At 32.7% G+C, this 267,960-nt stretch overlaps 2 protein-coding genes and 1 long non-coding RNA gene across 8 annotated transcripts; 2 read left to right on the plus strand and 1 right to left on the minus strand.

The window, feature by feature from the left end:
* Positions 1 to 88,609: 88,609 nt before the first annotated feature.
* LOC114326320 (uncharacterized) lies at positions 88,610 to 159,188 on the minus strand. Of its 2 annotated transcripts, none has more exons than XR_003651830.2 (3): positions 159,051 to 159,188; positions 155,599 to 155,863; positions 88,610 to 89,474 (listed from the first exon to the last, which is right to left on the minus strand). It is a non-coding gene; the product is annotated as an uncharacterized LOC114326320 (long non-coding RNA). The 2 variants fall into 2 exon arrangements; XR_007698852.1 differs by lacking the exon at positions 88,610 to 89,474 and adding an exon at positions 147,633 to 149,188.
* On the plus strand, positions 99,190 to 242,931 carry LOC114326319 (voltage-dependent L-type calcium channel subunit beta-2). Of its 5 annotated transcripts, none has more exons than XM_028274639.2 (11): positions 99,190 to 99,327; positions 103,204 to 103,362; positions 165,198 to 165,314; positions 174,131 to 174,250; positions 186,464 to 186,677; positions 208,834 to 209,065; positions 214,817 to 215,081; positions 216,610 to 216,777; positions 219,278 to 219,389; positions 222,176 to 222,217; positions 240,392 to 242,931. In XM_028274639.2, exons 2-11 carry the CDS (start codon positions 103,279 to 103,281, stop codon positions 240,601 to 240,603), a joined length of 1,566 nt encoding a protein of 521 aa, XP_028130440.1. In that variant the 5' UTR covers positions 99,190 to 99,327; positions 103,204 to 103,278; the 3' UTR covers positions 240,604 to 242,931. The 5 variants fall into 5 exon arrangements, with proteins under 5 accessions (XP_028130440.1, XP_028130444.1, XP_050510161.1 ...); XM_028274647.2 differs by lacking the exon at positions 222,176 to 222,217 and adding an exon at positions 230,793 to 230,879 and having other exon boundaries at positions 99,191 to 99,327; positions 240,392 to 240,625; XM_028274643.2 differs by lacking the exon at positions 222,176 to 222,217.
* Positions 242,932 to 247,598: 4,667 nt separating this feature from the next.
* LOC126887314 (uncharacterized) lies at positions 247,599 to 248,054 on the plus strand. Its single transcript, XM_050654745.1, has one exon. The coding sequence runs from the start codon at positions 247,599 to 247,601 to the stop codon at positions 248,052 to 248,054; it is 456 nt and encodes a 151-aa protein (XP_050510702.1).
* Positions 248,055 to 267,960: the final 19,906 nt, after the last annotated feature.

Genomic DNA, 267,960 nt, shown 5'->3' on the forward strand with positions numbered 1-267,960 from the left:
TTTTCAACAAAATAACCACGCTTTTAGACGGTTTTTCGCAAATAACTCAAATAGTAAGTATTTTGTCGAAAAAACATTCCTAGCAAAAATATACCCTATAAAAAATTTAAAAAAATGGTGTATATATCACGTCTCTATACCTAGTAGAAGCAGAGTTATAGCTAATGAAAAATAGGGTCATATTAGTCAAATTCCAAATGGAATACTTTAACGTGAAATAACCAAAAATGAAGCACATTTCGGGGAAAACTCATTACAACTTATTCAAAGTGTTTAAAAAAAGCTTCATTTTTGTTTTATAAAAAAAATTTCTAGCATCAAAATTAAACAAGTTACGCTCAATATAAAGTTAGTCCCTTTTGGTTTTGGTAAAAAAATCGAGAAAATCACCCCCGAATTAGTATCTTAAATGAACTTAATCGTTACGACTTCACAAGTTTCTTGACTCGTGTATATATTGTTTATATGATCTGTAAGTTTCATCGGTTCAAAGTCCTTATTATTGAAAGGGCTGTAGTTAAAAGGGGTTGAACGAGTCACTGATCACGAATGTATGCAAATTTAAAAACACCAAATCTTGATCAATTTTTGTCTAACAGAGAAACAAAAAATACATAATATTAAGAAAATCAAATCTGACTTTTTTGTTTTTCGAGATTTTTGGTATCTCTAACAATTTTTAAGTTATTTTGAAAAAAAGCATTTTTTCAAAATTTAAATTTTTAAAAATTTTACTTTGAAACCAAATTTTTTCAAAAATAAACCTTTTGAATCGATGAAACTTACAGACCATATTATAAACACAACATAAGTAAAATAATTTGTGGAGCGGTAACGATTAATTTCATTTAAGTTGCTAATTAGGGGGTGGTCTTCCCGATTTTTTTTTTGCAAAAACAAAAGGGACCAACTTTATTTTAAGCGTAACTTGCTTAAATTTAATGCTAGAAACTTTTTGTAAAAACAGAAATAAAGCTTTTTTGAACACTTTAAAAAAGTTATAATGGGTTTTCCCCAAAAAGTGCTTAATTTTTTGGATATTTCACGTCGAAATATTCTATTTGAAATTTGGTGAATATGAATCTATTTTTCATTGGCTATAACTCTGGTTCTACGAGATCCAGAGACCTAACGCGTACACCATTTTTTTTTTATTTTTTATAGGCTATATTTTTGCTAAGAACGCTTTTTTCGACAAAATACTTACTTTTTGAGTTATTTGCGAAAAACCGTCTAAAAATGTGGTTATTTTGTTGAAAAATGAACATATTCACTCGAAAATAACTCGAAAAGTGTTGACTTGGCGAAAAAGCTCTATAGAACAATAGTTACTTAAAATTAGTCAGTTTACCCATTTCCGGACTTGTTTTGGACATATATTTTTTCACCCCCAAGATGGGGTGAAAGTCACCCCCAGGGCAAAAGCACACATCGGCACAATATCACTTTTTTTCTTTGACATGTAAGCTATGCGTATGCCAAATTTCATGTCAATCCAAGCGGTTCTTTAAAATTTAGAGCAAAAACCGTGAAAGAATGGACTAGAATACGTATCTAAGTATAGAGAAATGTTATTTTTGTAATGTTATAATAAAGTAATAAATTTTTGACAAAAATTTCCGGGAAAAGCTTTCTATATAATAATTTTCCTGTAACTTTAGTATTTTTTTGTACTTTAAGCTCCTCTACTTTGGTTTTTTAGGAGCTTTGAAGGAAAGTAATCTCCCATTTCTCAGTTCCTGACAAACAGGAAAATAAAAAGTTTGCAGGCCAAACGTCACATCACAAGAAAAAATATTTCGGAGGTCTTTTGCAAACTTTTCCAATGTCCTGTGTACGTCTCTTTTTAACCCTGGAAATCGTTAGCGTGAACTTTGCTGTGGCACTTTAAACTTTTTTACTATATATTTTAGTAGGGGAGCTAATTTCAGTAAAAGCTAAAGAGTACATATATATGAGATTTTTTTCTCTCATTTCAATGAGCTAATAGGTCAAGGAGAAAATAAAAAAGTAAAATATTATTTCATTGTTTTACAAGAAAATGATTTATGCAGAATATCTGCATGTCTTCCTTTATTTCCATCTCATAGTCACCGTCACCTGTTCTCTTCACTCTCTTGTTCCCATTTCTCCTATGTCAGTCCAGAAGCATTCAAACCACTTCCTTCGTGGTCTCCCTTTTCTTTGCTTCCCTTGCTCTCGTGCTTGCAAAACTTTTTTCAACATTTCATTCTTGTTGAATTCGTGAAACATGTCCCAACCAGTGCCCTGATTTTCTGTGTATTATTTTGAGCCTCCTATACATCTTCTTTTATGCCACCTCTTTTTTGAGCCTCTTTTATGCCACCAAAAACTTTTCTCAATATATTCCTCTCCCAAATTTCTAGCAGTTTTTGTTCTTCCTTCCTTTTTGATTCGTTGTCTAAGTGTCACTTAGTTATAAAACAGTTAGTCGTATCATGGTTTCATAAGTTTGAATCTTGGCTACCCTGGACATGTTTCTTGCCTTCCACAGTGCATTTAATGTTCCGACTGCTTTCAACAAACATAGTTTGCTACATTTCAACAATAGTATATTTATTCTCTCTTCGTCTCTTCTATATTTGTAACTGGTACCCCGTCAAAATAGCCCCGTCGAAAAAGCTCCGACAAAATAGCCCCGACATAATATTTCGCACACAAAATAGCTCCGACAAAATAGCCGCGGAATAATAGCTCGCCCACAAATTAGAACCGACAAAATAGTCCCGACAAAAAAGCTTCCTTCAGAAATTATCATGAAATAATCCCTTAAAAATGCATTTTTTCGGAAATGGTAATTATCCTCTCTTCAGATGTTTATCTTAACCACATTAAATAAAAATGGTCTTTTCAGAGACTCGAACCCTGTCTTCTGTTTCGATTGAATGTTTTTTGCTTTTCGATTAAATTCAATGTTCAAGCCAGCTCTAGTAAGCCACCTGCTTCTTGGAAGTTTGAACATTTAATTTAAGCGAAAATGAATGTTTATTTGTGATACATAAACATTTTTGTCTGATTTCTGACAGCAGTAAAATGTATTTTGAATTAAATGAATTATATACATTCTTCTTTTTTTTTGTTAAGTACCTAATTTAAATTAAAAAAAAGTTTTTGGATACCTTGTATAAATAATTATGTAAATGTTTATATTACTGAATAGAGAATTAAATAAACTTCCAAATGAGCTAGCACACGACTCCTATTCTCATTTAAAAAAATCATCGGTTACGTCATCACGCCCAGATGGATGACGTCACTAAAATGGCATATATACCAAAATATCGTAATTTAAAAATAAAAATCGAGCTGTTTTAGGATTTTTCTTTAACATCGCGGGTTTACGAAATAACGAATTTATTCCTTTCATTTGCACCATACTGTATGTCTGAATTGTCGATATAAATGAGTCAGATTATATTAAATTATTAGAAGAATTTTTTTTCCAAGCAACAACATTTTTGTTTAATTTATTAATATTTTGTATTTTGACAACGACGTCTGAAGTGAAAGTGGAAACGTTAATAAAATAATGTTTTAAGGTAAATTGAGTCTTATTTGTTGGGAGTGATGTCGCCGGGGCTGTTTTAGCCGGGGCTGTCTTGACCGGAGCTATTTTGTGTGCGATCTATTTTGTCGGGGCTACTTTGTTTACGGGCTATTTTTTCGAGGTTATTTTGTAACCGGGCTATTTTGACGGGACTTTTTTACGTTAAATGCTACTAGGAGCACTCCTGAATCATAATTTACAATAATATATCCCAAATCATGATTTCCAAAGTTTATACATTGTAAATTATGATTCGGGAGTGCTCGTAGTAGCATTTAACGTGTCTCGGTTTGTTTATTTCTACTGCATCTTGAATTTAAATTTAGTATAGGAATAATTAAAACGATCGATAATATACCAGAACAACACACTAAAAGTAAAAGTAGAAGAAAGATTAATTGATCTAATTGAAGCTGGAAATTATAAGACAGAAGACAGGGGGATTCCCTGTGCCTTCAGAGCTAGAAGTGCAGCTATACGACGGAGATGCAAGGTGGATATTATTAATAACCGGGTAAGAAACAGAAAAGTAGAATGGAACAATCACATAAGTCAGATGGCAACAAATATAGTAGTAGTAGTAGTAAAGACAGCGGGAGACGGTTACCCAATAGGAAGACGATGAGCAGTAAGACCACGAAATGAGGGAACGACAACCTAGTGGGGCACATTGAAAAACAGTCATGTTTACACAAAAAGAAGAACAAGAAGAAGAAGTAGAGACTTTTTTTTGTCATGTATACGATACCGTAATTCAAACCTATTGTCAATAAACACAGTCAAATACAAATAGAAAACAACATAGGAATCATATACAGCTTTTCTCTATATTTTTTTATGACAATTTTTTTAATAAACAAATTTTATATTGATCCGCTAATATTCCAGCTCCCATACCAATCGGGTCGGTGTTTCTTTTTGCGACATTTGCATGAATGCCCGTATTTCCCGTTGTTCGTATACAGCAGCAGGAGAATTTCCAGCAGTAGTAGGATTTATCCTTAAAGTTTGGCCGTACTTGCATTTGCGGTTTCTTTACGAGGACCAATAAGAGCTGGGCGTAAAGTTTCAATAGCTGTTGGCTTGCTCGCGCTCTTGCTCTGCCTCTGCTCTGCACACTGACCGTCTTCCTTAAATTACCTAACTTTTTGAAGCGTTGGAATTGCGGTTATACCGAGTGTTATCTTATATTTCGGTTTGGAAGAGAAAGAAAAATATAAAATATAAAATACACGAAGACTTACTGGAACAAAAAATTTGTTTTTTCTGTAACAACATCAAACACAAGTATATTGCATATAATTATGAACATTTACACCATAATTTATTTATATTTTGTTTTTATCCTTATTATCTTTGGTTTTTGCAACTCTTCATGAGTATTCGCTGTATCTTGGTACTAGGGGTTGTTACCCCCGGTGATGGGGTTGATTAAGTTGAAACACTAATTACCGAAATATATTTATTTAAGTCACCATGTACGACAGTAACTAGTTGGTTTCGGGATGGATAATGTCTCTACTCTAACCACGTCGGTTTCTGAATAATGAATAATCTCTTTCATTACTTTCTACGTATCTATAAATAAATATCCAATTGTTATGATTTCACACTTGAATGTAACCGTGAATTACTAATAGTACATAATTGCTGACTGCGTTGTTTTCAAAACGAGTGGCCTACATTGCCGAAGCAATGTCACCCATTTACGTAATGTAAACAGTATATGTAAATAATATTTGTTTGAGACTTCTAAAAATTAAATCGATATGGATTAACTCTTATTTTTTGAATGCTAATATAAATCCTTTACAGCCACGTTTACTATCGTCTTCCATTGGTTCCGATCTTTTGCGACTATTTCCAATAGTCTCACCTCCGTCTTCTCTAACTGCATCTTTCCACCTTTTTCTAGGCCGTCCTGTCGGTCTTCTATCGTTTGGTCTTTCCCAAAACACATTGCTAATCAGTCTGTCGTCATTACTCAGTCCCACGTGGCCTGCCCATCTTAATCTATTGGCTTTTATAAAAATCTCATCATCATCATCATCATCATCATCAATGGTGCTACAGCCCTATGAAAGAGCCTCGACCTTCCCATGTCTATTACGCCAGTCAGTCATATCCATTGCCAACCGTTGCCAGTTTGCTGCGCCTATTTTTCTCCCATCCCCATCTACACCATCCTTCCATCTAAGTTTTGGCCTACCCTTATTTCTACTTCCCACAGGTTGTAACATAAGGATTCTTCTAGAAGGGTTGTTATGCTATTATTTCGCTAGATGTCTTGCTTATCTTAGTCTTCCTATTCTTATAAGAGATACTACGTCTTTACCACCAAATATATGTTTATATCTGTGGTATACTTCGTAGTTGTACCTCCTCCTCCAAATACCATTTTCACAGATGCCACCGAATATTCCTCTCAGGATCCTTCGTTCAAATATAAGCAGAAGGTTTTCATCTGCCTTGGAGATGGTCCATGTCTCTGATCCATATGTCAACACTGGTTGTATAAGGGTTTTGTATATGGTTATTTTTGTTTTTTGGCTTAAGTTTTTGCTTCTCATAATATGTCTACTCAGTAAAAAATAGCATTTGTTCGCTAGGATTATCCTTCGTTTGATTTCTTCCGTCATGACGTTCTCCTTGGTGATCAGGTAGCCTAAGTATGTGAATTTGTCCACCACTTCAAAGGTAGAGTTATCAAGAGTGAATTGGTGACCGATGTTTCTGGCTCTATTGTTGGGTGTTGACGCCATCATCTTAGTTTTCTCTTCGTTTACTTTCAGGCCCATATTTTTTGAGGCATTTGAGAAAGTGGTATGCATTTCTTCTAGTTTGCGTATTGTGCGGGCAACTAGGTCCACGTCATCTGCATATGCCAAAATTTGGGATGATTTATTAAAAATATTTCCTCTGTTATCTATTCGGGCATCTCTGACCGCCTTTTACAGAGCTATGTTGAAGAGGAGACACGCCAGCGTATCTCTCTGTCGCAGCCCTACATTCGATTCAAATGCCTGTGATTGTTCGCCCTGTATTTCGACTTTGCAAACGACTTTACGCATTGTAGCCTTAACCAATCTTATTAGTTTATCAGGGATGTGGTATAAAAATTTCATTTTAGACAAAAATGGCAGATAGAATCTTGTTACTCTGACGCAACGATTTATCGTTTCGAAGTTTGTAGCCCAGATCAATGGTGTAACTAGGATGATCCTATAAGGAGAGGTGTTACAACTACTGGAGGGTCTCTAGGGGGCATGGAATAGTAATGGTGTTAAGGGTATAGAGCTCAAAGTAAACCCCTGGCCAGTACGCCACTGGCCCACATACGATGTTTTTCTTTTTTAATTGTGTTCATAAGCTTTCTGCCATGTCCAATTTATTCATCTTAGCACTTCTTCGTTTGAGACTTTTGGCGTCCAAGAATATGCTTATAAAGCAACATTGTAACCTTAAGAACAAGATATAGAACCCACTTCATTCTGATAAATTGCCTACACCACTTTTACCACCATTTTCAGATCAGAATAATTTTAATTACGGCGATGTTCTTAATTTCTTCTAAATAATTATAAAACAAGTAATTTAGAAGAAAAATGTTCGACATTAAATTAATGACACTACTTTAGTTTAATTCCATCCGAAACGTGGCTCCAATTTAATTTCTATTCATCTTCCACGTACTCGTATTTTTTGACTTGAGAGTCCAATCAAAAGGAAATTTCTATAATTGAAACAAAGTATCCGTAAGAATGTTAAAAATAATTCTGTGCAAGCTGTAACCAATCTACTTAAAAAAGAACGCATTGCGTTTGGGCCGTAAATAACGGAAAGTATTTCCGTGATTACACTTTGAAATAGTGGCTATTCGGAGCACAGTGACAGACGCTCCAAAGAGGATTTACATTTGGCAGATATTCGACGAATTGGAGATCATTTTTTGTTCGAAAATTCTATTTTCAACAAATATGTAAAAAACATTAATTTGCACAGCATTTGACATTTTTTTAGCGGCAACATATACAGGGTGTCCCGAAAACATTGGTCATAACATTTGGTTCGATTGAACCGAACTTACCTTAGTACAAATGTACAGTCGGAAAAATGAAAGAATACCCATGAATGAACATATAAAACACGCTGTATTTTCCTGTCACCATGTCACAAAGAAAATTGCCCAGCGCAAGTACATGTAATAATAATTATTACATGTACTTGCGCTGGCCAATTTTTTGTATGACACGGTGACAGGAAAATACAGCGTGTTTTATAATAATATGTTAGTTCATGGGTATTCTTTCATTTTTCCTACTGTATGTATTCATAAAAAAAGTTACAGCCCTTTGAAGTTACAAAATAAAAATCGACTTATTTCAATATATCGAAAACTATTAGAGATTTTTTATTGAAAATGGACATGTATCATTCTTATGGCAGAAATATCTTAAAACAAAATTATAGTGAAATTTGTCCACCCCATAAAAAATTTATGGGGATTTTGTTCCCTTAAACCCCCCAAACTTTTGTGTACGTTCCAATTAATTCATTATTGTGCTACCATTAGTTAAACACAACGTTTTTAAAACTTTTTGGTCTCCTTGTATTTTTTCGATAAACCAGTTTTTATCGAGATGCGGCTTCTTTTCTAATTTATTTACGCAAAAATTTTATGGGGTTTTTGTTCCTTTAAACCCCCCAAATGTTTGTGTACGTTTCAATTAAACTATTATTGTGGTACCATTAGTTAAACACAGTATTTTTAAAACTTTTGCCTTTTAGTCTTTTTTCATAAGTCACCTTTTATCGAGATATAGCTTCTTTTTCAAAATATACCTAAAAATGTAAATTATAAATAAATTTTCAGATTATTAACAGGTGTCTAGAATCGTACTTAACCATAGTCAAATATGTGGTGGATTCGACAAATATTAAAAATATCTCGATAAACACTGGCTTATCGAAAAAGTACTAGGAGGCAAAAAAGTTTTAAAAACATTGTGTTTAACTAATGGCGCCACAAAAATAATTTAATTGGAACGTACACAAAAGTTTGGGGGGTTTAAGGGAACAAAACCCCCATAAAATTTTTATGGGGTGCACAAATTTCACTTTAATTTTTTTTAAGATGTTGCTGCCATGAAAATTCCACATGTTCATTTTCAATAAAAAATCTCTGAGAGTTTTCGATATATGAAAAAAAATCGATTTTCATTTTGTAACTTTAAAGTGCTGTAACTTTTTTGTGTGCACTATTGTATATAGGTAAGTGAGGTTCAATCAACCTATTTTTGACCCCAGAATCTGTGGTATAATTTATGACCAATCTTTTCGGGACACCCTGTATATGTTCAAAACAAATTCGTGAAAAAATGAAATTTTCTCTCGAAATGAGATTGATTTCGATTTTGTGATAAATCACCAGACGCTAAACCATTTACAAATGGACACATAGATGGTAAATACGTCAAGCTTGAACTAACCAGCCTCAGTGACAAATTCTGTGAAGCTCGTCCAGCCACAGCTGCTGTCTTCTTTACTTTCTTTCTCTTCTCTACTCTTCTTCATCTTTTCTCTACAACTCTAAATGAGTTGAAACGAGTAAGCGATGGACTACCCCAGCTAATTGAAACAATATTCGAAAATATTACCTCAACTAACCAAGATAGCCATCGTTACACCCTTAGCTTAGCTCAGTCACTCAGGTGTGTGTTCGTCTTGTCCTATCCTTAGAATGAACTTTGAAAATTGGAATGGAAGCAAACAAAACATAGTTTTTAACTACTCATGTTTATTGTTCATAAAGATATAATAAATAAAATGACTTAGTAAATTGCATTAACAAATGTATTTAAATTCTTGCCAAAAACTAACAATTCTGGATTATACTTATGGCTTTTGGTAGCTGATGGTATCCTCTTGATGTCGTATGGTACTGCTGTTGTAGACTTCTCGTAGGCCTGGGCGGATCTTCGGCGCAAGGCCCCTGCAGCTAGAGGTGGTGGTTGTGCAGTCTGGATGTCATTGTCTTTGCCTTCAAGTGTGCATCACCGGTGATGTGAGGCTTAGGTTCCCGAAGAGGGAAAGGTTGATCTCTTTCCAAAAAACTATAAAATAGAGACACATATCAATCATCAAGAAGAAAAACCGAAATATACAAGGGTAAATTACATAGAATTTAGATGAGAATAGTTAAAATTCTGATTACCAAACGTGCATATTAATAGATGAAAAGAAATATAGAAATCAAACACATGGTTGAACATTTGAAGGTTAGAAAAAAAAACATTAGAAAAACTGTTAGACGGAGAAATATAATTACTGTAAGAAATTATTAAAAAAAACTATGTGTAACTCACCCCAAGAGGAAGATGATTTGTTGAAATAGAAATGATTTATTTTTCGAATTACATGCCTTTTTAAGGATTAATTTTTCCCTTCCAGTGTATGTCAGGGAGTAGGGGGTCAAGTCGATGAAGTGACACTGTCATTGAAAACGACATTTAAAATGACAACCAAGTACTATGAAGTAGCGGCATGTTCCGTATTGAAAATACAGATATTTGGAGAGTATGAATATACGAGGTATGTTCAGTATGATGATTTAAATGAAAGAGATATATTAAATAGAAGATAATAAAAGAGGGTAATAAAAGAGAGCGCCAACCGATTTTTAAAGGGGAAAATGGTAAACCAATTAGAAGAAGATAATTATTAATGAAATATTAAAGGAAATAAGGTAAAATAATTATTTAAAAATAAAATATCAAAGATGTGACGTTTGTAACGTTACAGAGTTTTGACCGAGTTTATTATTTTGCTTCATTCTTATTGGTCTTGTGCAGCAATCTCCCATTGTTGCACCCTAATCTTACTTAAATCACTCGTTACTGCATTCTTCTATCTCTTTTGGGTCAACCAGCTGACCTTCTGCCATTGAGCCTTTCCCAGAATGTTGTATTTAGAAGTCTTTCATCATTCGATCTTAGTATATTGTCCTGCCAGTCTTCTAAGATTTGCCTTGAATTATTGTACTATGTTTTCATCTTCGTAGAGTCCTTGGAGTTCTTGGTTATATCTTCAGTCTCAGTATATGTCTCCAGTCCTCTTTACTCTCATACTCTCATCGCTATAACGCCCAAAAATAATCTCTGGAGGATCTGCATTTGAGATCCACGTTATTTTATGATGTCTTTCCTTTTAAACTGTAGGGTTTTTACTTCCATATTATTAGCTACAGCAAATGCTGCTAATTGTGAACCATAATCGTTAGCGGTATCAAATCTCTTTGCTCAGTTTGGCACTGAAATCGCTCAATACGATTTTGACGTTGGGTCTGGGTGCCACTACTGTTGTTCTAAAAGTTCATAGAATATATATTCTTCGTTATATTTGACGACTTCAGTATTCTATTTATTACAAAACCACATTTATATCCATGTCTTTTCTTTTATTCCGACCAGAAAACCAGAGTTTTCTATCGGCAGGTTACTCGAGCCTATCCACCTCATTACATTCATCTTACATTTATGTTGCTGTTGTATGGCGTATGTCGTGATTTCTGGTCTTATAACAGCTATAACAGGTATAGGTACGATACATAGCGCCTTTTTTCATACTATCTCATACCACAATCCCATAAATTTCATCATACATTTTTAAAAAAAGAGAGAAGCTCAACTGATTACCACTTATTACCTACAAAAGTGGACAACATCAATCCCAAATAGACTACTTCATGATAAGGAAAGAAGACATACGTGAATGCAAGGACTGCAAGGTAATAGTTAGTGAGACAGTAAACCAATAACATAAGCTGCTTGTTCTGGACATCGAAGTAAAAAGCGAAACTAAACAAAAATATCGGAGAGGACCACAAAAAATCAAATGGTGGATGTTAAAAGATGAGAAAGAAGGTCTATTCAGGGAAAGAATAGTAGAAAAAATATGTTGGAACATGAAAGGAAGCCCGAACACAATTTGGAGAAAAATGGCCAATATTAATAGAGAGACGACTATTGAAATACTTGGGAAAACGTCAGGAAAGAAGTTTAAGGATAATGAGACTTGGTGGTGGTCAAATGAAGTTACAAGGAAAAATAAAAGAGAAGGGAAAATTATATAAAAAGTGGCAAGAAACCAGATCGGACCTAGATCTTCAAAACTATGTGGTCGCCAAAAAGGAAGCGAAAGTAGCAGTAGAAAAAGCTAAAGCAGAAGCGTATTCAAACCTATACGATCAACTTAATACCAGGGACGGCGAAGAAAAGATTTATAAAATAGCCAAACAGAGAGCAAAGAAAGCAAGAGATTTTAATCAGATTAGATGTATCCGAGATGAAAATAATAAAATACTAATTCACGAAAAGGATGTCAAAAAGAGATGGAGAAAGCATTTTGACAGTTTATTAAATGAAGAATTTGACAGACGGCATGTGGAGTTAACGGAGACAGTAACAGCAATGGTTACCAGAATAACAAACGAGGAAGTGGCTCAAGCGCTTCAAAAAATAAAGAAAGGAAAAGCCGTCGGACCAGATGACATTCCTGGGGAAGTATGGAGAGCATTGGGAGAGACAGGAATAAGTTGGCTGGCAGGTCTATTTAATAGAATCATGGACGTTGGACAAATGCCAGACGAATGGAGAAGCAGTATATTAGTACCTGTCTACAAAAACAAGGAAGACATACAACAATGTACAAACTACAGAGCTATAAAACTACTTGGCCACATCATGAAAATATGGGAGAGAGTAATTGATAGACGGATACGCGAAGAAACCGAAATATCCGATAATTAATTTGGCTTTGTGCAGGGCAGATCAACAAGAGATGCAATTTTCATTGTAAGGAAACTGATGGAAAAATACAGGAATAAAGAGACCAACGCTCATATGGTATTCATTGATCTTGAGAAAGCATATGATAGAGCTCCTCGAGAGATTCTGTGGTGGGCACTCAATAAGAAATGAGTCCCTGACGAATATGTAAAGATTGTGAGGGATATGTAAGAGGGAGTAACGACTAGTGTTAGGACAGGTGTGGGACAAACTAATAAATTTCAGGTGAAAGTAGGATTAGGCTCGGTGCTTAGTCCTTATTTATTCTCATTAGTTTTGGACCAGATAACAGCGAAACTACAGGGTATCATTCCATGTTGCCTAATGTATGCTGATGATGTAGTGTTAATAGAAAATAGTGAAAGAGACTTAGAACAAAAACTGGAACAGTGGAGACCAGCTCTGGAGGAAATAGGTTTAAAACTTAGTAGGACAAAAACAGAGTATTTGGAATGTTCATTTAAAGATGGAGTTACTACAAATCAAATGGTATCTTTGGATGATGAAATTATTGTGAAAAGCAATAGTTTTAAGTACCTAGGATCGGTATTACAGAGTAATGGAGAAATAGATGGAGATGCATGCAGTAGAATTAGGGCTGGATGGATGAAGTCGAAAGAAACGAGTGGTGTGGTGTGTGACAGAAAAATTCCAATGAAGCTGAAGGGAAAATTCTATAAAACAGCCATATAAGACCGGCTATGATCTATAAAAAGGAACAACGAATGCATGTGGCGCAAATGAGAATGCTTAGATGGATGAGTGGAGTGACAAAGAAAGATAAAATTAGAAATGAGTATATTAGGGGAAGTCTAGGTGTGGCACCAATTGATGCCAAAATGAGAGAGCATAGGTTAAGATGGTTTGGTCATGTTCAACGTCGAGACGTTAATCACCCAATACGAAGAATAGCTGAAGTGGAGATTCCTGAAAGGAGTAGGAGAGGAGGACCAAAGAAGACCTGGGGGGAAACGATTAGGCAGGACATGCTGGTAACGGGGATTAACATTGATATGACCCAAGATAGAATTGTGTGGAGAAATGCAATTAGGGAAGCCGACCCCGCATAGTGATAAGGCCAAGAGAATGATGAATGTAAATTTTTAAAATCTATAGGATTATTATTTTTTTATAAAATGTAGTTTTGTCGCTACGGGTACCGCTAATAAAACTTATGTTTTAAAAAAGGATGCGGCTATTCGTCTTTTTAAAAAAATATTCTTAATTTTTCCCTCTACGCTACGCTCATGTGTTTGAGCCTGCTGGCACGTGTGCGTACATGACGCGTTGGCGTCCTTTTTATCTACATGCATCTCGATTTTGCTGACTTTTACGTCGCGGCGGCGGCCGGCTAACCTATGTCGCTAACGTCTTCGGCGTCCCCAACGTCCGTCCATCGATCGTCTTCGCCTTCGCTCCGAAGACACGTCATGGCGGAGGCGGACGCTGGCGTCGTGCAGAGACGCCTAGCGTCGCGGGGCTCAAACTCGGAGAAGAGATTAAAGTTTCAAATATATGAGTAGTTTTGAAGATTTGACTATTTATTGATTACGTAATGGAATAAAATGGGTTTCTGTTTATTTCTACCTGTACTTAATCAATAAATTTTAAAATTCGATCATAAATATTAATCAAAAAGTTATTTTTTTTGTCAAAGTTGTGGAAAAATTAATGAAATTGAAGAAGATTTAAAAATTTAATATAAAAAAAATTTAAAATATAAAAAAAAATTTCACTGAGATTTTTTTTATAATTCACTATTTTTATGAGAATTAAGCACAATTATTAAAATTACATTTTTCGCGAACTAAAGTTTGACATTTCAATTTCCACTCGTTTTCGAATTCGAAAACTGGAGATCGTTTTGCTCGAAATTGCCGAAACGTTGTCAAAATAATGGCTTTTCTAAAAGGCAAAACCATTCATGGAGGATTTCCTCAAAACAAAATATAGTGGACTCTATAACGAACACGAATTAGGTGTCCCACGAAATTCCTATTGGACTATAACCCTCTATATCGAGGCATATTTGGTTATAACGAGGAAAAATGAAATCGAAGAATATGTTTCTTTTCCTGTTTTTAGCGCAGTAATAGCTATAAATAAATACCCCAATTGTCTTTATATAGAAATGCCCAACATATGTGTTATTATCGAAGCCAGTGCTGTAATAAAGTCCGATATTGAATACACCGATACACCGATATTGATTATTATAGGAAATTTACAATAATTTACGATAGTACTCATTGTTCAGGTCGACCATTGACACCTAATAAACTACGTAAGAGGTATCAAAATATTTCAATATTATTGTTGTCTGGTATAACGAGATCCGCTTATAACGAGGTAATTAATCCGTCAGTTCAGTTCTCGTTATAGAGGGAGTCTACTGTACAGATAAGACAAACATCCCACAGTATGAAGAGGATATGTATATAGATAGTGTTCTTTTTGGTCTGACTAACCAGAAGGATTGAATAAATTTTTGATGGACATCAACAGTAAAGAAGAATTAATCAAATTCACCATGGAATAAGAAAACAACAATTCACTTCCTTCTCTGGATATTTTAATCACAAAAGAGAATACAGGATATGCAACCAAAATTTACAGCATTTATAACACATTGTTTTTAAAGCTTTTTTGACTTTTAGTACTTCTTCGATAAACCAGGATTTATAGAGATATTGTAAATGGTTAAGTAAGATTATAGAATATTATTTTTAACTTATTATCAGTTCTCTATAATCATACTTGACTTTTTACCAATATGTGGTGGATTTTACAAATGTTCAAAATATCTCAATAAATCCTGGCTTATCAAAAAAGTACTAAGTGGTAAAAATTTTTTTAAAAATATTGTCTTTTAGTCGGAAAGATAGAAGCGGATTTTGTGCGTGATAAGTAATATGGAAAAACTACGGGGATATGTTGAATTAGTTGTGTACATAACTTTCCCCAACGGCGGGAAATCAGAGTGGGGGACGGAGGTAGTTATAAGGGGACAAAGTCGCAGTGTTTATTATTCTTTTTGTGACGCTCATGATCGAGATAGTGCACCAAAATTTGGGAATAAGTAGGTCATGACGTAACTAAGTAAAATCTGTAGGGGCGGAACGCTGCATGGCCGACAAAGGGGTAAGAGCCGAAAACCAGAGTGGGGGACGAGGGTAGTTATAAGGGGTCAAAGTTGCGGTTTTTATTATTTTTTTTGTGACGCTCATGATCGAGATAGTGCACCAAAATTTGGGAATAAGTAGGTCATGACGTAACTAAGTAAAATCTCCAGGAGCGGAACTCTGCGTGGCCGACAAAGAAGTGGGGGCAGGGGTGAATATAAAATTTTATAAGGCATTTTTTGTGACGTTCGTGATCGAGATAGTGAACCAAAATTTAGGAGTAAGTAGATCATGACATAACCAAGCAAAATCTCCAGGGGTGGAAACCAGAGTTGGGGATGAGGGTAGTTTTAAGGGGTCAAAGTCGCAGTTTGTATTATTTTTTTTGTGACGCAGCACAACATTTGTCCCTCACGCAGCGTTTCGCCACTGCAGATTTTACTTAGTAATATCATGGTCATGATCTGATTATTCCCAACGAAGGGCAAAAAACCCATTATATTTCTATACTCACCCCTGCCTACCACCCCTTTGTACCCCAAGCAGCGTTCCGCACCTGGAGATTTTACTTAGTTACGTCATGACCTACTTACTCCCAAATTTTGGTGCACTATCTCCATCATAAGCGTCACAAAAAAATAAGAAAAACCGCGACTTTGACCCCTTATAACTACCCTCGTCCCCCACTCTGTTTCCCGGCTCTGGGGATTTTACTCAGTTATGTCATGGTTTACTTGTTTCCAAATTTTGGTGCACTATCTCAATCAAGAACGTCGCAAAATCCCCTTTTTTATATTCACCCTACCCCCACCCCTTTGTCGATCATGCAGCGTTCCGCCCCTAGAGATTTTACTTAATTACGTTATGACCTTCGCACTTCCAAATTTTGGTGCACTATTTCTATCATGAGTGTCACAAAAAAAAATAATAAAAACCGCGACTTTTACCCCTTATAACTACCCTCGTCTCCCACTGTGGTTTCCGGCCGTTGGGGAAAGTCATGTACACAACTAATTCAACGTATTCCCGTATAGTTTTTCCATATTACTTATCACACACAAAATCCGCTCCCAGGTCTTAGACTATTTAACTAATGGTACTGCAATAATAATTAAATTTTAACGTAAATACACAAACATTTGCTGGGGTGCACAAATTTCACTGTTATTTTTTTAAAATGTTCATGTTATAAGAAAGCCACATGTCAATTTTCAATATACAATCTCTAACAGTTTTCATACATTGGAAAAAAATAGATTTTCATGTTGTAACTCAAAAGGGTTGTACCTAACTTTTTTATGTTCACATTTGTACAAAGGTAAGTTAGGTTCAAACGAACAATTTTTGGCCTCAGAATATGTGATTTAATTTTATGACCTACATTTTTGTTAATCCTGTACAATATTTAACTGCAATAGAGTATTAAAAAAATATATTTACATACAATTTTTTTAAGGAGAGTTAGAAGTAAAATAAATTGATTTATAATCCAAATTTTTGTCGTATGTATATTTTATAAAAGTAGTGGAAAGTGAGTAGGTTGTGTTAAGTGTGAAAAATAGCTTCATTACGCAAAGTGCTCATACGTTGTATTTAATTTATTTGTAACTTCAAAGAAGACAAGTTGATGTATGGGCATTTTAGTTTTTATTACGATTTATTTTTTAGTAAATTTATACTTGAACGGTTTTAATACCTGACAAAAATATTCAAATTTAGGTTAAAGGTTCCTTTAGCATAAAATAATATCAGTAAAACCATCCTAATTTGAAAAACCATAAGACCTAAATGCCAAATTTAAGAGGTTTGCCTAATAGTCCAAGTAATGAAGCTTAAAATAGGACAAAACCTCGCAATTTTTACAGAATGAATCGATTTGATTGAAAATTTGAGAATAGGTCTAGGATGGTCCTAGAATCAAAATCTATATCATTCCAAAAAACGCTTTTACCATGGGGGTGGTTGCCACCTCATCTCGGGGGTGGAAAGTTTTATTATATTTTGACGCAAGAGTTGGTAGAAACATTCATTATAAGCAAAAAACGTTCTATACATTTTTTTGATAACATTAATAGTTTTAATTTATTCGCTATCGAATGTGTTAGCTTTATATCGAAAAAATCAATGTTTTTAAACAGTTTTCTGCTAATAACTCAAAAGGTTTTCGTTTTATCAAAACAACTTTGCTTAACAAAAGTGTACCTTTTGAAAAATAAACAAAACTGTTTTTTTTTTGTTGTATGTTGGCTCTTCTTCGTCAAATGCTAAATATTGTAGTTTCAAAGTCAAAGGACGGGAAATCTATGCATTTTTCGAGGATAACTTGTTGAAACTAATTTAAAGTATTTAAAAATATGTATCTCCAGAAATAAAAAAAATCTCTAGCTAAAAAAATTAAGTGACTTATAATGAAAAGAATGTCAGTCCCTATTTTTTCAGCAAAAAAGTGATCGTTAACAACCCCCTAATCGCCACCCTAATTAAAATTTGTCATTAACCTGATTTGGTTTTCTTGATTTATGTATTGTTAATAGGTTCTAGAAGTTTGATCGGCTTAGAATGATTAGTTTTAAAAAAAAATGGAGTTAAAATCGAATAACGAGTTTTTGTAGTTTGGTAAATACCCTTTTCTTCAGAATAAAAATATTAGCATCAGAGATACGAAAAAATATTTCAATATGGAATTGTAGCTTATTTAATTCCCAAGAATTGGTAGCAAAAATTTTTACGGCAAAAATTGAGTGAGCTATTGACAATTAAAACTTGTAATATCATGCAAAAACCACCTTTACCAACCCATTCAATGCCACCTCATTTTGTGACTGATAATTTTAAAAGGATTTAATATTAATAGCCTTACAAATCTTGTAAAAACCTAAAAAATTATATTTTAACGAACTTTCTAAGATATAAAATAAAAAAGTTAAGGTTAACAAATCAATATATTTTTTTGAAAAACAAAAGGAGAAATCCAATTGGGAGCATAATAATGTAAGTTAGCGTTGTTTTTAGTCATTGGCGTTATTTATTCTTCTTTATTTATGTATTATTAATAGATTCTAGAAGCTTGACTGGCTTAGAATGGTTAGTTTTTAAAAATCTGAAGCTTAAAGCGAATAACCAATGTTTGCAATTTGGTAAAAACTGTCATTTTCTTCAGAATAGAAAGATTAGCATCAGAGATACAAAAATATGTTTAAATAGGAAATTGTAGGTAATTTAATTCTCAAGAACTTGGTTTGATAAAATTTGTTCTACGGCAAAAATTGAGTGAATCGTAAATGAGTATACCGTCGAAAGACATTGATTTTTTAGAGATAAAACTAACACTTACGATAGCGAATAAATCAAAAACTATTAATTTTATTAAAAAAACGTATAGAACATTTCTTGCTTAGAATGAATGTTTTTCTTTAAAAACTAAAAATTAAAAAATTTCGCCCGCGAGATGGGGTGTCAACCACCCCCATGGTAAAAGCGCATTTCGGCATTATATAGATTTTAATCCTTGGACTATCCACTACTTATTCTCAAATTTTCAAGCATATCGATCCATTATGTAAAAATTGCGAGGTAAAAAGTTTTGGTTCCTGGACTATAATAATATGTCGCTTTAATGACCAAAAAATAAAACAATATTTTACATCAAATAGATATCTCACCTTACGTCGGTTCATTGCGTCAAATATTACTTAAGAGGGTGTATGGTTTGAATTCAAGCACATTTTTGGGATTTTTTTAACTACTGGAGAATTATTTGATTTTGAAGTAAATCAAAATAGTCAGTACAATTGTGTACAATTCAATACTCAAAAAAAAATTTTACTGACACCTCCAAAAAAGAAATGGATTTTGTGGTGGATATCAGAACTCGTCATTGAATCATGAGAAACAAAAAATTCAAAAAAATTTTATTAGCTTCTGAGTTTCTCGAGAAAACCCTATCGGGTTTTTTTAATTTTATCGATTTTTCAGTTTTTGGCATCACTCATAAATCAAAATAACGAAATGTTTTGTAAAGAAAAAGGATGAAATTCATATATTTATTATTGTTAAACAAAAAATAAGCATAAAACAAAAAATATATTTACAGCGTTACTACTTACTACACGAAATGTCTAAAAACAATGCAAAATTTCAGGTGGGTCGGTCTTGTAGTTACAATGTCTACCACCTTTGAAAAGTTTTGGCAACTTTTATTTTCAATTTTCTTTTGATTATCCAATCCTAAAGTGATGCACTCCGGAATATGTTATTGAATTGTGGAGTAATTTACAAACGAAAATGGAAACAGCTGTTGAACGTTTCTCACTACGCTTAAACACGCAGGCGTGTTGCTGCTGGCAAAGCAATTTTAAGGTAGGGGTATTCAACATGCTGTATTTCCAGTAATTTTGGTCTGAATAGTCTGAAATTTTCAGAAAGTATTTTTGAAGTTTAGTACTTTCATTTAAATTATTATAAAAATTGAAAATTTCAAAATTTTTAATTGTATTTAAATCCTTAATTTAACATCGTATATTTTAATGAATAATGTTCATTTTTGTGGACATTAAACATATGTCATTTCTGTATATTTTTCGAAAAGTATGAGACTATATTCAACAAACAACCTGCATCCTCTTAACGAAGCTAATATTATGAAATGTTTTCTTTTAGATGTAGACAACCATTATTTGTATGATTTGGCTTTTGTATGCAACTCGAAGCACATTTGATCTCATTATTTGCTTGGAGGTAGACGTGAAAACATCAAGTAAAGAAAAAGAAAACATCTATTTTTATTTACAAAAACTTACGAGCCTTTTTTTGTTCTACGACAAAATATATCTATTATTCGAAGTTAGTTCGGCACGAACCGTTGAAAGAAAAATAATTGTTGAGAGTTGAGACAACTTTCTTTGAGAGCATACTTACCAGTGTTGCCAATCGGCGGATAATTATCCGATTTTCGTACCTTTTTGAGAGTTGTCGTATCTTCTTCGTATCTTTAAATAAATCGGATATTTGCGGATATTTTTCAGTGTACCTACCATCGACTAAAACTTTCTCATCCATATATTCCCAACACCAGCAACACATTAATTTTGTTTGGTTCCGCCCAAATTTTTATAAATATGTAGTCTATACTGGATGAATGTTAGTGACATCATATACTTTTCATCTTTTGACAAAAGGGACATGTGCCGATTCTTTTGTTTAGAATTTAAATGCACAAGTGAGTATTAGTTCGAAGTTTTGATGAGTATTAGTTCGATGAGTATGAGTTTATTGCCGTCCGATGAGTTTTTAGTTTTTAGTCTTTAAACTTATGAAAGCTAATTCACACACGATTTAGTTTTATTTTCATTTTATGAAGTGCAGTGCTTAAGTAACTCAGGACTCGATAAAATAATGCATTTTAAAAGCATTGACCAGAAATTTTGCGCCTATGCTATTAATGTAGCTGTAGTTTATTTTGTATTGATTTATTTATTATTTATTTTTCCAGTACCTAGTTTTAGGTAGTTATTACGTTTTAATAAAATAATATTTAAAAGTGTTTTTTTTTACTTAAATAATCATAATAAATTAATATAACGATCCAAATAATGAAATATTTAGATTTATTTATTTATTTAGAATTTAACACTTACGATTACGATAATACAAAATACGAATAATATAATAATAGTAAGTAAATACATAGTATTTACATACATGAATCAGGTAATAATCAGATAGGTTACGAGATTTTCATCTATAAACGAAAATTTTTAAACCGTGAAATAGAGAATCCAGTAGATTAAAGGGCCGGTTGTTCGAACGCTAATCAGAAATGGAATCAACTGATCATTATTAAATATTTAATTACTGTCAATGTCAACTTTGATTGGGTTGCTGAAAACATAATTGATTACAATTATGAGATTAATTGATTAATTAATCAATTATGTCAATAAGGGAGCGTTCAAGTATTACGTAACGCAGGTTGGGGAGGGGGGGGGGGGTCAAAAATCTTAAAAAATCTCGTAACGTAATACTTGAACGCTCCCTAATTGTTACGTTAATTGATAATTAATAATTAATTAATCAATCAATTATGTTAATTATCATAATGATAATTGATTACAATCATCTGATTGGCGTACGAACAACGGATTTTGTTATTTCATGGTTGTTAAGGGGACTAAAAGAATAACATTGGCAATATTGATTTTATAACAGAATAATTTTGGACCTAGCGTACCTTTTCGTGACAAATCGGATATTTTTCGAGCGATCATCGGATAATCTAGAGAAATGCGATTGGCAACACTGATACTTACTCTCATAGAATTTTTCCTTTTATTTCATTGCGATTACAGACAAATTATTAGCAAAAATTTAGCAAACGATTCAGTGGAGCACCCAGGGGGGGTTTTGGGGGTTAAAACCCCTCCCAGGGCATATAAAGGATGGTAGGAAAATGTTACTTGTCTTTAACAAACTATACAACAAAATTTCTGTACCCAAGCCAACCCCCCCCCCAGAGGAAAATTCTAGGTGCGCCACAGAAACGATTATTAGCAAATTTCATATTTTGATATTTTAATATTTCATGATATTAATGATAGATATTAACAATCCAGAAAGCCACTGCGCATCCGCTAGGAAAAATATTCTGATTCGGATTTTTTGCACAATCTTACTCAAAAAGGAACCTTTTAACAAATTTGCATGTTGCCAGGTCCAAAAGTGAGTCAAAAATTTTTTAAACGTTTTCTTTTTGTTTTTTTTTCCTAAAATTATTTTTTTTGCATCGAACAAAGTTTTTAAGTTTTTTGGATCATTCCAAACAGAAAAGGTCTTCAGTGACTTTTCTCTAAAGTTGATAGTTATTGACATATAAGCGATTAAAAATTTAAAAATTGCGCAATAGGCCATTTTAACCCTCATAAACCATAGGCGTAACCAGGAGGTGGTTTTGGGGGTTACAACCCCCCCTTTTAGATGTACTTTGAGCTCTTTACGCTTTGCACCATTATTATTCCATAACCCCAGAAACCTTCAAGTAGACGTAACCCCCCCTTAGGACCATCCTGGTTACACATCTGTCATAAACTATGTGAAAAACTGAAAATTTCAATGTTGCCAAGGTAGGTAGATATTCTTTAAACATCGATTGATGAAATACCGAAGAGTTCTTTGCAATATAATATCGAAAACCCCTTTGTTTTTTAATTGCTAATCAAGCGGGCGCACTATTTTCAACCGTTGCATGTTTGTAGATGTAACCGGAAAACATTTGCAGTTTAAAAAAAATTTACAAATTCCTTGTGATATTAAAAAAAAAAAAGAATGTGTGTGTACTTTGTACGTACGTAAGAAGATATTCTTCTATTATATAGGTAATTTCAACGAAGTAAATATACTTAACAGGTTATTTGTATTTTATTTAAAAATTAAACTAACTTTCGTATCTACCACTTTCAAAAAATTTTTATTAAAACAACCAAAAATAAAAAAAAAATATGAATCGCCCAAGATTCGAACCCGCGTCATTCCAATCTCGGAGCTAACGCCTTAGCAACTACACCAGAGAGGTTCTTCTAATTGACATGTAAGTTTCGGATATAAATACACAACACGGCGACAAATAGTGTAAATATTTTATTATTTTACTACAGAGAAACACAAATCCAAAAACACAAGAATTATAATAAATAATACATTTACTAAAAACACTAATATATTCTTTTAATGACTTATTTGCACGGATACAGATACATAAACACCTATCTTGAAAGATTAGCAAGGAACTACATACTGTCTGTGTGGGCAGGCGCGCAGATTTATGTACAATTATACACTCAATCAAATCGCGCCTAAAAAAGAATATCTTCAAAAAAAATTGTTTAAAAATGTTTTGACCCATTTTTGACTCTGGCAACATGCAAATTTGTTAATAGGGAAAATTTTCAAGCAAGCTGGTGAAAAAAAAAAATAGAATCAGAATATTTTTCAGCACATATATTTACGCATATTACATATAGATGCATCACGTATACACATGGTTGAAAATAGTGTCGCTCCCGCTTGATTAGCAATTAAAAAACAAAGGGGTTTTCGATATTATATTGCAAAAAACTCTTAGGTATTTCATCAATCGATGTTTAAAGAATATCTACCTACCTTGGCAACATTGAAATTTTCAGTTTTTCACATAGTTTATGAGGGTTAAAAATGGCCTATTTCGCAATTTTTAAATTTTTAATCGCTTATATGTCAAAAACTATCAACTTTAGAGAAAAGTCACTGAAGACCTTTTCTGTTTGGAATGATCCAAAAAACCTAAAAAAACTTTGTTTGACGTAAAAAAATAATTTTAGGAAAAAAACAAAAAAAACATTTAAAAAATGTTTGACCCACTTTTGGACCTGGCAACATGCAAATTTCTTAAAAGAGGTCCTTTTTGAGTAAGATTGTGCAAAAAATCCGGAATCAGAATATTTTTCCTAGCGGATGCGCAGTGGCTTTCTGGATATAATTAAAACACTAGTTTCATATATATAAATGTTGATTTTATATTCTTAAGTAAATTATTAAGTCATGCCTTCCACATTAACAACCTTCATTACTGATAACCTAGTGATCTGATCTATCGAATAGGAACGGAAATAGAGAAAACGCTAGAAGAGAAAATTATAAAATATTACAATCGGAAAGAATAATTTATAAAATACAGTCTCATAATTACAATATTTTTTAATTCTACGTCTCCGCCTATGAGATCCAACTCAAACAACAATCCAAATAACACATGTTGTTTGCAACTACCCTCAACTGCTCAACTAAAGAAATAAAGTCAGAAGATTTGTGTAAGACCGGAAAGGGAATGTGTTTCTAATATAATAACCGATGGCAAAGCAGCCAATCGACATATTTTCGGCAGTTTTCGGCCTGCATCTGGCACCATTACTTTCGCACTTTCAATTTTTCTTCAGCGCACCCCTGCCACCACTACTCCACCCTTCAAAAACGGTGGTAGAATAGACCAGTCGTTGATATTTTTTAGATGGGATTAAAGCCTTAATTAATTTTAACGGTTAATTTTTTAATGATTTTAACTTCCAATTGTGTAGTAAGATTTTTCATCACGTGTTTAATTCTGTCCAATCAGATTATTATTACAGCGGTAATTTTCTACTGTACAAAATTTTTTTAAGTAAATTGTTTCTGTTTTAATTGCAACCAGTTTCCTAGTTTTGACAACTGTCACATTTAAAAAAATTTCATAATAAACTTTTAGCTCTGCATCTAATGTCAAAATGTCACAAGGAGAACACAAATCGGCAAAATTAAGTGCTCGAGTTTACTTCGGTAAAATTATTTCATCAATAAAACTGTATTTATAAATAATTTTAACTAATATTTTATTAATATATCTTCGTCTAAATATTTGCTAAACTGTGCTGTTCGCTTTGACAAGTTGAAATACGTGTGTCACATTAATTGGGATCAATGTCACTGAATGTTTTTATACAAAGAATTGAATTTTATATGTAAGTATTAAAAAATAATCAGTAGTAATTGCACAAGAGCTCTAAAATTATCGAATTTTTCCGGAGTGACACTTTGACAGTTTTAATTTCACGACCTGAAGGGGAGTGAAATTATGTCAGGGTCACGAGGGCAAAAATTTGATAATAATTTTAGAGATCGAGTACAATTTGTTGCGATTATTTCATGAATAAAACTGTTCAAAACAAACATTTTATTGTAATTTATTTATGTAAGTACAAATTAGTACAATTGCACACACAGTTGTTATAAATATTTGACGGTTGAAAATCATCACTTTTATAACTTTTAAAACATTAATTGTCATTAATGTCACTGAATGTCTTTTTCGTAGCAACGAAGGGCATCTGACGTAATATACTTGACGACGGGATATTATCAAAAATTATCACCTTAATTTTCATTTCTGTAGCTTTCTATTGGTCAGAATCTTCTATGAATGAAATAATCTATCTAATATCACACGATAGTAAGAATAAATAAGGAAATAATCCTCCAATTTTCTTTCTTAAACATGTTTCTAATCGACAATAGTCACTCGAGTCCACCGGGCTCTCGTGTCTATTGCTAGGAAATAAGTGTTCGAAGAATTGTCGCATTATTGTCAATTTATTCTCACTCCCTTTGGTAGGGGAGCCCAAGCGGGGATTTTTGCAGTTACTCGAGCGCGTCAGATTATCATATGGGGAGAAACCTGGTACCCTGCAGATATACCTCTACCATATATTGGCTCTTAACACAGGGGAGTTCGTTAAGGGGGGCCCGAAAAAAAAATCTATCCTTAAAAAAACTCTAAATTGTCAGATTAAGGTAAGGTAAGTTAAGTACATACAAAAGAGTGTATATTTAAAAAATCTGACGATTTAAGCCGGGCGTAAGGAAATGAGAGAGTCCCAATATTTCACAAGAAAAAAGCGAATATCTCGCGAAATGAATGACAGATCGAAAAACTAAAAAATATGTGTTCAATATTTTTTAAAAATCTATCAAATGATACCAAACACGACTTCCCACGGAGAAGGGTGGGGGGTAAATTTAATATTTTAAATACGAATCCCGCGATATTTCGCGAAGTGAACATCAGATCGAAAAACTGTAAAATACACTTATTTAATATTTTTAAAAAATCTATCGAATGGCACCAAACACGACCCCCCACGGAGGTGGGGTTGGGGGTTACTTTAAAATCTTAAATAGGAGCCCCATTTTTTATTGCAGATTTGGATTCCTTACGAAAAAATAAGTAACTTTTATTCGAAGCATTTTTTCGAATTATGCATAGATGGCGTTATAATCGGAAAAAACGATTGTTGGAGATGGAAAATTAAATTAAAAAATGACAAGCGCCCACTAAAATGGAAAATGTTACTTAACTTTTTTTGGTTTAAGGACCTACTCTTCACAACCCAATAGGTCTCCAAAGCGCTCGAGTGACTGCACATTTAGCATACTTTGCTCCCCTACTACTTGTGATATTAATGTTGAGATTTATTTTTTTTTAGATTATTTCATTCATAGGAGATTCTGACCAATAGAAAGCTGCAGAAATCAAAATTAACTGATAATTTTTGATAATTTCCCCACGTCAAGTATATTACGTCAGATGCCCTTCGTTGCTACGAAAAAATACATTCAGTGACATTAATGACAATTAATGTTTTAAAAATTATAAAAGTGATGACTTTCCACCGTCAAATATTTATAACAACTGTGTGTTTAATTGTACTAATTTATACTTATATAAATAAACTACAATAAAATTTTGGTTTTGAACAGTTTTATTCATGAAATAATCGCAACAAATTGCACTCGATCTCTAAAATTAATATAGAATTATTATAGATTAATATAAATTCAATAATTTTAGAGCTCTTGTGCAATTACTACTCATAATTTCCCGTCGTCAAGTGTTACGTCAGATGCCCTTCGTTGCTATGAAAAAATGAATATTTATTCAGTCACATTAATGATAATTAATGATTTACAACTGGTCAAAGAGAACACCATGAACAAGTTTAGCAAATATTCAGGCAAATAATTATCAAAATATTAGTTAAAATGATTTAAAAATACCAGTTTTATTCATGAAATAATCTTATCGAATTACACTCGAGCTCTTAAATATTACCGATTTGTTTTACCCTCGTGACACTTTGACATAATTTCACTTCCCTTCGGGTCGTGAAATTAAAACTCTCAAAATTTTTGTATTGATTTTTTGGGTTGAATATTTTTTTGTATTGTTTGTGAAAGATAATTTACATTTTCCTACTGTTCTTTATATATTTTTCATATGGGAGGCGTTAACCCCCTTGGGTGCACCACTGCCAAGGAGGGGCCTCCATCGAGACGTAATTATTGAAACATGGTCTTTTAGCTAATTTGGGAAATATAAATCCTTTTCAATTTACTTGTACGTAAATTACATGATCGTAAATTACATCAAGGTTGCGAAACAGACAGAACACTAAAAAAACTCCGCCAGAATGACATGAATCAACAACCCGTCAGAACAAAACAGGAAAGAATACAAAATAGCGAGAAATAAGGCTAACGCAACAACTAAAAAGAAGAAGAATGACTGGTTTCGCTGGAGGATATTGAAAAGGACAGGAAAGACCATAAAATAAAACAATTTTACAAAAAAGTCAGAGCAACCAAAAATACGCCTAGCATTACAACAAGAGGACTAAAAAACCAAAAAGGAAAAACCGTATTTGAAGACAAACAGAACAGTAGAATATGGGAAGAATATTACGAAAAAATGCTATTCACTGCAAAGGAATACTGTGATGAAGAAGTAAGGCCGTACAATTACAATAACACAGAACCATAATTATTTGAAACTGAATCCACCTTTAGCTACTTAGGAGTAACAATAGGGAAAACCGGAAAAGAGAGAACAGAGGAAAGAATTCTGAAAGCCAAAAAAATATAAATATGGATTGAATAGAAATCTGCTGAGAAGTAAAACTTTAAGTAAGAGAATAAAGATGAACCTATATAAGACAATAAGACCTGTTGTTATATATGGGATGCAAACATTGACAATAATTAACAAGAAAGAGGAAGGAATACCTTCTGAAATTTGAAAGAAAAATAATGAGAACAATACTGGGCCACAATGTAACAAGATAAGGAGAAATAAGAATGAAATCAAACGCCGAAATTGAAGAGAAATTAAAGAGACACAATCTAGTCAGATGCATAAAAATCAACCCAACTTAAATACGGGACATTTAGGCGTCCCGAGAGACTTTTCGGGACACCGGGACAAATCGTTAAAAAACGGGACAATCCCGTTTTTACGGGACGTTTGGTCACCCTACTTTAGTATGCTTTATTGACTGGTTCAAAATTGACATATACGGTTTAATATCTCCAAAGCACGTACATACGTCCTCCAGCTTCTGTCAACAACATTTTTCGACTAGGTAAAGACTAAAGATAAACAGCTAAACTCAGAAACGTTCATTTTACACTGTACGTGGGGTGGAAAACGCGTTATTCATTATTTCCTTTTATCTCTGTTATAGGTACGTCAAAAATGGCATTTCTACACAGCATAACTAACTATTTGGAAATTATTATCTAATAATTTTCACACTATTTTAATTCTTTTGCTTATACAATTTCTAACATGAATATAATACAGCTCTAATTTTAAGTAATTTACACAAAAAAATAATAGTAAGCCAATTACCAATTGAACCTATTTTCTTGAGGCATCTTAACCGTTACTGATGACGTGGATGTTTCGGCACGTCAACTATGACATGCATTATGTCATACCGTTGCCTATTCTCCTTTGTTTTCAATATGAATTTATCTTATATCACTGTATTTGTTTTTTAGATCAATTACGGAATGATTCTTCACACTGCTGTAGAATGAAATACCGCTCCAAATAAAATAAACTTTATTTTTTCAAGATACATAATAATTATGAACACATATATAATATGCATGCTATTAAAAAAATGGTGGAGGTTCTTAAAAAATCCTTTATGGAGTTTATCCTTTTATAGCGGGGAGTTTTTGGAGTTACTCGAGCGCGTCAGATTATCTATCATATGGGGAGAAACATGGTACCCTGCAGATGTACATCTACCATATCGATGGCTAAGAGGACAAATATTGTATGTCCATTTTTGTTTAAAATGAGATAGTTCCTGGTCTATGCCAGTCGAGATGGAATCTTTATTGTGCTCAAATAGGGTATGTCTACTTAGAACGGTTTGGTAGTTACTAAAGTAGCATAAAGACACGTCCATTAACAACATCATAAACTTAGAGCACAAATGTTGTAGATCCAATAATACAATACTTTTGCGTTCTCAAAATTCAAACCAAACGACTCTTTTATTGTATGTCCAAAGATACAATATTTGTCCACACTATGAATTTCGGCCCTCGATAATAATGTAGTCTTTTTTGCACTTACTCTCTTAATAAAACATTCATTTGTACTACTAATACTATTTTAAACCTAATTTTATGATATTTTCACAATCATTGCAGTATGGAAATAATATATTGTATGTCCAATGTCCATGTTTTACTTCACATTTATTATACATATGTCCATACAGGGGGTTACTTTTAGCTTGTTAAATGTGATTAACATTAAACCCTAACAGAAATAGAACTGAATAAGATATAAAAGAAAGGTGTAGCAAGAACTTAACTGTAATTTAGCTACTTTTAAAGTAGGTACGGTTTGTCATAGATAACGCAAACTTTTAAATTGATTTTACCGAAAATATTAATTTTGGACATACAATTTTTGTCCTTTTAGCCATGGATATATTGGCTCTTAACACAGGGAAGTTCGTTAAGGGGGGCCCGAAAAAAAAAATCTATCCTTAAAATTACCCGAAATTGTCAGATTAGGATAAGGTAAGTTAAGTACATGCAAAAGAGTGTATATATGTCAAAAATTTGATGATTTGAGCGGGGCGTAAGGAAATGGGTGAGTCAAAAAGTTTCACAAAAAAAAAGCGAATATTTCGCGAAATGAACGTCAGATCGAAAAACTAAAAAATGTTTCGTCAATATTTTTCAAAAATCTATCGAATGGTACTAAACATGACCCCCACGGAGAGGGGTGGGGGGTAAATTTAAAATTTTATGTACAAACCCCGCGATATTTCGCAAAATAAACATCAGATCAAAAAACTTCCAAATACACTTTCAAAATGTTTTTGAAAAATCTATCGAATGGTACCAAACATGACCCCTTACGGAGGTGGGGTGGGGGGTTACTTTAAAATCTTAAATGGGACCCCCAAATTTTTATTGCAGATTTTGATTCTTTACTGTAAAATAAGCAACTTTTATTCGAGACATTTTTTCGAATTATGGATAGATGGCGCTATAATATGAAAAAACGATTATTGGAAATGGAAAATTAAATTAAAAAATGGAAAGTCCCCACTAAAATGGAAAACTTTGCTTAACTTTTTTTGGTTTTAGGACCTAATAATCACAACCCAATAGGTCTCCATAACGCTCGAGTGACTGCAAATTTAGCATACTTTGCTCCCCTACCAAAAAGAATACATTAGACTGCCCTTAACTATAGAAACTTAAACATTGACATTCGGTACGTGATACCACAAGAAAACTTTACGTCAACTTAACTCAAGACTGAACCACACTAAAACTGCAGCAGTTGAGAGCAGGTACAATTACACACCACTTGAAGGTGCACAGAACAGGTTTTACAACAAAATCAAATTTCGGCGCGGTATGACATACCGCATGTCAGTAATGAAGGGTTAAATATAAAGTGTTCCCTTTAAAAGAGTCCACGATGTCATACATTTTTCAAATATTTCAAACATAAAAAAATTGTGGAACAGAAAAATTACAATTATTTGAAAATAAAAATCGACATTGTATTGTCTTTATTTTATTGTTTTATTTTGTTTTTTAAAACAACATCATAACATGAAACAAAATTATGAATGTTATACATTACTTTTATCTAGTAGATAGTTGGACAAAAGGTGATACCATTCTTGTTTATTTTTATTACGGAAAAAATGTTCAAGAAATTATGATATTATTATTTTTTATAGGTATAACATTTATTGAAGCACACAAAAAAATATTTTTAGCTATTTTTAATGACTGGAAAATAGTAAAAAAAATATTTATTAAAGTCCTGCAGATCCCGTTTTAACATACCACGGTTGGATAAAACGGGATAGGTTCACAATATTAAATTTTTTGCATAAAATTATCTAAAAAGTATATTTAAGTAGATATAAGACTGCAAAGCAAAATTTACCTTCGAAAAAACAATATCTTCAGTAGTCAGAAACTTAAAAATAGGCCTTTTTTATGTTTTATTGCAAAATGGGAAATAAGACCTTTTATTTAGGACTAGGTACGTATATCAGCACAAACGTCACATAAAAATATGTTGTTCTTTTCTGCAGTATGAGAACATGCTTTATCGCTATTTAAAAAATTAATAGGGCAACAAATAAATAGGTGGATAAAACGGGACATAAAAAACTGTATCCCATTTTATCCAACTTATAAGTGTCCCGTTTTGTCCAACTCAGACATTTTTCAAAACAAAAATGGCTCCTGTCTAAACGTGAAAGTAAAATCAGATAGACTACACATGAGAATATTCGGTTATGAGTGCTTAATTAAATGTAATAATCACCGGAATTATATGTTTAGATATGTAGGCAATATAATGTAGAAAACAACGCACTTAAAAGTACAACGTACCAAAAAAATAGAGGCAAACAATTCTAAACACAACAACTTTTCATCAAATAATGGCATCGAGGTAAAACGAACTGAGAATGTTTAAATGACGACTGAGAACAAGTTTTCGTCGTTGTCCGATTGATAGCACTACTAGTTGGGTCTCTAGGCCAGGTATTCCGTTTTATCCGACTATCCCGTTTTATCCAACTCTCCCCTACTCTATCGCATATTATGTATAAATTTTTAGTTTGTGAAAACTGTCTATTATATGTTTGTGAAAACTATTATAGATAGCAGTGCGTGAAGGATTTAAAGTGTGCGTGAAGTAACAATGTATTTTAAATGGGATTTACTTTTTCGCACTGTTTTTGACATACTTTCATATAATCAAAAATATCCTTAACTTTCGCGTTGTCATGGTGATGACATGTGAGCAATAAATTACAACAAAAGATTTGACAGTTCTGTGGTTTGAAAGAAGTTAAAATTTTTAAATGTCAAAGTTCTAAAAATTGTTGAATATAAATGAATTCCAGTGACGAAAAGTTACAGGTTTTTTATTTGTTTATCGTAGATAAAATATTGTATGAAACTGTGCGTGAAGTACTTTTTGCGAACTTACGCTATGTATAGCACTCGCTCCGCTGTCGCTCGTGCTGTAAACATCGCGTGCGTTCGCAAAAAGGATATTTCACGAATTGTTTCATAAATAACTATTAGGACACAGTTTATAATACAGTCTAATCTCGATACATCAATGTTTATCACTCCTATAAAACATTATTTTAGGTTTTATAAAATTGATAAATACAAAACATGATTGAATTTTAGATACAAACTACTAAAATGATGTCAATATATCACTGCAATTAATCTTTGTCTAAACTATAAAGCGCTAAAATAAATAATTAATGTCGATAGTGACATTAAAAAATCGATTGTTTATAATGTATACAAAAACTGTTTAATTTGTAAATAAACACAAATTTTTGTTAGCGTTACTATACGCCAAACGAAAATTATCAAAAAGTAAACTATAACTTTTCTATTTTCATTTTAATGATTATGTTCTTGCCACAATGTTCAAGTCTAAGTAATGTAGCCACGTGCCTAACCACGTGGTTATTTTTGTCTGGTAACTACTGGTAAGTAGAGTATGTTTTGAAAAGGGAGGCAGATCAACTGCAGCAGAGATGTAATGTATAATCTAGGTATTTTTTTAAGATAATATATACCAGTATCCACTGTCACTGTACCAATTGGTTTATTATATTGGTACTACTGTAACCAATTGGCTTATTTTACTTTTACTATTGTTACTATATTACTTCTATACATGTTTTTCACTGCTGTTATTAACTGTTCGAGTATATTTTTCGTAGAATTCCACAACTTGGTACTGAGTCATATCATCATCATGGCATCCACACTCCTAGCGGAGTTATTGCCGCCCTCTTTGGGCTCTTCCGGTTCGTTTGTCGCGGTGAATCAATCCGCATTAACATTTTGGTTTTACAATTGGTTGTGTGACTTGGCATCTTCTACAATTTTTCTCCATTCGTTCCTGTTTTTGCTTATGGTTACCCATCCTCTGACTCACATCTTCTTAAGGGCCTCGACTATCTGGTTCTCCCATCTAGTTTTGGGTCTTTCTCGGGGTATGTCTGATGCAGGTCTCCATTCGGAAATTTTTTTCATGACGGCTTCTGGATTTCTCCTTTATATATGTCCCATCCATCTGAGTCTCTGTGCCTTGATAAATCTGACGATGTCTTCTCCTTTCAGAAGTCCTCTTACTTCGTGGTTCATGAGTTTTCTAAATTCAATTATTACCTAAGTTTAGTGGGCCTGCTATCCTCCGAATTATTTTCTTCTCTAGGATCCTCAATCTCTTTCTGGGTCAGACACAATTCCGTAGAATTCCACAACTAGTCCATTCATTAACGGTAAAATATTGCAAAACCTTTAAATTTTAAAGAACCGCTTGGATTGACATGAAATTTGGCATACACACAGCTAACAAGTCAAAGAAAAAAAGTGATATTGTGCCGATATGTGCTTTTGCCCTGGGGGTGGTTTTCACCCCCTCTTGGGGGTTAAAAAATATTCGTCCAAACAAAGTCAGGAAATGGGTAAACTGGCTAATTTAAAGTAACTTTTGTTCTATAGAGTTTTTTCACTAGAGAAGTCAATACTTTTCGAGTTATTTCGCAATGAATATGTTCATTTTTTCAACAAAATAACCACGCTTTTAGACGGTTTTTCGCAAATAACTCAAATTGTAAGTATTTTGTCGAAAAAGCATTCGTAGCAAAAATATAGCCTATAAAAGATTTAAAAAAATAGTGAATATATCACGTTTTTTTATTTAGTAGAAGCAGAGTTATAGCTAATGAAATATAGGTTCATATTCGTCAAATTCCAAGTGGAATACTTTAACGTGAAATAACCAAAAATGAAGCACATTTCGGGGAAAACTCATTTAAACTTATTTAAATTGTTTAAAAAAAGCTTCATTTTTGTTTTATAAAAAAAATTTCTAGCATCAAAATTAAACAAGTTACGCTCAAAATAAAGTTAGTCCCTTTTGGTTTTGGTAAAAAAATCGAGAAAATCACCCCCTAATTAGTATCTTAAATGAACTTAATCGTAACGACTTCACAAGTTTCTTGACTCGTGTATATATTGTTTATATGATCTGTAAGTTTCATCGGTTCAAAGTCCTTATTATTGAAACGGCTGTAGTTAAAAGGGGTTGAACAAGTCACTGATCACGAATGTATGCAAATTTAGAAACACCAAATCTTGATCAATTTTTGTCTAACAGAAAAACAAAAAAATACATGATATTCAGAAAAGCAAATCTGACTTTTTTTGTATATCGAGACTTTTGGTATCTCTAACAATTTTTAAGATATTTTGAAAAAAAACATATTTTTCAAAATTTAAATTTTTAAAAATTTTACTTTGAAACCAAATTTTTTCAAAAATAAACACTTTGAATCGATGAAACTTACAGATCATATAAACACAATATAAGTAAAATAATTTATGGAGCGGCAACGATTAATTTCATTTAAGTTGCTAATTAGGGGGTGGCCTTCCCGATTTTTTTTTGCAAAAACAAAAAGGACCAACTTTATTTTGAGCGTAACTTGCTTAAATTTAATGCTAGAAACTTTTCGTAAAAACAGAAATAAAGCTTTTTTAAACACTTTAAAAAAGTTAAAATGGGTTTTCCCCAAAAAGTGCTTAATTTTTTGGATATTTCACGTCGAAATATTCTATTTGAAATTTGGTGAATATGAATATATATTTCATTGGCTATAACTCTGGTTCTACGAAATCCAGAGACCTAACGCGTACACCATTTTTTTTACTTTTTTATAGGCTATATTTTTGCTAAGAACGGTTTTTTCGACAAAATACTTACTTTTTGAGTTATTTGCGAAGAACCGTCTAAAAATGTGGTTATTTTGTTGAAAAATGAACATATTCACTCGCAAATAACTCGAAAAGTGTTGACTTGGCGAAAAAGCTCTATAGAGCAAAAGTTACTTAAAATTAGTCAGTTTACCCATTTCCGGAGTTGTTTTGGACATATATTTTTTCACCCCCAAGAGGGGTTGAAAGTCGCCCCCAGGGCAAAAGCACACGTCGGCACAATATCATTTTTTTTCTTTGACATGTAAGCTATGCGTATGCCAAATTTCATGTCAATCCAAGCGGTTCTTTAAAATGTAGAGCAAAAACCGTGAAAGAATGGACTAAACTTGTTACTGAGTCATATGCTATCTTTAAATCTACTATTGCACAGTGGATAACCCTGTTTTTTGCTATTTTCTTTTCAATTACTTGTTGGACCGTATATATTTGCTGGATACAGGACCGTTTTGTCTGTCTTAGCCAATTTTACCTAATATATTTCTCTTCTTCTTAAAGTACCCTCTTCTTAATAAAGATTGGCTACTTTAATTTCAAACTCTTCTCTGTCTTCAGTGGTTTCCATTAGCTGTTCAAACTTTAGCCCTGTCCACTGTCTGATGTTTCTTATCCATACAATAGTCTTTGTCTTTTCCTTTCTAGACCTTTCTTTTCCTCGATCTATCCTTTCACTATTAATTGAGCATATTGGTACTTATTATTTATCAGTATCTGGCCTAGGTATGATGTTTTTCTAACTTTCACTGTGTTGACAAGTGTTCGTTCCTTGCCTATTCTATGCAGAACCTAAAATCTTAAGGTTTTTCCGGTAGATTTACATTTCAAAGGCTTCCAATTTATTTACTGTTGATGTTTTAAGGGTCCACGTTTCAACTGCACAAAGAAGAATCGACAAGACGTAGCATTTTAATAAATTCAATCGAATTTCGAGTTTTCTTCGGGAATCACATATAAGTCTAAACTTTTCAACTAGTGATGAGATGAAAATCCACACATTCTATATTATAATCGACACTCTGATAAGAGACCTGAATAGATGTCTGGAATCTTATCGACTTATTTATCACCGTTTTCGTGTTATTTGCAAACAGCAAATTTAACAGATTTGCCAAAATTAAGCAATGAAGAAATTATTAAAGAAGCTGAAAATCTTATACATACATTCATACATGAATGCATTCACTTAAAGAGTCATTTGGATACCACAATAAAATCACCAATTGGCAATCCAAATATTTAAAGAAGAGTTAGTGCAGTCACTGAAGGTGGATATGAGCTATTACCTCCGATTTCGTTGAACCTCCATCGATTTGCATGAAAATTGGTGAGTGGTAAGAGGATATCTCAAGAAACAAAGGTGACATGGTGTAAACTTGCGCTTTTACCCTGGGGGTGGATGCCACCCCTTCTCGGTGGTGAAAATTATTTTATTAAAAATATCCCCAGAATTCGATAGAGGGACAAATTCTAAGCAAAATTTGTTAGATAAAGTTATTAAAATAAATCAAAACTTTTTTAGACATTTAAATAACATAACCTTATTAAATATTTGTCAAAGTACTTTGAAATATCTATTAAATGAGCCCCTGAACAAGTTGATAGCATTAAAATTTATGCACCAAATATTTTTCAAAATTTATCTTTTAAAAATGTTTCCAAAAAAGTTATTGTTTTTTTTAAATAACTCCGTTAATTTTTACGATATCAGGTTTGCCTAAAATACATTTAAAAGTTAATTTTAATGGCTATTAAACCACGTTGAATTGAATCTTATGGACCCCTTACTTTAAAAAAAATAAAAAAGTTAAATAGCCCTGGTTACATGGTTCTCGCAGCAAAATTTAAGCTTAAACGTTTCTATCTCGGTTATTTTTTACAGAAGTAGTAAAAAGGTAAAATATTTGATACAGAAAAAACTAAAATTTGGTTATACATATATCACTATTTACGTATATTGAGTATTTTTGGAGTTATTATCAAAAGAAAATGAAAATTACGATAATCTTAAAAATTCTGATTTTTTAAATTACATGTTTATCTTTAATTCACATCTACATTCTAAACCGTTCAAAATTGTTGAAATCATTACTTACGCTAATATAAGGAAGTTCTTCTAAGGATTACTATAAATTTAAATTTTTGTGGAAATGGCGTATGTTTTACTTTTTCCTAAAAAGTTCTAAAGGGTTCTCTTATTTTCATCATAACTTGCTTAATTGTGATGCTATTAACTTCTACTGGAGCTCATTTGATAGATACTCCGAAGTACTTTGACAAGTGTTTAGCAGGTATATTTTATAAAATGCATCGTTTTCCCTTTATTTAAGCTCGAATACTTAGATTTGAGTACTTGTCGAAAAAATATACATTCAATTACCCATAACTCACTTTGAATTAATATTAGTTTAGTTCTTTAAGTGAGGAGTATATTCAGCTTTTTATTATATTCAATTTTGGTAATAATAATTTTTTGTTATAGTTTTTGAGTTATACGTGAAAAAGAGCTTTAAAACATGCATTTTTTTACGAAAAAATAAAATATTTTATCTTTAATAAGTCAAAAAATATTGATTAATATTAATGACTTTACACACTGTGTCCACGGATGGGGTGCCCAAGAGGAATTTTTTTTTATTTTCAATTTTAGCCAAAAATGTCATTCTTGAAAAAAAGTTTTGCTTGTTCTAAAACCCCATAAAATGAAATAAAATTCAAGTTTTTCAAATCCTGGTTATTTTTATAACCAATTTTATGTAAATCCTTATAAATTTTTGCACTAAGTTCGAAATTGTAACAATAATAACTTGGGAGAACAACCCTTTCACTTCTCTGGATTATAAAGTCAGACTTTATCGTTCTCTTTGAATCATCAAATTATTTATTAATTAAATAATTATTAATCCAATAATTTTAATAATGAAATTTATCACAAGATAAATTCTTTATTGAACGCTCAACATTGTCGAAAAAAGATGACAATTCGCAAATTATTTATCGGAGTTGACAGTTACTAAACTACATTGTGGCTTGGCAACACTAGATTATTGTTACGATTTCGAACTTAGTGCAAAAATTTATAGGGATTTACATAAAATTGGTTACAAAATTAAGCAGGATTTGAAAAACTTGAATTTTATTTCGTTTTATGAGGTTTTAGGACAAGCAAAACTTTTGATCAAGAATGACATTTTTTGCTAAAATTGAAAATAAAAAAGGTTTTCCTCTTGGGCACCCCAACCGTGGACACACTGTATAACCAATTTTGCTTGGAATTTGTCTCTCTATCGATTTATGGTATTATTTAAAAAATAATAATTTTCACCCCCTAGAAGGAGTGGCATCCACCACCACGGTAAAAGAGCAAGTTGGCATCATGTCACCTTTGTTCCTCGAGGTATCCTGTAACTACTCACCAATTTTCATGAAAATCGGTGGAGGTTCAACGAAATCGGAGGTGAAAACCTTCAGTGACTGCACTAAGTGGATTGAAAGATATTTTCCCTAATTTTGACATTGCTTGCATATTTATTTGTGCATCCCAGTTGCCAACGTGTCCGCTGAAAAGTCGTTGTCGAAAATATCAAGAATTAAAAATAATTTCCCATCAAGTATGACGCAAGAACGTGTTAGATAACAATTTGTCGATTTTGTCAAGAAAAAAAATTTTTTTTTGAAAAGTCTTTTTTAAAAAGAAGTCTCTGATGTGATCGAACTGGAATGACAATTTTTTCTATTATAGGTATATAAACATCGTAGTTTAAATCCATTTTTAGTGTATTCTTAACTAAATAAAAATTTCTGCAATTTTTTTTCGCAAAAATGGTACATTTTTGAAGGGCGGCTACTAGAGAATTGGAAAAGACTGCAAGACTTGTACACACTTCTGAATAGGTCAAAACGGCAAACAGGTGTATGTTTTCAAAAAACTTTTGATAGTGTGTAAAAAATATATTTTATATCAGCTAAGTACTTTCAGCACATAACGTGCCATCATCAGAGCTTCCTAAAAGGACATATTTAAGATAAGATTTTTTTCATATAAAAAATGAGTGAAAAACTTACGTCCTCTTAAAATACCTTCATAGAAGAGCAATTGCTTAACAACACAACAAAAAACATGAATACTGGGCAAAAGCCACAGATATAGGGTAATAACCCTTTACAGTGAATAGAATCACATCTAAATTCTTTTATTAATTTATCAAGGCAACATGGCTGAGTCAGACCATTTTGAGCCCACGTGAACAGCAGATCAGCTGAGGAAGACTGTCATTTATTGAAATGGTAAAGAAGGAACGACAATCTTATGCGACCTCTATATTCATAAATATTAATTAAAAAATTGAAAATGACTAAAAAGCCATGTGTAGGTTAAATGAATTTAAAGTTAAGATACTAAATTTTTTATAAAGTTAAATTTTCAAAAGATTACCATTATTACTATTGCAGTGAAATGTTAACGTGCATATTATAAGTTATCAAAATTCTCCCAAAAACAAAACTGTTATAGTTCGACCAAGTGTAGAAGAAGTAAGATGAAATCAAACCTAGGAGAAATATCATTTGACAAGCTCAGAGTTCGAAAGCTGTTATTTAAAAAATTTGAAAAATCGTATTGATTAATTCAGACAAATAACAAATATTTATTTGTTTAAAAATATGTAAAAAATGAACGAAAACTCAAGAATACCTAAAAGTAATGTTCAAAAAAATTTCATAAATTGTTGGGTATACTGTATACTAAACCAAAATTATTAAAGAAATTTCTTAAAAATTGGATCAAATTTACAATTTAATTGAATCTGGGTGTTAACACAGTTTTGAGGGTTTCTTTTCATTTCTCTACTTATTTCTAGATCTTCTAGTAGATTCATTTTGGTATAGTTGTTATTAGGTATGCTGTGTAAGATCCTACTATCTCTTTGTGGACTAAAGCTATGTTTCGATGCATGTAAATGATGACCAAAGCTAGATTTATCGATCTTTGACAGATGCTCTTTGATACGAGTATCCAAAGGTCGCATCGTTCTACCCACGTAAGTCACAGGGCATTCACCACATGACAATTTATAAATGCCACTTTTTGAAGTTTTTTTTAATTTTGTCTTTAGTATGAGAGAAATTTGACTTGATGTTATCTTTGCATTTAAATGAAAGTTTTAAGTTAGGAATGTTATTTAAGATTTTTGCTATATTGTCTGAAGGATAACCTATGTATGATATAGATCTATACATAACTGCTGAGTTGGAGTTGTCTGGGGTCTCAATATAAGCTAGAGATCTGTTTCTTTTATTCCTTAATTTGTTGAGAATGTTATCAACCAAAGTAGGGGAGTAACCGTTACTATGTGCAAGTTGTTTAATAATATCCAATTCAGAAGTAAAATTTGTATCCGATAATGGTAAGGTAAGTAAACGATGGATATAGCAATAAAAAGAAGACATCTTCTGTTGAAAAGGATGATTCGAAGATCTAGGGATAGTATGGTCAGTCTGAGTTGGTTTTCTAAAGACTGAAAAACTTAATTTGTTCTCTATTCTAGTCAATGTTAAGTCTAGAAAATTAATAGAATTGTTAGACTCTGTTTCTAAAGTGAAAGTTGTATTGGTTTAGATATGTGGATGATGTGTTGGCTATTATAGAAGGAAATTCCTCAGATGCAGAAAATATTCTAGTTTCACTCAATAATTTACATCCAGCCATAACTTTCACTTTAGAAACAGAGTCTAACAATTCTATTAATTTTCTAGACTTAACATTGACTAGAATAGAGAACAAATTAAGTTTTTTACACACTATCAAAAGTTTTTTGAAAACATACACCTGTTTGCCGTTTTGACCTACTAGAGAATTGCCTAGGGCGTCAATTGACCTAAACGCGGCCCTGCCTCTAACGAGGGAAGATGAAGTGTGAATAACGATTAAATTACTTTAAAAATACTTTTCTTTTTCCATCCATTATGTTAAAAAATATTTTGAAGACTAGTGAGTGCAGTTGTCGTTTCCCACTCAAATCCGCACAATAAGGCGTCTACAGATGCGTGCTCTGTATAGACGCCGCCGCCGCGCATCAACAGGAATGCACCTCATTAAAGTTCGATAACAGCAGCAGGAAAGTGTGTACAATACGCGTACGAGAAGTACGTACGAGAATGCGTATTCGTGCCCCCACCCCACTCAACACCGGCGCTGCCGCCAGCGAGAGGTAGCAGGATTTATATTTAAATTTTTATTCATTTCATTGCCTCAGGAATTAATTTTTTAATCATCGTCGCTCCAGTTACGAAAATGCAGGAATTGGGAAACATATTTTGTGGAAAATGACTAACAAATGTCGTTTTCAGTCAAATTTGAAGTTAGTACTGGTTTAAATCAAGCACTTTATTGTACAAAACAAATTAAGGGTTAAAATGGGAAAGGAAACTGTAGAAAACTTATATAGACTGAAAGGAATCTGCTTAGCAGGATCAGGAATCAGTTAGGAGAGGTATATTAGTCCTGTCGCCAGGGGGGGTACAACGGCCTCCTTAATTCAGATGGACTTACATAAGTTTTTTTTATGTATTTTGACCCGTAGAATACGAATTTTTTGGGCAACAGTTGATCCGGATGTCGATAATATTGTTATAAACAAAGAACTTGAGGAATTACATGGCAGCGATTTTTCGCAAAACAAAATATTTTTTTGTATTTTTTGGGTGACTTTCAGCAAAAAATGGTCTTACAAGTTTTTTCGTAGGACGCGTAGTTTTCGAGATAAACGCGATTAAACTTTCAAAAAATCGAAAAAGTGCAATTTTTGAACCGGAATAACTTTTGATTAAAAAATAAAATAGCAATTCTGATTACTGCATTTGAAAGTTCAAGTCAAATTCTATCGGTTTTGATTGTTTGCATTGCTAAAAAATAAGTTTTTATTTGTTAAATAAAGGTATAAACACATAGTGTTTCCCGGGCCCAATGCATGCGTTTTAATGGATGTAATGTACGTAGAAATTCTGTATGCGCGCCTACTAGTTCGATTTCAAATTAGAAATACATTGAAAACATCATTCAATCACTATGTGTTGATAGCTTTGTTTAACAATAAAAAAATTAATTTCTAGCAATGAAAATAATCAAAACCGATAGAATTTTACTTGAACTTTCAAATGCGGTAAGCAGAATTGCTATTTTATTTTTCAATCAAAAGTTATTCGGGTTCAAAAATTGCACTTTTTCGATTTTTTGAGAGTTCAACCCCGTTTATGCCGAAAACTATGCATCTTACCAAAAAACTTGTAAAATAATTTTTTGCTTAGAATGACCCAAAGAATACAAAAACATGTTTTGTTTTGCGAAAAATCTCTGTTATGTGATTCCTCAAGTTCTTTGTTTATAACAATCTTATCGACATCCGGATAGACTGTTACCCAAAAAATTCGTGTTCTACGGGTCAAAATACATAAAGAAAACTTGGGTAAGTCCATCTGAATTAAGGAGGCCGTTGTACCCCTACTGGCGACAGGACTATATAGCAAGATTTGTATTTTTTATTCATTTCATTGCTGGAGAATTAGTTTTTTAATCATCGTCGCTCCTGTTTTTTTTTTATGAAAGCCTGTTTTCGTCTGTTGTGAATCGGTCTTACTGCAGCCACTTGGCTTATTGTACATCTTCCATTCTTTTATAGAACTCATTCCAGAATTCTGGAACCCTCAACCAGCTTATACAGGTCTAGTGGGTGGGTGCCATATATATTTTAAGTCACTTCGATGTCTCCGAAAAGTGTTTGCCGCCTTCGATCCAATGCCTCGCAATCATGCAAGATATGGTTGACTGTTGCAGGGTCTCTGTTACAGAGTCTGTAGCTGAAATCTATGCCTAGTGAGGAAACCTGTTATGACTCTGAGCTGATTCCTGCTTGTTTTCAGTAGTAATTCAGCACTAGTGTGAGTTGTGTTGGCTTCGGATAAAGGCCTTTTTACGTTCGCGGACGGTGCTTTTTAGTACTCCCATGGCTGGCTCTGAACCCAAGTATTTTGTAGCTAATGCTCTCCTGGCAAGTGCATCAGCTGTTTCGTTGCCGTATAATGCTCTCCTGGCAAGTGCATCAGCTCTTTCGTTGCCGTATATGCCCCGATGGCCTGGAACCCATACCAGTATAACACTGTTATGTTGTGCCAGTCTGTAAGTTCTTGTCGACATTCCCACACTAACCTAGAGTTCACCTTAGGGCTTATAAGAGCCCCAATGGCTGCTTGGCTATCTGTGCATATGTTAACCCGCTGCAGTTCGTAGGCCCTTAAGTTGTTTTCTCTTGCACACTGCAAGCTGCAAGATTGCAAAAATCTCTGCCTGAAACACAGAGGTATATTCTCCTAGTGGAATAGAAATGTTGATATATGACCACTACAGAATATTCCTGCGCCCGAACCTTCTGCAGTTTTAGACCCGTCCGTATACCAGTTGTAACCTTGCAGTCTGGGTCGAAAGTTCACTCGTCCCATTCCTCTCGTGGGCAAATGTCTACTTGAAAAGGTACTTCAGGTTTGTATCTGGAAGGCATATCGTCAGAAATCATCATCCATTCGGCATCATTAGTTTCATTTGTTATTCTACTATGTCCTGATTTAATTGGTATGTTGCTCAGGTTTTCTCGCAGTCTATAATATCCCATTCTCTCCTCACCTCTTGTTATAAATGTAACGGAGGGAGATCCAATAGCGCTCCAATAGCGCTCCCGATTTGGGCGTCGAAACGTTAATAAAATCATTTTTTCAATTTAATTGTGGCTTATTTCCCATCAAAACTAGTTAATTGCAAAAATGCCACAAGAAAATAGCTTCAGAACAACCATAAAAGAAAATATATAACGAATGAGATGAAGGATATTAGAGCATCCATCCTATTGTCCCGATTTATCGCCTGGTGACATTCACATCTTTGGGCCGTTGAAGAAGGCGCTGAAAGCAATCGTTTTCAGTCGGACTAGGAAGTACAAAATGTCGTATAAGAAAATTCTTTGAGCAACAACCACAAGAATTCTTTAAGCAGGGTATACATTGGTTGGTGAAACATAATATGTGCCTCCATTCTAGTGGTAATTAATTGTAGATATATTTATCAATAATTTTTTTCTGTGCCAAAGATTAGTTTCAAGTGAACAAGCCTCGTATGTATATAGACCTCATGCCAGCCACAAGTCTAAACGATCTATTGTAAAATTGCTGAGTTGGAGACGATGCAGAAAGAAACCCTATAATTTGAAAATTACCCGAAGATTTTATTAGATTAATTTCTTCACTTTGAAATAACATTCGACTACCAAGAAAAATATTCCGTGATTCAAAACCGTTGTGCAATAATCGATACCAACCAACAAACATTTTAACAAAATATGTTAATATCTCAGATGAAATAACATGGTACCCTAAATTTTGATTGACTATTTAATAGTAATTCTAATGCAGGTTGGAGAGATAATTTCGGTTTTATCCTTGAAATTCATGGTTCCTAGTTATTACAATTATTCGTATCTACCTGTTGCTACTAAATTGCACACGTTGCTTGCAGACTTTACAAAATTTTATTTAATAATATCATTAACATATGAAGACAACCTGACGCCACCTGATAAGTTGATGGAGGTACACTGCACGTATTTTCTCTCTCTTCTTCCTATGTGTCTTCCATCAGTTCCTTCATTCATCCATATCTAGCTCATGTTTTTATGTGTTGGATTGATTAATTTTTTCTTGGTTTTTTTCCTTTTACTTTTAAGTATTTGGCATCCTTCGAATTTCAATTTTCCCTATTTCTTTTCCTCTACTTCTGTTTCCTGAGTTGTTTATCTTCATATCCTTTTCCTGTACCTGGTATGTTTCTTCTATGTTCTTCCTGCCTCTTTATATCAGTTTTTTGATTTTTCTAATGTGAGGTTTCCTTGTTCCATTTCCTAACTTCTTCAATTGTAAGTTTGGCCAAGCAGGTAATAAAAATAAAGCTGTTTTTTATTACCAAAGCTCATCGCATTTCCTACCCAATAACTTTGTTTTTCTTGTTGTTTTCTTTAAATTTTTCTTTATCTACGTATTTTTATTTAACTTAGGGAGACTTTTACTATCTAGATTTTCAAAAAGTCATTTTTTACGTAAAACATTCCTTGATATGATAGAAATACTTTCCTAAAATTGTATTAAGAAATTCGAAATAGAAACGAAGTTATAGCTGTATTTTTAACGGTACCTATCTATCTATCTATCTATCTATCTATTAGCCTTGCGACATCCAATATTGGACATAGGCCTCCCCTTCGCTCCTTTATCTTTCTCTATCCTGAGCCATGTACATCCATTTTGAGCTTGCTTGGTGTTTTAGGTCATCTACCCATCTCATCTGTGGTCTCCCTCTCTTTCGTTTATATGTCCATGGTCTCCACTCTGTAACAATTTTATTCCATCTTTCGTCTTTTTGTCTAATCGTATGACCGGCGAATTTCCATTTTAGTTTAGCTGTTTGACGAGTAGCATCTTTAACTTTTGTGATATTTCTTACCCAGGAATTCCTTTTTCTATCTGACAGTCTTACGTTGATCATTTGTCTTTCCATTGCTCTTTGTGTTTTCGCAATTCTGTCCATATTCGCTTTTGTGAACGTCCATGTTTGACATCCATATGTAAGGACTGGAAGAATACATTGGTCGTAGATTTTCGTTTTTAGATATTGAGGGTACTTTTTATTCTTCAATATGAAGCTGAGCTTACCAAACGAGGCCCACGCTAACTTCGTTCGTCTTTTTATTTCTGATGTTTGGTTGTCTCTATTCAATTTTATTATTTGTCCCAAGTATATGTATTCATTCACTTCCTCTATTTGGTTTTGTTTAACTACGATTCTTAACTGATCCTCTTGATTTGTTATCACTTTTGTTTTGCTGTAATTCATTATTAATCCAACTTTACTGGCTTCGTGGTCTAGTTGTTGTATCATTATTTGTAGTTGTTCCTTGTCTGTAGCGATAATGACGATATCATCAGCGTATCTTAGGTGATTTAAGTATTGGCCTTTAATGATGATTCCATATTCTTCCCATTGTAATCTCTTGAAAATGTCTTCTAGAGCTTGGTTGAAGAGCTTCGGCGAAATCGTATCTCCCTGTCTAACGCCCCTTTTGATAGGTATGGGGTGTGTATTCTGTTCAAGTTGGATCTTAGTTGTGGCCTTACTGTATATATTAGAGATTAGTTCTGTATACCTGTAATCTACTCTGCTATGGTGTAGTGATTGTTTCACTGCCCAATGTTCTATGGAGTCGAATGCCTTTTCAAAATCTATAAATGCCATATATATATGGGTATTTGGTATTCATTTATTTTCTCAATAAGTAACTTCCTTGTCAGTAGGTTATCACATGTACCTACTGTAGCCTTTTCTGAATCCTGCCTGTTCTTTGGTCTGATAATTGTCGAATTTAGGAGTTAGTCTGTTGGTTAATATTTTAGTTAACAATTTATACATAACATTAAGCAAGGTAATCGGTCTATAATTTTTCAGAACTTTTTTGTCTTCTTTTTTAAACAATAATAGGGTGATTGTTTCATTCCAATTACTGGGTATATGTTTCGTGTACTTAGTATTTTGTTCAATAATATATATAAGACCTCCCTTGTAATTTTTCCGCCATTTTTAATCATCTCCACTGTAATGCCGTCTCTTCCTGGTGATTTATTATTTTTCATTTCTCTCAGGGCTTTCTTTATTTCTGATTTGCTAATCTCTGGTTGTAGGTCAGAGTTAGCATTTTTAATTTTAGTTTTCAATTTTTGAAGAGTTTCTTGTGTCGGTACGGTACCTACGGTACCTACTTGAGTATAAAACAAAGCGCGCGATGCCTGCCTATGCAGCTGCAACTCGACAGTTGTGTTCTAAAACTTATAAAGCGAGCACGTATTACCTAAATTTTGATTGACTATTTAGTAGTAATTCTAATGAAGGTTGGAGAGATAATTTCAGTCTTATTCTTGAAATTCATTTCTCTGTTATTACAATTATTATTCGTATCTACCAGTTGGAAACGTTGGTTGCAGACTCTACAAAATTTTATTTAATAATATTATTAACATATTATGAAGACAACCTGACCCCAGCTGATAAATTGATGGAGGTACACTGCACGTATTTTCTTTTTCTTCCTTTTCGTCTTCTTTCAGTAGGTGCCTTGTCCGATTATCGAATATTGGTGATCTTATTGGCAATAATAGCGTTAACGGCAGCTCTAAACAGATTAGCGGTGGTCGCTTGGTACCACTCTCTGAGATTTTGGAGCCAGGGTGTTTTTTTCGTTATGTGCTTCTTTTTCCTTCGGTATTACCTTGTATTATGAGATGTAGAAGGTTATAGTTGTCTAAATGTCTCGTTATTTGGGCGAAATATTGTAACTTTCGAATGTTTATCGTTTTCGTTATTTCTATGCCCTTTTTCATTCGAACTATTTCATTTCTAATTCGATCAACCCAATGTATTCGTTTATTAATGTCTTTGTAAGGTCTAGCTCTCCATACCAAACTCCTCCTCTTCCCCCTTGAAGTTGGCGATCAATATTGCAAACTCTCTGTTCTGTTTGATGAATTAAGTCATTTCCGCTGTTTTGCAGCCAAGATTTTTCTTTCTTCCGATACCCCTTTTACCTTCGATCTTGCCTTTTAATATTACCTGGATCTGCTCAAATTCTCTGAAGCTAGGACAAATAATCCCCGGACAAATAATCCCGGACAAAAAATCCCCACAATTTATCCCTGGACAAAAAATCCCCTGACAAATAATCCCCGGACAAATAATCTCGACAAAAAATCCCGGACAAGTAATCCCCACAAATTTCTTTGGACAAAATATCTCCACAAAAAATTACGGACAAAAAATCCCCAAGAAATATTTGCTGTCAAGTAGTTCTCTAAAAGTTTTCTTGAAATTTTAACAAAATTCGAATTCCAATTCCATGCTGAAAACTTTATTTGTGTTTATTTTTGTTAACTTTATTTGTTTATACATGACAAAAAAGTGAGTTTTTTCAAAAATCGTGGAAGATATAGGGAATCAGCTAAGGCCCAGTTCTTATGACAGTCGCATATCGCACGTTTTGATAACGCGCGATTACAACTACATAGGTATATTCCGGTTGGTGTATGGCGGAATTTAATTAAAACGACAAAGAAATAATGTGTACAACGAACGGTAATGTGTTTATTTATTTTGTGTGAACAAGCGGTGTGTTGTTGATCTATATCGACAATCGAAGGGTGTGTGTTGTGCAGACGCTGGTAGTAGACTGACTGGATCGAACGAAACCCCACTGTTATGTCAACTGATTTGCGGTTTCTTAGATAAACCAGAGAAAGCCATAAATTGAGAAACTTTATGGATTTCAAGAATTTTGACATAACGAGGCTGGGGACATCGTAATCAATTAAGAAGTGTTTCTTTGAAAGAAACATTAATCTTATACAATCTGTTTAACGTTTCGTTTAACATCTGCTCTGTATTTACATGTGAATTTATGTGACACATATTAGGTATTTCGTTTTGCGAAAAGTTATTAAAAATCAAAATTAAAATTAGCAGAAAATAGTAATTACAGCGTAATGCTATAGGTACGTACATTTTACTTGAGACCGTTCACATGCCAACACGCGTCTTAATGACCTAAAACGTGCGTTAGCATGTGAACAGTCTTCAGTAAAATGTATGTAGTTGTAATCACGCGTTATCAAAACGCGCGTTAAGCGCCTGACATGAAAACGGGGCCTTAGCTCATTCCCCATATTTTCCACGATTTTTGAAAAAACTCACACTCTTTTGTCCTGTAAAATTTGAAGTTTTCAGCATGGAATTGGAATTCGAAATTTGTTAAAATTTCGGGAAAACTTTTAGATAACTATTCGGCAGCAAATATTTCTTGGGGATTTTTGTCCGGGATTTTTTGTGGGGATATTTTGTCCAAAAAAATTTGTGGCGATTATTTGTCCGGGATTTTTTGTGGGGATTTTTTGTCCGGGGTATATTTGTCGGGGATTTTTTGTCCCGGGATTTTTTGTCCAGGGATAAATTGTGGGTATTTTTTGTCCGGAATTATTTGTAAGGGGATTATTTGTTCGGACCCCGGTTTGAAGCAATATTTCAATTAATGAGAATTTTCGTTAGTTCATAGAAGGCATCTTTAACTTTTTCAATGTTTATTCTTATTTTAATGTTTATACCACAGATATTGTTGATGTTAGCGCTCAAATAGCTGATATTGTTGACTTTTTCTAATTTTACTCCATATCTTCTGATGTTCATTGGTTTTAAATTCGTTTTGAATAAGTTTTGTCTTAGAAATATGTATTAAGTTTTAGCCCATATTCATCATAATACATTATGTTCATCCTTTTCGTAGCAACTTTTTTCCATTGGAAGTTGACATTAATTCCGTTGATTTTATTGCCTGCATCTTCATATAATTTTTTTTTGCAGATAAACTCTTAGTAGTATTAAAAATTAGAGGCGATAAAATAAGGGTATATTTGCCTCACTTCACGTTGTATCTCCACTGCTTTATTAATTCTATAATTAATCCCATTATAAATTTTTGATAATACGGAAGTCTTGGTTGTCAATTCCCACCAATCGCAAGACACCTATCACTTTGTCGTGAGTGACCCAGTCAAAGGCCTTCTCGAAATCGATAAAACAGATATATTACGGTTATTCTGTTTCCGTACATCTTTAAAGGATGCCCTGCAAATTGAATAATGTTTCTCTGGTTCCAAATTCTGTTACTGAAACCAAACTGTGTTTAGCTTAGTTGAACTTCTATTTTGTTGGAAATTCTTGAGTGACAAAAGTTACAAACCCTTTACATAGTGATCGGGGGGAAGAATGTTTGTTGTGTTCAAGCATAAATGGGTCTGCCTCGTTTGTAGATCTTTAGTGGCATTGCCCAAACGCAGGAACTTAGAAAGGCACTATAAAAAATGATTTTCCACCCAAAAGTCAGTTAAGGAGACGAACATTGTAAAATTTGGAAGGTGGTTTGAAGGAAGAGCAATCCAGCCTTTGTAGACCAATAAATAATCACAAGATCATGTCTACTATCAAAGAGATTCAGTTTTATCCAGTTCGATTAGAAAACACAATTTTATGGTTTGAAATACACTCAGTTATTCAATATAGTCTTCCTGAAAATTTGAAGGAAGACACTTTCCACGTACAGTGGAACCTCGATAACTCGGATTAATCGGGACCGCGGCCGATCCGGGTTATCGAAAATCCAGGTTAGCCGGAGAATATGGTAAATATTATTAAAATACGGTATACTTACAGATAAACTCCGTTAGAATTGAAATAACATGAAATATATATAAATATGCACAGTACCTACACATCTAAATTACTAAAAACACGCAAACACAAACCTAAGCAAACGGAAGCGAACAATACAATACTGTATTCATACATTCACAATCGGAACGATGTTTTGTTATTATGTATTAAGAACAGTGAAAACTAAGACCATTGATTAAAAAAAGAATTTTTTAAATACCTAGTCTTTCTTAAACAATGCTAACACAGTTTGAAATAAAAAATAAAGGAATACTACAGACAGGTGCCTGTTGTTTCTGCCGGCGTGTGCCATGAGTCATTTTTACTATCGCATGGTTCAAATTACACAAATACACATTATCTCTCAAATATTATATTACATACATACATTTTTATTGTTGAAATATTTATCTGATATAGTATTTTTACTACAAAAGCGATATTACGTAGGTCAAAATTTTTGACGTAAGAGAACTGTCAAAACATTAGAATATGACTTTTCATTATTGCCATGTTTATTATAAATATGGCAATAATGAAAAGTCACATTCTAATGTTTTGACAGTTCTCTTACGTCAAAAATTTTGACCTACGTAATATCGCTTTTGTAATAAAAATACTATAATTAACTATTTTGATGAGAAATAAGCCACAGTTAAATTGAAAAAATAATTTTATTAACATTTCGACGCCCAGATCGGGTGTCGTTGTCAAAATACAAAATATGTACTGAAAACCAAAATGTTATCTGATGAAAATCGGTCCGGGTTAGCCGGACTTCCGGGTTGTCGGGGGCCGACTTATTGGGGTTCCACTGTATATTCTTTTAGGGATTGAAACAGATAAAAGTTTCTACGGAAGAAACAGATAAAAATACGGTGAATGCTCTAAGAATTCGAACTGTAATTTATGGATTTTAGCCATTGTCAACATATTTATATGACACGGTACGTTATCCTGAAAAAAAGAATTATTTTCCTCTACAAAAAAGCATTTTCATAAATCTACTTAGTCTCCAGCGTAGTAGTTGTAGTAGTCGATCATCGATCGCTTGTCTTCCACTAAAAAACAGCTACAGTTCAATTTTTGTTTTGTGTCAGTGTTGTTTTTTAAGATCATTTTTAGTTAATTAACAGTGTCTTCAGATTCCCGTCAGTCAGTTACCTCACACATTCCGGTAACCCCAAAACCATACAATCTCCTCGTTTCCAATTTCCCGAAATTCTTTTTAATTATTTGAACTTCCTGTGATGGGATCAGATCAAATAAAAAACAATCTGGAACGTCGTACATCGCCGGGCAATAGGGCCGATGCGTCTTCAATGGGGCTTGGGACTTGGTCTGTTTTTCGCCGATCGCATATCGCGTGTGATCCGCACATCTCGACACAAAAAAGCTTTCGATATAATTGAAAATAGTTCTGTAATCGGCTACATGCAATTGCACTGAAGAGTCTTGTAATAATCACCTTTTTTGATGATATGGAAATTGGTAATAAATGGATAAAGAAAACCAATGTGTGTCTTTATCCATTCTTCTTCTTCTTCTTCTTAGCTGGCTTTAAAACTCAGGATGAGTCTTCGCCGCATCCATCTCCATCTTCTACGATCTTGCGCTTTCATTTTCCATTATTGTACCCCAATCCTAGATCAATCAGCTTTAATATCACCCTTTTATCTTTTTCTAGAATGGCCTACTGCTCTTCTATTCTAAAGAAAGATGATACCACACAATGCAACAACTATAGATAAGTAATATTGTTAAACAGCTGCTTCAAAATATTGACATCATTAATCAGACAAAGACTGTCAAAATACATTGACACTAAAATAGGAGACTATCAGCAGGAATTTAGAGAGGGAAGGTCAATAATAGACGCAATACACATATCTAATCACACAGTCAATTGAGAAGTGTTACGAAAATGATGTTGACTTACACATCCGTTTCACAAATTTCAAGCAAGCGTTTGATAGCCTAATAACACCAGATTTAATAGAAGACTAGAAAATCTAGATATCCCAATAAAACTTATAAAGCTTACGAAAATGACGATGAAAAAAATGAGGCAAGCAATATTAACAGATGACAGCATCACCAAAAATATAGAAACAGTAACTGGCGTACGACAGGGCAACTCTCTATCAACTCACTCTTATTTAATGTCGTTATAGAAGGAACAATAAGAGCTACCGAAACAAACGGTACAATAATAACATCATCTGGTGGCGTACAATGGCGACATAGAGAAACTTAAAAAGTTTAAAGGAAGAAACAAAGTAAGTTATCAATCGAAGTATCACAGAAAACGACAATAAATATCGTTCCCATACCACCAGATTGAGAACAGGTGGAATAATTTCTTTGGTTACACCTCCTGAGATTTTTAAAATTTATAAATCATCAGGATGCCGAGGAAAATTAAGATGAGAGAATTTTAAATAATTCACAACTTATCTGCTCAGAGTGGTAAAAATTCCAACAAGAAAGATTCCTTAATGCTCAAACAAAAGAGTAAATGAATTAAAAATGTATAAACATTTTCAATTTCTTTGCAACACGAAAATGCAGCAGCTGCATAATACTCTGGTTAAATCGGAGAGTGCAGGAACAGTCTATACCGGTTTCGGAGGTCTTTTCCCCTTCATCAGTAGTACCATATCCTCTTCTCTCCGATTTCCCCAGGTATCATACTTTGGTCTTTTCCGAATTGCAAAGAAAGAAATGTCACGGATGAACTAGCCATCTACCGAAAAACAAAGTAAGCTATCAATCAAAGTAGCACAGAAAACGACAATAAATATCGTTCCCATATCACCAGATTGACAACAGGTGGAATACTTTCTTACGTTACACCTCCTGAGATTTTCAAAATTTATAAATCATACAGGATGCCGAGGAAATCTCAGGAGGTGTAACCAAAGAAAGTACCTGTGTAACCAAGAAAGTTGACCTGTTGTCAATCTGGTCGTATAGGAACGACATTTATTGTCGTTTTCTGTGCTACTTCGATTGATAACTTACTTTGTTTTTCGGTAGATGGCTAGTTCATCCGTGACATTTCTTTCTTTGCAATTCTGAAAGGCCCAAAGTATGATAACTGGGGAAATCGGAGAGAAGAGGATATGGGACTACTGATGAAGGGGAAAAGACCTCCGAAACCGGTATAGACTCTTCCTGCACTCTCCGATTTAACCAGAGTATTATGCAGCTGCTGCATTTTCGTGTTGCAAAGAAATTGAAAATGTTTATGCATTTTTAAAGTAAGAATTTGCGAAGTTGTGCAGGTAATCATCCAAAAAGGGTTTAGCAATAAATCAAAACAAAACAAAATACATAATACTTCAAGAAAAAAAAATAGTTAATATGACAAGGTTAAATATTGGTGAATGTGAGTTTGAAATAACCCTTTAAATATCTTGGGTTTCAGTTAATGGAACTTATGATACAAGCATATTAATCGATGAAAGAATCCAGGCAGGAAACAGAACCTACTGGAAATACAATAACTTTCTCAAAGATAAGAAGCTTACTCAGAAGACTAAACTGAAAAACAGAGCAGCAATTAGACCAGTAAGCACATATGGTGCTGAAGTAATGTGGCTGACACAGAAAAATAAAGATTCTACAGAGAAAAATAATTCAGAGAATAGCAGGTCTATTAAACTTAAGTAGGTAACAATAATTGATGAACTACAATGTATTGATAATAGAAAATTGATGAACTGATGTAAGAGAACTTTTGAAAGGAGAAGACATCGTCAGATTTATCAAGGCATCGAGACTATGATGAAAAGGACACATAGAACGGAAAAATTGAGACCAGTATCAGGCAATTCACAAGGGAAGCCCAAAAGCAGATAAGAGAAGCAGATCATTGAGGTCCTTAAGAAGATGGGAATTAGAGAACGGGTAACCATAAGCTAAAACAGAAACGAATGGAGAAATAATGTAGATTTTAAAATTCCAAGTCTCACAACCAGTTGTAAAACCAAAATGTCAATGCAGACTGATTCACAGCGACAAACGAATCGGAAGAGCCCAAAGAGGGCGGTAATCACTCCGCCAGGAGTAGGTATACGAGTAAATGCCATGATGATAATAATGAAGTTAAAAGAAAGATATTTTTCGGGGGACGTATATTAAAAATGGATGCTCTAGTTGGATGATCAGAGTAGATCAGATTAGTTTTTGCATGTCAGTATCTGTCATCATCATCTTATCTGAGACATATAGTGGGGGAAGTCGATATAAAATATTACAACTGATCCTTAAAGGCAAAATAGAGGGCCGTAGAGGTGTAGGAAGAAAACAAGTTTCTTGGTTAAGAAACATTCGTGAATGGACTCAGATATCAAATGCATGACAATTATTCCATATTGCAGAAGATCGAGAAGCCTTCGCAATTCTGAATAATTCTGATATGGCACGTGAAGAAGAAGAAGATCTGTCATCATAAATTCATACTATCCATACGCATTTTAAAATTTCCTGTTATTAAAAATAATAACTTCTCTAGTGCAGATTGCCTCTTCTACGAATAGCCATACTTCCGTGATCAATACTTGCAGTTAAAAAAGAAAAAAACAAGATGAAAAGACCGAGTCGAGCCAACTATACACCGTAAAGAAGAGCGCGAGCAGTCAATTGCGTGGGCCGTGAACGCATTGCGTAAAGAACTTTAAACGCACACACACGCAACCACTTCCATTTTCATTTCCAATGGAAACATACTGTGCACTGCTTATAAATTATCACAGGCTCGTTTTTCTAAAATATACCTACTTAAAAATATTGCTGTGAAGCGTTGCAAAACGCATTTTTTCTCGGCGCGGCGGGGAATTTCAAAGTCTGGAAGAAAAATTTTGTTTTTATTAAAAAATTGGTCAATAAACTTGGTAGTCTTGTCAAAAAACCGTTTATTTATTAACTATGTTAAATGAAATGTATATGTTTTATTATTTTGAAGTACATTTCTTAACCCTGTACAGTATTGAGGCAGGTTTTTATCGAGGTATCTTGACGTGGGGTCTAAGAGACCTCAAATTTCAAATTGTCCATTTTATGTGGTTTTTGAAGTGTTACTAAGCATGTATATGACATTGCAGAATTTTATTTTATATAAAAAGGACGTAAATTTAATCTTTTTGTCTTAAGAAATTGCAATGGTATTGTTAGATTTTTCAACGAACAACTGGACAACGATTTTTAAAAAAATTTCGTAAATGATGATCTACTTTATATCCCTTCACAGATATGAGTTGTCCATATGTACTACATCATATTTTCTCTGACTTTCTTTTCTTTGTCCTTTGTCCTTTCATTCCTTTTCATGTATTTCCTTACTCCTTTTTTCTTCTTAATTCAGGCGAGACTTAATATTTGTCACTTGTTCGTAATAAGATCTTTGTACTACATATTGTTTTTTCATTAAACTCTAATAAGTCCTGTGTCTTCAACGAAGACCAATAGTTTCCTTAGTGGTAGTTTTATCATCTCTTCTAGTCCAATCCTCAGTTGGCTAGCGAATACCTGCCTCATATTACTTAGCACATTGCAATGGCATAGGATGTGTGTGGTCTTTTCTGGAAATTTTTCCTTCTATTTCTCATTTTCTGCACTATGGTTCATTTATCTGAGCTACATAGTTTGTATAGGTATTTTCTTAAACGAAATGTCCGATTTAATCTCTCGTTTATTGAACTTCATCAAATTGTCGGATCTTTATATCAACATTCTTGGTTATTTTCTGAATTTGCCCTTGACTGGCTCTCTATTTCTTTTGATGATTTCTTATCAGCCATTTCTGAACCTAGTTTTCTGTAGAATCTTTATAGACCGGTCTAGTTAGACTCAAAAAAAGGAGTGAGGCTACAATAATTACCATCAAGCTGAAAATTTGCAGGATGGTTCAAAATACCATTATAAATGAAATCTAAAAAGTCCTCATAAATCCGACCCGTGCTAAAAAATTTACGCGGGGTCAAAGGTCACCAAATATGGTTTTTAGCGGTTTTTAGCGATTTTCAGCGAAACGGTAAGTTTTATCGTAAAATTAGTTCTAACAAAAAAATGTAGGGTAGATAATTATCTATAAAAAATGTTTTAATAGTTTTTTTCCTAAGAGCCACTGTTTTTGAGATACAACGATTCAAAGAGTTGAAAGACTTCTAATCGTCATAATATATGTATTAGTACACCAGGTATATACATCACTGAAGCTGTAATACAAGTAAACACAATATTCTATCGGTCAACTTAACTTATATTACACATAATAACATAAGATCATAAATATGATAATGTTTCTACTATACAGCTTGCGGTCTACCGAGGGATGCAATGTATAAGCTGTATTATATTACAGTGCCAACAAAAAAATCTTTACAAAGTGAATGTAACGCGAAAATAATAAGAATTATTTGAATTTTACGGCTTAATCCCAACAAAAATAGTAAATTGATATGACAAAGTATTAACTTATAATAATTCCTTTTATTTATGCGCCTTAGTTCTATTTGTAAAGATGGGTTTTGTCGGAATAAACACGTTCGTCGGCTAATCTAATCACCCTACCTATTCTTTTCTCAGAAGGGTTTGAACTTCAGCAACATCTTCATCTTTTAATATTTTATTTGATTAATCTATGAGAATATCTACCACTCAACAGAAATTTCTTGCAAATACTTACAACAAATCTCGGTTTATTTCAATGCTGAAAGATAAGTTTATTTCTGAAAATAATATCGGTAAAACAAGCTAATAATGATGCTGACGTAATGATAATGATGAATTAGTGATGCCGCAGAATAGTTCTGGGCATTCAAAAGTTTCTCTCGAGCGTTGTTTTGCCAACATACCTGCTCGTTTATTCCCATACAGCCCTTCATTACATGTCACCCATGTTAAAGACACTTTTGTCAGATTGTTGAGAAGATCTTTACAATTCCTCACTAGTTTTGATTTGGTAAGTGAGGGTTTTTTACTAACCTAAATATCTGGGAACCTGATTAAAATAAAACAATGACCGAGGTAGAGAAATCAGGACACACATTTAAATTGCCATAAAAATTTTTAAAAAAAATGATTGTTAATCGAGACCTTCCTCTGGAGCTGAACATAAAAGCCTTAAGATGCTACGTGTTCTCGACTTTGTTGTAAGGAATGGAAAGCTGGTGCTATAGAAGGATTTTATACCATGGATACCATGGATCCAACGAGTTACAAATGCAGAAGTGTTTTAAGAAGGCTACCAAAGGATTGCGAGGTCATAAAGAAAAGATCATAATTGAAGAAATTACTAGAGCAATAAATACCTCGAAAGACGGGAAAGCAGTTGGACCTGATCAAATTCCTGTTGAGTTACTCAAATTGTTAGATGAAGAGGGAATTACGATACTCCAAAGATTTTTCAACCAAATCTATAAAAAATCAAAATTCCCTGTCCAATGGCTTGTATCTACCGTTATCCCTTTGCCAAAAAAGAACAACGCAACAAAGTGTCAAGAGCACCGACTGATAAGTCTGATGAGCCATTCTTTAAAAATATTCCTCAAAGTTCTTCACTACAGAATCTCCACAAAATGCGATAAGGTTATTGGTTGCTCACAACTTGGATTTCGAAAAGGCCTGGGTACCAGGGAAGCACTAGTTGCAACCCAAGTGCTAGCTCAGAACTACTACGATCAAAGGAAAGATATAATGATGTGTTTTATAGATTATGAAAAAGCGTTCGATCGAGTACAACATCATAAACTCGTACATATACTAAAACAACTCGACATAGATCAAAAAGACATTCGTTGCATAGAGGCTCTTTACTGGAATCAAACAGCTGTGGTCAAGGTGAATAATGAAACAACGCAAGCTCAAAAAATTCTCAGAGGTGTAAGACAGGGATGCATTCTCTCCCCACTACTGTTCAATCTATATTCAGAAAGTATGTTCCAGGAAGCTCTTGAGGAATGCGAAAGCGGCATCAAAGTAAATGGTACCTGGGTCAATAATATACGATATGCGGATGACTCGGTCTTAATAGCAGACAATATAGAAGACCTCCAAAACCTTCTTAATAAAATTGGAGAGCATAGCGAGAACATGGGACTTAGCATCAACATAAAAAAGATGAAGTTCCTCATAATCAGCCGTCAATTATGTCAACATCAAAATTCAAGACTAGCATATTACAATCAAGATGTAGAGCGCGTAAGAAAGTTTAAGTACCTGGGAACCTGGCTATGTGAAGACTGGATGTCGGATATGGAAATTAAATGTCGGATAGAAAGAGCCAGAAGTGCATTCATGAAATTCAGAAACGTCTTTACGAACTCTGACTTTGACCTAAACCTAAGACTAAGATTCACAAAATGCTATATATGGTCGGTGCTCCTATATGGCATGGAAGGATGGACTTTAAAAATAAACACAATGAATAAGCTAGAGGCATTTAAGATGCGGATCTATCGACGAATCCTTAAAGTTTCTTGGACCGCAAGAATAACAAATGAAGAAATCCTGAGAAGAATTGGTACAGAACGACAACTGATGTGCACAATTAAACAGAGAAAAACGGCATACCTGGGGCACCTAATTAGAAATGAAAGATACCAGTTTCTACAAACCTTAATTGAAGGAAAGATCAAAGGAAGAAGGGGAGTGGGCAGGAAGAAAATGTCATGGCTCCGTAATGTCAAACAGTGCTCAGTGCTTTTTTTTAATTTGTTGCTAATTGCGAACAATATTGGAGAATGATTAGAATTTAGACCGTCTGTTTCTATTTTTATAAAGTTAATTGGCACTTTTTCGTATTGAAAAAGTAATAAAAGCCCTTATAATCCTAAAAACTGTGAATAAGCTGGTCCATTTTCCTGCGTGGTCTAATTATCTAGTAGATTATAGCTATAGATAGGCAATAGTCAGTGTATTTTAACGTATCATTAAGAATAATCAATTTAACAATAATCGTACTCGAAATCTCCATGCAGAGTTGCGTGTTCTGAAATAATTCTCAAACGGTTTTTAGTTGCTGGTTCAGTCGGTTTATACGAGGCACCAAAAACAACTATTTATAATAGTTAATCAATCATAAAATGTGGAAGTAGAAACTTGTAATAAATTTTAATAATAACCCTAAAAAAAGCAAATTCTAAAACATTAGGTATTTATTTTAATTTAAAAAATTTTTATCGAAAAAACTTTATAAAATGTAGGTGTATAATTTCATTAAAATCCCTTTAAGGACTACATTAAATCACAGAACGTTTTTGATATAAAAGTATCATCAGTGCTAGTACCTAAAAGTAAGTATAACCATTTTAGTGAATACAAACGTTAAAAATTGAAATTTTGACTGAAAAGCAAAGTTGGTTATACTTACAGGTTAATCGCATGCGTTTTTTTATTAACTCCTAAAGAGATCTGCAATCTTCCTGTCAGGCAATAAGAGTTTTTTAAGACAATGAAGCTGATGACATGTATATAATATCATTCCAATAAATAATATCTTTTAAATATATCTAAATCTAAGTCAAACATTGTTGGATTTTGGTACGAATTTATAAACATTTGCCTTAAAAACTAAACTAACGTATGTGTGGTATAGATAGATCGGATGGCAGTAGACGTTTTAGCCTACGGATTTCATTGGCATCGCGCACGTTTAGTTGGGAGGCTAACCGATTTGGGTGCACTGACACTCTTTCACTATAGTTGACACTAAAATGATGTATGGCATTTTGATGGTTCCTTAAGGGATATCATGCTGAGTGATTTCGTTCGTGACGTAGTAGCAATTCAAGCCTGAATAAATACAGTTAGCCAAAAGGAATGACAAAAAAAATATTTAGACTAAACGAGATTATACATAGTTATGGACTTCATTTATAAAGAATAATACATTTTTTATTTCATTTCTTGTAGACAATATACTTTTATTTATTTAAATGGCTTCATGATCTGTTGGTTCATGACCAGCCATATTAAAGACGCTTCATTATTTTTTGTCAGGTTGTTGAGGAGATCTTTGCAATTCCTCACCAGTTTTGATTTGGTTAGTGGTTTTTTACTACCAGATAGCCGCCTGGTTCATTACTGCACGCCTTTCATCATCATCATCATCATTCTCTTTGCCTTATCCTTATGCGGGGTCGGCTTCCCTAATTGCATTTCTCCACACAATTCTATCTTGGATCATATCAATGTTAATCCCCTTTACCAATATGTCCTGCCTTATCGTCTCCCCCAAGGTCTTCTTTGGTCTTCCTCTCCTATTCCTTCCTATAGCCGGTCTAATGGCTGTTTTATAGAATTTTCCCTTCAGCTTCATTGGAATTTTTCTGTCACACAACACACCGCTCGTTTCTTTCCACTTCATCCATACAGCCCTAATTCTACTGCATGCATCTCCATATATTTCTCCATTACTCTGTAATACCGATCCCAGGTACTTAAAACTATTGCGTTTTACAATCAGTTCACCATCCAAATATACCATTTTATTTGTAGTAACTCCATCTTTAAATGAACATTCCAAATACTCTGTTTTTGTTCTACTAAGTTTTAAACATTTTTCCTCCAGAGCTTGCCTCCACTGTTCCAGTTTTTGTTCTAAGTCTCTTTCACTTTTTCCTACTAGCACGACATCATCAGCATACATTAAGCACCGTGGAATGTTACCCTGTAGTTTCGTTGTTATCTGGTCCAAAACTAATGAGAATAAATACGGACTAAGCACAGAGCCTTGGTGCAATCCTACTTTCACATGAAATTTATCAGTCTCTCCCACACCTGTCCTAACACTAGTCGTTACTCCCTCATACGTATCCCTCACAATCTTTACATATTCACCAGGGGCTCCTTTCTTATTGAGTGCCCACCAGAGAATCTCTCGAGGAACTCTATCATATGCTTTCTCAAGATCAATGAATACCATATGAGCGTTTGTTTCTTTACTCCTGTATTTTTCCATCAACTGCATCTGTTGTTGATCTGCCCTGCATAAAGCCAAATTGATTCTCGGATATTTCGGTCTCTTCACGTATCCGTCTATCAATTACTCTTTCCCATATTTTCATGGTGTGGCTAAGCAGTTTTATAGCCCTGTAGTTTGTACATTGTTGTATATCTCCCTTGTTTTTGTAAACAGGTACCAGTATACTGCTTCTCCATTCGTCTGGCATTTGTCCAACTTCCATAATTCTATTAAATAAAACCTGCTAGCCACCTTGTTCCTGTCTCTCCCAATGCTCTCTATACTTCCCCAGGAATATCATCTGGTCCTACCGCTTTTCCTTTTACGAAACTACTTTACTTTACTGCACGCCTTTAAAACAGCCTAATCGTCCACGTTTCTGACATGTAAGTGAGGACGAGCTTAATAAGAATTCTGTATAACATCAATATTTTCGTCCTTTTTATTGGCTATTATTCACTGGTCTATTAAATGTCCTAATACTTTCGAAATCGTGTTTTTCATAGAATTGTATCATTTTAATGTTATCCAGCCGACTGCGACTGCATGAATGTAATAAAAGTCTCGTGAATATAAATTAAAATCAAGAGACACCTACACCTAAGTTTATTCCTCATGAAGCCACACTTAAATAAATAAAAATAGATTGTCTACAAGAAATCAAATGGCTGTAGTCCAATTCGACCTACGAAATTAGATGTGAACGCATCTGGTGTGTAAGTGATATTTGTTTGTTTTTTCTTACTTAACAACACTTTTCCACAATAGTTTCACAATTCTAAGATAGAATGTACAAGATATTAGTCTATGGGTCAGGCCTGTTTAGTGGTTGAAGACTCAGAGTGTATGTTTATGTATTTTAATCCGCTGAATTAGAATTTCAAACTTGCTTTTACGTCTAAAGTAACGGACATTTGTTATAAATAATTTCTCTTCTTGTGGTGCTTTGGCCCCGTTTTCTTTCAATCATACCCTGGATGATCAGGTGTCCCAGGTACATGGGCGCCCATACCCGTGGGCAGGGGGGGCCGTGGCCCCCCTAGCTTTTCAGGTGCTGTATACTATATATGGTTATCCAAAGTTTACAAAATATCATGTGCAACATCTTCACGTCTACCCCCCTGAAAATTTTTATATGGGCGCCCGTGCCCAGGTAGCTAACTTTTCTGACTTTAATGTTTTTTAGAACTAGAATAGAATATTTTCGTTGGTGGTGTGGGTTGTCCAAGGTATTTTCAAGATTCTTTTATAAAGCCAGAGTTCAGAGGTTCTAACTTGTTTCTCAGTGTTATGTTGAGTGTCTAGACCTCCGTTCCATACAAAAGTATTGACCACACATAGCAAATGCAGAAAACGACATCTAAGGCTGTTGTTAATGCTACTGTTACAAAATAAGCTTTTCATTTTGATAAACCCTTGTCGAGCTACCTCTTTTCTCGCTCTTACTTCTTGTTTATAATCCAGTTGATTGTTGAACCAGCAACCAAGATATTTGTATTGGTTTACGTATTCAAGCTGTTGGTGGTTCACATATATCGGAAGGAGTAAATTTTTGTTCCTTGATATTTTCATAACTTTGATTTTCGTAGTATTGATCTTCATCCCCATTTTTTTTACAACTCTCAGTTACCCTATCTAACAGTATCTGAAGACTATGGTCCAAATCAGTCAATAGTACCGTGTCATCTGCATAGCGGATGTTATTTACTCTTTGAGTATAAATAATTAAATTTTTTAAATGATTACAAATCGTAAACAAAATAATGCATTCATTTTTTTTTAATTCTGAAAAAGCTAATAAAATATTTTTGAAAAATTTTAACGCAGAATGAAAGATTACATTATTACCAAGGACCAAAGTTCCTGAAAACTTATATAACGTTTATTTTAATAAGTTATAGGAGTGAAAAAAAAATTGAGCGCAATTTTTAATTTCAAATATCTCATTCAAAAAAACTTCTTGTTTGTTAGGTAAAGGTTCTAAAAGACTTTCGGCCCTCAGTAATAATGTAATTCTGCATTTTAATTTTTCTAAAATATGTATTAGTTTTTTCAAGATTCGAAAAAAATGGACGCATTTAAAGAGCACTGGCCTGAAATTTTGCATCTACGCTCAACAAAACCCTACAAAATGATGTTTGGTAAACTTTCATCCAGTAATTATAACTGGAGATATTGCAAAATTAGTGCAAAAGCATTGCAAACTTACGACATTTTAGGCTTTTGGATTTTTCACTTGTCACTCAGCTGCATGTAGAGTAAAATAACTTAGGTATAGCCCAAATTAAAAAAACTACCAGCTTTACAAGCTCCAAAAAATTCCAATAAAACGGGATGAGCAGGAAGTTTCCAAGACGAGCAGAAGGTGAGTCATGGAGTCCTGGAATCCGGTAAATCTTGTAAAATCACTTTTGGATCGTGTTACGTACAATATTTTTTCTGCAGACTATTCTTCTTCTTATAGTGCCTATCCGTTCTGGATGTTGGTGATCATCATGGCTATCTTGACTTTGTTTACCGCAGCGCGGAACAGTTCAGTGGTAGTCGTGTTATACCACTTTCGTAAATTCCCAGTCCTCTTTTACCATCTACCTTCCCTTGCAGAATCAGTTGGGGAAGGCCGAAACATTCTTAATTTCTCATTACATGTCCTAGATTTTCAAAATTTTTAGTTTTGATGGTCATGATAATTTCACACTCTTTGCCCATTCTACGCAGGACTTTCACATTAGTAATTCGGTCGTCCCAGGATATACGTAAGATGCGCCTATAACACCACATTTCGAAAGCTTCGAGCCGATGCATAGGTGCAACAGTTAGTGTCCACGCTTCCATTCCGTAGAGCTATGAACATGTAGCATTTCAACAGACGGTATTTTGTTTTTAATGATATGTCTCGACTATTGAAAATGGGTCTCATTCTAACAAATGATGCTTTTGCTTTTATTACACGCTGTTTAATTTCTGTTGAGTGGTCCTATTGGCTATTAGATTGATGCCCAAATATGTATATTGCTCGACTCTTTCGATATTCTGTTGATTGATTGTAAGTTGAGCGTTTAGTATTGTTTTTTACTAATTGTCATCAATTTTGCAGACTATTATTATCTTAAAATTGTTTACTCCAATTTTTTTAATTCTGGGTTCCTTTGACTATTTTCAAAATTTAATTATTTAATTTCATTAGAATTTACAGTTTATATTTACAAGACATACAAGCACATACTTATTGATGCTAGTAAGACCACAATTAAAAAACAATCAACCTCACATCCTGTCCGTTAATTCAATTATCTCCATAGTTATTTTTCAGTTATCCATCGCAACATTTTTTCTAATCTACTTACTTCATTTCTAATTTGACTGATATGTCTCCGCGAGGTATCAAAACCATCGTACATCATTTATTTTTCAATGTTCAGTCTACTGTAAACCCGACTCGTTTTTTTGGTGGTACCACAGCTACAGGTACCCAATACTTAAATAAGATCTGATAAAAATATTAATAATTGGTCTAACAGTACTCAGCTCATAGATCTGGTACCAATACAGGTTTCTCATGGTACCAAAGTATTGCTCCGGGTCTCTTTAAATTGAGGCACATATTGAAGCAGAGCTGGACTAGGATTTTTCTACGGCATTTGAATTTTTACAGATTTATTATCACAAGAAATTCGACAAATGTGTAAAAAAGCCATGAGATAGTTTGAACACGGTATGTATACCACTATACTGAAGAATAAAAGTAAACTCAAACATATATCAAGACAAAACATGTTTGTTGTAGTTCTGTTGTTTTGCTATAATCTGCACATTTTGATCGTCAAAATTATGGTTATTTTCTATAGAATGCTTGGCTCAGGTTGTAGTGATTAATTTATTGGTTTGTTCAACATATATTGGGCAAATACAGCAATATCTACATACAAGGGTTATTGCACACAAACATAGTGTACAAGCCAATAAACTAAATACTACAGCCCTAGAGAAGCTGCTTAGCAAGCACGCAAGAAAACACAGCAAACATCAGTTTTAACGGAGATCAAAGGAGATCAAAGTAAACAAAGTCGTGAAACAAGGTGACTCTATCTCCCAGGCATTGTTTAACCTGATATTGGAAGCAATAATAAGCACAAACTTCGTAAACAAAAACATTATTACAGATCATTTTCAAGTAATAGCATATGCAGATGATTGAGTCATGATAGCAAAGACGAAGATGGCAGTTCTAAGAGCAATTGAAAAATTAAATAAGGAAGCAAAGAGAATGGGACTAGAGATAAACCAACACAAAAGAAAATACATGATGATAGGGAAGGACGAGACAAATCAGGAATATCTAATAACAGAAAACCATAAATTTGAAACTGTATCCACATTTAACTACTTGGAACTAACGATAGGGTAAACCGGAAAGAAAGAATAATGGAAAGAATTCTGAAAGGCAAACAAACATATGGAATGAATAGATATCTGCCGAGAAGCAAGACTCCAAGTAAGCGAACAAAGATGAACCTATATAAGACTTGTTATATATGGGATAATGAGGATTAAAAATAATGAGGATTAATAAAAAAGAGGGAAGAAAAAGAATGAGAAGAAAAATATCGAAATTGAAGGAGAATTAAAGGGAGAAAAGTCAGATACATAAAATTTCTTCGTCAGAATGGATAGGACATAAATGAGGGGTATAGTTTCAAAGTGTACAATCTCCATATTTCACAAAAATTGAGATAGATGTCGCATAGAAAAGTCTAGTTTCCAGCCCTGAATCGAAACAATAGAAAATCTCTTTTCAAAATAGTCATTATCCAATGAATTTTGAAGGCAGAAAATTAGACTTAAATTCAAAACGTACAATCTCCAATGACATTTAATTGTTCCTATGAAAGAGGTGATTCGTTTTTCTTGATTACTGAAAATTTAGGAAACATGGAGATTATACACTTTGAAACTACACCCCTCATATACAGAGCCACATTCAGATACGCTAACAATAACTAATTGGACACCACTATGACCCAAGAATAGAGGAAGGTATAAAAAAAGATGGCTGGATGATATACAAGAAGATATAATAAAAATGACTGAAAGTTCAGTGCAAGAACAGGAAGAAAGGGAAAACGGTCACAACAGCTGCAAAAGCACACAGTAAGCTATAAATGACATAGAGGAATAATCTACCTCACCCAAGATTTGGACTTTTTTGGATCATAGGATTTTGAACGCCATGGAGCTATAATCCCCATTGTAAAGCTTAAAGAATGAATGAATGTTCTACCAATAATCATCAGTTCATGTATACAACTATTGAATCAAACAACTCTCTCGAGCCAAGTACGGCCCTGGTGTAAAAACTTTTGTTACAAGGTTAAAACGTATAATTTGGAAATATAAACGTCAGATTATGAATGTTATAACGTACAATCGTTACCGTATTTAATGACCACAATAACGATTTTTTATTGTTATATATTTGGTGGGATGAAGAAGAGCACCTAAGAAGCAATTCGTTTTACGTCTTCGTCTGTAAGAAACAACAAATAGTTCTTTCTCTATTGTAGTTACACGATACAAATTCGATCTTTTTGTGTAATATTCTTGACCAAATGTAGACGTTAATCATGGACAACTTGTACTATGTCTTCCATTACAAAAGAAATACACGATAAACATCTGTCACGTTCTGGGTACCTATAAACAAAATTAGACAAGAATTGAATTATTCCTATTACAATTATTATATGTTTGAAGATTTTATCCTTGCTATTGTTTAACTAACAAAAGAAACAAAAACAAAAACTCATAGACACTACATATACGGTATACGGTACATGCAAAAACAGAGATAGCATATTGCGTGTTTGGAAAATGAACAGCAATACCGGCATCGACAGAAGAAATCCAAAGAAGTGGAGTGTGACAATATGGAACAAAGCTTCAGACATCAACATGAATAAGTAGGAAATAAAAGTGATGGTCATAGCTAGAGAGCGGAATATATGCAACACAACATTACCAAAATATGCGCATATATATGCATTACTTTTACTACAAATATGCAGGTATTTTTTTAAAATTTGTCTAAATATGCAAATGCATATTAAAAATACTCAAAAATAAACTATATAAATACTCAAAATTGTCTACAATTTGATGGATTTTTGTATTTTGATGCTTCTCTCTATGTCCGTCTTTATAGAAGTAAAAGCGAATTTGTCGAATAAAAGACTCTTTCCAGAAAAATTTCTTTTGTGGGACATGATGCTTTTGTTTGTCAGTTCCTCATTTAAAAAATGAAATGTGAAAATGAATGTAACTTACGATTTTGGAACAGGTCTTGCAAAATACTTTGTCTCCACTTAGCTTTAACTCGGAAAAACACTTTATCCAAGCACTTTTTTGAATGGTAGACATATTTAAATTTAATATATACAATCACTTCAAAAACACTAAATACGATACAACGTTTACTTTAAACAAATGTTGGCCGGAAACTGACAAAATAAATATTAGACCCTTAAAAGCAGGTAGGTACCTACGACTTGCTACGCTAATAAAATAATATTTTTCTGGAAACACCCATAATTGTTAAATTCAGGTAGTAATGTCAGGTAGTCCAGATAGATAATAATGAGCGATAGATAGATAAATAACGAGCTCGTTCATATCGAAGTTATAAAATTCCAACTAAGAGAGGAAAATTTTAAACTTTTATATAATTTATTTTTAAAATATGCGAAATAAATCGTGTTTAGCTTAAATATGCAATGTTGTGTTTGTTGTCTGAAAATATGCAATATATGCATCTATATGCACTTTGCATATATTTTCTGCGCTCTTTAGTCATCTAGCAAGACTCTCCTGCACACCTATAAAACCTTCATAAGGCCCATTATCGACTACAGAGCGCTCCTTTATGCTTCGCTAAATCAACAATATACTAATAAAATCCTCGGATGCGAGCGTAGAATTCTCAGAAAGTGCCTCAGGAAACATTGGAGATATCCTTCGGTATTGGTACACCCACTCGCTAAACTACCCCCCATAAATGAGAGAATCCGTTCTCTCAGCAACAAATATGTCATACGAACGATTAATGGTAACAACCAAAGGGCTAAAAATGTCCTAATTACCCCTTGCAATCGGCGAGGGCATATACTCACCGGGACTCCCAAAAACAAAGTTCCATTCCCTCCGGCCAATCTTCTACAATTGGCCAGAAACGAACTTCCCGATGAGTACTACGAAATACTTGAACAAACTCCCTTAATGTATCGCAGATAAACAACTGCATCCCCACACGCTGATCTAAGAGCCGTTCCTCTAAGGTGACAGATTTGGAACCCCCTCACTGACTGGTCGCTTGCTGAGCATGGCAATTTCTATCTTTCGCTCCTACAGCTTCTGCGCTAAAACCACCTTCTTAACCCAATCCACTAGCAATTCTGCTTCTCCACACACCATCGACGCAATCTCCCACACTCCTGAAAAGGAGGATCCTTCACCCTGAAGAGGCTTAAGCCTAAACGGGGTATAAACGACGAGTTTTCACTTCGCAAAACAAATTGGATATACAATACAAGTCCAGATTGAAAAACAGAAATTAATGTGGTGAAAACCTCTGAATACTTAGGAGCGACAATTAAGGAGACTGGCAGACAAGAAGTAGAGTAAATAAGTAGAGAAGTAAAGGATAAATAAGGCGAATAAACTATACCAGGCAATAGGAACAACAATTTTGTCAACAAGCAAGAAATATAAAACAAAATAGAAGAAATATTTTTAAGGCTATCTTCTTTTTACGGTGCTTATCCTTTCCAGATGTTGGCGATCAGCATGGCTATCCTAACTTTACTTGCAGCTATTCGGAATAGTCTGGTTGTAGGTGTATTGAATCACTTTCTCAGGTTTTGATATGCTAAAGATATCTCCAAGATATTCTACTTCTCTCTGGTACTCTCTTTCCAAATACATTTAAAAATACCTTACCCTGAAGAATGAGTTGTAACAGGCTTAAGGCTATATATAGAGCAAATTAAGATACAACCGACAGAGATGAGATATTTACGAAGAGTACAGGAAGTGGCAGAAGAGATCGGACAAGGAATAATAATGTTATAAGAGATGATTTAAAAATAGTCAATGGCAGACCATGTTTCAGAAAGGCAACTATAAGGGAAAGTAAAGCTCACGAGAAAGAGAAGAGATAAAGTCACCAATCATAAAGGATAACCTAAAAGAACTAATAGAAACCAAGACAAATAGCAAGGACTTTTAGAAGCAGTAGATCTGCAACAGACTTAAAGGAATAAACCATAAAATGTTATTGAAATACAGAAATATCTTATAATAAAATTCTTCCTCTTAACGTGCCGTGGACTTCTGCGTAGGCGTCCACCATACATGGTCTTGTCAGGTGAGATGTTAGTTAGTCAGGATTAAATAATTCTGTTTTTAGCAGCATTGCAAAGCATTTCCTAGTTGTGGATTCCTGCCCATTGGCGAATATTACCCAGCCATGACATCTTTTTACGTCTCAGACCCCTCTTACCCTCTATAATAAAAATATTCACAACAAAATGTTTAACAATAAAACTTTTTCCACTAAAATCTTGTGTGGTGCGGTTTGAACACTAGGTGGTGAGGTTGGGTACCCAAAGAGTTCGAATTACTTAGTATTCTCGCGGGTATGCTCGTAAATTTGACTATTCGGTAGTTCGCAATTCTAAAAGACTAGTTGGCCTCGCACATTTCGATCGGCACCATTTTTCTTTTGACATTATTCATACCCTATCTGTATTGTCGACTTTTAGAAGTTAACAGTTTATAACATTATACTGTTTTGTTAAATATAGTAAGGCCAGAAATTTATTATAATTATTATGCAGATAAAAAATTAGTTTGTCTTTATTAAAACGTTTTTATATACTTCGCTTGGTTGTTGTCACGGTCTCCGCAAATTTTGTAATCAATTTTAAAAATAGTTCTAGGCTACCTAGGTACCTGAAATTTGCAGAATAGCTTAGAACTAGCTAACAATGCAATATTTAACTGCTATTATACAGGGTGATTGATTAGTGGGGTAAAGCTCCGTAGATCCGTTATTGTAATGGATAGCGATAAAAGTTAATAACAAAAATTGTAGCCAACTTTGAACTTCACATTACAAAATAAGTTAGAATATTACAGGATGTTCGATAACATAGTGACAGATCAAAGTTATGTTTTTTTAAATGGAACACCCTGTATTTTATTTTATATTCAAAATTTTCTTAACTTCTCCATTACAAAAATATAAAGGTTTAGTATATTATACAGGGTATTTACAAAGTTATAACCAACTTTATATGAAAATCGTAACAAGTTTAACACCCTGTATAAATAAAAATAAGTAAAACGGTAATGGTTTATTAATGCCATATTTTTTATTTATTGTCAAAATTTTCGTAAATGATCGATATTGCTAATTTTCTTTATATTGAATACAGGGTGAGTCAAAACGCAAGCACATTTTTCTCAGTAATTTTAAATGAAACACTCTGTATTTTATATCACTATCGAAAAGTACCATTACTGTACTTTAATTTTTATATAAACATTCACTATGTCTAAATTTATTAGTTTTCGAGATATTTTCATTTTTCAGAGCCAATTATTAATTACGGATCTAAATCTATCAAAATTTTAGGCAAGCCATAACTGAATTGTCTAAAACTGACAATTTACGATTACCTACTGATTATCAATCTGTAATCAAAATTGGTTACAATTTTTGTTATTAACTTTTATTGCTATCGATTACTATAACGGATGTACGGAGCTTTACTCCACTAATCAATCACCCTGTATGGAAAAATCAATTATTTTTATTTCAAACTATTTTAAAAATGTGACTAATGCAATGATATTTTAAAGTACGTTAATAAATCGATATCTACAAATTGATGGTGGGTCAGTGGCATTAGACTGCAGATCGAGAGTTCCCTAGTTCGAACACGACTGATGCGTATCTTTTTTAATTTTTTTTAATAAATAATTAAAAATTGATATACTTAAAATTAATATTTTATAAGTTAATTATTATATATACCATTTTAAACAACCGTGGTATTATAAAAAGTACTTTTTTTATACTAGTGTAATTTTTGGAATTATAATTTTAACAGTTAATACACCTACTAAAAATTCGTATTTTATTCTTTCGAAACATGTTGTGTCCTATATATATATAACAAAACCGTGTTATTATAAAAAGTACTTTTTTATTATAGTGTAATTTTTGGAATTTTAAGCATTTTATATCGTAAACTTATCTTATATTCTCTCCTATATACAGTGTGTCTACGGTTGGGGTGCCCAAGAGGAAAAACTTTTTTATTTTCAATTTTAGCGAAAAATGTCATTCTTGATAAAAAGCTTTGCTTGTTCTAAAACCCCATAAAACGAAATAAAATCTTATGTAAATCCCTATAAATTTTTGCACTAAGTTCGAAATTGTAACAAGAATAACTTGGGAGAACAACCCTTTCGCTTCTCCAGACTTTGTCGTTCTCCTTGAAACATCCAATTATTTAATAATTAAATAATTATTATTTCAATAATTTTAACAATAAAATTGATCTCAAGATAAATTATTTTTTGAACGCTTAACATTGTCGAAAAAAAATGACAATTCGCAAATTATTTATCGGAGTTGACAGTTACTAAGCTACATTGTGGCTTGGCAACACTAGATTATTGTTACGATTTCGAACTTGGTGCAAAAATTTATAGGGATTTTCATAAAATTGACTACAAAATTAAGCAGGATTTGTAAAACTTTAATTTCGTTTCGTTTTATGGGGTTTTATAACAAGCAAAACTTTTTATCAAGAATGACATTTTTCGTTAAAATTGAAAATAAAAAAGTTTGTCCTCTTCGTGGACACACCCTAATCGTGGACACACTGTATAATAAAAACGTTTTATTATAAAAAGTTATTTTTTATAAAAGTGTAATTATTGCTTATGTAATTCTTCTTCGAGTGCCCACTCCACTAATGCAGGTTGGCTGTAGCCATTACAAATTTATCATCTTCTGCTTTTCTTAAAAGCGTCTGTGTGTTTAACCTGGTCCAGCCAGGATATTTGTCGTCTACCTTTTTCCTTCAATTTTACCCTTCAAAATCTACTGCAATCAATCATACTTATCATTTCTTAGTATGTGCCTAAGATAAGCTGTCTTTCTTCTTTAAATGGTGGTCAAAAGTTCTCTGTCTCTTCGTTCGTAATATGACTGGTCCATGGTATTTTCAAAATTCTCCTAAAAAGCCATATCTCAAAAGCTTCCAGCTTTCTCATTATGTCAACATTAACAGTCCAAGCTTCGACACGATAAAGAAGAATATAGTGGATATAAAATGTTACCATTCGATATCGGATTTGCAAATTGAGTCTTTGGTTACTCAGAAATTTCCTCATCTTCAAAAAGGCTGCTCTTGATTGCTCTATTCTTGATCGAATTTCTGATTCCGGATTTAGATCTTCAGCAATACGGACTCCTAAATATTTTATCTTCCACTTGTTCAATATCTTCATTTTTTATTGCTTGTAAATAGACCATTTAATCTTAAAAGATTTTGAATTCTCATAGATGCAATTCAGTAACCAGTTGACGTGTGTCGGGGAATTCATCATAAAATTCTTCTTTAATAGTCTTCTTCCTCTCTCTGGGCATTCGGCTGAAGAAGATTCGAAACTCTACAATACTACAACGTCTCAACATGACTGCTGAGATTATGAAAAGCATCAAGAATAGAAAGCTGGACGGATCTGAATGTTGGCAAATGACGATGAAAGAGAAGAAAAAACTGGAAGTGGTAGAAATGAACTATCTAAGAAGAGCCCGTCGGACATTAAATGAAAAATGTCGATCACATCTCAAATGAAGAAATAAGAAAAAGAGCAGGAACGATTTACATTGCCGCAGGTAGATACAATAGAATCAAACAACTTTAATGGTATGGGCATGTAATGACCAAAGGAGACCTTAAACGACATTCCATGGAATGGAAGAAGGAGAGGAAGGCCAGCATTAGAGGCCAGCATTAGAATAGAGATAAGTAATCAGAGGAATAATGAGAGATACAACCATAAATTAGGAGAAATATATGTCTGTCATCACCCCGTAGCCAGGCGCGTATACAGGGGGGTCAACGGGTCCATAGACCCCCTATTGTATTTAGTCTATAAGTATTTTTTTATTATTTATTATTTTTTTCTGTTAACTCTAAACTTTAAGCCATCAGTACAACACTAAAATACACGACAACCGCTTCCAAAGAATTGAAAGAAGCCATAAAATCTAATAAAACACCCTTCTCTGAAAAGTAATCTGCAGGCGCATTTGTTTGGGTACCGGTGGAACCATAAGCAACGGAAATATTTTTCTCAATTCAAAGAATAACAAAAATTATATTTTAAAATGTAAATACATTACACTGGGTATAAACCTTATCTCATTAAAACTCACGTTTCAAATTTGCGATACAATAAAGATATAAAAATTTGTATTTTACTAGATAATCATTGCGTACCTCCCATTGATGGTAGAAAGGTTAATCTTTATGGTAAAGAACGACCAGTGAGCTTAATAGTCGTGAATTGTCTATCAATCCTTTTGGTACCGTAGGTATCTGGGATTATATAGTGTATTTCATCCTTAGAGTAAGTGTGAGTCGTATGGCTAAATCTGGAAAATATAATATTTATTTGAGGTAAGTCTGGCCCCCTGTTATAAATTTCTAGATCCGCGCCTGCCCGTAGATATACCTATGTCTGTCATCTCTTAGGCAAGCCGCACACCAAAGAAACATGAAACGAAAAACATGAAACATGAACCGTGAAACATGTTTCATGAAAATAAAACACTGCTAAACAAATCTCAAAGTCCGCCTACCAATGAAACGAGTGTGATTCATGCTCATGACACATTTTTATTTTCGGAGAGTTTCATAAATGGCCGGACGTATATTTGTTTAGCATTGTTTTATTTCCATGAAACGTAATTTACGTTTCATATTTCTTTGATATGCGGCCTGCCTAAGCCAAGCCGCACACCAAAGAAACATGAAACGAAAAACATGAAACATGAAACGAAAAACATGTTTCATGAAAAGAAAACACTGCTAAACAAATCTCAAAGTCCGCCTACCAATGAAACGAGTATGATTCATGCTCATGACACATTTTTATTTTCGGAGAGTTTCATAAATGGCCGGACATATATTTCTTTAGCAGTGGTTTATTTCCAAGCCGCACACCAAAGAAACATGAAACGAAAAACATGAAACATGAAAAGAAAACACTGCTAAACAAATCTCAAAGCCCGCCTACCAATGAAACGAGTATGATTCATGCTCATGACACATTTTTATTTTCGGAGAGTTTCATAAATGGCCGGACGTATATTTGTTTAGCATTGTTTTATTTCCATGAAACGTAATTTACGTTTCATATTTCTTTGATGTGCGGCCTGCCTTATAGTGTAAATATTACAATGGTTGATCTGTCAATAAAATTAGTTTTCTCAACTCAACACTATAAAATTAAAATCAAATATTTTATTACTCCATTCAATTAATACAAGATATTCAGTTAGAAAAAATCTTTCGACTAATGATTTAAAAATAGTGACCGTTTTCAACAAGCGGCTGCATCTCAACACGCAAGAGATATTTATTCTAAAGTCACTAATGGACCATTTGTATGCAAATATAATTGCCAAAAGAATTAGAATTTCTCGAAATTGTCCAGACGAAGTCGGCCATTAGCATAACTAGATACAAAATATCTCTTTTCGATGTGTTCCTTATTGGCAAAATACTTCGATTGGAGTAAATTTTGTGACCATTGACCTCCATGAAGTAACACTCAATCTACCGTTTTAATATAAAATTTGTTGTTGAGGTATAAGTATACACAACTTTGTAGATGTTTTTTTATCTAGGTAAATACAAGGTGAGTCTTATCCATCTAATCGGCTCTAGAGGATAATTATCTTTGAGTAGGAGTTCCTAATTGAATGGTTTATTTCAGGAACCCATTAACCATTAAAATATTGATTTTCGGAAAAACTAAAAAAAATAATCTCAGCAATCCAAAATTTTTAATCAAAAATCTAAAAAAACAAATTTACAGTAATTAAATGAAGAATATTTAGATCTTCTTGGACATATTATAAAACTACATTACAATGCATACTTTTGTTCACATGGAAAGCCTATGTTACGAGAATGTCGCTATTTAATGCCGTTTGGTAGAAGAAACAATAGAGAGATATCGCAAATGCAAACGATAATATCGTGTCAAGACGTAAATAACGTATAACGTTCTATTTCAGCACAGGCAACAAGAGAGTTATCGCAAATGTTCTGGGGCGGGGCTTAACGTTATTATGACAACCGACTTTTGGGATTAAAATGTAACCTAGAAATTAATGTTGGGGAATACTGTAATTGTTTGTTTTTGAAAAATGAATTTGGATATTGAGCTGGTTGACATGCATTTTAATTTTAATGATTTAACCAACAATAAATATAAATAGTTAGTATAAAAATAATATAAAATATCTGAATAAATAATATCCTAACCACAAAAAGTAGTCTATTGTAGACAAAATAAAAATGCACGTATTTCTCAACATAAGATGATTCACAGTATTTAGTTTATAAAATTTGTATTCTATACATTATTTTTATGTTTCATCCCAAATGTCAAATTAGCGTTAACGTTATTACCGTCCCTTATTTCAACCTAAATAGCGGGACACGCTATCCGGTATTAGCGTAACATTCATTCTGCGCTTGCGTACATGTCAAAATAGCGTATTCCGCTATTAGCGTGCGATAAAAATGCATTTGCGATATCTCTCTAATACTGCCTATCAGTCTGCACGGTTTCTTAGATAAGTATTAAGAGCAAGAGCAACAAATGAGTCAGCGGCCCCTCGCTACCCTCTCCGTCATTACCCATATGCTTTTCACTACATGTCAGGCAAATATAAGAATCTACAGGCTCATTTATCTAAGATTAACAAACTTGCAATTTACATTTTTTGTGCCGCACACTCGCTTTAGTTGGAGTAAGTGCTACTAAAAGTTGCGTTGGACCCGTTGGAGCAATATCGTATTTTGGATTTGTTCAGTCCACGTACAACTTTTCTTTAGCCTCTAGGTACCCACCGTTGGGAAGCTACGATCAAATGCTTAAATGAAACTCAACTATATAAGCAGGAATAAATTGTTTTCGCTACAAGTCCTGAAGTTGGACTATAAAATATTTGAACTGCGTTACTTTTCATGTAGTTTTGAAGCACACTTCATTATTTGAGTATCACTTAGTTTTGGAAAACACACACAAAACACCAAATACTGCAGTTACTGACTCGTACACTGTCAACTGACGACTTAGCTCAGTAATTAGCTCATCCAAAATTGGTAGATTCGTTTCAACCTCTAACTTTTGTCCACCCTGTAGAAAAACTTCATTGGAGTTAGCATCATCAAAATGTAGTTTTCTTGCTCGTAGATCTCAGACGTTCTGCTCGTAGTAAGCAAAATTATCTCGTTGGGATTTTAAGAACTCCAAAAGTCGTTTTAGAAGCTGAACTGCAGTTTCAAGTTCAATCTCTTCTCTCTGTAATGATTTACTGACAGCGTTGATGGTTCTAAAATTGTAGCCCAAAACTCATTAATAATAAAAGTTTCTTTTTTTGACATTTCTCTCAGCAAACACTTAGCTTCATGAACTCTTTCAGCGTTCTGATTAGGGTCGTCAGCAAGAATATGAAGAGCACATTTGAAGGCATTATAACTTTGTTGCTCTTGTTGCATCATCCCTTGCACTTCATCTCGTGCAGCTTATTCTTTTAAGGACAAGGTTTAGATTGTGGCAAATGGGATCACTTATATCTATTTATATCTAAAGCATAAAACAATCATTATGTAACTAATAGGAACCAAATGTTGACAATATTAAAGTTTAAAATGTTATTTTATAATTTTTTACAATTAGGGGTAGTTTTCACCGTTAAAAATCCAAAAGCGTACAACGGCTTAATATAGAAAATGAACTAGAGGGTGAAATAAGCCTAATCCCAAATTGTTGTACAAATCTATGCTGGACGAAAAAATTGCGAGGTTTTGTCATTTTATCAGTTTCATTTCCTCGACTAATCTCTGTTACTCTTATTTTGTTTTTGGTTTTCTTATTTATTATCCAATTTTCACATTCATAAGTCATGATACTTCTTCTAATGGTGTTACATATTCTCCTTTTTGTTTTTATACTGATGTTCTTATCCCACGGTATTGAGTTTAATTTTCGTATGCAGTCTCTTGTTTGTCTGTCTAAAATGGTTCCAAAAAAGTGAATTTAGTTGCTATTTTATATTTTTTATTGCCTACTAACACACATTCAGGTAACATATAAAAAGGTTCACTCCCATATTAACATTCTGCATTTCTGTGTACCTGCTTTTCCATGTACCGACTACCTGTATATAGCGAATGTGCTTTATTAACCGAAAATATCAAGGCAAAGCAAAAACAATAGACAGAGCCAATATATCGGACATTAATATCCCTGCAACAAAAACCATCGAGATTTATTTGATTGGCAAACCGAATACGTGATTCGGTAAAGTAATCGATTTATCTACATAGATTTTCCGGTGTTTTGCCATGTTAATGTCTGAAACAATGATCATCGGGTTTTTGGGAGTAAAAACAGTGTCAGTACAATGAGGTCGTTCCAGGAAGAGGACCGCGAAGAATTTTTGGCGGAGATTGGGAACCGCGGGTAGATACCAGCGCTAGATATACAGGGTGTCCATACACTCTTCTAACAAAAGAATACTAAAATCTATAGGACAATTTGAAGGAAACTAATCTATCTAAAAATATTTTCTAAAACAAGTATTTAACAAAAAAAAAAAAGAATGTGTGTGTACTTTGTACGCACGTAAGAAGTTATACTTCTATTACATATTATGTGATTTTAATGAAATTGATATACTTAATGTACTTTAAACAGTTTATTTATATTTTATTTAAATATTAAACTAATTTTAATCCAAAAATTTTTATTAAGACAATACCAAAAATTTAAAAAAATAAGAGAATAAAACGCACACAAACACATTGAAAAATGCACCAAAAAAAAAATGATTTCTGAACGATAATAATTGTTGGCAAAAATTTTAAATACGCATTTTCTGAAAAAAAAAATATATAATAAATATACTTACAATCATAAAATGCATAAAAAAATAAAAAAATAAAAACTTGCATCGGGATTCGAACCCGCGAATTTGGGGACGCTTTGATTTGTAATCGAAGCCTAGACTCACTCATCCAATTACTCGTTTTTTGTCATGCGGAAAAATAGGTCAACTGAACGTTTTACTGTTTGACAGTTATTCTGAATTTAAATCAAATTATGTAGTTTGATTTTTGTGGAAGAAAATATTAGAATATAACAAAACAGTTAGAAAACAATATATTAGATGAAGATTGGTAGAACTTTTGTTGGTAATCAAATTAAGCATGTAAATCAAAGCATTACATACCTACTAGATAAATAAATCTACGCCAAAAAATCATAATTTAAAAATAAAAATCGGACCTAATTTCGGATTTCTCTCTAAAATCCCCATTCTTGAGAAAATAAATTTATTCCAATCTAATCCAAATGTATAATTACAATATGATTATAATAAAAACTACTTACCAAATTAGAATGAGTCCTTGTCCAAAATAGTCCAAAGATCCAAAAGATAGGTATATGAAAACTATTTAAAAAGGCAATATAACTATTAACTAACTTTTGTTTGTTGTTTCTTTTCACACAAATTTTAAAACGCAACAACCATCAATAATCTAACTACAGCTGTGCCACAGCCGCCATATTGAATAATTTTTGACATGTCATTTGAACATCCAATCAGAACAAAGTTATAATGCGCATGCGCCGGGATCATAGGTTTTAACATATAAAAATTCACCCTCATATCGAGCGTAAAGAAGTATAACTTCAAAAAGCCAATGGCTTCCTTAACTATACTTTTCCATTCTTTCCTATTTGCTGCTTTATTTTTCAAATATTCGAGAATTTAAGTGTATTTATATATTTATATTTATATTTTGTCAATATCTTTCTTTCACTTAGGCTTTTAGTTTTAGGCTTATCTTTCTTCTTCTTTGCTCCTATTTCTCCCCTTAGTATTCTTTTGGGCAGATTAATCATTTAGGTATTTGGCATCTTTTGTAAATGTCCACGCAAGTAAATGTATTCACATATGTGAATATGCTTGCAGAATATTGTTTGTATTGACTATGTTACTATTGACCACGAAAAAGATGGAATGCCAACTTACTGGAGGCACATTGAAAAACAGACAGAGTAATGTCTATATAAAAAGAAGAAGAAGAAGAAGAAGAAGAAGAAGACGAAGAGGAAGAAGAAGAAGAAGCAGAAGAAGAAGAAGAAGAAGAAGAAGAAGAAGAAGAAGAAGAAGAAGAAGAAGAAGAAGAAGAAGAAGAAGAAGAAGACTATTGTTTGTGTCTTAAGAGGCACGCTACAGATGAAAAATACTTCAGAAAGTCTTTGAAACGATCATTTATTAACGAATCTCTGTTGTAAAAAGGTAACATTGAAATGAATCTAAATTTGTGTACAATATTTTAAAATGTAAATCAGTTTTCAAACAATAACCATGATAATAATTCTTGTGCTATGTCATTTATTTCAATAATCTGGCTTTCCGAAAATTTCTTTTTCTTATTCTTTTTATATAGACATGACTCTGACTGTTTTTTCAATGTTGTCTCCAATAAGTTGTCATTGCATTGTTTTCGTGGTTTTCCCACTGATCGTCTTCCTATTGCGGAACCGTCTTTCACCGTCCTTACTAGGTGTTCTATTTGTTGTTATTCGACTTATGTGGTCGTTCCATTCTACTCTTCTGTTCCTTACCCAGTTATTAATGTTGTCCACCTTGCACCTCCGTCGTATATATCTACTTTTAGCTCTGTCCCATCGTGTCTTACCATTGATTTCATTTCTGCTGTTTCTAGAATTCTTTTTGTCCTCTATGTGTCAGGGCGTATTTCCGCCACGTATGTCATTATTGGTCAAACCAATAATTTCAGAAAATTTGAAATACTGAATAAACCTGATCTGAATGAAAAAATTAGTTGCATTTTTGAATTGCAAAAATATAAAAGATCACTTATAAAAGTACCGACCTCAAAAATAACGCAGGAGAGTGTAATCGACTGGACATAGAAAGATTTGATACCTATCACAAGTAAACCTCCATATTGCCTCTTTCCCAACACCACTAAACCCATAAATAACATCAGCAGTCACAAAAACAATAAATACCACTAACGCCGTTTCAAAGTACCAATAAAAATTCCTGGTATTTCGATGGATGATGCAGATTGAATATCCATGTAAACCAATCTGATTATGTAAGTATTCGGTACCGTGGTACCGATTTCTTTACTTAAAAGATTTAAAAGGAATACCAATATTTTATAGCTTTATATTTTATTACTCAAGAGATGCTTGATTAAGAACTGGTTCCTAAGAGAAGTTTGTTTTTAAGTACCTCATAGAACAAACTGTAATTGGGTGTATAAATTAGAAGAAATATTAGGTAGGTAGTATCTACTTTGACCCGTACGGCTGAGCATGATGGTCTCATGCTGAGTTTTTTAGTACTCTGACGGTGGTACCGGGAATATTGAGCAATATATACGTTAACTGTATAATCATCCGTAATTAAACTGAAAACAGAAGGTATTTTTTTTAATATCTTCGGAAAATATACATATGTTTATCAAATACCTCATTGTTAAGGTATTCAAAGCAGCTACAGGATGTATCACGAAATATAAAGAAAAACTTACTACATTATTTTATTATACATATCCCCCCCCCCTCCCACTGTCTGTGTCTCTACCTCTATCTCTATATCTATCTTTACTCGTTTCCTTATTACTGTCCATCGAATGGGTAAGCGACCTTCGCCTCTGCAATCTTCAAATCTTCAACGTTTCTCAAAATTATAAGTCTCTTAAGATTAGGTATCATTATTTCTTCTTGCAGTATGTCCGAAAACTTTTAACACGCCTGCGAGACAAGCAGAGTAGAGTCAAGTCTGAATGTTGAACTCTTGGAGGATTGAGTGATTTGTTATAAGATGCTCTATTCATGAGATCTGAAGCATTCTCCTCCAGCACCATATCTGAAGGCATCAATTCTTTTCCTATGATCCGATTTCATTGTCTGTTTCGGAACCGCAACTTAATATAGGAGAAATGAAGGCACATACCAAATTCATTTTGGTGTTCTTCAACAAAGAATGTATCTTTCCATACTTTTGATAATAGACTCCTGGCATTTCTTGCCATTATGATATTTACAACAAGATATAAAACATCTTCCAGAAAATCCTACAAAATGAGAAGTGGCGTAACAAAATCCGCCGGGGCATGAACTTTTTTTATGATACATGTATAGCTTAGGTTACCTCACACTTTACCTCGTTCAGCACAACATTTAGTACCGTTCAGCACAAAGCTAAAAACATTTTTCTCGAAGCAAGCGGGATATGTGTTTGACACTAAAAACATTTGAACTGCAAATATATAGATTTATATTATTTTAAATTCTCAAGAGTGGCTCTCTGGATCCGCCCTTGCTAATGGTAGGGGAGCCCAAGCGGGGATTTTTGCAGTAACTCGAGCGCGTCAGATTATCATATGGGGAGAAACCTGGTACCCTGTAGTTGTACCTCTACCATATATTAGCTCTTAATACAGGGGAGTTCGTTAAGGGGGGCCCGAAAAAAAAATCTATCCTTAGAAAAACTCGAAATCGTCAGATTAAGATCAGGTAAGTTAAGTACATTCAAAACGGTGTATATTTCAAAAATCTGATGATTTGGGCGGGGCGTAAGGAAATGGGTAAGTCACAAAGTTTCACAAAAAAAAGCGAATATGTCGCGAAATGAACGATAGATCTAAAAACTAAAAAATACGTGCTCAATATTTGTCAAAAATCTATCAAATTATACCAAACACGACTCCCCAAGGAGAGGGGTGGGGGCTAAATTTAAAATTTTAAATACGAATCCCGCGATATTTCACGAAATGAACATCAGATCGAAAAACTGAAAAATACACTTATTCAATATGTTTGAAAAATCTATCTAATGGCACCAAACACGACCCCCACGGAAGTGGGGTGGGGGGTTACTTTGAAATTTTAAATAGGAGCCCCCATTTTTTATTGCAGATTCGGATTCCTTGCGTAAAAATAAGTAACTTTTATTTGAAACATTTTTTCGAATTATGGATAAATGGCGTTATAATCGGAAAAAACAATTGTTGGAAATGGAAAATTAAATTAAAAATGGAAAGTCCCCACTAAAATGGAAAACTTTACTTAACTTTTTTTGGTTTTAGAACCTACTCTTCACAACCCAATAGGTCCCATCTCGAGTGACTGCACAAAGCGCTCGAGTGACTGCACATTTAGCATACTTCCCTCCCCTACTATAATACGTTTTAAGTTATTTTGAAAAAAGGGCATTTTTCTAAAATAAAGAAACTTTTTTTACTATAAAACCAATTTTTTTCAAAAATAAGAACTTCGAAACGATCCAACTTATGGGGAGATTTTCAGGTTTTTTTTAGCAAAAAAGTGGCCAACTTTATTTTGAGCGTAACTCACTTAGTTTTGATGCTAGAAGCTTGCTGTAAACTGCTATAAAAAATAAAAATAAAGCTCGTTTTTAAACATTAAAAATGTTTTCAATGAGTTTCAATGGGCAACTTTATTTTCAATACTGCACTGCTTAAAAAACGTTGCGTATATATGCGCAAAATGATATAACAATAAAACACTTTTAGAGATATTAGACGACAAGATGGAGCCCATGGCATATTGGGGCCCCCCGCAAGCTTCATGCTGCGGGGGCCTCTGTTACGCCCCTGAAAAGGAGCCAGTATATATTATTGGAGAGTTTAATGCCAAGCTGGAAAAAACTTAAAATGAACTACATATTATTGGGTCATTTGACTTGGGCATTAAAATCAATAGAGGAAAACGTCTTCTACAATCTACTGGAGAACGCCAGTAAAAACAATCTTGTGATAACACATACACTTTATAAACACCAGCCAAGAAGGCTATTAAAGTACTAGTCCAAATATAGAGGTCATGTAATCAGGCGAGAGGAAGATACCATAGTCAGAAAAGTTTTTGACCGAAGAGGGCCGATAGGACAACGAACAAGAGGAAGACCGAGACTTAATTACCAAGATAACTTAGAGAATGATTTAAAATCTATTGGAATTAGAGCATGGAGAAGAGTTGCCAGAGACAGGGGCGAATGGAGGATTGTTCTGAAGAAGGCTTTGGCTCATAAAGAGCTGTAACGCCACTGATGATAGTCCAAAATTTGGATCTTCAACAATATCTTCAACAATACATTTAGATCTTCAACGTATCTTCAACAATAGGTCTAGTTATGTCAGTTAATTTTTAGCAGCTACATTTAATATAGAGCACAAAAATCAAATCGAGTACATACTCGTAGGAAGAATATAGAAACCCTCAGTAATAGATGTGAAAGCTATGCCTACAGTATACTGTAGATCAGATCGTAAGCTGCTAAAAATTAACTGACATAACTAGACCTATTGTTGAAGATACGTTTTGTTGTAGCAAATTCTTGTAGCATTTGTTCTGCTTCACCCAGATCTTCGGTAATAAGTACTATATCGTCGGTAAAACGCAGGTGATTGAGCATTTCCTCATCTAATTGTATTCCTCTATTTTCCCACTTTAACATTTATTTAACATTTATTTAACATTAATCAGAGCGAACGTATCCTTTGTCCTGCGCGTAGCACCAAAAATTAATGTTTATTTAATAAAATTCCTGACGCCGTGGTAGTTAACCGATTTTAATTTTGCAAATTGCAAATGAAAGGTACAATATTCTTTTATACGTAAAAAAAATTCAACTTACTGTCTACTTTATTTTCAGTGCTGCAACATTTTGAAAAAATGAATTTTTTTGCGAAAGCTGGATTGCAAAATTTATTTTGCAAAGTCTATTAAACCGATCCTAATGAAATTTACAGTATTGTTTTATCATATCATAAAGTTTTTCTGGGTGAAATATGAAGGTCCTAAGTTTAGCATAAATGGTTGAAAAACGTAAAATGCGAACACTTGTTTTTTTATGTTTTTTTCGAAATTATTGCTATTTTGCAAAAAGGGTGACAATTTTTAAAATTTTCAGTTAATCCTATACTATAGGAAATTTAATTACGCAACTTTTATGTCAGTACAACTTTTCTCGAAAATGAATACTTTTAAAGTTATAATCAAAAAACCAAGAAGAAATCGAGTTTTTCCTTCATTTTTTGACATTTTGATTATTTAAACAATGTTCCGGACCTTTTTGAGTGGGAGGATAACTCAAATATTATTATTTGAGTTATTTTCAAGGAATTTCTGTAATACATCCAAATGTACTAATATTTTTACAGATGCGCCCTGGTCTAATCAGCTATCCCTCTATAGAGTAATAATTATATTATAGGTACATCGGATATACCTAGGTATGTATCAAAAAGTATCAAAATGGAGAAAAAAAATGCCAAATAAAACGTACTACGTACTACATAATAGATCGCAGCTTTTAGTGAATGAATGTATAAAGTAGGTACCTACTATAATCGTGTGATAGTCATAGACGACAATAGACAAACGGTACTGTCCATACATCAAGCGGTGTCGGTGTTGTGCTTGAGGCGGAAATAAAGCAAAGCAAAGCAGAGGCAGAGAGTGGCAACTGTTGTCGTGATTAGCTATAACAAAATAAAGTAGGTGGTGCTTACATTAAGTGGGATTAAATATCTTTTGATATACGACTACGATGAGACGACTACGTCCTCCTGTTTCTAGTTGTCAAGCCAATCAATGAACTCACTTGCGCAGGCGCAGACACTAAACATCAATTGTCTAGTTTTTAGTCATGCTTTTTTATTTTTTGAAGTCAAAAGTAACGTCAATGCTATCGAATATCTTCTTTTGTATAAATGATAAATTAAAGTTTAAGGTTTTATATCGTTCGATTTTTACTGTATTTATTTCATGTCTATTCACTGGATACTATATAAGAAGGAATTGTTTCTATCACTAGATCACTTCTTCTTGCATTATCCTTTAAGGACATTGGCGATCATCATAGCCCATTTTGCTCTGTCTACAGCGGTTCTGAACAGTTCTATTATTGTTTTTACACTCACTTGGTCCTCTTTTTCATTCCGCTCCACTGTCACTTGCATAACTAATCGCATCAACTCATATTTTTTCATTTCTTAGTATGTGACCAAAGTAGCTCATTTTTCTTTCCTTCAAAGTGTAGAATATTTTTTTTCTCTTTTCATCCTTCTTTATGTTTCCGTGTTTGTTATGCGTTACGTCCATGCCGTGATATTTTCCACATTCTTCGATATCACCACATCACAAAGCTGGCCTGGACAGTAATAACTAGTCCAGGCTTCTTCACATAGGCGTAACCAAGGGGGGGGGGGTTTTGGGGGTTATAACCCCCCCCCCCCCCATTGGGATGTACTTTGAGCTCTATACGCTTAACACCATAGCCCTCAGAGACCTTCCAGTAGTTGTAACCCCCCCTTCAAGTAGTTGTAACCCCCCCCTTAGGATCATCCTGGTTACGCCAATGCTTCTTCATATAAAGGTACAGAGAATATAGCATCTAAATATCTAATTTCTATTTGCAGTTTTTCTTTGCTTATTGAGAGCGCTTCTGGCGTTCTGGCCATCTCAATGTCTCAATGCGTCGTTTTATTTCTAGTTTTATGCTGCGGTCTATGTAATAATTGTATCTGGGTATAAACAGGGTATAGACAGGTATAAACAGGTAGGTATATTTACTTTCTATAAAGCTTTTGCTTTAACATACATATTGTTATGCTCTACTGTATGCCTTTATTTAGGCTGATTAGCAAATTCTTAATTTAATTGATTATTCAATTATTTTATTTACTGCCTATGTAAAAACAAAACTAAATTTAAATTAACTTTTCCAATCAATTTTATTCTCAGGGCTAATTTTGTATTTGATACAATACCTGTGATCTGTGGCTTCTAGTATTTCTAGTTGCTTACTTCTTCCATGGTGGAAACAGGGAAATTGAAAACACACAAAATCATATAAAAGTAATCTATTGTTTTTATCAAATAAGCCGTGTACATATGATTCAAAAAATACTAAAATTTAACTTTGTTGCAACAGTTTCTAACTTAATAAATTAAACACTAACTCTGATATCTCCTTGTTTTGACAAAAAAAATTATTTAATTAATTTATTATTTATTCATATTAAATTTAATGATTTTTACTTCTCTTCTTTTGAATTGATTTCTCAAATTTGAAATGACTAACTGCGTTCAAAAAAAATGTTCAATAAACAAATAAACAAATATGGTTTTGATATAAACAAATTTTCTCCATTCCGACAAATGATTTGACTAACCTTTTTTGTTTCTTCACTCCCTCGTTTTCTGGATTGCGCCGTCCTTGATTCTCTCAACACGTACTCTCTGGATGTTGCGAAAACGTCCCTCACGTCCAAACTGCTTCCAAGAAAAACACACAGGACTTGCTCGAATTCTACTACTCAGTTTTCCTTGCTCGATATCTTGTGCACAAAAGGATAATAATCAGCTACTCGTTCTAGACAAAACAAAGGCATCTCCCTCGGACCAGGAAAATTAACTCTTCAACCGGTCGACAATTTGGTTTCAACTTGATTCTGCTCGCAAAGGCTGATCACACTACTCTACACTGATTACACACTTTTAAAAACTCGACTGCCTTCTATCAATGTTCATTACACAGTGCCCCTTATTTCTCTCTAAAATCCGACTCCAACCACATTATCCATACTCCCGATATTTTCCGTCCAAACAACAACAACCTCTCTCAAACCATTTATTTCTTGAGAAACCAAATATTCTTCCACATAACTTTTCCAATTTGTCAAATTTCAAGAAAATATCATAATTAGTTCTTTTCTACTTTCTACTTTTACATCTAAAAACTAATACAATTTGTTTACCAAATTAAAAACCTTCCCGGAAAGATCTTAAAAACGTCATTGTTCCCGTCAACGCTCTGTCCACTTTCTAATCACCGAATTGTTTGTTAATGTCCCGTCCATTTCGTCGAATCATTATCACTAATCGTTTTTATTTTTCTGAAACACTTGTTTAATAGCAAAATTAAATTCTATACAATTTTGGTCATATACAGGGTGATGAAAACTATGGTCTTATGGTCTGTTGATATAAATTTAATTTTTTTTAATTTCTTAAAAAAACAATTCTACAACAATATATTGTTTCATCTTCAATCTTGTTCTTACCGACAATCATGATTTTTATTGTTTTTGCGTTCAGAGCCATTCTATATTCAATTCCATGGTGTACTGTTTAGTGCGATTAACCAAACGTGCGGTCCTTCTCTGCTGTCTGCAAGGATTATTGTATCTTCTGCATATTTGAGACTATCCACTAGCATTCCGTTAATTGATATGCCTTCACTAATGTCTTCTAGTGCCTCTTAAACATCTCTTCTGAGCACATATTAAAAAGTACAGGGGATAAGGGATAATACACTTCCTTGTCATACGCCTGTTCATATAGATATCTTTTTTGATTTTTGTTGGTCTACTTGAATTATGGCTTTCTAATATCGTAGAATAATAAATAATAAATTTGTAATGGTTCACTATAATTTTTTAAGTCATTTAAGTCGTAGTCTTTAAAATTGTCTTTCGATTAGGTTGAAGAGTTTACTTATTTGGATCGGATATAAAATCATTAATTAGTTTTGATTTGTATAATTGTTTTTAGATTATTAGATTTCCAAGATTTTGACATCGCGTCTCAAATGAATAAAATATTGTTCTGAAGCTATTTTTGTGGCATCTTAATGCAATTTAGTATTTTTGGTGGGAATAAACCACAATTTTATTTAAAATTATCGTATTATTGACTTACTACCTATACCTAGTATAAGTATTTTCTTTCTATTGATTTCCTCTTTAATGGGTAACCAGATCCTACTGCATTCTGCCGAGGATTTGCTACAGAATTGGTTTCATTTAACATAATTAGAACCCCGTCTTTGATTTTTCTCTTTTTACTATCTGCTTCTTTCAGGACTGAGTACATTCGAATCTTTCCACTGAACACCAATAAACACAATGAACACAATCTTCAAATATAGTAGTCATCCCAGGAATTTATGAATTATAATTATTGGCAAATATCATTTTAAAATCATCTACTTTAAAATGTATAATAATATAAATATATTATGTCTGAATTGTCAATATGAGTGAGTCAGATAAAATTAAATTATTGGAAGAATTTTTTTTACCAAGCAACAAAAACCAAATTTTTTTTAATTTTGAACAATGATTTCCGAAATAGAAATCGAAACATCAAATAAACTTAATTTTAAAGTAAAATTGTTGCTTATTCCCACCAAAAATATAAAAAAAAACATCTTTAAAATACATTTGAAACTTTCTCGCAAATAATACATACTTTGAATCTTTGAAAATTCTATCTAAATTAAATAAATTTTCTTTTGTAAGTTCTGTAGACATCTATCGTCGACGTCTTGAAACATCACGGACGTCAGGACGCTTCACTCTGCACAGAATCCAGCAGATACATTTTTCTGTCCGCAGATGGCAGACCCATCACATTTGATTAGGGAATAAAAGCTTTAGAGATGGGAAGGCTAAAAAGAATGAGTTACAGTTATATAGAGGATAGTTTTATTTGAAAATAAAGCCACAATTTAAGTTTAAATCAAAAAACGTATTTGACGTTTTTATTACTATTTTATTTCGCTTTATTCCCAAATAAAATAGTAAATTACATTATATAAGATGCCATAAAGAAATAGCTTCAGAAGAGTTTATTAAATTTGAAAATATATTATTATTTGAAAATGAGGTACAGTGTATAAGTATATTATTCTAACTTAAAAGTAATATTTTTTAAATTATTTTTTTTAGCAGGATAAGTGCTTCTGAAGTATCTTCTGAGATATTTTTTTCCTCAAAATCTTCATTTTGTATCTCAATATATTCATCGTCGATTTGGCTATTTATGGGTTCTTCTTCTCTTTCCCTTTCTTCATCTGAAGCTTCTGAAGATTCCAAAGACTCCTTATCTTGTTCAATTACTTCTATTTGTTTGTTTAGCTCAATATTTTTACATGTGCCCATGTAACATAACTGCAGATTTGAAAACCAGAATGTTTACGAAGTACCCGTTTTGCAATTACATAAAATAGGTGTTTGAAAATTTCATATTTGAAATCCTTGTCGCCCAAGACATCGATTTAAAAAAAAATTATCAAAATCGAATGACAGGAAATGAAAGCCTTTCTTTATATGTGTATAAAAATTTTCGACTATTTAAAGTGCTTATTTTGGGTCAAGCATAATTTGCAAATTTGCAATTTTTTGTAGACCTTAAATTGCAAAATTATTATGCAAAAACTATTGAACCAATACTAAAGAAATTTAGCACACCGTTTCATTTATATTATTAAGTTTTTCTAGACGAAATATGAAGGCTGTACTATGTTTAAGGGTATTTTTTATGGGAAATAAGCCACAATTTTACTAAAAAATGAATGTATTAACGTTTCGAAGCCCAAATCGGGTTTCGTTGTCAAAATACAAAATACTATTAAAATAAAACAAACATGTTGTTGCTAAGTAAAAAAATTCTTCTAATAATTGATTTAATCTGACTCATTTATATTGGCAATTCAGACGTATATTATACATTTTAAAGTAGAAGACTTTAAAATGATATCGCTAATATTTATGAGTTGCATTCCTGGGACGACTTTACTAAAAGATAGTTCATTCGATTACATGAAATCAATCCCAACTCAAGAATATCCGTCGCAAAAAAATCATAGCATGTGATCTGTTTTTAAAAAGACAACCAAATGCAACGATGACAGTAAAATTCTCGCGTTAGAGATTCCATAGTAAATCACGAGGGAAAACCAGGAAAAAACCTCGTGATACTATCCCGACATCGTAAGTATTTGGTCTTACATTTAATCTACTTTCAAAAAACTAATACCAAATTCTGACTTTAATATGTTTAAATTATAAATAATATTAATATTACATAGATATACAATAAGTAATACTAAAATATAAAATTTGTACTAACTCGATATGTTATTGACTTACTAATCGTGGTATTTTCTTTCTATTGACTTCCTCTTTCAGTATGGGTAACCACATCCTAATGCATTCTACCGAGGAATTTGCGACACAATTGGTTTAATTTAGCATAATTAGAGCCGCTTCTTTGATTTTTCTCTTTTTACTACCTTATTCTTTCAGGACTATACTTGAATCTCTCCACTGAACTCTATGTTCATTATCCCATGCGTGTTGACATATCTGAGATCTATCAAATTCTCTGTTTTTAATATAAGACTGATGTTCACATATTCTAACGTTTAATGGTCTTGATGTTTCACCTAAATAAAATTGTTCGCATTCACAAGGTATTCTATAAATGCAATTCTTTGTTCTTTCTTGTTCATTGTTAGGTTTAGTTTTAGATAGAATAGATCTCAATGTGTTTGTTGTTTTGAATGTTGTTGAAATGTTGAATTTATTTCCTATCGTTTTAAGTTTCTCGGATAGTCCTTTTATATATGGTATTGTTATTTTCCTCGTATTATTTCTTGTGAATGTTGTAGGATCCCTAATAAATCGTTAATCCTTGTAGAAACGTTAATAAATTCATTTTTTTAGTAAAATTGTGGCTTATTTCCCATAAAAAATACGTAATTATAAAAATGCCACAAGGAAATAGCTTCAGAACAACATTATGTTTAAAGGATTGAAAAACTTTTAAGAGAAACTCCATTTATGGCACTTTTTTCCCAATGATGCTTATTGTTTAAACAATAAACATTAAACTTTCAATTTCTAGCTAGTTAAATAAATATTATGTCAAATTGAAAAGCGAAACATTTTTCTTCTATATTTTCTTTGTGGAAACAATATCTCTTTGAATTCAAAGAATACTACTACCACCACCTTTAATGATGACACACCCCATCTCTACACTAACCTATTTTTAAATTAGAAGGTGTATTTTGTTTGGGCTTCCGCCGAATTTACAACGTATTACACACATACCCCCCTTATCGAATTTATTTATTAGGCTCCTGCTCCATGACTGGATTCGACTAAATTTAGATCTGCGTCTTTTTGTTCGATATTCAATGAATTCTTTAATCATTTTAAGAAGGAAGCATCGGCTCAATAACACAACAACGGAGTTTGGAGAAATTATTTTTCCTGTTGCTATCCGAAAATGTTGATTCAGTTATTTGAATATAATCTTTCAAAAGTTTTTGAAAAGTATTCACCTTCATTATCACACCTTTTTATTTTTATTTATTTTAATTTATTTTTATTTATTTATTTTTATTTATTTTATTATCCTGAGTAACTGGATCTATAGGACCACATACAACTGTTGACATAACTTTTCTTTCATTATCAATAATATAGTCTTTCACCTATTAACGGCCTTTACACAATTTACTCAAGTCTAGTCAAAGGTTTACTCAAACTTCTTTTTTGAACTTATACCAGGTGGAAGAAAAGATATATTTTTCTGATATTAAGTTTGATACACCCTGTAGTGAGGACAAGGTATAATTATGGGATGGGTAGGTATACATTGAAATCATATTGCAGTCTTATGTTTTGTGAACATTTTGTTTTTTGAATGGCCCTGATATCTGTAGAAGCAGAGAAAATATACGGGTTTATTCTTTAACATGACGTGTTTTAACTGAAACAAAACTAAATTAACCATAAAAAATAACAGTTAACAAACATTTAAAAACAGAAAGGCACATAACGTTAACAATTCGGGTCGACAACTTAAGAGTTATTTGTCAAGTGAACGGTATGCACAGCGCAGCATAAGAGAAACGAGATTGTTTAATGGAGGCTCTGTGATGTTTTGGGGTGGAAATTCCTTGAGAGTAAGTACGGATTTGGTGTCTACGTGGAGGCTTTTTAAATAGTGAGAGGTAAATTGCTTAGTTTTTCTTTCTTTGAACTCTTTGTTCCTTTTTCTATAGGAAATAATTTCATCTTAATATATGATAAGACATAACCTCCTAACGTATCGCATCGACATGTCAATTAAAAAACATATTATTGAGTAAAACCGTCTAGTTTTTTATTATGAAAGATATCAAAGAAACTAAAAAATAAAATGTTTACAAAATATGAAACTATGTTGTAGTTTCATATTGCATTGAAAACTTGAGGTCTAACAAACAAGAAGCTAGCCATATTTTACATGCTCAGTTTACTTTTGACGTCTATTAGGTATATCACACGAAAACCTATGTACTATCAGGAAGAGCTTTAAATGATGCTTACGTAGTAGTTTCGACGTAAACAATACTTGTGAATGCATTCTAATGACAGAAATATTCACATGTTCGTAGAAATATCAATAAAAGCCAAGGCTCGCGTCACGCTTCAACGCGTCTAACCACTCAAAATATTAACGGCTTCATTCAGTCTCTTAAAAAATAAACGTCCTGTTTTGCAAAACATCGTTAAAAGAAATAATTGAGGCAAATATTCTCTAATAGTCTAGGGGCAAAAGGGGTTTCGTGGCCGATTGAGGTTCGTGAGATTTTACAACTTATCTATTATGAATTTATGAACAGCTGAATTAGGCTATTGATTATGTATTATAAAAAGAAACTACAACGTTAACGGGGTTTTATTGTTTAATATAGTCAATGGACCTCTAAATATGAAAAAACCGCGGAGTGCTACCAATTAAAGAGGTGCGTTTTTGAGAAGGGGTGAATTAGTCCTAGGCACATGTCGAATTAGCGTGAGTTCTATGCACTTTTGGTACAAACACGTCTACAAGAAAATTGTTCCAGGTAAAAAATGTCACATTTCAAAGTGATAAATATTTGTTTGTGCAAAAATATATTCAAAAGAAAGGCAAGAAAACAACACGAAAGATATCAATTTTGTTTTTTGCCCCATAACTTTTTCCTATGGGGATATAGGTATAGGCATTGCTTCACAGAAAAAAAAACTTCCGTCCTTCCTCTTTAAAATGTTGTCCGGTATAAGTCTCTATAATTTATAGTTTCCAAAATATGATTTTTCAAACTTCGCTACTCACAGCGATTTTGACCCATTTTCCTTGTTACTTCGCAAACATTGTTCTGTAACTTTTTTCTACGCAGCTTTAGGTATATGTAATGGTACATTTAGTAGGAAGAAAAGTCAATTATCTTTAAAATGGTCTATTGTAGAAGGCTGTATGAATATTTTTAAGCAATATATGGTTTTTTAAAATTGTATACTTTTAATGATTTTTGATATATTTTTCGATTATTTTTGAATTTCTCATTATACCTTTTTTATTGTATATTTAGGTACCTACATATATAATTGTGCAATAAAAAAGAAAGCCTATTTTCTTTACTTTAAAATGGTGTATTGTAAAAAATTCTAGGACTATTTTTAAACAAGATATGCGTTCTCAAAACGTGACATATACACATGACACAGGTCCCACTAAGTTGGAATCATATGAAAACTTTTTTATTATTAACTTTATGAAAAAAATATTCTTTATAAAATGCTCTGCATAATCTAAAACCTGAGATGCAATCATCAGATATAAAATTTTATCAATAGCGTACGAAGTATGTTAAAAATATGAATTTCGCTCAAGAGTGAAGTACCTTTATATTTTAAAATATCAAAAAGTGTTATCAAGAAAAGTTAATTGGAATTAAAAATTATGTTATATTATGCAACTATATTCTTCTTATTAAAAAAATAAATTTTCTTAAAATTTTTCTCAAATTAAGGATACCCTTGGATATCCTACGGATATTTTGTTTAAAAATAGTCCTAGAATTTTTTGCAATACACCATTTTAAAGTAAATAAAATAAGCTTTTTTATTGCACAATGTATATACCTAAATGTACAAGAAAAAAGTCATAATAAGAAATTTAAACAATAATCTTATGAAAATATCAATAATCAGTAAAATTATAAAACCTTGAAAAAGTATAACTTGCTTAAAAATAGTCGCACAACCTTATACAATAGACGATTTTAAAGGTAATTGACTTCTATTTCTACTAAATGTACCATTATATATACCTAGAAATTCGTAGAAAAAAGTTACAGAATAATGTATGCGAAATAATAGGGAAAATGGCCCTAAAAATGCTGTGAGCGGCGAACTTTAAAAAATCCTATTTCGGAAAATATAAATCCTAGTGACTTCTACTGAACGTCATTTTAAAGATAAAGGACTGAAATTTTATTTCACTAAAGCAATACCTATACCTATATCCCCGAGAAAAAAAGTTATGGGGTAAAAAACAAAATTGTTTTCTTTGGTGTTTTTTCTTGCTTTTCTTTTGAATATATTTTTGTAAAAAAATATTTTTTACTCTAAAATGTGATATTTTGATAGTAAATTTAACCTGGAACAATTTTCCTGTAGTCGAGTTTGTACCAAAAGTGCATTGAACTCACCCTAATTCACCCTGGGCCTAGGGACTAATTCGCCCCTTTCTCAAAAACGCACCTATTTAAATGGTAGCACTCCACGTTTTTTTCAAATATAGAAGTCCATTGACCATATGAGACAATAAAATCCCGTTAACGTTATAGTTCCTTTTAGCTCTCTTATTTTGAACATAATCAATAGCCTAAATCCCGACTCTTCAACATGATAATCCGAATTTTCGTACAAGATTTTGTTACTAACAATGTGATGATTAATAAAGTAATAAAAATATAGAGTTTTTTTAAATCATGTGTTGTTTCTTACAAAAGACAAATCAAGCAAACTTTGAAAAATTGAAATCAGTCCATTAGAAGCCGAGATATTGCAAAAGACACCGCACACATCGAACGGAAAAAATAATGTGACTCAAATTGAATAAAATTTACATGAGTAGATTCGTCTCGAAATAACGATCATTTCATACCATTGCGCCAACTCTGAATTTTGCTTAATAACGGCGTAAATTGATATAATAAAATCTAAAATCAAATGGATAGGTACGTAAGTTAGACAGAGAAAAAATATTTAATAATTCGATACTCCATAAATCTTCTGCAGGTCAGTCATACCAAAATATAATACTTCCTTTAATCGGCTTAGCTCACGCTGGGTTTAAGCTGTTTTTAATAGACAGCTAGACTAATATTATTTATGAATGACATTTTTATGGACTTCAAAAATATGATTTCAATAAACTTTTAATTACAATTTGCGCCGTTATTAATTAAAATTCAGAGTTTGCGTAAGGATATGAGATGATCGTAACTTTGAGACGAATATATTCATATATATTTTATTGAATTTCAGTGACATTATATTTTCCTTAAGGTGTGTGCGGTGTTCTATATATTTAAAAAAAATTATCGACTATATCAGACATTTTTGTTTATAACAACTCTGCTTTTACTTAACGTAAAAATATTCAAAGCACCTCATTTTAAAGCTGTGATTGTAATATTTGAAATATATTTTAAAAAATCAATTTTTGACATTTTATCAATTTTTGACGAAGTTATAAAAAGGTAAAATATTCAATTTACGCCAAGAAAAAAATGTTTAATACCGATTTATCGGTGCTATGAGATCAAAAAATTTAGTATCATCATGTATCATGTTAATGAGGACTAGAGGATGGGGTGAAACTCACCCCAGGGCAAAAGCACACATCGGCACAATATCACTTTTTTCTTTGACATGTTAGCTATGCGTATGCCAAATTTCGTCAAAATCCAAGATTTCGTCAAAATCCAAGCGGTTCTTTAAAAATTACAGTAAAAACCGTGAAAGAATGTACTACTTATATTTATTAAAAACCCTCAAAGGGCTATATCTCAAGTCCCAGAACCTTTTCGATCTAAAAAAAATCATCATTTATTTATTTATTTATTTATTAACGGGCCTTGCCCACTTTTAGTACAATTTACAGTTTAAAAACCTCAATAGAATTAGTCAAATAATAAAATCTTAACATAAAAACAGTCTAAATACAGTCTAAAAAGTGCTTAGAAAAATAAAGTTAAATTTGGCCCCGGGCCCCTTTGATTTGTTTAAGGAGACATTTTTGAACAGGAATTCACAAAAAAAACCGAATCAGAAAATTCGTCATTCTTTACAAAATTAAATTATCAGTGAGAAAAATGACATTTTTATTATGTACAGCCTGTCTGAAGTTTGGAGTGAGTTTGGTGCAATTGATTCTCATTGAATAATATACAATTTTATGGCCAAACATTTTCAAAATTGCCAAACGCTATGTTCTGAATTTAATGACGGTCCGCACAAAAGTAGCTCATGGTCCGGATGCGGACCGCGGTCCGCTAATAATTGGTGACCCCTGCTCTAGGTATATAAGAATTAAGGCCAACATTGGTTCTCCTAAATGGCTGATGAAATACGTTAACTGATCTGGTGTTTCTAATTGGAACTGCTAACAAAATTGTGGAAATCAGTAAAGGACAGTCAATCATGCTATTAATGAGTTTAAAAAATATTTTGAGATCTGCCTGATCCCTCCTCACTTTCAAAATCGGCAGGGAAAATGTATTTTGTAATAATGCAAAATCATATGAAAACTCATTTACACGAGGTATATTGTATTTATATGCTAGGTACCTAAGGAACTTTCTCTGCACCTGCTCAATTCTGTGAATGTGTGAAGTATAATGGGGGCTCCAAACTGAAGAACAATATTCCAACAAAGGTCTGACAAGACTACATAGTAACAGTATATCAATCTAATATAATTAATACTCCCAAAGTCATGTGTGCTTCGGTTAATGAATCCAGCATCCTAAGTGCTCTAGAAACTATGATGTCAATGTGATTGACAAAAGAGAGTGTGGAGTCCATTGTGATTCCAAGGTCCCTAATACATGAGACTTGGGACAATGGTGTCCCTTTAATACTGTATTCAAAATTAATTTTATTAAGTTTTTAGTAAAAATTATGGAGTTGCACTTAGTGATGTTTAGATCAATGGCGTTGATCTCACACCACTCATTAAGTCTGGCCAGATCTGATAGAAGTTTAAGACAGTTCTCTGGGGAGGAAATTTTAAGGTAGCATTTCAGGTCATCTGCAAAACACAAGAATTCAGCAAATCTAAAACAGTCCAAAATATCATTGACAAATAATACAAATAATAAGGGTCCCAGGTGGGACCCTTGCGGTACTCCAGAGAGGTTGGGAATATTTTTAGAGGTGTAATTATTTACATTTACAGTTTGACATCTTTCAGTTAGACAACTGGCTAGCCATTCCAATAATGTTCCCTGAATACCATCAGTTTATAGTTTGTTGAGCAAGATTGTGTGATTTACCCTGTCGAATGCCTTGGAAAAGTCTGTGTAGATCGCATCAGTGCTGATACAGGCCAATCACATTGTGAAGTTGGGGGTTGCTGGACGAAGACACTACCCCGAACAAACAAACTTAAACTTTTTTCATAAACTTTATTCTTATAAGGTTAAAGGTACAATTACAATTACGTCGACCGACATTATCGTTATGATAGGTCAAGGTGACCCATATCTCGGTAACTATATCCCCTGACTACGCGCCAACAGAGTTCAGCGAACACAACGATGTCTCAGGTACTCGACCTTCCCATTTATATCTATTATATTAAAAACAATGCCCATATGTATCACCATATATGGTTATACTATACGTATTTCAATAATGACGTGTGCTTTCTTTGCAGTCTTTCGAATGTGTTCAATACTTTGAACTTTGCTACTATCGTAATAAATTATACAAATTGCAACTAATAATATTGACCTTATTTTTATAACAAATAAATTAGGAAAATTCCGTGAGGGTTGTCGCGTACCATCACAACATGCTGAACCACCAAAAATACATAGGTAAAAACTCTTTTTTTTAATATGTTAAATATCCTTCAGACAAGCAATCCACCTGCCTTGTGGGGAATCATACGATGATAAAGGCCATATCTATAAGAATTTTATCCATCGCTTGGATTTATTGATAATAATGTAACTTTAACATATTTTTAAAACATTTAAAGGACTTTTACCCATGTATTTTTGGTGGCTCAGCATGTGATTAACCTGTATCAACACTGATGATGATCTTTTTGGATCGAAAACGTTCTTTGACTTAGATGTAGCTCTTTGAGGGTTTTTAATAAATATATACCTGTTATAAAGGATTTTCAATAAATCTAAAAATTAAATCTAAAATCTCATGGACCCCGATCGGCCCCCTTTGCCCCTCGACTAATTAACGTGCAGATGAGTTACAAGCTAAAAGCCCAGTTGATTATTTATAGAATCATTTGGCATAGGATATAGAAGTGCCTTGACGAAACGATAGTTTGGACCAAGTGAATGTCGCGCTGTGTGTGGACACATTCTTTTTTATTTTTTTTTATAGACGATTATCATTTGGTGGCTGTAATAAAAAATGTGCTCGTAACAAATCTCTCGAAGGGTGAATACCTATGTATTAGTGTACTTAAAACAATGTGCTGTGATTTGTGTGCAGTCAAGCCTTCTAAATAATTTGGATGAATGAAAATACTTATAATATCATATATTATAAAAAGAACCTAATAATATTACGTATTATTTGATATTAGAATGCAAGAATTTGGTGGCAAACTTATTCTGATGGTCTATTCTTATTTATAAAATAATTTCTGTTATTTTTATATATTTCTGTATAGTATTACAATTTTTATTATTCTACTGTGGATATTTCTTCTGTTCAGTATATCCCAAAATGTTGTTATTGTTAAATTGTCTAAAACTTTCTCTTCTTGTTTCTTCTTTTTAAGTGCTGTCTCTTAATGGGAGGCTAGATTTCATCATCACTATCCGTACTCTATTTATCGCTGCTCTGATAAGTTCTATTTAACTGCATTTAAACCAGTTCCTTAAATTTTTCAACCACGACATTCTTCTTCCTCCTATACTCCTTCCTCTTTTTATCTTTCCCTGTATTATCTTGTATTTTATTGCCCGTTTTTTGCAATACTTCAGTGTTCATTTTCTTCTGTGTCCATGCTATTTTAAACATCCTTTTGTAACACCACATTTCAAATGACTGCAACTTATTTATGTGTTCTGGCTTCAGTGTACAGCTGTCAAAGTCCATATATTGTGGTATTGAAAACACGTAATATCCCAGAGCTCTTACCCTCAGTTCTAATGGAAGGTCTTTGTTGCAAAGAATTGTTTTCATTTTTACAAACGCGTTTCTTGATATTTCGATCCTGGCTCTTATTTCTGTTTGATCATTATTTTCTGAAATCCAGGTTCCCAGGTATGTATTTATATTTTTCAACCCTTTCCATCGGTACATCTCCCAAATGTATGTTTGTTTGTATATTTGTTTTCTTCGTTATTATCATACAGAATAGAACAAAGAAAACAGTCCACCTCGATATTTGGCAGTATTTATTAGAATTTAAGGAAATCACGAAACAGTTCGATTTTTGATCTAAGGGAGACACATTCTTACGGTACATACATCTGTCATTTGTCAACCCCATCCCTTCCACTTCCCCCTCCCCTTTTTAAATAGGGAATAGGGGTCGTATGCTAGCTCATTTAAAAGGTTATTCAATTCTCTATTCAGTAATATAAACAATAACATAATTATTTGTACAAGATATCCAGGAAAAAAATATTTTAATTAAATTAATTGAACACAAAAAGAAGCATGTATGTTTATGTGTTAGAAGAATGAATGTTAATTTCAATGTTCAAGCTGCCACCTAGCTGCCCTTGGTAGCTTGAATATTGAATTTAAGCGAAAAACAATATTTATTTTGTCAAATAAACATTTTTCTCTGTTTTCTGTCAGTAGTAGAATGTATTTTGAGTTAAATAAATTGTACAAATTCTTCTTTTTGTGTCAATTAGTTTATTTCAAAATAATTTTTCTTGGACACCCTGTATAAATAATTATGTGAATGTTAATATTACTGAACAGAGAATTGAATAAAACCTTTCAAATGAGATAGCACACGACCCGTATTCCCTATTTAAAAATAAGGGGTGAGGTAAATGGAGGGGAGGAGAGGTTGACAAATGACAGATGTATGTACCCTAAAAATGTGTCTCCCTTAGATCAAAAATCGGCCTGTTTCTTCATTTCCTTAAAATCTAATAAATACTGCGAAATATCGAAATGGACTGTTTTCTTTGGCCCACTCTGTATATTTAGTCTAATTTATATTCATTTTTAGTCTAAATCAGGTGTTCCCAACCTTTTAGCAACTGCTTACCACCTGAAATGTTTTGAAGATTTTGGCGTACCACCAAACATCAGGATTCATGAAAGCCCCCCCCCCCCTTCCTAATTTTTTCAGTAACATATTTACACTAAGTATCACTGGTTTAGAAAATCCAGTCTCACACAAGTAACTAGTGACAAATGGCATCAAAAGCAGCGTAGCTTGCCAGAAGAGCATTGGATACTCGGATTTACACCCGATCCAGAAGTCAATTAAGGATTTCTCTTTAAAACTGTCGTTCATACTGTCTTCTCTTAGATCGATAAATATTTCCTGTAATTCCAACTCATTTGGTGAGGTTCCTACAAAATGATTTCTGATCCAGTCAAGTTTGGAATAATTTTCAGAGAAACATTTATTTCAACTTTCTTGAAGAGATCTCAAGTGAAGAATTATATCAGCAACCACATCTGGTATTGGAGATATTTCGTTTTCTTTAAAAAATGATGACAGCCTAGGAAATGCAGAGATATTATTTCACTGTATTTGAAAACATAAAAGAAACAACTTTTTCTTGAAAGGAGTTTATTTTCTTATTGGCTGTAAAGAGTGTTGTGTTTGCTCCCTGAAGACAAAGGTTCAACGTGTTGAGTCTGTCAAAATTGTCAGCTAGCTACGTCAATATTGACAATCATTCTTCATCACAAAACAAGTTTTCATGTCATTATTTTTTTCAGTTAAAAGCATTAAAACTTCTCACGTCAGTTCAAAGAGAGAGATAAAAATTTTCCCTCGAGATAACCATCTCACTCCTATATGCAACAGAAGAGTTTTGAACTTGCTACCCATATCTTCACACATCGAGGAAAATAATCTTGAATTAAGAGCCCTAGCCTTTCAAAAGTTAATAACTTTCATAGCATGTGATGAAACGGAGATCATATTTTGCGGCATACCTTTAGCAGCTAATTTTTCTCGGCGTTAACACAATGTGAACTTCGGCATTCAGAAGCAACTTTCTTTATTTTTGCTGCTAGCCCTGTCAATTTTACTGACAGCTTTTGCTCCATCTGTACATAAACCAATATACTTTTGACAAAGAACGCCCATTTTGATCACAAACTCATTTATTGTATTAAAAATGAATCCAGCTGTAGTGTTTGATTCAAGTGGTTTGCAGAATAAAAACTATTCTATAACTTCTTCATGAAAATCAAATCGTCCAAATACGAGTAGCAGCGTAATCGCTTGTTTCACCCACGCGACGCATACCACCTGAAACTTTCCCGCGTACCACCAGTGGTACGCGTACCACCGGTTGGGAACCTCTGGTCTATATATTTCATTATTTCCTAGAAATTGCCTGTCGTTTTAATAGTGCTTGGAGTTGTTTAGCAGAGCTTACAGTAATCACGGTGTTATCTGATAATTTTATGTTGCTAATAGTTCTTCTGTTAGTTGAAAATGAAAACATAATATCGCTGCCTAACTCCTCTCCTCAATTCAATTTGTTAAGTGGTTCATTATCGATTACAATTTGTGCTCATTGATTCCACTAAAGGTTTGATATTATTCTTAAATCCTTTTTGTCTATTTTTGGTCTTTAGAATTTGCACTAATATTTCATGTCTCACTTTGTCAAACGCATTTTCAAAATCCACGTAACAAACATGCACACGCAGATTCATATTCATGCACCTTTGAACTATCATCTTAAAACAAATAACACCTTTCTAGATCCTCGTCCGTTTCTGAATGCAAACTGACTATCATCTATTCCTTCTTCTAGATTTTTATTTATTCTCTAGGTTTTAGCCATTGTATTCTTTAAGCATAGCACAAAAGGTGGAGAGTAATCATTGTTTCGGTATATGTCTTGTTTTCTCAATCTACTATAATGTCTAAGATTTCATCATTATGCATTTTAAGCTTTCTACTGGGATTTGGTCTGAACCTACTTTGTCGTCATTTTTGCTGGTTTTAACGTAATTTTAATTTTCTCTTTTAATTGATTCTTCTTTTAATATATTTAATGGATCTCCGTTCAAAATAATTCTAAAATAAACATACAAAAATACAAATATTTTTCTTATGTATCTACATCTTTTTTGGTCTTATTTTTCAAGGACTCAAAAATATAACTTTTCCAATACTATAATACGCAGTTAATAGTGCAGTGAAAGTGCAGTTATTTAAATACAATGTTAGGAAGAAAGAAACACCACCATCCTGGCCATACTAAACCAAAGAAGAAGAATTACATTCCATTCAGCAGGAACAGAAGGGTAAATATTAGACTCTTAAGATCAAAATTGGGTTAATAAGCCAGTTTTTACAAAAACTAATTGTATGGTCGGATATAACGGGTACTAAGTTAATTGCACCATTTTTATACAAGGAAATTTAACGAGACATAATAATTATGTAATGCTATTTAGAAATGAAATTGTACCTGCCCTGAAAAACAAGTTTGGAGCCAATTTTAATGAGATGTGGCTTCAGTTAGACGGATCTCCAGCTCATTTTGGTATAAATTTTCGGCGTCATTTAGACCAGAAATTTCCCGGACGGTGGATTGGTAGATCAGATAGTATTAAATGGCCTCCTCGTTCACCCGATTTTAGCCGTAAAGATTTTTTTATTATCAATATTTGGAAAGTAGAATTTATAAAGTATCTATTACCCGTATATCTGCAGAATTCACTTATTTTAGTACTGCTTGAATCTATTTTCTTTTATTTGCCCTACTTTTATGTTTGTGACATTCGGTCCTAGTAACTTACTTCCTGGAGAAATACGCCAGCTCTATGCAATTTTAGAGCTACAGGTCTTAAAATTTCGATTTTGTAGTAAAGTTTTATGGCAGTTTCTAATATAATGTTTGTTATGAGACTGTAAACACAATGACTACTGCAACTGCAACAAACATGAACTTTTTATTAGTAAATAAAACTAGATAAAGTCCCGTTGCAAAACCAAAAACAAAAACATAATATCAAAAGTATCGAATTATAATAAAATTTTTAGGTCACATTCGTTAAGAAACAATGTAACTTTAGGTCAAATTTCTAAAATATTGTTGGTATGTAAGAATTACATTATATACGAACCATAAAAAATAGGTTAACCTATATCAGACGGCTGTTAAGTGGGTTATGTTTCTCAAAACTGACAGGTGACTTACTTGGGCTCGATCTTGTAGTCAATAGCCATGCTTATAGTTGAAATATTCTGAGGATGGTGTTTGCACTCTCGAGATTTTACATTCTGACTATTTTGTGTGTTGTTGTATTATTTTTTTGTGTAGTATACGTTTGTGTTTTACGTCTTTACGTGTGTTGTATATGTATCATGTATAATTGTAAATGATGTGTCTCTGATTTTCTATTATTTATTTTTTTATTTTTTTATTTTATTACTTTATATATTTATATTATATCTATATTTTTTATTTTTATTACTTTGATAATGTTCTACTGATGAATTTGCTAAACATATTTCTTCATTAAGTAGAATGAGAGCGGCTTCTATGATTTTCCCTTTTTCATGTCTAGTTATTTCTTTCACGATTACTTCATTTTACTCCGTGCTCGTTGTACAAGGCATGTTTGCATGTCTGGGATCTCTCGAAGTCTCTATTTTTGATATATTATGTTTCATGCTTGTTTATTCTGACACTTGGTGGTCTTGCCGTTTCTCCCACATTAAATTTGTTGCATTCACAGGGTATTTTATAGATGCACTTTGATCTCTCTTGTGTGTTGTTAGGTTTGGTTTTAGACGGGATAAATCTCAGTATATTGGTTGTTTTGAATATTGTTTTGATGTTGTACTTATGTCCCATTCTTTTTAATTTTTTTGATAAACCTTTTACATATTGTTGTTATTACATTACAAACACATTTTTCAAGCTACCAAATAGACGCCTTTATATATGACTATCACCTGCGGATGCATCGGGGAAAGTAGTTAGGAGTTAGATAGATTACATTATGATAAATGAAAGAAACCGCAATGTTTTTAAAGCTTACACACTTAAAAATATTAAAGACATCATATAATTCTTACAATATACACAAGCAAGCTTAAGGAACCCACGATAAAAGAATGCCTCTAACAAGAACTGCATATTATGAACTCAAAATGAACATAAACACCAATGATATTGATGAGCAGTGGTATTGACTAAAACACTGTATACTAGCCGTGTAAAGAAGTACTAAAGACTTCCGCAAGGGGAAAGGAGGAATCGATTAACGACGAGATACTCAATATGATGGAACAACTGAGGCAATATAAGAACACAATAACAATAAATACAGGGAGATTAACCATGAAATAAGAAAATTGATAAAATTTAATTTAATTTTTTAAGAAAAACAAAATACGATCTAAGAAAGATGAAGTTTTTCAATCCTAATAGCAACATTAATAATATTGAAAATATTAAAAATATTACTAAAAGATTTTTAAATTGAAAAACCTATTGGTACACTTTCCTGGTGACACCTCCAAGGCTTCTACAATTTGCAAGCCAAATGGATGCTGCAGTGGAGACAAAGGGAAGGAATTCTACACTATGCAATTCACATCCCCCGTCTGCAGCTTGGTAAAGTTCCAACGGAAAATGCACCTAGTTACTCTACGGAGTAATACGACTATAAAATAAAAATGTATACCATTTTTATTCGGTTGCAATGCGAAGGCAAAACAATCTTACTTTTCAATTAGAATACGGAGTGCAATCCAGCTCTCTGAATCGCGATTTTCAATTCATATTGGAATCTCATCGGAGAGAGCGCAGGCTTGTGTTCTCCATATCCTAACTGACCAGCACCGAGAGCTTCTCCCACACATTGCAACCGAAACAAATAGGGTAGGTGACTAGCATCATCTGGCAGTTGAAAGATGAAGTTTTTCAATCGTAATAACAACATTAATAATATTGAAAATAATAAAAATATTACTAAAAGATTTTTAAATTGAAAAACTTATTGGTACACTTTCCTGGTGACACCTCCAGGGCTGGTTAAACAAACACTTTTATAATTTTTAAAACATTAATTGTCATTAATGTCACTGAATGTATTTTTTCGTAGCAACGAAGGGCATCTGACGTAATATACTTGACGACGGGAAATTATCAAAAATTATCGATTTAATTTAGATTTCTGTAGCTTTCTATTGGTCAGAATCTCCTATGAATGAAATAATCAGTAGTAATTGCACAAGAGCTCTAAAATTATTGAATTTTTCCCGAGTGACACTTTGACAGTTTTAATTATGTCAAAGTGTCACGAGGGCAAAAATTTTATATTAATTTTAGAGATTGAGTGCAATTTGTTGCGATTATTTCATGAATAAAACTGTTCAAAACCAAAATTTTATTGTAATTTATTTATATAAGTACAAATTCTTACAACTAAACACACAGTTGTTTTAAATATTTTACGGTTGAAATGAAAGTGATGACACTTTTATAATTTTTAAAACATTAATTGTCATTAATGTCACTGAATGTATTTTTTCATAGCAACGAAAGGCATCTGACATAATATACTTGACGACGGGAAATTATCAAAAATTATCAATTTAATTTCGATTTTTGTAGCTTTCTATTGGTCAGAACCTCCTATGAATGAAATAATCAGTAGTAATTGCACAAGAGCTCTAAAATTTTATATTAATTTTAGAGATCGAGTGCAATTTGTTGCGATTATTTCATGAATAAAACTGTTCAAAACCAAAATTTTATTGTAATTTATTTATGTAAATACAAATTAGTACAATTAAACACACAGTTGTTATAAATATTTTACGGTTGAAAGTCATCACTTTTATACTTTTTAAAATATTAATTCTCATTAATGTCACTGAATGTATTTTTTCATAGCAACGAAGGGCATCTGACGTAATATAATTGACGACGGGAAATTATCAAAAATTATCGATTTAATTTAGATTTCTGTAGCTTTCTATTGGTCAGAATCTCCTATGAATGAAATAATCTGACAAATTTTAAGATTTGGCAGTGACAGTGACAGCATGTAAATAATAAGTAGTTATCCTTCAAAATACACTGCTAAATTTTCTACAAAATACGCTTCAAGAGTCGTATCAGTTTTTTTTTGGAACCAGCTGTACTTTAATTTTTTCACTTGTTCAACGAGATTTTTGTTGACTAGTATGTTTAATTTTACCATTACTGCAACAAAAAAAAGTCCATAACAAAGTAAATATTTTCGTCTCTATTGGCTAGTCCGCTCCTGTCAGCACATGGTTGTCAGAGGTGGAGTTGCTCAATCCGCGCAAGCGCAAGTATCGATTCGGACAACTGACTCCAATTTTACATAATATATACTTCAACTGGCAACGGGGGTGTGTCCTATTTATCTTTGGATCTAATACTACAATCTCTTCTCTTCATCTTATTTCCTTTTTTAATTTTTAAGCCCTTTATCATTAGATCAGCGAAAAAGTATTTTTTTCTACGTTACTCATGTAAACTCGAGCTCAAATTTTAAATCTCATTAAATTTTGTAAGGGAGTTTTACGTGTATATACAAGGGATGATTAGAAGTTAGATGCAATTCATAATTATTAAAAAAAAACTGGGAATTCAATCAAGATGTAGACCAAATGTTCGTAGCAAGCATATGATTCTATAAAAAGAAGCAGACTATGGCTAGCGATGTAGTGTGCTGCAGTTAATACTCAACGGAAAGATTGACGGAAAAAGTGGAATTGGTCGGAAGAAATATTCATGGCTTCGAAACCTTAGTCAAAGGACTGGCTTATCAGCAAATCAACTATTACTAGTATGGTATAACTAGATCCAAACCCAGACATCCAAAGTGAAAGTTATCCTCCAACACCAAATTGTTCTATATGGTCCACATAATGTTCAGAAAAAAGTCACACCATTTTGAGCGTCGGGTTTGGGGGAGAGGGGGGAAAAATCGGTAAATTCGTAATTTTTTAAGTTTTTCGTCAATATTTCTAAAACTATGCGGTTTAGCATGAACAACTTCCTATACAAAAATGTTCTACATTAAATTTAACACAAAAAAGGTCCGATGCATAATCCTCCTAAAATGAACGGTTCCAAAGTTACGGAGGTAGTATAGTATAATTGGTCCAAAGAAGACCTAACCCAGACATTAAAAGTAAACGTTTTCCTCCAACACCAAATTGTTCTATATGGTCCAGATATTGTTCAGTAAAAAGTTACACCATTTTGAGCGTCCGGTTTGGGGGGGAGAAGGGGGAGAAATCGGTAAATTAGTAGTTTTTTTATGTTTGTCGTCAATATTTCTAAAAATATGCTTTAGCGTAAACAATGTTCTATACAAAAATGTTCTACATCAAATTTAAAACCAAAAGTCCTATACATAATTGTTATAAAATCAACGATTCCAGAGTTACGGAGGGTGAAAAGTGTAGGTTTTCGATACTTTTTATATGTCTTGGGCAATTTATACAATTCTTACTGATTGAAAGAAATTTTCTGTAACAGGATTTGCTATTTCAGTGGCCGATGGTATGTTAGTGATAAGCCCTTGAAGAAACGTCAACCTTACCACCCAAAATCATCATCAATTGCCCAAAAAATATAAAAAGTATCGAAAACCTCCACGTTTCACCCTCCGTAACTCTGGAACCGTTGATTTTATAACAATTATGGATAGGACCATTTTAGTTTTAAATTTGATGTAGAACGTTTTTGTATAGAACATTGTTTACGCTTAAACATAGTTTTAGAAATTTTGACGAAAAACGTAAAGAAACTACTAATTTACCGACTTCTCCCCCATCTCCCCCCCAAACCGGACGCTCAAAATGGTGTAACTTTTTACTAAACAATATGTGGACCATATAGAACAATTTGGTGTTGGAGGAAAACTTTTACTTTGGATGTCTGGGTTAGGCCTTTTTTGGACCAATTATACTATACTACCTCCGTAACTTTGGAACCGTTCATTTTAGAAGGATTTTGTATAGGGCCTTTTTTATTTCAAATTTAATGTAGAACATTTTTGTATAGAAGGTTGTTCATGTTAAACCTCATAGTTTTAGAAATATTAACGAAAAACGTAAAAACTACGAATTCACCGACTTCTCCCCCTCTCCCCCCCAAACCCGACGCTCAAAAAGGTGTGACTTTTTTCTGAACATTATATGGACCATATAGAACAATTTGGTGTTGGGGATAACTTTCACTTTGGATGCCTGGGTTATGTAATTTTTTGAATAAATTCTATCATACTGTACATGCCGCACAAGATCGAGAACGATATCGGCAAATTGTCATGGAAGCTACCCACGCCTAAAATTTGGACACGGTACTTAAAGAAGAAGAAGAAGGCTGGCGATGCTAGAAATGGAAAGACCAAGAAAATTAGTGAAGTTAACTCAAATGTCCGTAACTCGTATGTACAGGAAAAAATAGGAAACAGAACATTGATGCCATTTAGTATATACCATCAGGATTTAGACAAGGAGACACTTTATTACCGTTTCTATTGAATTTGGCCTTAGAATATACAATGAGTAAACTATCATCTGAGTTTACAGTGGGATTTGCGAATTGAGGATCAAAACTATTGTTGGGCCTTTGCTGATGATCTAAATGCAGTCGCCCATTCTACAAGAGACGTGAGACAGGTGTTTTCAGAACTCGATAAAGAAACAGGTAGTCTGGGCCTTCGAATAAATGAAGAGAAGTCGAAATACATGTTCGTAATCAAAAATCCATGACCAAGAGTTAGGCAAAATATTAATGACAACAACTTCGAAGTAGTGAAAGAGTTTAAATCTGGGGGCAGTAATCACATACGTCAACAACCTAGAAAAAGTGGTCTCAGCAAGAACAGCTGCGAGTAATAGAGCATTATACTCCCTACAATTATTATTAATATCTAAGCTGTTAAGAGCAAACAGTAGCGATCAACAGATAGCAACGAACGCGTTCCAAGATTGCGGCTTTAATTTTCAATATTTTGTCGAGATATTTGGCACATATATTCGTAATATAATAAAGAATGGCAGTACAGAGCCCAATTTCAAAAATATGTTAGTATGTGGAAATTACTCTATAACTAAATAAAATATTGAAAAAAAAGACTGTACCGCCATTAAGAAAGACAAAAAAATACACCTTCTTCAAATAAACTTTTTTATCCAGTGCCTAGATTTTGTGTCACATTAGAACTACTAAAAATCGATTTTTTTATAACAAGAAATTGAACGTCACTGACTTGGCAAAATTATTGTTTTTGATAGTATAAACGTCACTGTCAGTGTCGAATTTGTTGCCTCACTTTGAAAGTTCGCAGAACTTTCGCAATCTTGGACCGCGTTTGTTGTAGACGGAGAGGCAGCGCTGAAAAATCTATTTGAATTTACTAAAGCTAGATTTTTCACAGTTGATTACTGTGAGTGTGTAGAGAAACATACTGCGGTCGGTCAAGCGAAACGTAGAACAGGGGTTACTGAGAGGGTATCAAAGTTGCTTTCCTACGAAGGTAATTAAGTCCATTTACTAAGGCTGAAAATTAGTACACACGTTCTAAATTAAATATAAATAAAAGTTATTATAGTCGGTCAGCTGCATGACGGGACATAGCCGGTCGGTCGGTCCCAATAGTCAATTGAGGAAATGAAGCATTTTGGCTCGCAATTTTTTCGTCCAGCATGGATTTACTTGAAATTTTTACAGAAGGTAGGAAATAGTCCAAGGATAATTTTCTATATCATGCCGCTATCATACGCTAAAACCTTGGGGGTCATTGCCACCCCATCTCGGGGATGGGAATTTTTTTTTACATTTTAACCATGTAATTCGATGGAAAAGGTGATTATAAGAAAAAATTGCTTTTTACATTTTCTTCATAAAACTAATATTTTTCGAGTTATTCGCGCTTGAAAATAACAGTTTTTCGACGAAAAAATCAGCTTTTTAGAGGGTTTTTGAGAATATCTCAAAAAATATGCATTTAATCAAAAAAACTGTAGATATCAAAATTGTATCTTTTAGTAGCACAAACCAAATTCTTTTCCAATAATATCTTTAAGACCAATACAAACCGAGATACGGGATGTTAAAATTAGCTTTTTTCGTCAAATGCATAATTTGAAATATTCAAAGCCAAATAATGGGAAAAATTGGCATTTTTCGAGGAGAATTTAAAAAAAAAAATTTCAAGTATACAATTAGACGTTTAAAAAAAATAATAAAAAGTTTCTAATATGAAAATTCAGCGACTTATAATAAAAAAAATGTCGGTACCTGCTTTTCTCTACGAAAAAATCAGTGAAAACAACCCCCTAATTACCTTCCTAATTCAAAATTGGTCTTCACCTTTGTGTAGTTCCTTTTATATTTATATTATCAATACACTCAAGGAGTTTGACCTATTTAAAATGCCTAATTTTGGAAAAATATTATATCTCATTGTGTACTGATTTTCAGCCTTAGTAAATGGATTTAATTACCTTCGTAGGAAAGCAACTTTGATACCCTCTCAGTAATGTGACCCCTCAAAAATGATTTTGTAGGATTTTTAAAGAAATACAAGACTGTGTAAATTAAATTCCGTAAGATGCCTTAGTTTTTAATTGGGGCGGGTTTAAAAGGCTCGAATAAGGGAGTGTTTGTTGGTAATTAGAGGTTTTAAACAGCTATATCTGGCTAACTATTCACTGTAATGAAATCTATGCACAGGGTAATTTTAGTCATTAAAAAAGCTACAATTTTTCCAAAATTAGTCATTATAAATAGGTCAAACTCCTTAAGTGTATTGCTAATATAAATATAAAAGGAACTACAGAAAGGTGAAGACCAATTTTGAATTAGGAAGGTAGTTAGGGGGTTGATTTCACTGATTTTTTCGTAGAGAAAAGCAGGTACCGACATTTTTTTTGTAAGTCGCTTAATTTTCATGCTAGAGTCGTTTTATTATTATTTTTTAAAATGTCTAATTGTATACTTGAAAAAAGATTATTTAAGTTTTCCTCGAAAAATGCAAATTTTTCCCATTATTTGGCTTTGAATATTTCAAATTGTGCGTTTGACGAAAAAAGCTAACCTTTAACATGCTGTATCTCGGTTTGTATTGGTCTTAAAGATATTATAGGAAAATAATTTGGTTTGTGTTACTAAAAGATACAATTTCGATATCTACAGTTTTTTGATTAAATGCATATTTTTTGAGGTATTCTCAAAAAACCCTCTAAAAAGTCGATTTTTTCATCGAAAAACTGTTATTTTCAAGCGGCAATAACTCGAAAAATATTAGTTTTACGAAGAAAATGTAAAAACCATTTTTTTCTTAGAATCACTTTTTTCATCGAATGACATAGTTAAAATATAATAAAAAAGTCCCACCCCCGAGATGTTGTGGCAACCACCCCCAAGGTTTTAGCGTATGATAGCGGCATGATATAGAAAATGATCCTTGGAATATTCCCTACCTTCTGTGAAAATTTCAAGTAAATCCATGCTGGACGAAAAAATTGCGAGCCAAAATGCTTCATTTTCTCAATCGACTATTGGGGCCGACCGACCGGCTCTGTCCCGTCATACAGCTGACCGACTATAATAACTTTTATTTATATTTAATTTAGAATGTGTGTACTGATTTTCAGCCTTAGTAAATGGAAATAATTACCTTCGTAGGAAAGCAACTTTGATACCCTCTCAGTAACCCCTGTTCTACGTTTCGCTTGACCGACCGCACTATGTTTCTCTACACACTCACAGTAATCAACTGTGAAAAATCTAGCTTTAGTAAATTCAAATAGATTTTTCAGCGCTGCCTCTTGGTCTATTGCTACCTGTTGATCGCTACTGTGTGCCCTCAAAAGGAAAATCTAAATTAAGACTGTACATGTCAATTAATTGCCCAGTTGTTACGTATGAAAGTGAAACATGGACCCTACATCATCGGAAAATAAATAAGCTGTTGGCATTCGAAAGGTTCTCAGAATGATATTTGGCCCTCAAAGAGATGAAGTGACAGGAGAGTTGAGAACAAACGGTAGAATATCAGTAGGCCATCCCAAAAAAAGATGGAAGGATGATGTTGAAGCCGATTAATCTAAGATTGGGGTACAACAATGAGAAAGGGAAGCTTAAGATCGTAGAAAATGGAGGGCTATGAATGGTGGATGCGGCAACGACTCACTTCGACTTGTAAAGCCAGTCAAGAAAAAGAAGAAGAAGAAGAAGAAACTTTTTAAGGTTATTTGCACTACATTTAACCTGATTTAACTACACTGCCGAGCATAAAATTAAGGTCACCTCGTATACCCCAGGCTGTGGGTGAAAAAACGTGATATAATTCAGGAATTTTTGAAACCTATCAGGTGTTGTAAAGGACGATGCGAGGAATAACTTCTACTAAAATGTGACCAAAAATATTGTGAGCTTTTTTTTATAGCGATTTTCATTTGTTAAATTTGCAATTTTTAAAGATTTTTAATTTTGCAGCTTAGGATATTGATTCTAGAGAAAAACTTTTTTATATAAAGTTGTAAATTAAAAAACCTACAATTTGAGCTATGGTAAGTTTAATTTCGTTTATTGGTTATTGCAAAACAACCTACGAAAAGTCCAAAATGGCCGTTTTTTACAATTGCGGTATTTATTGTACAAATATTTTTTTTTATTTTTTAAAGCTTTAAAATGAAGATATTCAATTCCAAACATAAAAAAAATTGTAAGGCCGGATTAACGATTTTGTTGCTTAGATATTATAAATTGTTTATCCCAAGAGGTCAAATGTCGAAGGCTATAACTTTTTGATAAAAAAAAATCGTAGAGAGTTGATGAAACATCCAATCTCCTTCTAAAGAGTTATATTTTCATAATCTGATGTAAATAAATGCGTAGAACATGTTTAAACCTCTAATTTTTGGGTTTGAAAATAAGGAGGCAAATTTCGTTATAAACATTTAGAGCTGAAGCGGCCCTGTACATCCTATGAGTTTTTAACTTACAGATTATTGTTGCTGAAGACGAGACGAAGATTTGTAAAAAAATAAAAAATTTCTACGACCAACTGAAGCCGAGCTAAATGTTGGGTTTGAAAATAAGGGGGCAAATTTCGTTATAAACATTTAGATCTGAAGCGGCCCTGTACATCTTATGAGTTTCTAGCTTACATATTATTGTTGCTGCAGACGAGACGAAGATTTATAAAAAAATAAAAAATTTCTACAACCAACTGAAGCCGAGATAATTGTTTCTTTTTTCTTAAATCGTAGTGCCTTTATTTATATCAATTAAGAAATTATTTTACAGTCACTGACTAAAGAAAGACTTATATTATCTTAAAATAAAAATTATTATAAAATATAGTTACATTTAATTATTAAAAATTATATTTTAAAACGTTGCTTTTGCGAGCTGCCGAATTTTGCAAATCGCCCGGCTCGCTTCAAATACGCGCGCTCGGAAAATTTTTACGTAACTCGTATTAAATTTTGACCGAAAACAATTTAATAATATTACCATTATAATATTATACAGTCTATTTACCAGTGTATTTGTTTTTCTTGATAAACTTTTATTTCTGAAGAAATAATATTACAAAATAATACATAAATATGAAATACATAACACTATTTTTAATTTTTTTCATTGTTATATAAATATAATAATAATAATAATAATGTTACTTCTTATAATACAATATAAAACTTTTTCTTCTTGTAGTGACTATCCGTTTTGGATGTTGGCAACCATCATGGCAATTTGGCAAACCCCATTTGGAAAATGAGAACCAGGAAGGCGAAGGATTACCTTGCTAGAAAATTTACGTATCTAGGCCACATAATGAGAGGAGAAAAGTACTCTCTGCTTAGACTCATAATCCAAGGAAAAATCTCGGGAAAGGGAAATGTGGGACTAGGAGGATTTCATGGTTGCGAAATTTAAGGGAGTGGTATGGGTGCAGTTCAATACAGTTGTTCAGAGCTGCAGCCAACAAAGTTAAGATTGCTGTGATGGTAGCCAACCTCCGATAGGATACGGTACTGCGAGAAGAAGAAGTCGTTCAACACAACAACTACAAATCTTTTTAGAGCAGCAGTACCGATTTAGTGTGAAAGTACAGATTGCCATGATGGTTGCCAACGTCCAAAAGGGATAATCACTACAAGAAGAAAAAGTTTTATATTGTATAATAAGAAGTAACATTATTATTATTATATTTATATAACAATGAAAAAATTTAAAACATAGTTATATATTTCATAATATATGTATCATTTTTGTAATATTATTTCTTCAGAAATGAGATTTCTTCAGAAATGTAACTATATTTCATAATAATTTTTATTTTAAGATAAGATAAGTCTTTCTTTAGTCAATGACTGTAAAATAATTTCTTAATTTTATAAATAAAGGCACTACGATTTAAGAAAAAAGAAACAATTATCTCGGCTTCAGTTGGTTGTAGAAAATTTTTATTTTTTTATAAAGTTTCGTTTCGTCTTCAGCAACAATAATCTGTAAGTTAGAAACTCATAGGATGTAAAGGGCCGCTTCAGCTCTAAACGTTTATAACGAAATTTGCCCCCTTATTTTCAAACCCAACATTTAGCTCGGCTCCAGTTAGTCGTAGAAATTTTTTATATTTTTATAAACCTTCGTTTCGTCTTCAGCAACAATAATCTATAAGTTAAAAACTCATAGGATGTACAGGGCCGCTTCAACTCTAAATGTTTATAACGAAATTTGCCCTCTTATTTTCAAACCCAAAAATTAGAGGTTTAAACATGGTTTACGCATTTATTTACATCAGAATATGAAAACATAACTCTTTAGAAGGAGATTGGATGTTTCACCAACTCTACGATTTTTTTCAAAAAGTTATAGCCTTCGACATTTGACCTCTTGGGATAAATAATTTATAATATCTAAGCAACGAATTCGTTAATCCGGCCTTACAATTTTTTTTTATGTTTGGAATTGATTATCTTCATTTTAAAGCTTTAAAAAATAAAAAAAAATATTTGTACAATAAATAACGCAATTGTAAAAAACGGCCATTTTGGACCTTTCGCAGGCTGTTTTGCAATAGCCAATAAAGAAAATTAAACTTACCATAGCTCAAATTGTAGGTTTTTTAATTTACTACAACTTTCTATTAAAAAGTTTTTCTCTAGAATCAATATCATAAGCTGCAAAATTAAAAATCTTTAAAAATTGCAAATTTAAAAAATGAAAATCGCAATAAAAAAAAGCTCACAATATTTTGGTCACATTTTAGTATAAATTATTCCTGGCATCGTCCTTTACAACACCTGATAGGTTTCAAAAATTCCTGAATTATATCCTGAAATCGACCTATTTTTCACCCACAGCCTGGAGTAGTAATTTGAATTTATTTTAGAAATTATTATTAATTATTATTATTTTTTGACTGATTACAAAATTAAGGACAAAAGTGGTGAGGGAAGAAGAAAAATATCGTGACTTCGAAATCTACATGAATGGTTCGGGTGTACTTCGATTGAACATTTTAGGCGCGCTGCTAACAAAGTCGCAGATGATTTCCAATCTCCGCTAGGAGTGGCACTTGAAGAAGAATAAGATTTTTTAATATTTTAGAGATGGATGGACCAAAAAAGAGCTGGATAGATGAAGTAAGAATCGATTTCAAAGAGATACTGAGTGTGGAAAACTTTGAGCTGTAGCGCGATTGGGGAGAGAGAAGAATTTATCTTATGTGATATTACGTTAATTAGATTAATTGTAATTGAACATGTAATCAATGAAAAATAGCATAGGGTAACAAGATTGTTGTTATGTGTTGGCGAGTATCGAATGTATGGAAAAAATAGACAAGGGAAGCTGAACATATTTTGAGACACATTTATATTAGACAAAATGTATGCAGGAGATTTATATTGATAGGAAGAAAGGAAATACAGTAAAACCTCGATATAACGGACTAATTGGGGGGCGGGATGTCCGTTAAAGCCGAAAGTCCGTTATATAAAAATAGGTCAATCAAAATCAATCAAAAAATCAATTTTGAAAATATGTACCTGATGTAATTAGATACAGTGTACGTGTACACATCTGTAGATTAAAAAGGTAGGTATTAAGTTTTGTTTGCTTTTTTTTTTTACTTTTCTACTTCATCTAAAAACTTTATACAATATTCTTGTTTGGTTGCCAAAATTATTCACTGATCCATGGGTTGAATAAGCGATGTATGTTTTGGTAAAAACATACAATCAAAGTTGCCATCTTCTGAATGTCGAATATTTTCAGGGGGATAAGCAGGAGCGTTGTATAAAATCAATAAACATTTCACCTATTTGGGCGGTATTTGCTGTTTCTTTTATTGAAATTTTCTCACTGCAGGTCCAAATTCTTTAAAAAATCAATTTTTGAAAATATCTATGGTGAACCATGCCTTATTAGAGGTATAATATGAAACGAGAAGATGATGCATTGTACATATCTTTAACAACTCTAGGTTTACCAGATTTAACAACAATTATACTATGTCGAGATCCTGTCCTTGCTGATTTTTCTTGCAGAATCCGATTTTTCACATTTCTTGCAAGCAAAATTTTTTAACATTTGATTGAATTTTTTGTCCGTTATATCCGAAATCCGTTAAATAGAGGTCCGTTCTATCTAGGTGTTAATGTATATTTCATTTTCTTGTTTTTTGAGCTACCCCTATATATGGCATTTAATAGATATAGATACCATAATATTAAATCTACAAGTGTCCCGCGTTTTAACCCTGTAGTAAATATATCCTGCGGTCTTTCTCACGCTACATTAGAAAGGAGAAATCTATCGACACAAACCATATAAATACACTCCAAATTTATACTTATAGTCCAGGGTAATAAGGTTTTTCCCATACACTCGAGCAGCCAGGGAACTGAAGCGTTTTTTCGACAGGTAATACCTATAAGAGCAAATTGTAACTATTTCCTGCGTAGGATCTGGCGGCCATTTTTATTTATAAATAATTAAGTGTCAAAAAATGGCATTTTTCCCTTTTTTTCAAATCAATGGAAAACAGTGAAACTTATGGTTTTTTTAGTACAAATATCTATGAGATTATGGAAAAAGCTTTAAAATGACGTATTACAAAGTTTGATATACTCATTTATTGTTAATATAATTGCGAAAAAAGGTCGGAATTGCAAAAAAACTTAATTTCGCAATATCTATTGTAAAAATTTGTGTAAAACTTTGAAATTTTTGTCATATAAGGGCTCTTTGGTGCTTAATATGTGATAAAAATTTCAAAGCCATTCATTAAATTGTTTAAATTTTATTCAAATTGTTTATCCCAGAGAGCATTTTTTTGCAATAACATAAGTCAGAAAAAAATGAAGTTAGAACCATTCCACAGAGGTCAAATGAAAGAGCAAGAGCTATATTTTCAACTTGGTTAAAAAAAGTGGATAAAAAATGCATTTATTAGTAATAAATAATTATGCAAAAGTATCGTAAATCTTTTCTTATAAACTTTTTATTTTGTTATATAAGAAATTATATATATTTATTACAATTTTTTATCAATTATGATATAAATAGCATTACTTGGTAGTTGTGCACTTAAAACAGGGTAAAAGAGTTAATTTTTTTGGAAAAAGTTATCCAAAAATTTATAAGGAACGATTTACGATACTGTTGCATAATTATTTATTACTAATAAATGCATGTTTTATTCGCTTTTTTAAACCAAGTTGAATGGTTCTAACGTCATTTTTTTCTGAGTTATGTTATTGCAAAAAAATGCTCTCTGAGATAAACAATTCGAATAAAATTTAAACAATTAAATGAATCGCTTTGAAATTTTTATCACATATTAAGCACCAAAAAACCCTCATTTGACAAACATTTCAAACATGTATACTAATTTTTACAACAGTTATTGCGAAAATAATTTTTTTTGCAATTCCGACCTTTTTTCGCAATTATATTAATCATAAATGAGTATATCAAACTTTGTAATATGTCATTTTAAAGCTTTTTCCATAACCTCAAAGATATTTGTACTAAAAAAATCATGTTTCACTGTTTTCCATTGATTTGAAAAAAAAAGAATGTGTGTGTACTTTGTACGCACGTAAGAAGTTAAACTTCTATTATATGATTTAAACGAAATTAATATACTTTTTATTTATATTTTGTTTAAATATTAAACTAATTTATACTTACTACTTCTCAAACATTTTTATTAGAACAGTGCCAAAAATTAAAATAATAAAAGAATAAAACACACACAAACACATTAAACAAGCCACAAATGATGTCTGAACATTAATTGTCGAAAATTTTTTTTAACTAAATACGTATTTTCTGAAAATACAATTATATAATAAATATACTTACAATCATAAAATGTATTAAAAAAAAACAAAAAAGAAAGTTTCTATTGGGACTCGAACCAGCGCTGATAAGAGCGGTTGGTATTGGAATTCATTCGCCTTCTCCGCTTAGCCACGGACACTATGTGTCATTATTTGCGAAGATTGACTAACTAAACGGATTAAATTTGTGATATTTTGATATTTTGAAAATTGATCAAATTATTTTAATTTTGAATTGAAATGATTTAGAATTGAAAAAATACAACAAAACATAGAGTAAAAAAACAATATATTAGAAATATTGATAGAAATTTTGTGAATATTGATAGAAATTTTGATGGTAATCAAATTATATAAATAAAAGTATTACATACTATGTATTTTGGCAGATCAAATAGGTAGGTTTATACCCATGAAACATTAACAATTATTACGTATGTACCTGTTGCTTTTAAAAACTATTTAAAAGTCACTACAATATTATAAACTTTCTTGTTTCTGTCCTCACAACAATAAAACTAATATATTATACATTTGTTTACCTTTACCTTTACCTCCAAACCACAGCTGCCATATCGGATAATTTTTGACATGTCATTTGAACATCCAATCAGAACAAAGTTATAATGTGCATGCGCCGGGCTGATAGGTTTTAACATATAAAAAAATCACCCTCTATCGCCGGTAAAGAAGTATAACTTCAAAAAGGAAAAATGCCATTTTTTGAGACTAAATTGTTTATAAATAAAAATGGCTGCCAGATCCTACGCAGGAAGTAGTTATAATTTGTTCCTATAGGTATTGCCTGTCGAAAAAACGCTTCAGTGCCCTGGCTGCTGAAGTGTCACGAACAGGGTATATTTTTGTCTTATTACCCTGGCCCATTAATAATATTTTCCAAAACAATCCATATCATCAATAGTACAGCAATAGCTCCTATATTTAAAAAGTAATTGTATTATTAAAAAAGAACATGACGTATAATTCTAAGCTAATAAATCAATAAGAGAACGAGCTAATTCAGAAAATAATTACCTGAAACGTACGAGATCGATAAAGTGGTGTAGGAAACGTTGTTCATTGAAACCAAGTGCAAAACACGTAGGTAGTCATATACTAGCAAAACTTTTTAATTAGTTCTCATGACGTTTAATGACAGTATTAACGTTTTTGTTAACTTTTCATAGCTATGTATTAGGAGGAAAAAATGTTAAAACGAATAAGCCAAATAGACCATCCGGGGTCTGTTTTGAATTGGGCAATCTCCTAAATTTTTTCGGCCCCTTCAACAGAATTTACAGCCTTTATATTGTGCCTAAAAAAACTTTATAGCACGACTGAAATATGATGCTAAATTTCGTTAGGATTTATTTAATAGTGTTTGCATAATAATTTTGTAATCCAAGGTCCACAAAAAAATTCAAAATTTACAAAAATTATGCTGGGCCCAAAATAAAAAGCACTTTAAATAGTCAAAATCTTTTTGCGTATAAAGAAAAGCTCCAGCTATCAAACTAGTCTTAGAGCTTGGAGCGTATTTTGTGCGTGATAAGTAATATGGAAAAACTATATGGGGATATGTTGAACTAGTTGTGTACATTACTTTCCCCAACGGCCGGAAACCAGAGTGGGGCCGAGGGTAGATAAAAGGGGTCAAAGTCGCGGTTTTTATTATTTTTTTTGTGACGCTCTTGATAGAGATAGTGCACCAAAATCTGGGAATAAGTAGGTCATGACCTAACTAATTAAAATCTCCAGGGGCGGAAACCTGCGTGGCCGACAAAGGGGTGGGGGAAGGCGTGAATATAAAAACTAAAAGGGATTTTTTGTGACGTTACTGATCGAGATAGTGCACCAAAATTTGGGAATAAGTAGACCATGACATAACTAAGTAAAATCCACAGAGCCGGAAACCAGAGTGGGGGACGAGGGTAGTTATAAGGGGTCAAAGTCGCGATTTTTACTATTTTTTTTCTGACTCCCATGATCGAGATAGTGCACAAAAATTTGGGAATAACTAGTTCATGACGTAACTAAGTAAAATCTCTAAGGGCGAACGCTGCGTGTCCGACAAAGGGGTGGGGGCAGGGGTGAATATATAAATTATAAGTGGTTTTTTGTGACGTTGGTGATCGAGATAGTGCCTCAAAATTTGGGAATAAGTAGATTATGACATAACTAAGTAAAATCTCCAGGGGCGGAACGCAGTGTGGGGGACAAATGGGTGGGGGTAGAGGTAAATATAAAAATTATAAGGGTTTTTTTGTGACGTTCGTGATCGATATAGTACACCAAAATTTGGCAATAAGTAGATCATGACATAACTAACCAAAATCTCCAGGGGCGGAACGCTGCTTGGGTATAAAGGGGTGGTGGGTAGGTTTGAATATACAAATATAGGGGTTTTTTGTGACCTTCGCTAACGAGATAGTGTACCAAAATTTGGGAATAAGTACATCATGAAAAAACTAAATAAAATCTCCAGGGGCGTACAAGGGTGAAAACGCAAAATTTTTGGGTTATGCTCGTCATCAAGAAAATGTCCGTAACTTGCACAACTTTGTTAAAAACGGTGTCACAATATTTTCATAAAAAATGTAGAGAAAAAATTAAAATTTCTTATATTTTTCAAAAAAATTTTATAACCTTGGTTTATGCAAATAATTTTAATTATTGTTCTCGAAATTTTTATTATTAATCGATAGAAACAATGATGAAGTTAGAAAAGAATTCATGGTTTTTCATTGGAAAATATAATTTTATTTACACCTACAAGTATTAAGAGGCTACATCAGTGTGTCATTAATATTCATTCGAGCGAAAGTTTTGCCGCATTGTTTTTCGAAAGTTTTGCGAACCTTTGACAACAGTGCGTCGGAAGTAGGTGACACTATCAAAGATGAAAGCACAATATTGTAATAATAGGCATTGTGATAACGGTGACTATTTCTCTATGTTGCCAAATGTTGTCAGTTAAGTTTGATTTCTTGTTATAGATAAACGATTTTAGTAGTTCCAATGTGACACAAAATCTAGGCATGAGATAAAAAGTTTATTCGAAAAAAGTTAAATTTTTTGTTCTTCTTTTATTTAATTATACTTAGAGTAATTTCCACATACTAACATATTTTTCAAATTGGGCTGTGTACCGCCATTCTTTAATATATTACGTATATGTGTGTCAAATAACCCGACAAAATATTCAAAACAAATCTGCAATCTTGAAACGCGTTTTTCGTCTTGATAACGCACTGATGCAGCCTTTTAACATGTACAAAAATTTATTTAAAGATATACTTTATGCAATACATATAATTACATTAGTAATCATAATAACTAATTTTACATTAGTCATCATCACCGCTAATATAATTATCATCAGACTCGTTATTATCATCATTTTCATCACTTTCACATTCAAAATCATCCATCTCATTTTCAGACTCATCATGTCCTATAACAATATCTCGAATAGATTCTGGCAACTGTGGGCCTTTAAACCAATTAAATTTATAGGAATTATCATCAGCCAGTTTCCATCCATAATCAGTAGGAATGAGTATTGTTGGAACTGATTTATGAGCATTTAGCCAAATATTTGTTACATATGGTGCTCTTAAAAAGTGCTCATATAATTCAACTTTACAAGGTGGAAAACTTGAGGCATCATACAAGTTTTTTCTTACAACGCATAGAATTTACATCCCGAGCAACAATCTTTTTTGTGGGAGCTAAACCATATAGTTGACAAATAAAAGTTTCTATAACTCTAAAAACCTCATCTGGATCTTGATCAATATTTCCAAGGGAACAAAAAATGCTTTTTGGTACCTTTCTGACTTAACTTAATACATTGAATGGCCTCTTTTTCCCTTTTCTAGGCCCTTTGCGCGACTTTGATCCCTTATAACTACCCTCGTCCCCCACTCTGGTTTCCGGCTCTGGGGATTTTACTTGTTTATGTCATGGTCTACTTATTCCCAAATTTTGGTGCACTATCTCGATCAGGAACGTCACAAAAAACCCATTATAATTTTTATATTCACCCCTGTCCTCACCGCCTTTGTCACCAACGCAGCGTTCCGCCCCTCGAGATTTTAATTAGTTACGTCATGACCTACTTATTCCCAAATTATGGTGCACTATCTCGATTATGAGCGTCAGAAAAAAAATAATAAAAACCGCGACGACTTTGACCCCTTATAACTACCCTCGTCCACCACTCTGGTTTTCCGGCTCTGGGGATTTTACTTAGTTATGTCATGATCTACTTATTCCCAAATTTTGGTGCACTATCTCGATCAGAACCGTCACAAAAACCCCTTATAATTTTTATATTCACCCCTGTCTCCACCCCTTTGTCGGCCACGCAGCGTTGCGCCCCTGGATACTTTAATTATTTCCGTCATGGCCTACTTATTTCCAAATTTTGGTGCACTATCTCGATCATGGGCAAAAATAATAAAAACCGCGACTTTGACCCCTTATAACTACCCTCGTGTCCCACTCTGGTTTCCGGCTTTGGGGATTTTACTTAGTTAAGTAATGGTCTACTTATTTCCAAATTTTAGTGCACTATCTCTGTCAGGAACGTCACCAAGAACCCCTTTTAATTTTTATATTCACCCCTGTTCCCACCCCTTTGTCGGCCACGCACCGTTCCGCTCCTGGAGATTTTAATTCGTTACGTCATGGCCTACTTATTCCCAAATTTTGGTGCACTATCTCGATCATGGGCGTCACAAAAAAATAATGAAAACCGCGACTTTAACCTCTTATAACTACCCTCGTCCCCAATCTGGTTTCCGGCTCTGGGGATTTTACTTAGTTATGTCATGGTCTACTTATTCCCAAATTTTGGTGCACTATTTCGATCAGGAACGTCACAAAAAACCCAATTATAATTTTTATATTCACCCCTTCCCCCACCCCTTTGTCGGCCTCGCAACGTTCCGCCCCTGGAGATTTTAATTAGTTACGTCATGACCTACTTATTCCCAAATTTTGGTGCACTATCTCTATCAAGAGCGTCACAAAAAAATTAATAAAAACCGCGATTTTGACCCCTTATATCTACCCTCGGCCCCCACTCTGGTTTCCGGACGTTGGGGAAAGTAATGTACACAACTAGTTCAACATATCCCCATATAGTTTTTCCATATTACTTATCACGAACAAAATCATCTCGACTGCTGCAGCGATTGGGACTAATAGAGATCTTGAAACATAAAATTTCAAAGTTATTATTGGAATATAAGTTGCTTTCTATACCATCAACTAGGGGTTTTTTGATTGGATAAAAAATGTCAAATTGACGGTTTTTGAAACAGAGAATGTTTTAACTAATTTTAAAATTTTTTTTCGACACTTCGTCATTTTTCCAAATTTTAATATTTAAAAAAAATTCTAGTTGATGGTATATTAAATAGTATAGTTAAATTTTGTTTCAGGATCTCTATTAGTCCCAGTCACTGCAGAAGTGGAGCTATGTTTTTTTTCACGTTGCTAGAAGATGGCGCAGAAATCGTTTAATTTTCAATATTTTTTATGAAAATTGTTTTACATGTACTTCTTTTTATAGTAAATGTTCATGCACATTTTCAAAACAGTAGAGTACTTTTTATTTTGGAAATTCCCAAAAAAGGGGATATCCCTTTTGGCAAGTTAAGGGGATACCCCCTTAACTTGCCAATTTATTCGAAGAGTTAATATTTCTTTTGATAAATAAATAAAATAAGTCTTATTTGACGTTAGTAAAATGAAGAAATGCCAGTTTATTGGTCAAATAACTTTATTCATAGAATAAATTACTAGTTGTCGTTGGTTGAAACCTGCCATATGTAATTTGCAAGTTCAGAAACAAAAACTGTATAGAAAGAAAATGCGATTATTGAATGGCATTATTGCAAATTGTTCATTTTGCAATTGAAATAGGTACCTATTGTTTGAAAGTATGCTTTCCATCATGTTTAAAATCCTTGTTGTCCGAGACATCGATTAAAAAAAGATCAAAATTGGACAACAAGAAGCCTAGAAAATGCAAGTTTTGGAGCTTGCTTTGATTTTGAACTTGCTGATTTAATTTTTGTTCGGCGAGGTCCTCCACCATAATTTTAAAAAAATTCCCTAAGGCCCTAAGCTATTCTGTGATAGTTGACCGATTTCGATTTTTCAAAGTGTCTTTGAAAGCTTAAGCCTTTCTTCATATGTAAGATATATTTCTATTATATGTAAGAACATTTTCTTAGCAGAGATTGTAAAAACATGGGAAAATAGAAAACAAATTTTACTAAAAATAATGAATGTTAATAGCACTCATATACAAAAAAAGATAAAAGGAGAGAATGTAATAACTACCGATGATTGACGTTGCTATGTACATGTATGAAACTTTAAAAAAAATAATAAACAAACCATTAAGAGTAATGACAGAACACATATTAGACAAAGCACTAGTTGCGGATCTATGGGGAGAGAAAATGGGGAAATTTCACCTCTCCCCAACCAGGTCCAAAATTAAAGAAAAAACTTGTTGAAGCATAAAAAAAAATATTAGCTAAAACGAAATTTAAGCTACAGATAGACAAATTCAACTCAATAAATGCGCTAGTTAGGAAAATTAAGGGAACTTAATGCATAAAGTTATTATTTAGGTATATAAAAAACCTTAGTAGACAGAAAGTAAGAAATAAGTACCGAGACAGAAACAGAAAATTCTAGGTTATTCGTTCCTACGCATATCTCTTCGCTGGTTACAAGATTTGTCATCATCTGGATTTTAGATATTAGGTATTTATTTTCAATCCTCCCTTCTAGCGAGGAAAGGTAGAGCTGATAACTGATAAAAGTTATTTGGCCTCATATATCCTATCAGATCTTAGCACAACATCATCTGCAAGCCTCAAGAGGCTACGTTTTTCTTCGTTTATGTTTATGCCCTTGTCAGTCAGTTTTCCCTTTTACATATAATATTATTCCAAAAACGTAGTGAACAGTTTCGGAAATATGGTGTCCCCCTGACGTACTCCACATTGTGTCGGGAATTTATGAGTTTGACGATAACCCACTGTAAGACTAGCGTTTCGGTATATGAGTTTAATTATACAGGGTGTAACAAAAATACAGGTCATAAATTTAATCACATATTCTGATACCAAAAATAGTTTGATTGAACCTAACTTACCTTAGTACAAATGTGCATATAAAAAAGTTACAACCCTTTGAAGTTACAAAATGAAAATCGATTTTTCCAATATATCGAAAACTATTAGATACTTTTTATTGAAAATGGACATGTGGTATTCTTAAGGCAGTAGCATCTTAAGAAAAAAATTATAGTGAAATTTGGACACCCCATAAAAATTTTATGGGGGTTTTGTTCCTTTAAACCCCCCCAAACTTTTGTCTACGTTCCAATTAAATTATTATTGTAGTACCATTAGTTAAATACAATGTTTTTAAAACTTTTTTGGCTCTTAGTACTTTTTCGAAAAGTCAGTTTTTATCAAGATATTTTGAATACTTGTCAAATCCACCACATATTTGTATATGGTCGAGTACGATTATGGAGACTTGGTAATAATATAAAAATTTATGTATGATTTACATTTTTAGGTATATTTTGAACCGTATTAAACAAGAAGCCACATCTCGATAATAGGTGCCTTCTCGAAAAAATACAAAGAGACTAAAAAGTTTTAAAAACACTGTGTTTAACTAATGGCACCGCAGTAATATTTTAATTGGAACGTACACAAACATTTGGGGGGGTTTAAAAGAACAAAACCCCCATAAAATTTTTATGTAAACATATTAAAAAATAAGCCTCAACTCGATAAAAACTGCCTTATCGAAAAAATACTAAGAGGCAAAAAAGTTTTAAGAATATTGGGGGTTAAGTTTGGGGGGTTTAAGGGAACAAAACCCCCATAAAATTTTTATGGGGTGCACAAATTTCACTATAATTTTTCTAAAAGATGTTCCTGCCATAAGAATGCCACATGTCCATTTTCAATAAAAAATCTCTAATAGTTTTCGATATACAGTAGAGCGTCGATAATCCGAACCCTGATAATCCGAACGATCGCTAATCCGAACGCAAAAAAAATTAAAAAATATGATTACGGACCGAATTTTTGGATTTAATATGACAATATTGGCAAAATATAACCGCGGATTTTTGTTTTGTTTATGCAGAAATACATACAATATATTTGCTTATTATACAGGTGTTTTATTCTTTGTAACTAAAACGTATGTACATAATATGTACTATGTTAATCCGAACAATTTGATAATCCGAACTACCCCTGTACCAATTAGTTCGGATTATCGACACTCTACTGTATACCAAAAAATCGATTTTCATTTTGTAACTTCAAAGGACTGTAACTTTTTTTATGTGCATATTTGTACTAAGGTAAGTTAGGTTCATTCGAACTATTTTTGGTCCCAGAATATGTTATTTAATTTATGACCTGTATTTTTGTTACACCCTGTATTTATATACCGATAGTCAATTCGGCATTCTGTAAAGACCAACATTTTTTGTTGAATTATGGTGTCAAAGGCCTTTTCATATTCCACAAATATTGAAGCTAGTGATTTATTATATTCAGTAAATTTTTCTATAAGATCTTTTATTACCTAGGTGATCGTTTGTTCCGTAACCTTTTGTAAAACCCGCCGGTTCTATGGGCTGATAAAATTCCAATTTATTTTCTAATCGTTTCGTAAATAATTTATAAATATGAGAAAGTAGACTTATTACCTTTTTTATAAAGTACGATAATTTCTGCGCATGTCACTGAGTTTGTGTTATTGCTTTCTGCAGACTGTGAACCATATTAAGTCCCCATTAATATTTGGGACTTTTTGTTCCCTAGACAGTGTAATTGTGTTAATATTCTCAGTGAAGATTAGTTTTGGTGTCGTAGTATCTGAATTCATCATAAAGATGGATTCCTCAAGTATAGTCCCAGTAGTGTTTGTATGGCTTTTCAATACATTATTTGGCCTCCAAATATCGTTTGCTTTCAGTCTCAGGATGGTCATAAAGGCTATCGCGAAATATATAATTCCAGCCGAGGGAGATCTAGGATAGCCTCTAAAGAGGCCGTTCCTGTAATATTCAAGGCTCCTGTTAAATTTGAAAGCGCTTGTCTTCGTAGGGTGGTGGGAGAGAGCGCACAAGATTGCAAAGCCGTCGCACAAGATTCCACCAAAGTAATAACTGATAAATAACTGTTGGTCGTATCAGTCGTATCACTGATGCGTATAACCAACAGATTGTCTTTGGTTTCAACCTCCCGGTTTTACCTACAACTTGTTTACACTTCCATAAGAATCGGTAAGTCCTGTTGGTTATATTTTTAATATTAGTTGAAATTCAGTTTGAAATCCAGGGTTAGTCCTAGATACTTGACCTCATTGGTCCTTTCCACTTGTTCCTTTCCAAAGAATTTCACCTCACTCAGTCCTACTGAGTTTCCTCTTATTAGTGAAGGCTATAACAATTTAGTTTTGGAAGGGGTCACGGAGAAATTCTCTTTCAGACACCAGTTCTATATTCTATAACAAGTCCAATTATAAAATATTTACTATATTTAATGAGAAGTAACTACAATTTCAGTTTAAAATACGTTTATTTTGACGTTTCGATTTTCACTTCGGAAATCGGACGATTTAAAAAGAAAAATAATTGAAAACGATGAAAAATGTATGCATTACAAGACAATAACTTGTTGTTCCGAATCATCCAGTCGTAGTCGATCGTTCCTTTGTTTTGATTCCGGTCGTCAGTCCAACCCTGCGTACTGAAACGAGGTTTCCTGCTGAAACAAACACACGCAGCCGATGAAGTTTCAGCGAGGAATTTCAGCAAGACTGTACTGTACATACTCACAACCTGGCGGCGGCGGTCCGCATTACGGCACATTTTCTTTCCCGAATCATAATTTTCATTCAGTTTTCCGACAAATGTCGACGCCACAACGCGCCCATACAAGCCTTTCCACCGATTTCCCGTCCAATCGAAACATTTAGATGTGTAAGAGGACGAAAATATTCATTTTCTTTATTGTTTTCAATACGTGATACACGTTGTTCCTTCGTAGTGGATATTTATTATGTTTTTTAGTGGTTACGATTCGTTGTAGTGTAGTAGTTGTAGTTCCCATGTTGCATTATGATAGGTTATAGCAACTATAATAATCAGGGTTACAACAAGCTCTTCACTCAGGTGAGTCTTCTTTCAGTTGTATTTATTTGTTTACGTCTATGCGTCAACATGTTGTCAAGGATGTTTTTGTGCTAGAAGAACCTTGGGAACAGTCGCTAGGAGGGTGAAATCTGGAAAATATTCGCCAAGCGTCGCGTACGTTTGTTTTACTACCCCGTTTTATTAAATATGTCACACATTTCCACGACATTTGGTCACAAATCGAACGGTGTTCTTAAATTCTTTGTTAGCTTTGACAATGCAGATGTTGCGCTTTCTTTGTACCTATCATACACTCAAATAGACGTAAATATTGTTTATTTCAGCGGTCTTGACGCCAACGTCGTCACAGAAGAATTAAGTAATATTCCGTCAGGAAAATAAGCAACAAAACTACCATATTTGTAACACTAACCACTAACCCCTTCATACAAGAGACAGTTGTTCTGAGTAGTATATGGACCTCCATAACAACAAAGTATATGGTTCCTGCAGTAGATTTTTTGTACATAATTAGTTATTAACTAATTAACGTTAAAAAACGCTTTCTTCGTCTATCATCAAAAAGGGAAGCATTTGAAACAAGTTATATAAAACCATCGTGATAGCGTTTTTAAATAGTTTCTAAAAACGATTTTGTTGCTTAGAAAATTGCAAAATAAGTCAGAAATTTCGATTCTTTATCAATGGTAATACATTTTTTTTAAATGAAATTAGATCCTTCATATTGCATGGGATGTTAGATCTTATGGTGCTTAAAATATGCTTAAAATTGTACATATCGCAAAATAATTTTGCAAAAACAGGTCGATTTTTTGCTTTTAAATATTTAGAATAACTATTTAACCATTCACTATTAGAGAATTATTTTGCATACATATTTGGAAAGCTTGCTTTTTTCGCAAATAAAAATAAATCCTATAACAATGTGGGACAAAGTTATTCCTTTTTGAAGTTATACTTCTTTAGGCGCATTTGACATTGAGGGTGAATTTATATTGATCTGCGCGCATGCGCACACCGACAGTTTGGTATTAGTCTGTATACGGGCTCTGATTGGGTGTTGAAATGATCTTTCAATAATTGTTCAATATGGAAGTTATCGGTAAACAAAAATGTTGTATAATATATTATAGTTTTTATTGTTGTGAGTACAGAAATAAAATAAAATTTAGAATTATAGTGACTTTTTAAATAGTTTTGAAAAGCCACAGGTACGTAATTCTAAATGTTTCAGTTGTATTCCAATAAAAAATTATCTTCATACCTATTTGGAAAATGTAAAAAAAATAATGTACTTACCTAGTACTTGCTATGCTGTACCCCTAGTAGGCAATGCTTTAATTTACATAATCTGATTACGAACAAACTTTCTACAAATTTTCATCTAATTATCTAATGCAGTGGTTCTCAATCTTTTTGAGTCATGTACCACCAAATATTTATTATATTTGGTACCACCTACCTGAAATACCTATCTAGCTAGGTAATTTATTTAAATATAATTTATATGCTGGAAGTTTACGGAATGAATAAAATCCAACTTAGCAGGGTACTACTTTTGGTTGTGTTTGTGTTTTTGCGTTTTGTGTGCCACCGCAACTAATGATATGTACCACCAATGGTACATGTACCACAGATTGAGAACCGCTGATCTAATGTATCGTTTTGTTACTCTATATATTGTTGTATTTTAATTCGACAAAAATCAAACTAATAAAAATTCATATAAACAAAATGTCAAAAAGGTGTTCAGTTTGTGTATATTCCCACATGACGTATACGCGAAGGTGGTGCAGTTTGAAATCGCTTCGACTCTCGTACGGCGGGATACACGGGAAGTAGGTTCAAGCCCAATGCAAGTTATATCATTTTTTTATTTTTTTTATAGATTTTATGATTGTAAGTATATTATTATATAATTTTTTTCAGAAAATACGTATTTAATTAAAATTTTTGGCAACAATTATTGTTCAGAAATCATTTGTGGCATTTTTCAATGTGTTTGTGTGTGTTTTATTCTTTTATTTTTTTAATTTTTGGTATTGTTTTAATAAAAATTTTTGGAAAGTAGTAGAGAAACTGTTTAAAGTATATTGATTTCGTTGAAATCATATAATAGAAGTATAACTTCTTACGTGCGTACAAAGTACACACATTCTTTTTTTTAATTCACAACAGCTTTGTTCATAAAAATTAAAAGATCTAATAAGAACATACTTTAAAGTTTTAATGTGTCAAATTTGGAATAGATTGGGTTTCAACGGAATCGTCCACAAAGCTTCAAAATGTGGTCCTCAAAATAGGCCGACTTTAAAACTCGTAGGAGCGATGGAGGGGGAAGGAACTGAACTGTATCTTTGGTCCTTGTTTATGGATTTTGACGCTTCTTTTTTATTTTGTATGTACTTGTTTCATACGTACTTAAGAACAATATATTTTTAATTTTGCTATATGTTAATATTGCAATAATTAATTTATTCATGATTAAATATTGAGATTTGAGGGCATGGTCACCTCACTTGGAGATGAACTGGCCACCAAGATCGTACGATTTGACCCCATTAGACTCTTTCCTGTGGGGATTTTTTTAGCGCAGCCATACGCGAATAAGCCACAAACTACAGTGGCGTTATGCTCAACATAACTCAGTCAAATTTAACCTGATCTATGCACCGGAATCATTTTGAATGCGCGGTCGCAGCGGATATTTTAACGATGTTATATTCCATACAAATGGCATCTGAAAGCCCTTTAAAAAAATAAAAATTTAGATGATATCTCACACACACTATTTGTTTTATTTAAATTAAAAGCTAACAAGCGCTTAATAAAGACAAAAAAACAGAATGAACAATATCCCTTCGTTGGCTCAGTGTAGATGGTCTTTAAGTTGTGATGGAAACACCAAATAATAGTAGCAGAGTTTATTGATGAGACTTACACTATGGATGTTGACCCGGGGTACTCTGAGTAAAGACTTAAATGATGAGCGTTGAAGACAATCACTCGCGTTAATGAATTAATAATAATTGAATTTCTAGACAAGAGATCTTAGTTTTATATAAGTTTAAATTGGGTCAATGTAAACACGGGCCCCGCGTGATTTTGTGTATCTAATTAAGGTAAATTGTTTATCTTATGTCAGCAACTTTTGGCTGATGTCCAAATTATATTATTGATAATTGACCAAATGTGTATGTAATTTAATTAATTACGTGTGTGTGTTTAATAACAAATAAATGCATTCGATCTACTGGGTGATAAAATGATACTGTCCAATTTCGGATATGAATACTGAATATTTGATATTGGACACAGAATATAAAGATAAATTCTAGATATTATTCATATTTTCTGCCTTATCCGATCATACGAATAGCTGCATCGTGTTTATTAATCCATTTTCATATACACTCCAATAACACTAAAACTAAATGGCATTAAAGATTGGTGTTATATCTGCAATGCAATAGAGTTTTTAAGCAAAATATTCGAATGCAGCATGTAGCACACTTAAAATTTATTTTATGAAGATTTAAAACTAAAAAAATATTTAGAAAAGTGTAATAATCCTTAAATGTAATGATTATCTTTCCTATAATGCTTTAAAAAAAAAAGAAAATACGAACGTAAAAGTCGTTATCATCTTGTTACTTGTCATTTGTCACTTGTCACTTGGTCACTTTTGAAGTATCGGTACATTTTTAAAAGGATGATAAGTATAATTACGTACACCAAGAAAATAGAACTTGCTGTTCTACTATTTGCTATTCCTGTAACATGTTAGTCAGTTGAATAGTGTGGAATCTGTCGACCACCATTATTTTTGCCTTAGATTTATTGATTTTCAGACCAACTTTATTGCTTTCGTATTCAACTCAAATCAAACATTTCTTGCTCATTTGCTGCTCTAAGTGTAATGTCATCAGCAAATCTTAAATTGGTGATTTTCCTCCCAGCTACTGTTACCCCATCGGCCCATCCTTCTAAAGCCATCCTCATGGCATGTTCACAATAAATGTTGAATAAATCAGGTGACAACACGCATTCTTGTCTAACACCTTTCTCGGTCTTGAATTGGTTTGAGAACTTCTGATTAGTACTATTCGTACTGTTGCTATATTGGACTGATACAGATTTTTAATAAGTGTCACTAGGTGCATTGGTGTGCCCATTTCTATTAAAATGGGCCAAATATTTATTCAGTTTACAGAATCAAATGCCTTTTGGTAGTCCATTAAGCATATAAAGCGATCAATAACTCAACAGAAATAGTTCATAATACTCAAACTGATGAAACCTGCATTAAATTATGTAGTGCCATATAAATTATGATATTTTTTTGATATAAAGTGAGATACTAGATATTTTTAACTATAACTCAGATATGATATGGAGCGTTCCTAATTTCGTTCAGGTCGCGCATGACGTCACGTTGTGAGTAGATCCTTTAAATTTCGAATGCATTGCCATTATGATTTGGAGATTTTAGCTTTTAATATCAGTTGTGAAACTTTCTAGAAGTGCTGTTTTCTTTAGTATGATTAAATATAATTATTGAGAACATATTCTAATAATAAAAATCAATCGGAAACATGATTTTTTTATTATTAGGCAACATACGTCTAATTATACAGAGTGGAAGGCACTTGTAGAATAAAATGATTTCTGTCCTTGTTTCGAAAAATTATAAAAAACGCTGATACTCGTCGATTTTTAAATAAATATCTGCACTTTTTAAACACAAATTTAAATTTACAGAGTGATTCATAAAAGTCAAACAGAGTCCCAAGGCTTTATTTTTAATAGAACACCCTGTATATTTTTATATTTTTAAAAGCTACTTAACAACCTGATTTCAACTAACTATATGATGTAGGATGAATTATGAACAATACAGGAAGAAATTTTGAAATTATTAACTATGGAATCCACTTATGGAATAAAATTTTGTGTCCTTATTTTAAAAATTATAAAAAATGCCGAAACAGGTCAACTTTTAAATTTAAATGGGCGCTTTACAAACATAGATTTAAATTTACAGCCACCACATATTTGTATATGGTTAAGTATGATTATCGACACCTATTAATAATCTGAAAGTTTATTTATAACTTACATTTTTAGGTATATTTTGAAAAAGAAGCCACAGCTTGATAAAAGGTGACTTATCAAAAAAAGACTAAGAGGCAAAAAAGTTTTAAGAACACTGTGTTTAACTAATGGTACCACAATAATAGTTTAATTGGAACGTACACAAACATTTGGGGGGTTTAAAGGAACAAAACCCCCATAAAATTTTTATGTTAGGGCCGGTTGTTCGAACGCTAATCAACAATGATCATTATCAAATATTTAATTACTGTCACCAACTGTCAATGTCAACTTTGTTTGTGTTGCTGAAAACATAATTGATTACAATTATGAAATTACTTAATCAATTATGTTAATAATTGTTATGTTAATTGATTAACTAATCTCATAATTTTAATCAATTATATTTTCAGCAACCCAATAAAAGTTGACATTGACAGTTTTGGTGACAGTAATTAAATATTTGATAGTGATCATTGTTGATTAGCGTTCGAACAACCGGCCCTAAATATATTAAAAAAGAAGCCGCATCTCGATAAAAACTGGCTTATCGAAAAAATACCAAGAGGCAAAAAAGTTTTAAAAACACTGTGTTTAAGTAATGATAACACAATAATAAATTAATTGGAAGGTACACAAAAGTTTGGGGTGGTTTAAGGGAACAAAACCCCCGTAAAATTTTACGGGGTGGAAAAATTTTACTATAATTTTTGTTTAGGATGTTCCTGCCATAAGAATGATACATGTCCATTTTCAATAAAAAATCTCTAATAGTTTTCGATATATTGAAAAAAAATCGATTTTCATTTTGTAACTTCAAAGGGCTGTAACTTTTTTTATGAGCACATTTGTACTAAGGTATGTAAGGTTCAACCGAACATTTTTGACCCCAGAATGTGTGGTATAATTTATGACCATTCTTTTCGGGACACCCTGTATAATACATGTATTATACACCCTGTATAATACAGGTACTGACGATGAAATGAAGGTATTTAACAATAAAATTGTAATGTGTTAAATGTTAAAAAAGTTAAAGCTGCGATAGTCATGAAGCACATCAGTTATATTTTTTTATTACTTAAGTTCACTTATTCATTAATTATATTTATGATCACACCTCCTAAGGACTATTCAAATCTAACTATAAATATAATATTTTTGATAAAAGTGTAACAAATTATAAGTAAAATTCACCTTAAACACAAAAATAAACAGTGTTTACTATACGACAACACTGAATATAATGCTGATCTACTCACAGAGTGACGTAGCTACGTTGGCCCCGCCTACCTGCTCCATGTCATATCTTCTGTTATTGTATCATGACTATAACTGTTATACAATTTAATTAGAAAGGAATTTGGTAAATACATTGCGGCAACCTTAGGTGCCTATAAAATGGCTACAGCCTGAAGGTCCCGACATATGTGAATAAGTGCACCGTTGCTCTTTACAGTATTCGGAGGGGTCGGGGTCGGTAGATAACAAAATTAAAGAAAATTGGAAAGAAAACGAAGAAGAAAACGAAAAGTTGGACGCCAACCTACCTGCGTAGGATTTTAGCTTACCTTACCTTACCTTGAACAGGAACTAACTGATAGCCAAATTACTCTGTAAAATTATCTGAAATGTAGGTGGATTAAATAAAAAATAAAAAAAAATAAAGATAATAAAAAAATGACAATCGTAAAAAAATGACAATTATTCGAAATTTATTTTATAAAAAAGTCTTAACAATAATATAGCAAAGAAACAAAAAAACTAAACATAAAATAGTCAAACAAGATAGAAAACACAAACCCGTTAAATATATAAAAAAAATTAACTTGTAAAACCTAAAGGTACTATTTGTAGAGAACGCTTATTTATACTACTATTTAACTCAAATTAAATTTAATAAAGACCGAATTAAAAACTATAAAAACTGAACAAAAAAAAATGTTAGCACTTTAGGTTTTATGTAGGTAGGTACCTGAGATGCAAATTATAGATATTATTAATGATATAAATGAAACATAAACTAAATACACAGACGTTATCATTTTTTTTATACGAATCTAGCACCAAAATAAAAGGTTTTTGTTCTGTACTTATTGGAACAGTCCACCCACTTTAACTGATAAAATTTAGCAATATCTATGAAACGCTCAGTCTAAAAAAATCGCGTATAACCACCAAACTATTTTTGAGATAAAGTCAAGTCAAAATTGTTACCTGAGATACGGCACTTTACTTAACCACTTTCCAAATAAATAATATACTGGGTGTTTGGTAAAGAATGGGCCGTAGCTTAACCTTAGACTGCTGAGGTTAAAATAGGTCGATTTAAGCTAACTTACCTTTGTACAAAAGTTGATAATAGCCGAAATACAAAGTCAAAGTTAAACTTTTTTTTATTCTTGAATATTTCCTGACAGACATGGGATAATAACACGAAACTTGGTAAGCGGGAGTTTTTTGGGATGAGAAATCCAAATTCGCCACCAAAAATGATGTATTACCCAGAGGGCGTCACATAAGTCTTTCAGTGCTCATTTAATACGTTCAGTTTTTTTATCCCCTACTCTACATAATTTTTGAATCAAAATTTTTATTCTATTAATATTTCTACTTAAAAAAGGGATACTACAATTATCTCGCTTAACTCAACTGTTTTCGAGATAAACGCTTTTTTAATTCGCAATACAACATATTTTTGTGCATAATATCATTGTAGCTAGACCCGAAAAATAAACATGAAACCATAATAATTGTGCCAGTTCTCATATTTATGTAATTGCATCGCAAATTCCATTTGAAGAAATTTGCGATACATTTTTGTAAATTTTTATGCTTTTAAGTTATTTTTCGGGTGTAACTGCAATGATTATTTCATTCATAGGAGATTCTAACCAATAGAAAGTTACAGAAATCTAAATTAAACTGATTATTTTTTGATGATTTTAACTTCCAATCGTATAGTAAGATATTTGATCACGTGTTTAATTCTGTCCAATCAGATTAAAATTATATTGAGAATTATCTACTGTAGAAAATTACCGATAGAATTTTTTAAGTAGATTGTTTCTGTTTAATGGCAACCAGTTTCCTAGTTTTGACAACTGTCACATTTAAGAAAGTATCCATAATATACGTATTAAAAAATAATCTTACGAATATCACACGACAGTAAGAATAAATAAGAAAATAATGCTTCATTTTTACTCAAATTTGTTGTCATTGGGCAATAGCCACTCGAGCCCTGCGGGCTCTCGTGTCTATTGCCAGACAACAAATTTTCGAAAAACTGTCGCATTATTTTCAATTTATTCTCACTCTCTTGTGATACTATACCCGATTATTTCATTCATAGGAGATTCTGACGAATAGAAAGCTACAGAAATCTAAATTAAATTGATAATTTTTGATTATTTCATTCATAGGAGATTCTGACCAATAGAAAGCTACAGAAATCTAAATTAAATCGATAATTTTTGATAATTTCCCGTCGTCAAGTATATTACGTCAAATGCCCTTCGTTGCTACGAAAAAATACATTCAGTGACATTAATGACAATTAATGTTTTAAAATTTATAAAAGTGATGACTTTCAACCGTGAAATATTTATAACAAGTGTGTGTTTAATTGTAGTAATTTGTACTTACATAAATAAATTACAATAAAATTTTGGTTTTGAATAGTTTTATTCATGAAATAATCGCAACAAATTGCACTCGATCTCTAAAATTAATATAGAATTTTTGCCCTCGTGACACTTTGAAATAATTTCACTCGCATTCGGCTCGTGAAATTAAAACTGTCAAAGTGACACTCGGGAAAAATTAAATAATTTTAGAGCTCTTGTGCAATTACTACTGATAATTGCCCGTCGTCAAGTATATTACGTCAGATGCCCTTCGTTGCTATGAAAAAAATACATTCAGTGACATTAATGACAATTAATGTTTTAAATATTATAAAAGTGATGACTTTCAAGCGTAATATATTTATAACAACTGTGTGTTTAATTGTACTAATTTGTACTTACATAAATAAATTACAATAACATTTTGGTTTTGAACAGTTTTATTCATGAAATAATCGCAACAAATTGCACTCGATCTCTAAAATTAATATAGAATTTTAGAGCTCTTGTGCAATTACTACTGATAATGTTTGATAATTTCCCGTCGTCAAGTATATTACGTCAGATGCCCTTCGTTGCTATAAAAAAATACATTCAGTGACATTAATGACAATTAATGTTTAAAAATTATAAAAGTGATGACTTTCAACCGTAAAATATTTATAATAACTGTGTGTTTAATTGTACTAATGTGTACTTACATAAATAAATTACAATACAATTTTGGTTTTGAACAGTTTTATTCATGAAATAATCGCAACAAATTGCACTCGATCTCTAAAATTAATATAGAGTTTTAGAGCTCTTGTGCAATTACTACTGATAATTTTTGATAATTTCCCGTCGTCAAGTATATTACGTCAGATGCCCTTCGTTGCTATGAAAAAATACATTCAGTGACATTAATGACAATTAATGTTTTAAAAATTATAAAAGTGATGACTTTCAACCGCAAAATATTTATAATAACTGTGTGTTTAATTGTACTAATTTGTACTTACATAAATAAATTACAATAAAATTTTGGTTTTGAACAGTTTTATTCATGAAATAATCGCAACAAATTGCACTCGTTCTCTAAAATTAATATAGAATTTTAGAGCTCTTGTGCAGTTACTACTGATAATATGCAAAAAATTATGTTGCCTCGCAGATTTAAGCCTTACATGAATTTTGTTTAAAAATGATTTAAAAATGTGTAACTAATACAATTTTACTTATAAAACTCTCAAATTTGCACAACTTACCTCTCAATAATCTTACTAAACGATATTTTATTCAAAAAAAATCTCAAAAATTTAATTCAAATAATACGATGTCTCAAAAAATGTAATTTTTGAAAACTTCGTAGTTTTACAGAATTCCCACCACTTTAAGACGGTATTACTCAAGTTTGAATAAATCTAATACAATTTTTTTACTATTTTTTTAAAGCTTGGGATGTAATCTTTAAAAAACACTGAATTATTTTAGTTTAAAAATGAAATAAACAATTTCTTTTTGAGAAAACTAAGAAAGATAACAAAAATGTAATACAAAAATCGAAAATTACCAGCTGAAAAAATGTATATACAGAGTGATCAAAACTTTGTTCTGTAAAACTTACCTAAAATACGTTTAATAATAAGCTTCAACAATAATAAATGTTCAACAAAAAAAAATTTTTTTAGCTCTTATACAGTATGTCTGCGTAAATTGGAACCTATTGATAACTTTTTTAATATCAGTTTTACGAAAAAAAGTTATTCTTTATAAAATACTCTGCATCGCATATAACATAAGATGCAACCATCAAATATCAATTTTTGTTAATTTTGTACGAGGTATGTAAAAAATATGAATTTCGCTCAGGAGTAAAGTACCTTCATATTTCACAATATCGAAAATTTTTATAAAGAAAAGTTGTTTGGAATTAAAAACTATGTTCCAATATGTAATTACATCCTTCTAATCGAAAATTTGTTTTTTTTTAATATTCTTTCTAATACATTTTAATTTTTAATATTATTGTGAAAATTATTTGTTTATCTTTTTTTTTAAGAATGAAATTCCATATTTGTTTGATTGGATTCTACTTGTTTTTCATTTAAATATCCGCCATTTTGGATTCGCCACTTTGAAATTTAAATTTTTAATCTTTAATTCAGATTCAACAACCTCTTAAAAATAAAGACAATAAATGTTTTAGAAAAATGTTCTTTTTTATGTTCTTTTTAGAAAATCCGCATTTTGGATCCGCCATTTTATAGTTTATAATGTTAACATTTAAGTTAGGTTTATCAAAGCTCTCAAAAATAAATATATGTAGAAATAAATATATTTTGTAAAGAAATTATGATTTTACAACTATTTTTTAAGTTATCCGCCATTTTGGATCTGCCATTTTATAATTTAAATTATCAAAATTTGATTCAGGTTCAGCAACCTCTCAAAAATATCCACATATATGTAAACAAACGTTTTATAAAAAAAAATCGGATTTTACAACTACTTTTTAAGGATTTACAGCATAATCAAAACTTGGATAAAAACATTTTTTATCAAAATAAAATGTTGAATTCACCCATATTCTTAACATTATTTATACAAAACAATTGTTATTGTTTAAACAATTAATAAACAATTAGCGGCGAAATTTGTGAGTAGAACTTTTTACTTTAACATATTTATAAACTAACAAAAAAAGTTTTAGAAAAATATAACCTTGTTTGATTTTTTCCGAAACATTGTATCTCTTCGTTCTAATTGCCCTCTCCTATTGGAGCAAGTCAACTATTTCATCTCTTCATGAAACTATAACTTCGGATCTACTGACGATAAAGACCTGGTCTGACTCTAATTTACTCTTTTTAAAATAAATAAAACAGTAACATTATCCTATAAAGAAGCTCTAAAACCTTTGCCTTTTAATAACAGCCAGATCAGTACCGTTGATTCTGTAAAATTTCTTGGTATTTTTTTATACAGCAACCTCAAATAGTCCCTTCATATCGATTCTTTAAGTAAGAAACTCGCCTCAGCTTGCTATTCAATAAGATCTGTCTCAAGGGAACTCAATTTAGCATCTTCTAAAATAACATATTTTTCGTTGTTCGAGTCTCATCTTCAATATGATCTTCCTTTTTGGGTTTGTAGTACAGCTGCTCAATTTGATGTTAATTTTAAATTGCAAAAAAAAAGCAATAAGATATCTGTTTGGCCTCAAAAGATCTACACATTGCAGAAGTTACTTCAGAGATCACGGAATTTTAACACTTCCATCTTTAATATATTCTAAAAACGGTTTGTTTAATTGGTAAACACCTTCATGTCTTTCCATCAAGGCCCATCATCTTTACTCCACCAGAAATTCAATCTTTGATATTTATTTACCGATCCCATCCACTGAGCTAGTAAAGAAATCTATATTATATTCCGCAAAAAAACTTTACAACCATCTCCCTTTACGACTTAAATCTGCAATATCTTTCCCAAAGTTCCGTAAAATGACAAAAGCCCATCTATCTAAAGACCATATTGTTCAATAGAAGAATTTCTTAATGAGTAACTAAGGAAGTAGGGTTTCATACGCAGTAGCTTTAACTTGTCAGTTCCTAATGTTGTATTTTATTATTCGTTGTAAGTATGTTCAATTTGCAATTTATATAAATTTTGCAATAAATTGTTTTTATCTTTGCTTTTATCTTTTATATACTTACTATATATTATTGACGATTTATCTAATTTTAGTAAATTGTAGTTGTTATTTGTTATTGATATTATTTTTCTTTGGCTGTATGTAAGCTTTGTCCATAAAATTGTAAAAATTTTCAGTGACAATAAAACATATTTCTATTCTATTCTAACATAGTCAACGCTCCGTTGTTTATTCGCAAAAAGACCTACATCGGGAGTTCCATATAGAAAATCCCATACAATTAAAGAAGAAATAGGGAAAACTGCCAAAGATCATGAAAACGGATTCCATAACCATACAAACAGTTAAGTGTTCTGCTAGACACTCAAGGCTAGTAGGTGAACCATTGGGAATACCTAGGACAGAAAACTAACAGATTCGTCTAAATATAAAATTCTTGTTAATCGTAGGATTGTGCATTCTTCTTCTAATAAATAAAAAAAAATTACGACTCTAACACTAGGTACTTTCTATGATTTTATTAATCTACGTAATTTTTTTACTAAAAACCGTTGATCTTTTATCCGCTACACATATACCATTTATATCAATCACGTCTATAAACGTTCAATATAAACATTTCAATTGTGCTTGTAATTTTAGAATTGTTTTCGATTTCTGTGGCATTTAGTTTTTATCCGGACCAATAGGTAAATTGTAAATGTTATTTTTAGTCCAAGTTATCGGCAATGAGCAAGTTTAAATACAGGAGGTTACCTCATGTCCAGATTGTACAAACAAACTTAAAATTGGACCAAATTTATGGAGCCGTAAATATATGAGTTTAGTAAAAGCATCTGCTTTATCTTTGCTCGACTACTAGTATTTATAGATGTAGGAAAAAGATGGAATATTGTTCTCAAACTATTAACATCATCTCTTGTAGATATTGTCTATATTGTAGATATTGTCATCTCTATATTGTTATTAGACGTTCGCCATTTCAATCTGTAAGTTATAAGTCCCTCAATAAAAATGATAAATATTTGCTTTTTTGAATACTGTATTATTCACAAAACACTGGGTATGGGTGTCTGATAACTCATCATCATCATAATTGACTCGACAAACCTCTTTGGATCTTAGCCTGCTCACAGAGAAATTTTTACTCCCATCAATTCTTAGCAACTTCCCTTCATTTAATGACCCTTAGAATCTTAAGGGCTTCTTCCCAATCATCAATTGATCTTCTATCTGATCGTTTTCTACTTTGTCTACTCATTATATTACATCTTAGCAGTGTGTCTAACCCATCTTAGTCTCTGCACTAATAGAATATAAAAATAGACGGTTTCGTTTTGATTCAATTCGAGGCTTTTTTCCATCCCCTAACACGTGTTTCTATGTTTACCCGCTATCAAAGAGGCTTTGGAAGAAGACTGAATTGAACCAAAACGCACCGACTCGTTGGTAAATATATTTAAATATTCGGACATCTTGGCTATTAGTGCACCCTAATATGTCTGTGTAGATTTTGGCATTGGATCCGACCATCACTTGTAACACCGTTGCCGTATCCTCTATTTTTTCATACTATCACGTTACAATTTTTTGTGATATTATACACGAGCGGGACACCCTCAAAAAAGCGCTTGGTTTTCGAGATCTGACCACGGAGGGGTGAATGGCTAATTTTATTCATACTTTATATTTTCGAGGGTGCTGAAAACGAAAATGAGGTTTATTTTGAATTTTATGTGGGGGAACATTGTCAAAATCGCAATTTTAACCTAAAAATAAAAAAAAATGAAATCACTGGTTTTGCGTTTACCTCACTACAACTCTGTTCCATTTTAATATTTTTTTCTGAAATTTTTACAGTATATAGCTCTAACATTTCTAAAGACAAAGGTACCTGCTTCAAGTTTTTATTCTTATCATGATAAAGGGTATGAATTTTTCAAAGAAAAAGGTGCGGATTTGTGCATTGGAAAGTTTAATCGCAAAAGTTGTGTGACGACGTTTAAAATTTTGCTTCTTAATCACGTTTATTTGAAAGTAGAGGGTACAAAGAAGTTTTCTGGTCAGTTTTAGATCAAAATGTTTTATAGAAAAAAAATGGTGCAACTTTTAATGTCGACATTAGAAATCCCCAATATAACGCTTATTTTTTGAGGGACAGACAATATAGGTCTAATTTCTCACCTTTAGTACTATCCTTGGATTATAAGCTTTCATTTGACATCTCATTTGTCATTCCACCTAGTATAATGACGGAGATGTAAACGTTCTTATTCTAATCAAGTATATTCAAATGGGAAATAAGCCACAATTTTACCTAAAAATGATTTTATTAACGTTTCGACGCCCAAGTCGGGTGTCGTTGTCAAAATACAAAATAATACTAAATAAATAAAAATGTTGTTGCTTAGTAAAAAATTCTTCTAATAATTTATTTAATCTGACTCATTTATATCGGCAATTCAGACACGTATTATACATTTTAAAGTAGACGACTTAAAAATGATATTGCCAATATTGATGAGTTGCGTTCCTGGGACGACTTTACTAAAAGATAGTTCATTCGATTACATGAAATCAATCCCAACTCAAGAATATCCGCCACAAAAAATTATAGCATGTGATCCGTCTTTAAAAAGACAACCAAATGCAACGGTGGCACTGAAATTCTCGCGTTAGAGATTCCATAGTAAATCACGAGGGAAAACCAGTTCTTATTCTATTATTCTTGTAGGTACATTTAACATTGATTGAAATTATGAAAGAAATGACATGGCAACACTGTGATGCACAAACATAAGATATAGCTGTGCGTTACATAGGGTGCACTAATACCCAAGATGTCCAAATATTCTACCAACGTATTGTTATGCTCTATATTTTCTCTCTGTTATGAGACTGATCAGCTTTTTAATAATTCGATTAATTAATTAATTATTTTAATTACTACTTATGGAAACAAAACAAAAATCTAATAAAACTTCGAAATAAAATTTATTCTCAGGGCTAATTGATTTTAATGCATTACCTTTAGTTTGTGGCTTCTGGTATTTCTCGTTGCTCACTTCATCCAGGACAAAACAAGGAAAATAAATGTACTCAAAATCATATATAAATTCTATAAGTATTATTTATCTATATACTCTACCATAAATATCCGATTCAAAATGTATGCTAAAGTTTTGTTGTAAAAAATGTTCTTATCTAATAAATTATTCTTTAATTCTACTATCTCCTTTTTTTAACAAATTTTCATCTAAAAGATTCGGTAGACTGTTCTTATTATTATAAAAAAAATAAACTTTAATTTTCATCTTCTAAATAGACTACTTATATCTTCTATGAATTTATGAATGAATGAATTATGCTGTAAAACTGTTAAATTAAAACAAATATGGTATGTAATATAAAACACCTCTCTCATTTTTACACATAATCTGACTAACCTTTTTTATCTTCTATTCTTCTTATCATGGATTGTGTTGTCCTCGGTTTCCCCACACGTGCTCCTCGGATGCTGCTACTGCCTTCTCTTCCAAACTCTTTCACAAACAAAAAACAGCACTCGCTCGAAATCTCTCCTCAATTTAGTCTTTGACTCGATACAAACAATGTCAATCTTTATAGTTCCAAGATTGATTTTTTTCTCAGCTCGATATCTTGTGTGAAATTGATACAAAACCGGTTACTCGTTCCAGACAAAAACTGGAATCTATTCGGACACGAGGAGATTTTACTTCTCGACTCGATCACGATTTCGTCTCAACAGAAATCTGCTTACACGGCCACCAACTTAACCACTTCATACAAAATCACCACTTTCCGAACTGTGGACCGATTCTATAAGATCAACGCGAAACAATTACGGTCGTTATCCGACGGTTTGCTATTCTGTAAGCTTATTCGGGAAGAACCGGAGAAGCAGATCACGAAGCCGATTACAAACGAAAGCGATAACTTTTGGCTTGCGTTTCGTTTCGCTTTCGATAGTGATTGGTCGATCATTTTCACGTGGTACACAAGCGCATGCGCTAAGCGGGTTGTTCGTTGTTGATTCCACAAGAATTCTGTGTTTCTTGTTGATAATGAATTCGTGATGCTCTTACACCATATCTTCCGTAAGTTCCTGTAGCTCATCAAAAAGGAATCGAACTAGTTCATTGCTTAAGCGAAAAATATCAATAAACCTTATATCTGTTAAACCAAATGGGTCACTTCTATCTCGAAGGAACCCGCTTTCCTCTCGAGTTAACCGTAGATGGTTTCTTCGCGAGTTTTCCATAATATAGAACAAATTGCACTGGCAACATTTTTATTAAAATATAATAAAAATATAGTTATTCAAGGAAATAATTAAATCAAAGTTGTGATTATAAAGCAGATAAGGTTATATAAATACGTCATGTAACTGCTAGTTACTCTTCTTCTTTCTTTATTTCTTCTTTTTTTACTCCCTGCACGTATATTTGCAATGTTGCCGTAATTATTTATTCATACGTCGTTTAAACTCGTATATTATCGTATGCCGCTATGATACCGAAGCGAAAGCGAAAACTAACCTTATAGAATATGAACATAAATCAACTTCGCTATCGTTTAGCTTAGCTTTCGCGATAATAACGAAAATTATAGAATTCGCCTGCTGGACTGGTCTCTTCAGGTCTTACTTACACAGTAAATCTTTTTCCTTCATCAATCTGAGACTCAACCACTTTGTTCTCCCTCCATCCATATTTTCGCCAATCACAAGCATTCTCTCTACACATTACATCCCTATTTTCCTTTCTTAAAAACAAATAGTGTTGTATACAAATTTTCCGTCTTGTCAAATTCCAGGAGATACCAAAATTAATTTTTGTCTTACATGCTAGAAAAAACCTATGTTCTAAACTAAACAATTTTGTTTACCGTCTTTACTTTCTAGGAAGCATTTAAAAACGTTCTATTGTTCACGTCAACCGCAAATACATCCACTTTCTAAAACCGATCGTAATTTAGTTCTATTGTTCTTAAATAGTCCGTTCGTAGAATCTTAACCACTAACGTTCTTCACTTTCCATGAAACACTGCTTACGACTAAAATATATTATTTACAAATTTTGGCCATATACAGGCCAAATTTATACGAGATCTACGATCTCGTGGTCATTGAAATAAAATTAATTTTCTAAATTTTCCCCATCAAATTATATAACAGTATATAGAATATAGAATATATTATATAATACATATAGTGTATAAAATAGCAATATGGAAAAAACACTATATATTCAATATAGTTTCTTAAAGGCCCTTTAAACCAGGGGCGTCATTTGAAATTTTGTTTGGGGGGGCAAGCACTATACAGTGTGTCAATTCTAAAACTTACAATGGCTATATCTCACGAACAAAAGCTGTAAACGAAAAATGCTTGAAACCGTTTCTAGGATAGTAAGGGGGGACTAAAATGACATGAAAGAGAACTCACCCCCATCAACCCCCTAGGCCCTACCCACCACAACCAAAAAAGTTCAAATTGCAAACCCCTACTTGCAAACTCATTGAAAAGGCTATAACAAATGCTATCCAATGGTATAAATAATAATTATACACGGTGAAACAATAATTGTGAAACTTTGGCTTAAATGAAAAATTTATTGAGGTTTTGTTGAGCTACAAATTTGATAAAAATGTCAATTAAGTTAATGTTCAAAGTGGGTTCCGTTGTTTTGTAAACAATAATACAGTCTATTTTCCAATTCTGCACGAAATTTGACAAATGTTTTTCTAGTAATAGGGCGACATGCTTGAGTAATTATTTCTCGCAATTTCCCAAATGACGCAAGTTAAGTTTTATAAACAACTGATTTAAGGCAAAAATGGCAAATTAAGTTTTAATAAAAAAAAAGTACGAGCAGACACTTACCATTTAAAATAATAGTCCGAGAGATAGCATTACAAATACAAAAGTCATAGTAAGCCAGCTGATATTAACACCCTGTATAATTATTATTTATACCATTGGATAGTACTTTTTATAGTAGGATAGTATATTACTTTTTTCTATGGGGTTACCCTAAATCAGTTGTTTATAAAACTCAACTTGCTTCACTTGGGGAATTGTGAGAAAGAATTACTCAAGCATGTCGCCCTATTACTAGAACATTTGCTAAATTTCGTGCAGAATTTGAAAATAGGCTGTATTATTGTTTACCAAACAACGGAATTCACATTAAGTATTTAGTTAATTGACATTTTTAATAAATTTGTAATTCAAGAAAACCTTATTAAATTTTTCATTTAAGCTAAAGTTTCACAATTATTACTTCACCCTGTATAATTATTATTTATACCATTGAATAGCATTTTTATAGCCTTTTCAATGATGTATCACAAGTAGGGGTTTGCAGTTTAAACTTTTTTGGTTGTGATGGATGGGGCCTAGGGGGTTGATGGGGTGAGTTCTCTTTCATGTCATTTTAGTTCCCCCTTACTATCCTAGAAACGTTTTCAAGCATTTTTCGATATCAGCTTTTGTTCGTGAGATATAGCCATTGTAAGTTTTAAAATTGACACACTGTATATACAATACATTATATATGATTTTATGATGAATATTGATGTATTTTTTGTTATTTTCAGGGCCAGGGGGTCAAATGCCCCCCTCCTGGAGGCCCAAATGACGCCCCTGCTTTAAACTGTCACTAAAATTTCAGTAATGAAACATAACATTCAATTTGGGAACAATCCAATTTTTAACAATTAGCGCAACGCAAAAAATGTTCATTTGATTTTGAAGTTCGCATAAAAAATGCATAAGTGACCCAAATCCGGATAGGGCCGTGCATTGATTTTACATTTGCAACGTTAAAACGGTAATAATAAACCGCAAAACTATTCAAAGAAGTTATTGTAAAGTTTACTCTTCTTAAAATGTAACTTTTTGAGTTATGTCACTATTTCAGTAAGACATTTTTTCATTAAATAGACTAACTAGGGATTATAACAACCTCAACACTTAAAATGTGCCATTGCTGATAACATGAACGAGCCCTGGTCCTATCGAACGTTTGACGCAAACTGATTGGTGTCTGTAATGCAGCCAATATTTGGGACTAATCACATAATACAATAACGACACTTCCGGAATCTTCAAGCCTAATTTTCAATTTTGAGTTATGCCGGTATTGATGCTGAAAAGAATGTGTATTTTAACATTTACATCTACTAATAGTCCAAAACACGTGTTTTTTATGTGTGCCACTAGACAGGTCATGAGCGATATAGCTGTTAATAATATATTTTTTGTCGATAAGATATTGACGTTCAGGCTTTATTAATTTTTAAACGAGTTATTACCTTTTTAGAAAAACCCTCAATATATGTGCGATATAGCTTTTTAAAAGCCCTTTAAACTGTCACTAAAATTTCACTAATGAAACATAACATTCAATTTGGGAACAATCCAATTTTTAGCAATTAGCGCAGCGCAAAAAAATGTGTTCATTTGATTTTGAAGTTCGCATAAAAAATGCATAAGTGACCCAAATCCGGATAGGGCCGTGCATTGATTTTACATTTGCAACGTTAAAACGGTAATAATAAACCGCAAAACTATTCAAAGAAGTTATTGTAAAGTTTACTCTTCTTAAAATGTAACTTTTTGAGTTATGTCACTATTTCAGTAAGATATTTTTTCATTAAATAGACTAACTAGGGATTATAACAACCTCAACACTGACCCAACTTAAAATGTGCCATTGCTGATAACATGAACGAGCCCTGGTCCTATCAAACGTTTGACGCAAACTGATTGGTGTCTGTAATGCAGCCAATATTTGGGACTAATCATCACATAATACAATAACGACACTTCCGGAATCTTCAAGCCTAATTTTCAATTTTGAGTTATGCCGGTATTGATGCTGAAAAGAATGTGTATTTTAACATTTACATCTACTAATAGTCCAAAACACGTATTTTTTTAGTTGTGCCACTAGGCAGGTCATGAGCGATATAGGTGTTAATAATATATTTTTTGTCGATAAGATATTGACGTTCAGGCTTTATTAATTTTTAAACGAGTTATTGCCTATTTAGAAAAATCCTCTATATATGTGCGATACAGCTTTTTAAAAGCCCTTTAAACTGTCACTAAAATTTCACTAATGAAACATAACATTCAATTTGGGAACAATCCAATTTTTAGCAATTAGCGCAGCGCAAAAAATGTGTCCGTTTGATGTTGAAATTCGCATACAAAATGCATAAGTGACCCAAATCCGGATAGGGTCGAGCATTAATTTTGCATTTGCAACGCTAAAACGGAAATAATAAAACGCAAAACTAGTCAAAGAGGTTCGTTGCAAAGTTTCCTCTTGTTAAAATGCAAATGGAGCCTGTAACGAAATGTTGTAAGGGTCGTAATGCAGTTTCCTTCCTTAAAACACTTATCCTTGTTTGAGGAACAACGTAATTTATCTACTATTATGTCAAATAATAGCTTTATAATAGAATGTAGCAGGGTAGGCAGATAGAGCGCGCAAAACAGTATTGCTACCTGGGAGCATATATTTACAAATGCTCCTATTAGACTAAGAGCCGCTATAGGTGAAATTTCTTAATCATTTTAGACACGATGGGACCCTATAACTTAAATAGTAGAACCTAAAAGAACCATTTGAACACTGTGCCGTCACTTTTCAGTGACACATGCGTCGACAGTGGCGCATCAAACTTTCCACTTCTGGACGGGATAAATAAATTAAAAGTTACCCCCTCCCTTACTAACAGAATTAATTTTTTTTTATTTTTTTTAAGTTCTATGTGATTAACACATAAAATTCAGCGTAATTTTAACCCACCACCCCCTTCCCCCTACCCCCACCATCAAAAACTTCATTTTTCGTTTTTATTTTTTTTGGTGGGATGAAATCAATTTTAAAATTTCAAAAAATTCACAAGCATAGCTGAGGATTTTATAAAACATGCCTATTTTTTATAGACCCATAGGCAGAGTGTACATAACCTCAAAAAATTAAAAAAAAAATTTTTGTCAAAAAAGCGTATAACTTTTTTGAGGAATAGCTACAGATCCAATTTTTTCTTAATTTTGTGTGTTTTATCAAACACTATATTTTTAATTTTTTTCAGATTTTTCTGTAAGGCTCCCCACCTTCAAAAATCCGAAAAACTGTTTTTTGGGGGTTTTGGGGGATTTTCCCTATTTTATAGACTTCATAATATATCAAATTAATTTTGTTTTTGAAGATATTCTTCTTTAGCGACGAATCGATTGAGGGTAAAATTGTACATCAACCACGCGCCTGCGCACACTGACAGTATGTAGTTCATTGCTAATCTTTCAATATAGGTATGTATGACAATGTATGTATCTGTAACCGTGCAAATAAGTCATTAAAAGAATATATTAGTGGTTTTAGGAAATGTATTATTTATTATAATTCTTGTGTTTTTGGATTTGTGTTTCCCTGTAGTAAAATAATAAAATATGTAGGCATAACATGTTTACAGTTTGTCGCCGTGTTGTGTAATTATATCCGAAACTTACGTGTCAATTCAAGTGGCTCGATGGCGTAGTTGGCAGAGCGGTGGGACAGAAAACGGAAGCACACGGAAGGTCGCGGGTTCTAATCCTAGGTCCTAGACGATTCATACTTTTTTTATTTTTCGTTATTTTAATAAAAATTTTTTGGAAGTGGTAGATAAGAAAGTTGGTTTAATTTTTAAATAAAATACAAATAACCTGTTAAGTATATTTACTTCGTTTAAATTACCTATATAAGTAATAGAAGAATATCTTCTTACGTGCGTACAAAGTACACACACATTATTTTTATAGGTTATATGTAACTTGAAGTAAGTGAGTCCTTAAGAATATTTAAAAATCAGAAAAACACGTTCAAACCCCCAAAACCCCCTTAAAAAACAGTTTTTTGGATTTTTAAAGGTGACCAGGGTTACAGAAAAATCTGAAAAAAATTAGAAATATAGTGTTTGATAGAATACACAAGACTAAGAAAAAATTAGATCTGCAGCTATCCCCAAAAAAAAGTTAAATAGTTTTTTCCAAAAAAAAAATTTTTTTTTAATTTTTTGAGGTTATGTACACTCAACCTACAGGTCTATAAAAAATAGACGTGTTTTATAAAAGCCTTAACTATGCTTGTGAATTTTTTGAAATTTTAAAATTGATTGCATCCCACAAAAAAAATAAAATCGAAAAATAAAGTTTTTGATGGTGGGGGCAGGGAGAAGGGGGTGGTGGGTTAAAATTACGATGAATCTTATGTCTTAATCACATAGAACTTAAAAAAATGAAAAAAATTAAATTCTGGTAATAAGGGAGGGTATTTTTTAATTTATGTATCCCGTCCATAAGTGGAAAGTTTGATGCGCCACTGTCGACGCATGTGCCACTGAAAAGTGACGGCACAGTGCTCAAACGTTTTCTTTTAGGTTCTACTATTTAAGTTATAGGGTCCCGTCGTGCCTAAAATGATTAAGAAATTTCACCTATAGCGGCTCCTAGTCTATATACTACGGCACCAGAGGGCCGAAATCGGTTAGCCTTTGGAATACACTATTACGCTACAAACCCTTATTGATTTCGGCACCTATTAAATTATAAACTTCTAGTAAATTTTGGTGTCTAAAATTTCTAGTAAAGTGGTAAAGTTTTTATTGCAATTAATATTATTGTAGGTATTGTATATTATTTATATTTCAATTTATTGCTGGAAAAACAGGATTAGAAATGTCTTTTCTTTTCTGAAAAATGTCTTTCGCAGAGCCAATTAGTCAGACTTGTTTGCGATTGATTGCAGATTCATAGTCAGAAATTTCTTATTGCATAACATAACTACTATAATATTATTTTTATAGATACATAGGTACATTTTGTTGCTTTACTTTTGTTTTTTTTTTCATAGAAATATCTAAACTGCAATTAACCTAGCATATTTAAGAATGTGTTTTTTGACCCTTACCCGAGAAACAAATAAAACAGAAATTGTAAAAAAGCCATTGAATAAAAAAGGAATAAATATTTTTTATTTTTATTTATTTATAGGTACAGATATAATTACTCGTATACACTGCGTCCATAAAGTATCGCATAAATTCATTATTAATGAATAAACATTATTAGAAATTATCGAAACAGGTCGATTTTTGATTTTAATTTATGATATTTGGCATATATATATCATACTAGTGACGTCATCCGTCTGGACGTGATGACGGAATCGATGATTTTTTAAAGGAGAATAGTAGTCGTGCTAGCTCATTTAAAAGGCGATTTAATTCTCTATTCAATAATATAAACACTAACATAATTATTTATACAGGGTGTCCAATTTTTTTATATTAAATTAATTAACACAAAAAGACAAATGTGCGTAATTTAGTTAATTAAAAATACATTTTACTGCTGTCATAAAACAGAAATAAAATTTTTTATTTGGCAAATAAACATTGCCTTTCGCTTAAATTAAATGTTCAAACTGTCAAGAGGCAGGTGGGTGGTAGCTTAAACATTGAAGTTAAGCCAAAAGTAATGTTTATATTTAAAATAAACATTTTATTTCTGTTTTCTGACAGCAGTAGAATGTATTTTGAATTAAATAATCTACACAAAGTCTTATTTTTGTGTCCAATTTAATTAAAAAATTGTTTTTGAATACCCTGTATAAATAATTATGTTCATGTTTATATTACTGAATAGAGACTTGAATTGCCTTTCAAATGAGCTATCACACGATCCCTATTCTTATTGAAAAAGTCATCAATTACGTCATCACGTCCAGACGGATGACGTCACTAGCATGATATATACGTCAAAAAATCATAAATTAAAATCAAAAATCGACCTGTTACTTATAAATAAATAAAAATAAAAAATACTTATTCGTTTTTTATTCATAGGCGTTTTTTTAATTTTTGTTTTATTTTTTGTTTCTCGGGTTAGGGCCAAAAAAACCCATTTTTAAGTATGCTAGGTGTATTGCAGTTTCGACATTTCTATTTGAATACAATAAATTGAAATATACAATACTTACAATAATATTAATTGCAATAAAAACTTAGACACCATAATTTAATAGATGTCTTATAATTTAATAGGTGCCGAAATCAATGAGGGTTTGTAGCGTAATAGTGTTTTTCACAGGCTAACCGATTTCGGCACTCTGGTGCCGTAGTATAGGAGCATTTGTAAATATGCTACCGGCCTCATGCCAAGAGTTCGGAGCCGTTTTTTAATTATTAACAATGCAGTGCAAAAACGCTTGCACTTCAAATCTTAAAAGATTACAACTTAATTCTTGTTCTCTATTTCTTAAGTCTTTACTTATTTACATTGAATATTAATTTGTTTTGTTGTATAATCCACGTTTACAATAATTGTGTGATCTATTTGATTTAAAATGGATTCAGGATTTTTTTATACTTTGGCAACTATGTCAATTAGATCTCTGGCGTAGATAATGACGTGCAACGGTGTGCGCATGCGCCAGGGAATGTAAAAATTCACCCTCGTGCGTAAAGAAGTATAACTTCAATATTTTTTATTTAACAGCCAATTTCAAAACTAAACAGTTTTCCCATTCCCTTAGGGCAAAATATTTAGCTACTACATTGTCGTATTTTGACGTTTATTTGTGTCAGTCGTAATGAATTGTCAATATTGAGGTTAATGCCCCTTGCTAAGTTACCACAATAATCTCAATATAATATAATGTATGTATTTATGTATCTAAATATATACAATGTATGTTCCTTATGTCCAGCTGAACGATTTACGTACTGTATAAGAAAATATTTCACAGACTCAAAAGAGGAGCTTATTCAGCGTGTTTTTCTGGTGATAGCGCAACAGTCCAATAACCACACTTGGCACTTGGCTTAGTGAACGAGCAATATTGGTTGCAAAAATACATATGTCGATGATCTTAATGTGTCCATTTAGAATTTTCTTCCAACAAGTCTGTTTTTGTTCAAATTAATTAAAACAATTAAACCAGAATGACGCAGTCAACTTGTCTATCCTACAATATCCCAAAGAGCTTTTGAATTTACTAGAATTGTCTGCACTTTCACCTCACTGTATACACAAATCACAAACCTATTACATTATTTTCATTTTTGGATTTCAAAACAAATCAGGATTAGTAATGCTGAAAACATTCTATGTTCTCGAATGTATTGATTAGATGCTAAAATATAAAACTACATAATGTAAGACCAATTTTATGAGTCTTGCCGATAATTATGCATTTAATTGCATCGACCATAACAAACGTGGATTTTTATGGTGATGTTAAGAACAGAAATATCAACTTGACCGATATTCTCTAACATTATGATTAGTATTGGCTAGGAGCGTGTGAACATCACTCAGATGTTGAATAATATGGAGGTTTTGTATAAAAAACTGCATAATTTTAGATCAAAATATCTACAGAATCTGAAAGTGAGTTTTTGTTAGTAACATTTTTTTCTGTCTTTTGTGCTTTAGATGTTTAAATATAAATGGTTGCATGTTAAAATGTTTATTAAGTACTATAACTAGAATAATTCTTACCTTATATCTTTTAAAGTGGGTTTTCCTCACTTGCAAATAAATATTATATCGCCATATTTAAAGAGCTCCCTTAGGAATCCTTTTTCGATAAGATGTTTGTGGAACCATTATAGCCTTACTTTGGGAGTTAGTTCAGAATTATCCTCATTAGTGCCTAGTTTTTTCTATTATTTTTTTCTCCTTTATATCTTCGTACTGTACGTTTCAAGAAACCTTCATCATCTCTTTGATATTACAAAACTCTGCGTGGAACTTGAAGAAAATTCTAAAGAAATAGAGCGTCAACGTAAATAAAACCAAAGCCCTATAGACCAGTAAGGATCTGTTTTTAGGTGGATGTGAGAGGTGGCATTCAGATTTTTGCGGATAAAGTTAGGTGATAACTTCGTTAATAATAATTGAATTATGCTCCTTGTCAAATATGCCCGGAACATTAATAAAAAAAATAAAATATTTAAAAATTTCAAAAAATTTGGTTTTTTTTTTTTAATTTTTTTGCTTATAACTTAAAAACTATTCATTTTAGAACAAAGTCGTATAGAAATAAAACAAAGATAATTAAATTTTCTATCAGATGCGATTGGTTAAAAATGTCTTTATTTATCACCCTTGCTTCAAAATAGCAATACATATAAAATAAGGGGGCAAAACAAGCCTGTCCTTATTCAATGATTTTCCATCACTTAGGTTACACTTGGAACCTTCCTAATTCGCTTAGAAAATTTTTGTAATGTGCTTAAACCGTACACCAAATTTAATTAAAATTGACTTACTAGATTTTGCATAATAATTTTGCAATCTAAACTTTTTTTAAAAAATTAAAAATTTTTAAAATCTTGCAAAACAAAAACTAGAACATACAAAGATTTGTCAATTTTTTTACATATAAAGAAGTACTCCACCTATCTAATGCACTTTACAGAATTGAAATCGGATTATTTAAGCAACCTTAGCAATGTTTTAAAGTTATAAACAATTTTTTGGCTTATAAACAAATTAGTGCTGTGGCCAGGAGGGGGTGCTACAGGCTCCTTTATTTAGATGGACTTACCCAAGTTTTTTATGTATTTTGACCCGTATAACACGAATTTTTTAGGTAACAGTTGATCCGGATGTCGATAAGATTGTTATAAACAAAGAACTTAAGGAATTACATAACATCGATTTTTCGCAAAATAAAACATTTTTTTTGTATTTCTTGGGTAATTTTAAGCAAAAAATTTTCTTACAAGTTTTTTTGTAGGATGCATAGTTTTCGAGATAAACGCGGTGGAACTTTCAAGAAATCGAAAAATTGCAATTTTTGAACGCGAATAACGTTTGATTAAAAAATAAAATAGCAATTCTGCTGACAGCATTTGAAAGTTTAAGTCAAATTATACCGGTTTGAATTATTTGCATTGCTAAAAATTAATTTTTTTATTATTAAACAAAGCTATTTGTTTATAAGCCAAAAAATTGTTTATAAATTTAAAGCATTGCTGAGGCCCCTTAAATAATCCGATTTTAATTATGTAAATTGTATTAGATAGGTAGAGCACCTCTTTATATGTAAAAAAATTAGCCAACTTCTAAATGGTCTACTTTTTGTTCAGAAAGATTTTAAAAAATTTGAACTTTTTTAAAAACATTTAGATTGCAAATTTATTATGCAAAATTTATTAAATCGATTTTAATGAAATTTGGTACACCATTATAGTATGTTACAAAGAATTTTATAAGAGAATTACTAAGGTTCTAAGTGCCACCAAAGTGGTTAAAAGATATTGAATAACAACAGACTTATTTTGCCCCCTTATTTTGTATTTATTGCTATATTGCAGAAAAGGTAATACCTTAAGACATTTTTGACCAGTCGTATATCATACAAAATTCAATTATCTTTATTTTATTTCTGTACGACTTTGTTCCAAAACGAACCGTTTTAAAGTTATAAGCGAAGAAAGTAGAAAAAAATCGATGTTTTTCGAAATTTTTAAATATTTTAATTTTTTTATTAATGTTCCGGGCATATTTGAGAAGGAGCATAAGTCAATTATTATTGTTGAAGTTGTCACCTAACTTTATCTGCAAAAATCCGAATGCCACCTCTCACATCCAAAAATAGACGTTTTTTCGCAGATCCTTACTGGTCTACTAATACAAGGAAGGAAATAACAAAAATTTGACGATAGGCGAAAGGCGACGCTAATATCGAAGTTGTAAAATATACCTGGGCGTACAGATAATTGGAAAAACATCCATAGGGAAGTAAAGTTTAAAATATGTAAAAACATCATACGATCAATAGCAACATATGGAGCAGAAACATGGATCATTAGAGAAAAAAAAAAACCTTATTAATACCTAGAAAGCCGAGAAAATACATTTTTTTAAGGTATACCGATTTTGAACTTTGAATGATTTTTATGATGAATGGTGATTATTGATCATTACATTATGATGATGAATTTACATAGTTTATTTTTGAATACTCGTACCTAAAGCATTCCTAAATAATATTTTTTATAATGAAAATAGGAGCAATCTCCCGAAATTTTGTCCAAGGCCTGTGGCAACACTGCTCAAATATTATATTTTCCAGATTTAGCCATACGACTCACACTTACTCTAAGGATAAAATACACTATATAATCCCAGATACCTACGGTACCAAAAGGATTGATAGACAATTCACGACTATTAATCTCACTGGTCGTTCTTTACCATAAAGATTAACCTTTCTACCATCAATGGGTAGGTACGCATGGATTATTATCTAGTAAAATACAAATTTTTATATCTTTATTGTATCCCAAATTTGAAACGTGACTTTTCATGAGATAAGGTTTATACCCAGTGTAATGTATTTGCATTTTTAAATATCATTTTTGTTCTTGAATTGAGAAAAATATTTCCATTGTTTATGGTTCCACCGGTACCCAAACAAATGCGCCTGCAGATTATTTTTCAGAGAAGGGTGTTTTATTAGATTTTATGGCTTCTTTCAATTCTTTGGAAGCGGTTGTCGTGTAATTTAGTGTTGTACTGATGGCTTAAAGTTTAGAGTTAACAGAAAAAAATAATAAATAATAAAAAAATACTTATAGACCAAATACAATAGGGGGTCCATGGACCCGTTGACATCCGCGCCTGATTGTAGTGGCACTGAAGAGAGATATATATTAAATATAATAATTGTTCGAAAAGGACTAACAAAGGCGCCAAAGAATAGAATAAGAAAATTGATATTGTAGAGACAATAACGCCGAATGGATGAAACAAAAAAGAGTAAGTAAAATCAGGAAAACAGGGAACTTCATCTTTCCCTCGTAAAATAATTGGATATTGCTCATTTCTTCAAAAATGCTGTTGAATTTATTTTTGTTGCATATTTCTCTTGATTTCTGGTACATATCCAAGTAATCAATCCTGCGATTTAACAATCTTAGATTATAGAAATAATACCTCACCTCAGTATTTCCATAGATCAGTCAATGTGTTCACCGTTCCAATGAAAGATATTTATCAATAATCAATTTATTGTACAACGTCGACAAAAATAGATTCTGCTCTGACTTAGTATGTATTACCATAATAAATAAACTCGGCAGATAGAAAACAATCTAATTTTTACAATCGACATCACACCAACGATTGCCAATACAAGATAATAAAAAATCCCACATATAAGTACCATTATTTATAGATAAACTGTGTTTTTTATTATGTACTCGTATACATACATCGTCACTAGTAAATAGGTTAAAGCAATTTATTCTTTTTTGTATATCTATAAACGATTTTTTTTATCTTTATTTGTACATACATAATCGATTCTCTTCTACCTTACGGTGTTGAGGTACCCCAATCTATCCTGTGGAAAAATCATCTATTTCATGTGAAACTTACCTTTAAGATATAAGGTCTTAACGTATAACTTCGTTAATGTGAGTAAAAATATAACTTCTACTATTTTGCCGCAACAAGATCCCATTTTCTATCTCCCTAACTCAAGAAAATTCTCGAATTCATTCTTTATAAGACCAATCGATAAATCTGAACTGATCCAAACCATTAATAGTATCAAAAGCAAATCATCCTGTAGCACTGATGGACTATCCATAAAAATCTTCTCAAATATCACAGAAAATGTGTTGGAAATCCTCGTCTCACTAATTAATGATTCCTTTGAAAGAGGCAAATTCCCAGAGTGCCTAAAGATAGCCATTATTATTCATCTTCATAAGGGTGGTGAAGAATCTAATGCTTGCAACTATAGACCTATTGCCTTACTACCGGTACTCTCCAAAATTATTGAGAGACTCATAAAAACCCGACTTATGTCCTTTCTCATTGATAACAACATCTTATCCCAAAATCAGTTCTGCTTTTTAACTAATAAATGTACCACTAATGCCATGTTTTCTGTACTTCATGAGGTTTACCAAGCACTAAACAATAATCTTTATACTGCCACTGTTTTCTGTGACCATGCCAACTTTTGATTGTGTAAATCACGACATTTTGGTTAAAAAACTGAATTTCTATGGAATTCGAGTTATTTCTTCGAATTGGTTCCAATCTTACTTGAATAATAGGAAACAACTAGTTAGAGCAAATGATACTGACTCTAGTCTCAAAAATATTGTATGTGGAGTACCACACGGTTCAGTATTGGGTCTTCTACTGTTCCTTATCTTTATAAATGACATCACTAATTTAAAAATCGATGGAAAAAATTTTCTTTTTGCTGATTATACCAGTATCACTTGGGGTAACTCAACTATTGCATCTCTTCATGCAACTATAACTTCTGATTTGCTTACGATAAAAACCTGGACTGACTCTAATTTACTCTCTTTTAACGTGGATAAGACAGTAGAATTATCCTATAAAATTGCTATTCAACCCCTGCTTGTTAATAATAGCCAGATCTCTACCGTTGATTCTGTAAAATTTCTAGGTATTTTTTTAGACCGCAACCTCAAATGGTCCCTTCATATCGATTTGTTAAGTAAGAAACTCGCCTCAGCCTGCTATGCTATAAGATCTGTTTCGAAAGAACTCAATTTAGCATCTTCTAAACTAACATATTTTTCCTTGTTCGAGTCTCATCTTCAATATGGTCTTCCTTTTTGGGGTTCTAGTACAGCTGCCCAATTAGAGGTTATTTTTAAATTACAAAAAAAGCAATAAGGTATCTGTTTGGCCTCAGAAGAACAACACATTGCAGAAGTTACTTCAAAGGTCGCGAATTTTTATCCCTTCCATCTTTATATATTTTAGAAACTGTTTGCTTAATTCGTAAACATATGCATGTCTTTCCAGCAAGGCCTCATCATGACTACTCCACCAGAAATTCAACTTTTGATATCTATTTACCGATCCCGTCCTCTGAGTTAGTAAAGAAATCTATATTATATTCCGCAAAAAAACTATACAACCATCTTCCTTTACAACTCAAATCTACAACATCTTTCCCCAAGTTCCGTAAAATGACAAAAGCTCATCTATCTAAAAGACCATATTATTTAGTAGAAGAGTTTCTTAATGACTAACTAAGAAATTACAGTAATGTAAGTAACCAAACTAATCTATATTTGGGTGTCACATGCAGCAGCTTAAACTTACTAGTTCCTATATCTATAGTTTACTTTGTTGTATGTTCACTTTGCAATTTCTATTAATTGCTGTAATATTATATCGATTTTGTTTTTTTTTTTACTATATTAACTTATATTTTGTATTTTTGTATTTTTTTTATATTGACGATTTATCAAATTTCAGAAAATTGTATTTGTTATTGTTATTATTTATTTATTTTTTCTGATTTTATGTTAAGCTTTGTCCATAAAATTTGTATAATTTTCGGTGACAATAAAGCATATTTCTATTCTATTCTATATCTTATTCAGCTTTTTGAAGGTTCCAAACAACTTCTGAAGGACCATTTCTCAATATCAAGAATAATCACTAAGTATTCTGGAATCTTCTTCTAGCGCCATCTCCGCGATGGAGGTCGGCAATCATCACAGCTATTCGAACTTTAGAGACAGTTGCTCTGAAAAGTTCATTTGATATACAACCGTAACATTCTCTCAGGTTGCTCAGCTACATCTCTCTATGCTTATTTTTCCTTGAATCTTTCCCTGCATAATCAATTGTTGCCAGTTGTATCTCTCTCCACGTGTAATATGTCCGAGATATTCTAATTTTCTTGTTTTGATGATATTTAAGATTTCCATTTCTTTATTCGTCTCTCAGAACCTCTTTGTTTGTGACTTGTTTTGTCCACGATATTTTCAGAATTCTTCTGTACACCCACAGCTCATATGATTCTAGTTTTTTCATTGATGCCGCATTCAAGATCCAAGCTTCCTTTCCATAAAACAGAATCAAGAAAACGTAGCACCTAGCCAACGTAACTCTTAGCTTCTACTTCAAATCTCTTCTGCAGAGCACTTTTCTCATTTTGTTGAAATTTGCTCTAGCGCTAGCCTTTTCTATTCTGATTTTGATTTCCTGGAAGTAATCACCTCCGGAGTGAATCATTGTTTCAAGATATGCATATTAGGTCCGGTTGTTCGAACGCTAATCAAAAATGGAATCAACTGATCATTATCAAATATTTAATTACTGTCACCAACTGTCAATGTCAACTTTGTGAAAACATAATTGATTACAATTATGAGATTTATTAATCAATGATGTTAATATTTGTTAGGTTAATTAATAATTAATAATTAATTAATCAATCAATTATGTTAATTATCATAATGATAATTAACATAATTGATTACAATCAACTGTTTGACGTACCAATGAGGGGTGTTTTTATTTGATAATTGTTAAGGGGGCTTAATTATAATCAACTTCTTGATCAGCGTTTGAACAACCGGGCCTTAGTCTACTCGTCCGACACTGGTTCCGTTTATGAATCGTTAATCGTTTACGAATGATTATATTATCGTTATTTCTTATTATATTCTGGAATAGAAGTGGCCAAATCGATCAGTAGATACTCGATCCGACAAGAAACGGGAAGAAACCAGTCAATACTTGGTCGCTGGTGAGACGGTTTGGCCTTAAGTCAATACTCCAAGACTAGGTTCGGTATATCTTAGTAGATAGACGGAGCGGTTAGCCTTTGATCAATGCCCAAGGCCTTAGTGGAGTTCTTATTCAAATCAGTACTCTGGTAGAGAACGTCGTTTTACATCGTTTCCGGTGATTCATCTCCAGCGCGTATTAATGGTTGTGGAAGATAAGGTGGTAAATGCGTGGATACAGAGCGGTGGCGAAAGTGCTGGCGATGCTATCTGTCAGAAAATGTTCTAACATAACGATAATTATTATTTCTACTTATATAAGAATCTTAATAAAATTCGTCGCCTCCTTGATTATTTCAAAACAAACACATCTGCCTTATGTAGTTTCCAATTTAACTAATTCCGAGAAAACACTGCGTCTGGGTAGCCTCCCTTTTTGATTCGGCGATACAAGGAGCCGTACACTATCAAAACATTCGACTTTATGATACATCCTGTTTCCCAGGAGCTCTATTGAAATTAAGAACAATCTCTATACCTTGCACTTACCATGTGTGATTTAAACTCTCTCGCTGTTCGGATTTATGTTTCCTAAAATCAATAAAGACCTTTTGTCCCTACAGGACACAATTAGAGCTTCTGTTTATTTCTGAAACGTAAATTAGACAATAGGACTTTGATAAATGAGTTCCCCTTCTTTTTGAGAAACCCGAAGGAAAGAAAAATCCTTATGCTTTAGTCGGTTTTCAGTCTCTCAGTAACTTGTTAGCCACCCTGATGGCTAGACGCTCGCGTTTTTAACTCAGAATTTCTCTCGAATGATTACATTCTCACTTCACGGCTCGCAATTTCTTATTACCATTACTCGGTTTTTCACGCTAATTAATTCATTCACTCTTTAAATCAGATGCTTGACTCTTAAATCGCGATTCATGTTACTATCAATTCTATGTACATAGCAAATGTATGTATGTTGTATGTTTCTTGTTTGTAGTAAACCCAATAATAATTATATTGTATAGTACTTGTAAATAATAGTGATTGTGTATAAAAATAAAGAATGTGTGTGTACTTTGTACGCACGGAAGAAGTTATACTTCTATTATATGATTATATGATTATAAACGAAATTAATATACTTTTTATTTATATTTTACTTAAATATAAAACTAATTTATACTTACTACTTCTCAAACATTTTTATTAAAACAGTGCCAAAAATTGAAATAATAAAAGAATAAAACACACACAAACACATTAAAAATGCCACAAATGATTTGTGAACATTAATTGTCGGAAAAATTTTTAACTAAATACATATTTTCTGAAAATAAAATTATATAATAAATATACTTACAATCATAAAATGTATAAAAAAAATAAAAAAATAAAAGTTTCTATTGGGATTTAAACCAACTTACCAGCGCGGCTGGTATTGGCGTTGTATTGGGGTTCACTCGCATTAAACGCTTTGCCACGGAGACAGTGTGTCATTATGTGCGAAGATCGACTAACTAAACGGATTAAACTTTTGAGATTTTTGAATTATGTAAATCAAATTATTTTGATTTTGAATTGAAATGATTTAGAATTGAAAAAATACAACAAAACATAGAGTAAGAAAACAATATATTAGGTGAATATTGATAGAAATTTTGATGGTAATCAAATTATGTAGGTACCTATGATACATTTACAATTATTACGTACCTGTTGCTTTAAAAACTATTTAAAAATCACTACAATTATAAACTTTTTTGTTTCTGTCCTCACAACAATAAAACTAATATATTATACATTTGTTTACCTTCATATTGAACAATTATTTATTATTGACAGATCATTTCAACAGTTAAACACAACAATATAAAAAGGCAGTATAACCATTAACTAACTTTTTGTTTGTTGTTTCTCTTCCTACAAATTTTAAAACGCAACAACCATGCATATCCAAACCACAGTCCCACAGCTGTACCACAGCTGCCATATTGGATAATTTTTGTCATGTCATTTGAACATCCAATCAGAACAAAGTTGTAATGCGACTGCGCCGGAATCAAAGGTTTTAATCCTATTAAAATTCATCCTCATATCGCGCGTAAAGAAGTATAACTTCAAAAATAATTATCCACATGTATTTGAATCATTTCAACAACGATTTACACATTGCTTCGACTCGACAAAGAATATCAAAGTCTAATTATATCAGCCACTATCGAATCTGGTTCCCCTCTTGTGTGAAGAACAAGAGATATTCACCAGGTCCTTTTACCATTGGTGAAGAGTCCTGCACACTATCGTTACACTATATAAAATGTGTTCAGTTTTTTTCTTGCTTGACTTGGATAAAATGTTAGACCCAATACGAGTTCCTATGTAGCCTTGATGGAGTAAATTTAATATAGCGGATGAAGTGGCTCTGCTTATAATATCGATGAATTGTTAAAAAATCATAGTTTATGGGTGGATTTCCTTTTCTTTGTATAAATATGTAACCGCTTTTTCCAAAAGTACACTTACTACAATATTTATTATATAAAATTGACCACATGTTTTCTTTGTTTTCAGGGCTCTGCTGATTCTAACTATTCTCAACCATCATCAGATCTCTCGCTTGACGAAGAAAAGGAGACGTTACGCCGTGAAAAGGAACGACAAGCCCTTAGTCAACTCGAAAAAGCAAGGGTAAGTTTCACATCTCTGATGTTTATGTTAAAAGTAACAGGGCCGTCGCTAAAGTGTTGGCCGCCCGTGTGCAACTTAATATTTACCGCTCCCTTCCAACACTTCAGTCGTTTCAACATAGGTACTAGTTTTTAAAGAAATGTGCAAGAGATACATAACAATAATAATTTGTAAAATTTAGATATGCTATTTATACCCCAGGCTGTGGGTAAAAAATAGGTCGATTTCAGGATATAATTCAGGAATTTTTGAAACCTATCAGGTGTTGTAAAGGACGATGCCAGGAATAACTTCTACTAAAATGTAACCAAAAATATTGTGCGCTTTTTTTTTAATTGCGATTTTCATTTGTTAAATTTGCAATTTTTAATCATTTTTAATTTTGCAGCTTAGGATATTGATTTTAGAGAAATACTTTTTAATAGAAAGTTGTAGTAAATTAAAAAACCTACAATTTGAGGTACGGTAAGTTTAATTTGGTTAATTGGTTATTGCAAAACAGCCTGCGAAAAGTCCAAAATCGCCGTTTTTTACAATTGCATTATTTATTGTACAAATATTTTTTTTTATTTTTTAAAGCTTTAAAATGAAGATCTTTCAGTTCCAAACATAAAAAAAATTGTAAAGCCAGATTAACGAATTTGTTGCTTAGATATCATAAATTGTTTATCCCAAGAGGTCAAATGTCGAAGGTTATAACTTTTTGAAAAAAAATCGTAGAGAGTTGGTGAAACATCTAATCTCCTTCTAAAGAGTTGTATTTTCATATTCTGATGTAAATAAATGCGTAAAACATTTTTAAAACTCTAATTTTTGGGTTTGAAAATAAGGGGCCAAATTTCGTTATAAACATTTAGAGCTGAAGCGGCCCTGTACATCCTATGAGTTTTTAACTTACAGATTATTGTTGCTAAAGATGAAACAAAGATTTATAAAAAAAATAAAAAATTTCTACGGCCAACTGAAGCCGAGATAATTTTTAGGTTTGAAAATAAGGGGGCAAATTTCGTTATAAACATTTAGAGCTGAAGCGGCCCTGTACATCCTATGAGTTTCTAACTTACAGATTATTGTTGCTGAAGACAAAACGAAGATTTATAAAAAATAAAAAATTTTACAACCAACTGAAGCCGAGATAATTGTTTTTTTTTTCTTAAGTCGTAGTGCCTTTATTTATAACAATTAAGAAATTATTTTACAGTCATTGACTAAAGAAAGACTTATATTATCTTAAAATAAAAATTATTATAAAATATAATTACATTTAATTATTAAAAATTATTTTTAAATTCGGTGCTTTTGCGAGCGGCCGAATTTTGCAAATTGAATGGCTCGCTTAAAATCCGCGCGGTCGGAAAATTTTTACGTAACTTGTATTAAATTTTGACAGAAAACAATTTAATAATATTACCATTATAATATACAGTCTATTTACCACTGTATTTGTTTTTCTTGATAAACTTTTATAGAAATAATATTACAAAAATGATACATATATATGAAATATATAACTATATTTTTTATTTTTTCATTGTTATATAAATATAACAATAATAATGTTACTTCTTACTATAATATACAATATAAAACTTTTTTTTTCTTGTAGTGACTATTCTTTTTGGATTTCACATATAAAAGTTTATCAAGAAAAATAAATACAGTGGTAAATAGACTGTATATTATAATGGTAATATTATTAAATTGTTGTCTGTCAAAATTTAATACAAGTTACGTAAAAATTTTCCGAGCGCGCGGATTTGAAGCGAGCCGGGCGATTTGCAAAATTCGGCCGCTTGCAAAAGCACCGATTTTAAAAATAATTTTTAATAATTAAATGTAATTATATTTTATAATAATTTTTATTTTAAGATAATATAAGTCCTCCTTTAGTCAATGACTGTAAAATAATTTCTTAATTGTTATAAATAAAGGCACTATGATTTAAGAAAAAAAAACAATTATCTCGGCTTCAGTTGGTTGTAGAAAATTTTAATGTTTTTATAAATCTTCGTTTCGTCTTTAGCAACAATAATCTGTAAGTTAGAAACTCATAGGATATACAGGGTCGCTTCAGGTCTAAATGTTTATAACGAAATTTGCCCCCTTATTTTCAAACCCAAAAATTATCTCGGCTTCAGTCAGTCGTAGAAATTTTTTATTTTTTTATAAATCTTCGCTTCATCTTCCGTAACAATAATATGTAAGTTAAAAACTCATAGGATGTACAGGGCCGCTTCAGCTCTAAATGTTTATAACGAAATTTGCCCCCTTATCTTCAAATCAAAAAATTAGAGGTTTAAAAATGTTTTACGCATTTATTTACATCAGAATATGAAAATATAACTCTTTCGAAGGAGATTGGATATTTCACCAACTTGCTACGATTTTTTTTTTCAAAAAGTTATAGCCTTCGACATTTGACCTCTTGGGATAAACAATTTATAATATCTAAGCAACAAATTCGTTAATCTGGCTCTACAATTTTTATTTATGTTTGGAATCGAAAGATCTTCATTTTAAAGCTTTAAAAAATAAAAAAATGATTTGTACAATAAATAATGCAATTGTAAAAAACGGCGATTTTGGACTTTTCGCAGGCTGTTTTGCAATAAACAATTAACCAAATTAAACTTACCGTATCTCAAATTGTAGGGTTTTTAATTTACTACAACTTTCTATTAAAAAGTTTTTCTCTAAAATCAATATCCTAAGCTACAACATTAAAAATTAATAAAAATTGCAAATTTAACAAATGAAAATCGCAATTAAAAAAAAAGCGCACAATATTTTTGGTTACATTTTAGTAGAAGTTATTCCTGGCATCGTCCTTTACAACACCTGAGAGGTTTCAAAAATTCCTGAATTATATCACGTTTTTTCACCCACAGCCTGGGGTATTAACAGATATTATCTAAGGCCTCGTACAAATGCAGGCGGTTACGCTGCGATTTGGCAGTTTAAGGCAAGCGTCCACAGACCCGCATCGTACGCATCGGACGCATCGTACGCAACGGATTTTAGTTTGCCTTGTACAGAAACTTATGTAACCGCGTCCACTGATCCGCATCGTACGGATCGCATTATCGATTGTCAAACTAAAATCCGTTGCGTACGATGCGTACGATGCGGGTCTGTGGACGCTTGACTTTAAACGCTGGTAAATCGCGTAAAACTCGCGGTTGCATGTGTACGATGTTAAGAGGTTTTATTTGTTTCTATGTTAATTTGAACCGCGGCGGTTGGGTTTTTCAACTTTGCTCCATGTGGTGAGATTGCTCCAGTCTGAAAAAATTTCTGATTCAGTTTCTTTGCGGATTCCTATTCAAAAATATCCCTTTCAAACAAATCTGAAGGGTGCCAGGCGGAATTTTTGGGCAGAAATTGTTTAAACAAATTTTTTAAACAAATATAGTCTTTTTTGCTTCCATAAATATTTTTTTAGGTTTTTTATGTCATTCTGAACATGAAAGGTATCTTGTAAAAATTTATAGTTTTCGAGTTATAGTAAAGTATCAGTAAAAACGCATATCTAAATTAGTATTTTTGATGTTGTTCTGAAGCTATTTTCTTGTGGCATTTTTACAATTTTAACTATTTATAATGGGAAATAAGCCACAATATTATTAAAAAATGATTTTTATTAACGTTTCGACGCCCAAATCGGGTGCCGTTGTCAAAATACAAAATACTGACACATCAGTATTTTGTATTTTGACAACGGCACCCGATTTGGGCGTCGAAACGTTAATAAAAATCATTTTTTAATAATATTGTGGCTTATTTCCCATTATAAATAGTTAAAATAGTATTTTTGAGGTTGCCAAGTAGTTAAATTGAAGTTTAAACATTCATTTTCAATATTCTGAAGAGAGATCGGGTCTAACTTCAATGTAGGCCGTTGTTTTTTAATTGTTAATTATGCGTAAAATCGCATATGGACCACGTAGATAAAAATATTTTTACGTCCGAAGGCCGCCAGCCACTTTGAATTGAAAAGCATTCCCGGAACTACTTTATGACCACAGCTGCAAAAGGGCAGTTCATATAAATAACATTTTCTGGCATTTTTGTTTAGATTGTTTGGAATATTAGAGTTCATAGAATTATCTGATCTTTACTATTTAATTTTTTAAACTTATTTTCGTTTTAAAAAAAGTATTATCATCAGTGGCCTGCTTTTGGCCGCCCCTATAATCTACCGCCCGTGTGCGATGCACACTTTGCACACATGGTAGCGGCGGCCCTGATAAGTAATAATAAATAAGAAAACAATATCACTAAAGTTTAATGTCTCAAGTCAGGATGTTGTTGCTGGTTTTTCAAAATATATTTTTTGTACGATCCAAATATAAATGTTTTGGCCGTGGTATGTTTTCATGAGCCTTTTCTACGTCTATAAATAAATAATTTATACATGTATAAATGACTCTACACACCTGACTATATCTGAAAGTATGAACCTAAGATCTCCACGCCTTATCCTTTCTGTTTGGTTTCTATTAGACAGACTATATCCATTTTATATTGTTCGATTTCCTTTACCACTGCTTTTGTTTCGTCGATATCCCTTGATTGTTCCAAGATTCTAATTCCATAATACTTTTATTTTGCTTGGATCGTCGTTTCTCCCGTATTTGAAATTTCCTGCTAGGTTTTTTACAAGGTTAATTTTTTATGAGTGGTGAGAAGTCAACCCCCAATCTGGAGAACCTTTTTCTTCTTCTTGTGCCACTCCCGTCGGAGATTGGAAATCATCAAGGCTACCCTGACTTGGTTTACAGCTGACCTAAAAAATTCATTAGTGGTGCAGCCAAACCACTCTCTCAAATTCCGCAACCTAAAAAATTCATTAGTGGTGCAGCCAAACCACTCTCTCAAATTCCGCAACCATGACATTCTTCTACGGCCTGGATTCCGTTTTCTGGAGAACCAGATTTTACTTATTTATTCTCTTAGCCGATCAATCCCAGACTTGTGGTACCAGTTCGCCATTTACCCCCTCTCATCTGCTACATGGCGCAGAACCATTTCACGCCACGTTCTCGGTGGTTTTGCAGCAAGTACCTTCGAAGACGTGAAAGTAGGATTTGCTGGCAAAACTGAGTTCTGTTCCTATTACTCCTAACTTAATAGCTAGGCAACAGTGGACTTTTCTCAGATTTTTTATATTAATAGCTTGGCAACGGCAGTCCAATTAGACTCCACCAGCCTTAAATGTACATTAAACTCGGCAGGCTTCCGTGTTGAACTTCGTCGATTGTCACTATGCCGAGCTTTCGACATCCCTTCTGACGACTTCGTCAGGGCTTTAGGGGGTCTCAGTCTGTCGAGCCCCCAGACACTACTATCTTCCTGTATAAATAATTATGTAAATGTTTACATTATTGAATAGAGAATTAAAGAACCTTTCAAATGAGCTACCACACGGCCCTTATTCTCATTTAAAAAAATCATCGATTACGTCATCACGCCCAGACGGATGACGTCACTAGTATACCATATATGTCACAATATCATATCATTTAAAAATAAAAATTGACCTGTTTCGGGTTTTTTCCTCTAAGTCGCCGGTTTACGAAATAACGAATTTATTCCTTTCATTTGCACCATACTGTATACACATGCAACGGTGGAAAATAGTGTCGCGTACGCGTGATTAGAAATTAAAAAACAAAGGAGTTCTGAATACTGTATTGCAAAAAACTCTTTGGGATTTCATCAATCGATGTTTAAAGAATATCTACCTACCTACCTTGGCAACATTCAAATTTTAAGTTTTTCACATAGTTTTTGAAGGTTAAAAATGGCCGATTTCGCAATTTTTTCAATTTTTAATCGCTTATATGTCAAAAACTATCAACTTTAGAGACAAATCACTCAAGACCTTTTCTGTTTGGAATTATCCAAAAAATCTAAGAAAACTTTGTTCCATGCCAAAAAAAATAATTTTAGGAAAAAAACAAAAAAAAAACGTTTAAAAAATTTTTGACCAATTTTTGGTCCTGGCAACATGCAAATTTGTTAAAAGGGGTTCTTTTTGAGTAAGATTGTGCAAACAATCTGAATCGGAATATTTTTCCTAGTGGATGCGCAGTGGCTTTCTGGACTACTAGTCGGTTCGCTAAACTCGACAAAACTGGCTAGTGATTTTAGTAGGTAATTTTTTTGTTTTTTGAGAATTTTGCCGAAATTGGCAAAATTACTAACTATTTAGTAATTATTAACTATTTAGAAATTATTTTTTGTCGAATTGGCAAAATTATTGACTAAAATCACTAACCAGTTGTGTCTGAGTTTAACGAACCGACAGTATATGAAATAATATTGTTTGGTATAAAAAATTATGGTCTGATATGTGCAATTACATCCTTCTAATAGAAAAAAATATTTGAAGATTTTTCTCAAATTATGGATACCAACAACATTTTCATTTATAACTCTTTTATTTTTAATTTGACGAAGAAAAGTTATTCTCCATAAAAAGCTCTTCATGTTCTAAGACTTATGATGCAACCATCATATATAAAATTTTATTAATTTTATACGAGGTATATAAAAAATATGAATTTCGATCAAGAGTAAACTACCTTTATACAGGGTGTAACAAAAATACAGGTCATAAATTTAATCTCATATTCTGGGACCAAAAATAGTTCGATTGAACCTAACTTACCGTAGTGAAAATGTGCACATAAAAAAGTTACAGCCCTTTGAAATTACAAAATGAAAATCGATTTTTTCCAATATATCGAAAACTATTACAGATTTTTTATTGAAAATGGACATGTGGCATTTTTATGGCAGTAGCATCTAAAGAAAAAATTATAGTGAAATTTGGACACCCCATAAAGACTTTATGGGGGTTTTGTTCCTTTAAACCCCTCCAAACTTTTGTGTACGTTCCAATTAAATTATCATTGTAGTACCATTAGTTAAACACCATGTTTTTAAAAAATTTTTGCCTTTTAGTAGTTTTCCGAAAAGTCAGTTTTTATCGAGATATTTTGAATATTTGTCAAATCCACCAAAATTTGTATATGGTTAAGTACGTTTATGGAGACTTGGTAATAATATTAAAATTTATTTATGATTTACATTTTTAGGTATTTTTTGAACCGTATTAAAAAAAGCCACATCTCGATAAAAGGTGCCTTCTCGAAAAAATACAAAGAGGCAAAAAAGTTTTAAAAACACTGTGTTTAACTAATGGTACTTCAGTAATAGTTTAATTGGAACGTACACAAACATTTGGGTGGTTTAAAGGGACAAAACCCTCATAAAAGTTTTATGTAAACATATTAAAAAAGAAACGCAACTCGATATAAACTACCTTATCGAAAAAATACTAAGAGGCAAAAAAGTTTTTAAAATATTGATTTTAAATAATGGTACCACAACAGTAATTTAATTGGGACGTACACAAAAGTTTAGGGGGGTTTAAGGGTACAAAACCCCCATAAAAATTTTTTGGGGTGCACAAATTTTACTATAATTTTTCTTTAAGATGTTCCTACCATATGAATGCAACATGTTCATTTTCAATAAAAAATCTCTAATAGTTTTCGATATATTCGAAAAAATCGATTTTTATTTTGTAACTTCAAAGGGCTGTAACTTTTTTTATGTGCATATTTGTACTACGGTAAGTTAGGTTCATTCGAACTATTTTTGGTCCCAAAATATGTAATTTAATTTATGACCTGTATTTTTGTTACACCCTGTAGTTCATAACATTTAAATTAGAATCAAGTATATTCAAATGGGAAATAAGCCACAATTTTACCTAAAAATGATTTTATTTTAACGTTTCGACGCCCAAGTCGGGTGTCGTTGTCAAAATACAAAATAATATTAAATAAACAAAAATGTTGTTGCTTAGTAAAAAATTCTTCTAATAATTTATTTAATCTTACTCATTTATATCGGCAATTCAGACACGTATTATACATTTTAAAGTAGACGACTTTAAAGATGATATTGCCAATATTGATGAGTTGCGTTCCTGGGACGACTTTACTAAAAGATAGTTCATTCGATTACATGAAATCAATCCCAACTCAAGAATAGCCGCCACAAAAAATCATAGCATGCGATATGTCTTTAAAAAGACAACCAAATGCAACGGTGGTACTGAAATTCTCGCGTTAGAGTTTCCATAGTAAATCACGAGGTAAAACCAGGAAAAACCTCGTGATACTATCCCGACATCTATAATGAACTATCTTTTAGTAAAGTCGTCCCAGGAACGCAACTCATCAATATTGGCAATATCATTTTTAAAGTCGTCTACTTTAAAATGTATAATACGTGTCTGAATTGCCGATATAAATGAGTCAGATTAAATAAATTATTAGAAGAATTTTTTACTAAGCAACAACATTTTTGTTTATTTAATATTATTTTGTATTTTGACAACGACACCCGACTTGGGCGTCGAAACGTTAAAATAAAATCATTTTTAGGTAAAATTGTGGCTTATTTCCCATTTGAATATACTTGATTATAAAAATGCCACAAGAAAATAGCTTCAGAAGAACATTTAAATTAGAATGATATAATTGCATATTAAAACATAATTATTAATTCTAAACTACTTTTAATAATAGCAATTTTCCATATTATGAATTAAAATACGTAAATATACAAAGTTTTCGTTATGATAATGCTCGCATTTTCAGCTTGTTTAATAATAACATTAAAAAATAATATTCGGCGGGATTTAATATTCACTTTTGTAATATTATGTTGTAAGATGTTGTGTTTATTTCTTGGATTTATACCCCTGTAGATATATCTATATATTTTTTTCTTTTTAGACGAAACCGGTAGCGTTTGCCGTCAGGACCAACGTTGCTTACGACGGCTCCGTTGATGATGATTCTCCGGTACACGGCTATGCCATTTCCTTCGAAGTTAGAGATTTTTTACATATTAAGGTAAGATTATATTATCCTTCAAATTTATATTTTTCTTTAAAATACCAGTAAAAATTTGGTTAAGATCAGTGAGAAGATAGTTGCTGTATGTGTATACTAAATGTATGAAGTGTACGTGTAATAGAGATAGATGAAATAATGTTGTACTTATATATCTTATGATGCATCTAATTGCTTTGACAAAATTTGTGAACCTAATAAAATACTGCTTTTTTATTTCGTAATATTTTATGTTGTGCTACTTTTATGCAAAAACGTAAAGCTATAAACCTGATTAAAAAAGATCAGCTATAAACCTGATTAAAAGGCATCAGTCGAATTAGTGTAATGTGTAAAATATACTTAAAAATAATTGATGGATTCGACCGTTACTTGATGGAAGTTCATTTTATCTAACAATAAAATACTGAAAACATTTGTTTTCTATACTTCCACAAAATTTATTACAACTATGTGACTAAAGCTGTTTCGGCAGAGTTCCTTTTTCAAGTGATTTACATTACTATGGATTTGCCTTTTTAAACTCTTTAACTGAAGAGGTTGAGGCGTGGGGAGCTGTTTATCTCGGGTTGGTCATTCATAATTATATCTGTATTTTTCAATTTATTATTTTCCATAGATTCTAATAAAGATAGCTTAAGACTTTTATTTTGAATATGCAGAATTTGAAACTGTTCATTAAAAGAATGATTATGATCTAGGTGAAGTGCGTAAAGTATGTAGAAGTGCCTGTTTTTCTATTGTTGAAAGCCCTTTTGTGTTCTGCTATCCAGTTTGACCGATGTATGTTTTCGGACAGTCACCACAAGTTAGTTTGTAAACACCACTCTGTAGTTGTTTTCTCTTTTGGCTCTTATGGTTCTTAATATATTTGCTTAAGTTGTTGTTATTTCTGAAAGCTGGTGTTATTCCTTTTTTATGTATCTGGCTATATTTGTTGTTATCTCGCCAGTATATGTGATAGAGCAGAAGGTACTGGGTAGTGTTGCCCAAAATCAGTCTTGGTCTTGCAGTCTTGGTCTTGTTCTTGCGTTTTGCAAGACCAAGACCAAGACCAAGACCGCCTAATTTGAGCAAGACCAAGACTTACCGTGCAAGATTTGAGCAAGAACAAGACTAAGCCTGCAAGACTCTTGCGTCTTGCAATTAGAACTGAGGGTCGTTTTATGAAGTATATTAGTTCGGGTATATTCTTAGGTAGGTACTTTATGAGAAGCAAAAAAATTTGTAAAATTGGACTTATGCGCCTTACGAACAATACCATAAACAAACATACATTCTTCGCTCTGAAATTAATTGTCCAGGTTTTGAGAATAACCGCCCTCTATTCTCTATTCATAAATTAATGTATCGAAACTTTTTAAAAATATGTCATATGCTGATAAAAATATACCTACCTAATAAGTAGTTCATTTTTTTTTTCTTAATTAGTTTTCTAGGAATTTAAACACCACAAAAATCATATCGATATATAGAATAGTAAGACTATTATGTATATTTTTTCTGCTGAGTGTGACTACGATAACGAGACAGACTAATAATAGATAATGCCGTGCCGGCTATACCGTGTAACCAAATACCCAAATATTTAGTATTTAACGATATTAGGTATACTGTCTACGAGGCATTCAACAAAGAAATATTTACAGTGAAATACATGGAAAACAAAAGGACATTTATAAGCTGTTTTTTCTGTAGGTAGTTAAATTAAATTGGTCATTTGTTTTATCAATCGACTGTTGTTCTTTTGTTACTCTTTGGTTGATAAACACTACTCCAAGAAAATTAAAAACGGGTCATTTTTTGTATCTCGAACTTCCTAAACTTGTTCGATTTAAGTGGTTGATAATTTTATTTGTTATTTATTTGATTCTAATGTTTGATAATGATATAGCCTTATTCTGTATAAATATCGCTGTAATAATATTGTTTCTAGACAGGTAAATTGTCATTGTTTACCGGGTGTACCAATCAAACTGTATTTTTTTTCTCAAAGTTCGCATCACCCTGTGGAATATTCTAGCATTTATAAAATATTGAAATTAAAACCCAACTATAGCCTCATATTTTCTTAACATTTTGTTTTTTGATTCATTCGCTTATGTGGATAATAAAAAGTTAGGTACTTTTTTAACTAGCCATGTTTTTCATCAATACAGGTTATTTTTAAATAAGTATGGCCAACTTTAAGGGGTAATTCTGCACGAAAAATAATTTGACAGTTTGCTTTATAAATGTATGTTCGCAAATGCTTCGTTTCCGAAATAGGGGGTGTTAAAATTTTTCTTACAAACTGACGATTTATTTATTGATCTAAAACCGGTTGAGATATGCAAATGAAATTTGGTTGGTTTTAAGAGGTAGTAATTACGCATTTTGACATACAATTTTAAGAATTTAATACTCACCATTGGCGCGCATACGGGTAACATGACCCGTTTGTTTAGAATTACCCTTTAAAATTTGCCATACTTATTTAAAAACACTCTGTATTGATGAAAAACATGGCTAGTTGTTAAAATACCTAACTTTAATGTTATCCAACATAAGCGAATGAAAAAAAAAATATTAAAAAAATATCAGACTGTAGTTGGGTTTTAATTTCAGTATTTTATAAATGATAGAATATTCCACAGGATGATGCTAACTTTGAGAAAAAAACACAGTTTTATTGGTACACTCATTAGCACCGATAAGTTATCGGGTACCTATACAATGTCAATTTAACTTCTAGTAACAATATTATTACAGCGATATTGTTAACGAATAAGGCTATATAATATTAAAAAATCATTTAAATCAGACAACATGTTTAGGAAATTCGAGACATCAAAAATGACCCATTTTTAAGGAGGTGCCTTAGTTTCTTGGAGAAGTGTATAATTCTCGGTTTGATATTCGGTATCATACCAAAATGAGAACTGGCATTAACATATGAAGGGCCAGGGGAAAGAACGATGAATGTCTATCTGCAAGCATTTTCGGTAAAATGAGAAATAAAGTTACATATTCATTGTTTTTACCCCTTGCGTCCAATCTTGTGACGTGATTTTAAGACGATTATCATATTTATTTCGCCTTGTCCTTTCACAGGTTGATAGTACTCTTTCAAAGCTAACAGATTGCACAAAAATCTCAAAATGACCAAAAATTGGCATTCATCCTTTTTCCCTCTGACCCCTCATATTGTGCACATCTGTCACCGAATTGAATGTTTTTTAAATCACACATTGTTAATTGCAAATACTCGAAAAAATACGTAAGTTCCTAATAAGTTCCGTTAGTTGGAACATAGACACGGATCGCTTAGATCGTAGGTTCAAACCCCACCCGGTGTCAGTTGTTTAGATATTTATTAATTTGGTTGGTCTTTACTATGGCTGTGATATTAAAGCTTAAAATTGACCTACTCTGTTACGTTGTTCTAAGATATGTAATAGGCTAATGAGCAACTGCGAGACTTGCAAGACTCTTGCTGCAAGACCAAGACCTGGAGCGCAATACCAAGACCAATACCAAGACCAGGTGTACTGTCGCAAGACCAAGATCAAGACTCTCTAAGTCTCGTCTTGGTCTTGCATTTGGGCAAGTACTGGGTTCTTTCTGTGGTGGTGGATAGACTAATTGCAGGGCTTTCTTATGGAGTTTTTGGCTTAAAATTTTGTTCATTGTTTGTTCGTTATAGCCATTGTTTACTGCTATCTGTTTAATGATGTTCAGTTCCATCTCGAAGTTATTTTTTGACATGGGAATTTCTGTCAGTATATGTATCATGCTATGGTAGGCTGCTAATTTGTGTTGTGTAGGATGGTATGATTGTGTATAGTTGTGTCAGTGTGGGTAGGTTTATGATATACGGAGAACTCATGTTTATTGTGTAGTCTGCTAATTGTCGCATCTAGAAAGTTTATGGACTTATTTTGTTGTGTTTCTATTGTAAATTCAATATTACTATGAAGTGAATTATTGTATGATAGAAATTGGTCAAGTTGCCTATCAGTTCCTCTAATGCATATTAGTATATCATCAACTCGAGACAAACAGCTCCCCACTCATCAACCTCTTCAATTAAAGACTTTAAAAAGGCAAACCCATAGTAATCTAAATCACTTGAGAAAAGCACTCTGCCAAAACAGCTGTAGTCACATAGTTGTAATAAATTTTTTAGAAGTATAGAAAACAAACGTTTTCAGTATTTTATTGTTAGATACTTAAAAATTATTAACAATAGATTCTTCTCCTTCTCGTAGTGCCTATCCGTTTCGGATGTTGGCGGTCATCATGGCAGTCTTAGTCTGGGCTGATTATCGGAGAATAGGCCATTTTTGGGAAAAGTTATTTACCAGCAATTTTATTGCTGGAATCGAATCTTATGACTGTATATTTTAATAATATAGGTACGCAAAGTCCTCAGATAGTGTGCTACTTATTTTATAAACAAAATGGCGCCCGAAAATCGTGTTTTTTCAATTATTGCTCTATAACTCCGAAGATTTTAAATTTACAACAAAAACACCCAAATAAAAATTCACCGCGATTAAATTCTGCATAGAGACGTGTTTTTCCCGATCTGCTCCGATGAAAATTTTTCTCGGAAAATGCAGGTTTTCCCAACAAAATCTTTAATTTTCAAATAAAGTTTTAGATAAGTAATTATCTACCAATAATTAAATCATTTGGTGACTTAAAATCCTTCTTGGTTTAGATTGTAGTTCCAGAAGCTGATGAAAATTAAACGAATATTTTAGCAACAATTCAATTGTTAATTAATAAATTACGGTCGCAATAATAACCAAAATAATTATGATACACTGATCAAACTTTGAAATCTTATAAAGATGAGATGCCTATTTAACATTTTGTCGACAAAATATACATTTTTTATTTTTTTGCATAATCTTTAAATGTTAAAAAAAATAGTTATAAACAAATTAACGTTTCTCAGACAGTTTTTATTATATTGTAATTTTAAAACATAGCTAAAATGCGCATTTTAAATATCTTGAAAATGAATGCTTTAAAACTTTTTTGCAACGATTTGCAAAAAAGTTATGAAACAGCAAAATAAACATACAATTACTACGGTGTTTATAATTTTTTTTAATTCTTTCAAAGCGTAGAAGTGAGTTTAAAGTACAAGCTAATTATTTACAAAAAATATCGATTATCAGTTTAATGATTATATTTTAATTAAAGATTATATATATATTTTTTTGTAATTTACACGCGCGAAAGTAGAATAATACAGTACTGTAGCTAAAATTTTCACTCGGATCGACGACCGGCCGCGCCAGACGTACACTTTTATAAAAATAATGTATGCTGCCTGTCAGTCGCTTCGAGTGAACATTTTAGCTCCGACTCTGTATCAGGCCTACTTTTGCGCTAAAAATTACAAAATAAAGTATTTTTAATCTTTGATTAAAATATAACCATTGCACTAATTTTTGACATTCTTTGTGAATAATTAGATTGTACAATAGACTCACTTTTAAGCTTTGAAACAATTAAAACAAATCATAAATAACGGAGAATTCATATATTTACTTTGCTGTTTCATAACTTTTTTGCAAATGGTTGGTAATTTTTTTAAAGCATTCATTTTCAAGACATATGAAATACGCATTTTAAGTATTTTATAAAATTAGAATATAATAAACAATTTCTGAGAAATGTTAATTTTTTTATAACAATTTTTTTAAAGATTATGCAAAAAAATTAAAACTTTATATTTTGTCGACAAAATATTAAATAGGCATCACACCTTTATAATCTTTCTAAGTTTGATCAATGTCCCATGATTATTTTGGTTGTTATTGCGACTGTAAATTGTTAATTAACAATTGAATTTTTGCTAAAATATTCGTTTCATTTTCACCGGCTTCTGAATTTATTATCTATACCAAGAAAGCTTTTATTTCACCAAGCTATATAATTATTGATAAATAATTACTGGCCCAAAAAATGTATTTGAAAATTCGAGATTTTGTTGGGAAAACCCACATTTTCCGAGGAAAATTTTCGTCGGAGCAAATCGGAAAAAACATATATCTATGCAGAATTTAATTGCGGTGAATTTTTATTTGTGTATTTTTGTTGTAAAGTTAAAATCTTCGGAGTTATAGAGAAATAATTGAAAAAAATACGATTTGTCGGCGCCATTTTGTTTATAAAAAAAGTAGCACACTATCTGCGGACTTTGCATACCTATATTAATAATATACAGGATCTTATAATTCGATTCCAGCAATAAAATTGCTGGTAAATAACCTTTCTTTGTACTTTACTAATTAGACCAGCGTATTATACCTATTTTTTTTTTCAAAATTTAAAGATTATGCAAAAAAAAGAAAAATTTATATTTTGTCGATAAAATATTAAATAAGCATCTCATCTTTATAATCTTTATAAGTTTGATCAATGTATCATGATTATTTTGGTTATTATTGTAAATTGTTAATTAACAATTGAATTGTTGCTAAAATATTCGTTTAATTTTCACCGGCTTCTGGAATTACAATCTATACCAAGAAAGCTTTGATGTCACTAAGTTATTTAATTATTGATTAATAATTACTTACCTAAAACTTTATTTGAAAAGTAGAGTTTTTGTTAGGAAAACCCGCATTTTCCGAGGAAAATTTTCGTCGGAGCAAATCGTGAAAACCATATCTCTATGCAGAATTTACTTGCGGTGAATTTTTATTTGGGTGTTTTTGTTGTAAAGTTAAAATATTCGGAGTTATAGAGCAATAATTGAGAAAAATACGATTTGTCGGCGCCATTTTGTTTATAAAAAAAGTAGCACACTATCTGCGGACTTTGCATACCTATATTATTAATATATAGGATCTTATAATTCGATTCTAGCAATAAAATTGCTGGTAAATAACTTTTCCATGCATTTTGCTAATTAGCCCAGAGTAGTCTATAGTTTGAATACTGATGCTCTGAAAAGATGTTTGTAGTTGTTTTGTTGAACCAAGTACCCACGTACATTTTTCAACCAGGAAATCCTTCGACTTCCTGATCCTTCTTTTTCTTCTACTTTGCCCTGTAAGATTAGTTGCAGCAATCCATGTCTTTATTCCTCATGATGTGACCGAGGTATTCCATTGTGGCTGCTACTGTGGTTAACAGTAGCAGCCACAATTTTCTTTCTTTCTTTCTTTTTCTTTTTGTATTCTTAATAAAACACCGTGATTAGTAACATGATCGGTATAAGATATCTTCAGGAATCGACTATACTATAAAGCCACATTTCAAAAGCCTCATTTTCCTTGCAGGGACGCCGGCGTCCTCAACTCAACTCCGTACAACAGTATAGGAAAGATATAACATCGTAGTAACCTGATTTATATGTGATTTATATGGGCATTGAAAAGTCATGACATTTGAATAGCTTAACCATTTTCTCATACACCTTGTAGTATGTGTATCAGATGTTTGGCTTCGAACCATGGTATCATTGTTTAATTAATGTATCTTGGTAAATTAGGGTATTTTCTCTCTTATCACTTTTTAAAAATATTTCTCCATTATGTTAGATATATTTTATATTATTATGTTATTGCATCTTTATTTCTTATCTTAATGTTCTGAAAAAGCTCCAACTCTCAAAGCTTTTTAAAATACCTTATCTGAAATTCTGAAAACATTTATACCGAGTTGTAATATTTATTCCCTAATTCAAAAACGTAGTAAAGTTGAGATTCTGTGCTATCGTTGGAAAATAGGTTATTGTTGTAGACGTATTTGTTTTGGAGCACACTTACAACGATCATCAATTAGATATAGATAAAACACTTAAAAACCTGATGTTAAAATAGATATCGAAAAGTAGTTGTACAAATGAGTAATTTTTCCATTTGCGTAATACCTAATAGTGCAGTATTTATTGCATCATATTGAACAAATAAGATTATATATTTACGTCAAGTACAATCAAAGAAAAACAACTGCAAAAATTAAAACTGGATCAAGGATGTCTGAGGGATTTAAGGTCACAAAAGGATTGAAGCAGGGTTGTTGTATTTAGGCTACCCTTTTTAAAATTTATCTGGAACAAGCACTCAAGCTGTGGAAAAGAAAATGTAATGGCATGGGAATCCCTCTCAATGACGATACAACACTATACACTTTATGTTTCGCTGACGACCAAATTCTGATTGTTCAGGATCATGACGACTTGAGTTACATGACGTGGAAGCTAATAGAACAATATAACAAATGGGGTCTCGAAGTCAACATTAAGAAAACTGAAGCCATGTGTATTGGAGGGACAAAGCCGTCCATTACATTAGACGATGGGGTAGAAATTAAACACTGTGATGAATACAAGTACCTGGGCATGAAGATAACTCAAGATCGAACACTCGATGCTGCTAAAAAAGACAGAAACATACAGGATAGAAAAGCCATATCTATGATGAACGGCATTCTATGGGACCAAACAATATCTAAAGTGAACAAACAGCTCATATACAATACCATACTTAAAACTGTAATCACATATATCAGTGAAGTTAGGCTACTGAAACAAAGAACGGAGAAAATGTTACTAGTAAATAACAGAAATAGTCTTCTGGGGAAGAGCAGCAGGCAAATCAAGAAGAGATCGGATACCAAATGAGAGAATACGAGAAATGTTGGAAGTCACACATACAGTAATTAATGACATAAAAACAAAACAAGCAGTATGGTACGGCTATGTACAGAGAATGCCAGATGACAGGATCCCTAAACAGATTTTGGCATGGACACCACAAGGAAGAAGAAAAAGAGTAAGACCAAGAAGAAGCTGGAGGGAGGGAATTGAAAAAGTACTAGAGGAAAGAGAAATCCCTTCAGGTCTATGGTTAAACCGAAAGGCATCGGAGTAATACAGTCAAAGAAAAAGTTGTGATAAAAGACATAAACGTTTTAGATTTTGAAAAAAAATGCTTTAGAACCCCCATGTAGGCCCTATAGGTACTACGCCAGTGTGCTCCAGGCAACTCCAGTAATGGTCCAGTAGAATTCGTAATTGGTTTACAAGAAAATGATGTTCAGAATTAATATTATTAGCTCCAGGATCAAGAATAGAGCCTTTTTGAAGATGAGAAAATATCTGAGTAACCAAAGAGTCAATCTGCAAATCCGATATCCAATGGTAAAATTTTATCTTCTTCTTTAAGTACCGTGCCCAAATTTTAGGTGTGGGTAGCTTCCATGACAATTTTCTGATATCATTCTCGATCTTCCGCGGCATGTAACAATTCATCTGACTCCATTGGCTAAGATTTCTGCGCCAACCAATTCCTCTGATTCCGTCGATCTTTCCGTTGAGTATGAACTGCAGTATCGAGTATCTTCTACCTCTCATTATATGAGAGATATTCAAGTTTTCTCTTTTTTATCATCTTCATCAAGTCACCTTCGCCTTGACCTACTCTGTTTAAGATTTCTCTGTTTGACATACGTGGAACCCATGATATTCTGAGCATTCTACGATATGACCACATCTCGAATGGTTCTAATTTGTTCATCATATTAACCTTCATGATTCAGGTTTCATATCCATGCAGGATACACATAACATTTTATGAACTTGATACTTAGTTGTAAGTTCAGCTGAGAATTGCTCAAAATGTTATATACACTTCTATTCTTCTTTATGGTGTCGAAGCTTGAACTGTTAATGTTGACTTAATGAGAAAGCCAGAAGTTTTTGAGATGTAACATTTTAAGGGATTTTTGAAAATAGCATGGACCGATCATATTACAAACGAAATGGTATTGTACAAAATGAGAAAAGACAGAGAACTTTTGACCACCATTAAAAGGAGAAAAACAGCATATTTGGGACTCATACTTAGAAATGATAAGTACGAGTTGTTGCAGCTTATTATGAAGGGAAACATCAAAGAATAAACGGGTCCTATTAGACTACAAAAATATCCTGGCTGAGAAACCAGTTAATGTACCACCATTAAGAAGGACAAAAAAATTACACTTTCTTCAAATAAACTTTTTTATCCGATGCCTAGATTCTGTGTCATTTTGGAACTACTAATGAAATAAAAAAATTTAGTAGTTCCAAAATGACACAAAATCTAGGCATCGGATAAAAAAGTTTATTTGAAGAAAATGTATTTTTTTGTTCTTCTTAATGGCGGTACAGGCTGGTTTTTTTAATATTGTATTTAATTACAGAGTAATTTCCAAATATTAATATAATTTTAAAATTGGGCTCTGTACCGCCATTCTTTATTACATTACAAATACGTGTGGAAATGTATTTATTTCCTCTTTTACATAAAGTAAACATTTATAGATATATAGGCAGTAGAAAGTTAAAATTTGATGTTTAATAAAAATTGGTTTACAAGATTGTTGATAATCCAAATTAAAAATTTTACGGATAACTTTTTTGGGTAATGAACACTTTGGTACTATCTACTGAGTTCCCCCATAAAATTACATTATAGCACATGTGGCAAAGGCTATATTAAACGTTTATTAATGCCGATATGGGTAGTGTGTTTTTAATTCTAGATATAGCATAAAAAGCTTTATTCAATTTCATGTTCACTGAATTCACTTGCTCTGACCATTTCAGATTACAATCAATGAACACACCCAAAAACTTTGTAGAGTGAGTGGAAGATAACGTATTGCAGGGGCGTAACTACGATGTTGGGGGCCCCGGGGCAAACGTGATCTGGGGGCCCCCTCCGTGGGGTCTGGGGTTTATCCCCCAGCGGAATGGGGGTGTCCGGAAAAATGCTTGATATTTAACCCCTTGAAAACTCATTTTAATGCATTTCATGACTGAAGTTTCTTGTACCTACATATTGCTATTTTAGTTGACCAACATAAAAAATTTTGAAATCACCTTATTTTAAGTTAAATAGTTTGGCAAGTAAATACCATCTTATCTGTTTTATGCAAGTACATTGTTCGGCTACAATGTGGTTCATTTCACGTACCAATATGTGGCCTGGGGCAAATTGGTTAAGACAGTATAGCTGGGATGGGGGGATCATATTCCGGTTGCCTTTTAGTTTTTATTTCTCCAAAATGACTAATTTTCTCAGTATCAAATTTATATCTTTACGAAAGGTCTCAGGAGCCCCAGCTTAGCCCGGGCATCCTCTTCCAATGGCATTTTAGGTTTTATTACGCCAAAATCACTAATTTCCTAGGTAATAATTTAAATTTTTATGTTATCGTCTCGGTGGCCCCAGCTTAGCTCCCTCAACTTTATGTTCGCTTTGTATCAACTTTATGTATCGGCTTTTAAAATACATATTTTTATTTTCCTCGTTAAAATCTATGCACGGCCAACCAAACGAGGGCCCCTGCGGGGCCCCTTTTGACCGGGGGCCCCGGGGCACTGCCCCGGTTGGTAGATGAGTTGTATGAATGAAAATAAATAATTTCTGTCTTGTCAATGTTTAATATTAGTCTGTTGGTATTACACCAGCATATAAAGCAGTCAACAACAGTCTTCATTGTCATTTTTAATTCCTCAAGTGTACGTGCAGAGATTATTAACGAGGTATCGTCAGCAAACATTGATATTATAAGTGCCCTTATGTGATCTGGTAGATCGTTAATAAAAATTAGGAATAATAATGGTCCCAGCACGGATCCCTGTGGTACTCCTTTATTTGTCGTGTATGGTTCTGAGCTTGATTCTTTAATTTTAACAACACTCTTCCTGTCACTTAAGAAATTTATTTCATCATACACATATTATTACATCACACTTCAATCCAATGTAATCACAATCAAACATCGACACATAGCTACCCATCCAGCTTCGGGTCGGAGATGGCAACTACCGCTCACTGCGGTTACAGTTCCGGCAAAGCATATTTTTAGTCCAAAGTACCTTTGCCACGGCAGAGTTTCAACTCACTCCATTGCATAACTGCCGTTTGAGTTCCCTCCCAGTTCAGTACACCGAGTGGAACTGATTTCGTGATTTTTCTTTCTCTTCTTAAGTGCTCTCTCGGTAGCCATCACTCCTTGGTTCCGTGGGAGAGGTGGCACGTAGTATCGAAGCGCTTACGTTTGCCTTCTGACGAGCTGTTGAATGCCGTGTGGATTGATATCGTTGCACAATCAGCTTTTTTCCATTGTAAAGTTTATGAAATGATACGTTTTGAAAATCTATTTATAGTACTATCTTACCAAGAGACTTATTTTGATTTATTTATGTTACAGGAGAAGTACGACAACAACTGGTGGATCGGCCGCTTGGTCAAAGAAGGCTGCGACATCGGTTTCATTCCCTCTCCCGTCAAATTGGAGAACCTGCGGCTGCAGCAGGTGCAAACGCGGACGACGAAACTCTACTCGAGCAAGACCAGCTCGAGCTCGAACATCGGCGCCTCCGCCGGTAACGATGTTTCCAGAGGTAGCACTCCTCCCACACCCGGTATGTCTTGTCCTATCCGGAAAATCACTGTGTCGGGTCTAGAGATGGGCGGGTAAACAGACCTGTGATTTTTACACTGATATCGCATCGACCACTGACCGCACATTTTATCAGTTATCAGAAAAAGTGAACTAACTCGTGATTTCAATGTCATATAACATACACACCCATGACATTTAGTAATAATTCCAAAAAGAATTAGTCACAAATAATTTTTATAAGACGTTGTTTCACAGGTATCTTAAATTTTCAAAAGCCGTTTCGTACAAAATATGAGAATGTTTAACACTTATACACAAAAGAAAATGAGATTTCTTCAATATACTCATATAATTTACTTTGGCAACTACAAAATCCTAAGTGTGTGACTCATCAAACTAATCGCTGCATTTGGTGAAACAAATCTCTTTTGGTAATGTTAGAAACAGTGACTCCAACCAATAATTTAGTATTTTTCCTTCATTGTAAATTTTGTTAAAGAAAGTAGTTAAGTAGGTAATGTTTTCCTCATCCAAAATTTTAAGTAGCTCAGCAGGGATTTGATCTGGTCCAGGTGCTTTATTATTTTTGGCTTGCTGTATTGCTTTTATAACTTTTGACTTTAGTATAAAGTAGGAAGCAAGATTTAGATATCTGGGAATAGATATAACTAGTTACGGAAATGTTGAAGAAGAAGTACGACAACAAACAGTAACACATTAGTAGAATGGCAGATGATAGGATACGAATAGCCCGAGATAAGTCACCAAATGGACGAAGAAGTATTGGCAGACCAAGAAAAAAATGGTGCGATAATTTAAATAATTTAGGAGGCTAATATTAAAGAAGAAACAGGCTTTAAAGCCTAAACACAAGAAGAAAGAAGAAGATTTCAGTATACTGGGACCTCTGTCTATTTGGTTGTCACAGGTAGTATGTGTATTTGTCTCATTCTTTGCACATTTGTTCGTGATCACAAATATTTCTCTCTGCGTTTTTAAGTACGTGAGCATTTTTCAGTTTTCTAATTCCGGAGGTATATTTAAGTTTCTTGTGGTGATTGAAACTGCCAAGAGTCAAGATACTTTAGTGTGCTTAACGATTGTTTTTACGGGTTAGTTGATTTCACGGTATTTGTTAATATTTTAATTTTTATGTTTCCGTCGAACTTCCATTAGATCTAGGATTCCTGTGTCATACTTTAATTGTTTTCCAATATTTTAGGTGTTTTCAAAGACTTTCTTACTTCCTTTAAAATCGAGTTTTAAAGGAAGTGTACCAACATTCATTGATGGTTATATTTTCGCTTGGTATATTCGTAATTCTGTGCATTATTTTATTTATCTGCTGATATGTGTTGTTGACCTGTGTTTGAGTGTTTCTTAGGAGATCAACATAAAGATATCTTACTATTAGGCTTAGTAGTTAGCTTTGTTAATTTCTTTAATTTAATTTGTATTTTGAGCAGAATAAATTATGATTTGAATTTTGAATTTATATCGGCAAGTGGGTAAGTTCTTACATTTTTAATATTGTTTTGAAATCTTTAGTTAGAGGATATCCACTTGGACAGACGCCTTTCTGGAAGTTGAACCCAGGTATTTGTAATGACAAAGTAATTTTCTTGGCAGAATTCTATTAAATGCTTTGATTTCTCTCTCCCAAGCTAGAATTTCCGGTGATGTTTTCTCAAAATCAGTTTTCGAGTTTTTCCTGCATTATTCCTGTATTTTTCAGCCAGCTGACCATTATCGTATGAATTAAATGTTGTTTTATACATTATTAAACCACAAATGGTTGTAATGCGAATTACATTTTACATTTGTTTTATTGTTTCAATTTTCAAACCGAAAATCGTTTTCAAATATTTTATAATAAATAAATTATTAATGTTGACCTGTAAATATTCACAGGTGACCGATATTTTATTTTTATCTTTGATTTATTTACTTTTTAGTTCTTCTATAAAACAAACATGGACTCTTTACAACTAATAAAACCCATACAATCATGTACTATTTTAAACACACTAAATTAGCGACACACAGCATTTTCTACATGAATACCTTCCAAAGCGTTTTCGAGTTAGAAAATACTCATATTATTACCCTTATCGATGAGCTCGTTTATACCTACCACCTTTGAAACATACAAACTTTGAATGCTTTATTTATTGCTTTAAAACCAGTGGAAGTTTTGAAATAAACTCATTTCAAATTTTACCGGAAAACAAAAGGTGACTTAAAAACTATTTTTGACTATCGAATAAAAAAAAATTATTTTGATCCGAATAATCCTTTCTCATATCTAAATTTTCTCCTATTTTCTACCTCATTCCCTTTACAACGGTCATTTCTTTTCTTCGCCTCTGTTTACTGTTTTCTTTATTTGTTTTTTACTTTTTTTAATCCAAAATCATTTCTCCTTTCCATTTGTTATTTTGGCGAAACAAATTTTAACTAATTTTTCTTTTTTCATTTCTTCGTATACGCCTTATTTTTTTGTGCATATTTCTGTCGTTTTTGCTTAAATATGACATTAAATATGACAAACATTTTTTCTTTTTTGATTTTTTTAAGCTTTACCTTTTTTCATTAATCTGTAATACCCTTGTATTATCTGTAATATCGTGTTGTCTATGTCTCTGTACATTCTCTTCCAGTATTTGTTCTTCTCGAGCCTTATTCTTTGCTTCACTTGTTGTCTGAGAATAACATATTCTTCTCGTGTTCCGGAGGTTCTGTCGTTTAGCCATTTATGAAAAAGAGTAGCAAAATTGAAATGTAAATTTTCTGAGCATACTCTAAGAGAGAAGTAGGCCAAATAGAAGAAAGTAATTCTGCATTCAAGTCACAATAGCCCAGAATAGGAAATGATGGGAAAAAGAAGAGATGTTTAAAGATAGATCTTTTTTGCTGATATAGGTAGTGAAATCATTCAGTAGATTTTCATAGAAGATTATCATCATAGATTCTTACATACTGTTTTTCATTTTTCTTTTTTTTTTATACAGTTTTTGTATTAGGTTATTTTGTTTTTAACTGTTTTCGAAATACTTCGATTTTATTTATTTTAAGTCAAATCCTTATATTTTTGAAACAATTGTATCAAAAACATAATCAGAAATCACGATTTAAAATCACTGTTACCAAAAGATCACCGCTACGAACATCAGTGTGACGTAAAAATCACGGGTGCGCCTATCTCTAATCGGATATTCAAAAAATCGGCTCGATAATGATATACATATTCTAAAATTGGTGTTGTCGTGTGATCATAACTTTTAGTTTACTTTGTTTTTTGTTTTTGACTAGACTTTTTCTGTATATTATAGATTTCTGTTTTCGAAATAAGCCAGCACTGTATAAAAACCAAAAAACGTAACAGATATTTGTATAACTCCTCGACAAATTAAGGCACCACCAACATTTTTTTTAATAAGTACAGGTAATGATAATTTTGAATGAATTGAATATCATGCCATTAGACTTTAAAAACTTTCTAACCAGGGCATTTAGACAACAATAAATAGATTTTGAAACACAGCATCTATCGACTTTGCATTATGTTCAAGCTGACGCCAGGAAAAATTATACAATAGAAAAATGGGTGAAAATTGCATTTACAGTGCATAAAACACATCAAAAAGTACATGGAATTTTTGGTGCCATATCAGATTTTATGAAAACATGTAAACATCAGTATACTAATAGCCCGATCAGGGAACACAAAATTTTACGAAAACCTCCAAAAAAATAAAGGAAGGATGAAAATTTAGGAATAGGTAATTGTTTATTATTATACAGTAGAGCGTCGATAATCCGAACTAATTGGTACATGAGTAGTCCGGATTATCGAATTGTTCGGATTATCGAACATATGTTGAAAATACATACAAAGCTCATAAACATAGTACATATGTACATATGTACGTTTTAGTTATAAGGAATAAAAGACCTGCATAATAAATTGTATATATATTTCTGCATTAACAAAACAAAACTCCGCGGTCATATTTTGCCCACATTGTCATATTAAATCCAAAAATTCGGTACGTGATCATATTTTTTAATTTTATAATTTTTTTTGCGTTCGGATTAGCGATCGTTCGGATTACCAGGGTTCGGATTATCGACGCTCTGCTGTATAAGCAAAAGTTTACAATTCTACATCCCCTCCATTTTACAAAAATGGGCAAATACGTAGTGAAAAATATTTTCTCAGGGGTGAAAAAATATACGTCCGAAATTGTATAAAATGGCTAATTCTAAGTAACTTTTGTTCTATAGAGTTTTTTCACTAAATTAAGTGAATATCACATTCACATTTGCGAGTGAATATGTTCATTTTTAACAAAAAAAAAACATGTTTTTGGACGGTTTTTTGCAGATAACTCAAAAAGTAGGTATTTTAACGAAAGAAATATTCTTAGAAAAAATATAGCTTATAATAAAACTGAAAAAAAAATGGTGTATGCATGAGGTCTGTAGACCCTGTAAAAGCTGAGTTGTAGCTAATGAAAAGTAGGTTCTTCTTCTTCGCCAAATTCCAAATCGAATATTTCAATTTGAAATAACCCAAAAACGGGCCCTTTTCGGGAAAAATTCATTACAACTTTTTTAAAGTGTTTAAAAAAAGGTTTATTTTTGGTTTTTAAAAATACTTCTAACATTAAAAGTAAGTGAGTTACGCTCAAAATATTGCTGGTCTTTTTTATTTTTTGCTAAAAAATCGCGAAAATCACCCCTTAATTAGCTTCCCAAATAAAATTAATCGTTACCACTTCACAAGTTTCTTTACTTATGTATTGTTTGTATTATTTATCGTCGGTTCAAAGTGCTCCTTTTTGAAAAAAATTGGGTTGGCAATAAAACATTTTTTTTAATTTAGAAAAAATGGAATTTTTTATGGAATTAACTTAAAAATTATCAGTTATACCAAAAATCTCAAAGAGTAATAAAATGTTCGTTTGGCTTTTCTGATTATTTTTGATTTTTTGTTTTCTTGTTAGACAAAAATTGGTTATGCTATGGCTGTTAAAAATTTGCCTAAACTCGTGATTAGCTACTCGTGCAAGCCATTTTAACTTCAGCTTCTTCAAAAATAATCACTTTGAACCGATGAAACTTACAGATCATACAAATACTTAATACATAAGCAAAGTAACTTGTCAAGTGGTAATGCTAAAATTTATTTGTGATATTAGGGGGTGATTTTCGCGATTTTTTTTTCCAAAAAATAAAAGGGACCAACAATATTTTGAGCGTAACTCACTTACTTTTAATGTTGGTTTTTTTTTTAAACAAAAATAAACCTTTGTTTAAACACTTTAAAAAAGTTGAAATGAATTTTCCCCGAAAAGTGCTCCGTATTTGGGTTATTTCCCATTGAAATATTCGATTTGGAATTTGACGAAGAAGAACCTACTTTTCATTAGCTGCAACTCTGCTTCTACTGGGTCTACAGACCTCATGCATACACCATTTGTTTTAAATTTTTTTATAAGCCATATTTTTGCTAAGAATATTTTTTTCAATAAAGTACTTACTTTTTGAGATATCTCCGAAAAATCACAGTCACAGAAACCACCACAGTTTAGTCACAGAATTAAACCACATAACTAAACAAGATTTGCTATATTTTTGTATTTTTGTACAAAGACGAGTGTAGGATTAAAATGTTTTTTTATGCTTTCATTACTTTTAGTTCCATGGCCCTATAATAGTAGGTACATTAAAGCTTGAATTTTGGGAAGTAGTTTATAAATAAAAAAAAATGTCTAATACAGAAGGGTAAACTTAAAGTAAAAACTACCCAATTTATAAAATTAATTGCCGCTGTAGACTCGTTGAGACATTTACTATTCTTTATTCCAAATTGTCATGAATTGGTCATGACTGACTCTGTCAAATGCCTTTTAATAATCTATAAATCAGGCATACATACTAGAAGCCTTCCCAGTTTCCACTCCAGCCTGTGGAAATTCGAAATCCGAACGGTGTGTTACTTATGCTAGGATCCAGTTTTTTGTAAATACCGTTTTGTTTATTTTTCAAAAATAATTTTAGTGCGTGGCTCATTACACTTATTGTTCTATGATCTTTACATTCTCTAGCGTTGTTTTTCTAACGGATTGCAATTAATGTAGAAGTCAGCCAATCATTCGGTATTTTTTCTGTTTCTTAGACTAGATTTTATTAAAATGCTTAGTAAGCACATGTATATCGTTTTCGTTTAATAACTTTAATACTTCAACAGGCATCTCCCCCGAATCAGGACCCTCTCCGTTTTTCAAATTCTTGAGCACATACAGTACCACTTAATTTATTATCCTTGGTCCTTGGTATGCTCTAGTTCCTTTTATATTGTTGGACCGAGTCTTTTAGCTTGAAAGAGGCCTTCTGTATTATATTCTTTCATCAGAAAAAATGTAAAATTTGTCAAAAACACCTACAGTAGAGAATATAGGCAAAAAAAGGTATTTTGCCTAGAATCCGAGCTTTAGTAATAATCATAGTTGTCCCCAAATCTTGACAGAACCGTTTACTAACCATGTGACCTTTCTCTGCTCTTCATACCACCTCCTCAAGACATCATACCAACAAATTGCTGCACTCTATGCAGTGGCATCTCTGTCAGTCAGAGCATCTCATGCTCTTCATTGAGATCTGCATCTCAAAAATGACAAAATTTATTCAACGACAAATCTTACACGTTTTTGTTAATGGCTTATTTTGAAAACAGATCTGTAAAACAATTTTATGTTGTAACCTGCATTTTTGAGAACAACGTATTGTCAATTTGCTGAAAACGTAAGTCAAGTAGTACCAGAATTTAGTGGTTTTTTTAGTCTACTACCTTAAATCTTAAAAACTGTGTATAAAATATTCCTTTTTGTTTTTTTTATTTTTATTATTATGATATTTTGAAATTATTAACTAAAATACCGAATTCTTCTTTTAAGTGAAATTGCTGAAAAAAATTACGAACAAAATTTCGAAAATAATTTTATTGTATTCTAGTGATTCCTTTTCTTCCAAAATGCACCAATCCACCTTTAGAAAGTAGCCTATATAGTGTAGATAAGCTTTTCTTACAAAAGTTTGTAGTTCTTTTACTTAAGTTTTGGTTACTCTTTAGCAACGGGGATGGACATTTAATAAAAAATATTTTAAAACAATATCCGAAAATATAAAACGTTTACTGTTGGAACCAAGATTTTGGTGACAACCCAAATTCAAGCTTTCTAAAATTTGCAAGGCAAACGAACGATACATAAAGCAGACTAGCGGGAATCTAAGATTGCATACCACAACCCGCAAGTCATTTAGGTAATATTCCATCGAATCTTGATTCCTTGTACTCAGGTAGGAGTGAAACTAAAAGAAAATGAAAGAAAGTATTTATTTCATTCTGTTGAAAACCTATGGTCTTCTCCGAATTAAAAAGGAAACAAACTGTATCACTAATAATATTTTTTGACATTTCGTTTTCTTTTTGATTCAAAGCAGACTATAAGCTTCTCTGAAGAGTACAAAAGGATGAAACGTACATAAGAGGATGATGTCTCTGAAACAGAATAAAATATAGACATTCTGTTTCATTTTGAAAAATTTTTTATTTGATTTAGAAACAGATGTTTTCATTTATATAAAGTATGTTAAAAATAAGGGACTGTCGAATATTTCGCGAAATTTACATCGGATCGAAAAACTGAAAAGACGTGTTCAATATTTTTTAAAAATCTTCCGAATGACACCAAACACAACCCTCCACCACCATCCACCGGGAGTGAGGTGGGGGTAACTTTGAAATCTTAAATAGAGATCCCCATTTTTTATTACAAATTTGGATTCCTTATAAAAAAGTACAAACTTTTATTTGAGACATTTTTTCGAATTTTTAATGGATGGGGTTATAATCGGAAAAATACGATTTATTCTGATACCCTTTTTGAAAAATTTTGGAAACGGGCTAATATCTCGAGAAATACAGTTCCAAAGCAAAACACTAAAAAAGATGTATTTAAAATACTTATCGAATGACACTAAACACGACCCCCTTCCCCACGATGGTAGGTATAATTAAGAGGAAATCAATTTTTTTTATGAAAATATTATTTAAAATAATAAAAATGATTAAAATATTCAATATTTTAATGCAATATTATGATATTGTATTGTATTGTATATATCAAAATAATCGTATATTTAGAAAAAAAAGTCTATCCCTGTTGCAGTTTCTGTAGAGTACAATTTGCATTGTAAATAAGACTTGAATCCATTCTTACTTTGAAAAATATTGTACATAATAATCAAAGGTGCATAAAACCACTATATATTTATTTCTAAAATTTACAGGAAATTGAAAAAAACGGTACTTTATGGTACAGTACTGTTCAAATGTTCAAGTCAAAACTTCGGCAATTTTTTTATAGTAGGTATTGTGAAATAGTTATAAATAATTTAATAAAAACAGGACTGATACACAAATTATTTTCATGATATATAGCATTTTTCCACATAGTCAACATCACATTTGGGGAACTCTATGTATACTAGAATTCAAAACATTAAGAGGTCATGAGATGCAAAATTTATTTCGCTGAAAGAAGAAGAGGAGAACAAGAATATACCAACAATAGCGGATAAAAAATGTGAGACACACGTTTTCAATCATACGCAATACATATGCAACACACAATACACGTACACAACAGACACACTCACACACAGACAATTGCATGAAGCACATAGAAATAATACAGAAACATACAGGATTATCAGAATTTTATGTACCATAGGACATAACCACCTTCAAATAATTTCAGCTAAAGCATGGCTATTGCCTACAACACCATAGCCAAATATATCAACCTCAATTTTGACAAGACATAACCTCCTCAACACATTGGTTATACACCCTTTTTTAACACAATTTTCGTTAATAATATTTTTTAAGAATCATAAATTAAATCTGTTATAAATAATTTGCTAAAGTTTTGATTTGAACAACTGTAGAAAGTTTTACTGTGGTATTTAAAGATTCTATGCAGTTTGTGTTATATTGTGCCGTTAACTGAATTAAATTATTGATTGCGAGTATTTTTATAATGAGAATATTGATATTTTAACTAAATAATTCAATATAGACAAGTGGAAAACGGCGGGTTCGTTGGGAAAAATATTCCCATGAAATTTTTTTGCATAATCACATTCGTGAGACACCTCAAAATAAGGTACAAGAAATCGCCCACGCGAAAAGTGGCCCAATTTTTTTTAACAATTTTTTTTTAATCAAATTGCAAAAAACAATATTTTCGGCCCGGACAATTTTTTTAAGATTTTTCGGACCATTGCGGACAAAAAAGGTCTCTTGTAATTTTTCTCTAAAGTTGATCGTGTTCGAGTTACGAAGCAATTTAAAATTTGAAAAACGCGAAAAGGGCCATTTTTAAGACTTAATAACTCGGTTAAAAATTATTATTGTGAAAGTCAGAAAGTTATTAAATCAAATTTAAAGCCTCCCCTACATGACCCTGAAGAAATTTGTGCCATTAAGAAGAAACAGAGCCCAATCAGTTTAAAATTAGAAATCAACCTCGATGGATGGAATTAGCAATTGCTCCTAAAAAACTGTTGTTTTACAAGTAAATATCAACAATTAATTATTAAAGTTATATCAAATAAGCTGAATTAGTACAAGGAATTTGAAGATCATCTTTCTTTTTTGGAAAAACAATTTGTTTGTCTGTAAATTGCAATAATTGCAATGCAAAGTTTGTACCTTTAGTTTTTCTTTTTTAAACAAAAACTTGAAGCAATTAGGACAAATTGATAGTGATAGATAAGTAATTACCATATACCAGTGAAGTGACTTACTATCTTTATTAAAGGGTTTATTTTTGACATTTTGTTGAATATTCAAATATGGGCAAATGCTTGTTATGCAAGAAAGATGCTGCAGAGGATAAGACTTCTTTCAAGTGTGATGGATGTAAGAGGGCTATACATATTAATTGTGCCAGTATAACAGCTACAGAAGTAAGATGTCTTCAATTGGCAGCAGATACTAGGAAATTAAAATACTTCTGTGAGGATTGTGAGCAAGGTTTACTGTTAGTACCAATTTTGAAGTTTATGGTTGAAGATCTAAAGATTGAGGTAGAGAAACTTAAGTGTGCCAATGAAAAATCCTTACACGAAAAGGATAATCAGATTTGTGATCTAAGGAAGACTATTGATGAACTGAAATGCAACTCCAATGCGCCAGGTTTGCCATTTGAGGAAATGTTCATAGAAATAAATGATAGAATTGTAAAATCTAACAATATTATGTTATTCAATGTTCCCGAATTGAATTCTGAGAATATTGAAGATAGGATAAAACAAGACAAAGCCAAAGTCGAGGAAATTATGAAACAAATGGGAAAAGATGAAGCGTTGGAGGATTTAGTGAAGGTTGTTCGAGTAGGAAAGAACACGGGTGGTAAGTCTCGTCCACTTAGAGCTATTTTTTCCAATAATGGTGTTGTTAAGGACATTTTAAGGAGTAAGAAAAGACTACAGAACTCAACAATCAAAATAAATAGTGATCAAACAAATATGCAAAGGGATATGTTCAGTAAAGCTTGGAAAGAATTAAAAGACAGACAAAATAAAGGCGAAAAAGACATTGCCATAAAATACAGAAATGGTGTACCAAAAATTGAATCATTCAAGAAAGAAGGAAAAAACTAATCTCATCCCCATTACAAGTTTATTGTCAGAACGTCGGAGGACTTCGTACAAAAATTCAAGATCTGATTAGTTCTATTTTATGTTCTGATTATGACATTTTTATATTTGTTGAAAGTTGGTTACACGAGGATATTTTAGATAGTGAAATTAAAATACCTTCATATAGAACTTTTAGATGTGATCGTGATAATAGTTATAAGTCAAGAGGAGGAGGTATTTTGATTGTTGTTAAAGACTACATTAAGGTAACTGTGCTGAAACCCTTGTACAAATCTATTGAACAACTTTTTCTTTTATGCTCATTTGGTAAAGAAAATTTTATAATTGGAGGGGTATATATTCCACCAAAATCCGTAGAACAAATATATGAACAACACTGTTTATCAGTCGAAGATATATCCCAAAGGTATAATCATCATAAGACATATATATTCGGAGACTTCAACCTTCCGGAAGCTTCATGGGATAACAATGAATCAGGTGTCTTGGTGAATTGTCCTCAAGGTTCACATGCATTGTACTTAGCTGAATTTTATGGGTACTTGAATTTTTTCCAGATGATTAATATTCCAAATGAAAGAAATGTGTTTTTAGACTTAATATTTACAAATGTTTGTGATTTACAAGTAGCAAAAGCCTCAGATCCGATTTTTAAAAATAGTTATCATCACATAAGTTACACTTACAATATTAGTTTGTGTGAACATCGAGGTAAGTCATTAGAATATACTGAATTTTATCATGATTTTGTAAATGTAGACTATGAAGGTCTCAATAACTATCTTTCAATGATACTTTGGGAAGACCATTTGAATTTGTCAAATGTTGATGTTGCTTTAACAGAATTTTACAACATACTTAATATGTCACTATTATTGTTTGTACCGGTGAAAAGATTTAAAACTTCTAGTTATCCAAAATGGTTTGATGCCAACTTGCGTTATTTAGTTGTACAGAAAAAAATTGCTCATAAAAATTATTTAGCTTCCTGTAATCAAGAGGATTATGTGATTTTTTCAGAACTTAGGAGATTGTGTAAGGATCTATCAAATCAATGTTATAACACTTATCTGAATCAAGTAAATCATAATTTATGCAGTAATCCTAAGTACTTTTGGCAGTTTGTAAACAGTAAGAGATCATCAAATGATTTACCAAACAGTATGTACTATGGTAATGCTATAGCAACAAACGGACAACAGATTGCAAACTGTTTCCGTCAATTTTTTTCAACAGTTTATTCGCCACAATCAACTATTAATAACTTGGAAGTAAAGGGAAACAACAATCTTTTTATACCTAATTTTTCAATATCAGTGAAAGATATTTTCAACAACATTTTATCCCTACCCAATAAGTTAAGCAGTGGTCCAGATGGTATTCCCGATTACTTTCTAAAGAACTGTATATATTCACTAACTAATCCTTTATATCTTCTTTTTGAGTCATCATTAAAGACATCAGTTTTCCCAACTTTATGGAAGCACTCTTATATCTGTCCAATTTTTAAATCAGGTAATAAACAAGACATAACAAATTATCGAAGCGTTTGTAAACAATCCTCTATACCAAAACTTTTTGATAGACTATTGCACGATCAATTAAAATTTTATTGTAAAGAGCGTCTAATACACAATCAACATGGATTTTCTCAGAATAAATCAACGGTAACAAATTTAGTACTCTTTGAACAAAAAATATTAAACGCGTTGGAGAATAAAAGTCAGATGGATACTATTTATACTGACTTCTCCAAGGCATTTGACAGAGTAGATCATAACATGTTATTGGGAAAATTAAATGCTTTTGGCTTCAGTCATCAACCCTTACAATGGTTCAATAGCTTTTTAAGAGATCGCACACAGCAGGTGAGAGTAGGTTGTTTTAATTCAAATATAATTCATGTGACATCAGGAGTACCCCAAGGAGCTCACTGTTCACCTTTGTTATTTAATATATTTGTGAACGATATATCAGAGTGTTTTAGAAATTGCGATTTCCTGATGTTTACAGATGATTTGAAATTATTTAAATCCGTAGATTCAAATGTTGATGTAACATTAATTCAAGAAGATTTAGACCGGTTGAGTATTTGGTGTGAGAATAATATTTTGCATTTAAATGTTGCTAAATGCTGTTATATAAGCTTTTATAGAGGTAATAAAAAATATGATATTTCTTACACAATTAATGAAAATGAGTTGTCTTATGTTAAAACAATAAAAGACTTAGGAGTCACATTTGATGAGCAGTTGCGTTTTGTGCAACATATAAATAGTGTAACAGTAAATGCATCAAAATCTTTGGGCTTTATCATTCGCAACTGTCTGAGACTATCTGTAGGGGCTTTAAGAACGGTATATTATGCTTTGGTTGTATCTAAAGTGGAATATGCATCTATTGTATGGTCTCCACAATACCAAGCTCATTCTACTACGTTGGAGAGATTGCAGAATAAATTTTTGAGATATTGTGCATACAAATTAAACATACGCATTACTAATCATGATTATACCTATACATATTTTAAAAACACTCAATATGAATTTATTAAAAACTCGACGAGATAACTCTGATTTGGTATTTGTGTTTAAATTAATGAATGGTTTAATTTGTTGTTCTGAACTTCTCCAATCTATTAATTTATATGTTCCCTCCAGAAGTCTCAGACATGTTGATTTGTTTTATAATATACCTTTTCATCGGACAAACTATGGTATGCATTCGCCCATTGAGCGAACACTAAAAATTATAAACGAGAATAACTTGGAAATGTTTGGTGTCTCCTTGGCTGGTTTTAAGAATCGGATTAAAAGAGCTTGACAGGTACTTTTTGTTTATTTGAACTGATTTGTGTAATAGATGTAATATGTGTAATCGATAACTATTAATATTTCGTTTTTGTTTAATAAGTATGTAATTAAGATTTATTTTACTCTAGTTTAGTAGATATTACAGAGATTGATTTTATACTGTATGTGTTGTAATGGGGGTAATCCCGTAAATAAATAAATAAATAAATAAATTTGAAAAATATATTAATATGTGGAAATTACTCTGTAATTAAATACAATATTAAAAAAACGAGCCTGTACCGCCATTACGAAGAACAAAAAAATACACTTTCTTCAAAAAAATTTTTTTATCCGATGCCTAGATTTTGTGTCAATTTGGAACTACTAAAATTTTTTATTTCATTAGTAGTTCCAAAATGACACAAAATCTAGGCATCGAATAAAAAAGTTTATTTGAAGAAAGTGTATTTTTTTGTTCTTCTTAATGGCGGTACAGGCTCGTTTTTTTAATATTGTATTTAATTACAGAGTAATTTCCACATATTAATATATTTTTCAAATTGGGCTCTGTACCGCCATTCTTTATTATATTACGAATACGTGTGCCAAATATCTCGAAAAATATTCAAAATTACAGCCGCAATCTTGGAACGCGTTTTGGCTACCTGTTGATCGCTACTGTATCACCTTAATTTATTAATAAGCTGTTATTTTTATTTATTAATAATGAGCGGTAAGATCGTATTGACGCGGTTGCAAATGTGAGTGCGAGTGAGATGCGCCATTGGACTGCCTGAATGGCATCTCTTTCGCACTCATCATGGACGGCCGCCTAAAACGTGCATGGCGCTCATTATTACTATGTACTTAAAAATAACAACTTAGTAATCAAATAATGACAAAAATTTCTTTAGGATCTTGTAGGAGGGGCTTTAAAATTTGATTTAGTCACTTTCTGACTTTCATAGTAATAACTTGTAACCGAGTTATTAAGCCTTGAAAATCGCCATTTTTCGTTTTTTTTCAATTTTAAAATGCTTTTACCTCGAAAACGATTAACTTTAGAGAAAAATTATAAGAGACCTTTTTTATTCAGAATGGTCCAAAAAACGTAAAAAAATTGTCCAAGCCAAAAGTATTGATTTTCACAATTTGATTAAAAAAAATTGTTAAAAAAAATTTGGCCCACTTTTCACGTGGGCGACTTCTTGAACCTTATTCTGGGATATCTCACGAATGTAATTATGCAAAAAAATCTCATGGGAATATTTTCTCCAAAGAACCCGCTGTTTTCGCCTTGTCTAATAATTTAAATGAAGGCTTCAAGGAGATGCTACTCTTACATGTCAATTGAATGTTATTGAAAAATTAAAATTTTTCTTAAAAAAAGAAAAAATTGATAAAATATTTTAATGTACCTACTGTATTTTCTTCTCTGTACTGCACTAATTGATCTAGACTTTCTTCGATAGTATTAATGAGTTCTTGTCTGCAATTCCGATCATCAGTTGTCTCGCCATCTCTTTGGTGATCTTCAAAGTTGGCTTTTTCCTGCTGACTTTCCATCTCTTACAACGTTAACTATCCTCTCAACCTTTCTCTGATCCATCGTACTACTTCTGGAATATAGTCCCACTAATGTCTTATATCCAAAGAATGTATAAATGGCACTATATTAGAAGTATTTATCATTATCATCATCCAGACTTCTGCGTCCAAGGCTGAACGTAGGCCTCCCCTAACTTCTTCCAGTTCTGTTAATATTAAGCTTCCTGCAGTCAATTACCAGCGATTCTTGTAAGTAGTATCTTTTAAGTTCCTTCGACGTGTAGCATTTTATTTTTCTTATATTCAAAATTTTGGTCAGATCTTTACGCAGCTGCACTATTTTTTGAGTTTTATGTTTAGTTTAGTGGGAAGAATGTGTATCAAATCTCCACCTCATCTTTAAAAACATCTCCTACTATTTCATTTCATAGTTTACTGCCACGATGTCTGCTGATGTTAATTTAAGTTGAATAGAAGAACATAAGTTTATATTGAATTATTTTTCTAATTCATTGAAATATTCTATTAGAAATATTTTTCTTTTGTTAAAGGGATTTTTTGGCATACCAAACCGTCAAGCGCGACCTTAGGAAATTCATCTCTTCACCGCTATATTTGTGCCGTAAGCGATCTTCTTACTTCTTATTGCATCCTGCACTCTGCTAAAAGGGCCTCTACCTGTTTTCCATGTGTTACTTCTCATACCCCCTCTAATATAGCTACCGACTCTGAGCAATGAGGCATTCGTATCTTCCTGGTATACAATGGATATTACTATCATGTCACCCTTGGTCCATGTAAGGATAAGTATTGTCCAGATCTTCTTTTTCTAGCCTTTATAACTGTTCTGTCCTCTGATAGACGTACCACTCCAATTATTGTTTGAAAGCATGTTCCAGAACTACAGTAAAGACTTTGTGTGGTCTTACGGTCATGGTTGCATTATTGAATTAGGTTTCGATGAGCTTTGAGTAGTTTTTAAAAACTTTAAATAAAGTCTTCAGAATGATGTTGCTGACACAGCAGCTATGAAAATATTTATATAAAATATCAGTATTTGCTCATGTTTTAATATGTGTGAAAGTGATTGAAATATTGAGTGCCGCTTAATTAAATAATAATAATAGTTTAACAAAAGTTAAAAGAAGCTGTAAATATCTTTATAATTCATTGTAGTCCAGGGCGCATCTGTTTTGAGATGGACGTTGAGAGGTGACTCAAATTTTTTTCCAGAAATTGCTTGAAAATAACTCAAATAATAATATTTGAGTTATCCTCCCTCTCAAAAAGGTCCGGAACATTGTTTAAATAATCAAAATATCAAAAAATGAAGGAAAAATTCGATTTTTTTCTTCGTTTTTTGATTATAACTTTAAAAGTATTCATTTCGGAGAAAAGTTGTACTAACATAAAAGTTGCGTAATTAAATTTCCTACAATTTAGAATTGGTTAAAAATTTAAAAAACGGTCACTCTTGTTGCAAAATAACAATAATTGCGAAAAAACCATACAAAAACAAGTATTCGCATTATACGTTTTTCAACCATTTATGCTACACGTAGGACTTTCATATTTCACCCAGAAAAACTTTATGACACAGTAAAATAATACTGTAAATTTCATTAAGATAAATTAAACAGATTTTGCAAAATAAATTTTGCAATCCAGCTTTCGCAAAAAGAATTCATTTTTTCAAAATGTTACAGGACTGAAAATAAAGCAGATAGCAAGTTGAAATTTTTTTTTGCTTATGTACCGTACCTTTTATTTGCAATTTGCAAAACTAAAATCGATTAACTACCACGGCGTCAGGAAATTATTAAATAAACATTAATTTTTGGTGCTACGCGCAGTACAGCGGTGTTCGATTCACACAAGTTGATTTCCACCAAAACTTCGATCCTTTATCTAATATATTATTTTCTTACTCTACATTTTATTGTATTTTAAAATTTTAATTCCACAAAAATCAAACTAATTTTATTATTGTTTGTGAAATATTGTTTAAAAAATTGCATATCTTTAAAAATAATAAACTTATATTCTCTAAGTTAAAATATATGAACAAAGAAAGTTTTTGCTAAACAATGTGTTATTTCAAATGGTAGAGTATGTGTTTTTATTTTGCAATAAAAAACATTTATTTATTTATATCGAAATGCAAGAAAAATTAAAATGTATCAATCATTATCAAAGGTCATTGGAATGCCCAATCAGAGCAAACTATCTGCTGTCCTGCGCGTAGCACCAATAATTAATGTTTATTTAAAAAATTCCTGACGCCGTGGTGGTTAATCGATTTTAGTTTTGCAAATTGTAAATAAAAGGTACAGTACACTTCTATAAGCAAAAAAAATTTCAACTTGCTATCTGCTTTATTTTTAGTCCTGTAACATTTTTAAAAAATGAATTTTTTTTGCGAAGGCTGGATTGCAAAATTTATTTTGCAAAATCTGTTCAATTTATCTTAATGAAATTTACAGTATTCTTTTACTATGTCAAAAAGTTTTTCTGGGTGAAATATGAAAGTCCTAAGTGTAGCATAAATGGTTGAAAAACGTAAACTGCGAATACTTGTTTGTGTATGGTTTTTTCGCAATTATTGTTATTTTGCAACAAGAGTGACTATTTTTTAAATTTTTAACCAATTCTAAATTGTAGGAAATTTAATTACGCAACTTTTATGTCAATACAACTTTTCTCGGAAATGAATACTTTTAAAGTTATAATCAAAAAACGTAGAAAAAAATCGAATTTTTCCTTCATTTTTTGACATTTTGATTATTTAAACAATGTTGCGGACCGTTTTGAGAGGGAGGATAACTCAAATATTATTATTTGAGTTATTTTCAAGCAATTTCTGCAAAAAAATTTGAGTCACCTCCCAACGTCCAAATGTACTAATATTTTTACAGATGCGCCCTGGTCTATTGGTTGTTTAATCAAAAGCGTTACTTAATATTAATATTTTTACAACCACACCAAAAACTAAGCTAAAATGGATAAATACCATACTCCCTGTATATCGAATAATTTTCTTAAGTTTGTGGTTGTAAAAATTGAATTAGATCATAAGATTGCAGCATTTTCAGTAAAAACAAGCAATTGGACTTCAAAAGTCCTAGGTTTTACCCAACGGGACCGGAGTAGAACCAGAAGTTGATACTTGTAACTCTTCGTGTAACTTTGCGTCGATTGATATACGATTTCACTAATTTCATAGCATTTTGGTTAAACTCGTTGACGTAAACGTCGAAAACAATGGGAACCTTCTCTGGTTTCAATCTGGTGGGATGCCTTCTTCTTCTTTTTGTATAGACATAACTCTGTCTGTTTTTTCAATGTGCCTCTAGTAAGTTGTCGTGGTCTTCCCACTGATCGTCTTCCTATTGGGGAACCGTCCTCTCTACTCTACTACTCTATTTGTCCTCTCGCCGTCCTTACTACTCTATTTGTTGTCATTCGGCTTATGTTGTCGTTCGATTCTATTCTTCTGTTTCTTATCGAGTTATTAATGTTATACACCTTGCATCTCCGTCGTATATCTGTACTTCTATCTCTGTCGCATAGAGTCTTACCATCGATTTTTCGAAGGGTTTTCATCTCCGCTGTTTCGAGCAATCTTTTTGTCCTCTCTGTGTCGGGTCGTGTTTCTGCCGCGTATGTCATTATTGGTCTGATGACTGTTTTGTAAATTCTGCCTTTCATTTCTTTTCCGATATTTTTATTTCTCCATATTGTGTCATTCAGGCAACCTGCTGCTCTGTTTGCTCTATTCACTTGATCTTCCACTTCTGTTTCGAGCCTTCCGTAGCTAGATAGTGTGATGCCTAGGTATTTAAACTCCATCACTTGTTCTATTATGTGACCTTACAGCTCCAATTTACATCTTATTGGATCTGCTGTTGTAACCATGCATTTTGTCTTTTGGGAGGAAATTAACATGTTAAATTTTCTGGCGATTTTGTTGAATTGGTGCAGCATACGTTGTAAATCATCTTCACTTTGAGAGATTAGTATTGCATCGTCCGCATAGCAGATTATTTTAAGTTGTTTTTCTCCCATTTGGTATCCTTTTTTAGTTCTTACTTTTTTTAATTATTTCGTCCATGATCAGGTTGAACAATAAGGGACTCAAGGAATCCCCCTGTCTTATCCCATTGCCGGCTTCAATTGGGTCAGTTAATTCATCGTCCACTTTTACTTTTATTGTGTTGTTCTGGTAGATGTTTTCGATCGTTTTAATTATTCCTAGAGGTACCTCTCTCAAGTATAACAAATGGATAACGTCCTTTAATGTGACTCTGTCAAATGCTTTCTTAAGCTCCACGAAACATAAATATGCCGGTTTGTTGTATTCCAACGATTTCTCTTGAACTTGCCTCATTATAAATATAGCGTCAGTGCATGACCTTCCCGACCTAAAACCTTGTTGTTCTTCTACTAGTGTTATAATTTCATTCAATTTGTTTGTTATCACTTTGGTTGTTAATTTCAATGTTGTGTTTAATAAGTTAATTCCTCTGTAATTCTCCGGGTCCGATTTGTCTTCTTTTTTGAAGAGAGGTATTAGGATGCTTGATCACCATTCTTGTGGTATTCTGTTTTGTTCTTTTATTTTTTGTATCAGTTTTAATAATTGTTTAGTTAGATCTTGTCCTCCGTACTTTAGGAGTTCGTTCGATATTCTGTCCTCTCCTGGAGATTTTCTTTTTTTTTATATTCTTAACGCTTCCTTTACCTCTCCCTCCTCGATGTTTATTTCTTCGTTTGTTGTAACTTCAGGTGTTGGTGATTCATTATCGTCGCCTTTAGCAAATAGAGATCGGAAGTAGACTGCCCATGTTTCTTTCTGAATGTGTTTCGCTTTTATTAATTCGTTCATCTCCTTTCTTTGCCCTCTGTTCATTCTCCATACTTCTTTTTGTGTTCCGTAGAAGTCGTGTTCCAGCTGTTTTGAGAAACTCTGCCAGTGCTCCCTTTTTATTTGCCTCACTAAAGTATTCGTTTCGTTTCTGATTCGTTTATAGTGGTTGTATGCCTGTTGTGTTTTTCATTCTGCATTATAAAAAGGCTTTCTTCTTTTCTTCACATTTTATATTTTATCTTAACTTCCTCTCTAAACCACGGGGTTTTCTTCTTTGATATGTGAGTATTCGTTACTTTTCTCTCTCCAAGTGATTCTGTTGCAGCGTTGATTATGTTATCTTTGAGTTCTTGCCAGCTTTCATCGATGTTATCGTTTTCTAATATTCCATTCTCAGCAATCTTCTCCGCTATTCTTTTCCTGTATAAGTATTCCGTGGATTCCGTATGTAGTCCTTCGACTTTGATTTTTGTTTGTGTTGGTGCTGCCCTCTTGGGAGTGAAATATTTCATAATGATTCCTATTTTACATAATACTAAGCTATGGTCGCTACCTACATCTGCTGAGTTGAGGCATCTTACGTCGATTATTGTTGATGGATGTATATCTCTGTTGGTTACAACATAATCTATCATAAATCTTTGTCCACGGGTGTTATTGAATGTATATTTGTGTTGGTCTTTGTGGTCAAAAAATGTGTTGTTGGATGATATTGGATGTATATCTCTGTTGGTTACAATATAATCTATCATAGATCTTTGTCCACGGATGTTATTGAATATATATTTGTGTTGGTCTTTGTGGTCAAAAAATGTGTTGTTGGATGATATTGGATGTATATCTCTGTTGGTTACAATATAATCTATCATAGATCTTTGTCCACGGATGTTATTGAATATATATTTGTGTTGGTCTTTGTGGTCAAAAAATGTGTTGTTTATTCTAAGTTCGTTATTCGTGCAGAAGTTTATCATCAGTTCTCCATTTTCGTTTTTAACATTTTCATTGTGTTTTTGCTTAATTCCGGGTATTACTTGGTTACCTATTCGAGCGTTAAAATCCCCCGGTATTATCATCTTCCCTCTAACTTGGATCTACTACTTGTTGTAATTCGTCATAAAAGATTTCCCATGTTGTTTGAGGCTTGTTATTTTCTGGGCTGTATACTCCGATGATGTTCAGGTCTTCCTTTTCCATTCTAATTTTTGCTGTGATAATTCTTTTCGATATATTTGACACTCTTTGATGTGATTTTGGTATTTTTGATGTATTAGTAATGCTACACCTTCTTTGGCCCTGTTTTCTTTTGCTACTCCACTATAGATTAGTATATATTCGCCTAATCTTGATTGTCCTTTTCTTTTCTTTTTTGTTTCCGGTAGAGCGCATGTATCTATTTGTTTCTCTTTTAATACTTGGGTGATTTCTTGATCTCTAGTGTTGAGTGATCTAATGTTCCATGTGGTAATTCTCATCAATGTTTTTCTTTTGTCCTTATTTCTCGCCATAGTCGTCTTCATATGATCAATCCGGTTCCGAGGCTTCACATTGTTTCTTTGAGCAGTATTCGTTTTTTTCAATTGGTAGGTTGCTAACCTTGCCAATCAACCCTCCACATTTTATCCGGGCTTGGGATGAGCGGCTGTGGTAACCGCAGAGCTACTCGGTCCAACCTGCAATTACCCCAGGCAGTGTTTGGTGGGATGTAGAGTAATATTTTTAGTATTGTTTTATATGCTATTAGATTAAAAACTTTGTCTTTTGCTATCAGTTGCCACTAGCCGGGCCATTGTCCTGGTTGGATCAGAGAAAGCAGCATATGTGCCTCCTGATGAGAGACTAATGAGTTTCGAAACCGGTAGAGGTGCTTGCTGCACTCTCTGATTGAACTAGAATATAATGCGGATGTATTTTCCTATTGCAACGAAACTGAAAATGGTTATTCAATTTTGAAAAATAAGAACTTACGAATGTTTGCTTACCATACATATATTGCTGAGGATGCTTTCAAGTGTATGGCCTAAAAGTAAACCACATTCTTTATAATCTCTTTCATTACAACTGTTCGAATTTTCCCCAATTTTTCTGGTATCAAAAACCATAGAATGTAAATTTTGAGATAATCTTATTGTCGAAAAAATTATTGAGAATGCTGTAAATCTATTAAATTTTGCACTTTTTTAGCTTAAAATACATCGAACATCTTCTAAAATGGCGGTTGTTTACAGGAGATGAATCCGATTCGATGGGTAACGCCAGAACGGGCAAGTCGCTTACTACACCCCCGGCGAAAGAGAAGAAGAAACCGTTCTTCAAGAAACAAGAAGCGACTGCTCCCTATGACGTTGTTCCTTCCATGCGACCCGTAGTTTTAGTCGGTCCTTCTTTGAAAGGATACGAAGTTACTGATATGATGCAAAAAGCCTTATTTGATTTTTTAAAGCATAGATTTGAAGGAAGGTAAGTCATAACCATGACCATAATTGACTGTAATTCGCTTACTTTACGTATCTAGATCTGTCAGATCAAATATTGTCCATCTAAGAAAGGGCGGTCTAGATATTATATCTGTCACTTAATGTAAAAAGGTCTAGCCCCTTGAAGGGTTTGTCTTCTTCTTCTTGATGTGTATATCCGTGACGAATGTTGGCGATCATCATCACCATCATCATCATCAGGGCTTTTCATTTCGGATGGAATGTTTGCCGCTCTTACTTAGGGCTCTCGGATTCGCTTATTGCGGTGAATCACTCCGCATTCCACTTGTATGTTGTCAAAGTTTGTTGTATGACTTGGCTTTCGTTACAATTTTCTTCCACTCATTTCGATAAGTGCATAGTTCCCTCCAGTTTCTCACTTACAGAATTTTGATATCATGACCTGGTCCTCCCGTCTCTCTCTGGGTCTTCCCCTTGGTCTGTCAGTTTCTGGTTTCAATTTGGTGATCTTCTTAATCAGTAGGCCGTTTTTCCTTCCCTCTATGTCTCCCAGCCATCTCAGTCGCTGCGCTTTAATAAATCTAACTATATCTTCTCCCTTCATTGTGTCTCTTAGTTCATGGTTCATTCTTCTTCTCATTTCTCCGTTGCCCATTCTTATCAGACCCATAATCCGTCTGAGGATTTTCCTTTCGAATATTCTCACATTTTCTTCATGTTTTTCCGCGAGGCCCATTGTCTCAGCTGCGTTGGAGATCATCATGTCAATCTTTATTTTATCTGCAGCAACGCGGAAAAGCTGCACAGTTGTTGGGTTGAACCAGGTTCGGCGGTTCTTTAACCAAGATGTTCTTCTTCTTCTTGGACCTCGTTTTCCAAATATTTTTCCTTGCAGGATGTCCTGTAGGAGGGCATATCTGTCCAAAGTATTCTAACTTTCGAGATTTGATGGTGGTTAGTATCTCCCGGTTCTTCCCCATTCTTCTAAGAACCTCCTCATTTGTGACCGGGTCAGTCCACGGGATTTAAAGAATTCTTCGATATAGCCACATCTCAAATGCTTCCAATTTTCGGCACATATCTTCGTTCAAGGTCCATGATTTAACACCATAAAAGAGGATAGAGAAGACGTAGCATCGCAGCATTGTTACTTTTATACCAAGAGAAAGGTTGTGGCTCTTGAAAAGGGTTTCTCTGGCAGATGTAAAATAAGGAAATGTGCTGGATCTTGAAATGCGCCAGATTCACATTGGGATAATAGTCCTTATTTCTCTAAGTTGGATTTTCTGGGTGTGCTTCTATTACAAAAGAGAAAAGACCACACTTAAGTTTTACCAGGGTTTGGTTAGTAGCTGGTAATTATTTGGTTATTATTTTCATGGCTTCAGTTACTGAAGCTTCTACCTTCACCTACTTGTATCTGGTTCACATTGGTAGTTGGTAGATATTCTAATGTAGAAGGCACACTTCCCTGAGTTATTTTTCTTATGCTATTATTTCCATGGAGGGAGACACGAATCTTGTGTTCTGCAAGAAGATGTGGATAAGAAAAGTGAGCTTACTATTTTTCTTGGATACCATACAGTGTTTAACAAAATACTCGTAGTCTACTGTATCGTAAGCGACGACATTTTGTTTTTACTGAACTTTTCGTCTATTCTGGATACAGGTCTATTTCATATTCATATTATTCTATAAAGGTTCCTCTATCTACATATTCTCATTCCCACCACAAGCATTTGTTGTTCTTCTTTTTCAGTCCCAGGTCCGTCAGATCCAGTGACATAAAATAGCTTATTTGATCATATTGCTTGTAATAGTAACTCCATATTTGGATTAAATCTCTTTTTGTCCTACTAAGTATTAAAACTTTCTTCTTCAAGGGCTTTTTCGGGCACTGTGAACTTCAAAGGACCGAAGCTAGTCTTTCGCTTGCCAACGATAATAAACTGTTCCAGTCTTTGCTCTAAATCTCTTTCAATATTTTTCTGTGTTACACTACGTCCTCAGCATACATTAATTACCATGAACTGTTACCGTGCAGTTATGCTGTTATCTGAAATGAAACTTCTTCTAAACCTTCTAGTGATGTTGGAGAAGACATTGGCCCATGTTATTATATTTACAGCAGCTCGAAATAGCTCAGTTGACGTTAGATAAGTGCATTCTTTAAGATTGGATCCATAAAGGATATAAGTCTGCGTCTAGAGCCTCTCTTGCCTTCAATCTTACCTTGTAGAATCAACTGTATCAATCAAGTCTGTATTTGTTAATACCCATAATGTGGCCGAAGTAAGCCAATTTTCTGTTCTTTACGGTGGGACAGTTGAGGTTTTTAAAGAGGTGTTTCTCCTTTATTCCTCCTTTTTTTATCCGGGCTTGGGATCGGCTATAATATCAAAAGTAGAGGTATTCAATTCATTCCGCAACAAGTGCACTAAGGGTTATGACAATAATAAGAATAAATTTATAGGGGAGTGTAATTAGAACGAAAACATGCATTGTTTTGGAAAAATTCAAACAAGCTTATATTTTTCTAAAACTGTTTTTGTTAGTTTATATACATGTTAAAGTAAAAAGTTCTACTCGCCGATTTGGCCGCTAATTGTTTAAACAGTAACAATTGTTTTGTATTAATAATTTTAAAAATATCGTTAATGTCATCATTTTACTTTGATCAAATATGTTTCTATTTTGTTTTTGATTATACTGAATCCGAATATGGCATTGCAATTTAAAAATTCTTATACAGAAGCTCTTATACAGTATGTCTGCGTAGCTAGGAACCACATGGAAAACTTTTTTATTATCAATTTTACGAAAAAAAGTTATTCTTCATAAAATGCTCTGGATAGTCAAAAATCTAAAACTCAACCATCAGATATCAAATTTTATCAATTCTATACGAGTTATGTCAAAAATATGAGTTTCGTTAAAGAGTAAACTACCTTTATATTTCAGAATATCAAAAAATACTATTATGAAAAGTTGTTTCAAAGTAAAAACTATATTTAAATATACAAATACATTATAAATCTTGTCTTTATCAGCATCCACTTCACATCGTGAACATTCTGATTCGAAGGTATTAAGCCATGAATTCATTGGAACATTTTTCCCATTAAAATTTCGAAGTACAAAATCATCTTTTATTTTTTTATAGTTTTTCTTTTCAACTTTAAGTGTACCTGTTTTACTATTTTGGAGCAACTGGACTAATGCTGGAGATTGTTCAATCGCTTCTGTCTTCTCATACTCTGGTAATAAGGTCTGCTTTAGGTACTCATTTTGATAAAGCACATCACCATCTGAATCAAAATAAATCAGTTTCAAATTATCATCTAATGCAATGGTACAGATTCGAAAGCATCCACTTGATTTCATAGACGCTAAAATGTTTTTAACTTTTTTCAAACGGAATAGTTCAGAATGATCATCTTGAAGTTGATTTTCAGCAGGCAGTTTATAATAAAAAGGGGACCCTGTTGGCTGAATCCACTTAAATTTATACACATTTATAATATACTTGATTATACAAATACATTATTCTAATCGAAAATTCTTTTCAATTTTTTCTCAAATTACGGATACTCATCATCATTTGATTACAATTATGATAACTATTTTATTATCACTTTTACGAAAAAAAAAATTATTCTTCATAAAATGCTCTACCTGGTCTAAAATCTAAGATACAACCATCTCAGATATTAAACTTTTTTAATTTTATACGAGGTATGTAAAAAATATGAATTTTTCTTAAGAGTTAAGTGCCTTTATTATTAACAATATCTTAATTAGAAGGATGTAATTGAACACTAAAACAAATTTTTTAATTCCAAACAACTTTTCTTAACAACAATTTTCGATATTGTAAAATTTAACGATACTTTACTCTTGAGTGAAATTCATATTTTTTGACATACCTCGTATAAAATTCAGTTAATTTGTAAATTTGATATTTGATGAATGCATCTTAGATTATATACGATGCAGAGTATTTTATAAAGAATAACTTTTTTTCGTAAAACTGGTAATAAAAAAGTTATCAATAGGTTCCAAGTTACGCAGACATACTGTATAAGATCTAAAAAAATTTTTTTTTGCTGAACATTTATTATTGTTAAAGTTTAACATTAAATGTATTTTACGTAAGTTTTACAGAAGAAAGTTTTGATCACTTTATATAAACATTTTTTTAGCTGGTAATTTTCGGTTTTTGTGTTACATTTTTATTATCTTTCTTAATTTTCTCAAAAAGAAATAGTATATTTCATTTCTAAAGTAAAATAATTTAGTGCATTTTAAAGACTACATCCTAAGCTTTAAAAAAGTACTTATAAAACTGTAATAGATCTGTTCAAACTTGAGTAATACCGTCTTAAACTGGTGGTAATTCTATAAAACTACGAAGATTTCAAAAATTACATTTTTTAAGACGTCATATCATTTGAATTAAATTTTTGAGATTTTTTTTTTGAATAAAACATCATTTAGTACGATGCTTAAAAGGTACGTTGTGCAAAATTGAGGGTTTTATAAGAAAAATTGTATTAGTTACACATTTTTAAATCATTTTTAAACAAAATTCATGTAAGGTTCACTTTCCGCCCCCACCTTACTTATACCCATACATTTTATTTCTTTTTATTATAACCATAAGATAGCTTAACTATTCTTCTTTTAGGTTCAATTTGTAAAATTTCATTTGATCCATTAGTTAAAGAATTACATTAAAATAACTCAACCGTGCACTTCGCCGTACGCTAGATTACAGTGCGCCAATGTTTGTGAGAAGGGTGACTTTAGCGTTATAAATAAAAAATTATAGAAGATACAGATTTAATTTTAGAAAATTCTTTATATAAGATTTTTTTGTAAAATTTTTTGGGTTTTACAATGGTCAAGTCAGTTTGGTTCTAAAATTTATATTTTCGGAGTTATTTAAAGAAACATCAAACTTCGTAGTTCATTTGTTTAATAAAAAATGAAGCACCCACTTCTCGAGTAGAACTTTTTGATACGTTGTTTATTAAACATTTCTTAATGAAATTACAAAAAGTTCTATCTTGTTTGGTTTTTTCCGAAGTGAAAATCTATATGCACTCCCCTATTAAGGAATACGCAGTGAGCGCTGATGAAATTCTACCTTCACATGAAATTTATCAGTCTCTTCCATACTTTTCCTTCTTCTTCTTCTTTAAGTACCGTGCCCAAATTTTTAGGCGTGGGTAGCTTCCATAACAATTTGCCGATATCGTTCTCGATCTTGTGCGGCATGTAACAATTGATCTGCTGATAAGCCAGTCCATTGACGAAGGTTTCGGAGCCATAAATATTTCTTTTGACCAATTCCTCTTTTTCCGTCGATTTTACTAACTTGTTACTTTTTATTTTTATTAGATACTTTTCCTAACACTTGTTATTTTTTTTGTACTTTTTATTAGTGTTGATGGTATGTTCTCTTTTTGTAACTTAAGAGTTTGTTTTTGGTGGCAATCTTTATTTGTATAACTGAGAGAGCTAATCGAAGTCATTAAACAAGTAAGGCTAGCGTTCTTTTGTTACACAAAATTGGCGCCCAACATGGGGCCTACTCTAACTTTGTAAACCAAAAAATTGCATTTGTTAGTTATCTGTAGATTGGTTTTTTAAGTAGCTGATACATTAATAAAGTCAGTTTGCAATAATAGAAGGCAGATGAACAACCAGAAAGTATTATATCTTAAGAATATTACACAAAATTTTTTACAAACTAATGATTTTGTTTCAGAATAATAATAACTAGGGTAATGGCCGACATTTCTTTGGCGAAACGGTCTTTGTTGAACAACCCTTCGAAGCGCGCGATCATGGAACGTTCCACGACGAGATCGACGTGTTTGTCGGAGGTTCAAGCGGAAATCGAACGCATCTTCGAGCTCGCGACTACCTTGCAACTTGTGGTGCTGGATTGTGATACTATAAACCATCCTTCGCAACTTGCCAAAACTTCTTTAGCTCCATGTATTGTCTATCTTAAAATTAGTAGTCCTAAGGTAAGTTATCTCACAATAGTGCTTTCGGAAAATAGATTTAATTTGTTAAAACCAGTGCTGCAAAACTTTTGAGTCTAGGTGTATTTAGGACTTCCAATTAACATGTCTTCATTCATTCAGATATACTTATCGGTTTACGTCAACTTTGACTATGTTCAGATGTACTTTTCAGTTTACGACTGACTATTTCTTGTTCCTAAACTTGATGAAATGTCTTCGTGGAAAGGGATTTGACTCCAACAACGAAATCATCTGACAAACAAATGCCTATTTTGATGACCTCGGCAATTCATATTTTTCGGAAGGGGAAAAAATTGGAGAAACGCTGGACTAAGTGTATATAACTTAAAGGAGACTATGTTAAAAAATAAAATAACTTTTTATACCGTGCGCTGGAATAAGTGTTATCCATCCCCCTGTTAGTTTATTTATTTTTAGCACATAAGCAAAACGTTCCGACAGGTCGATTTTTAAAATAATCATAATATATTATAGCATCAATATTTCGAAATTTACGCGATCCCTCTTCAGGTGACAGGCATAACTTTGATGTAAGATGGAAAGGAACAAAGGAAGATTGGCAAAGACACCTTAATAAAATGGTAAAAATTAGAACAGTCGTAAGAACATAATAACAGGCAGCATTATGAGAAATAAAAGTTGTCTAATGGCCGATTTCACCAACGACAAATAGTAGTTTATTCTATGAATAAAGTTATTCGACCAATAAACTGACATTTCTACATTTTACTAACGTCATAATTATAAGACTTATTTTATTGATATATTAAATAAATATTCACTCTTCGAATAAATTGGCAAGTTAATCTCGCTGTAAATATTTATAAGAAAGTAAATTCGTCAGTTTAACTTTAAATTATGAAAATTATATTGAAACAAAATAAAAATATAAACGTCTAATAAATTTTATTCGACGAATAACTATTCATTGATTCATTTGTTGTTGGTGAAACCGGACCTAAATATAATAAAAACAATATTGTAAAATGTATTTTTTCTGCAAGTTATACACGAACTGTTTATTATGATGTTCCTAGCTTTAATTAAAATTACCTGTTAACCCTTTTACACCGTGTTTCCACTCTGGTGCTGCCTCCACCATAATAATTCAAATCGATAACGGTCGCTTTCATGTTTTATTATAAAACATTTCCGAGAATCAATTCAATCGTCAATTGATACAACCTAATAATTTACTGCTTCGTTCTCTCTATTTGTTTTAAATTTCAATAAATCCCGATAAAAACCGTGTACCTGGTAATGTATAACATTATATCATCGAAACAGAGTATATATTCGAAAAATTTAATCATTTATGACAAAAACTAATAAACTACTGATTAAATTATTCAAATATTGGAATAGACTATTAGTCCAGCGTTTGACACTAAAAAGGGTATTCACAACGATTTTCAGAATAATCTTGGACTAAGCTCGTCTTAGTTATTTGATACCACATCTCTCTAAAAATATATGAGTATATCTAATGTTTATTGAAATATTTTAGGTTTTGCAAAGGCTTATCAAATCAAGAGGGAAGAGTCAAGCTAGGCATTTAAATGTTCAAATGGTCGCTTCAGAAAAGTTAGCTCAATGTCCGCCTGAAATGTTTGACGTCATTTTAGACGAGAACCAATTGGAAGACGCTTGCGAACACATAGCAGAATATTTAGAGGTACGTATTTTAAACAAGTTTAGACAAGATATTCATTCCTTTCGATAGTAAGCAACATCTAACGCAGGTTTTCCAAAATCATTTGAAAGTTCGATATCAAAGACATAGTAAAAGTCTGCCAGAATTTTAAGCCGATATTAAAAGATTATTGCATTTGGCGTACCCTCAGGCATTTTCTGGGACAAATTATTATACAAACATTCGTAGATGGACTATAGGATGTTTAAATGCAACAAGATGTCCGATTACAGCATCACACTAAATGGAGCACTAATTTCAGATCCCAGATCTGGCCTAAAATTACAAGCAATAATATTTTGAGAAAATGTTAAATCACTGAGAAAATGTAAAGTCACTACCGCAGATAAACTACAATATATTTAATCCCAGACGTTAAACATACTGCAAAATCTTCAACAAAAATCTCAAATTGAAAACATGAGATGTTTTAATTGCAGAAGAATAGGACATTTGCAAAATAATTGCGGAAACAGATCCTACGCAAGGAAAAAGGAATCAAAGAATGAGATCAGAAGTTACCTAGATTCACAACAAGAAGACTGTCACATAGTCTCACTAGAAATAATAGTAGATATACGTTTCTCAGAAATCGATTACCCACAACTAACTATAGAAAGGAAAAATATACTCTGGAATCTGAAGTTTTTCATTTGGAGGAGCAAAGATTAGTAAAAATGAAATATAAAAGTAAATACAACAGGTGTCAATTTTTCAGACTGCGAAATGAACAATTACAATTCCAAGATGATTTGAACAAACTGCAAAGGCAGTGTCAACTTAAAAAAAAGGAGGGTGTAACCAAAGAAGTAAGTCTCCGGTTGACCACCGTTAAACAAGAAGAAGATAATAATCGAACTTCCCTGGAAAACCTTAAAAGAGTCAAAAGAAAGATAATGACTTAAAAGCCATACGAGAATAGCTTAAAAATGGAACAACTATTTGGCAGAAAATAACCAAATACAGTTGAACTTATCAGTGGAATAAAGGCATACTGGGCTTAATGGAAATCTATGTATCTTGCCAATGGTCTATTTCATAGGAAGTGGGAAAGTTCCGATGGAATATGTCCAATTCATTAATGGGTACTGCCAAAAACAATTGTACAAACAAAATCAATTGTAATTGCCTTTTATATTGTGCGTGCATGCATCCAGAGATTTCTCGCCGTGGTACTTTGATGCCCTGAATTTCCATAGAAACTTCTAGATATAACAGGTAGACCGCTCATGACGCCAGCGCCTTTATTTGGAATATCGTTAACCATTGAATTCTCTAGTGGGCCATTGAACTTTCACCTGCGGTTCTGTCATAGGTCAAAAGCTGGCGTAACAGGTGTTTTAATAAAATTGTTGATAAAGAAGTAAAACAATACAGTCAGTATGCAACATTGAACTTTTTCATAACTACAAATCATACCAACAAAATCAATAAACTAACAACTTTATCAGATGAACAACAAGAATTCAGATCCGGAAGATCCTGCGTAGACGCCGTATTTGTACTGAGACAAATCACAGAAAAGGCCATCGAGTACAATACACGAGCATATCTATGTTTTATAGACCTGACAAAGGCTTTCGATCGCATCCAAGTCGGAGACGTATTACACTTACTGTATAGAAGAAACATACCAATCAATATTATACAAACCATCGAAAACATATACCTACTTCCATAATCGAATACAGGCAAAGATAAATGGAAAACTAACACAGTTTATACCAGTACAAAGCGGAGTCGGACAAGGTGACTCGTTAAGCCCACTGCTCTTTAATATAATAATGGGCGAAATAATAGAAGCAGTACGTAAAGTTCGTGGTTACAGAATGGAGAACAAAGAAATCAAAATATTATGTTATGCAGACAACGCCGCATTAATCGCCGAGACAGAAGACGATCTCCAAAGATTAACACACATTTTCAATACAACAGCCAAGAAATACAATATTATGGTAATATCAGCAGAAAAAACCAAATGTATGACAACATCTAAATACCCACTACAATGTAAAATCGAAATTGATGGGAAAATAATAAAGCAGGAAGCAAGGTTTAGATATCTGGGAATAGAAATAACCAGTTACGGAGATGTTGAAGAGGAAGTACGACAACAAAGCTTAAAAGCAAGTAAAACGGGGGGATCTCTTAATAACACAATCTGGAACAAACACCTAAGACAAGACACAAAATCAAGAATATGTAAAGCAGCAATTAGACCTATATTGACATACACGGCGGAGACAAGACCTGACACATCTAAAACGAGACGACTACTAGAAACAACAGAGATGAAAATACTTCGAAGAATATCAGGGAAAAGTCTATTGGATAGGGAGAGAAGCGAAAACATAAGATCATGCATTGTAGAAGACATGCATTGAAGAAGAAACAGGTTTTAAAGCCTACATACAAGAAGGAAGAAGAAGAAGAATCATTCTTGATATCTATAATTTTTGGTTGACCGTTCGTTTAATTCTAGGCTTATTGGAGAGCAACGCATCCAGAAATAAGCGTGCCGAACGTCTCTCGGCCGATGGGAAGTTCTCCGCAAGCTTCGCCCAGTGGAGACCAAGGACGACCCACTTTGCCAGGTAAAAAACCTTCTTACGCGTTTTATCTATCACAAACGAGCCTTGAATCCACCACTTACGTCTAACGACACAAAAATGATATTATTTTCAAGCGCGGTTTAACGCTAGGTTAGAGCTTGAAGCTGAGTATAATAGAGTGAGAGATTAGGTTCCGCTAGAATTATTTAATGCTTTGAAAATGTTTACTAACTCATACATGTAGATGATAACTCCTGAGGTTTAAAAAGTACAGCACTTGTGGTCATTTGGTAGACTAATTTTTAGGACTGTGTAATCTATTAGCAGAGGTACTTCTTCTTCATCATCAACCATTTTCCATCCATTCCTGAATGTAGGTTTCTTCCAAATGCTTCCATCTTTCTTTATCTTGCGTCAAGCTAATCCACTGTTTGCCTGCGACTGCTCTTATGCCATCTACTTCTCCTTGACTGGTTTTACGACAACAGTTTGAGTCTTTGCCGCATCCACTATAATAGCTTTCCATCTTTTACGATCTTGCACTTCCATTTGCCATTGTTGTACCCTAATCTTAGATAAATCGTCTTCAGCGTCATCCTTCCATGTTTTTCTGGGACGGCCTACTGATCTTCTACCGTCTGGTTCTAAAAAACACTGTCTTTAACACTCTGTCTTCCTCTGGTCCTCCTACATGACCTGCCCATCTTATCCGGTTAGCTTTTATATGTATCACTATGTTTTCAGTACCATACAGAGTCACCAATTCATCATTGCGGACCTTCTCCACTCTTCTGTCAATTCATCTCATTGAGGGCCAAATATCATTCTGATAACCTTCCTTTCAGATACCAGCATATGGAACGCTTAAAATTTTGAACATCTTTAACAACAAAATACTTGGATCACAGAATATATCTTGATGTATTCTCTGCTTCTATCTTCCATAAATAATAAACAATAAATAATTTTTTATAAAGTTCACGTCTTAAATCAATTATTTATCAAATACACTATATATCAATATTATTTAATCAACAACTCAAAATATTCCCTATTCATGTTAAATATTTAAAATTGTCACTAATTGTCAGTGTCTGACTGATAATATGCTGACAATATTCTATTCGACTGAGTGCGTTGTATGACAAAAATAGATTTGGAAAATATTACTACGGACATTGTGTTCATTTTTTTTTTCGAATCCTGAAAAAACCAATAAATATTTTTGAAAAATGTAAACGCAGAATGAAAGACTGAATTATTACCGAGGGCAGAAAGTCCCTCAGAATAAATAAAAAGTTTATTTTGAATGAGATATTTGAAATTAAAAATAACACTAAATTTTCTCTTAGTTTTTCACACCTGTAACTTATTAAAATAAACATTATAGAAGTTCTCGGGGACTTTCGGCCCTCGCTAATAACGTAATCTTTCATTCTGCGTTTGAATTTTTCAAAAATACTTATTAGTTTTCTCAGGATTCGAAAAAAATGAATCCCCATTTGAATAGCATTGCAGCCGAAAATACGTACCCATCCTCTTAAGCTATGACGACTAGTGACAATGGATTTAGCGTATAAAAATACAATGAAAAATACTACAAACTTGCTGTAGATAACGCATTTCAAGCTTTTCGGCGAATAAACAATTATTTTGTTATTAACAAAATAAGAACACATTTTGAGTTATCGCGACTAGTCGCATTCGATTTACCGACCAAAAATAGACCATAGAAGACCTTAACACTATCAATTTATTTACAGGGCTTCTAATAATTCCTGAAAAACACCTAATTTTACCATAATTTGTTAATAACAATTAAACGCACCACATTTGGGCTTCCAGACCACTTCCATTGGATTCAGCGACCCAAAAAACTTATAATACCACCATCAAATAGCGGCGAACTTAAAGTGTCCACGGGACCCCTTATGTTGCCACTAGACTATTAGAAGACCCAGACTATATGTTTCTACCTCGAGTTGTGAAAACACCTCTTTCACGTTTCTTGTAGAATAAGCGACTGCATCTATATCAATCAGATAGTTTTGATCAACAATAGTGTTGATCCTTGTATATTACTAGGCCAAATTGAATATCAACGGTGATAAGCCAATTTTGCACGAGTTTGGAGTGTCTACTTCTTCTTGTAGTTCCTTTTCCTAGTGGAGCTTGGCTATCATCACAGCTATCCGTACCTTATTGGCGGCTGTTCTGAAAAGATCTCCTCAGCTGCAATTATACCACTCTCTTAGGTTTCTTATAGTCAGGAAATTCTTCTTCTTCCTAGGGATCTTTTACCCTTAATTTTAACTTGACTTATGAGACTTAATATCTTATATTTCTCACCCTTGGTAATGTGGCCTAAATATTCAAGCTTTCTTATATTGATGTTCTTTATGGCCTCGCAATCCTTTTGTAGCTTTCTTAACACTTCGGCATTTGTAACTCGTTAGATGCATACTATTTTCAAAATCCTTCTATAGCACCACATCTCAAATGGCTCCAACTTCTTTATATTAGCCACTTTTAGTGTCCAGCTTTCCATTCCATGCAATAAAGTCGAGAACACGTAACATCTTAAGGCTCTTATCCTCAGCTCCAGAGAAAGGTCTCCAGAAGATTTGGAATGTAAGTTTTACCAAATTACACAAGCTGTAAATTACTTTTTAAACCTCATTGTAGAACAAGCGACAATAATTCAAATCATTGTATTTATACCTGCCAAACAATAACCCTCTCAAATGTAACCCACACTAACTAGTGTCTTAAGCTGATTCTGCCAATTACTAACATTGTCGTTACTAATAAATTCGCATTGTTTTCAGCGCACCACGATGTATACGGATACGGTCATCATGAGTCACGAGGTAGTCATGCAGCTGTTAGATACATAGGGTTGCAAAGTTGGGACTCAGTAGACTCTTTAGAATCACTGTCTTTTTTATAGAAATGAGTCACTCTGCATGATTGTCTTGCGATTATTGTACTCTTATATATAGAGACGTAACGAATTGGGAACTGTCAGTTGTCAAATATGCGGTTTAATTTAAAGAATTTGATTTTATACAAGCTCAATACCTGTTGTATTATAGCAGATAAACATTTGTTCTTCATGATAATTCTTGGTATTAATTTAAGCACAATAAAAGGTTAGAAATACTAAGTACCAAGAAAACTAAGCAGTCTTCTATATTTCCATAATATGTGATAGCAATTATTTAAGTCAAATATATAAAAATTATGCCGACGATACGTCATTATCGCTGAAAGTGAGAAAGACCTGCAGACCCTACTAAACATAATTTGTGATACTGGAGAGCAGTTTGGTAACTTCTTCTTCTTCTTTCTTCCTTCTTGTATGTAGGGTTTAAAGCCTGTTTCTTCTTCAATATTAGCCTCCTAAATTGTTTGGTAACAATAAACATAAAGATAGCAAAAACCATGGTTATCAGTAAGAAGGATATGGTCATAACAGGGATCCAGATATAAAAATAAGGATATTAAACAAATAAGCAAAATGAAATACCTAAGAATCTGGATTACTGAAGATCTAAATCCGAAATCAGAAATTTGATCAAGACTATAGCAATCAAGAGCAGCCTTTTTGAAGATGAGAAAATTTCAAAGTAACCAAAGACTCAATCTCCAAATCAAATATCGGATGGTACAATGTTATTCCCACTCTATTGTTCTTGATGCTACCGAAGCTTGGACTGTTAATGTTGACTTAATGAGAAAGATGGAAGCTTTTGAGATGTGGTTTTTTAGGAGAATTTTGAAAATATTATGGACCAATCATATTACAAACGAAACGGTATTGAACAGAATGGGAAGAAACAGAGAACTTTTGACCACCATTAAAACGAGAAAGACAGCACATTCCGGGCACATACTTAGAAATGATAAATAGTTGTTGCAGCTGATTAGGAAGGGTAAAATCGAAGGAAGAAGAGGTCCTGGTAGACGACAAAAATATCCTGACTAAAAACAAAAACAACGACTGGACCAGGTTAAACAAACAGACGCTTTTAACGCTGCGGTGTCCATCTTGGAAAAGCCCTACTAGGCTGGTACTACGTACTTAAATCGTTCATTTAGTAACACAGTACTACTTACGCCACGCGTTATCGGTACCTTTGATAAAACCTTCGTGGCACTACTCGTGCGTCATGGGCAGCGAATGTGTTGAAGATATACTAAGAAAAAAATCCTGAAAATATACTAGCCCAACAGAATAACGACTATAAAACTATGGGAAAGAAACAAAGAACATATTGAGACAAGCAATTGAATACCAACTAGAGGGGAAAAGAAAAAGAGAAAGACCAGACAACAGCTGGAAAAAAACTACAATGCGAGAACACGAATAAATTGGACTAAGATGAGATAAAATTAAAAACAGAGGAAGAAATAGAAAAGAATGGAAAGAACTAGTATACACTATCCACAGAATGAACAAGAAGAAAATGCGCTGACCTGACCAGTCAGATATCTTACACTCTTGGCGAAGAAACACATAAGCTCCTAATACTCCACAACGAGGCATGGAACTCTAGAGAGAGAGAGAGAGAGAGAGAGAGAGAGAAGAAGAATATTACAAATAATAGGAAATGTATTTGTCGTACTTTGCGGAAAATCAAAGCAACATATTGAGGCAAGCACTTGAATACAAACCAGAAGGGAAAAGAAAGAGAGGAAAATCAGATAACAGCTAGAAAAGAACTTCAACGAGACAACGCGAAAGCATTGGACTAAGATGGAGTAAAGTCAAAAAACAGAGCAAGAACTAGAAGAGAATGGAAGAAACCAGTACACAGTATATCCAGAGAATAAACAAGAAAGATGCGTTGACCCGGTCTTTCAGCAATCTTACATTTTTGGCCACTAAACGCATAGACTATCAATACTTTACAAGGAAGGATGGAACTAGAGAGAACAAAAAAGAAAGAGAGAAAGAGTGAGAGAGAAAATAGGAGGCATGTTATAAAGAACAAAATATAGCACAAAACTGTTATATAGTAAATGTTATAAAATAAATAGGGTAACATTATTATTTTCATAAGTAACTAATACTAGAATTAATTCAAATGTATGAAACTGTGATTAATTTATAAAATATGGATTATTGTAGTAATTTTGTAAAGAATATAATATAATAGGAGTAGTATACATTTAATACTTTCTGTGTAAATTTTTAATGAGACACTAATGTAGCATATTTGATGACAAACAATTCCCAATTCAGATTTCTTACACATTTTTATGCATCTCCGTTTCATTTATTTTACGCTTAGTATTTTCTTGTGCATTTTATTTTCTAAGCTGCAAAAATTTGTAGTGGTTCAAACATGTAATTCACGAAGAGTTATTGTTGTACAGAACGCAAGTCATGTTATTTTGGTTCAAATGTATTTGATACAACTAGTTTTAAGCATATTTATATATTTGAAATTTATTGAAATAAAAGGCAGCTATCGAGCACCTAGTTTATTAAATCTTGCCCATGCCCAAGTATACTTTTGCTCCTAGAGCATCATCAGGGGCGTTTCATCAAATCAGGAAGGTATCCTAGTAGAATCTCGTGACATTTGTTTAATAGAAGTGATGGCAAAATTAACAAATAAAATTTAACACACACTGGACAAAGGACAAAACAGATTAAAAAAAATAAATGCCGGTACTAGGTACTTCATTTGGATATCAAGTATGGAGGAACAAAGCAGAAGTATTGGTGAACCGGTATCCTCTATTGTTTCTAATGACAGTTCTTCTTTTTCATCATTAAATAGTTGTTAGATGTAATTAGTCCAGTGACAGAATCTCTCCTTTATATCAGTAATAATATCCATGAGGACCCATATAAAAATTTTTAGGGGGAGGGCAGACGTGAAGATGTTGCACATTACATTTTGTATATTTTGGATAACAATATATAGTTTAAAGCACCCGAAAAGCTAGGGGGCACAGCTCCCTTCCCATGGGCATGGGCGCCGTTGATAATATCCCCTTTATCATTTTTAAGGGAATTCGGTCTTACGCTTTTTCTAAAACCTGTAATTTCTTCGTGTAAATTAAATCTATCATGATGATGAAGTAGTTTTCAATCCTAATAACAATATTATTAATATTTAAAAATATTAAAATATTACCTACTAAAAGATTTTTAAATTAAAAACTTATTGGTCCATTTTCTTGGTAACACCTCCATGGCTTCTAAAATTTGCAAGCCAGATAGATGCTGAAGCGAAGAAGACAAGAGGGAATTCAAAAAACTTACAATTCACCACCCCGTCTATTCAGCTGGTAAATTCCAGCTGGAATTTTATTAACAATAGTCCTGTCGCCAGGGGGGTACAACGGCCTCCTTAATTCAAATGGACTTACCCAAATTCTTTTTATGTATTTTGACCCGTAGAACACGAATTTTTTGGGTAACAGTTAATCCGGATGTCGATAAGATTGTTATAAACAAAGAACTTGTATATTTTGAGTCATTCAAAGCAAAAAATGTTTTTACAAGTTTTTTCGTAGGATGCATAGTTTTCGACATAAACGCGATTAAACTTTCAAAAAATCGAAAAATTGCAATTTTTGAATCCGAATAACTTTTGATTAAAAAATAAAATAGCAATTCTGCTTACCGCATTTGAAAGTTCAAGTCAAATTCTATCGGTTTTGATTATTTTCGTTGCTAAAAATTAATTTTGTTTTGTTAAACCAAGCTATAGACACATAGTGCTTGAATCTTGAATGATGTTTTCAATGCATTTCTCATTTGAAATCGAACAAGTAGGCGCGCATGCAGCCAATTTCTACGTAGATTACAATTACAATCTACGTACAATAAAACGCATGCATTGGGCACGGGAAACACTATGTGTTTATAGCTTTGTTTAACAATAAAAAATTAATTTTTAGCAATGCAAATAATCAAAACCGATAGAATTTGACTTGAACTTTCAAATGCGGTAAGCAGAAGAATTGATATTTTATTTTTTAATCAAAAGTTATTCGGGTTCAAAACTTGCAATTTTTCGATTTTTTTAATAGGTCTGGATCCCGCGTATGAAAAAAAAGTTGATTAATAGCAAGCTGAAAATTTGTTAATAGCTTAAGGGTGTCTAGTCCAATAAACTTTGATATATGGGAACACTGAAACAGGGGTAGTTTTAATTGTGGAACAGGTTAAAAATTTGGAACGGCCACAGCACGTAAACGGCACATTTATTTTGTCCGACAGAACAGACTTAAACTCTCCGAACAAAGATTAAACTCTCATGAAAAAATCAGACTGCTATTTTTCGCCTGTCATAATTCCTGTCATTTGACATATTCTACATGTTCCACTCATTAAAACGCCCATTTGGTGATAAATAGCAGTCTGATTTTTGCATGAGAGTTTAATCTCTGTTCGAAGAGTTTAAGTCTGTTCTGTCGGACAAAATAAATGTGCCGTTTTCGTGCTGTGACCGTTCCAAATTTTTAACCTGTTCCACAATTAAAACTGCCCCTGTTCCAGTGTTCACACATATCAAAGTTTATTCGACTAGACACCCTTAAGCTATTAACAAATTTTCAGCTTGCTATTAATCAACTTTTTTTTCATACGCGGGATCCAGACCTATAAAGTTCAACCGCGTTTATGTCGAAAACTACGCATCCTACGAAAAAACTTCTAAAAACATTTTTTGCTTAGAATCGCCCAAAAAATAAAAAAAATGTTTTGTTATGCGAAAAATCGCTGTTATGTAATTCCTCAATTTTTTTGTTTATAACAATCTTATCGACATCCAGATCAACTGTTACCCAAAAAATTCGTATTCTACGGGTCAAAATACATAAAAAAAACTTGGGTAAGTCCATCTGAATTAAGGAGGCTGTTGTAGCTCCCTGGCGACAGGACTATAATATTATGTAGTTGTCTGATAATATGTATAATGTATTCATTTTTTAGCAGAGTTTTGCGTTTTGTATGATAAAATAAGTATTCGTGAATACATAGTTCACTTACTTAGAGTAAGCTACTTTGTAGTAGAGAAAATTACTATGAGTGCTTTTTCTTTTCTGTATTACCACTATTTTTAGTTTTATCTTTAGTACTTACTGGTTGTTTCGTTATTTTTGCGCTTGATAAAACAGTAAAATTTTTGTTTAGCTACACACAAACACACTAAAAATACACTAATAATAATTCCGAAATTTGGTTTATTAAGATTAATTATGGTAACAATGGAAACAAAATAGTTCATTAACATCTTTTTTACGTTTCGTTTTCCTCTTCTTTTCTTCTTCAGTTACGATTATTCGTATTTCTGCAGTCATTCTCTATCGTTTTTTTACAGTGTTTATTATTGTAGGTCTGGATCCCGCGTATGAAAAAAAGTTGATTAATAGCAAGCTGAAAATTTGTTAATAGCTTAAGAGTGTCTAGTCGGACAAACTTTGATATATGGGAACACTGGAACAGGGGAAGTTTTAATTGTGGAACAGGTTAAAAATTTGGAACGGTCAGATCACGAAAACGGCACATGTATTTTGTCCGACAGAACAGATTTAAACTCTCCGAACAGAGATTAAACCCTCATGCAAAAATCAGACTGCTATTTATCACCAAATGGACGTTTTAATGAGTGGAACATGTAGAATATGTCAAATGACAGGAATTATGACAGGTGATAAATAGAAGTCTGATTTTTGCATGAGAGTTTAATCTCTGTTCGGAGAGTTTAAGTCTATTCTGTCGGACAAGATAAATGTGCCGTTTTCGTGGTCTGACCGTTCCAAATTTTTAACCTGTTCCACAATTAAAACTGCCCCTGTTCCAGTGTTCCCATATATCAAAATTTATCCGACTAGACACCCTTAAGCTATTAACAAATTTTCAGCTTGCTATTAATCAACTTTTTTTTCATACGCGGGATCCAGACCTATTGCCCAAGGAAAGGAAGCCGAGAAAGCACTTAAAAAATAGAAAAATAACTGGCCGCTAATAATCTTGAACTGGAATATCTAGTGGAAGTCAATAGACAAGGCGTAGGGGAGAGTCGGCTAATGGTGCACGTCGGGTAATTGTGCGCATCAATGTTTCTAATCTTCTATTTAATAAAATTGCAAAAACTATATTGTCGGGCCATCTATTAGCAACTTATATCCTTTATTTATTTACCATTTTAAATACTGATATAGTTAGTTTGGCTCGATTCTTTTTTGTTTTTATCAAATTTTGTGTTATTTGGTGAAGTGTAACGTCGTCTAATGGTGCGCATTGCGCACCATTAGCCAACCAGGTAATTAGCCAAAACGTAAACAAGCGTTAAACAACCGTCAGAGTAGAGAAAGGGGCAAAGAGAAAACCACGAAATTAAAAAATGGTACAAAACGGAAAATTTTTGAACACAACAGCTCCGAAGTTATTTCAGAAACTGAAATGTGCCATGATGATGAGTTAAACGATCTCGTGTCAGATCAAAATAACTTATGTGTATTGTGGTGATGGTAGCAAAAAAGACGAGGAATGGTACAAGTGTTCGATATATTGTCAATGGTCTCATGCAATGTGTATACGACAGGATAGTCCAGAAGGATATATTAATTTGTGAATTCTGCAATACTTAGATGTTTTTTAAATATCCGTAACTTGGTTTCTTATCTTTTTCCGTATATTTGTTTGTCCCTTTAATATTTATGTTCAATAAGCTACATTTTCGAAGGTCATTTTTAAGTTCTATTATTGCGCACAGATATCCGACATATGCGCACCATTAGCCAAATAGGTCGGGCAATTGTGCACATTACACTTATTGGAAATTTCGCCTCTCACTCTTCTACTGTTCAACCATTCATTAAATGCGGTCCCTACCTTTATACCTAAGATTTTGAAGTATATCCTCAAAAAATTTGCACACAAAGCACACTTGAAAAAGCCATATTTTGTGTATATTTTTGAAAAAAAATGTTTTCTAGTCTGTTTTTATATCCTCTGTTTTATATACGAGTCCGGGTTGACATATCTAATTAATACAACAGTATTTTGTGTTTACTACTCGTTTATTTAGCGTAGGTACATATTACGTAAATATAACTAATTACATGTTAACAATAATAGCGAGGATGAATGTGCTAATCTCAAAGATAGTTCGCACATGTGTGTAAATAATTCTTCGGCGCGCGCACTGCGCGGTTCATCTCGTGATTGATAGTCCGAGAGCTCGATACATCACACTCTGTAAAAAATAATATTGTTTGTGGTAATTTGATAATAATCAATAAAAGAGTATACTAATTCATTTGAAAAAATGTTTAGTATGTAAAGAGCGTAAGCGCAAAATTTCGGGCCAATGTTTTTTAAATTCATTCATTTTTTTTCGAATCCTGAAAAAACTAATAAATATTTTTGAAACCTTTTAATGCAAAATGAAAAAATACATTATTACCGAGGGCCGAAAGTCCCTTAAAATAAAATGTCTTTTGAATGAGATATTTGAATTAAAAATCACACTAACTAAATTTTCTCTTTTTTTTCACTCATGTAACTTATTAAAATACAAATTATAGAAGTTTTCACGAGCTGTTGGCCCTCGGTAATAATGTGATTTTTCATTGGCGTTAAAATTTTTCAAAAATATTTATTAGTTTTCTGAAGATTCGAAAAAAATTAATGCATTTAAAAAGCATTGGCCCGATTGGCATTGGCAAATAATTAAATTGTTTATAACGCTGATACCAACACACGCTCACTTATCGGCTCACCAAGAACAATAATTTAAATAACTCTAACAAGAAGTAAAACCACTTCTATGTAAATTGGTATATTTATTAAAACTTAAAAATCCCAATGGATTGAATAAAATAGTCCAATTCAGAACGTTTTCAGACCTATCGGTCCATCATCAGTGAATCTACAATAAAATAAGTAATCCCACCATTAGAATTGAAAGATGGTTGAAATTTTTAAAAAGCTAAAAATGTGGTTAGATTACATACGTGCATTTTTTAAAAATGTCAACCATCTTTCAATTCTAATGGTGGGATTACTTATTTTATTGTAGATTCACTGATGATGGACCGATAGGTCTGAAAACGTTCTGAATTGGACATATTTTATTCAATCCATTGGGATTTTTAAGTTTTAATAAATATACCAATTTACATAGAAGTGGTTTTACTTCTTGTTAGAGTTTTTTAACTATATGGTATACAGCCAACCTAGGGAACTTCCCTTTTAGTTAATAATTTAAATCTAATACCTACCAACCAAGATGCTTGTACAAAATAGTGGTAGTACCGAAAAAGAAAAGCTTCATACGCCAATGTCTCCAAAATGTTAGATGAAATGTATGACGAGGGTCCAAGTACATGTGATGACAAATATATATACTAATAAATGCTATTTAACACAAACACACAAAGGTTTTTCTTTCTTTTCTCTTCGTCATGTTTCAGATTTTTCCGGGTCTATGACACCGATACCCCACCACAATCACTGAAATTTTAAGAAAACTTTTGTTAGGAAATAGAAAATGTTATAAGGTTTAGATATGTTTTGATACGTGCTAACGTTTAGATTATGAAGATTAAAATGATTATATACAGTTAAAATTGTTTAGTAACTAACAATAACATGAGTATATTATTTAACGTACATATCACCTACATAAAGGCTTAGTACTTAGTAGTAGTAGTAGTAGAAGATGAGTGTTCTTGGAACATCAGCTATCTATGTATATGTTATATAAAAGAGGTGACAGGACTGCTCCCTGTAGCACTTCAGCTTCCGAGATTCCGTGCTCAGATATGCTGAACCTGAACCTCCGGCTGCTTAATCACGAGAAGATGAGTCTCGTCATAGCCCAGCTGTATCCATAGACTCTCATTTTGTATGTCGGTCGTGCATGCCACACTCTGTCGAAAGCAGGAAGGCTGCTTCTGTGTATTGTCGGTCGTTGAATCCACTATTAGTCTGAGTACTTGTAGTTCACTGGAGTATTCTGCTCTGAATTCAGACTGAGAATCTGGGATTAGTCCTAGCATATTATGTTATTGTTTGGAATCTAGATGACTTTTGCTGACTGCTGGAAGTACGAGTAAGCTCCATCTGCAGTGTTGCGGAAATATGCTGTCTTTCATGGCTTCGGAATTATTATCTGTTAGCTTCCTTCCATCGGTTTGCGAATAGCCTCTATCTTAGTATTGCGTTTATTATGTTTATTGGGTATACTATAGCTGTCCTGGAAGATACTTTAAAGCACTGTTTGTGATTCCATCTGGACCAGATGCTTTTATAAGTTAAGTGAAACTTCTTCGATAAAGTCGATGTCTTCGTCTTAGTGATATTTAAGTGTAGACTCTCTTTCGAGAGCCTTCCTCATCACCTCAGCTTTTATTTTTAACAAGTATCATTTAGTTTATCCATCTTTGCTGTTATTGTTTTGATTTCTTCACCTTTGGCTGTCAGTTACCTTTTCATCTCTGCAACTTGGTCATCATCTTATGGACTTTTTAGTTTTCATCCGTATTTTTGTGTTATTCTCTTTCTCTGTTTCAGGCTCCAACTGCTCCGTGTCAGGATTTTTTGCTTTTTCTTCTCTGATTTTTATATATATATATATATATATATATATATATATATATATATATATATATATATATATATATATATATATATATATTCGGTTTCATAACTTCTTACGACGTTGTCCGACTCCCAAACGCCACTGTATTCTGTACTGAGTTAGGTCTTCATTCAGATTTCGAGCGCTAATCGCTTTCCTAACTCCCACATTCCAGCTCTGTGGTGGTCTTCCTCGTTTTTTCTTCTCTGGGGGTTGCCACATCATAGTTTTTTTAGGCAATCTTTCGTCCCCCATTCGGCTCACATGCCCATACCATATGAGCTGTTTTCTCTCAATATCCTCAACTATAGTGCCCTCTACACCCATTTGTTGTTTTATTACTTCATTCCTTATTCTTTCGGCTCTTGATATTCTCATCGATCTTCTGATGGCATCCATTTCCGTGGCTTCGACCTTTTTCTTATATTTCTCGGTTATTCTCCATGTCTCGGCTCCATAAAGAAGGCTAGTTTTAAAAATTGTCTCATATATGTTCCATTTTCTTTTCTTTAATATTTCTTTACTCCATAGAACTCCGTTTAGACATGCTATAGCTCTTCGTGCTTGTATGATTCGATGTTCTATTTCTCGTTCGTCTTTTCCACTACGGTCGAAGATGACGCCCAGGTATTTATATTTGTCACATGGATTTATTTTTTGATTGTCTTCGATATCGAGTTGTTCTGCTTCAGCGCCAATGGAGAGGTATTTTGTCTTTTCTAAATTGATATTTAATCCCCATTTCTGGTATTCTTCAATTAGTTTTCTAAGCATATATTCCATGTCGTCTTTGTCATTTGAGATCACCACCTGATCATTTGCAAACTGTAAAATATATAATATGCAATCCTGATCGTTCAATTGTATACCAATTCCTTTGACTTTTCTTTTCGATTTTTTCAGAGCTGCAGAGATATAAATCTTAAACAGAGTCGAAGAGATACAACATCCCTGTCTGAGACCCTTAGTAACTGCAAATTTTTCAGCTAAGAGGTTTCCGAATTTCATTTGGGACTTTGAACCGTAATATAGATCTTTGAAAGCACTAACCAATGTTTGATGTATGTTTGATGTGCCCACGACTTCCCATAGTTTATTTAGCGGGACTGTGTCATATGCCTTCTCAAGATCTACAAAAGTCATATGTAACTCTCTATTTTTATACTCTCTGATTTTTATACTTCAGTTAAATACTTTATTCGCCAAATTACTTGCGTGTTTGATGTTTACCTTTCTTTTATTTTGGTTTTACATGCAGTTGAAAGCATTTAGGCATAATCTCTTTTATTTAAATTTCTTGGATGATTATATTATCAATTTCTATTGCTGATAGTTTTGTTAATTCGGTTTTTTCTTCTTATATTGGGTCTCTGGTTGTTTTAGTAATTTCTATACCTTTTCAATTATAGACATGGAGAAGCCATTTTTGAACGCTCTGTTAACTTGGTGCGTTTCCTCGTTCCTATAGTTTTCGTCTGTCAGTTGTTCTGATTTTGTGATTAAGATTTTGAGAACCCATAGGCGTAACCAGGATGATCCTAAGGGGGGTTACAACTACTGGAAGGTCTCTGAGGGGTATGGTGTTAAGCGTATAGAGCTCAAAGTACATCCCAATGGGGGGGGGGGGGTTATAACCCCCAAACCCCCCCCTGGTTACACCCATGTGAGAACCAAATGTAATTGTGCAGCATGATGACGCGAATCAACGCGTAAATATCTGTCAATGTGGGTTGATTTTCGGTATACTATAATATTCTTTGCTTCCGTCTTCCTTCATTATAACTAACACATCTAAAAACGAAAGTTGTTGTTTCCTCTTCCTAAGTTATTCAACACAGTTTCCGGGAAAAACTATATGTTTAATCGTTGGACTTAGCTGGTTATTTAAGTAAATTGCGAGCAGTGGAATCAAGTAGAATTGTGAATATGAAATATATAGATAGTTAAAAATAAAAAAATACTTGGCAGCAACTCCGAAGACACGTCGTATTTTTTACGCTAGTTACCTAAACGACTCAACATGGTCCTTCGAACCGTATCAATAAATATGTACCTAAATAGTCTGTTTCATTTTAATTTAATATTTTCATTCAATTTATTCCGCCGCTAGTTTACATCATTAAACACTCTAATATATACTACTCACTACTTTGTTAGTGTTAATTAATTATTTGACGGTATAACTATTGTAGTGTAGAGTTGTAAAATTCTCAAAATATAATGTAAATTTTAATCTTCATATGTCTAATATAATTTTTTTCTTTTTCTGGATTTTGCTTCGCAACACGCAACGCTTGTCGCTCTAAACTGATTATGATTGCACTTTGTTGAATTTTGTTACGTAAACCTGGCAGAAGCACCTGGCAAAATTTGGCGAACTGGCTCAACGGATTTGTTTGCTTAAAACACGCTCAAAGTTTGTAAGTTGTGTCTTTTGTGTGACGTGATGAGTTTTTCCTCAGACAGAGAATCATCCTGTGTGTGATTTTTTAGCACATCTACATATGTTAAATATAGACAGACATGTTTTAAACTCAAATTTATCAAGTAGTACATATTACCGATGATTGATTTTTGTTAAGAATCAATATTATTACGAGAATTAATAGTAAAATTAAACTAGCCAGGCTTCCTGGTTGAACCGCGTCGATATTCAGAGAGCCGAGCTTTCGATCTCCTCTCTGACGTCATCTTCAGGGCTTCTGGGGTCTGTCTCCTGAGCCTCCAGACACTTCACTGGTCACTGCACTGCAGGGGACGGTACATTTATACCTTCGATGATGACGTGGTTTGCTGGAGTGTCGCTTGAGTGGGTATTGGAGCGAAGATTCTTGGCGGCGGGATTTGGATTTGTAGGTGAAGCGGACGATGTTTTCTTTAGGAGGGGTCTCCATGTCGAGGGTAACCGGGTGGCGACATCTCTTTTAGACAATTTGGCCGTTTTTCCATCTCTGTGGCTTCACGGCGAATTCTTGATTTATAGAAGCGGATGGAGGGTATGATACTGGAGTGTTCAAAATCAATTTTGTGACCTGTGTGGAGTTTGTGTTGCCCTAGAGCTGAAATTGAATTGGTATTGCGAACAGATTGGTTTGGCCTACTGTAAGATCGGGGCAGTCTACACAAGGAATTTCATAAACTCCATGTTGTTCATTTGGAATTTTCTCTTTGACTGATCGGACATGAGATGAAAGTTTTTGTTGGGTGGTAAATATTTTCTTTATTACTCGTGGTTTGAGTATTTTGTGCGGCTGTAAATAAGACAGTGATTGTTAATATGCTGGGCAACATGAGAGCCAACGATCGAAAAGCGGTCTCGGCACCTTAAGAAGAAGAAGAGGATTTTGTCAGTAACACCTTTGATGTAAGAAAAAAAAGCTTTCGTATGATCAGGGATTGAATCTTATGATCGAGATTGAGCGGGAGATTTAAATTTCTGGATGCTCCTATCGATGTGATTTCCGCGGTAACCTTTTTTATGAGGCCTTGTTTTCAAGAAGAGAGCTCAGTAGATATACTTGCATCATCGCAAAGGCATATTGATCTGGAAACAGGGTATTAATAACTAAATTAATTTATGAGGGTGGGTGATGAGAGTTTTACATGCAAGTAGCTGTTGGTATGGGTGGGTTTACCGAAAAATTTTTAAAAATATAGAAAAAAAATCAATAATCGGTAATTTGTATTACATTTCTACTTAAAATATCTGCATCATGCATACCATAGTTCGTTAAAGATCATTATCAGTTGTAAAAGAAACACTTTAAAACACAGATCATAACAGAAGTACATTAAATGAACTATACAGGTCATCTAGAGTTGTGGCCATACCACATAGTTGTGATGTCGATGTGTAATCGTTAAAATTAGATCATTTGGAATAAAAATCGACATGATCCACGACACAACATATAATAAATATAAAATATCTGTGTGGTATATTTTCAATGGTCCAGTCTGTATATCAGTTCAAAGGCAAAAGCCAAAGTTTGCTCATTATTAAGCCAGATAATCGTTGAATAATGTTGAACAAAAATATAAAAAATAATACGGCTATGCCACCTAAAACATCGTAACAATTATGAATTTAGTTCGATCTTCGTTCAGAAAAATTGGTGGATGGCGAACTTTAGATTAGACTATAACTCCGAAACAACTGTACTATTTGCATGATTTTTAACATGGAGATGTACAGAAAACCCACTTTTTTAAAAAAAAAACTTTCGAAATATGGTACATTCGTCAATAAATTTTGTTTCCAGCCTAGTGCGGTCTGGATTTTATAGAAGCAACCTACTATATTGACGTTAATCTGTCCCTTTTTTAAGGGTACTAGATGGTGCCTGGTATTTATTATAAATATAAATATTTAGTCTATGAATGACTGCATGGTTGTGTATTAACCACCGATATACGAAAGAATGTTCTCTTTGCCTCGTCTTTCAAGTAAGTTCTGACTGAAGAGCTAAAAATAGCGAAATAAGTGTCACAGAATGGCGGGTTAGACAAGGTGTGAATATTCCTTTTCGTATATTATTTACAGAAAATTCTGTTTTCTTTCTGTAAAACGATTTAAATGTGTAAGTCACAACAAGGCTTCCAACAACTTCAAAAAAATTCAACAAATGCGTAGTACACAAACATGGTACAGACAACATGGTAAGCACTATTCTGTATTCATTTCATAAAAATCTAATCAGGACAGAGAATTCATTTCTATAGCTTTATTGACTCAAGGTTTTATAGGTATCTTAATGTTGAAATTTGCTTATAGAGGTAATTTTTAGACAAAAGCTTCGTAGTTAAAATATAGCATTTTAATTTTAATTTTAATTAGGAGTAGATTTTGTTTGTTCTCGTAACGAATTTATATTATAAATAGTGCAGCATTTACTTATAAAAGCATTTGTTACAAGTTGATACGAAGAAAAAACTTATTTTTAATTATCATATAAGCTCCTGGAATTAATTTTTAATATATTTTTTTTAATTATTTGGAGAAGAATCAGTCACCATCTTGATAAAATTGAAAACCACATACATTTCTATAAACTTAAAGAAAAGGGGCTAACACTACATACTACCAGTTTGTACCTACTGCTTTGAGACCGTAGTCCTTACCAAAAATGAAGTGGCGCTGGTCTCATAGCCAGATATGATGATATCTGGCTAAGTATGGAGACCAATAAGGACGACAAAAAGCATAGAAAGATCTCAAAAGAGAGTGCTAAATTTAGGAGTAGATGAAAAATGATTGACGAAAAAGCGTAGAAGAATGAATTGGTTTCTAAAGGTCTGGAACTTAATCTTATTAGATATTATTGACATCATTATTACCAAAGAAAAGACGATCTCGTGGTGGTGGAAGACGTGGTGGACGAAATAATTGGAGAATGTGAGAATATTCCCCAGATTACAATTAAAACTGATGACAAATTGTAGTCCAGAAGTTTATTAGCTTATAGGCGAAGCAATGAAGCATTAAAAAACCCAAAACCTAAGAATTTTGTGCAGTAAGATGAATCGTCATGCAACTTTTTGCATTCGATTCGAGAGAGTGCCAGGCAATTTTGTAAGCTAAATTGATCTCCGGCAAAAAATTTTGTGCATGAGGAAATGCATTTTCAAAGTGCACCTCGAAGACATGGAAAATGAAAAATTTAGAACTCAGGAAATATTGACGGAAATAAGTTCAATTTTTATATTTGGGGGTTTTGGAGGTCACTGAACACAAATTTCAGGACGGCGATGGTCTCCGAGGTACCTGGTGCCCAGGGTGGAGCTCGTCGCCTGGGACGATCGAATAATTCGCAAGACTATCAAATAATTCGCGAAATGAAGATTGGATTCAAAAACTGAAAAATACGTATTCAATATTTTTCAAAAATCTATCGAATGACACTTAAGAGGACCCCCCACTCTACCCCTGGAGGTGGAGTGGGGGTAAATTTAAAATCTTAAATGGAAACCCCCATTTGTTATTACATATTTAAATTTCTTACGTAAAAATAAGCAACTTTTATTTGAGACATTTTTTCGAATTATGGATAGATGGCGCTATAATCGGAAAAAACGATTTATCGTGATACCATAGGTAAATTATAGAAACGGTCTAATATCTCGAGAAATACACTTCCGAATGGAAAACCAAAAAATATGTGTTTAATATTTTTCAAGAACCTATCGAATAACATCAAACACGACCCTCCACTCCACCCCCTGGAGATGGGGTGGGGGGTAACTTTAACATCTTATATAGGAATCCCCATGTTTTATTGCAGATTGGGATTCCTCATGAAAAAATAAGTAATATTTATTCGAAACATTTTTTAGAATTGTTGATAGATGGCGCTAATAAATAGTGTGTTTCCGATTATAGCGCCATCTATCCATAATTGGAAAAAATGTCCCGAATAAAAGTAACTTACTTTTACGTAAGGAATCCAAATCTGCAATAAAACATGAGGGCTCCTATTTAAGATTTTAAAGTTACCCCACCCCGCCTTCAGGGGGTGGAGTGGAGGGTCGTGTTTTATGTTATTCGATAGGCTCTTGAAAAATATCAAACAAGTATTTTTTGGTTTTTTTTTTGGAAGTGTATTTCTCGCGATATTAAACCCTTTCTATAATTTACCTATGGTATCACGAAAAAATTGTTTTTTCCGATAGTAGCGCCATCTGTCCACAATTCGAAAAAATGTCTCGAATAAAAGTTGCTTACTTTTACGTAAGCAATCCAAATCTTCAATAACAAATGGGGTTTCTATTTAAGATTTTCAAGTTACCCCCGCTCCACCTTCAGCGGGTGGAGTGGGGGGTCGTGATTAGTGTCATTCGATAGATTTTTGAAAAATATTGAACACGTATTTTTCAGTTTTTCGAACCAATCTTCATTCCTTTCCTTCATTCCTTCATTCATTTCCTGAGTTCTAAATTTTCTATTTTCCATCTCTTCGAGATGCACTTTAAAGGTGCATTTTCTTATGCACAAAATTTTTTGCCCTAGATGAATTTAGTTCACAAAGTTGCCTGACACTCTCTCTAATCGAATGCAAAAAGTTGCATGACGATTCATCTTACTGCACAAAATTCCTAGGTTTAATGCTTCGTTGCCTCGTCTATTAAATATCTTACTTAATAGAGAGAAATAAAACATAAATTATGAAGTTAGCTTAATTTTAATTAAGAATAATATATTCAGGCGAGATCTATCGAAAAATAGACCATAATGAAAATTTTTTGTATGAGTCTATCTTTTGCTGGAATCAGTTCATGATATTATATCTTGTATCAACAATCACGATATACGCCAGTAGCAAACTTTGTGCTTAATTTTTTTTAACAAAATCTGAAAAAATCGATCATTTTGCTTTTTGCGCCCATATTTTCGTCTTTAAGTCGAGAGATATTGCTTCTATAAAAAAATTATAGAAGGTAAGAGTTTCATTTTTCAATTTTACATAATAGGTCTGGATCCCGCGTATGAAAAAAAAGTTGATTAATACCAAGCTGAAAATTTGTTAATAGCTTAAGGGTGTCTAGTCGGATAAACTTTGATATATGGGAACACTGGAACAGGGGCAGTTTTAATTGTGGAACACGTCAAAAATTTGGAACGGTCACACCACGAAAACGGAACATTTATTTTGTCCGACAGAACAGACTTAAACTCTACGAACAGAGATTAAACTCTCATGTTAAAATCAGACTGCTATTTATCACCAAATGGGCGTTTTAATGAGTGGAACATGTAGAATATGTCAAATGACAGGAATTATGACAGGTAATAAATAGCAGTCTGATTTTTGCATGAGAGTTTAATCTCTGTTCGAAGAGTTTAAGTCTGTTCTGTCGGACAAAATAAATGTGCCGTTTTCGTGGTGTGACTGTTCCAAATTTTTAACCTGTTCCACAATTAAAACTGCCCCTGTTCCAGTGTTCCCATATATCAAAGTTTATCCGACTAGACACCCTTAAGCTACTAACAAATTTTCAGCTTGCTATTAATCAACTTTTTTTTCATACGCGGGATCCAGACCTATAATATTTGACTAGCTAGAAATTGAAAATTTAATTTTTATTGCTTAAAAATAGCAATAATTGGGAATACAGTGCAAAAAATTTAGTTTTTCCTTTAAATTTTTTCAACTCCTTCAATTTTATTTTAAGAGCAATATCTCTTGAGTTACAGCCCAAAATATGAGCGCAAAAGACAAATATTTGCGATTTTTTTTCAGGTTTTGTTAAACAAAAAAAAATAAGCACTGTGATTCACCAAAAAAAATAGACTCCTATGTTCTAGATCCCACCTGAACTAACAGAAAATAAATAAATGGTCAACAATTACAATATTAAGTACCTAAAACCATTTAGTCTTACGTTAAAAACGTCAATGTTCCTCAAAATCAGTTTAATCTTTTCTTTTCACAGTTCCAACTTTCCACACCGGCCACCAAAGAAGCGTCAGAGGCAGATTAGAACGAGACCGCGAGTACGAGGAGTACTCGGACCGAGAACTCAATACTCACGGAGTACCCTCGCACGAAGACTACAGAGAACGAATCCCCACCTCGAGGTCCCGAGAAGAGGATTCGTTCTCCAGCCATCGAGGAGCCTCGAGAAGAGCCTTGAACGCCATCTAGTGGAGGCTAACAACGGAGCAACCCATTGAAGAGGAGTTTCAAGACGAGCTATCGCCGAAAGCCGAAGCCTACTACAAACCTCAGATCCCCAGGGAGTACGCACCAGACAGCAGAACCCCGAGGGAGCGAAGATACGAAGATGTTCTCCTGGAACGACGGCCCGAAGAGCGCGAACGGTACCCTGAACGGTTCAGGTACTCGGAGGGACCCAGTAGGAGGTACCCTGAAGAGAGGAGACCCGTCGTAGATAGAAGCAAGATGGAGGGGAGGAATTACAGGAAGGAGCTGATGGAGAGGTTTTCGGAAATGGAGATAGACGATCGTCAAGAATATCCTAGTCGTCATAGATACTACGAATGAGAAAAGTGATTAATAAGGTATCGCTTTTTGGCCTAACTACTTTTTAAATGTTCAGAAATTTATTTTCTGATATTGCATCTCAAGCAAAAATTATACTTTTATAATATTCTGTTGACATCACCTCAAAAAATGAAAGATAGTGTGTATTTCACTCCAGTTCAGAGGCGACCATCATTCCCTTGAGTACATTCGCCCTCCCAGGGATCTTCAGAGAGGTTATATGGTCTATTCTGAATCGAAAAGAAAACATAACTGTTCATTTAAGCAGAATTGTAAAAATAATTCGTTTTTTGGACGCTGTAGCGGGTTTACTGTAAAGAGACCGAAATCATTAGACCGAAAGCAGTAGACCGAACTCATTAGACCGAAAAGCACTTTACCGAAACTTCACTAGACCGAACAGTAGGAGACCGAAAAGCATTAGGTACATAATACAGGGTGCTCAAATAGGAGTCTAATCTGAGCAAGGGTAACATCACCCTCCATTCACCCTTTATCCAGACTTAGGACTGGCAGCATAAAGTACTGGCGAGTTTAGAGGTTGTTTTTTTGCTTTTTTTTTCCTTCACTAATTTGTTTAACGGATCAAAATTATTTCATATCAGACTGTACAGAGTAACAATTTACACAGTCTATATATAAAATAATACAAAAAAAATTCAATAAACAAAAAGAGAAGTATACAAAATCCTAGCATAATTTACTACAATCTTTTTTAATTTATGTACCATTTCTGTCTAATGCTGTTCGCCCTTGTGAGGTTTCGGTAAAGCGCTTTTCGGTCCAATGAGTTCAGTCTACTGCTTTCGGTATAATGATTTCGGTCTAATTGTCGTGTACCGCTGTAGCGACATCTAATAACACAATGAGAAGTCACAGATCCAAAAATCTAAAGAATTTTACCGTGAAAGCCACCTCTGGTTACATTTATTTTGACCGCAAAAGTTGGTAAAAACATTCATTCTAAGCAAGAAAGTTCTATACATTTTTTTGATAACATTAATAGTTTTCGATTTATTCGCTATCGAAAGTGTGAGTTTTATATCGAAAAAATCAATGTTTTTAATCAGTTTTCTGCTAATAACTCAAAAAGCGGTGAGCGGCCGTGGAGTAACGGCAATACCGCTGGCCTCATAGCCAGTGCACGTGGGTTCGAGCCCTGCCAAAGACAAACCATTTTCATTTCTTATAATGACACTAGTCGTCTCACCGTGCCTCGGAGAGCACGTTATGCCGTCGGGCTAGTGTACATCGGCACTAGTTACTTAAAACAGGGTTAAAGATGTAAATGGCGCCGGAACTGTCCGAAAGGATCTCCCTGGCAAAAATGCCATACGATATTATTATTATGAACTATTTTAAATGGGAAATAAGCCACAATTATATAGGGTGTCCCAAAAGTAGGGGAATGGTCGAATATTTCGCGAACTAAACATCGGATCGAAAAACTGAAAAATGCGTGTTCAATCATTTTCAAAAATCTATCCAATGACACCAAACACCAATCCCAACTACACCCCCTCGAGGTGGGGTGGAAGGTAACTTTAAAATCTTAAATGGAAACCCCCAGTTTTTCTTGCAAATTTGGATTCGTTACATAAAAGTAGGCAACTTTTATTCAAGACATTTTTTCGAACTGTGGATAGATGGCGCTATAATTGGGAAAAACGATTTATTCAGATACCATAGGTAAATTATAGAAACGGTCTAATATCTCACGAAATACACTTACAAATGAGAAACCAAAAAACAGATTTTTAATCTTTTTCGAAAACCTATCGAATAACACCAAATATGACCCTCTAACCCACCCCCTGGTAAAAAAATTTTATCCTGGTAAAAGGTATATTAGTTTAAAAAGCCCCTATAGGGCTACAAACATAGAAACAAAACGTTTTCGCTCTGTAACAAGAGCACCATCAGTGTTACAAGAACATGGTGAGCCGCCCAAAAATACAAAGGTTAAAACCTTTTAAAAATAGACTAAAAGTCTTATATAAATGTAAATCATTTGTATTTTACGATGTTTACATTTATATAAGACTTTTAGTCTATTTTTAAAAGGTTTTAACCTTTGTATTTTTGGGTTTCTCACCATGTTCTTGTAACACTGATGATGCTCTTGTTACAGAGCGAAAACGTTTTGTTTCTATGTTTGTAGCCCAATAGGGGCTTTTTAAACTAATATACCTTTTACCAGGACAAAATTTTTTATTAAATTTTACTTGTAATTAATGGTATACAGCCAGGAAATTCTTCCTTGTGGACTGTTATCCTACAGGAAATTCTTCCTTGTGGACTGTTATACTGTATTGTTAAATATGTTGAATGAGTTGCACAAGTCCATTTCAATTTGGGTAAGAGAAATAAAAGTAGACCTACTTAAAATCAGTTTAATATTAACTAGGACGATCGGTTTTGCATATTACAATTTTGGCTGTGTATCTTCAGGTCTCTGGTAAGGTAACTTAGGCAACGAATTAGGGTACTGTCAGGCATATTATAAATTATGCCAATATTATAATATGCATAGTAATTAGAGGCGATACAAAATTAAAAGTAAAACTATAATTTTTGTTTTTATTTTTAATTTGAATATAACTATGGACATATAATATCTATTGGAATTATTACCACCTAACAGTACCCTAATTCTGACAGTTTTGTATTTGCAGCGTTTAGTTACCTTACCGGAAACCTGAAAATGCATAGCAAATTGTAGTGTGCAAAACCGGTCGTTCTAGGTATAGTTCAGAGAAATAAGGAAAAAAATAGCCTGTTGGTGACACAACCCCCTCCAGGCCGAAACCAAATTTTTTGAGTAATATGGACATCTATAATAATAACCTATATATTTCCTGCAGCCGATTTTGATGATATACATAGTTATAAACAAATGAAGATCAAAAAACGGTAAATTTTCGCTTTTTTCGTGTATTACTAAGAAAATAGTCATTTTAAACAAATTTGAGAGTAAGAAACTCATAAACGGTATAAAAAACTTCAATATGGCGTTTGCTTAATATGTCTATCCTTATTGGTTGCTTAGAAAATTGCAAAATAAATCATAAATTTTGAGTTTTTATAAATATTTATAACTTATGTAAAAATTAACTTAGAACCTTCTTATTACACGGAATGCTGAGACTTATGGTGCTTAATTCATTCCCTAAATTTCGAAGAAATTGGTCAAATAGTTTAAAAGTTATTTAATTTGTTTATCCCAAATTTATTTTTTTTTGTAACACTGTAAGTCAGAAAATGATGAAGCTACAGTAATACTTTGGATAGTTTATGGAAGAAGGAAATATACAGTATTAATTTAATTAAAAAAAAAATTACAAAAAATAATTATAAATATTGCAAAATTATTTTGCAAAAACATGTGAATTGAATAAATGGGGGGGCTAACTTTGTCACTAATTGTCCTAGGACAGTTGTTTTTCTTTCTAAATGTGTATAAAAATTCAGTCTTTGTAAATATGAAAAAATAATTTTTCTACAGGTAACGGTTAAGAAGTTATTCTAATTGTTTATAAGTAAGCAAAAAATCGACATGTTTTTTCAAAATAATTTTACACTGTTTAAAATTATTTTTTGTCAGTTATTTTTAATAATTGTAATAGTATAAATGTTCTTCTTTCATAAACTGTCCGAAGTATGATTGTAGCCTCATAATTTTCTGACTTGTAGTGTTGCAAAAAAATGAATTTGGGATAAACAAATTAAATAACTTTTAAACTATTTGACCAATTGCTTTGAAATTTAAAATATAATTTAAGTACAAGAAGTATCAGCATTCCGTGTAATAAGAAGGTTCTAAGTTAATTTTTACATAAATTATGGATATTTTTAAAAACTCAAAATTTATGATGTATTTTGCAATTTTCTAAGCAACCAATAAGGATGGACATATTCAGCGAACGCCATATTGAAGTTTTTTATACGATTTATGAGTTTCTTACACTAAAATTTGTTTAAAGTGCTTAACTTTTTGGTAATATACGAAAAAAGCGAAAATTTAGCGTTTTTTGATCTTCATTTGTTTATAACTATGTATATTTGTATATCATCAAAATCGGCTGCAGGAAACATATAGGTTAATAATATAGTTGTCCATACTACTCAAAAAATTTGGTTTCGGCCTGGAGGGGGATGTGTCACGAGAAAAATCTTATTTCTCTGGACTAGTAACATTAAACTGATTTTTGGTAAGTGTACTTTTATTTCTCTAGCCTAAACTTAATTTTTTACTTTCGTGTGTGTTAAAACTCTTATTATGTGAACAGACTTTTGTATTATTTTACTAATTTTTGCTTGAGATATAGGCATTATCCATACGTGCCTACAAAAATGTACAAAATCTTTTAAAAATTTCTATATAACAGCCATAATATAAATTTACAAAATATTTATATATCAAGATACTATAAAATAATTTCTTCCTAATGTTTATATTTTTTTGTTCAGAAAAAAATTATGTGCGAAACAACATTTTTATGAATCTGTCACTATTAAGTAATACTATTACAATTTCCCCACACCTAACACCAAATTGTAAGATTTCTCTTGCAACTGCTATAAAAAAGGTTCTGTGGGGCAATGAAGTCGTTACAAAATATTTCTAAACACTGTATAGGTAATGGATTTTGGGAAGAGCTATGACTTCTATGTCTATGTTCTATGAAAATGTCACAAAGAATGTAACTAAATATCTCCTTTCTTACTCAGACTCTTTAAAGTATTTTACAATATTTAATTCGATTGTCAATCGAATAAAAAAGCAGTCAATGCTAACAGACTACTGGCTAACAAAACCAGCTGCTCCAGTCAAAGAGCCGGAAGAATAGGCTAACAAAGAAGAGGGTAATAGCGGAACAACTGACAGAGAATCAAGGATGCCTCCTCCCCTATTCATTCAACACGTAACATTTATCAAACCTCTGCAAGATTTAGTAGAAAAAAAGAGACAACAGAACAGTACAAAGAAACTGTTAAAGCATTAACCGAAAAAAAAACGCAATTCCACACTTATCACCTAAAACAAAGCCGAGTATTCCGAGTCGTAGTTAGAAACCTGCACTCCTCGACTGATCTGGAAGAAATAAAACCTGTTCCATTACTAAAACTTCTCCTGATCCAGTGTTCCCGTACATCAAAGTTTGTTCAACTAGACACCGTTAAGCTATTAACAAATTTTCAGCTTGCTATTAATTAATTGTTCTTTGGTACACGAAATCCGGGCCTATTAGGTTGGCGATGTGCTAAGTTTTCTCGACTTTGTTTTACGAAATGGAAGCTTGGACATTGAACACGACATTACTGAAAAAACTGGAATCATTCATTCGAGTTTTGGGTGTATAGAAGAATTCTGAAAATATCGTGGACAGAACACGTCACAGACAAAGAGGTTCTGAGAAGTATAAATAAAGAAATCTTCTTTTTCTTCTTCTTCAGCCTGTGTTCGTCCACTGCTGGACATAGGCCTCTTCCATTTGCTTCCATCGATTTCTACTCTTGGCAATTCTCATCCACTGTGTGCCCGCGACTCGTTTGATATCATCTGCATACCTCTTCTGCGGTCTGCCTACTCCTCGCCTGTTCTCTCTTGGTCTCTAGTTTGTTAGTCTCTGTGTCCATTTTTCGGGATTATCTCGGGCAACATGTCCGACCCATTGCCACTTGAGCCTTGCTATACGTTCTGCGACATCAGTAATCTTTGTTCTTTCACGAATGTCGATATTTCAAATTTTGTCTCTCAAACTAATCCCTAGCATGGCCCTCTCCATCGCTCTTTGAGTTGTACTGAGCTGCTCTAAGGTTTTCTTTGTAAAGACCATGGTCTGCAGTCCATATGTAGTTACAGGCAAGATACATTTTTCATAAACTCTACGTTTTAGACACATTGGTATATCTCTAGTCTTCAAGATAAAGCTTAACTTGCCGAAAGCTACCCAAGACAATTGTATGCGTCTTTTTATTTCGGCTATTTTATTTTCTTTGTGAATTTAAATGGTATGTCCAAGATAAATATAGTGGTCTACATTTTCAAGACTGACGTTGTCAATAACAAGATTAGTTTGTACATTACTCATTATTTTTGTTTTCTGAAGATTCATTTTGAGACCTATTTTATTTGACTGCTGGTTTAGTTCCTTCATCATTTGCTCCAGTTCCTTGATATCTGTACTGAATAATACTATGTCGTCCGCAAACCTCAAATGACTCAAATGTACACCATCAATGTTTAGACCTTTTTCCTCCCAGTCGAGCTGTTTGAATACATTTTCCAATGCTAAGGTAAAAAGTTTTGGTGAAATAGTATCACCTTGTCTAATACCTTTACTAAGGCGTATTTTTTCGGTTTTTTGGTCTTCATTAATTTTGATGTGGAATGTGGCCTATTCATAAATGTTTTTAATGAGTGTAGTGTACCGTGAGTCTAGACTCACGGTAGAAATAAAGAAATGGAAATTTTAAATACAATAGATTCAAGAAAATTGGAATATCTTGGACCTGTTTACACGGAGAGAGAGATAAAACTTGATCTAACTGACACTATGCAGAGAAAACGATGCAAGAAAAAAGAAGCATAGGGAGAAATAGAATATTATGGCTGCGCAAATGCTTTGCAAATGCATAACTCCCATGCTGTGGAACAGGTGAATCACTTCAAATATCTTGAAGCAGAAATAACAAGCTATGGAAATCTCTCAAAAGAGGTCAGAGAACAAACAATGAAAGCAGCTAGAATCTTGGGATCCCTGAACGAAATCGTATGGAAGAACAAATATCTAAATATTGAAAGCAAAGTGAAAATATATAAAACAACAATAAGGCCTATTATAACATATGCGGTAGAAACAAGACCAGACACAAATAGAACGTTACAAATGATGAGAATAGTTGAAATGAGAACTCTAAGAAGTATACAAGGCAAAACTCTGCGTGACAGAATACGAACTGAAGACATCAGACAAAACTGTAGATTACAGGACATAGAAAGGTGGATAAGACAGATACGAATATATTGGAACAAGAACAAACATATAAAGAGAATCGAGGACAGCAGACTCACCAATTTCTATTAGCTTTACTCGTATCTGGGTGCAGAGAACCAAGATTCGATGGAATTTTACCTAGATAAAGAGACGGCTTGTGGGATGCAATCTTAGATTCCCCCCAGTCTCCTTTTTATTTATCGTTCGTTTGCTTTGCAAATTTTAGAAAGCACGAATTTGGGTTGTCACCAGAACGTGGTTTCAGTAAAAGTCTTTAGATTTTTCGATCTAAAATTTCGAATTGTTTTAAAAAAACCAGTGTTGGTGATTTATGTTTTGGCAGTTATATAGAAATTTTCTCTTTCAACAGAAAGAAAACAAACAAAACAAATTGTAGTATCTTTTTCGACTTACTTCAATGGGATGTTCCGTTAAATGTGATTAAATAATATAAACTTAAAAAAATTGACCATTTTGGTGCCATATTTGAGTAACAGCTCAATTTTTAATCAGTCTTATAATTCAAATGGATTAATATATTCAAGCTTTAACCTAGGATTTTTAAATTAATTTTAAGGAAGGGTATTGTTGAAAATCCGTAATATTAATGTATTTTATAAATTAATGTATAATAACTATCACGCTCAGTCTTACTAGATAAAATAATGATCCAAAAAACGTTCTTTATTGGTCCATGTCGACTCCCTCACCCAAAGACATTAAAACCAAAAATATCTGCTTATTTTTTCAGAAATTCATAGAACATTTTAATAGATAAAAAAATTTGTGCTAACCTTTTTTCCAGATCACTACACTTTTTTTTTAAGATACTTTTTTTATTTACAAAGCTCAATGGGGCTTGATGGGCTAGGGCTAAAATACAATTAATATAATAGGTACTAATAATATTACAAAACTTTTATCAAGTGGAGTGGCTTCTTGTCCAATAATATTTCTTACCTAATAAATTGACACATTAATCTCCTCTATTGACTCCTGTTTGTTGCTCTTTCTTCCCATCCATCAATTCCCTCTTTTCTGAAATCTTTCTGTACGCTCCCAAGCCATCTTTGTCTGGGTTTTTCTTTCCTTCTTTTCGTGATTGAGCCCCGCTTTAGGATCATCTTTGACATTCTCTTCCTTTCCATTCTCATCACGTGCCCCAACCATGTCACTCTCTATGATTTTATGAAGCGACTAATGCTTATTTCGTTATACAGTTCTTCTAGCTCCCTGTTTGTTCATCGCACCCAACCTTTCACCGTCTTTTCTCCACCATTTAGAGCTCTGAGCATTCTCCTTTCCCATCTTACAATTTCTCCGTATTTGCTTTTTTCATTATCCTTTCAGATCCTTCCACATTATTTTCATATATTATTTCATCCATAATCATATTCAATATGCTGATGGATGAAATAATAGAAGATGTGGAATCGCTACAACTAGGATACAGACTTGGTCACAGTAGAATCAGTATAGTCTATGCGAATGATGCAGCCCTCATTGCAGAGGATGAGAATGACCTACAAAGACAACTTTATCGATTCTACCAAGTATTTCGACAACTCAACGTGAACATATCCACGCAGAAAACAAAATGCATTACCATGTGGTAGAGAGGAAACCCATAGAACAGCTAAACCAGTTCAAATATCTAGGTGTAGATTTATCAAGTTATCATGACCCTTCAACGTCGGAATTAACAGATCGACAGATCTACAACAAGTACAAGAAGAAGAAAAAAAAGAAGTTTTTCTCGATACATATTTAGATTTTATCAGTGGCCTTAGGCTTCCCATCTTTTATTTGCCTTTCCCAATCTGGAATTCAGTCCCCATTCATCATGACCTTTCTCTTCTATAATAACCCCCACATACGTAAAATGAACCACTCCCTCCAAATTATATATTTTTTTATAACTATGATCATAAATTTTGTTGTCGACACGTTTCCACCAAAAAAATCTTTGGGACTAAGTCGGCAGAACTAGGTGGCCACCAAATCATTTTTTTTTGTTGATATTTCCACTAAGGAATAATTTCAACAAGAGAAAGTAGTACATACTCTTCCTGCATATACTAGGAACAGGTAATAAGTCTCAAATGGCTCTAAACTCTAGAAAATACTGTTAGGTCTACATGGAACCAAAAACAAGAACTAATAGTCGTAAAATTACTTCTTCGCAACGAATGCATAGCAGACAGGGTATATAAGGTATAGTGTTTATCGAAAATAATGTTTTTAAATAAAAAACAGATACATCAAAGACAAGACTTTTGCCAAAAATTATTATATAGTAAACATACACAAACGGTCTAAAATTTTTGGCAAAAGTTACAGAGTTACCAAAAACTATTTTATAGAAAGAATAGATAAATAGTTTGAGTCCTTTTATGTTCATTTTCATCTAGATAATCATCCAAAAATCCTACTTTAGGAAATTGAAACATGATTTTTATGGCTTGTTTTGTTAATTAATAGATGATGGCATCAAAATAATCTGCTGCGACCAGCAACCTCTTCTGCTTCTTCTTTTTTTTTTCTGTAGGCATGAATTTGTCTGTTTTTTCAATGTGCCTCCAGTAAGTTGTCATTCCATCGATTTCGTGGTCTTGAAAAATCTTGAGCGAAATATTACAAGCGATATATTATTTGACGCGCCTTAACAGGACGAGAACAAAATATATACTTTCGGTTTTTATATCATCTCCGGTTAAAAAGGTGTAATTGGAAGTGCCAAATTATAGTTGCAGAAATATTATATGTGATATATATCGTGTGTTGAAAAATCGAGCTCGAATATTTAGTTTCGGTTTTGATTTCATTTTCGGTTAAAAAAAGGAACCGGAAGTTTGGCAAAAATCACTCAAAGTTAGTTAAATCGTATATCAATCGACTCAAAGTTACACGAAGAGTTCAAATATCGACTTCCAGTTCTATATCTGATCACGTTGGGTGAAAACCTAGGACCTTTTCCAATTTCTTGTTTATTTACAAGTTTGAAAACATTTTTCGGCATGCAGAACCTTTAAACTTTTATTTTTTCAATGGCTTAATCTATGTGTTAGTGTTTTTGAGATACACATCAGATTTTGAGATATCTTTGTTTAACTTTCTTGTGTTATAAAATTATCTGCATATTAGGTAATTTGTCTTTCAATTCTCTTCTTTTGTTTATAAGATCTTAATCTATAAGATCAAGTCGACATAAAAGGACCTTTAAATCTTTCAATTTTCTTCTATAAAAAAGTATACGAACACTCTGTATATACAATAAACTTTTTACATATATTTTTTCCACAAATCTATATTTTCTAAATATTTTATAGTATCCATGCTATTCATTCACCTATAGAAAAGAACAATGTAGCAAATATTATTGTATGTATCATTACTTAGAAATATAAAAATATATCGTTTTGTTAGAAAATTTGAATAAGTCCTAATTGTTTTCGATGTGTTTCTAATTTTGATGTTCTAAGTCCTAAGCTGTTTGGCAGAAATGAATAAGACTTTGTACTTGGAAAGTTTGTACAAATATCTTGTATTTGAACTTTTAGTCCTGACAAATGGAGTCACAAAACGAAAGAAAAATCTTTTTTAAGTGTAGCTCTCAAGTTCTAATTAGGAAAAAATGTCTTTTGAGGATTATGCTTTCACATAAACTAAAATATTTAGTGCCTCGGTATAGTGTCTCCTTCCTTTTAGGAGTATAAATGTTTGAAAATACGAGAGGTGAATCAAATATAAACCGACCTTTGCTAATAACTTTTTATTGAATTATAATTCCAACAATTAAACAATACTCCATTTTTCTATATACATTCCTTCCTTCTGTATACACTTTTCCCAGTTGCTAGGAAGTTTATGTATGTCATTTTCATAAAAAGAATGATGGCGGGTATCTAACCAATTACTCACGAATTGCTCCACTTGATTATCATCATCAAAACGCGCTCCGCCTAGTGCATCTTTTAATGGACCGAACATGTGGAAATCACATGGTGAAAGATCAGGACTGTATCCAGGATGTTCAACGAGAGTCCAATGCATTTCCGCTATTTTTTCTTGTCAACTGTATGCGGTCGAGCGTTATCATGCAAGAGCAACCTCGTATACGACATCCCGTCTTTTGGACCTATAGGCAACTCGAACACGGTCCAAAAGACAAGAGTAATGAGCTGCATTAATGGTTCGTCTCTCAAGAAGAAAATTTAGCAACAAAACGCCACGATAATTCCGAAACATGTCGCTAAAACTTTGCCTGCAGACAAATGAGTCCTCGCTTTTTCGGACAATTTTTGGACGTCGTTGATGACTTTTGTTTTCTACTGAATCTCGTCCTTCACGAACTTGTCTATGCCAAAATTTCACTTGTGTATTGGACAGTGTTGATTCCCCATATTGATTTTTTAGTCTTTGCCAAATTTCAGCGGGACCAACATTTTCTTTTGCAAGGAATTTGATAACGATGCGTTGTGCAACCGAACTTGGCACTACTCTCTCGCTCATTGCAACAGTAACTGGATGCACGTCATTAGAGAACAGGCGGTGGTAGCGCGCAGTCACACATTAGACTATAACCTGCCATCACAGGACTAATTTAGACATATCCACCAGTTTATTCTAAGCGGGGACGGAAAGGTCGGTTCATATTTGATCCACCTTATGTTAATGTAGACATAATTAATGTCTTTGAGATATTTCGAATGGCAATAATTTTTATATTGAAGATTCGTCATAAACATTGCAATAATTGTCCCATTAATAAAACCCAAATCAAATGACAAAAAAATGAAGCTTAAGAAACCGAGCGAAGCCAGCCCTGAACTGTATTTCCACAGTTTTCACTGTATTCCATTTCTTCTCACTTTCTTTTCCATGGTTTCAGATGTAGAGTAGATACAGTCGGAAAAATAAAAAAATACCCATGAACGATCACATCAATCACTTATTTTGTATTTGCTATCTTTTTCTATAACAAACGTTTGTTATTTATAGAAAAAGACAGCAAATAGGGCTTTTCATCGATTGTCATTTGTTTCGAGCTTCTGTATACTCTTCGAACTTCATATTTCTTCGAATATATCTACGTCATACGTCTTTGGTTTGTATCATTGTATAATACCAATAACGTATGACGTAGATATATTAATATTATGTGACACATGACAGAAGCTCGAAACAAATGACTGTGAATAAAAAGCCCTATCCGCTGTGAGCTCGTACGTAGAGGGGATATTTACAAATTCTCGAGCGCCAGTAGTGGCACGTCTGTAAACGTTTACCGGAAATTTGACATAAATGTCAAAGTGATTAATGTAAAATTAAAATTAAAAACATTAATTATAAAAAATATTAGTTGGTCAAAGCTGTGGTATATATTTTTACCTTAAATATACTTACGTTTTAAATACTGAATTTAAGTTTTTTTAATGTTCCGTAATATGTAATTATAATTTAATCTAACAATCTTAGCGCCATCTACACGATAATTGTGAAAGTATCCGAAGTAAGAAATTCATATTTTATCAATAGAACGTCAAAATGATTAGCAAAATCTTAAAAAAATCGATTACATATTAATTAATTTTTTGCGTTGTAAATGTTAAGCGATAACAATTAAATAATAAATTTAAAAATTACCGGTGAAAGATAATTCCAGTAATCCGCTAGGAGCGCCACCAGCGAAGCTCAGAGCGTATAGGCTCTGAGCTTCGCTGGTGGCGCTCCTGGCGGATTACTAATTCAACTTTCACTGGTAATTTTTAAATTTATTATTTAATTGTTATCGCTTAATATTTACAACGCAAAAAATTAATTAAATTGTACTCGATTTTTTTAAGATTTTGCTAATCATTTTGACGTTCTATTGATAAAATATGAATTTCTTACTTCGGATACTTTCACAATTATCGTGTAGATGGCGCCAAGATTACCATTTATTTCAATCAACGATATTACGGAACATTAAAAAAACTTAAATTCAGTATTTAAAACGTAAGTATATTTAAGGTAAAAATATATACCACAGCTTTGACCAACTAATATTTTTTAAAATTAATATTTTTACTTTTAATTTTAAATTAATGACTTTGACATTTGTGTCATATTTCCAGTAAACGTTTACAGACTTGCCACTACTGGCGCTCGCGAATTTGTAAATATCCCCTCTACGTACGAGCTCACAGCGTATACAAAATAAGTGATTGATGTGATCGTTCATGGGTATTCTTTCATTTTTTCGACTGTAGACATTGTCGTCTTAAATTCAAATGACTGTATATTCTATTTCCCCGTTCTGATAGCTACTTGTTTTTTAACAATCATAAAAAGTGAAAAAATCAAAGACAATTTTTGAATTTATTTGTGTCTAATCTTCAATATAAGTATTAATTTTTTTAATAAGACGCCTGATCTTTCTTTGTCCTTGTTGAAAGCCTGACCCTAAAAAGTAATATTCAGATATCTGTTTAATTTGTAGCTCCTTTATAATTTCATGTACGAAATTTGAAATATGACAAGTCTTTTGACGTATGACATTTGACATACTTTGACCCATTTGCCAGGATTGTCTAGTCTGACTGGGCTATGCAGAAACTGAGATATTATACCTTAAAGGAAAGTGTACTCTATATTGGAGTTGTAGGTATTTATTCGTATTTCGCTTAATTTTTCATAGTATCATACATGGTGCGACCAAATCTTTTCTTATCAAAAAACGAGTCTTTCTTTTCTCCAGTGGCTAGAGAAACTTCACTGGTGTTTCCAAAATTTACATATTTTTCACAAAATATATCTAAATTTTGGAAATTTAAATAGTTAAGGATGAGATACTGGATATAATTTGAATTTTTCACCACCAGAGGGTGGTTTTTTCACCAATGGATTTTGATGAAGCTTGTTGGATTTAAACAATTAATAATAAACAACAGTTTTCAAATTGTCTTCTATAATATATGAATAATGACCATTTGGTAAAAAAACTTTCTTTTATTATATATAGCAGGAAGAGCAAAAATTTAAGGTCCATCCAAAGATGAAAGCAGCAGTTTCGTAGCTTCACCGATTTTCAGACTGTGTCAGGTTCTCTATCACAAAATCTGTAGCTTGTTTCGATGAAACAGACTCTTGATGCAGGTATGCAGGTGTTCTGTTAGAGCAGACGTTCTGAATTCATTACCTTGAAACCCACGATTCAGATTATTTCTAGGATCAGTCTATACAACCACAATTTGAATGCTTCTAATTTGTTAACCATTGTGATTTTTAATGTCCATGTCTCACAACCATATAATAGGACGAATCACATAACATTTCATGACTTTCTTGCTTTTTTTCTTTGCAAAATTGGTTTTGTTAGTTTGTATATCCTTCTTAGACTAATAAGTTTTTCAAAAATGAATAACCATTTTCAAATTCGTTGTAAAACGAAAATACAGCCGAACCATATTCTAGTCCAATCAGAGAGTGCAGCAAGCACCTCTACCGGTTTCGAAACTTATTAGTCTCTCATCAGGAGGCACATATGCTGCTCTACCTGATCCAACCAAAACCAACCCCAGCGTGCAGTCCCGGATTGCAACGAACGAAATGGCATAGATGCCCTAGAGGCAACTGCTAGCAAAAAGACTAAGTTTTCACTCTAATGGCATATAAAACAACATAATGCTATTCTACATCCCACCAGAATGAAAACAATGGGAACCTTCTCTGGTTACACCTCCGAGGCTTCTACAATTTGCAAGCCATACGGATGCTGAAACTAAGGAAGATGAGGGAATTCTACAATTTACAATTCACGTCCCATCTGTTCAGCGCGGTAAAGTTCCAACGAGAATGGTTCCCTTCATACTCCAATCAGAGTAAATGTAAATCAAAAATGAATAACCATTTTCAATTTCGTTGCAAAACGAAAATACAGCCGAACCATATTCTAGTCCAATCAGAGAGTGCAGCAAGCACCTCTACCGGTTTCGAAACTTATTAGTCTCTCATCAGGAGGCACATATGCTGCTCTACCTGATCCTCTACCTGAATAAGTTTTTATTTATATTGGTTTTAGTCATTATTATCTCATGAGTGTAACAGAAATAATACAGTGTCTGTTTGATTCACGATTAGTTTACCGTGAATATATGTTGCTATAAAATATTACTTTAGCAAATTAAAATAATATCTGACGACAGTTTTCGATAGAACTCTTTATTGATTGCTACAGGTCTTTACAGATCAAAGTTTTGTTCGCTACTACTTACTAAAATTACAAAAAGCTCTGGACCAGAAATCCCGTGTGGTGGGAAAGCAAAAATGTCTTTTTCTCTTCTACAAAATTTCACTTTGGAAAAAACGTAATTAACAAATCGTAATCACTGTCCTTCTAAGAAGCAGCAACATAGCTTGCCTCGCACAAACTTTCCAAATACCTAACTTTATAAAGAGGATCAGGAATACAATTGACAAATATTACCCAGAACTATGGGTAAGAATGAATGTATTTTAATCTATTAAGAGATTTCTGGAAAATAATTTACCCAAGCTTTAAGAATGTTCTGATATGCATCTACATGTAAAATAAAATCGAAACAAAAATTAACTAAACCATAAGGAGACGGAACAGTGTCCATATCTAATATGAAAGGGGTAGCTTCATACGTACAACAGACTGTTTCTAACAGTTCTTTTTAGACACGTAAATGCCATGCAGGTTTCTTCTTCTCACTGCACCGTCTCTCTTCGATGGTGGGAGATCCAATTGGCTACAGCTAATTGCACGTAGTCTTCGATACACTTTATCTAACGATGCTCAAACTTCTTTAACCCATCTGAAAAATACGTTTTGTCAAGGTCTGCAAAGTAGGTTTCCATGGTAGTGATGACCTCCTCATTCGACTTTTTGTGCTAGGCAAATGCCTTTTTTCAATTTTTAGTCGCACGAAGCTAAATCTGGAGAATATGGTGGATGGATCAGGTGTGAGCTCATACGTAGGCAACAACATATCTCTCTGTTCTGAGCCTTATCACCACGTCAATATGGAGCAACCTGATGCTGTACATTTTTAAGTTGTGGCAATGGTTTTGGCTATTAAATTTTTGGTATTTCACTATATTAACTAAAAAAGTTCTTGTATAATATATAAACTGCCTACTTTTCCTTATTTCTTAGATAGAATACTATCGATAAGAAAGGATTTACCCCACCATGTACAACAACCTTCGTGATATTAAACGTCAAGTATTTGACTGACTCTAGGAAAAATTTAGATGAGGATTGCACAGCTGAAAAATGAACAAAAACTTTGCGTGTCGAGATATTTCCAAAAAAAATGCTAGTTAAATTCGTAAACGAGTACCTTTGTACGTTGTACGTTTACTCGAAAGGTATGATTCCCGCTAGATTTTCAGGATTCGTTTTAGGAACCGTCTAACAGGGTAATCTATTTGTACAGTAGAGAAAGAAGATATGGACTACCCGTGATAATTTGGTAGTATTAAGTTTTTATGCAAAAATAATCAAAGATGTCAATTTATTTTTGCAGTCTCTCACAATTTGATACAATTAACTTTCTATCGAAACCTGCAAATGTGCAATAATTTTGACTTTAGACATGTTGAACCCTTTACTTTAAAATGGTGACAACTAATTTATCTGGCCAGACCAACAACAGCCATTGGTTAACTTAATCCAGGAAATATTATGACATATTTCAATTCCTGGATAAATATATCAGTTGGTTGTTGTTACGCTGGTCAAACAAACTAGTTGTCTGTTTTCAAAAATGGCCTCGTTCCTTTTGGAGTGGTCAGAAGAACATAGTATCCACTTCCTATTCGAAGCCAAGGATAGAGGCACTACTGTATGATAAATTCTGTGAAAACGAAAAGCAGGAAAGTATGGATGAAATAATACACAGCATTGAAACTGCTAAACGCGTGAAAAGGACTTAGACAGTTAAAAATCTAGATTTTAAAATCTCGAGTAGACAAGCTTGTTCACTGCTTCAAAAAATATGAGGCAGTAACCCACGTGACTACCCAACCAATCTAGTAACACCAAACCAAGTGGCGTCCTACATAATGTCTATCTCAAGAGTACTCCAAAACCGCTTACACAAAAGTTGAAAAAGATATCAAGAATTTAAAACCACGTGTCCACTTGGAACATAGTATTCCAACCCTTCCTTTCTTTCCAAAATTGATGTGTTTGAGAGTGTTGCACAAGGGTTATAAAGACTGTCAAATTATTAATGGTTTCCTCTAATTTTTTTCTACACTGTACTTTTCTTACACATTATACATTCACATTTTTTCAGTCTATTACTTATTATGAAAGTGTTCAGAATCTTACTATAAAAGATTTGATACAATTTGAGACAAAATATTTGATTGCTTTTGTCTTGAAACTTGTCAACAGAAAAATATGACCTATAAAATATTACGAAATAATAATTGTTTGTTCTAAAAATTGTAAGATAGTTTTGTTAGAGTTTTCACAAAAATATTAGGAAAAGTGGCAATCTTGAAAGCTTTGTACATTTCCATAGCTCTTTTTATAGAGAGGGCTTGAACACGAGAGTGATAAGGTAATAGCATTGATTGATAAATATACAGAGTGTATATTTATATCAATCAACGGTAATAGGTAAATATAAAACAACTATCTCGTGTTTCAGATGAAAAATGCATCATATAAAATTAAGTCTTATATAATAGCGCCTTCAAGAGAAATAGGTAGTAAACAGACTAGAGAAAGAATTCAATAAAACGCTAGAGAAACCAGTCAATCAGAAAATAGAAGAAGGATGGTAGACCATATAGAAAGCCCTGTCAGAAACTGGGGAAAAGGGTATAGAAACACTGCATATAAAGAGACGTCAAGATTGGTTCTATGAAAAATATATGTATACAGTATTTCTCATGATCACCTTTCAGTGCGTCACAGTTTTTCGATTTCTTTCTAACGCATTAAATTGTATGTGACAGAAAAAAGGCACGTCGGTGATTACATTGCGTCGGTGACATTTTTATAACATTTATTCTAGTTATTCTAGTTGTCGATAGATGGCGCCATAATAAAAAAATAATTTTTTTTTAATTAGATAATAATATTACAAATATAATCTGTATAATTTATAAGACTATACAAATCAAAGAAAATATCATTTTATAAACGCAAGAAACACTTTTGATTTGTTTTTATTTCAAATTGAAAATAAAATGTGACAACTGTCAGATTTAACTAAAATGTCATGTTAGAATAAATGTCATAAATGTGTATTATCACGGACTTACCCTTTTTCCTATCATTTGTTACGCAGTGAAAAATGATCATGAGAAATACTGTAGTTTGGCAAGAAGAAACAGGCAAAAAAGAGAACAGCTAGTAAAGCAATTGAAAACATGTGAGAGGTTTACATAAACAAAGAGGCAAAAAAATTTTACCACGAATTTAGGAAATCCAGAGAGACTAGGAAATACAAAGTACTGCAGAAAGAAAAGTTTACTTCTAGGAGAAACAACAACAAAATTAAACAAATGACCTGAGTACTTCGAAGATCTGTTAAACATAGATTAACAAGAGGAACTAGGAACTAGAGAAAGATGAGAATTGGCAAGAAGATGAAGAATAGACGTGTGAGGAACCAACTTTGAATGAAGTCAAAGAAATAATAACAGACCTAAAAAATTACAAAAAGGCAGGAGAAAGCGATATCCCAGCTGAAATTTTTAATGAAGGCTGCGAAAGACTGAAAGAAAGAATATTCTGCTTGACATTAGCAGTTTGACAAAAGGAAGAAATGCCGAAACAAACATTAGCTCTCTTATTTGTCCTACCTATAAAATACCGATAAAACCAAGTGCGAACACAATAGAGGTATAGCACTATTAAAAGTAATTTATAAAGTATGAAATACTTGCAAAAATTATTAGAAAAGATTAAGAAATATGATAATAAAGTAAACGGAGAATACCAGGGAGGGTTCAGAACAGAAAAGACAACTACTGATCAAATAAATATGTTAAACTTAATTCAAAATAATAAGCTATGAATAAAACTTAGGATTAAATATGTTTTTTATCGATTTTTAACAGGCATACGACTACATAAATCGAAGAATGCAATGTGAGGCCATGAGAACATTAGAAATACCACAAAAGCTTATAAGTCTAGTGAAAATGAAGATGATCAAATTTGAGCACAAACAGAACTATTCTCAATAGCAAGTAACGAAGCAACAGTGTATATAGTACTCTATGATGATGTGGTGAAAACGAAAAATCATCTTGAAAAAGTTTTCCGGAAATATGAAGAAGAACAAAAAGATACGGACTAACAATAAAACAATGAAAAACGCAATATATGAAAATGAGAGAAAAAAGATGCTCAGAAAAATTTTCGGAGGAATACAGATGACAGAGAATATTTGGAAAAGACGAACAAATAAATAAATAATGGGTATATATTTATGGAAAATCAATAATTACGACAAAAATACGTGCCCAAAGAGCTATATGACTTGGTCACATTACACGAACGCCAGAGAACCGAAATGTTGAAACAATGCTGAAGAAGGGAGAAAGGGGGAAAAAGAAGAGAAAAATATTAAATACTTTACAAATGGGTTTGCTCTCTATATAAAAACAAAACTTTTGGGATAGTTTTTAGTCCACTTAACTTTTTTTGATACATAGCTACTATTGGTATCATTTACACTCTTTTTAACGCTATGAACGCTACTGAACCTTAAAGAACAACGAATTCTGAAAATCCACGCTTAAAATGTATATTACGTACTGCATGTGTGCCACATTAGTGGTAAAATCACCGACCAATTTCAAATCACTAAACTATTTATATACATACAGTCCTGTAAAAAAATTCCTTAGGTTTTCGCACTGCGCATTAGCCGAGTTCAAATCAAAGTAGTTTACGACGAAATTCCACAATTATTTCCAAAGTTTTTCAGACATAAAGATATACAAACTGTTTAGGTTTCAATTAGATATACGCAGTATAAATGGCAACACTGCTGCCTACCTAATGCACGGGTTCGCGCCGATTCATTCAGTCATTCGTCATTAAACAGTGGCAATGTTGCAGATTTTAATGCTTCCTTCATTGGGCTATATCTAATCAAACACTAAACAGTCTGTATAATATTCTAAATCAGGATAGTTCCCGGAATTTCACTGTATACCATTTAGTTAAAACTTTTAGTGGCTATTAGTTATCTAATTTAACACTTTTAAATATGTAAACAACAATTTAAACTCAACCATTGTTTGGATTTGTGGTTATTAGCGTAAGTACTCCAAAGTTCACTGATGATGATGATGGACTGAAAACGTTCGTTCTGAACAACTATTGTAATCCATTTAGGTTGTTAATTTAATTCTTATACCAATTAAAACAGAAGTCTTTTAATTCGATAAAGATATATTATTTGATTGTAATGTTAATTGTTTTTTTTTAGGGAAGTGTCAATATTCTGTTAAAACTTGAAACTCAAGATCCAAACCCTGCAAATATACTGCTTTGCCATGCTGTTTTTAATGATATTTTAATTTCCCCTTTTAATATCCATAAAACCACACCATCTTCAACTTCCATCTGTTCTGTTCTATTGTCTTTGAACAACATATTGATGTATTCTCTCTCTATCTCTTTACTTTTTCATTAGTTTTTAACACTAGTTTCTCTTTCATCTTTCAGTATTCAGGCTTTTCTTTTTCTATTCATGTAAGTGAATTCTTTAATTTTTTGTGTGTGTTAAAACTATCATATCTCTTTTGGTAGATATTCTTCTATTTGTGCTCATTGTTCTTTTAACCATTCTTCTTTCGCTTGCGTAATTTTATTTGTTTATTAAATATTTTATTATTAAATTATTAATCTTTATTAAATTAATTATTAATTATTATTAATTATTAATGTTTATTAAATTAATTATTATTATTATTGCATCGAAATTTTATATAATTAAATATAATGCCTCGATAATTATTATTATTATTAATTATTAATGTTTATTAAATTATTAAATATTTTGTGTATCTGGTTGTTGTCATAATATCTTTTTAACTTTGATCTATTTCTCTCTTTGTTAGTACCTAACCATTTTGTATCCGTATCAGTATTTTGCAGAATTTGTTCTTTATCATTCTTAACAATATTACCACGTTAATTTAGAACAATAACTAAATATATAATTTAAAAAAAATTGCAATTTTGGAAATAATTTGGAAAAAATCAACACCAAAATCCTCATTTAGACTTTTGAGCTTCGGCTAAATGCGTCTCCCTTATAATAGTAGATATAGTGCCATACTTATTTTTCTTTAGCCCTACATTGTAATTAGTAATTAATAAATAGTTTGAGGATTCCTAACCAATCGAGTCGCTTCTATTTTTCTATAAAAAGCACCGATTTAAGAAGAGATAATAGTTATACAATGCAAACATGTTGAAGATATTTTGAACTAGCTTGGAAAAAATGTATTTCTACGCATCTATTGCGCGTATCTAGAAAATTTTGAGACGGTAAAAATATCCGTTTTAGGATTATTACAAACATAAACCCACATAATGTTAATTTGATCTACAATCTCTTCCACAATTAAAGCTAAAGCTAAGATTAATATTGCTTTGCGGGTTGAATCGCGTTGAATTTGAGTGTACTGAGCTTTCGACTTTATTTCTGGAGTCTTCATCAGAGATTCCGGGTCTGAGTCTCCTGAATCTTCAGATCACTGTGCTTGTGCTATGTTCACTGGATGCACTGGGTATGCAGTGAGCAGTGTACAAGTAGAGTGATCTGGAGGCTCAGAAGACTGAGACTCCGGAATTTTTTATGGAGACTTCCAGAAAGGAAGTCGAAAGCTCGGCGTACTCAAATTCGGCGCGGTTCAACCCAAGGTAAGGTTTATATTAATTTTTCTAATAATATTAATTTTAACTTTAGGTTATACAGAATGAGTTTTGTGTATAGATCGTCTTAATTATCTCGAAAACGGCTTGCACGATTCTTATAGATTTTGGTATGTAAGAATCTTGTGATGCGACCGATATTATGGTGGCATTTACATTGTTGTCAGATCTTCCGTTTTTATGTAAATCTAATGAAATTTATTATTTCAAGTAGAACTCCCTGTATGTTTCTTATGTTTTCAATTTCTCAAGAAATACTCATTATTTTTCATGTAATGTTCCCTATACCTAAAGCCATAATTGGACGCCAAAGATATAAGAGCCAGTCTGTATTGGAACCAGACAGTAACAGTCTTCAAAATTTCAACAAAACTGAAGATTTCTCAATAAAAAATGGGTTAAGACAAGGTTGTATTCTTTCTCCAATGTTGTTTAACTTACACGTAGAAAAAACCTTCGCAGAAGCAGTGGCAGACTCTAATAAGGTTATTAAAGAAAACAGCATATTTATTAACATTAGATATGCCGATGACACAGCGATGGTGGTAGATAACATCGATCTTATATGACTTTTAAATGATCCAACTCTTACAAGTGAAGCTTTGGGTCTGAAAATAAATATCAAGAAGACAAAAACAATGATTATAGGTAGAAATAATTACCCAAACGCAAAGATTATGTAGCTGGAGAAGAAATCGAACAAATCAGGCAGTTTAAATACTTGGGTTGTCTGCTAAACGATAGTTAAGACCCAGAAACTGAATGTTGTTCTGAAGCTATTTCCTTGTGGCATTTTTGTAATCAACTATTCTAAATGGGAAATATGCCACAATTTAACTAAAAAATTGATTTTATTAACGTTTCGACGTCCACATCGGATGTCGTTGTGGAACTGAAATATAGAGCAGAGTAGAACAAGCCAGAAATGCTTTTTTGAAACTCCCTAAATATCTGACTGATTGCAAGTTTAATTTCAATGTGAGATACAAGATGCAAAAGTGTTATATTTGGTCTGTTCTCTTGTACAGAATGGAAGCATGGACGTTAAAGGCCAGCTCCATGAACAAACTTGAAGTTCAATTGTGACTTTAAATAAACTCCAACAATACTTATTTATTGAAACGTCAAAGTTGTTATTGTAACAGTCATAGCCATCTAAATGTATTATTGTAACTTCGGCGAAAATAATGTAAATGTAGAAATAACTCCGAAATTATGGCACTTAGGTATAGGGAACATTCCATGAAAAATAATCCGTATTTCTTACGGAGTTCAAAATTCAAAAAATATGCAGGATGTTCCATTTGAAATAAGTAAGTTCATTAGATTTACAGAAAAAATGGAAGATCTGACAACACTGTAAATTCAACAATAATATCGGCCGCATAAAAAGATACTTACACACCAAAATCTATAAAAATCGTTTAAAATTATGGGTTTTTTTTTTAATTTTTCACTTCATCTGTATATACAAGTGCTTTTTACAGAAGATTTTCGAGTAAAGAAGTCCTCCGATTGGTTAGCAACCCTCCACCTAAAAAAAATACCTATTGATTATTATTAAAAATGTTTCCCGTACTGTTAATACCTAATGGAGTCTATTGAACATTTCAAAAAGTATAATTAATGATATTTGAATATAGCTACACTTTGATACAATGTAAATAGCTAATATAAAAAATATATTCTAATTTTTTTCGTCGGTTACGTGGTTTTCCAAAAAAGGGGGGATCCAAAACTAAATTGTTTGCTAGTTAGGGACTATTTGTTTTGTTCGTGTATTGATGCCCGTTCGGTCGGGGTGTTCTAAATTTAGTACAAAAACTAGGATTCATGAATTATATAGATTTATATTTGGATCTCTACTTGAATAACGGATCATCATCTTTTACAACAACCAATTTGATATAATTCAACTCTTTGTTTTATTTTTAAGTAATTTAGTGGTTAATTATTTACAGTTTCTTTATCACTACGACACTAACACTAAAAACTCAATTAATTAAATTATCATTTATTATTTATTACTTCTTCTTCTTCTTCTTTTTCTTCTTCTTCTCCTTCCTGCTTCCTTAATAGGCTCGCGCCTGTCCCATCATAGGATGCCTCCTCATCAGATATCCAGGTTGTCACCCCATCTCTTCCTTGGCCTTCTTATACTCCTTCGGCCATTTTGTGATCTATCTCGTGCTATCCTTACTAGTTTTTCTTCTCCCATTCTGCTTATTTATACTATTCTTTTTTTTCTTTTCGGTGTCCAATCATTTATATTCTCTATATTACAGCTTTGCCTGAGGTCTGTGCTACGTTGTCTATCCCGTAATGATTTTCCTGTGATATCTCGTACTATTTTCATTTCACACGTTTCCATCAGTCTTTTTGTCCTTGTGGTGTCGTCAGGTCTTGTTTCCGCAGTGTAAGTCATAATTGGCCTAACTACTGTCCTATAGATCTTGGTCTTTGTTTCTGTCCATAGATGTGTGTTGCGCCAAATAGTGTGTTTAAGACATCCTGCTTCCGCTTCTGTGTCTCCATAACTGTGCATTTAGTCCAGGGCGCATCTGTTTTGAGATGGACGTTGAGAGGTGTCTCATATTTTTTGCAAAAGTTGCTTGGAATTAACTCATATAATAATAATTGAGTTATCCTCCCACTTAAAAAGATCCGGAACAGTGTTTAAATAATCAAAATGTCAAAAAATTAAGGAAAAATTCGACATTTTTCTTCGTTTTTCGATTATAACAACTTTAAACGTTTTCACTTCTGAGAAAATTTGGACAAACATAAAAGTTGCGTAATTAAATTTCCTACAATATATGATTGGTTAAAAATTTTAAACATTGTCACCCTTGTTGCAAAATAGCAATAATTTCGAAACATGTATTCGCATTTTACGTTTTTCGGCCATTTATGCTACACCTAGGATCTTCATATTTTACTTAGAACAACTTTATGACATAATAAAACAACATTTTAAATTTCATTACGATCGGTTCAAGAGATTTTGCAAAATAAATTATACAATCCAGCTTTCGCAAAAAAAAATTCATTTTTTCAAAATGTTGCAGGACTGAAAATAAAGCAGATAGCAAGTTGAGATTCTTTTAACATATAGAAGAATATTGTACCTTTCATTTGCAATTTGCAAAATTAAAATCGGTTAACTACCACGGCGTCAGGAATTTTTTTAAATAAACATTAATTTTTGGTGCTACGCGCAGGACAGCGGTGTTCGATTCACACAAGTTGATTTCCACCAAAATTTCTTCCAATCTTTATCTAATATATTATTTTCTAACTATTTAGAATGGGAAATAAGCCACAATATTATTAAAAAATGATTTTTATTAACGTTTCGACTCCCAAATCGGGTGCCGTTGTCAAAATACAAAATACTATTAACATAAACAAAAATGTTGTTGCTTAGTAAAAAAAAAAATTCTTCTAATAATTTATTTAATTTGACTCATTTATATCGGCAATTCAAAAACATATGATACATTTTAAAGTAGAAGACTTTAAAATGATATTGCCAATATTTATGAGTTGCGTTCCTGGGACGACTTTACTGAAAGATAGTTCATTCGATTACATGAAATCAACCCCAACTCAAAAATATCCGTCACAAAAAAAATCATAGCATGTGATCTGTAGTATCACGAGATTTTTCCTGGTTTTCCCTCGTGATTTACTATGAGATCTCTAACGCGAGAATTTTAATGTCACCGTTGCATGTGGTTGTCTTTTTAAAGACAGATCACATGCTATGATTTTTTTTGTGACGGATATTCTTGAGTTGGGGTTGATTTCATGTAATCGAATGAACTATCTTTCAGTAAAGTCGTCCCAGGAACGTAACTCATAAATATTGGCAATATCATTTTAAAGTCTTCTACTTTAAAATGTATCATATGTTTCTGAATTGCCGATATAAATGAGTCAAATTAAATCAATTATTAGAAGAATTTTTTTTTTTTTACTAAGCAACAACATTTTTGTTTATGTTAATAGTATTTTGTATTTTGACAACGGCACCCGATTTGGGCGTCGAAACGTTAATAAAAATCATTTTTTAATAATATTGTGGCTTATTTCCCATTCTAAATAGTTAAAATTGTAAAAATGCCACAAGAAAATAGCTTCAGAACAATATTATTTTCTTGCTCTATATTTTGTTGTATTTTAATATTTTAATTCCACAAAAATCAAACTAATTTGATTATTGTTTGTAAAATATTGTTTAAATAATTGCATATGTTTAAAAATAATAAACTTTTATTCTCTAAGTTAAAATATATGAACAAAGAAGGTTTTTGCTAAAAATGTGTTATTTCAAAGGACAGAGTATGTGTTTTTATTTTGCAATAAACAAATTCATTTATTTATATAGAAATGTACTAAAAGGTCATTTGAATGCCCAATCAGAGCAAACGTATCCGCTGTCCTGCGCGTAGCACCAAAAATTATTATTATTATTCAATGCCAGATGGCGCTAGCCACCTACTATCATCACTTCAGTTGCAATGGGTGGGAGAACCTCTCGATACGAATCAGTTAAAATATGGAGAACAGTGCCTACGTTCCTTCCGATGAAGGCTCCAATAAGAGCCGAAAATCGCGATTCAAGGGACTGGACTGCACTCCGTATTCTAATTGAAAAGTAAGATTGTTTTGCCTTCGCATTGCAACTGAATAAAAATGGTATACATTTTTATTCCAAAAATTATTGTTTATTTAAAAAAATTCCTGGCGCCATGGTAGTTAACCGATTTTAATTTTGCAAATTGCAAATGAAAGGTACAGTATTTGTCTATATGTAAAAAAATAAACTTGCTGTCTGTTTTATCTTCAGTCCTACAACATTTTGAAAAAATGAATTTTTTTTGCGAAAGCTGTCATATGAAATTTATAGTATTGTTTTATTGTATCATAAAGTTTTTCTGGGTGAAATATGAAGGTCCTAAGTGTAGCATAAATAGTTAAAAAATGTAAAATGCGAATACTTGTTTTTTATGTTTTTTTCGAAATTATTGCTTTCTTGCAACAAGGGCGACCATTTTTAAAATT

The sequence above is a fragment of the Diabrotica virgifera genome, chromosome 6 (assembly GCF_917563875.1).
Source record: "Diabrotica virgifera virgifera chromosome 6, PGI_DIABVI_V3a".
NCBI classification, from domain to species: domain Eukaryota; kingdom Metazoa; phylum Arthropoda; class Insecta; order Coleoptera; family Chrysomelidae; genus Diabrotica; species Diabrotica virgifera.

Coding starts and splice junctions, on each gene's coding strand:
- LOC114326319 (XM_028274639.2), top strand. CDS start 103,279: ATGTTAGGAAGAAAGAAACACCACCATCCTGGCCATACTAAACCAAAG. Junction 216,778..219,277: donor ACATAGCAGAATATTTAGAG/GTACGTATTTTA, acceptor GTTTAATTCTAG/GCTTATTGGAGAGCAACGCA. Junction 219,390..222,175: donor AGGACGACCCACTTTGCCAG/GTAAAAAACCTT, acceptor CATTGTTTTCAG/CGCACCACGATGTATACGGA.
- LOC126887314 (XM_050654745.1), top strand. CDS start 247,599: ATGCATAACTCCCATGCTGTGGAACAGGTGAATCACTTCAAATATCTT.